General features: G+C 36.7%; 15 protein-coding genes across 25 annotated transcripts; 9 read left to right on the forward strand and 6 right to left on the reverse strand.

Annotated features, from left to right (window-relative positions):
• Positions 1-7698: 7698 nt before the first annotated feature.
• On the reverse strand, positions 7699-12799 carry LOC105437440. Its single transcript, XM_030972689.1, has 3 exons — positions 12623-12799; positions 12148-12414; positions 7699-7896 (listed from the first exon to the last, which is right to left on the reverse strand). The coding sequence occupies exons 2-3, from the start codon at positions 12387-12389 to the stop codon at positions 7749-7751; spliced, it is 390 nt and encodes a 129-aa protein (XP_030828549.1). The 5' UTR covers positions 12390-12414; positions 12623-12799; the 3' UTR covers positions 7699-7748.
• Positions 12800-25813: 13014 nt separating this feature from the next.
• On the forward strand, positions 25814-36771 carry LOC100891546 (sorting nexin-10). Of its 2 annotated transcripts, none has more exons than XM_031000271.1 (6): positions 25814-26043; positions 28779-28865; positions 29374-29480; positions 30862-30957; positions 31664-31750; positions 31909-36771. In XM_031000271.1, exons 1-6 carry the CDS (start codon positions 25828-25830, stop codon positions 32003-32005), a joined length of 690 nt encoding a protein of 229 aa, XP_030856131.1. In that variant the 5' UTR covers positions 25814-25827; the 3' UTR covers positions 32006-36771. The 2 variants fall into 2 exon arrangements, with proteins under 2 accessions (XP_030856131.1, XP_030856130.1); XM_031000270.1 differs by having other exon boundaries at positions 31664-31745; positions 31904-36771.
• A 1248-nt stretch (positions 36772-38019) lies between these two features.
• LOC115929995 (protein FMC1 homolog) lies at positions 38020-41439 on the reverse strand. Its single transcript, XM_031000272.1, has 3 exons — positions 41301-41439; positions 39508-39660; positions 38020-38486 (listed from the first exon to the last, which is right to left on the reverse strand). The coding sequence occupies exons 1-3, from the start codon at positions 41382-41384 to the stop codon at positions 38388-38390; spliced, it is 336 nt and encodes a 111-aa protein (XP_030856132.1). The 5' UTR covers positions 41385-41439; the 3' UTR covers positions 38020-38387.
• A 2656-nt stretch (positions 41440-44095) lies between these two features.
• On the forward strand, positions 44096-62603 carry LOC584099 (solute carrier family 41 member 1). 2 transcript variants are annotated; one of them, XM_030972434.1, is made up of 10 exons: positions 44096-44285; positions 52700-53297; positions 54701-54808; positions 56578-56649; positions 57352-57496; positions 58504-58650; positions 59568-59715; positions 60792-61000; positions 61482-61630; positions 62334-62603. In XM_030972434.1, the coding sequence occupies exons 2-10, from the start codon at positions 52761-52763 to the stop codon at positions 62517-62519; spliced, it is 1701 nt and encodes a 566-aa protein (XP_030828294.1). In that variant the 5' UTR covers positions 44096-44285; positions 52700-52760; the 3' UTR covers positions 62520-62603. The 2 variants fall into 2 exon arrangements, with proteins under 2 accessions (XP_030828294.1, XP_030828295.1); XM_030972435.1 differs by having other exon boundaries at positions 52703-53297.
• LOC115929867 lies at positions 46295-51994 on the reverse strand. Its single transcript, XM_030999952.1, has one exon. The coding sequence runs from the start codon at positions 51992-51994 to the stop codon at positions 46295-46297; it is 5700 nt and encodes a 1899-aa protein (XP_030855812.1).
• Positions 62604-73801: 11198 nt separating the features above from the next.
• Positions 73802-96102, reverse strand: LOC105437415 (MFS-type transporter SLC18B1-like). Of its 2 annotated transcripts, none has more exons than XM_011663976.2 (14): positions 95470-96102; positions 94546-94966; positions 93010-93105; positions 90441-90514; positions 89295-89442; positions 87291-87359; positions 85713-85800; positions 84432-84574; positions 81492-81590; positions 80832-80923; positions 78850-78945; positions 77865-77939; positions 76847-76990; positions 73802-75205 (listed from the first exon to the last, which is right to left on the reverse strand). In XM_011663976.2, exons 2-14 carry the CDS (start codon positions 94855-94857, stop codon positions 74938-74940), a joined length of 1704 nt encoding a protein of 567 aa, XP_011662278.2. In that variant the 5' UTR covers positions 94858-94966; positions 95470-96102; the 3' UTR covers positions 73802-74937. The 2 variants fall into 2 exon arrangements, with proteins under 2 accessions (XP_011662278.2, XP_011662284.2); XM_011663982.2 differs by having other exon boundaries at positions 95405-95479.
• Positions 96103-99384: 3282 nt separating this feature from the next.
• LOC584144 (DNA-directed RNA polymerase I subunit RPA34) lies at positions 99385-116103 on the forward strand. 2 transcript variants are annotated; one of them, XM_784022.5, is made up of 8 exons: positions 99385-99474; positions 100792-100904; positions 102741-102858; positions 104553-104678; positions 105377-105431; positions 109004-109147; positions 109818-110059; positions 115026-116103. In XM_784022.5, exons 2-8 carry the CDS (start codon positions 100888-100890, stop codon positions 115128-115130), a joined length of 807 nt encoding a protein of 268 aa, XP_789115.2. In that variant the 5' UTR covers positions 99385-99474; positions 100792-100887; the 3' UTR covers positions 115131-116103. The 2 variants fall into 2 exon arrangements, with proteins under 2 accessions (XP_789115.2, XP_011662295.2); XM_011663993.2 differs by having other exon boundaries at positions 99420-99437.
• Positions 116104-117147: 1044 nt separating this feature from the next.
• On the forward strand, positions 117148-134798 carry LOC752819 (zinc finger protein Xfin). Of its 6 annotated transcripts, none has more exons than XR_004061725.1 (6): positions 117148-117485; positions 118666-119841; positions 121167-121257; positions 122058-122234; positions 125132-129567; positions 134588-134798. XR_004061725.1 is itself a non-coding variant. In XM_011664013.2 (6 exons), exons 2-6 carry the CDS (start codon positions 118672-118674, stop codon positions 127627-127629), a joined length of 3894 nt encoding a protein of 1297 aa, XP_011662315.2. In that variant the 5' UTR covers positions 117148-117485; positions 118666-118671; the 3' UTR covers positions 127630-129778. The 6 variants fall into 6 exon arrangements, 5 of the variants coding, with proteins under 5 accessions (XP_011662315.2, XP_001180237.3, XP_011662308.2 ...); XM_011664013.2 differs by lacking the exon at positions 134588-134798 and having other exon boundaries at positions 118666-118795; positions 118838-119841; positions 125132-129778; XM_001180237.4 differs by lacking the exon at positions 134588-134798 and having other exon boundaries at positions 125132-129778.
• Positions 134799-139199: 4401 nt separating this feature from the next.
• LOC584205 (GATOR complex protein NPRL2) lies at positions 139200-150214 on the reverse strand. The gene is made up of 12 exons (XM_030972436.1): positions 150152-150214; positions 146315-146401; positions 145543-145634; positions 144871-145039; positions 144295-144403; positions 143557-143693; positions 143047-143144; positions 142518-142554; positions 142004-142097; positions 141098-141215; positions 140574-140696; positions 139200-140000 (listed from the first exon to the last, which is right to left on the reverse strand). Exons 2-12 carry the CDS (start codon positions 146396-146398, stop codon positions 139886-139888), a joined length of 1176 nt encoding a protein of 391 aa, XP_030828296.1. The 5' UTR covers positions 146399-146401; positions 150152-150214; the 3' UTR covers positions 139200-139885.
• A 388-nt stretch (positions 150215-150602) lies between these two features.
• Positions 150603-155294, forward strand: LOC591085 (flavin-containing monooxygenase FMO GS-OX-like 4). Its single transcript, XM_790666.5, has 5 exons — positions 150603-150691; positions 151329-151609; positions 151892-152030; positions 152922-153070; positions 154048-155294. The coding sequence occupies exons 2-5, from the start codon at positions 151407-151409 to the stop codon at positions 154859-154861; spliced, it is 1305 nt and encodes a 434-aa protein (XP_795759.4). The 5' UTR covers positions 150603-150691; positions 151329-151406; the 3' UTR covers positions 154862-155294.
• A 2946-nt stretch (positions 155295-158240) lies between these two features.
• LOC575238 (flavin-containing monooxygenase FMO GS-OX-like 2) lies at positions 158241-169237 on the forward strand. 2 transcript variants are annotated; one of them, XM_030973132.1, is made up of 5 exons: positions 158241-158589; positions 162966-163185; positions 164426-164564; positions 166721-166869; positions 168053-169237. In XM_030973132.1, the coding sequence occupies exons 2-5, from the start codon at positions 162983-162985 to the stop codon at positions 168849-168851; spliced, it is 1290 nt and encodes a 429-aa protein (XP_030828992.1). In that variant the 5' UTR covers positions 158241-158589; positions 162966-162982; the 3' UTR covers positions 168852-169237. The 2 variants fall into 2 exon arrangements, with proteins under 2 accessions (XP_030828992.1, XP_030828993.1); XM_030973133.1 differs by lacking the exon at positions 162966-163185.
• Positions 169238-173594: 4357 nt separating this feature from the next.
• On the forward strand, positions 173595-200125 carry LOC115918322. The gene is made up of 6 exons (XM_030973392.1): positions 173595-173686; positions 176400-176476; positions 181382-181533; positions 183736-185372; positions 187417-188496; positions 199408-200125. Exons 4-6 carry the CDS (start codon positions 183821-183823, stop codon positions 199755-199757), a joined length of 2982 nt encoding a protein of 993 aa, XP_030829252.1. The 5' UTR covers positions 173595-173686; positions 176400-176476; positions 181382-181533; positions 183736-183820; the 3' UTR covers positions 199758-200125.
• Positions 200126-200567: 442 nt separating this feature from the next.
• On the forward strand, positions 200568-247053 carry LOC592010 (iporin). Its single transcript, XM_030973394.1, has 8 exons — positions 200568-200688; positions 207554-207636; positions 228310-228484; positions 234972-235077; positions 236335-236381; positions 243289-244051; positions 244684-244860; positions 245761-247053. Exons 1-8 carry the CDS (start codon positions 200613-200615, stop codon positions 245930-245932), a joined length of 1599 nt encoding a protein of 532 aa, XP_030829254.1. The 5' UTR covers positions 200568-200612; the 3' UTR covers positions 245933-247053.
• A 4378-nt stretch (positions 247054-251431) lies between these two features.
• On the forward strand, positions 251432-257100 carry LOC100889172 (kelch-like protein 12). Its single transcript, XM_003725146.3, has 2 exons — positions 251432-251514; positions 253398-257100. The coding sequence occupies exon 2, from the start codon at positions 253424-253426 to the stop codon at positions 255356-255358; it is 1935 nt and encodes a 644-aa protein (XP_003725194.1). The 5' UTR covers positions 251432-251514; positions 253398-253423; the 3' UTR covers positions 255359-257100.
• Positions 257101-259283: 2183 nt separating this feature from the next.
• LOC588386 (NAD(P)H-hydrate epimerase) lies at positions 259284-269502 on the reverse strand. The gene is made up of 3 exons (XM_030972792.1): positions 269289-269502; positions 262030-262288; positions 259284-260831 (listed from the first exon to the last, which is right to left on the reverse strand). Exons 1-3 carry the CDS (start codon positions 269436-269438, stop codon positions 260629-260631), a joined length of 612 nt encoding a protein of 203 aa, XP_030828652.1. The 5' UTR covers positions 269439-269502; the 3' UTR covers positions 259284-260628.
• Between the last annotated feature and the right edge of the window lie 18856 nt (positions 269503-288358).

The raw sequence follows: 288358 nt of genomic DNA on the forward strand, positions 1-288358 counted from the left end.
TCAATGTAGCGAATTCGTGAAAATTTGCAACTTTCATATCAATATCAATTTTTTTAAAAATCAGCGCCGTCCTTAGCTGCAGCGGTGTGTCAAGGGGCTCTACTCCTTTCTATATTTTGTCCGATTTCCTAATCATTTCAAGGAATATATCGCGAGAGTGATGTCTGTCAAGATGGTGTCGATCCATCTCCTGGGCAAGTTTGATTGGAATATTCAACTTGTTTCTTAATAGACCTGGGCCCCGTCTTACAAAGAGTTGATATCAATCGTAACTTATTTGCGATTGATGCCAATCGTAACTATGTACAGAAGAGATAGGAGACTGCAAACTTGCGATTGATTGTAGGACTTACGATTGATTTGGATCGATCGTAACTCTTTGTAAGACGGGGCCCTGGACTCTCAATATTATATCAACAATTGGATTGCTTTAGTTTGGTTCCTAATAGCGTATTGAATCCTGAGCCTAATGCTATTCTGGGTAACAAAGCAGAGAATGTGACGCTCATCATCTCTTCTTTGATGAATGGAAACACAATGATTCAGTATACTAAATCATTGTGTTTTTGTGCGTAAGAAGTGTATCTCCCAAAGTTAAAATCCCCCAGATGTACGTGTTGTGATGGAAGTAAATGGCCTTCTCTGAAGAGGTCGACGTGCAGGTCATTGCACTTGACGAAGCAAAAGGTCATCCAGTAAATAAGGCTTGATTATGAAATCGGATGGTATGCTTTGTATAATAATGTAACTCGAATACTAGATCAGTCAGAAATAAATCTCTTATTCTGTGTGACTGAGTTATTGAGAATGACATTGATGTTTTTTGTCTAACTCCCGGTCTAACTGAAAAATGGCTACGAGAAGAGGATAATGTTGTAATAGGGGAAATAACTCTACCCGGCTTCTCGTTCCTCGGAGCCGAATTGTCGTCGAAGAGGAGGAATTGGGATTCTCTCTAAGTCAAACCTCAATCTGTACCTCTTCCCAGAATCGACAATGGATATAATACAGTCGTTTGAATATGCCATTGTATCTGACAGATCTTGTCAAATTAACTATAGTGCATCAACATGGCTGATCGTCAACGAAACGGAGTTAAGTCTTTTGATCAAATTATGGAAATGTAAGCATTACTTTGTTATTCCTTGCTCATTTTTCCTGATTAAGGTGTTATATGAAAGGGCAGAAAACGAACTTCCTAAAAATGTGATTTCTATTTTCTTTAAAATTCAAATACCACCCTGAAAACGAAGATTGTTGTATTGGTTCTGAAAGTACGAGAGCTTTGGAAACCTCTCTGAATGGATCGCTTCAAGTTGCCGACAGACAGTGAAGTTCAGAAGCTTGTTCGCTACTCTTCAACTAAGTCTTGTGCCCTCAATCCGATTCCGACCCGGTTGTTGAAGCAGCATCTCACACCTATGCATCTAAAGTTGACAGCTATTATAAATCAATCTTTGTCGTCGGGTGTTTTTGCATCTTCGCTTCGCAATGATATCTCCTGCCCTCAAGAAGTCCCAGGACTTTGGTTTGGAATTTCTTTTTGGCAATAATGGTATTAGCGTCGATGAACTTAATTTGAGGGGTGGGGCGTATATATTATTATTAATATACGCCCCTAGAACTTATATTCATTAAACATTCAGACTTTTTTTCCTGCCGCCAATAGTCATTAAGGTAATGTGATTGAAAGTCAAAATCTAATTGTCTGATAGTGCATAACGGTCTGGGTTTTTTTTCCAATTACTATTGTTCAATTAATTCCAGCTTTTTTCAATCGTATTGTGCATTAGATATATCGATATCTATTCTTTAAAGCTATCCCATAATTTCGATCCCCTCAACAACCCCTCCCCTCTGAAAATAATTGGCGCTGATAGGTATTCCAATGAAGCTGTCTAATAAAATGTCTATCCACTTTCAGTGTTATTAGCGTTACATATATTTTCTTTAATTTTGTTTGGTAGTGACGTAAAAGATGTCTTGTCTATGCGCGCCTGCAATACTAATTTATCGGGTCTTGTCATAGGTATAGATCTCTATTTGTTGTGGACGAAAAGGAAATGGAGTTTTGATAAATAAATCAATGAATACAACAAGTCGAATCGAAATAGCATACTTTTAAAGTGACAGCATCCACCACAATTATGAAGCTAGTGGTGATGCAAAACTGTGTTGCAAGTCTTTAATAATTCTGAAATATAAGGCTATGATAATAAATTATCAATGACGCGCATAACACCGGAAGCAATATGTTTGTCGATTGTAAACGTACTTTTTAAAAATCACATACCCTTTCCTTCAACCTGCGTTAACAAAAAGACCATTTTATACATGCACTGCACTGTTAATGACTTGACATATTATTTTTTAAATGCCATAAAACGTACAATTGGTGTCAGGAGGAGGTCAAATCAATCGTGTACACAAGATAAGCTGTGTACTCATATCACGAGCAGAAGGAACAAGTAAAAGTTGAAAGTTTCACATTTAAGTTCTGCATTTTAATAGTGTATCATAAAAATTCCTGGGAGGTACGTCTGACGTCTGACATCAAAAGACAATCTGACAATATCAATGTTTTGTTTCACTATTGAAGTAATTGAAATACAATTATGTAGATATTTCACTTACTATCGGAAGGCTTGAGGGTCAATAACGGATACAGTTGGTTACTCTGCTCTAAATTGGGGAGGGGGGGGGGGGGGTTCGTGGGCACCGTGATGAAGAAAAACAAATCTCTGACAAGTAGACTATACAAAAAGATTTAGTCAGCACTGATGATAGCTCATTGAAAATATATTCCTCTCACATGAATCAGACAAGAAGAACAAAATATAAAATTAGGAGGAAAATTAGGTTGACTGTCTGCTATTTATTACCTTCTGTTGCATACAACTAAAATCAATAAATAATAATTAATAAAAACATCACAGCTGTACACAAAATAATGAGGATTCATGTGGGCAGTCAGCACATATATGATAATCATTTCAGAATTCTGTTATATCTTGGCAAGATCCAGGAAGGATTCTCATTTATTGTCATTAATAATAATGGCAATAACAATGTAATGATTCAATTCAATTGAACACTTATATTCTTTTATTCAATTTGACAAACATATTTGACATCTGTTCAAACAATAAAATTTATACGAGGAACATAAATATAATAAAAGAACTTGTATTACAAGGAAGAAGGCGCAAAACCCGATAAGCAGAGCTTGTAATGGGTAAGTCCGAATACACAAATACATAATATACATTATAAATAGAAGAAAGGAAGAAAGGGGTAGGCAAAGAGGAGAGGAGGATAGAGAGCTTTGAGAAAGAGAAAAGAAGAGAGGAAAAGAAGAGGACTGCAACATAGTAGCAACGGAGTGCATGGCATGCATACACAACATAATGGCAAGATATAGGTGATGGGTATTATGTTGAAATATTTGACTGCATATATATATACATATATATACTTTGTTACAAGTACATGCATTTATACAACATAGGCCTATACATACATACATGTATGTTTGCATAATTAGACACATGCATACAACATACTTCTACATCCATACACATCCCCTTATACAATATACATACACACTCGTAAACCTAATCGGGTATAGGGCTATTACTAAAATTGTAATGATACATTTTTTAAGCTTCCAAGAGAACTCTTAGCAGAAATACAGATTTCCTCATAGAATCAAGTAAATCGTTCCAAAGCTTAGGACCGGTAAAACAGATATTATTTTGAAAAATACGTTTATGGTGTTTAGGAATATAGATTTTATCAGATGATCTGGTACCTTACTTATGTATCTGAAACACATTGAAATTGGCCGCAGAACTGAGAAGGTAGTTGTGAGTTTAGACATTTATATGATAATGTACATTGACATAGGCCAGAGGCGGCGGAACAAATTCCAAAGTGGGGGGGGGGGGGGCACCAACAAAAAAGGGCACTTTCTGGAAAAAAGGGCACCTTCAAATGGAAATCCTCAAAGCGAAAATATACAATTTTTTAGACATTGGTATATACCCTATATTGTGATTACGGTACATTATCAGGGATGATTTCAATATTTGTTTCTTTTTTACATCATATAAGATCATTGCTTAAGCATCATACTTTGCAGTTGGGTATGATGGTCTGACAATTCATTTGCGAGCGAGGACAAATTTAAAGATTTGTGAGGTCGCAGTGCGAAAAATTACATAAAGAGGAAAACCCAAATCCTGATGGGGTTATAAGCACATTCTCATAACGGAAGACTAAAAAGACCTTTGGTAAGTTACATAATTACAACATCTAGGCTATAACCAAGAGCGAGCAAGCTTTTGGGGGAAATTGCTCTTAGTCGCTTGAAATTAGGGGCACGTTTAATGACGAGAGGAAAAGAGGACACTTATCGAAAGGGTTAAGACACTTATTAGAAAAGAAAAGGAGCATGTGTCAAAGTACAAAGGCTAACTATCAGAGGTGAAAATGGGGTACTTCTTACACCTAAAAAAAAGAGGCACGCACCAGGGATGAAAAGGGATTTTATAAGAATGAGAAATGGGCATTTGTCGACGGAAAAGGGGCACCCATCAGATTTTGATAGAGGCATTTATAAGAAGTGAAAAGGGGCATTTATGAAAAAGGGATAGGTTCCTTATTAGAAAGGTAAAATGGGCACATATCATGTTAAAAAGGGTAATTATCAGAGGTGAAAAGGGGAAATTATGAGAATGAAAAAGGGGCACTAATGATAAAGAGAAATATGCATTTGTTGAAAGAAAAGGGGCACCGATCAGATTTTAATAGGGGCATTTATCGGAGGTGAAAGGGGGCTTTTATGAGAAGGGGTGTGTGGCTCTTATTAAAAAGAAAAAGAGGCTCATGTTAAAATAAACGGGGCACTAATCAAAGATGAAAGAGGGTAATTATGAGAAGGGGAAGGGGCACTTATAAGAAGGAAAAAGAGCATTTATTAGGAAGGACAAGGGGGACGTGTCAAAATAAAAGGGGCATTTATATAAGATGAAAAGAGCACTTATCAGGAGGGGAAAGGGCACTTGTCAAAGTAAAATGAGTATCTCTCAGAATTGAATAGGGTCATGTACAAGAGATGAAAAGGGGCACTAATGAGAATGAAAAGGGGCATTTATGAAAAGGGAAAGGGGCTCTTTTTTAAATGGGGGCACGTATCGTAAGAAAAAGGGGCACTTAAATGCACAAAATGTAAAGGGGGCACATGTGAAAATATGAGGTGCGCTTATCCGAGTTAAAAAGGGGTAGTTATTAAAAGGGAAGGGGCACTTTTTACAAAGGAAAAGGGGAGACTCTCAGATTTGAATAGGGCCATTATATCAGAGGTGAAGGGGGCGCTTACCAAAAGCGAAAAGGGGCGCTTCTTGTCATGAAAAGGGGAACTTACTAGAGATTAAAAAAGGCACTTATGAGAATGGAAAATGGACACTTATTGCAAAGGAATATGTCAACTTGTCAAAAGAAAAGGGGTACGTGTCAAAAATAAAATTGGCACTTAGAAGAGGTGGAAAGGGGAAGGGGCATTTAAAAAAATTAATAGGGGCACTTGTCAAAGTAAAAGGGGCACTTTTCCTTTGTAAAAAGGGGCACTTCTTACAAAGTTAAAGGGGCACTTTTCCAATGTAAAAAGGGGCACTTTTGGGTACTTGAAAAAGTGGGCGCAATTTTAAATTACGAAGTTGTTTACTCGTTATTCAAAATGGCGCCGCAGTTGGCGCATTCGAACTCTTGTGACTGTGAAAGGGTGTATAAAGGGAAAATTTCATTTGAAAGTGCAAAATTTCTGTTTTTCTTTTTTCTTTCTAATTCATTATTTATTGTGTTGTTTCCCTGTGTCTTTAAAGTGATCAGAGTAAGAAATAGAGAGAATACGACACAGATGTTTTTGTGTGTCTTATTCACTCTATTACTTTATTGTGCTTTTTTTTATTCTTTTTTCATTATTTCATATTTTCAAAGGTATCAATTTAAATTTATTAGGGAAGAATAAAGACCAAGATAAAAATCAAGTTTCAAGGCCATACCAAGGGACCTCTTAATTACATATCACATCATATATTATACATGTATTATCATACCATATCATAAAATGTCATATACATACCACACGTACTGGAACATAGTAATAAACACAGTAATAAAAGTACCCTGCCAAATCAATTAGTCCTGGAACAAAGTGATAAAAGTAACTCTGTCACACAGTAAAGGTAGTCCTGGCACAAATTGAAAGTACTCCTGGTACATGTACATAGTCAAACTAGTCTGCGTCTGACTCAGACGATGACATATGGAAAAGTGGTGTCTTTTGGCGAGTCTTGAACGCATGCTCACGCACATGTATTATGAACAATGGGCACAGGCTTCAAAAACCGTTCTTTTGTCAATGATATTGGTGTATATTTGCAATGCTGCAAAATACAAGGCTGGCGTGAACGGTATTCTATTGTCTACATTTTTTTCTTGTATTTTCCAGAATATGAGAAAATAATTTCAAAAGTATTCGCGTCGGAAAAGGCCATAGGTGTGTAGATTATATCAAGATACACCTATGTATGGCCTATAGAACGCACACAGACCATTCACAAATTTATGGCCTGTTACCCTATGGAAGACGGAACACTGGGGGCAGCATCACCAAAATTTATAGATGTGTAGATTATACCAAGATACACCTCCATGTAAAATTTGAAAGAAATCTGTCAAGGAATGTGGCAGTTAGAGCGCCTACGTAAATTTGACTCGGCGACGGTGAGGGCACGCTTAAGAGACCAAAATACCCGGTCGGCATCATTCCGGGGGATCCTATTATAGCTGTAGAAGTTGTGTACAGTCGAGATCCGCGATCCGTGGGCGGGGAGGGTCGGAGTAAAGTCCTGGTCACCGTTATCCTGGACCCTCATTGGTGTGTGGCCTGCTGACTCATCCCCGCTGGTGCTACTGATACTAATTAAGCTATCCGTCGCACTGAATGTAGAGGGGTTTAGTTGGTCCATCAATTCAGGGGTGCTGAGGCCCGGGATAAGGTCCAGGTAGGGGCTGACAGAAGTAGGAGCATAGGTGGGACAGGTGGGTTGGTACTGCTGATGCGGCAGTTGCTGTGGTTGCTGCTGCAGCTGCCGCTGTTGAGTTGACATGTTCTGTACACACAAGAAAAATGCACATTACCATGGGCGTAAATCCTTATGTAATACCTATTGTTCAGGGGGTGGGAAGATCTATTCATTCATCCCCCCCTGAACAATAGGTATTACGTAAGGATTTACGCCCATGCACATTACAATAAAGAATCTCTATAAATGTTATATTATACATAGAATGATAGTTTATTTCTTTATAATAACCTACCAGAAACTGTCTGACGACTGGCATATTCCCTGCCAGTTGCTTCTGATGAAAATGGGGCTGCGGCTGTTGCTGAAACTGCTGGGAAATGGGCCGGAACAGGCCCTGGGCCGGGAACTGGGAGGCCGCGGGCAATGGTGGGAACATGGCAGTAGGAGCTGGGGGTGAAGCTGGGGGTGGAGCTGGGGGTGGAGCATGGGGTGAAGCCGGAGGTGAAGCTGGAGGTGAAGCCGGGGGTGAAGCCGGGGTGAAGCCGGGGGTGAAGCCGGGGGTGAAGCCGGGGTGAAGGCGGGGGTGAAGCCGGGGGTGAAGCCGGAAGTGAAGCTGGGGGTGAAGCTGGACACTCCTGACCACTCGTACGGTGCCCCTCATCCATTTTCTGATAGCACCGGGACAAGGTCAGGGTTTCCGTCTGGAACTGACAGAACTTCTCCTTCGGGCAGTTGTACACCACCGTCTGCAACCAGCTGGCCACGCCTCTCTCTCGTCCAGTTGCCTGGTTGCAGACTCTTCCACCTGGGAAGGGGGGGGGGGGGGAAGAGAAAACAAAGGAAAATGAGGTAAATAAATGCAAATTTCAAAAGACGTGTGATATTGCAAAGTACAGTACACCTTATCGTAAAATAGAAAATTATTGAAACCTGAATAATTGCAAATGTCAAAAGACATAAGTAAGCGGAGGGCCAAATTCAAATATCATGCTTATAGTTTTTGAGTTGGTTGCCACTACTGAATACCACAAAAACTAGAAATCGCAATCTGTATTGCTGTGCAATGCGAATGTAGCAGTGATTTTGTGTCATCCTTATTTTCGAAGGGAGGACATAGATTCCCTCTCTCCTCCCTGAAACAAAAGGATGACTTAGAGATCCCCACTAGTGGCTCAGCCTATTGTCAAGACTAGAAGCAGCATAACCAAAACAATATGACGTGTGAGGATTTGAGTATAATGCATCTCTGTAGGAAATTTGAAAGAAATCTGTCAAGAAATGTGGCAGTTAGAGCACACAAAATTCAGCCACCAAAATATGACCTTTGACCCTATAACAGACAGAACACAGGTGGAAGCATCACCAAACACTAAAGATGTGTAGATTGTACTAAGACACACCTCCATACAACATTTGAAAGAAATCCATCAAGAAATGTAGCAGTTAGAGCGCGTTAAAGACATATGACATTTGACCATATAACAGACAGAATGATGAGGGCAGCATCACCCAAAAGTTTAGATGTGTAGATTGTAACAAGATACATCTCCATTCAAAATTTGAAAAAAATCTGTCATGAAATATGGCCTGCAGAAATGACCTTTTGCCCCTATAAAACACGGGACACTGGTGGCAGCATCGCCAAAAACTATAGGTGCATAGATTTTACCAACATACACTTCAATACTCAATTTGAAAGAAATCTGTAACAAAATGTTGCAGTTAGACTGCACACTAGAGCTAGTGCACACAAGACATCCATCAAAATATGACCTTTGACCCTATTCAAGACGGAACACTGGAGGCAGCATCACCAAAATATATAGGCTTGTAGATTATATCAAGATACACATTCAATCAAAATTTAAACAAAATCCCTTGAGAAATGTGGCCTAAGGATCGTACACAAACCATCCACAAAAATAAGGCCTTTTACCCTATAGAAGACGGAACACTGGGGGCAGCATCACCAAAAGTTGTAGGTGTGTAGATTATACCAAGATACACCTCCATACAAAATTTGAAAGAAATCCGTCAAGGAATGTTGCAGTTACACCGCACACTAGAGTGCACACAAGAAATCTATCAAGATATGACCTTTGACCCCATAAAAGACAGAACACTGGAGGCAGCATTACCAAAATCCATAGGTGTGTAGATTATACCAACATACACCTACATTCAAAATTTGAACAAAATCCCTTGAGAAATGTGGCCTATAGAGTGGTGAAGTGTGACGTCATCAAAAATCTATTTTCAGAATTTCTCAATTTTTTCTTCATTTTCCGAAAGAGCATCAAAAATTATGTCCAAATGTCGAACACCAATTGAATATGTTAAGTATTTGCTGAGATATGATCATCTGAATAAATATATTTCCTATAGGAACTCAGTGTTATAAAAAAAATTGAAAAAATTGAGAAAATCCAAAAATAGATTTTTATGACGTCACAGCTTCAGTACATTATAGAGCGCACACAAACCATTCACAAATTTATGGCCTGTTACCCTATAGAAGACGGAACACTGGGGGCAGCATCACCAATATGTATAGGTGTGTAGATTATACCAAGATACACCTCCATGTAAAATTTGAAAGAAATCCGTCAAGGAATGTGGCAGTTAGAGCGCACACAAGAATATGACGGGGCCGCGGCGTAACGCTGCTGAATCCAAAGTACCCCACCGGCATACTGCTGGGAAATACAACAAGCACACTTGTCCTTGTTTATTCCAAAGGTTTTTAATCCTATTACACATTATATACCTCATTTTAAGATTCTTTACTAATCCTGTCTTCTGATTGGTTGAAAATGCAGTCATGTTCTTAACCATGCCCGCTAATTGAAATTCATAGTCATTTTTCCCGGCTCTACCGGTTTATATCAATTTTTCATAGCACTTTTTCCATGGCTGTGAAACGTGACGTCATTTTGCTGCGATCCCCATTTTGGTTTACGTGTTACCGTATAAGTTTCTTTTGTGCGATGACCGATGTGCAATACCGTTAACGGTGTTTGAGTGCAATTCGATTTTGGTCGCTGCATTCAGGCGACGAATCTACCAATCCACGCAGCGCAGACGACCGATCGCCATTTTGTGTACTAGTCTCGATCGCAAAATACTGGGGTTTTTTGTTTCCAATTTTTTGTCAATAAAGAGGCAAAATGGAGGACACAGCTATGCCAAGATTTCAACTTATGGATGACATTCAGCTGCAAGACTTAATCGATTTTGCTGATAGCAAAAATACGAAGTATGCAGTAAAATACGGCATTAAAATATTTGAAGAGTTCTTGCGAAATGTCAACATGGACCTCGGAGATGTAAACAGACTTCCGAATGCAGACCTGGACAAGACCTGGACTAGACGCACAGTCTGTGTAAATATGTTGCGAATTTGTGAATTTATAAAGTTACTGTTCATGTTCTACTGTTCTACTGGAGCACAGCTTGTTGGTGATATCATCCTGTACAAAAGTTACTGTTCGTGTAAACGTGTTTGGTATTCCCTGTTCTACTGGAGCACAGCTTGTTGGATTTCATACTGTACACAAGTTATTGTTGGTGTTAATATTCATGACTTCAAAGAGATGGAAACCTAAATGGGTGAGTCAACATTTTCCTTTTTTTCGGTATATAAAATATATATTGACTGCTTTTAATATTCGAGGCATAGTTGTTTCTATAGGGTCTCAGAAAACTCACAACCTGCTATGACCCCGCGGCGCAAGCGCCTTGGGGTCATAGCAGGTTGTGAGTTTCCCTTGACCCTATAGAAACCACTATGCCTCTCAAAGCAGTCAATATATCCTTAATATTTCAGAGGTGTTTTTTAAAAATTTGTAGCAAACACCTCAAAATCGGAGGAGGCATCCAAAAAACCTGCACTTTTGACGAAAAATAGTATTTTGTCAATAATATTTTAAGAAAACCTTGAATCACCATGGTGTCATATAAAAGACAATTAAATCACCTTCATTTTGACATCGCAATTTTAAGTAAAAAAACATGATATTTTGGTGATTTTTTTCGAAATATTGAATTTTATCAAAAAACATTTTTTTCCATAGATCAAAATTGGAGAGATTTTTCTTTTGTTACTTTCCAGAAATGTGCCCATGTACACAGACAATATCCTGTGCAAAGAAGAGGCTTTTATCTCTTTTTAGTGAAAAGTTATAGCAACCCAAAGTTATTGATTGGATTTCCACAAAAACAACATTTTTGCCCATATGTGTATTATCTGTATGCATAGTGTATTAGTGTATTGAGGACTTGTTTGGTATTAAATCAAGTTTTAAATCAGTCAATGACCGAAATAAAATTTTGAAGAAAATAGAAAGAATGCCCTGCATACAGGCCTATCACAATACACATATGGGCAAGAATAATAATAATAATAATATCAACATTTATAATCCACCCAAGAGATGCTCAAGGCGCCTAACAATGTAATATTTTTGTAGAAATCCAACCATAACTTTGGGTTGCTATAAATTTTCACTGAAAAGAGATATTATAAGCCTCTTCTTTAATGGCACGGTATATTGTCCATGTGCATGGGCACATTACTGTGTAGTTACGAAAAGAAATACCTCTTCGATGTTGATATATAGAAAAAATATATATTTTTTTTAATAGAACTCAATATTCTGGCAAGGTACGCTTATTTTGCGCTAATTTTAGACCATGGGTTATGTAAATGAACTTATGAAGGTTTAAAACATGGGTTAAATTTAAACCTCCTTTGTGAATTCGGGCAATGGTGGTTCAAGGTTTTCTTAAAAGTTTATTGATTAAATACAAATTTTTGTCAAAAGGGCCACTTTTTTGACACCCCCTCCAATTTAGGGGGGTTTGCTACAAATTATTTAAAAAACACCTCTGAAATATGATGTATTGTGATAAAATCTTTCAAATAAACTAGGTGTGCTTAGTTTGTGTGGCAGTAGCAGGCAAACCCCTATTTTCTGACTTTGGCCCTTCGCTTGAATTATGACACAAGACATTTTAAAGTACAGTTTAGGTCATCTAGAAATAGGTTTTCAATTACCTTTTTCTTGGTTTCCCGGTCCCTTCTCTGGTTCTCCCCCACATCAGGCACACTATTTTCGCCCGTCTTCTTCCTGCTGATGCTGGTGCTGGTGCTAATGCCGGCCCTGTTCCTGTACCTCTTAGACGCACAGACTTGGCTGTCAGCACTGCTGCCCCTCTTCCGACTTTCAGTTCCTCTGTCCTCGTCCTCATTGTCGGGTGCCCCAAAGTCTTCCTGCGCCCGATCCACTTCGTCATCATCCTCGTCCTCGTCCTGGCTAGCAACCTGAATTTTTAAGTGACAAATAAAAGGACGCAGAGAAAGGTGAATATTATGTAAATGCAACACTCAAAATATTCTGTCAAGGACTGACAAAAAGAAGATGCACATTTAAATAGCGGTTCTATATAAATGTGCTGTCAGCTAGGGACCGACAATATAAAGACAAAGAAGAGGATCATTTGAACACACAAAAGTTCAATGCCAAGCTTACCCTTCCTAACTCCTGTCCCTGAGTCCGGGGCCGAATGACCTCATCCAGAAAGGCCAAGTTCTGCAGCTTCCACTCCTGTCTGCTGGTCAACCTGCAGGATGCTTGGCCAAGTTGGCCTGACTTCCTCGCAGATCTGGCCCGCTTCTTGAGCTTGCCATAGGCACTTCGGAGGTTCTTGAACCTTCTTTGAATATCCTTCACTGCAAACAAAAGAAAATCACATTAGAGGGAGTCAGAGGAAAGTGAATATTATCTACATGTATTTACACAATTTAGTAATTTTTCATGTGACTTGGACAATTGACATTGAAAATGCAATACAAATCAATAATTTAAGCATTTCAGGCATCATGCACATTTATACATTACGGTAAGTATTTTCACAATTCAGGAACTTTTCTTGTGACTTTTACGATTGACAATGAAAATACAATACAAATCAGTAATTTATGAGTTAAAGAAATGAGAAAATGGTCATACTTTAGCTTAGCAAAGTACCAACTATATATTGTGTAACTATGTGTACCAAAAATTTAATAACTCCATAACTTGACCGATTGGTGCAATACATGGGGAGCCAATATTTCTTCTAGAAAAACTAAAGTCAGTTTTCTCAAATCGTCCTTGCACCAAGCCAACCCTTTTTATTCAAGGTAAAGAAATTGAAGTGGTTAACGAGTTCAAGTTCCTAGGTTTGAATTTTGATTCTCATCATTCCTGGAATAGTCATAGAAAAACATATTTTCAAGAGAAGCGCTTGAATGTTCTTAAATGCCCGACAGGCACATGACGGGGTGCAGATACAAAAACGCTACTAGTACTATACAAATCTTTTATCAGATCTATATTAGACTACGGAAGTGAAATATATGACTCTGCAAAAACTACCAAAAAGACAAAACTAGATATAATTCAATTGGAAGCCCTAAAGATAAGCTCTGGTAGAACGTATTTCACCTCGTTAGCTGCATTACAAATAGAATGTGGAGATATGCCACTGGAAATCAGACGGATTCTAATGAGCTCAAAACAAAGAATCAAAATCAAATCATCTGACAAAAACCATCCCACTAGAGAATGTCTACTGGATTGCTGGCAATATCGCCTCCTAAGTTGGAAAAATGAAATTCCTTTTTATTTGAGGATCATCAGACCAGACGGACCAATGAAATCATATATTCTAGCCAAGCATCCACTGTGGCTTTCTTCTCACCCCACTGTTTCCACTGACCTGTCAGAAATGATGTCAAAGAAAGAAAGTTTTAACTACGATATGAGAATTAAGACAATTGAACTCATTAATGAACTAGATGGAACTTCGACTGCGCGCAGTCGAAAATGATGCCTCCGTCATAGAGCAATTTTACAAACCAAAACAGAAGAAATTTTTCAAATTCAAGTTCAATTGTAATTCATTAACAGGTTCTCAGAATATCGTGATTACAAGGAATTTCTCATATACATATATGACCCTTTGATCTTTGACCTCATGACCCTAAAATCTACTCAGTTAATTGGCTCTGCAAGATGTCCTGAGTTAAATAGTAATCCATCTGTCAGTTCTAATGAGAATGCGTTCACAAGCTATTTGTGCATACATAATGAGCCCATGACCTTTGACCTCTTGACCCAAGAATCTACTCAGTTCATATTGGCTCTGCAAGATACATACATGATTTAAGTTTGGCAGGAATCCATCAATCTGTTCTAATGATCATGCTATCACAAGCTATTTTTGCATACATCATGAGCCGCATGACCTTTGACCTTGACCTCATGACCCCAAAATCTAATGAGTTCATTGGCTCTGCAAGATACCTACATGATGAAAGTGTGGCAGGAACCCATCGATCGGTTTTTCCAGATAACGCGATCACGAGAACGAGACGTACGGACGTACAGACGTACAGACGTACGGACGTAGGAAGTACGGACGGACATACGGACGGACGTACGGACAACCTGAAAACATAATGCCTCCGGCTACTTCGTAACGGAGGCATAAAAATGGTCAGAACAGTACATATACAGATGGATTAAAGAGTGAGGAAGGAGGAACAAGTTCTGCTGTGTATATTCCCAAATATGAGGTAAAAATAGCAAAACATATTTCTTCAGTGTCAATAGTCAGCGCTGAACAGTTAGCAATTCCTTTAGCTCTCCAGTGGGTTCAAGAAAACAGACCTAGTAAAGCAGTGATATTTTCCGACTCCCTCAGTGTTTTAAAGGACTAAACTTGTGAAAAAAGGCCTTCAAGCATTGAATCTGAAATCGTATACGGTACACTTTAACACAGAAAGAAAACAATGGTACAAGTGTATGTTGTGAGTGGATACCATCCCACTGTGACATTGCAGGAAATGGAAAGGCCGACAGCTTAGCCAAAACAGCAATAACACATGATATTAAAATTGTTCTTCCTTCCAGTTGTGAAGAGATGCTCTCGAAAATCCAAGATAAATCGATGAGGCAATGGCAAAACCGATGGGATAATTCCCAAAGAGGCCTTTTTTTGTACCATATTCAACCAAAAATGCAACCTACATTTGAATCCAACCTGCATAGTAAAAGAGATGAAAGCATAATTCACCGACTGAGACTGAGAGTCGGTAGTTGCCTTTTGAAAGAAACTCTTCAAACTAGGCAAACATCCAAATGGTCTTTGTTTATATTGTAACAAAACAGAAAGTGTACAACATTATATTATTGACTGTAAACAGTTCGACAGAGAAAGAATAAAGCTGCGACAAAGAATTATACCACTAAGCCTGGAAAATGTTCTCTCTTCAAAGAATCAAAAAACTATATTAAGATATGTACGACAAACAAAGAAATACAATATCCTTTAACCCCCCCCCCCCCCCCCCCATCTATCCCTCTCCCCTTCCCTCTTTTTGTTGTTGGTACTATGAATGTATTATGTAACTGTTTATGTAATTGTAATGTAAGCAGGGCTCAAATAATTTTTTTGTCCACAGGGGCTCTTTCAACAAAAAAGAGCCCCCATGAACCTTCTCATGGGGGCTCTTTTTTAAATACAAATTTCCATTGAATTGGTACCCATGATACTCCTCAATTCTTGCTATTTCATCTTTATCAATTATTTAAGACAGCATTTTCCCGGCATACAAATTTACAAGTTACATAGCTGTTACTTTATTTCCTCCTCATTATTCGGAGCAACCTTCACATTCTTTCTTTACCCAGGGGCAGATTTAGCAATTTGCTAAGGGGAGGGGGAGGGGGGGGGGAGGATTTGACCCACTGCAGAGCATCGTCTATAAAGAGCCGCATAGCGGCGATGCAATTTTTTTTTGGTGCTATTTTGAAGTTTGAACCCCCGTCAGTGATGTTTTCCTGGTATCTACTTACATCTACTAATACTGTGTGGGTCTGAACACATAACAGCGTTTTTCAATGCACATCACATTTTCACTTGGCAGCCCAAAGGAGGGGGGGGGGAGGGGAAGTTAAACCCCTAACCCCCCCCCCCCCAACAGAAAAGATAATCTTTATTTTATAAATCCACAGGGGCGATTTTTAATTTAATTTTAACAGTTTCTTTGCTCGTTCCTGACAAAACGTCATCGGCCAAAACATGGAAACTCAAGTGACATCATGCTTAGAAGTACACTGTGTATCTGAGTGGCCTAGATCCGCAGGATTGATAAGCAGGATGATACATCCCCCCGGCCCCAGCAGTGGACCAGCAAAGGACAGACGCACAGAGTTTCCAAGCCAGGAGCATATGACGACTCAACTATCACGACACGACTCAAAACTAGACTAGGCATAATTCGCAAATAGTCAAATCTGACTGAGCACCACAAATATAACCAACAACAACAACAACAACCAAAAATATAAAGTTTTAAAGATTTCTTCTCTACCCACCAGTCCACTTTATCTCCTTAGCCAGCTCCGCCAGTTTCGCCTCCTTCAGCTTGGTGTTGCGGTACTTCTCATGTCTCAGATTGTAGAGGTATGGATGGGCCTCATAGAACTTTACAATACGCTGAAGAAGAGCTGGAGATACGTCCTTATATTCTGCATCTGCAGGATCATGGTCCTGTTCTGGCTGCTCTGGCAGTGTCTCTGCCCCGTCTCGTTCCCCCGTGGATGGCTGCTCCTCTCGCTCATCAGGAACTCGGTTGACGTTGGTCTTCTTCTTGGCCTTTCCACATTTCCTCTTCTTCTTTGCTGCTGCTCTCTGCTTGGGAGGCATGGTGCAAAACTTGGGAAACCTTGTGAAATTTTATAATGAAGTGTCTCCTGCGAAATTTCTTGTGAAATGTCGTTATGTATGGTCAAGGATCTCTTTGGTATTGTGTTGTTATTGGTGGTCGACTGAATTGATGGCACTCTTCAACCGCGCCACATGCACGCGCGCGCACACGTAATGTGTAATTGCGTAAAATGTGTATTTTACAGTTCTGTGGGGGAAACCCCCCATATAAATTGTAGACAGAAATCTACGGCCGCCGCAGGGACCTGACTGCTACCCGTGGAAATGCTGCGGCGGCCGTAGAATCTATAGACTCCAGGTTTTAGACCCTACGGCCGCCGTAGAAAATGTAAAGCACAGACGGTTATTTGAGTTATAAAATACTTACAGAAAATAATGAAATGAAATGTATTAATTTATTTATTTTTATTCGCCAAGCTCCCAACATACAACAATATACAAGAATCAGGGGCGGATCCAGGAATTTCTTCCGGGGGTGGGGGGGGGGGGGGGGGCGGCACACGGGAGGCACACGGAGGGGGGGGGGGGCACACGGGGGGTAAGAGGACATATATTTATTTAGTTTTGGTCCCCCAAAAATCGCAACGACTCAGCCAGCCACTGAATAAGCAGGGGGTTAAGGGCACTTTTGGGGGCGGGGGGGGGGGGGGCACGTGCCCCCTGTGCTCCCCCTTGATCCGTCCCTGAAGAATAACAGATCAAAATTAAGTCGGCTTGAACAGGATAACAAACGAAAGCTCGAGAGCTTATTTCGAGTGGGGTCTCCGACACTTGTAGGCCTACAAAATTATTAATAACTTATTACAGATAATAATGATGATAATTATAATAACAACATTAAACTGATGAAGAAATTATAATAAGTACAATGAGAAAAAAAAGGGGGGAGAAGAAGAAAAAGAGGAGGAGGAGGAAGAAGAGGAAAAATATGAATGCTGTATAGTACAAAAACACAAGTATATACAAAATAAAAAAGTATGAACCGTCAGAAGGAAATTTTCAATCATATAACATGTCATTCACTTATTTCCTCTGACTCTCAAGGGTCAGGTTAATTTAGGCCCTATTCATTTGATTTCCTCTTAAAATTAGCAACATCTCCTATGCTTCCTTCATATATCATTAGGAATGGAATTCCAATGTTTTATGGCAAAGTAATAAACGTACTACCAATATATTACAGTAGTGAATCGGCTATTTCGATTCGACCTAGCTAGTATGATATGTCTTATGCACGTGATGCAAAACAAAAAATCTAATGATTGCATTCATTATGATGAAATGGAAGCATGTATGTTTTTTTTCTTTTTCTTTTTTTCTTGTTTTTTTAATAATAATTTTTTAAACAATTTGTTATAGGATTTCCCGGCCAAATTCGCGAGTTTATCATTCAAATTAATTTGTCTTGCGTTCAAATTCGACGGTTTTAGTGCAGTCAGGTATATCTCGGGTTATATTCCCTTTTCTAGTTTTCAAATCTATGGAATTTTCGTTAGAATCTACGTATGTTTCATTCAAATTAATGAACAATGTGCTTCTTTCGCTATTTGGTCATTCGATTTGGCGCAACACGATTTTCTGACAACTCGACGATGTACTTTTAGCATTCTAATTCATTTGTAGCATTCAAATTAGCACTTTGTGCACTTAAATTGATGGTCAATATACATTTCTCGTTTATTACACACTTTTTATAGCTCATTCTTTTTCTTTCAAGATTGTTTTTTCATGTGTATGTCATCATATTTCATTTTCTTGCATTTATACACTTATACTTATTAGATTTATATGATATTCATCAGCATTTAAGTTTGATTGTTAAGAAGTTTTTGTATTTAATTTAGGATTTTGGTCGAAGGGTTTCATAGATCTGTCATTCAATTTAGAAACTGCTCAACTAGCATTCAAATTAATATTCACTTGTCGAAGCGTAATTTTTATCATTCAAATTAACACCTGTCATTCGTATTCGTAATATTTTTTTTCAAGTTAGGAATGTTAGGGGAAGAATTGCTACAAACTTTTACAGTTTTTAAATAATGCAGTTAAAATGCATGATTTGCCATTGGGGTATAAGCTATTATTCCATTTATTTATTTTCATGACAATGCAGATGGGTGTAGTCAGACATAAAGTAAAGAAGGGGCGAAATCAAGGGATATGGCATTTCTGCACGGACATGTTCATATACCCGGGAGAGGTGGGGGTACCCTCAATCGCCCTTTTTACTACAGACTTGGAATTTTACAAAAGTAATTCACATCGTCTCTTATACCCAGCACACCCCTCTGTTTTTCTTAATTGAAGAGTTTCATAGCTTACTTGCCCGCCAGCAGATCGATGGCTAAAGACTTGGCTAAATAATGAATCATGTTCAAAATGTTGACTCTACCCACTACTCGGGCTATATGCATGCACAGATTTGCGAACGAACGTTCCATACGTACCGAATTCAGACAAGGATTATAGAGAACGGTACAACGAATCGTCTTCTTTCTCTAATAATTTAATGAAACGTGATGGGCGAAAATGATTTGAGATAAGGATTAAGAGTAATAATTAAATGAAACGTCAAAGCTTCCGCGCTTCGATCGGGAGGGGCGAAACATGGACTAAGAGTCGAGAACGGTACAACGATCATCTTTTTCTAATAATTTAATGAAGTGTCAAAGCTTTCGCGCGAGAGGGGGAAAACTGAAAAATAACTTAGTTCCTGGCCCGGGTTTATAGGGTTAAATTTGTAGACATTGGGACATTGGCATTAGTATATTTGTCGGTAATTGGTGGCTAGTTTTGTCGGTGGCCTCTACACCCCCCCCCCCCCCCCCCCCCCCCCCCCCCCCCCCCACTGAAAAGGGCCTAGCGACGCCCTGATAACAACACAGTTTGTACACTCGAGATCATTTTTGCAAGTACTGCACTGTGAAAAGGTTGGGCAATATTTTCCAACACTTTGCCAATAGTCAACCCAACCATCTATTGGGCAATATTTTCGTATTTTGCCCAACAGTTGGTCAAGATTTTCCCAACAAGTGAGCTACCGTAGTCGGGCAGTTTAAGGGTCATATCTTTGCCCAAATTTGGGTCAAAATACGAAACAATTATGCACGTGTGAAGTAGGGTACTTATGTTTACCAATACCACTGGGCGAAATATTGCCCAATAGATGGTTGGGTTGATTATTAGCACAACGTTGGGCAAAGTGTTGAAAAAATATCGCCCAACCTTTTCACAGTGTGGTGAAGTGCAGACCACCGTCTTTGTGCATTGTGCAGCAACGAAGCACAACGTCTCACGACGTGACAAATCATTTTTCTCTAACTTCTAACCAATCAGAAGGCCTCGTTTTTTTCCAGGACGTGCCGGTGGACATTAATGCGCCAAATGTGGTTCTCGAATTGCAAAAGATCCCTACTCTTGGAGGGGGTAGAAGAAAGCAATTTTACGTCATATTACTCCAGGAAGTGTCAGAACCCCCTCCCAGACCCACCCCCGCTTGGTCGCTCCGCTCCCTCTCCGCTAAAGCCTCGCTCTGTCCCTTCATCGTTTTACATATATTTCACCCCATGCCATTTTGTGCCCCCCCCCCCCGATTTTGAAAAACGTTTAGCGGGGCTTGCATGTAAGAGTGGGGGGGATGCAGATTTTTTTTTTGTCTGCCCCCCCCCCCCCCCGTTTTTACTCATTACGCCACTGCTGAAAAGGTTAGTATAATAACACGTCTGAAAAAGGCCGCGCCTTCAAAGAGCGGCAGATTGGTAATCAGGAAATTTGGAGGTCATTAAAAAAAATATTAAAAAAACAAAAAACAACTGATGACCCCAAGAAGGTGACCTTACCCCCCCCCCCCCCCGACGATAACTTATAAACAGGTAATGTTGATAGTGGACAAGAGATGTGACGTGAGCCAGCCCCCTTTCCAGAGTTCAAATAACGGTCTGCGCGATTTTCAAATTTCCGTCCCCCCCCCCCCCCCATTGGAAATTCCTGGATCCGCGCCTGAATGCATGATATTGTATATATCAACAAAAATCTTTACGGAATTTCTTAAACAGAAATCAGTAACGCCAATATTTTTGAAAGAATGTATATAAGATAAACAAGTTTTTCTTTTAAAGACATTGAAACTTTTTTTAGGAGACCAAGACTAGGTTCATTAAAAACCGATTAAGGGAGTTCCATGCAATACTGCATGCATGGAATTATTTACACAAATCACTATTTGTATCAATTTGGAATCGCCAAACTAATTTGTGTTGCTTTTGCAAAAAAGAAAGAGGAGATTTGTCGTCACTTGTTTTTTTAATGTGAAAAAAATTGTTTGATATGGATATGGAACAACTGCAATATGTTTTACTTTATATACATACCTAATATAAGTTGGGAGGATATACTTTTTGCAATAACATTAATTGATCAAGGAAAGGAGCAGTTCGTAAATCACTTTTTAATTCTGGTAAAGTAATCGATTTTTATGGGAAGAGAACGGAGTCGATCTATAACCATGGATGAAATTAAACGCAGCTTCAAAGAAGATGAGTTGGAGGAAAAGAATTTGGCATTGATGAGAAATAGATTTGCCCTGCATCTGAGAAAATGGGAAAACTGGGAAGTTTAGGGAGAGCGAGGTAAAGGTGGAACAAAGGCAACAACTTAAGTCATTTCGATATAGTAAAGAAACCCTTCCCAGAATACATTCCCTATCCACACAAGCAGAAGGGAGGGGAGAGGAAGGGGAAGAGGGGTCGGGGGTAAGGGATGGGGAGGGGGTAAGTCCAAGGAGTATACAGAGGAGAAAAGGAAGGGAAAGGTTTTGGGGTATATTGTGTGTTTTAATAAAAGAAAAACTCATAATTTCAATTCTGTATAATAATAATTTTGTTGAGAAATATGAAAATCATTTGCATTTTTCAGATGCTGTAAAATAACAAATAACCATGGTCATTTTGTTTTAAACTCGTTCTTCATACGGTTGAAGAAGAAAAAGAAGTCGAATCGAAATGGCATACTTTTAAAGTGACAGCGTTCACCATAATTATGTAGCTTGTGGTGATGCGAAAATGTGTTGCAAGTCTTTAATTAATATTCATTCTGAAATATAATTCTAACCATGCTTGTTTATGTTAAGCCGTATAGTGCCTGAAAAATCACTGGCGTACTGGTGGGGGGGGGGCTTGGGCCGCTAGCCCCCCCCCCCCTCCAAAAAAAGAAGAAAAAAATTAAACCATGACTATATATGATAATAAATCATCAATGACGCGCATAACTCTCCGGAAGCAATATGATTGTCGATTGTAAACGTACACATAACCTTCCCTTCAACCTGCATGGTGACAATTTACATGCACTGCACTTTTAATGACTTGCTATTTTTAAAATACATGCAATAAAACGTTAAATTGATGTCAGAAGGACGTCAAATCTATCGTGTACACAAGATAAGCTGTGTAGCATGAGCAGAGGAACAAGTAAAAGTTGATAGTTTCACATTTAAGTTTTGCCTTTTTATAGTGTATCATAAAAATTCCTTGGAATGACGTACACACCAAAAGAAAATCTGACAATATCTATTTCTTTTCTTTCACTATTGAAATAATTCAAATACCATTTCTGGAGTTATTTCAGTTACTCTCGGAAGATTTGAGGGCCAGTAACGGGTACACTCAGTCGGTTACTCTGCACTGAATTGGGGGGGGGGGCACCCTGAAGAACTTAGTCGGTTACTCTGCCCTGACTTGGGGGGGGGGAGGGCGTGGGCACCCTGAAGAACTTAGTCGGTTACTCTGCCCTGAATTGGGGGGGGGGGGGGGGCGTGGGCACCCTGAAGAACGTAGTCGGTTACTCTGCCCTGACTTGGGGGGGGGGGAGGGCGTGGGCTCCCTGAAGAACTTAGTCGGTTACTCTGCCCTGAATTGGGGGAGGGGGGGGGGGGTCGTGGGCACCGTGATGAAGAAAAAAAATCTCTGACAAGTAGACTATACAAAAAGATTTAGTCAGCGCTGATGAAAGCTCATTGAAAATATATCCCACTCACATGAATCAGACAAGAAGAACAAAATATAAAACCTAAAACTAGGAGGAAAATTAGGTTGACAGTCTGCTATTGATTAAATCAATGGTTTGGCATTGTATTACCTTCTGCTGTATACAACTAAAAATTGATTAATAGGCCTACTCTGTAAATAAAGCATTCATGTCAGCAGTCAGCACATATGATTTCAGAATTCTGTTATATTGGCAAGATCCAGGAAGGAATCTCATTTCTTGCCATTAATAATAATAACGATAATAATTAATAATTACAAAATTACAAAAAATGATAATAATAGTAATGAAAATGATAATGATTTGTTTAATAATAATAAATAATAATCAAAATAGTTTTAAAACCAGCATAGACAAAGCTGAGATATTAATGAAACAATACTGATTACAAGTAATAATGGCGATGACCACTGTGCTATACACTAAGAAGTACCACCAATGTTTGTTTTTTTTAACATGGGAAAAAGACGCAAACAGACTAGCTCTGTGGAAAAAATGGCTCTTTTTTTTGGGGGGGGGGGGGGCAGGGAATACAGCTTTTCATACAGGAAGTGCCTGAAAATGCGCCTAATGTGGTTCTAAAATTGCAAATGCTGCCTACTCTAGGAGGGGGTTCTGACCCCTCCTAGACCCACCCCCGCTTGCAGTAACTTTCTGAAGTGAGCTTTGATAATTCAGACGTGAGTTAATGATCTTTCTTAGAGACACACAAGTGGCCACCGGTGAAAGCCACTCTGAAGTAACTGCAGTATGTTCTCACTTGGTTTTGTAGCCACACACAGCAGCCATCGGTGTGAAAGGGGCAATGGATGAAAAATATGGAATGGTATTATCCTTGGGATAATATTGTATTTTGTGCTTTTGATAACTCCCAAGTGATGTAGATCTACTCTCGGAAGCTTTGAGGGTCGATGACGGGTACAGTCGATCTCTGCTCTGAAATTAGGGGGGGGGGGGGGGCGTGGGCATCGTGATGTTTTTTTTTTTTTTTTTTTAATCAGACGAGTGGACTATATCAAAATGATAACAAATTTTGTATTCCAAATGTTATCCGGGGGTCGGGGGATTGGGTGTATTTTAGGTATGTCATATTTTTCGGGGGTCGGTTTTTCCTTCTTTCTCTTCTTCTCTTTCTTCTTCTACTTCTTCTTCTTCTTCTTCTTCTTCTTCTTCTTCTTCTTCTTCTTCTTCTTCTTCTTCTTCTTCTTCCGGGGCGCGGAGCTGCACGAGGAGGGAGGGGGGGGGGGGGCAAAAAACGTTACTGTACTCCAGTAGTGCATGAGGTATGAGAACAAAAAGAAAATGAAAGAAAAGTCACAATCTTTGAATGACAACTCGCTAGGGGACGCTTAGGAGAAAGACCTCCTTGTCTTGGTAATACTATTTTCTACTAGAACGGCGCCTGAAAGTGATGTAACGATAGCAAAGATTGACAACTTCGGCATTATTATTTTTAAACAGCTTGAATATAGTCTTCATTTATATTTTGAAGAAAAAAAAAAAATCACTTTCAATATTCGAAAGGGGTGTGCTTGTTGTTATTGGCGGTGGTGGCGTTGTTCATATTATTAGGTGACCATGCACATGCAGTCTGACCGTGCATGGACCATGTTCTAATTAACACCTGATTTAAAGCTATTAATCTTGAGTTCTGGCATGGGGATCGTATGTCGAGAGAATAATTTCATTTTGGATTGCTTATCCTGCAGTAGATTGATTGTTTGAACCAGTAAAATAAAAACAAACGCACAATTAAAACTAATCATCTTCGTTAAAAACCACAACTTCCATTTGCACATTATAATAGTGGCATAGATCCAGTGGCGTACGCAGGATTTTTTCAAGGTGGGGGGGGGGGGGGGGGGGGGGGTTTAAAATCGGGAAAAACGACTCAGGAAAATTTGAAAATCGCGCCGGCCAAAAAGTCGCTCAGTGGGGGGGGGGGGGGGGGGGGGGGGGGGGGGGGGGGGGGATAAGCGGACACTTTTTTTTTTTTTTTGGTCTAAAAAAAATCGCAACGACTCAACCGACCGCTGAATAAGCGGGGAGGGGGGGGGGGGGGGGGGGGGGGGGTAAGAGGACACTTTTTTTTTGGTCTCAAAATTTGAAAAATTGACATTTTGCTCCGTTGGGGGGGGGGGGTAAGGTCACCTTTCTTAGGTCAGCCATGGGGGTGATTTTTTTTTTTTTTAAATTTTTTTTTAAATAATTAAAAAAAAAAAAAAAAAACAAAACAAAGGGGGGGGGGGGGTTTACACACATAAAAATACCAAAGGGGGGGGGGGGGTTTAACCCCCCAAACACCCCCCTGCGTACGCGCCTGCATAGATCTATGTGTTAAGCACTCATGCCGGTGTCGGGCCTACTTACCCGGATTTCCTTCTGTGCTCATTATTCAACCACTGGCACTATACATTTTCTACCAAAATTGATTGACAAATGTCACCTATCGGAAAAGAACGCGCCAAAACCTAGCGTCCCTTCTTTGATTCGGTGGGTCCCTTTCTTGTCTGTTTGTTTACAAATGCTAATGAGTCTTCATTTTGCCTACGTCACGTAAAAGGTTCACCAATCACAATACTGGATTTTGACGATCGCTGAATGATTACATCATCGTCTTCTGCTATGACGAAATACCCAGTCCGTTGCATTAATTGCACGCGGCGCGGCATATCGCATCCGCATGCCTTCATCACATGATTTCCAGAAGATCACCGGCGTTTACATTTTACTAGTACGCGCGCTTGGAATTATTTGTTGTCAACTTGACCATAAAAGTCCGTCGAACTTCCTGGATTATTCCGTTTAAATATTTTTAATTTCGCTTTCAGTTTGATTTTACAAGTGGTGGAAGTTAGATTTGAAGACGTCAATTTAGTGATAACTGACTCAAGTGAGTAAGAAAAGTAAGACAATGATAACAACAGATACTGGTACCGGCACGTCGACATCTCCCATGGACGTATCAAAAAGCAGAATGGAGCGGAGTACGAGTGAAGGGAGCAGCCCAGTCGGCTCACCGCCCGAGCTTGACACTAGCATGAGCATTGCTAGTAGTTGCAGCTCAGACATTGCTTCTGATTTAAGTCTTCAATCTGATGACATAACTCCTGTTAACAGAATCTCGCAGGTAAATCTATTTTACGTTAATATTTTATTCTTAATGGCATTAATTACTGTAGGGTCTAGCTACTACTAGATTCTAAGTCTTTTGTTAAGCATCTTTTATTCTGACTTCTGAAGTTCTGTTTCATAAATTCATATTTTTTAAATGTTGTACTGCATGCAGTCTGTCAATTGTAAGTACAAGTGCTTGCACTTGTTTTGTTTGTGTTTGTTCTTATCTAATAAAAAAGAAATAAAAATACTGGCTGATAAATGCATGCACATATTAACATACATTACACAATATCTGGAATATCTGACAGTTCTGACATAATTTCTTCTTTAAAACAGCCTCGGATCCCTTCTTCGTTGCTATAATACTATACCTTTACCTTTACCCAAGATTCTGGAAGAATGCTGTGTTCTCAGCAGTCGGGCTTCCAGTTCAATTTCATTTTCTTCCATTTTCGTAGTTGGGTGTCTTCATCTGATAAGGTTGTCTGGCTCATTTCTGTGTCAGGTATTCTACTCATATGGGGAGCAGAAACGCTTGTCCTTCCATACTCGCTTTAAAGGCATTCACGGTGGTAGTAGTACTAGACCGAATTTTTCTGTCTCTTTCGTTCATTAGCCTCTGATTTGGGTAGGGTCAGGGCTAATGAACGAAAGAGACAGAAAAATTCAGTCTATAGTAGCACATGCTATCGCCATCAGATATATTCTCACACTGAGTATTCCTGGGGATTTTGGAAGTAGAAAGCTGTAACCTAAAAGATTTGCTCGTCAACTGGGCTTTTGGGCAGGTTAGACTAAAAATGGTTTATTTTGTTTGGGGATATGGTCTGCTGAGACAAAAAAAGTTAATTGAAGGGGGTGTAGCATGGCAAATACTGGTTAACACCATCTTCAAATTCTTTTGGAAAACTGCATGTAAATGACAGTACGTGCTAGCGTTAGCGAAACAGACCGAACTCTTCACGCTTTAACTCCATGAAGCTCCGATGCCGAAGGTGTCGGAGTTTCGGGTGGTGCATCAAAAAACATTCTAACAGCGGGTTAGGCGACATTACCTCAAAATATGCAAAGGGAGTAATTACAATTTTGACTTACTAGGTTGCTCGACTCCTCTGGGCATCTATCCGGCAACTTGAAATTATAATTTGAAGAAGTCTTCGATGGAAAGGTTCAACCAGCGAAGAGAAAGTATGCGCTACTGTGGCGCGCATGCGTACTTCCTCTTCGCCACGATTCCCGGAGTTACTCACGCTTCAGTTTCACGTATGTTGCACGCACGTGAATACTGCGGTCTAGTCGTCCGCAGTCTTATACCTGATTGGCCACAAGTCGGGCCACAGGAAAGACACATAGTCTCATCATGCTGCAGTACATCCCCTTTAAAACTCCTCCAAGCAGAGAATTTTTTTTTGTCCAGAGAAGGTGTACATGTTATATTTTTTGTAGCATTCTGGGGCCTGTTGGGATGAGATCCTGGGGGGGGGGGGGTACTGAGATTTGGTTTTGACGGGGGTGTGCCGCTGAAGCCTCAGAACCTGTATCCATTTTGAGGGGCCTTTTTGGCTGATTTTCTCGAAATAAAGCCCATTTTTCAAAAATTTTGAATAAGCGAACTCATGTTTCGGATTTTTTTGTGAACAATTTACCCATTAGAGCAGCCAATTTAAAGAGCACATTCCTATATTGCATTCAAACTTTCACCAGAATGCTTCTCTGATATTTGCTGCTTTCTATTAGACTAGAGTAGTAAATCATGGTTGGATTTTCCTTAAATTACAGTATACATGTAGGTATATGCCCAATTATGTACATACCATGTACACAGTTATGGTGTAATTAAAATGATAAAGTAGTATGGTAGTTATTGCATATTACGGTACTGAATTTCAGTGAAAGTCCTGAAATAGAACCTTGAAATGATAAAGGGGTTTCCTTCCTTACAGTACATCCTGTTCTGTGGGCTACAGTATATAAACTACCGGTATGTACATGTAAAGTGGCTTTTAGTACCGGAATACAACTGTAGCCTGAGAATCCTATGTAAGTACCTGCACAGCTCAATAAGCTCAGATGTTGAAGTGCTATAAATCTTGTTTTCCTCCATTGTCTTGTTTTCGTGAATTTCCCCATTATCATACATGTAGATCTTTATTGGGATTCACTTTCATGCCCTTCCTCTAATGTATGTTAAATTGTTAACAATCTACACCTGTACATGTATGGCTTGTATAAATTACCTGGATATTTGTACCAGCATATTACATGAACCGGCACACAAAATATTATATTCCACTCATGAGATGCAATGCAAGTGAAGATAGCCTGGGTGTTGATTATTGAAACACATCATGTGCAAAATGCGACACCATGCAGTTTCATATTTGATACCCTAGATACGTTTACATTTAGTGAACATTTGTAATAATAGACCCTAATTTTTAAAGGTGCAGGTGATGTGTCCCTTTTGCAGGCTGATAATATAAACTTGTGTCAATCCTATGGTAAACAAGAGCTAATACCAACTAAAAACTCCACTTAAAAGATTAGAACTGGTGATTGTCATTATGTGGAATAAATGAATCTACTGTTAGACATTTTCGAAACACGCTACCGGTACCTAAATTACACATAGAAAAAAGTCTGATTTTCAGATCCTTGTACTTTGTGGTAATATACATGTATAAACTATAAATGAACTTATACAAAATGCAATCTCATTGTTTACTTTTGTTCTTTTCATTCCAGGTTCTAACTGTTCTTGATGTGCCTGAGTCGATTTCCTCCACAGACAACTCGGGGTCCAAAGTCACCTTGTATAAGATCAGCATGCAGGTAGGCTATTATGCTTATCACTTTGGTGGATTTTACCATTGTCATTGTTTAGTGTATGCACACACACGTGAGTTAAGCAAATAGTTGTGCAAATAATCAAGAAGAATGTAGTTCCTGCTCCACCGATATATGTAGGCAGAATTGTGACCTTTTAAAAAAAATGTTTAATGCATGAATGTTTTTCCTCTTCAAAAGTATCCTTTAATGTGAAACAGAAGTTGATCAGTTAATACCATGATGAGTTCAGCAATTTCCAGTATTACCTACATAGAGACTTCAAATCTTTCTAGCTCTTCAAAACTGATTCTCTAGTGGAATTAGTGTCAGTTGAATTTGAAAATATTCCCTCAAGTACTTCAGGTTTTATGGTGCTATCAAAAAATCAAATCATGAATCTGTATTCTTGTTTACATTTTGTTTAGGCTCAATTGTTCATGTACATTATCTGTACATCGCAAAGATGGACAATGCTAATGCTTTTTCTGTTGTTGTTGTTTTTTCTCTACAGTCCAATGATATTTGTTTCCACCTTCCATCAACATGCGTATGGCGAACATTCTCTGAATTTGTGTGGCTGAGAAGAAGATTGGAATCTGGCTGTTCATTTATAAGAAAGTAAGCAGGAATACCATAGATTTAGTTTACCAGAGCAAGGCCTTCACTGGAATGATTATCACACATACATGTAACCTTTTCTTAAACTCTCTAGTACGTACTAGTATTATGTAAATTAGAAGCTCTAATTCATACACTAATGAGTTTATGAACATACAAAGTGCAGAAATTAAAGAGAAGGTTGAGTTCTGGGAAGGGGTGAAAATAATTTGTGAGCATTATCATTGTTATTATGCAAGTGTGGAAGAACATCAGAGAAAAAATATCCCCTGAAAAGCATTGCTCTTAAAAAGCCTTCATATTCTAAATATGACAAGTAACAGCTTAAAAATGAGGCCCTATTTTATGCCACATGTTTGTGTAGTCCCATATACATCTTTCTGTGTACAGTGCTTGTTATGTTACCAAGACTGGGACAAATTTCTTATCATTTTGATGACTCCGGAACCTTGCAGTACACACCAATACCAATATGCTACATGATCAGCTTTTTCTGATCGATTCCATACTGTTTCTTTCACAATGCAATCGCATGACCAGAGCTCAACTTTATCTTTAAAGCTTTTGCAAAAGTCACAAAGTCACATTTCCTGCATCGTTATCAGTCACAACAATGAAAAATGTACAGTCCCAGTGGCCTGGAAACATGCCAATCTATGGGCATGAGCAGTTACCATGACAATTTATTCTCTCTTTCCTCTGAGTTTGTGAATCAAGCTCTTCAAATTATGTTCCAATTATGGAGCTATTCTGAAATAGTTAACACAATTTTTTATAATGAATGTACATTATTTACTTGTGCATTATAAGAGCATATTTTGTTGTTGAATGGGTATGAAATAAATAATAAAGACAGCTTGGGACACATCTTCTGTATACAAACTATCAACTATTAGGGCATTCCAGTTAGAAGTTCATTTGAAATATATGATCACTACAGCTACTTGAATCTCAAATTGGCAATCTTTCGTCTGTAGATTGTGACTTAGTGGCGAATAACTCTCCAGTTGGTTGTGTACACAAATATCATCAATTTCAGTTTTTCTTCAAAGTGCCTTACGGTACACTTAGGCACTGCTCATAATATATTATGGAGAGTATATTGTTACAGGTCTTCTAAAAAAGGAAGACCACCCTGAGTCATACATACCGGGTATTGAAAAAGAAATATATTTTGGTCATTTTAGTGTTGGAACAACTTGGCAAGTTGGGCACTGTATCACAGTGACTAACCGATTCAGCCAATTAAAGTTTCCATACATACATACCGATAGTGATGACAACTTTCAAAAGTTGATAACTTTCTTATTTTCTGCTTTTATTTAGAGTTGTAATTAAGGTTGCCTTTTTTTTCTCTTTTATTGTATTTGTGAATTTATAGAGCTGTACCAGATCTGCCCACAAGGACTTTATTAAACCTGTTCGACAGAGATTTTGCAGAAAAGAGGATGATTGGCCTTAAGGAATTCCTCAACAAGTAAGTTTATTTGTGTTGCTTTAAAGGTAATCAAAAGAAAAAAAGGCAGGAAAAATGTGACCTGGATCATAAACCACCAAAAAGTTGCAAAGTGTGGTTTTCAATTAAAGCTCAATAAGGTTATATTTGGTCAGGATGGTCACAATTGAGTTTTTAGCATTTCCTGAAAGCGTTTACGCTTTCCTATGGTATTTCAAATTTGGAAGCACAAAACAATTTAAAAGTGGTATCGGTATATGTTGGTATTTTGTAGACCTATGTTTTTTTCTGATTATCAGTTTGCTGTAGTAGTTTTGTTTTATTAACTCTTGCTACTGTTCTAATTTTGATCTCAAATATCTTTAAAACAGAGTAAGCTATTACATTGATTCCTTGAAGAAATAAAGATCAGGATGTGCTTGATTAGTATGCAATGTGTTGTAAGGGGAATCAGATAATCACTTCACAGCAATTTCTATAGAGTTTTAATCCTCCTTCCGTGACCTTGCACAACCTTGAGAGTCAAGAGTGCTAAAATAGACAATAGATTTTAAACAGCCTTTTCTCTAAAGTAACATTCTGTAAGACTAATTGAAACATGTACTAAAGGCTGTACATGAAGACCACCTGCCTATAAAGGCCATTTTCTTGTCTTCCTTGGGTGGTCTTTGTAAACAGGTTTCACTGTATAAAGCAACTATTATCTCCTTTTTGTCTTTGAAAACAGAGTCATAGAGGAAAGGTCATTCTTATCGGATGCCGCGGTTCACCTCTTTCTTCAGTCCAACCTCTCGGCAGAGGAAATACAGGCGTGGTTAGACAGAAAGGTCGATGGTACCGTACTGGAATTGATACACAGGGGTAAAGACTTGGTGATGCAAGATGACAATTCTTGTGTACATGAGGTATGAGCAAAGCGATATGGTACTCTTTACTTCAGTCCGACCTCTCGGCAGAGGAAATACAGGCGTGGTTAGACAGAAAGGTCGATGGTACCGTACTGGAATTGATACACAGGGGTAAAGACTTGGTGATGCAAGATAACAATTCTTGTGTACATGAGGTATGAGCAAAGCGATATGGTACTCTTTACTTCAGTCCGACCTCTCGGCAGACAAAATACAGGCAGGTTAGACAGAAAGGCTGATGGTACCGTACTGGAATCGATACATAGAGGTAAAGATCTGGTGATGCGAGATAACAATTCTTGTGTACATGAGGTATGAGTGAAGCGATATGGTATTCTTTACTTCAGTCCGACCTCTCGGCAGACAAAATACAGGCAGGTTAGACAGAAAGTTTGATGGAACTGTACTTGAATCGACACATACCTGTAGGGGTAAAGATCTGGTGATGCAAGATAACAATTCTTGTGTACATGAGGTATGAGCAAAGTGATATGGTACTCTTTACTTTAGTCCGACCTCTCGGCGGAGGAAATACAGGCATGGTTAGACCGAAAGGTACATGGTACCGTACTTGAATCAATACATACCTGTAGGGATACAGATCCAGCGATGCAAGATAACAATTATGCGAGGTATGAGAGAAGTGATAAGGCACTCAAGCCTCTGATTGGACAAGTAATGTGTACTCGGCCGTCCATTTCATGCGCTACATGTAGATCCTCCATAGTGAATTTTCCATCTCCAGGAGCGAGTGAAGATCAGTTAGAACAGCTTGGCCTTCGTGAGCAAGTGTCTATGGTTTACATGATTGAGTGGATGTGCTGCACCATTTTTTAAGAGCGACTTATATTTATATTTATTGGGGATATCTTTATACCGTGTACTGACTGGTGTATTGTCAAGGTTGTGATGTTAAGCAGCATTAGAAATTATTAGTATTCATGATGTATGTCTGTACAAAGAAACCTGTATATAAAGACCCCTCAGGAGTGACAAGATACTGGTAAGTGGTCTCTGTAGACGGGCGGTCTTTATGTACAGATTTTTTTATTACAGGTTTCTATAAGAAAAGGTCAAAGAAAACAAAAAATGTGGTCTTTATAGACAGGTGGTCGCTAAAGCAGGTTTCGCTGTATTTGCAAACGATTATATACACGTAACTGATCTCACATGAAGTGCTGATTTAAATAAAAGAGAGGGAAGAGTGTCATAAGTTCCCCTGATATTGAATATTTTTAGCCATGATTTTAAAAAGCTATTTTTAACAATTTTCACGCTTTTTTTAATGGCACCTTACATCAAAATATATTTTTACAATGTAGTAAGACTTCAAAACCAATAATTTTTTTTATAATTATATGTATGCCATCCTGAAAGATATCTGGATATGTATCCTGTTCTATTATTCTACATTGAAGAAAAAAAAATTGCAATGTCATGCTGAGTAAGGGTGTCATATATGTTAAGAGGATCTTTTTACACCTGATTGATTAAGTCATTCAATCAAGTTGTCAGGATATGAATAATTATGACCTTATCCTGAAATGTCTTCCCAAACCCTGGATTACCCCCTACATGATGTCATTTAGAAAGTAATTAATTCTGTGTAGACTGTGTGGTTAAGGAAACAACCTGTACTGGTAAGGGTACTTAAACTAATTAATGAGGACATTAGGAATCTGTATCAGTTTCATATTATTCCTTCTGCAAATTCCAATTAAGTATTGCTAATTTGGGGTGATCTCTCGTTAGCGTACTTGAAGAATTTTTTTACAATGGATTATATTGATAAGTACTTACCTCAAATGAGGGAAGCAATGTTTGATAATTGAGAAGAATAATTGATAATAATATTCAAACCAACGTTGTTAATTTGTTTACTTTAGAAGCTAATATTTATACAAGATCGGATTCAGTTCCTCAACATACATGCATGTACATGTCTGGTCTGAACTCAAGCAAAACATTCCTGCTGGTCAATGGCACTGTGTTTAAACATGAATGGATCTGCAGTTGTAACATGAAACTGCAATGCAGATAAAAGTAGATTAAGGTATTTCAAGTAGAGTAGGTTGTGTTTTATTTATGTACCATAAAGTTCATCACGAGTCACATGTTTTACTTCTAACCACATGATGTTTATCAGCTTGAGAAGTAAATATGGACTCTGCTCATGGTAATGCTACACCTCTATTGTAGATAGTGGCCTGACTGGTATAAAAACGTCAGATCAAAGCAAAGACTGTAATTAGTAAGTGCCGCATGGCAATCGTGCAATATGTTGCAGCTGCAGGTTATTTAGGGGACAAAATAAATATCATATTGAATGATCACCAGTCCAGTATGTTGAAGTACTTCAGAATAATAAATGATTGTGCTTTTTTTTGTTTAAATATCTTGTTTTTTAGCATGTTAACAATTGAGAGTTATATAATGTTCACTTTCTAGAGCATTAAGTGTTCCGGTTTACTTAAATTATATTTAGTGGTGCTAAATATTGCTGCAATATTTTACTGCATTTATAGGTACAATGTACTAAATCTCTAACTCTAAATTAAAATGTTATAATGTACATGTACAGGATCTGGACATTTTATTGAGATATCAGGATGTTTTAATTGAGATATCAGGATGTTTTATTGAGATATCAGGATGTTTTATTGAGATATCAGGATGTTTTATTGAGATATCAGGATGTTTTATTGAGATATCAGGATGTTTTATTGAGATATCAGGATGTTTTATTGCGATATCAGGATGTTTTATTGAGATATCAGGATGTTTTCCTCCGGTTCAGTATTAATGAAAGTACGAAAGTTGTTACAGCATGCAAATATGAAATCCATGGGATTTTGATAGATACCATTGTCTCAGCAAAATAGTTTTTTAAGTCCTGTACATTATATACAGTATTTGCTTTTATTTGATGTTATCAAAGCACCTTTGTATCCGGACTGGAAATGAAAGCAATAACGGTACATGTATATTGATTTTTGTCTAGTAACTGAAACTTATGGACTATGCAACATGCACTACTTTGTAGGGTTTTTTCCAGTTCAGTCATGTGATCGATTGTTCTATTCTTACTTATGAAATGGAAAATGAAAACATTGGCTTAATGTAAACAATGGGATATTACAAATGTGTGTTGTTGAACTTTGAGATGTCCTACATTGACAGGAGGGTAGCACAATGTACTTATCATGCATGGGAAAGGAGGTTATCTGTGCTGTAACTTTGATATACTTGAATTACTCTTAATTAAGAGAAAACATTTATAATGTTATCATAACTTTATGGCTTTCTCATGACGAGCCAAATCAAAGTACCTGGTTTGTAAGTTACAGATGAAGCTTCACAGACATTTAAAAAAATGCAAATTAGTTGTTGGTTACAATGTACATCGACACATAGCTAAGGCAGAAGAACAAACATGTGAGAGCAGTGTGATTTAAATTATGGAAACAAAACTTACAAAGAACTCTCATATTTTTTGAACATAAAAAGTCTATGTGAAGGAACATCACAATTTCTGAAGAAGATCTATGAAAGGCTCATGCATCATGAACCCTGCATAGCTACATGTCAGTTCTTTGCAACAAGACTTGTAAAAGCTCATCTCAGTTGATAATTGTTCATCAAGAGTGTTTCTATCAAACATTCAGCAGTAGATTATTTTACCAAATGATGTGAATTTTAATGCATTTTACAATCAATGTGCCTTTTGACTTTGGTAGATACTGTAAATCATATATTTTGTTTATTTTATTTTTCTAGATTAGACAAGACAGTTGCTTAGAAAATAGAGTTTGATGGCCGAGTTGAACCAAATATCGTTTGGTGAACATCAATGTATTTTTGGTATGCTTATCTTCAAGAGTATGACACCAAGTGACACTGACAGCTGACATCGTTTTATTTCATGGCATGAATTGATGGTAAAGGTTTAATTTCTTTTCATTTAGAAAGCAGAATTAAAGTGAAACAAACTTACGAAAGTCCCTTTACTAAAGGGACTTTAATAAGGTTGTTTCACTTTAATTCTGCTTCCTAAATGAAAAGAAATTAAACATTATAAATGAACCTTAACCTTCAGTTTCCTGCTTTTAGTTTCCTCTAGCTTTTATTCAAAATGATGAAGGCTTTTTTTTTAATAGAAGGGGAAATTACACTAACTTATATATTTAGTGCTTCATTGTAGGAATGAAATAGTATTATTAAAAAAATGTTAGGTATATACACAAGATTATTTGAAGTGCCAAAACACTGTACCATTTTTATTGACGATTTATTCTCTTAACAACACTTGAAAACTCGAGCTAAATGTACCGGTACATGAAATGTGAAATCTGTTAGATACAAAAATCATCTAAGATGGCTTTTAACGATCAGTTGCGTCTCGAGTACTTTTGTAGACACAAGCTATCTAATATCTACAAAGTGCAGGGTTGACATTTTGTTTCGTTTTGGGTATGTGACGCGACTCTTTTCGTACTTAACCGTACATTTTACATTTTGTTATTGAAACTAGTCACGACATATATTTCATGTATGTAGTCTTTTTTAGTTTACATGCACTCTTTGTAGAGAGACCCGGCCACCGACTCTCAGATTAAGTCAACTTTTATGGAGGCGTCCGAGATCATAGCCGGAGAATCGTGCATGATTCTTTTGTGTTCGTCTCTTCTCATTAACCATTGACTGGTACATTCATTTTTGTTAACTTCTGCGTCACGTACCATGACTGTTCTTTTTTGGTCATGTAACCCAACACTTCCTGAATTAGAGCGTGTTCTACAAAAGTACTCAAAACGTGAGTGATTGTTTCTAGCCATTTAAGATTGTCAAGATTGTCTCCATGTACATCTTGTAGGTGTGTGTCATGTGAATTATGCAAATGTTTTATCTGTGTACTCTTTACAATGGATAATTTGATAAAAAATATTTTATTTGTATAAAGATCTGCAACATACACGTCTGCTTCATCTAGTTAAAAGCTGAAATTACTCCTTCCATGAAAAGTTGTTCAAATAATACATGTATTTCAAATGAGCTGTATTTGTCATTGTCCCTTCTATTTGAGGAAGGTGTAATAAAGATGTATACTGAATTTTATGCTTTAAGAAAAGAAAATCTTGTCAATGTTGTTTTCATTTATTCTTGTTGAGTCCTAGGAATGTTTTATAATGTGCAGGTTGTACGCATTGTGTATTGCATTTGCCCAAAATGATTATTTGAGTAAAAATTGCAAAAATTTAGATGAGATTAACTTTTAATTAATAAGGTGAGGTATTGTTAAAGGCTACATTGAGGCAAAATGAAATGAGCTCCAAATGATATTATGTAAACACATGTGTACAGATTATGAAACATGTTGCTTTATCAAATGATTGTCAATACTGCTAATGTGAAAACTGTAAAAACACTGGTCTTGAAAGGAGTTCACTACATTATTAAAGAGGCCAGGTAAATGCTTCTTGAGGAAGGATGTTTATATTATCTCATTAATTTACTGGATATATTAGTGATAATATTTTGTGCAAGCCACAAGTACATCATTTGCATTATTTTCTAACAAGTGCTCTTAACGGCATTTTACAAGGTTGTAAACTGATAAAAGGTGGATAATGTACATGTATATTAAATAATCAAAATACACAAAAAGACTCAGTTAAATTGTATCATGAAATTTATTTGCTTACACATACACACATCTTGCATTTATTGTCTTTTCAATGCTGAACAAAGAGCACTAGAAAAGTACACTCAAAAATTTGAATATTAGGTTCATTTTCATTCCTGTATGGAAAAGGGTTTTCATATGATTCATACATACATATACAGTAAGTCAATATGACAGCTTTTAAAGGGTATTTTTGTTGTTGACGGTTAATGGGCCCTTATCAGCGTAACTTAAAACAACAGCCTTCAACAAGATTCAATGAATTTGAATGAAGACTAAAGCACAGGACAAGAAAAAAATGGAAACATTGAACCCATCAATAAAATTCTAGCACGAGTGGTATCCAAGATTAATTCAAGAACCATTATACATCAGGGATGATAGTGAGCAATAAAAAAAAAGGGGGGGGGGGGTTCTTCCTCACCCTCCCCCCCCCCCCCCTTAAGTAAAAAAAAACAAAAGGAATCAGGGGTGGTGGCATTTAACAACATTCCCCCTTTGAGTAAGAAAATTGGGAAAATAGGGGGTAAATCGGGGAAGAAAACAAATCTGAGGAAAAATAAATCTGGAAACATTTAAATCTGGTATTTATCAGGCCTGATACATACAGCCCAATCAGAATATACCAGTAGGTGAACCTTGGCTTTGCACAGCATGAACTACAGGTGTCGTCTGGTCCAATAAACAGGAAATGGGAAATACTCTGGCTCAGAGGATAGATCTCCTACATGATGGCTTGGACATGCTGCCCTCATTCAGATTTCAGAATTAAGTCTTCCTTGTTATGTAAATTTCTTCATAAAAGTTCCAGGAAAATACATGTAAATTTCTTTTAGTCGATCATTGTTCCATAATTCTTTTCATTCACCGAGTGGTGGTGTCTTGGGGAGTTCTAATCCAACAAGCCTTGCACTCTCTTGGACAGTCCTTTCCTCATGTGTGTACTCTGCTCTCAATGCCTGTAGGAAAATACAATTGACACAAAGAGGGCGCTATTAAACTTTTCACAAGTCGCTAGGTTAAAGATAAACTGGAGTTCTGGTAAAAAAAGAAAATGAATTCTCACAGAATCAAACGAAACTTACGGTACACTGAATGTTCAAGATTACAAATAAATGTCATTTGCCAAACAATTTTGGTAGAAAATGTATACTGGCTGAGTAATGAGCATAGAAAGATAAGGAAATCAAGGTATACTAGCCCTGTCACCATTTGTGTAGTCCCATATATACATCTTTCTGTGCACAGTGCTTGTTACTTTACCAAGACTGGGCCACAGTTATGATTTTGATGACTCCAGAACCTTGCAGTAGACACCAATACTTACATGCTACATGATCATTTTTTTCTGATCCATTCCACACCTTTTCTTTCACAATGCAATCGCATGACCAGAACTCACATTTTACCTTTATCCTTAATACTTGCTTAGTCTGGATGATCAGTGAATTTTAGGGTAAAATAGCTACTAGTATCATTAGCTGGCAAAATGGAGTTGTGTTTTAAATTTGAATTCAGATATTTGATTCATTTTCACAAATGTAGAAAATAAATTCTTGCTCATCTCTATTTCAATATTATTTGACAAAAATTTGTTCATCAAACAAAATGTAATACCAAATCTAGCTAACAAAGCAAACAAATAATAATAATGAAAATACTTCATTATGTTGATTATTTTTATTTATTTCCTGTGTTCCCTAATAATTCGACTATTTCATGGAATATATACACAAAACATAGAATAAAGATTATTGCACATTTTTAAAACAACATCTGGCAAAAAGCAAAATTTCCAAGCTTTTATAATAAACACAGGTCATCAAGAAAATGTAACACATATATCTTATCTTTATACTGAATTCTTTTAATTTCTTTTCTAATGTCCTGGGTTGCATATATGTCTTCTGTGTTTAAGCAAGTATGATCAATGGGCATTTTTTTACAAGACCATTTAAACATAAAATGAACTTAATTTACCTCGCATTCCCTGGTACTGCGAAGTAGACACAAATAGGTCTGTGCATTGTGCAGCAAGCTGTTGTGTGACCTGCATACTTGCTCTTGGGTGAGTTGGTTTTCTCTATACTGCTTCATGAGGTACTGGAAACCTAGCAAGTTCCGAGGAGATGACTAATGAAACATGAGAGAAAGAGAGAACAAATAATACAGCAAAAATTACTTGCAAGGTAAGACTATATATATATATATATATATATATATATATATATATATATATATATATAGCACAATATCAGCGGTAAAAAAAAGATTGAAGATGGAAAAAGTAATCAACTTTAAATAATAGGTCTTAACAATGTTAAAGAACTATGGCTTTACCAAACCATTTCCTCCATAATCTACTAGATTGTGGATCTACCTGAACCTGGGGCTGAGAGTATTATTAGATCACAATAAACAAAGAAAATCTTAGACCTTGGACATGTTAGACTTTTTGTTAAACTTAATTTTGAAGAAAAGTTAAGGCTAAAGATAAACTTGAGTTCTGGTTAAAAAAAAAGAAAATGAATTCTCACAGAATCAATTTTGGTGCAAATGTATAATGGTAGAGTAATGAGCATAGAAAGATAAGGAAATTAAGGTGCCAGGCTCCGACACCACTTGTGTAGTCCCATATACATCTTTCAGTGTACAGTGCTTGTTACTTTACCAAGACAGGGCCAAATTTATTATGATTTTGATGACTCCAGAACCTTGCAGTACACACCAATACTTACATGTTTACATGATCAACTTTTTCTTATCCATTCCACACCTTTTCTTTCACAATGCAATTGCATGACCAGATTTCAACTTTATCTTTAATGTACAGCTACTTTATTTTAGTTCAAGAAACTCTTGACAAATTTAAAGAAACACCCTTAAGCTTCACTGGCACTGCCCTTTTTGAGTGACCGACATGGCAACAACCTCCAATTCTAAATCTATCACATCACTCATCAGCAACAACCTTAACCTTACTCTTTCTACATAAATTAGATCTTTGTGATACGCTGCATAAAAACAGCATAGCCCTTTGAATATTAACAGAATAAGTGCGTCAAATAGTCAAATAGATCGAGATCGACAGAATAGTAAGCAAATATTAATCGACTACGAGGGTAATGGTGCAAACTATCATCGCCGAGATCACCGAGGCGATGATAGTTTGTATCCATTGCCCGAGTAAAGGAGGTTAATATTTGTTTTATATCCCACATCGGCAATAAGGACTTTAGTTTAAGGTCTATTTAAAGTGAGTTTTACATAATTAAAACAACTGATTTTGCAGACAGTTTAGCTTCAGCTAGATTTTACAAAGCACAACATGCGTACATGTAATACAGTCGATGCGCGCTAATTGACATTGACATTGACTTTGACATTTCGTGTAACCTACTTTGCTATGCTTATTCAATGCGCAAGTCGCGCAAGTGGGGCAGCAGCAAAAAATTACTTTACAAAAAGACCTATCTCAGGTAGATAGTACTTATCTATACCTTTTTTGTGCTCTGTACAATCGCAACGCAAACAACTATACAGTCATGAGGGATATAATATTAACTATTAATGGAGCCACTGACATATCACATCCCTGGTGCAGAGCGCGGCGTGATCAGGGGAAGGGAGATGTACCCGCACCGGTAGGCGCGCGGTAGCTCCCTTTCTCTCTCTGCACTGTCTGACATGCGCCGCAGTTCGGCTTCGTCTATTCATCGCATCAAGCAATGTTTTACTCATTTTTTATTCATTCTTAAACACCTGAACCTTACCTTAGGATTCGCATATCTTAGTTCTCTTGCAATACATCTCAGCACATTTAAGGCGTCAGTTTTCAGCACCAATGAGGAAGACATCGCAGGAGGCAAGATCCACCGTCTCCAAAATTTGGACTGAAAATGGCATCTAAGTATGGCAAGCCATCTGTGTACTCTGTATATATTATAACCCGGACCCCAAACATTGTAAAACAAAATAAACAGAATAAAACAGAACAAAGAAAAAACACAGAAATAAAACAAAACGGGCGTATAAAAAATAATCACAGAACACTCCTTTTTTTTCCCTCAACATCCCCCACCCTTGAGCAAAAAGAAAAAGGGGACCAGGGGAGGCCATAGAACATAAAACACAGATAATAAGGGTCTTTACAATTCTAAAAGTAAACAACCCTCTTTTTCCAAGGTGGGGGGGGGGGGGGTGTTTGAACACCTAAAACACCCCCTGTTTGCCATGGGGGGCTGTTTAAACACCCAAAACACCCCCCCCCCCCCTCCATACGCAAATAGAAGAAGGCCAACCCGCAACAATTGTGATTGTGTTGAGTCAAAACACACATGAGCATCTTCCGCAGTCTTTTAGAGATCGAAGCAGCGTACAAGTCCTATTAGTCCCCATTTTACTTTTCCATCATTTGGGATTGTTGCAACATCTCGGATATCAAAGAAAGAACAAATCTAGCGCAGCCCGAAGGATTAATCGAACTCACTATGTCAATTGAGAGTGAGACTACAATAATATAGAACTTCAGCACTGCCACATGAGTGAAGCGCGCATATGCATTGGGCCTCTATTTCGGAGAAGTAGGTCTGAGTAGCTAGGGTATTGGATATTCGCAATGGCCCCCCCCCCCCCCACCCCCACTCAGAGGGACCGCTTGCGTGTTTCCAAAATCTCCGGGGTACTTTTTCGCGCGACAAAGTCCTGCATGCCCGCCATATTGACTTTCACACCGGAGATAATAGGGGGGGGGGGGGGGCTGAAAGAGGGTTCCGTAAATGAATTGAGTGGGAGTCCGGAGCACAGTTTTAAGAGGCCCAACATTTGGAATATTATAGCGCTTAACATAATGGTTGGAGTAAAATCATAACAGCATATCGAGAGAGAAGGAGATAAGAAAAAATACAGCTATACGGAAGGGGCTATATAGAGAGAGGGATAGAGAGAGACAGAGAGAGAGACAGAGAGAGAGATGTGACATGGGAGGATTTCTTTTCATGACCGGGGAGGGGGAGGGGAACGAAATGCGAGTGACCAGTACGTGGGATAATGAGCAAAAACGTTGGGGGGGGGGGGGGGGGACATAAGAAAAAAAATGCGCATCATCACCACTCTTATATAATTATATTACATGCATGCCCCACGGGAAGTTTTTCAAAGTGGGAGGGGGGCTAAAGTATTAATAATAAGGAAGAGTGAAGCAATTGGAGCATAAATTTGCATGGAGTTATATAAGGGCCGGGTGGAGCCCCCTAAAGCTCAGGGGTTTTAGGCATTTAATTACGGTCAAATGAGCATCCAGGGGCTAGCCTTAGGGCCACTTGCGGGGTCCAGTGGGCAAAGCCCCCTTAAGCTCAGGGGTTTTACGTATTTAATTACGGTCATATGATCATATTTTGATATCTCATGACACTGGCAGGGTCACTAACCTTTCTTTCTTTATATTTCTCTTCAATAAACTTTTCCAAAAAAGTGAGGGGCCGGGGGGGGGGGGGGGAGGGGTCAAGCCCCCTGAGCCACACCGATCCACGACCCCTTACACGTAGGCTTCTAAATAAGCATAAGCGTAAACGCATGAAATAGTATAACTTACAAAAACAAAAACAAAATTATTGGGGGTGGGGGTAAGTGCTCCCAAGCCCCAAACACGCCAGTACGAGGGAAGAGGGGCGAAGGTGACGGCAGTGACTATCCCCCTCAGGTTTTTTAAAAGTTATATTGTGTTAACAAATAATTACTTTCCTGAGCAAAACCATAGTATAAAATTAAATCAAGCAATATACCCTTTTCTCACACTTCACTTTTACTTTGCCAGCAATTAATGAGTTGTGTATGTTTTTTGGGAACCCCCCCCCCCCCTTTTTATTTTTTATTTATTTTTTTATTTTTTTAAATAAAAAATAATAAGACCTAAAAAAGGTGTCCTCTTAACCCCCCCCCCTCCCCCCCCCCCCTCCCCCCCCTCCCCCCCCCCCCCCCACTGAGCGACTTTTCGGCCTGCGCGATTTTCAAATTTTCGGGAGCAAAAAAAAAAAAAAAGTTGGGCCCCCTCCCCTAAGAAATCCTGGATCCGCGCCTGGTATATTGATATCGCTATGGGGGTTAAAATGGCAAATATAAGCCTGGCAAATATAGACTATCATGTTGCAGCATGGACCTACTAGACATACAGGTTTTCTATATTTATTTGTACATTCGAACTATGGTATAAATTAGCGACAGGTCGAGCGAGAAGTTTTTTGCATTTTATTAGTCTAAACTGTGCACTCTTGAGCCCTCCGGAGCCTAAAAGTGTGTCTTTATTCAGTATTTGCTATACATTTTTTTTTTTTTTTTTTGGGGGGGGGAGGGCACTTTTTCAAATCCCCCCCCCCCCCCCCGTCCCCCGGGATCGCAGCTAGTAACCCATCTAGTAAGTCATAATATCATGACTTTTAACTAAGATGCATCAAACATAAACAAGTATTTGCATCATGACCACCACTTTCCACCAATCGCACGGTTTATTGGTATATGGAAAGCCATCCTTGCATGCTATGACGGCGCGGCTATGACGCATAATTGAATGCCATATTTTGCGTGTAAAATGCAATCCACCACGTCAACAAACGGCAACAAACATATGCGTACATTTACATGTATGGCTAGATCAGATGCACGAGCAAAGACTATTTGATTGATCTGACGACTTGACGACGGTTGGTTTACTGCAGGCTTACTTTTGCCCGTACCCCAAAACGATCCAGAGAATATTGTCTGTAAGTCTTCGTCTTCTTTCTCTTGAAATTTGCAATTTGTAGACTTTGTCGTACCGCAGAGGTACCGGTACGGTACCCGGTATCTATAATCTAGTCGAACCAACTATCACTATCAGGGTAGTGCACTAAAGACTAAGTAATAGCAGCCAATACTCATTTGGCAATAGTATAGATGCAGAGTACAGCTGCATCACAGCATCATGTGTGAATGTGATATTGATAGTGGGTGAATGTGTTTATAGAGTTATACTTAAGAACCTAGATTAACTGTCTACAACAAAACAAGTTCAACAAAGGGAGGCGAGGAACGCGAGTTAATTGGCTCAGTCGGTAAAGCGTCTGCCTGTCAAACAAAAGATCTCCGGTTCGAATCCCACCCGCGAGGCGGATGGCAGTTAACGCATTGTGTGTTAACGTGCCCCTTCCCTTCGGGGAAAAAAATTATATTTTCATTTCATTTCCAATTTTCAGGTAATTTTTGGGATTAATTTTTCAACTTTTTCTTTGACCAACCAAAGCCAAGATCAGTTAATATGGTCTTCCGAACTTTGCAGGGTAGTCGCTGGTGCACGAAGACATGGTGTGGGGAGTTCAACTTATGAAGAGAAGCTGTGTCATATTGAATACGGCTTTTAGCTATAAAGTGTTGAGTATTAGAATGAAGAAACAGTCAATGAAAAGTCGTAGTAGGGTTGACTTGCTAATTTATTCTATGTCAACTAATTCCATCACACTTGCTCCGTGAAAACTTCTTGCCTCCTTATTGTTGCAAACGGGTTGGCTTCGTATCAATAACAGGTGTAATTTAGGACAAGATTTCGGTGCGAACATCCAATTCGTTGCTACTGCTATGTCGGAATTAGGAAAGCGTAGATGGCGCTATTTCAGCCCATGACGTAAGTCAGAATACTCCTTTTTGTCAGATAAACTAACTCTCATAAACGATCACATTAACATGGCTCCTTTAAATTAATAATTAATTTACCCCTTTTTAGCTTCATAGAAATGACTTGGATTATTTGTTCCTTATCAACATTAATAGTTCAAAATATATCAATATATGTATACATATAGATCTACATCTCAAAATTTCAATTTCTACTTATCTTGAAACGTACATGATCAATTGCGCATGCAGGAAAACAAATCTTTATTCAAGATTTACAGTTCAAATTGTATCGTGAGATTACTTCATCTCTAGTACAGAGCTTGTACCAAGTATCTTATTACAGCATCTGAGTTAAATTAAATTTAACCGCGAGTCTCAAAACACTCAGACCTTGCAACTCACCATTTATGACTAGCAATTAGCTGTATTTGCAAGTACTGGATTTAGAAATCGAGAAAATAACCTGGATCAACTCTCAGTTCAAATACTCTGCATGAATTTACGTTGCAAAAGGGGGGTTTCAATTCAGGTTCACATCTAATGCTCATTCATGTATACAATACATACAAGCATAATGATGAAATTGAACTGAAATACCCTTTAAATACATTCTTATAAGTGCAATCACATTGTAATTTTTTGCAAGGTAATTAATGCGATAAAATGAGGTATATCAACTTAATTTCCGTTTTCTACAAATATAGTTGTCATATGCTCGATCTTCCAATTTGATAAGATTACATTTTTTCAAACAGAGAACAAAAAACAAACAGCAATAAAGGTCATTAATATACAGCTCATTCGGAAATGTCGTCAATCCACAAAAAGAGTTCTTGTTGTTGTTCAATCAGATCAATTAGTTCAAGAGTTTACTCTGTTCAATTAGACTTCATTTCAGCTGATGTGCGTCTGTAGTTACAGTTCCAGCATAGTCTTTGTTACAGACCAATTACAGATATTCTTGGTTCTAAAACTTCAATTAGATTATTTGACTAGTCTTATTCTAGACTTTCAGATTTTGCGGGTAATTCGAATTTTGGATAGTCTTATGTTCAGACTTCTATATTTACTTAAATCTATCAAAACCTATTTGTGAGGGATATTAATTACCTTACAGTATTCAAGGCTCCTTGGTCGGGAATCCGTCCTGGTCTTCACGCGGAAGCAGCAAAACCAGTTTGTGTATCGGACGCTCTAGTTCTTTCACAGGTCCTTTACGCTTACCGCTGTCGTCAAGTTCGGAGTCACCCTTTACGAGCTTCACTTTACGAATGAGTCCATCGGTAGAAGGAAAGACCTTGCTTATCCTTGCTAGGGACCATTGATTTCGTGGCAAGTTCTCGTCTTTCATGATGACGATATCCCCAATCTTAGCATCCCGTCGGGGCCGAGTCCATTTCTGGCGTGTCTGTAAGTTCTGGAGAAACTCCTTTCTCCAACGATCCCAGAACTCGTTAATCAGATGTTGTACCCTCCTCCAACGCTTTCTGGAGTACAAATCAGCGTCCTGAAAATTGCCTGGTGGAGGAAGTAAGACTTTCGACTTCATGGTTATGAGATGATTTGGCGTAAGAGGAGCCAAATATGTTGGGTCGTTCAGGTCAGTCACAGTCAGCGGCCTGCTATTGACAATTGCAGCCGCTTCATACATCAGTGTTCTCAGTGATTCATCATTGAGTTGTCTACTCGATTGATACAGCAAAGTTTCAAGCACTCTCCTGGCAGATCTTATTTGGCGCTCCCATACTCCACCCATATGGCTTGCCGCGGGGACGTTGAAAGTGAACTGTACGTAGTCACATCCTTCTTTCATTAGAGTGCCTTTGACATGTTCGTGATTCATTTCTGACCACGCTTTCCTTAACTCTGCTTCTGCGCCAACGAAGTTCGTTCCCCTGTCGCATCTCAGTTGACGTATTGGACCCCTCAGAGCAGCAAAGCGACGATATCCCTGAATGAATGAGTCTGTAGTCAGACTATTGAGTGTCTCAATATGCACGGCTCTCGAAGGCATGCATGTGAAGAGGAGTCCATATCGCTTCATCTCCTTTCTACCTTTTTTTATCACCCATGGGCCAAAGCAGTCGATGCCACAGTAAGTGAAAGGTGCTGCAGGTAACACACGGTCAGACGGTAGATCAGACATCTTCTGTAATTGTGCGGGACTACGTAGCCTATTGCATATGACACATTTTCGTATGAAATTGGCCACTCGATTACTGCTTCCAAGAACCCAAAATCCATTCTCTCTTATCTGGTTCAATGTCATGCCTCTTCCTTGATGAGCAGTCAACTCATGACAGTGACGTATCACAAGGTCCGTTACGTGGCTTCTTTGTGGGAGAATCAGGGGATGCTTTCTGTCATATGAGTCGTCTCCCCTTCGAATTCTTCCTCCAACTCTTAGAATTCCCTTTTTATCCAGGAAAGTGTCAAGTCCATGGAGACGACTTTCTTTCTTTATTTGACGTCTTCTCTGCCTGTCATTCAGATCCTGTTTCCTCTGGATTGACTTCAGGATTTCTATTTCTTCCCCAAAGGCTTCACTCTGGACGTGTCTCAGTATCTCAGTTTCTGCCTGTTGTAGATTCTGCACCGAGACTTTGCCTTGGGAAGTTGAGTCATCATTTGCCTGTCTTGTACGTTTTCTTTGACAACGTTGTTTCAGTCTTGTGATGAACAGCAGACAATAAGCCATCGCCCTCTTTGCTCTATACCATGTCGGGAATCGGTCTAGGCGACTCAGATCAAACTTGGAGTCACCCATTACAGTCGCGTTCACCATAGACTTCTTCACCTCGGGGTCACCTGGTGAAACCTCGAATTCCTCCTGATCATCAGCGCGAGGAACCGTCTCTTCCCATAGAAAATCTGGGCCAGTGAACCAGTTCGAAGTGATGAGTTGGTCAACGGTAAACCCTCTGGAAGCTCCATCTGCTGGATTGTCCTGTGTTCGAATGTGCTTCCACTGCGATGATTCTGAGTGTTGTCTGATCTCACAGATCCTATTTGCTACGAACACATGGAACCGCTTCGATTCATTGTTTATGTATCCAAGTACCACATTGCTGTCTGTCCAGTAGATATGCTCAATGTCCTCCAAGGCTAACTCTCGCTGAAGAAATGTGCTCACCCTAATGGAAACAACGGCAGCTGATAGTTCCAAACGGGGTATTGTTACTGCCTTGAGCGGGGCAATCCTGGACTTTGCCATCACCAGGATACAGTGGACTCTTCCCTCTCCATTCTTAATTCTCATGTATGAGCATTGGCCGTATCCCTCGGAACTAGCATCGGAGAAGTGGTGCATCTGCATGGTCGTAACCTCACCGAAGTCTGCAGGTTTGTAGCATCTCTGTATTGATAGGGAGTCAAGATTATGCAGATCAGTTGTCCATTTCTCCCATCTTTCTCTGAGATGATCTGGCAGGGGGTCGTCCCAATCAGCAGACATCTTACACAGCTCTTGCAGAATCTGCTTACCAGGTAAGACAATCGGGGCTAGTAATCCCATAGGGTCATAGATCGACATCACGGTTGACAGTATTCCGCGCCTGGTTAGAGGTCTGTCATCGAGTGTGACTCTGAATTGGAACGTGTCAGATTCCACACACCATTGCACCCCAAGTGCCTTCTGCAAAGGAAGCTTATCCTGTAGGAGATTAGTCTTGGTAGTGCCCTTTGCTCTATCCTCTTCCGGAACTGTTTCCAGCACTTCTTGGGTGTTTGAGATGAATTTGTGCAAGTGGAGGCCTCCTTTCTTGCACATCTCTCTGGTTCTCGAGATCAGATTCTTGGCCTCTTTTTTGGTAGGAACAGATATTAGCCCATCGTCCACGTAGAAGTTATGATGTACAAAGTTCTTTACATCCTCTCCAAATTCAATAGCATGGTCGCTGGCAATCTGTTTCAAACAAAAGTTTGAGCATCCTGGAGACGACGTCGCCCCAAACAAATGGACAGTCATTCTTAGCTCATGGGGCTGTTGCAGAAAGTCTCCATCCTTCCACCACAAATACCGTAGGTATTTCCTATGATCTTCCTTCACCTTGAATTGGTAGAACATCTCACGTATATCGCAACAAAATGCGATTGGTTCCAGTCTGAACCTGCAAAGTACTCCCACTAGTGTGTTAGTCAGATCTGGTCCAGAAAGAAGCTGCTTGTTGAGAGATTCCTTTCCAAATTCTGCACTGCAATCAAACACAACTCGTAACTTGTTGGGTTGTACTACCCCATGATGGGGAATGTACCATGCTTGGCCGTTCTGCTTGTCATATTCTGGTACACTTTCAGCATATCCTTTCTCCAAGAGAGCATCCATCTTTTCCGAGTATTTCTGATGATACTCAGAGTCTCTTTGAAACTTTCTCTTTAGATGACTCAATCTCCTTTCCGCCATGAATCTGTTGTTGGGAAGGTTGACGACATCTTCTTTAAAGGGAAGAGGAGTCTCGTAATGACCATCATCTGTGATATGGACATTCTCCGACATGATTCTCATAAATCTTGTATCATGTTGCGAAAATGGTACCTCACTTCTGCTCTCTGAGAAATCTCTTTCCATCAGCTTCAGCACAGACGAAGGGCTGATCTCTTCTTTGATTGTAACGTTGTGAGTGAACGTTACTCTCTTCTTGATGGACATGTCTCTTTCCGCTAGTTCAGCGGGTATTTCACGTGCTGTCAAGCGATGACTGTGGCCAACGTGATCATCGGGGTTGTAGTGCTGTTCATCTTGACTTGTAACACCCACTATGCTCCATCCCAAGTCAGTTTTCATTCCAAATGGACCGTCATCGTCTTGGGAGGGAATCACATCTCGAGGAGTCAGAGCTCTTCCACAATCATAGCCGATCAACAACCCTATTTCACAGTGCTTCAGAGGCAGAAGTTGGTCAGCAATTGGAACCAAATGTGGGAAAGAGCGAGCTACTTCAGGAGTGGGGATGTGTTCTCTGTTGGCTGGCATTATGTCTCTAGTGTATGCAGCTGGAAGGTGTATCACCTTTTCACTGTTAAAGGCTCGAGCTGTGAGTCCTTTAATCTTCTCACTTGGAATCCTTTCGTTCTTGGTCGACATTGTAGACAGAAGAAGGTTGACCCTCAGTCCATGAAGTCCTAAGGCATCCTTTGTAGAATTCAATATGAAGGTGGTATCCGATTGAGTATCTAATAGTGCGTATACGAGCCTCTCTTCCTTCATATTCTCATGAGACAGCCAGACTGGCACGATTGCCGCGCTTTTCACATAACTTGTGGCGTTAGAATTAACAAGTGTATGTGAATTTGAAGATTGTATTTCTTCCTGGTTCGATGTCCTTTCCCTTTCTTCTGAAGGTCTTCTGTCAAAGTGTAGTGGCGTAGGATGACGCTTGTTGCACTCTCTGCATGTGCTTCTCACTCGACATTTTTTGGTCAGATGACCTCTCTTGAGACACCCGTAACACAAGCCCTTTTCTCTTATGAACTTCTTCCTCTCGGACATAGGCTGATTGACAAAGGCTTGACAATCCTCAAGGTGATGATGATTTCTACAGAATATACAGAATGATTTCCGTTCTGGCCTCTTTGTCTCATCTTGGATGGAGCTGGTTCTCATAGTTAACGCTCTCATGGATTTTCCTCTGTCCTGTTTCGGTTTGTCCTCCTTCAGGCTACCAATGGACGTGATTGGGTCACATGCAATGTTACTCTCTTCCTCAATGAATGATGAGAAGGTACCGAATGAAGGAAATGTACCATGTGACCTCCTATGCTCATAGACTCGTCGGCTCCATTTAGTAACAAGCCAATCGGGAAGTTTGGATAGGAGTTTCCTATTCTCACGTTCGTCATCTAACTGTCGGAGGTTGCTGATCTTTTCTATTGCTGTTTGGCATTGTCGTAGGTAATCAGAGAATCTACGCAGTCCTCTGGAATCCTTTGTAGGTATCTTTGGCCAGTTATCCAGTCGGTCACGAAATGCATTCGAAATGATGAATGGATCACCATATCTCTGTTCTAGTTCACTCGTAGCTCGATTGTATGCCATATCATTGTGTATCAGAGAAAATCCTTGCACGAGTTCGAGAGGTGGGCCACGTAGATACTTCTTTAAGTAGAAGAATCGATCCCTTGCAGGAATACCTTGATGTTCCATTAAGATGTCGTAGGCCTGTTTCCAACTAGGGTATTGCAGTGGATCCCCAGAAAAGATATCTGGTTCTGGCAGTGGCAAGCGACTAATCTGTAGCTGAGTCAGCAAATTTAACAAGGGTTCTTTAGTCGGCAATTCTGTAGTCGGAACATCTTCAGTTGGCACATCTTTGGTCGGCACATCTTTAGTCGGCACATCATCCTGGCTTTCAAACGAGCATTCATTCACCCATTTTTGACAGGATGATAGTCTTTTCGATGAAACTTTAGATTTTCTTGACGATTCTTGTTCGAGGAGGTGTTCTTGTACTCCTTTCATCAGCTCTGAGTGTTCTTGTTCGATGTTGTCAAGCCTTTCATGGCTGTCATCGTCGATTCCTGCCAACTCCAATAGAATCTGAAGGTCTTCTTGAGCGGATATGGCGTTGTCCATCACCTGCTGCAGAGCGTCCCTACCTTGTCGAATAACTTTGACATCACTGATGTCGCTCAAGGTAGCTCTTAACTTATTCGACGCTCTACGCCAAGCACTAATGGATCTCTTAAATTCCTTCCCTTTTGTTTCAGCTTGATACTGCAGACCTTTCTCAGTGAGTTTGACTTCTCGCTTTGACCTTGTGTCCACAGCTTCAGCAACAGGGTTTTCCTTCTCCTTGTCCCCCATCATGTCCACTTCCGACATCTTGTACCAAATCACGTAATCTGAATCACGACGTCATCGCAGGTTGCAAGTCGTAGTGAAGTGAAGTTTTCACTGAAGAAACAGTCAATGAAAAGTCGTAGTAGGGTTGACTTGCTAATTTATTCTATGTCAACTAATTCCATCACACTTGCTCCGTGAAAACTTCTTGCCTCCTTATTGTTGCAAACGGGTTGGCTTCGTATCAATAACAGGTGTAATTTAGGACAAGATTTCGGTGCGAACATCCAATTCGTTGCTACTGCTATGTCGGAATTAGGAAAGCGTAGATGGCGCTATTTCAGCCCATGACGTAAGTCAGAATACTCCTTTTTGTCAGATAAACTAACTCTCATAAACGATCACATTAACACACCAGGTTGATCATAATTTTTTGTTGAAAGAGACGGTCTCTGTCTCTCCCTCTATTCAACCAATGATCCATACAAAAAATTCTTCTGTAGGAACTGTAGAGGCATTGATCCATGTTTTTTTTTCTAATACAACTTTTATCAGTAAAATACAACTTTGGGGATTAAAGAATACAGTTTTTGAACTCCAGAGGTTGGCAGGACTGATGACATTGTAACATGTTCATGGCATTTTAGGGGTTAAGGGTAAACAATCAAAAGAGGATGAAACAAAGGCATCATGACTGGGTTTTTGACTAATACTGCAAATATTTTGTGTCTCTTTTATTTTTTTCAGAAGTCGTGGAAGAAAATTTGAAAGCTCCATCAAGAAATGATAACATTAGCCATCGACCCAAATGAGTTCACAAGAGAGCACTAATCCACCAGTTTCTACCCCTCCTCCTGTCCCCCATCTGAGGCACAGAACAGGGAAAGGCAAGACCGAAGACACCATGGTACCTAGAGTAGTGGCCAGCTCACCCTTAGATGGCCAATCGTTGCTTCCGCTTCGAGGGGTTCCAGCTGGGGACAGAGGAGAAACTCGTGTGGAGGATGATCCAGGAGGAGACGAAAGAGGAACTGGAAATGAACACACAAAATATATAACTCAGAATGGCCTGACGATGAATGACAGTCGTAACGGTGTGGACCATGAGCCAGAGGGTATTGAAATTGAGACTAGCCTTACAGAGCCTTTGCTTGGAACCACAAGATCAAGTGATGATGATGATGAAGGTGAAGGGGATGGTGGATTGTCCACATTCATGCAGGAGAGAGAGCACAGATCTTATCCCAAGGAATCCTCATGCGGTATCGGAGCTCAGGTGTTTCTGCCCTTCCTTATCGCTGGTTTTGGAACAGTCTATGCAGGCCTTGTCCTTGATCATGTTCAGGTTAGTACTGGGCGGTTGTTATTAGATGATTAACTTTTTTTCCTAGCTTTCTGCATTCATATTCTTTGGTATGTTGTTGGATGGAAGATGGATCATTACATGTACATGTAGGTTAAAGGGATTATTTGGGTAATTTTGTCTCAGATTCTGAAACAAAATCCTGGATTTAGCTCATGCTGCAATTATAATTATAAACCTTTAGGTCAATCAGGAACCCCATTTCTTTTACAAGCCAATCATCTGTCTGATTATCAAGATATTTATGATTGGAAATTTAAATTTAAAAACTTGTTTCCTAACAGTTTTTATAACACTACAGTCTATTGGGGGAAATGAAAAATGAAATGAAATGGACCGGAAAAACCGGTCACTCAAAGATTTTTACTTTTTTGAGGCACTTCATGATCATTTTGAAGCGCAATTAATTTTTTTAGGGCTTTAATATTATACCAAATCACAGACACTTATAACACGTAGGGCCATGCATCTCAGATGTAACATTGTTAAACGATGCCTTTAAGGTTTGACTATAAAAATAATAACTCTTAGTCTTGTTTAATGTAATAGATATGAAGTTGATGAAGGAAGTAATTAATGATCTGATATGTACAATTGTACAGTACATGCCACGGTGCAAAATATTACAATGCCTGTTTGATAATTCATACATTGTATGCTTTTGAAAATTGAATGAATTTGAATTAACTGTGTGGTTAAATGTAGTTTGGATATATGTATTTCTGTCACAATATATATGCTATTGAAACTGAATTGACAATCAGTCATGGTAGCAATATTGAAAGTATGATTGTTGAAAAGCATAATGACTGCTCATCTTGAGTTTCTGTGTGCTCGTTTGAGGCACTTGAGGCACTAGTACAACGTAAGCAAGAATAATAGATGAGCTTCGCCCAAGGAAAATGTTCACTTTCATCACTCTGTTCTATGCAGGTATACAGTAGGATTAAAAAACTTAAAGGGAAATCCAACCCTAATAGTAAACAACTCTATTAAAAGAAAGCAGAAAAATGAGAGAAGCAGATTGGTGGAAGTTTTAACAAAATCTGACAAAAATATAAGTAAGTTATGAGATGTAAAAAGCTGTAATAACTATACGTATGGCACTTCAGATTGGCTGAATTGGTAATGTCACCGTTATGTAGTGCCGGACAACTTTCCCATTTGTTCCAACACACAAAATGACTAAATTGTATTATTTTTATTCAATTATTATGACATTTTGCTATGTCAAACATTCATAACTTCCTTATTATTAGTTCAATTCATTTAAAACTTTCACCATTCTGTTTCTTAGATTTGTGTATTTTCATTCATATGAACTCTGTACAAGGATGGGATTGTTCTTTTAAACAATTCTTTGCCTTTTCTTTCATTCTATTCAGCATTGGACAGTGTTTGTTCAAGTAACAGAGTTGTTTATCCTGGTTCCATCATTACTTGGTTTGAAAGGGAATCTAGAAATGACATTAGCTTCAAGACTATCAACTGCAGTAAGTGTGATATATTCTTAATTTCCTATTAAGTTGAAAATCTACGAGTGTTATTTTGCTGCTGAATTGTTTCTATCCGTGAAGGCACTGATTCAGTTTAAGTTAAACCATATTACAATGATGTACTCTTCAAACCCTCTCCATACATTATCGATACTTGTAAAAACTTATCATCATTCCACCTCACTTGCTGTACATGTATATTATTTTCAATGCATGGCTACATTGTATATCTTTGTTTTGATTGTTAATTTTTGTTCTCCTTCTTTCTACTCAAAAATTATTATATTGACTTTTTGTATGAGAGTATTTGTTATATGTATGTGTGTATCATAATACCATGTAACACAACAAATTTCCATTGTTAAATGGGCAGTAAATATAAACCTTATGAACCGTATACCCAGTGTCATTACCAACCTTGGTACTTCTATCAAAGCTTACAGTGCATGAGTGCATACATATACACTGTAGGCTTATCAATCCATTCAACCTACAAAACAAATGTAATGCTTTCATAGGTTTCAGGTATGATAAAACCCATTATTCCTGAAGGGCCTGTTACACAAAGTTATCAGGGAGCCAGCAAACACTACTTTACAAATTAGAAAGACCCCCACATTAATTAGAAAACCCCACATTTTAATACGCCCCATAGTTAGTTCCCCTTGTGTTGATACCAATAAACCTACCAGTATTTAGTATAAATAGCGTGGTTATGATTGTTATGTGTATTATTGATTATCATGTGTACCTACTAGTGCTGTAACATCACGGATATCTCCAATTCCGTTTAACCGCCAGTCAAAACCGAACGGTTTTCGGTTAAACGATTTAAAAAAATAAAAAAAATAAATTAAAAAAAAAACAATTTTTTTTTTTTTTTTTTTTTTTTTAAATTTAATTTTTTTTTTTTTTTTTTAATTTTTTTTTTACCGACTCTGTCGGCAACTTTCATTTAACTGCAAGGTGCATTTAAAGGGGCCAATTTGTGCTTGTGAACTTGTCACAAATAATAGTAACAATGTTGTTTTTAGAAGAATGTGTAAGATCATTAATGTAAATTAAAAACAGTAGAGGACCTAGGATAGAACCTTGTGTAAAAGTTGGATGAATTATTATTATAAACTACATATTGAGATGATGAGATCTATTACAAAGATTACTTTCAAACCAAGATGACAGACAACACAAATTGGAGTGTTGTTCTAGTTTTGGAGTGGTGAGTCAACACACAGATTACTGAGCTGGGAGACATTGCCAGGCATAGTGCCAGGTGGAGGGGCATAAATCGAAACTTTAACAAAACAAAAAAAATTATTTAAAAAAAAAATTAAAAAAAAAAAAAAAAAAAATTAAAAAATAAATAAAAAAAAAAAAAATCGGGAAAACGAAACCGTCCAATTGAAAACGGAATCCGCCATGGGCGGTCGGATACCGGACGGTTAAACGTTTGACTACAGCACTAGTACCTACATGTTTGCTCGGGATTACGTTTTGTTTAGAACAACATGTTTTTGTGTCTTTGACAATACAGTCAAACCTGCTTTAGTGACCACCTGTCTACTCTACAAAGACCAAATTTGTTGTTTCTCTAAAAAATGTTTTCCCATTGAAACATGTCCTAAATGAACCTGTCTACAAACACCACTTGGGCGGTCATCATAGACAGGTTTGACAATACCAATAAGATCGCCCCTTAATATAAAAGTTAGTGTGGAACTTCCTTGATTATAATGTGTACCTGCATGTTTTTTTTTAATGTTTAGGCTAATCTGGGGATTATGGATGACAGAAAGAAGCTTAAAGAAATGATCTTGGGAAACATGGCATTAACACAGGTGAGTTGTGACAACCCAGAGTGTGTCAATACAATGGTCAATATGATAGATCCCAATTTAATAGTAAATGAGCCTCTCTAGGTTGGTAAAGGACTATGGTTAATGGTTAAGGGTCATATTAGGTCAATGACCTATAGAAACCAGATTGTACCGATGTTGTCCATTCTATTTATTACTTACATGTATATGGCAGTCAACTTGAATTAGCTGTACTGCACATTTGTATTCTAAAGTTGAATTTTAAACACTTGTATCTTAAACTACGTGGTTTGGGTTCGTAGATGGTACCGAGGCAATGTAGAGCTAATACTGCTGTCACCTCAAACTTGGTACAAGATCATAGATTAATTATTGAGTATGTAGTACATTAGAATTGTTTTGAAGGGATCGAATTGAAAAGAATCTGATTTAGTCTTGCTGAAAATCACATGGACTGCAAACAGGAATTGCTATAGTGGACATTTCTAATATATCTTTTTCCACACTTACATGTAAATGTACATACTGCACATCGAATGAGAAAGCTCAAAAATTATTTTTCATCTTTACCACAACTGAACCGTCTTTTCAAAGATTTTGTCGACTTTTTGCAATTAGTTTGAAGCTTGTATTCTATTAATGTATGCTATATGTCTGTACGGTAGTTAATAGCTCTTCAGGTGTAGACCGAACTCAAATGTATTTTTCCCCTCTCTATGACAGTGTCAGGCCCTCATAGTTGGATTCTTAGCTTCTGCAGCAGCAACCCTGTTTGGTTGGATTCCTGATGGAGAGTTTGATATCAATCATACCTTACTCCTGTGTGCCAGTAGTATGGTCACAGCTTCACTAGCTAGTGCAGGATTGGGTAAGTCAAAGAAATGTTATGGACCTCTTTATTACCGGTAGTTATCTCCTTATTTGATAAATTATTTTAAATGTCATTATCCTTATTTTAAATGTTGATTGTTATTGCCGTACATAGTTGTAACCACTGCTTGTGGTTCAGGTTCTCTTCAGAATCTAAGGTTAAGGGAGCAAACCCTGACAGAAAACCATGCCACCGTGACAGCATTGAGGTTGATTGACAATATGGAACTCCCGACATCCTTCAACCAGTCACTGCAGGGTCTAGTGGTTCACACCCGTCCTGGCTTGTCCTTGCGGGTGTGAAACTGCCACCAGTTCCCCGAGAGAGTGCTGTTAGTAACTTGCAAGAGCTACCGGTACTTACCCACCTTTGCAAGCAGCCTTCATGAAAGTGAAGGCGGTCATTGTCGCTTTGCGACAGAGAGCTACTGCTACTATTTGATATCTCCTTATTACAGCTAACCCTACAAATAATTGCTTGAAATAAAGTGCCACCTAAGTAAGTTTCTTGGGCATATTATTAGAAAAGAAGGCATAGAAAACAGAAAAATGACATAAAAGAATTGACAAAAGAGTTGACAAAAGACTTAACTCCGTTTTGTTGACATTCAGCCATGCATGATGTCTTTTGTCTTCTTTGTTTGTTTTTAGGGCAAGCAGCCAGTTGAACGGATCCATTTAATAAAATTATGGAAAAGCAAGCATTACTTTAAACAAACAGAACTTTGTTATTCCTGGCTCATTTTCCTTGATTGAGGTGTCATCGATAGTTCTCGGTTTCATTTTTTCTGGGACGCACTGCGGATGCTTAGATTAAGAAATCAAATTCAGAGATAACATAGTTTCAAATCAGTGTGAAGAATTTAAAGAAACTGGTAAATGAGTTTCTATTTTTTTTAAAAGATAAGCGTTGGAAACGCTCATTCTGTGCTTCTTTACTTCAACCACCTTTGATAAACCATATTAATCTAATATATGATATTTCAAATTCTTTATCTCTTGCAGGTGCCATCATGGTAGGAGTTATTTTATTATCACGCAAGTGCAAAATCAACCCAGACAATGTCGCTACACCTATAGCAGCAAGCCTTGGAGATCTTATAACACTGTCCCTTCTGGCTTGGATCAGCAACCTCTTATTCAAAAATATCGGTGAGTTTTAAATTCTGGACAAACTTGGAACTGGGTGAAATGAAGGAAAATTATCATCAACATGTACATCTACTTCTAATAATCATTTATAAATGCTTACTCATAGTTATTGCAAAGTGATAAAACTATTCTGCCATGGTTCGATGATATTATAAACTGCAAAATCAATGTATTTTGATGGATGTTAAGATGTTAACATTGAATATCGTAAGGCTTCTTGATTGATCATTGCAAAATATCTAACAAACCTTTTGAAAAATGTTTCTTACAAAAAATATTTGAATGTTTTTTGTGTTTTTTTGGTGTAATTAATGTTAGGCCTAAAATAAAAACTTGTTGTATTGCCCTTTGGGTGCCAAAACATGGGTCGGTCGGTCGGTCGAAAAAAAAAAAAAATTCTTAACTTTTTTTATTGGTCGCCCTCTTTGGGCCAATATTTTTCATTTTTTTTTTTTTTTTTTTAAAATTTTTTCCCACCCTCTTTTGGCTGATATTTCTCAGTTATTAATGCTTTACTACAAGTGTTTCAGCATCATCATTCCATTTATATCTTTTTCACCTCATAATAATCCATGGTTTGCAATGTTGTGCTGATCGAGATGTTTACGCCAGTAGGATTTTGAAACTAGGGCAGAAGACGAGTGAAAATTTGGGAACGATTTGATTTTATGCATTTATAACCCATTTACCCCAACAAACAAAATACATATTTTCTTATTCATTAATAATAAACAAATCTACAAAAACGGTTAAAAAAAAAAACTTTATAAAAATGCCGACCGTTGATTTTCAGATTTTTGGGTCGGTTGCGAAGGGCAATATAACAAGTTTTTATTTTAGGCCTTATTGTATTTGAATCTCTTTTTCTTCAAGTGAATTAATCTAAAGAGACCTGTGTTTCCTCTTTCTTTTTGCAGGGAAGCAACACTGGTTAGCGCCCACTATCATTGTAGTCTTCTTTCTGTTGGTACCGTTATGGGCATTCCTAGCTTGTCGTAATGACTACACAAGAGATGTGTTTTACAATGGATGGTCACCTGTCATTACTGCCATGCTGATTAGCAGGTCAGAGGTCACTTTAGTCTTGAAATCAAATGTTTGAAATGTAATATTGAATTATAACATGGATCAGAAAACCCACATGATTTGCACAATCCTATGCATATAAAGTATTGCAACAATTACTGAAAGAAAGTTAACCTATTTCCTATGGGAACTGGCTGGCTCCATAGCGATGAGATAATTCAGTACCATATTTGCCGGCGTAAAGGCCGCAGTATTTGTGGAAGAGAAAATATTAAAAAAAGTCGGGGTGCGGCCTTTACGGCGAAAGAGTAAAAAAAATTAAAAATCAAGTCAAAACCAGCACGAATTTGCACATATGGGACTACGAACGGTACAATAACTATTCCACTATGGTACAGGACATTTCAACACATCTTACCAACAATTTTATCTTGCATTGGTGACATGAAGACGAAAATAAATTGCTAAACCAACATTGGCCGATAGATCTTGATCAATGCATTGCAAAAGTAAAGAAAAGGACCATTTAACAGAGCTGCCGCGAAGCATCCATCCGAAGTCGCCATTTTGTTTTCCATTTCATGCAGTTTTGCATTACACCGTACATTGTGGTAGGGGTATATATCGGACACCAAATCTGCCCGCGATCACTTTTTGAGCTAAACTTCCGGTAAATTATAAGAATATTGATGAATTTGGTATCAGTTTGTAAAAAAAAAATAGTGTTTTACAAGAAAATTATGATTATTTTGTTTTGTCCGTTGGTTTTTTTTTCCTTTTTCCTTTTTTTTTTTTTTTTTTCCTCTTTGAAATGTCAAAGTTTGAGGTGTGGCCTATGCGGCGGTGCGGCCTTATCGTCAATGGGTTGATTCAATACTCACAATATGTCTTGTACTTATTTTGGGCATTTTTTTTTTTTTTATAATGGCTGAAAATTTGTAAAAGCTGTGAATAAATGAATTAAAAAACATGAATAGGAATATGTAGCATGTATTTGTCAATGTATTACCATGGAGTTATACTGTTTTTTTTCCTTCTCACTATTGCACTATTGGCCTTGTCCTATGCTGCTTTAAAATACATGTTCATGACTTTTTATCTTCTAAATGTTGCAGCATTGGAGGACTTGTATTGGACATTGCAATCCGTACCAACGAGGGTGTTGCTGTGTTCAGTCCTGTTATCAATGGAGTCGGAGGCAACATAGTCGCTGTGCAGTCCAGCAGAATATCTACACACCTTCATGGCATTGGTAGTCTAGGCACTCCAGACCCAGAGAGGATCAAGAAATGCAACTCGCCTTTTACAGTTTTCTTTGGAAAAGGTAAACCCAGGGTAGTCAATTCTTAAGATGTTTGATAGTTTATGACATTGTATCTGCATTAAGTCAGCTCAGACATATTTTTATTACAACTGTCATGAGATGATGTTTTGTTCTAGCTCCAAAAATGGATTGAAAATAGATTTCACTTTATTTATGACAATATTAGAAATACAATGTTATTTCTCTGTGGTTATGTGTTATATACATTCATTCAAGGAAGGCTGTCAGAAGATTCAAGCACATTCATTCATGCACCATTTAATTGCATATCATTTTTAGGTTTGTAGCCTATAATTAAAAGCCTCCTTTTTCAAGCAGTTTGCTGCCTTTCTCTTGGTTTGCAAGAAGTTATTAGATTGGAAACCAAGCAAACAACCAAGTCATCTGATGATCTGCTGATTATCACTTTATTAGTGTGTGATGTGCAAAGATGTTTCAAGAATTTTTTTTAAATTTCATTTTCCCCAATTTTTCTTGTCAGACATGCATTCCCGGTCAGCTCGTGTGTTGATCATGATGGTCATCCCTGGTCAGCTTATCTTCCTATACTACATCTCATACATGAATGCCGGTCACTCCTCCATTACTCTCAGAGTCACGATCATGTTTGTCACCGTATCTCTCATTCAGGTAAGCTAGTTTACAAATTGGATCATTTCCATCAAAACCAGTTTAAATCTGAGCTATTCAAACTACAATTTTGTTGATGTTTGAAACATATTTTGACAATAAAAGGAGATGTACATGTAGCCTAATTCACAACTTAGTAAAAGCACTCATCAATGTTGTATACATTATAGCAAGTTTAAGTAATTATGTTTTTGTCAATTCTTGAAATGATAGCAGGAAGAGCAAAAGAGAATGTTAAAGGACCAAAAAGGTAATACAAGACAGTATATAATTATGTTTGTATTATACTTTTTTTATCCTATAAAGTAAACCACAAAATGAGTAAATAAAGGGCTAGGGGTAACTGGCTGTACTAGCTTGACGGGTAGATTAACAAAGAGATGAATGGAAGATAAATAGACAAACTAGGCAGATATATAGAAAAATAAATAGAGATCAAAAGGATCAGTACTAGGTGATACAGATAGATATGTAGATATATAGACAGACAGACAGACAGACATATAGATAGATAGATATATAGACAGATAGAAGGATAGGTAGATAAATAGATAGGTAGAGAGACAGCAGAGAGAGAGAGAGAGAGAGAGAGAGAGAGAGAGAGAGAGAGATAGAAAGATAGATAGATACATGATTAAATAAATGGAAAGCTTTATAGATTGCAAATGATTGATACAAATGGTCTTGTATCATCACTCTCCAGGTGGTATTCCTGCTTCAGATAGCAGATTGGATGGTGTACTATCTGTGGGGAAAGAAACTTGATCCTGATAACTTCTCCATCCCGTACCTGACTGCTCTAGGCGACCTCCTGGGTACAGCTCTCCTCGCTCTGGGCTTCCTCATTGTATGGTCGCTAGGTGATAGAGACGTAGACATTGGAGATTAATCATAACTCCTCAGTGGGACCAGGGGGGTGTTTCACAAAGATCCTAAGTCGAACTTAACTCTTAGTTGGACTTAAACATTATGGAGAGCCATTTGTAGCCTTAAAATAAGATATATTCAAAAGCAAAAATCCAAGTATTTAAACTTTTCATAAATTCCACATCAAGAACATTAAATCTCCTTGATAACAGAAAATATGAATCTTTGAAGGAACATTTTAAAACTTTTCAAATGACTTTTACAAAATATTTTCGAAGATGTTAACAGCTTTCCATAATTTTTAAGTCCAACTTAGAGATAACTTCAACTTAGGATCTTTGTGAAACACCCCACCAGTGGGTGGATTCAAGTTATTGATAAATGCGATCATCAAATTTAGTCAACTTTATTTGTGCCATGTTTCCTCAGTAAAAGCATTCTAGGTATGCTGATATATTGTATTCCATTTTTGGTAAATTGTGTGTTTGGAAAGATAACGTCTGTATAATAATAGTTCCATCAGTTTGATAAGAACAACAAAAAGTTAGGCATATGCATTATCAGAGGTTCAAACTAATTCGAACTTATGTCATGAAAGAATAGATGAAATTGTTATATTTTAGTAATAATTATAAGTGATGAATTAGTTTGGGGGCTAGAGGGGAAAGTTTGTATAAAGTATCATAAAAAAGACATTAGCCTTTATAAGGTATCTTATTAAATGCAATCTCTGTCTTTATCGAATTTGATCAGACAGTTCAAATTATTTATGAAAATATCAAATAGCAACGAAAATTCTATAAATTTCTATGATCACTATTTCTCATTGTTAAAAGGAAAAGGTGAAAGATGTGCTACTTTTTTCTGCAGGGTTTGACACTAGTATTCCTATTTATCTTGAAGCACTTTATTATCCTTGCCCATCGCCATCCCTGTATAGAAACATCGAAATACGACTTATCAAAATACAACGAAACACTAACTTATTTTCTTGGAGTTGGGCGGTAAACAATAGGGATTTGTGTGCTTGAATTCAAATGATATTGAGCTCTGCTTTATCCAGTAATTAAAGGATTTTTTTTATTTGTATAGCTTGTAAATATTTTTTCAAAGAAGTAGTTTAATTTGCCACCCCCCCCCCCCAAAAAAAAAAAAGAGAGAGAGAGAGAGAGAAAATTATGTACGTATAAGGCGATTGAACATTTTGGTTAAAATGTTTTGCAAGATACTTCCCGCTTTCACATAACATTAGAGTCTTGTGAAAATGCAGTGGCCAGTATTATATTTGAAGATTATTTCATGATATATATTACAGACTGCTTTTATCATGGTATTGAAGTGCAATGTAGTAGTTCAAAGGTCATCCTGAGACAACTGTCTTCCATAATGGATTAGACCAAAGATGGTCATTATCATTATAAAGAAAGGGCAGTATTATATTTATATTTCAAGTTTTTCATTGAAAAAAAAGAGATAGACAGGGACTTGCTTTGTGGGTAGGTCTCAGAGAATTCTTCTTAATGACTAATTTGTTTTGATTCACATGATTAATAAGATACTTTATATTAGCAGTCTGCATGCCTTGATTTGAGATTGAGATTCTATCGGGGGTTAATCTCTAGATCAAAACAGTAAGATCAAAACAGTAATGCTTGGGACTGTAAATTCTTTTATCAGAAAGCCATGTGTCAAATTGACAGTCTTCACTGTTGTGTAAATTCTGCTCTTTGTGAACAATTTTGTTCATATATTAAATAGGTACTTAGTGCCCAGCATATAAGAGGTTATGAGAGATACAAAGGGATACAATTTTATCATGCATTTCTTTTGTAGAACCAATTTTATGACACCATTTAACTGGTCAATCACAGTCATGGTGGCCTAAAGGCTCTAATAAATAATCTTTTTAAAAGCATTCAATAAACTTTGCATACTCATCTTTCTTCTTTAGGCATTCTTGAATCTAGTTTGATAATTGTAGGTTTCAGTCTAAAAGTAGCTTTACCGTGAATATAGTATTTCCATTTATTTTCTTAATAGAATGTGTGTCAGTACACGGCGGGTAGTCACAATGGGTTATCAGTAAAAGAATATTGCTTTAATTTGATTTTTATATGTACTTATCAAGAAATAGCAAAGTTAATAGATATTGATTATTTTTGTATTTGCAAACTTCTTACAGATTTTATTTTGTTTCAGGAAGAAAAAAAATTAAGAAAAGTGCCTTAATATATATATAACATACAGATTGTTTAGATATTGGGTTTATAATGCACAACGAAAATGAATAATATGTCTCATATAACAGGATTCCTGTGTTGCATAAAAATGATTTGAATTATGAAGAATTATATAGAATAAAAGACACGGTAAGGTATAATCGACTAGTTGCCTATATAGATGAGGGAAAACAAAACTCTGAGCTCTTTATGAGGAATTTCATCCCTGCAAATTAATAAATAAATCCCTGAACGATGATGAAAATTATCAATATAAAGCTACATGATTGGATAGATTTTTACTGTGTATGTCTAGATGTTATTTGCATGTTTACATAAAAGCCTTGTTAAAAGGCAAGTCCACTCTAAAAATAACCTACTTTCAATAGAAGCAGAAAAATCAGACAAACCAATCAAAAAAAGTTTGAGCAAAATCGGATAACTAATTAGAAAATTATGATTTTTTAATGACTTTGAAAGTCTTTGAAAATCACAAGACAAATTGGCAACTCTCTCATGAGTCTGTAAGGTCATTGTCTACTATCCACTAATTGTTTTCCTTATATTGATATTATAAATTTCCAATTTTATATACAAATTAATGATTATGAATATACAATATTCAGAAAATGTATCAATTCTTTTTTAAAGTTCATAATTTTTTGTGTGTTTTTTTTTTTTTAGAGGGATAAAAAGGGAAATTAATGGGATAGAAATATATAAAGCAATTATTGGTTAGTGAGGCAATGACGTCACAAAATGATAACCAAATTGGCAATTAGTGAAATGATTTTCTAAGTTCCATAGTGTTTCATACTTTAACAAAAAATCATAACATCCTTATTAGTTATCTGATTTTAATCAATTTTTTATTGCTCTGTTTCTCCTGTTTTTCTGCATCTATTAAAAGCAAATTATTTTTGGAGTGGACTTAGCCTTTTTTAAACATTGAGTAAAACAAAATTATTTGGGAAGACTTCTTTATGAAATGCTGAAATTGTCTCAAAAATGTATAGGGATCTTTGTTATTGAAGAGTATACCCTGTTTTTAAATGATGTAAGTAGCATTTCTTGACTGGTATTATTTTTTCATGTTATTTCATTGTTTTGAGTGGTGGTGTGTGAAAGAAACCTGTTATTCCCCCAATTTAATATTCTCAATATATATATATTTATCTAAATATCAATTTTTTGATGATTATCTTTGAAAGCTATCTACTGCGACGTTTTTTCTCTGCAGATATCATTTGTGTTCATATTGGTTCCTAGACACATACTTGGTCCTTTCATTTATTAATCTAAAAGTTTGGTTCATTTTTTTTTTATTCACCTACACTTATACAGCATGGTGTCATGTAATGTTCCTCAAGTTCTAAGTTTACTGTAGATCAAATTTAATAAAACACCCCCTTCACATTGATGTTTTTTTTCTTCTCTTAAACAAGTTAAAATTTCACATTGAACTTTTTTCTGCAATTGTATTCATTTTCACCATTTTCTTTTCAAGAGTCCTAAGATTAGTAGTGTTGATATTAGCATTTAAGTCATTTAAAACTTCATCTTGCCATGTATGATAAATTCGGTCACCCTGTATGTTAATTTCCTTGGAGTGTTAAACCTTTTTTTTTTTGGTAATGCGGATTGAATATTTTGTCAGAATTTATTTATATTCATTTTTGTTGACTCATGTGGAGTGTATCTTTTGCTAAGTTAGAGTTGTATAGAATAAGTAAAATGTGTCTTTTAATAGTGTATCTTAGGCCAAGTTTCTTGTCTCTACCACCTTCCTGTCTATGTTCCCTCTTTCTATTACTCTTCATTTTCATGGTGTACTTGAGAAAGAAAAGTGGTAAAAATGCAATATATCTGCATTTTACTTTTAAACATAGATATTAGCTACGATGTGCGGATCGGCATTCTGGTCAATTTACAGGAGATATCTTATTTTGAATTGGGGGCCAAGATTTTGAAAGTTGAAACACAGTTTAGATGTAAGAAGTAACACCCTTAATTTCATTATTACATTATTTCCAATTCACTGACTAAAATATTAACTTGAGTTTGCCTTAATCAAGCTATAACAATGTTTAGTGAGAAATAAGACATTTTTAGAGATTCAAAATACCTCAACTTCTTCATCCAATTTCAAAAATGGTACAACTTCTAGCAATGCACTCATAGCACATAGTGCATCTTCAAGTCAAACAAAAGCCAAGCACATCACGATTTCCCAGTTAGACAAAATGTTCTCTAATTTTCTCAAGGCTATATTGCATTGAATAATGTATGTGAGTGTAGACAAATGAATAATAGTGCTCGTACAGATTTTATATTTTGTTATCTTGTTCATCAGATTCTGTGTTATTGTCTCAAATCTAGTCGTGGTTCTTACTATGTCGTCCTTGTTGGGCTCTAAAGAACAGTGCCATGATACATGTTTGTTTTTCCATTCGTACCATATACACGTTTGTGATCTGCATTCCACCATTTCCAATTCTTCTAATGTGAATAGTATTAAAAAAAAATTACCTTTTGCTATTGCATAGTTCTCTTAATCGTGCCTACATGTGTTATGTCTTAATGCCCCTCTAAGTGGGATTATATTGTTGAGTAAAAAATGTATTGATCCTGAATGAAATTAAGTTTACGACATAAAAATACCTCGTGCCAGAACCTCGTCATTTATCTTGTAATTAATATTTTAAAAACAGAAATTATGTAATTCAATTAAAGCTCCAGAACATTTTAATTAAAAAAAAATATCTTGTCATTCATGATATATTTGCCATTCCTGTTATATCCTTCTGTTATGTGGGAGACTTTTGGGGGAAATAAATTTTATGAATTACTTCATATAAAGCAGATTTAGACATACAAGAAAGACAACAAGGCATGTACATGTATACACTGTATTATTTATTTCTCAAATATATATTCAAAAATACAGGCTGTATTTACAAAACTATGCATAGTATAAAAATGCTCCAATTCACTTTCAGACAAGTGACTGTGTACACTATATCCAACTATTTTTCTCAAGTTTGGCAGTAATAAAAATTACAAAAGTAGCTATTACATGAAAAGAAAAAGCATCTCAAAAGCTTCTATTTTTTCTTCTTCAGATAAACCATTATAACAAATATTAAAAAGCTATCTTTATTTTCATAATTTATGAAAACTCTATTTGGTGTTGTCTATTACTGTTTACATCTTCCTATTAAAATATGAAGAACAATGAGGACACTTTTCTTTCAAAGATTCAATCTCAGTTGATTTTAGCACCAAACATATCTTCTCATCTTTAATCTTCTTTGTTCATTTGATTTGCAAAACAATACAACTTGAAATACAATCATTTCCTGCAGATTAGGAAAAAAAACTTCAACTACAGAGATACTGCATCAAATATAACAACAGAAAGGTTTTTGTCACATCTCACACCTACCAATTAACAGCTTTAATTACAAAACAAATAGATAAAAGCTCATAAATGTTCTGTAATAATAACATTAGTAACATCAATTATTGCACCAATGACTGGAATATTGATTATTGCAACAAACTAGAATAGATATGCTTTAAAAAAAAGTTTGATTGGAAAAAAAAGAAAAATGTCACTGACTTTGTGGAATGACCAACTTCAATAAAAAAATATCTTTGTATCAAAAATTAAAAACCGTAATAGTGAGATATTTTACAATTACAATGTCTAATGTTTTCATGCACTACAATAATACTTGCCACACTAATGAATATATAATGAACTGAGTGACAAGTCTTTACTGTTCATATTCAGCTTGTTATTACATAAACATATGTCAATAGTGGGTAAATATGAAAGTTAGTTTCATACCTGTTTGATCTTTAATAATGAATGACCTCTCCAAATCTCAGGCCTGTATTCTACTAATTCAATTGAATCTGAGACTGGGTCTTGGAAAGGTTTAACAAAGTAGAAAACTTAGATGTCAGTCTTAAACTACTCAGTTTAACTTCTGATCTGGGCCTCAGATATTTGTCTGTGGACCTGTCCAAAGCTTTTGAGATGACTGCACTTTGCAGTGGCTTTTTAGTATAGTCATATACATGTACTTTAACTTGTCATAATAATAATTTCTTACCTAAATCAATAAATAGATCATGAATAACACACACTGCATGGAAAGATAAGAATCCTCTTTATATGATTATACATACAATAAATGAAAGGATAAAGAGTCGGCATAAGACAGAAATAAAGAAGTTCACTGTTTAGGCATCACTGATTCAGATCTCTTCAAAATAAAGAATACAAAATGCTATATTATAAATTAAATCTTTTTATAAATTAAATCTTGAGCTGTTCATCAAAACCCAAATACATTGCACCATGATCTGTGAGTTTTTGTTTTCCTCCTTTACTATGCACGCAGGAACCTGAGCTAACCTAACAGCAATGTCTTCACATGGAATGTTTTCATTTTGTAACATCATTACCTTTGAGAACAGAATTTATTTTTAGGGCTTAATTGATCACATATTGTTCCTCAAATTGGCACCTATAATATTTTTCTATTATTGCAACACTGTTGCAATGAAATCAATGTCTCTGACAAGAATATACATGGGCAAGAAAAGAATGCTGTTGAAATGTTGGAGAGAAAGAGAACAAAATTGATCGAAAAACGATTATTTTGAATTTCTCAACATGGTGCCAATTTAAGGATGTTAAATCTTATTTTCCCTTTTTTTACATTCCCGGCGTCAAATGCAATATAGTCATTAAACAAAAATGAAGTGTGTGCCAAAAAAATTGCCCTTTCTACTTATATGCCTCTGGCATATTTTTTCTGGGCTCTGATTCAAAGGTACATATAGAGCCAAACAACAAAGTGTGGAATGATTGTCACAAAAGGTTTTTTTTTTTAAATCGTAAAGTATACACTGCTACAACACAATAATATAGCATTCTAATGCTATTTAATTAAAGCGTTATAATGCCCAAAACAAGAATGTACGACACATCTACCACCTCAGTTGTATTGTAGGGTTTCACAAGTGCATCTTGACATATAGATGACTTACATACGCATAAACACAGGCTTTTGATTAGTGAGCAAAAATAACTCTACATACTCAATAACACATGATCAATATGATTTTACATTGTATAAGTTTAATTCATATGCAAGATATCCATTAAAAATAATGTACTAATTGGCATACAATGTGGTACTAAAAATTATCAATGTTAATATTCAGGCCAAGATTGCTTTTATACTAAACATTTCACAGACTAAATATAATAATAATAACAATATAATAACATGTTGATTTATATAGCACAGCTACTATACAAATTATGAATATACTCTACTGTGCTTAATACAGAGTATCATATTATCATTCCGGCTGTAGCTGAGCCGCCATGATAATTAGGCGCTAAAGCATTCAAGAGATTTCTTCCTATCGGGTAACCATTTACTTCACCTGGGTGGAGAATGGCAATGTAGATTTATGCCTTGCCAAAGGACATTAGTGCTGCAGTGGGACTCGAACCCTGAACCATGTGATCCACAGTCCATTGACATATCCACTAGACCATGTCACAAACATGAATATAATATACATCTGTGTTTAATAGCAGAGATTGTATTCAAATGAACATACACTGTCAGAGGAAATGTATCGATTGTTATTCCCTTATTAACTCTTTATGCGCCACTTAAAAAACCCCCCTGTGCCACATTCTTTTAGGGTCACACATTTCGAGGGAATCTTTATTGACTCTGCTGAATCAAGAGGCTATAACTCTTCACTGGATGATCATGATGAAAAATATTGTGCAGCAAAGTTGTAGACCGGAAAACGTGCTTTTCGATGAACCGTCATTTGTTATATTTTGAATTATCATTTTTATAATAATCATAATTATATAATGTTTAATTTTTCTTATTTACGGCAGTTTTTTATCCCTCTAGAATTTCTTATTTAGCAATGATAAGACATCTTCAAATCGAATCTATTAGAAAGGTGGACTTCTTACCTTTCTTTACATACCTTGCTCAAGTATTCTAACAATTCAGAAGGTTAGTATTTAGGTTGTTGAAGAAAAGAAGTTCAATAGGGAGAGACTTGAAAGTACCCCGCTCAGCCACCCTTGACAATGGGCTAATCTGCCCATTGAAATCCCTATTACCCCAGGTTATTGTCAATGTCCGGTTTAGCGGGGCATGAAAAGGGACGTCGTGGGGATGTTTTTCTTTGTTGTGCCATGATAAGTCAATAAGAAATAAGAGAATGTTATTGATTTTGCCCACTGGTATGAGCATGTAAAAATGGTATAGGCATAATATATTATATGTGATATACATGACATAATCAGCATCTTATTGAAATGTCTCATTATGAATGTTCACCGCATCTGTTCTCTCACCTTCTTTACCCCTCAATAAAATTGATTTCAAGTACATTTATCACAGCCATAGATATACAAAGAAAGAATGAATCAATCTTAAAATATAAACTATATTGCATTGTTTTCCATTTACTTTATTGTGAGAGAGCTTATTATCAGAAATGATTGACGAGTGGAGTATGCAATGAATAAAATATGGAGAACGGACGTGAGAGACATTATGAGAGAGAAATAGTGATATGAAATGAAAGGACTTTACTGTGAATAAAGATTATAAGAGAAAGAGATAAAGATGACGGCAAGACAGGATACATATTGATACGAAAATAACAATAATAATGAGATAGAGATGACGGAAAGAAAGAGAGTAAACACTGATAGCATAAGAATGAATAAAGATAATAAGAGAAAGATATACAGATGACGGCAAGACATAGGGTACATATAGATAGGAAAATGATAATAATAATAAGATAGAGATGACGGAAAGAAAGAGAGTAAACACTGATAGCATAAGAATGAATAAAGATAATAAGAGAAAGATATAGAGATGACGGCAAGACATAGGGTACATATAGATAGGAAAATGATAATAATAAAAAGATAGAGATGACGGAAAGAAAGAGAGTAAACACTGATAGCACAAGAATGAATAAAGATAATAAGAGAAATATATAGAGATGACGGCAAGACATAGGATACATATTGATAGGAAAATAATAATAATAATAAGATAGAGATGACGGCAAGAAAGAGAGTAAACACTGATAGCATAAGAATGAATAAAGATAATAAGAGAAAGATATACAGATGACGGCAAGACATAGGGTACATATAGATAGGAAAATGATAATAATAATAAGATAGAGATGACGGCAAGAAAGAGAGTAAACACTGATAGCATAAGAATGAATAAAGATAATAAGAGAAAGATATAGAGATGACGGCAAGACATAGGGTACATAATTATAGATAGGAAAATGATAATAATAATAAGATAGAGATGACGGAAAGAAAGAGAGTAAACACTGATAGCATAAGAATGAATAAAGATAATAAGAGAAAGATATAGAGATGACGGCAAGACATAGGGTACATATAGATAGGAAAATGATAATAATAATGAGATAGAGATGACGGCAAGAAAGAGAGTATTACACTCATAGCATAATAATGAATAAAGATAATAAGAAAAAGATATACAGATGACGGCAAGACATAGGGTACATATAGATAGGAAAATGATAATAATAATAAGATAGAGATGACGGAAAGAAAGAGAGTAAACACTGATAGCATAAGAATGAATAAAGATAATAAAAGAAAGATATAAAGATGACGGCAAGACAGGATACATCTTTCTTTCATTAGTTTTATTCATTCTTATTCTATCACTGTCTACTCTCTTTCTTGCTGTCATCTCTAGCTCTTTCATTAATTTTTATTCATTCTTATTCTATCAGTCTACTCTCTTTCTTGCTGTCATCTCTATCTCTTTCTTTCATTATTTTTATTCATTCTTATTCTATCACTGTCTACTCTCTTTCTTGCTGTCATCTCTATCTCCTTCTTTCATTTTTTTTATTCATTCTTATTCTATCAGTCTACTCTCTTTCTTGCTGTCATCTCTAGCTCTTTCATTAATTTTTATTCATTCTTATTCTATCAGTCTACTCTCAGGGAACACTTTTATCACTAGAGTCTTCGTCACTGCTCGATTCGTCGGAATCAGAGTCCATGCTCCATGCTTCCATAGTAACAAGATCTCGAGCCTCCTCTACACTAAACACACGTTGACGTTTTCCAGCAGGTGCCATCGTAACATCAGTAAAAAAAATCCAAAGAAAACCGCTAAATACACGGTAATTTCGAATGTAACACTATGAAGAAAAACAGTTTACCGGAAAGTGTGCGATGTATACAATGTAAACAATAGTAAACGCAACGCGTGGCTACACACTGCGAGCGGTATTATGAATGTCTAATTGACTCGTATACATCTGTGCAAAAATGCGAAGTTGGCACGCCTACGTCCGTGCAAATCGGCGAACAAAGCAAACAAAGAGTTAAGAATATATCAAAGCTTTTAAACTGTAGAAAATGGCTTCACTAACTACTCCTCAGCAGACACAGTATATGTACTTTAAAGGGATCCGGTAACTTTGTCTCAGTTTCTGAAACAAAATCCTGGATTTAGCTCATGCTGCAATGATAATTATAAACCTTTAGGTCAGTCAGGAACCCCATTACTTTTACAGGCCGATCGCCTGTCTGATTATCAAGATATTTATGATTGGAAATCGAAACCAAATTTTCATAAGACTGCAGTCTATTGGGGGAAATGAGTATGGTAAAACCGGCCACTCAAAGATTTTTACTTTTTTGAGGTACTTCTTGATCATTTTGAAGCGCAATTTTTTTTAGGGCTTCAATATTCAACCAGATCACAGACACTGATAGCCGTCTCAGATTTAACATTGTTAAACGATACCTTTAAATACCGGTACCATATGCAGGGGAAAGGAATAGAGGAAAGACTGTATCTTGACTTAATAAACTCTAGACTTTGTACTTTTTTTAGAGATGCCACTGTACATTCAATCAAAACTCAGATCTTCTGAAACTATTGATCTAATTTCCCCCTGGATTCTCAGAAGTGTCATCTAAATTGAGCCCTTATCAAGAACATGAGGACCTCGTTGAGTAGCAGGTACCGGTATGTGTTATCTCTGACAGTGTGCCTTCCTCTTGTTCCCGTTACCACATCCTCCAGGAAGTCTATTATTCCACCAAGGTCTACAGGATGTCACTACAGTGCGTCTCAAAAAAACAGTCTTGCCTCTCCTGACAATGGACAGTCAACCTGTTCTAAACGTCGAGCCACTTCTACTACCCATCCTCTCCAACCGGCGCTATAGTTCTCCTTAGAACTATAAGCTAAGAAAGATAACCAACAGTCTTTTTCAAGACTACCAAAAGTCCTTTTCAGGAATACACACACTCAAGAAAGAAAGATTAGAGAGAGTCCTTTCCAGGTTTTCCCCAATCCTCTCTCACATGGTGCAACCGCAAGCCTACAAAAAAAAATATACCCAAACTTGGCAGATTACCATTCAAAGGTTATAACCTGTGTGACCTGGAAATACATTTCATTTTAAAGAGTAGCTAATATTCTGTCGTATGGTACCTTATTCATAACTCTGCCTGCCTTGCTTTAAATGAGCCGCAGCATTTAAATAGTAATTTAAAAATTATGACTATTTAATTATAAGCTTCTAAAGTTGTGTATAATTTTTTTTGATACGCACTGTATATCAAAAACTAACCAGGATTTCACTTTAACTCATATTCCTCCAAAAAAAAAAAAAAAAATCCATGTCCTGCTTTGTGGAGTTAAAATAAATCATTGAATATATTGTACAGTCATATCAAGCTATGCTGTAGGAGTAAATGGAAATATTTTAAAAAGAAATTATAAGTAATTCTTAAAAGAATTTTAGCGCAGAATAACTTATTTGGCAGTGAAGTAGCAAAGAAACATTCATTATGGTCCACATCACTGATTGATGGGGGCTACAAAAATTTGCAAGATGGTTGGAATTAATCTATTCTGGACATATTCAACTCTAATTCAGCTGCTAATTTGTTGATTATCCACACTCATTTCCAGTACATGCAGCAATACCTCTCCAACATACATCTGTGATTTGCTGGTTGGACAAGTTCTATTCAAATACATCCTTTCTTTTCCGAACAGCTGCTGGGGCTGTCTCCCCTTACAGATTCAGGTTAGTGTTGATCGCAGGACACCCTCAGCTATATACCTACGCGTTGATGATAAGAGGTTCTTTATCAGAGAATCTATCGATCCAAGGCCCGTTCTCTGTGCAGTTCCCTACACTAACAATGCAGTCGTCTATATAGCCGTTCATAGGGACAGGGTGGATGTCGGCATTGATGGCTAATACATTCTCTAGGCACACGTTGGGTATGTGGTTGGGTATGTGATTGCCCTGTAACGACTCCGTGTCCGACAGGTTCTGATTCTCGTCTCGCTCTGGCTCTCCAAAGTAGCGCCAGGGTTTCCTCCGTCTGGAAGAGTAGAGAAAAGAGCAGCAAATTAAATCAAAGTTTGTTTTCATGATTATCTTTATCTTTTTTTTTTTCAATACTAAACACCACTGCTCTAGTTGATATTCATCCCTTGCAGCAAGATCTCCTTTCTTTTTTCTTTCCTTTTTTTCCATTTCCTTTTTATTCCTGACTTCTTATCATCCACATACGTCCCCAGACCACAGTGACAATATTGATGCCTTGAGAAGCTTTGTAAGTTTATAATAACATTAATTCATAAAATGCCACAGAAATGTTTAATCCTTTGCACTGATCTAATTAGGGGATAACGTTCTGTTCCATGGCCAGGATGGGGGAATTAATCTAAAATGTTTCTCAGACTGGGAAGATCCAATCAATGAACAACTGGGGAGTGTTTCACAAAAACTAAGATTGACTTAAGTAGGACTTAACTATGGCATGCTGTTCAGGCCACTGGTTGTTCTCACTATTCCTGGCATTGTACTCCCAAGGGATGTACAAATTGTGGTCACAAATGCACAGACTTCACAATTTTGTAAAGTTTATTATTGAAGGAAAATATCATGTAAAGATCATAATTTGTAAGGTTTTTTCCTCTAATTTTACATCTAGTTCAAGACTTATTAAGGGCATAAATCGCCTATCATATAGTATAAGTCCAATATTGAATAAAATTAAGTTTACAATGTAAGTAACTTTTTTTCCCACAATGAATGATCAATCATTCAGTGGCATGAATGGCCTGCCATAGTTCAAGTCCAATTACTTAAGCCAATCTTAGTCTTTGTGAAACACCCCCCTGGTCGATCTACAAGTATGATGATCAGAATACAGATTATGCGTAGATTAGATGAGCACAACGGCTTATCTACACAGTCTGGTGTAAACAGAGTCACAAATAGGGCTCATCGAGCAAACTTACATTGACCTATACGCAAACATTGCCTGCACTCAAGGGCATAAAAAAAAGGACTGTCCTCTAAAAACTTTGGCAAGTCGCCAGCAAGGCTATCATGAAGGGCAAAATAAGGGCAAGACCTTGGCAAAATGAATATAAAAATAGTCTCTATATAATTAATATAATATATTAATATAATATAATTAAACTGTTTGATATACCTCTGTCAACACAAAAATATCTGTGCATATAAAACGAGGTCTGATTTAAAAAAAATAAAAGTCAAACTTGCATATCGTCTCTTTGGATCTAGAAGGGCATTAAACTCACTTTGACAAAGATTTATAATGCCCTTCTGGCTCTCAACAGATGATATTTTCACCTTAGATTTACTCAAATATCATATATTCAATAGAATGTTAACTCTGTGTAGAGGTATACAAGTTTTAGGACCTTTCTGACCCTTCTGACTCTCTCTCTCTCTCTCTCTCTCTCTCTCTCTCTATATATATATATATATAAAACCTGCTTTAGCGACCACCTGTATAGAAAGACCACCTGTCTATAAAGACCACATTTTTTTTGTTTCCCTCGAAAATGCTGCCTCATTGGAACATATATATACTGAAGGAACCTGTACATAAAGACCACCTGCCTTTCAAGACCACTTTTCTTGTCTCCTTGAGTGGTCTTTATATACAGGTTTCACTGTATATAAATACTGGAATTGTCTCACTCACCCTTTACCCCACTGGTACTCCCATATACAGAATGCACCGTAGATGAGGGCGACGGCGAAGCAAGAGGCAGCGATGTAGGTGGAGGCCCAGTTGAAACCTAGGTTATCATTCAGTACTCCTCCAACCACAGGGCCTAAGAAACTCCTAAAACAAAGAAAAAAGGACATCAAATTATCCAGATTTCAGGAAAAATGTTCATATCGTATTATCAAGGAAAAGGAAATCACATTGATAACAGGCTTGTAGCTGTGGATGTGGATTTTCAAATTAATACAGTCAGACCCAATTTAGCTACCACCTGGATAGAAAGACAACATGAATATAAAGACCACATTTTCCATTTCCCTTGGGTGGTACTTTACCATGAAACCTGTATAAAAGGAACCTGTACATAACGACCATCTTGCCTGTAAAGACCATTCTAATGGTCTCCTTAGGTGGTCTTTGTATACATTTTGTCTCACTGCATTACTTGAAGATAAGGATCTTATTACATAACAATATCGAGACAGAAAACCACAAGAATGGATTAAACTCAGTATGTAATGCTCTTCTTACAGATAGTTGTTTGGACTTTATTGTTTGTTGGAAAGATTCCAACATCTCAAGCAGGTACTGTTTCATATCCCATATTACTTGCCAAATGAGAGGAAAATAATTCCAGGGGGGGGGGGGTGTTTCACAAAGATTTTAAGTCAAACTTAACTCTAAGTTGGACTTAAATATTATGGAGAGCCATTTGTAGCCTTATAATGAAATATATTCAAAAGCAAACATTCAAGTATTTTAGATTTTCATAAATTCCACATCAAGAACATGAAATCCCCCATGTTAATAGAAAATATGAATGATTTGAATCAACATGTTATGCCTTTTCAAATAACTTTTACAAAATATTTACAAGGATGCTAACGGCTTTCCATAATTTTAAGTCCAACTTAGAGATAAGTTTAACTTAGGATCTTTGTGAAACACCCCCCTGGATACACTTTCTGATTAAATGGATTAAATGACTCACCCTAATGAGAAACAGCCACTGAACACACCAGAAACTAGACCATTGGTGGCCATGTCATCCGGAAACCCATACCATCTGAAAACAGAATAGAGAGCAACAAAAATACAATAACAATAATGATGTTTCTTTGATGTTTGATGATGATGATCTTTTTTACCTGACTTCTTTAAAGAAAGCAGGTTAATTCTTGTAAGTAAGCAGCCAGGGGACTGACAGCTTTATCAGAGGGACTTGGTCTTAGAAAATTCATTGTATACAAGTATATTATGAGCCAAGATGGATTTCAATATATTACAATGTATTACAACGTATACACCAAAGAAAGAAATGGCTAGAACAATATACACGTAGGAGCGTGTTTCACAAAAAAATGCATCTACCAATAAGTATTTTCTCTCATAGCGGTATTATACTTAAAGAGCAGCACAATAAATATCTTGAAATTGGAATTTTTAAAAACTACAATATGCTGGAAGGTACTACTGAACTGTTTAGGGTTTAAAAAGTGGATGAAGCTTGCATTGAGTATAACTTTGTCTAAAACTGCTTGAAAACAAATGTTGGTAGAATATTTAATACCGTAAGGTTTATCTATATTATCTGTGTGCATCTTGTACATGTTCTTAGTGGGAAATAATGTCAAGATTATCTCAAAATGACATTACTCAAGATAAATTGTAATCATGCGATTAAAACAAATCCAGCTTAGTTCAGGATTAAAAGATTTAATTGACTATTTAAGGACATCTATCAACAACAAAAATATATATATATTATCGACCACAGCAAAAAAATCTTACAATAGTATCCTGACAACGGATGAGCTTACAAGAGCTTTGTATTATCTCCAAATATGATTAGTACACATTGGATTGGGAATAATGAGAAATTACAGGAGAGCTTTGTATTATCTCTCAATGCGATTGTTATACAGAGGTTTGGGAGTAATGACAAATTCTTAGAACTGATGGAAAAGAAGATTTACCTTGCAGATACCATCATATCTAGAAAGATAGGCATACAAGCACAGCCTATGGAGATACCGCATATACTCAATGCTACTATCACAATCCACAGATGGCTGAAATTGAGGGGAAAAAACATTGAATAATACATAAAATTGCATTTTATTACGTGAAAAGGGAAAAAGAGCTGTATATGTAACTGATGTAGTTTATTCAAATCTGTTGCATATGCTTGTTAGCAAGCCTACAAGTATATCTCTCTGCACATTTATAACCTTGGCTTTCCATATGGTATTCAATATATTAATGCAAGATCTGAATAGCTCTGAAACAGGCAGAGGAGAATGAAACATATGAGTGAGTGAGTGAGAGAGAGAGAGAGAGAGAGAGAGAGAGAGAGAGAGAGAGAGAAAGAAAGAAAGGGAGAGAGAGAGAGAGAGAGAGAGAGGAAGAGAGAGAGAGAGAGAGAGAGAGAGAGAGAGAGAGAGAGATATGAAATGAGGTTTATCAAAATACAATCTAACCATACTTAAAATATCACAAAAGCTTATTGTAATATACAATACCTCTTTCTGATATAATTTTTTTTGAGTCAGGTTCCAACTACAAACCAATTGCTTGGGATATTGCAGAATTGGTAAATGTTTGCTCTTCCACAATAATATTGAAACAAATCTATTTGCTATACCAAAGGTTTGTTGCCAGAGATGATGTTGCTCCGTTTCTATTCACTTGTGGATTCAGTAACAGGTTAGCTCTGGGGGGTGGGGGGGGGGGGGGGTGTTTCACAAAGATCTTAAGTCAAACTTGAACTCTAAGTTGGGCTTAAAAGTTATGGAAAGCCATTTATAGTGTTAAAAAATATATATTCAAAGGCCCAAATTCAAGTATTTTAGACTTTTTATCAATTCCATATCAAGAACATGAAATCTCCTTGATAATAGAAAATATGAATGATTTGAATTAACATTTTATGCCTTTTAAAATAATGTGTACAAAATATTTTCATAGATGCTAGAACGGCTTTCCATAATTGTTAAGTCCAACTTAGAGATAAATTCAACTAAGGATCTTTGTGAAACATCCCCCAGGTAAGCTGGTACAAGACGACACAAACTACCAGCAATTAAAGAAATTCAATTCCTATCTTCAAGGGGGCCTGATCATTAAATAGATTGTTGTGTAATGTTCTGTGAACAGTGTATTTCTATTTCTGGTAGTCTGTTTAAATATAACTTTATCTTTCTCCTTCAACACTTCTTTTCTCTTGCCATCTGTCTTTGAGTATTTATGTTTACGTGATGCACATATTAAAATTCTTAATGGTTATCAACTATGTTCATTGTTTTTTGATATGCCAGTGTGAGCCAATTTCCTCTGTTTTTGAAATATGGATAAATAAATATTCTGATTCCAAAGTTTACTGATATTCTTTCTTTTATTCATTACAATGGCTTATATTTATAATATATTTTAATAAACCCCACATCAATCATATTATATAAAATCAAATTAAGTAATCAAGATGATTCACAATTCTTTTCTTGATCTCAAATGCTACGTACACATAATTAAAATAGAATAAACAAACATTGAACTTTTTACCTTCTTACCCTGAGTCTAAAGGACTTTAAACCAATAAAACAAGATATACAACTTGAAGGATCAACAATAGTTGAATTGATAGAATAAGACTATGGACCAAAATTACCCACTCATCAAAGTTTAATCGGCACTACCCACCACCCATGAATTATTACGATCAATAATTAACCTCCACTTCTCACAAACTTTCTTACAAAAAAACAATCGATATAAATGGCGATATGTTTCCCCCTAAAGCCAAATTATTTAAATTTCATTACTGTGTTTTCTTTGTATTTTCTCTTGCTTTTTGTATTCTATGATTCATTGCAGAAACCTGCCTTAAATCTGTATAGGTTCATGGACCTGGTCATGATTTTTAAATAGAGAATGAAAAAATTCAAAAAAGGAGACTTACTTGGGTAAATGCAGCAATGGAGATGGACCAACCAACAAGAAAGAAGCACCCATTATAATGAAGCCTATGATGGCCATTAAGCGTGTCCTTCCCTATATAATCAAGAAGTATTGAAAAAGTATTGTAAATTAAAACTTGCAGATACAGGTGTCTTTGTCCTATATGCAGGTATACACTTGAATAAAAGGGCAACTTGCAAGGGCAAAAACATTACACACAATGCAGGAAAATATTCACAAAATCAGAACTATTAAACTACCAAAATAGGATCAGAAGTATTTAATATGATATTTAAACAGGACTGAATATTACTATAAATATGAATGGACCATTTTTGTAATCATTAATCAAATTTAATGCATAAATCTTTGTTAAGTGCCATGTTACAAAATTATTTCATTCACCTGTGACGAATAACTGTATTTCGATAGTCAGAATACAAATGGCATACATTAATTGTTGCTAGGTAGGACGAGCCATAATGTTTGTCCTAGCTAACAACACGTAATGTATGAAATTCAGACTACTGCAATACAATTATTTGTAACAGGTAAATGAAATAATTTGTAATGAGGCACTTAACAAAGATTTGGGCATTAAATTAATTTGATTACAGTACAAAAATGGCCTATTAATTGTCTTGGCAAATGATGATCATACCTGTTTATCAGACAGGTAGCCCCACAGTGGCATGGTCAATGCATATAGACCTCCAAGTAGTAGGAATAATACACCAGCTACGGGTGTGCTCACTCCAAACTGTGAAAGAGAAAACACCAATGAAAAAAATCACAAATAGTCAAATGTAATAAAACTTAAATATAGGGTAATATATCATTGTACTTCAGTAGAAGTAGAAATAATAGACCAGCTAAGGGGGTACTCCCTCCAAACTGTGAAAGAGAAAACACAAATAAACTTTTTTTAAATCACAAATAGTCAAAAAACTTGAATAGTAATAAAACTTGAATATCTGGTTATATCATGGTACTTCAGTTTATTACTAGTACAGTCAAACCTGTCTATAGCGACCGCCCAAGGGAAACACAAAAAGTGGTCTTTGTAGACAGGTTCCTTTAGTACATGTTTCAATGAGAAACGATTTTCAAGGGAAACAAAAAATGTGGTCTTTGTAGACAGGGGGTCAATCACTAAAGCAGGTTTGACTGTAGTAATAAAGTAACACAAAAAATATAATGGACATCATTCACTCCTTTCAAGTAGGGAATGCCTTTTTTCAAAAACACCAGAAGCTTTCTTTCCAGGTCAATATGTCAAATTGATGAATCACAATTTTGGTTTCTTTGCAAAATATTGCAGACTTTAACAACAAAAATTATTGGTTGGGAGGTCCTTGATCTAAAGACATCAACCGGCATGGTCCACTGAGTCACTTGTCATCCTGCCTGCCACATCAAATCAACCTTACTTCTCTTCTTAGGGGTCACCTAGGGACTAAATCAAATTAACTGACAGTGCTTGACACTAACCAATTCCGGACAAGGTGCCTAGAGGACGATTCAAACTTCCTGGTAGACTTATTAATTTATGTCACCTTGCAATACTCAACTTTGGGGGTGGGGGTTGTTTATAATAAGGTATCAGTAATATGTAATGTTATTGATTTATACATATGTACTAATATCTCTTGAGCATATTGTTTACTGGAAGAAAGACCTTTTTTAATTCAAACTCTTGGCCTTAAAAGCTTACATTCTCATCTCATTAACAAACAAACATTTACAAACAAACATTTACAAACAAACATTTACAAACAAACATACAAACAAACAAACAAGCATGTTAAAGTCAAGAGGCAAATGATTCTTCAAACTATTTCCCATCAATCTCATTACAAATGTCTTAAATTAGATTTACAAAATTACAAAAATGATATGAAAATCAGCTCAGCAATGAAATGTATTCATTTCTAATTTAACTGATGGCAGTGTCTTTAATAATTGGGTTGTTGATCAACAAACATTATGTGGGGATTGTCCTTGGGGTAGTTATCTTTGGAGGGTATAGTATTTATCCAAATACATTTACAACTGGACCTTTCAATATCCAAGTCATTGTGATCTACTTGGAAACTAACAGGGGACATACCCAGCACAGGAAAGACCTTCAATATTTCATTACATCCTGTATTAGCTGGACAAAGTCAAGGATTAACACCAACAGCTAGTGCACTTTCTCTTTATATGAAAATATAATAGAATAACGTCATCAGCAGCCGGCATGTGGATCCAATGCATTACAAGGTGACAATACTTTCCAAAGATAGATTCATGGGAACTGGGTTACTTCAGTGTTCGGTCAAACAATGGTTTCACAATGTCATTCATAAACGTGATGACTGCGTTGCAATAATTACCTATTAATTCTTACATGTACGTACAGTAGTATTATTACAATATCCATCTCACAAACAGGGCTATTACCTATTATTATCTATAAAATGTATCTGAACCCATGTCACACAGCTTTATTACTTAAATGACCAACTTCAACCATCCACTTCTCTTTCTGCGCACAATAAGTGGTCTTGAAAGCTGTAAAGTCCTACAACAAGCTATATAATATGGTGTGTTTAAAAAACTACAAATAAATATCTGCCAAATCCTGATGCTAATAAAAAGTCAAAAAAATGACAAGTCAAAAAATGAAGGGAAGAGGACATGTAGAACAGGCAGAAGATGAAAAAAGGAATGTGATGATAATAAAATTAGACAGTGATTCACAATTTCAGAAGGGTTGCTTCTAGACATGTGTTGTGCATCTGTCTCTAAGGTGATCCCTCATCCCATCAAATATGACATGTGCCTGTTTTGTTTCGGCCGGTTGATTTCTCTTTAGTTTTCTCTACAGAGAAGAGCTTGCTTGCCAGCCATGAGTCAGTGATAGTTAGGAGCTTTCCCTTCAGCCATAAGCCATGATTAAACCTTGACAAACTCAAAATGACATCTCTTGTATAGAAAAGAGAAGTGACAAATACTTGAGTTCTACTTTCCCCATACATGCCTGTATTTCATTTTAATTTAATTGAAAGACACCCACAACTCCTGAATATCAACAGATGTTTGTTTAACTTAAATCTAACAGATGTAAAATGCTGAAGTAAACAAATATTTGAAAAATAATAATAACAACATTAAGCACAGATACAAACAAACAAATGAGAACTACATCAATAACAACTTTGTTTAAACATAGTAACAGAGATTGAAAGCAATAACTACATAAAACAATTATTACATTAACATATAATTATATAAACATACAAAAAAAATCAATAACAACAAACAAACAAATTAGAAAACTATATTTAAACATGACTTCTTATTTTTGTAATAGTTTCAAGTGATATTAATAGACTTGCTTATCATACCAATCATACCAAAGGCCTCAGGAGATGTTATCTTATCTTTGTACACTTCTGCAGAATCATGATCCTTTTTCCAATTACCAGAATATTCCACTTGAGGACCCCTCTACCATTGAACCCCCTTTCGGGAAACCACCCATCCCTCCGAACCCCATTTCTTTGGGAGTAGGGAATTAGAAGGAAGAAGAACAGGTATCAAAGGATTGACTTACCGTTTCCAGATGTAATGAAAGAGTTGGATCAAGGAAAGTCATTGCACACGCACAAACTATGATAGCTGCAGACATGGGCCAAATCACGGGAATCATCATGAAGTTGGACAGTGATCCAGGTTTGGGTTTCTCCTTGCTTGGAGCTATCAAGGCAAACATGTAATTAGTTGATTAATCAATAACCTCCCCACCATCATTATCACCATCAACATCATCATCATCATCATCACTGTCTTGACGCTTGAGGATTGTCATTGTCATTAGCATCCTATCATCAATCTCCCCATCATCATTATCATCATTATCATCATTATCATCATTATCATCATTATCATCATTATCATCATCATCATCATCATCACTGTCATCAGGATTGTCCTTGTCATTGTCATCTTATCATCACCACTGCGTATCAATGTTATGCTTGTTATCACAAGAAATATAATACCATAAAGTTCACAATACTAGCCTCTGTCATCTTCATCTACACCTTCTATGTCTTTACTATCATCAAAATGAACAATGAATCTTTAAATTTTAGCAAACAAATACACCATTGCCATCACCACCACCAGCATCATCATCAACCAACAGCATTATCAGTTTTTAGCTCTATTTTTTCCTTCATAGGTTTAAAGTAGAAACCTTCATATCTCCATATGATTGACAAATTATCACAATTCACAATCTCTATCAGTCTTTGTGAGCTACACTTACTCCATCATTGTTGAAATAAACATTGTAAAGTATTCATTTCTGTTTTACTAAAAATAAATGGCGATTTCACATCAACAATGAAACTTGTAACTCACTTGTAAATATTCACGATACTTGTTTGGTTTTAAATCTTTTAATTTATCATAAATTTACTTTATATCAGGTACTTTTTACTCTGTAAATTCAACAACTTCAGTTCAGTTCAGTTCAGTTTATTAAGATCATCATTTCGCAGCCTCCAGTGAATTGCATCATCGCATGACACTGTACAATTAAAATCATACCATATTTCTTTAACGATTGTTTGAAATAATACCAGTTAAAATAAAATAAAATAAACAATGAATCTTAATCAATACTTAGTTCATATCCTAGTGACAATGCACAATAAGTATTATGAGCAATAAGAATGATGGCAATACTTCAGCTCTTAGCTGCACTTTCAATGATTCTTATTTCAATAAACCAATACAATACAATGTAATAAACTTCACAAAACAAACAAAGTCAATATCTATATGTATTGTGATTAAAAAAAAATTAAAAAATAGAGAAGTTTCTTACTTTCTTTAGGAATGATAAAGGCAGTGATAAAGAGTACCAGAAGATCCAAGACACCAAGCACAATAAATGGAAGTTTATAACCTCCAATCTGAAACAAGATAATAAAAGATCTATTTTTTACACAGATATTAAGGTCAGGGTCCTGTTCCATAAAACGTGTTATCAATAACAAGGTACACAATAAATGGTTATAAGCTACTGAGACGGGTTCCATTTGATTGGCAGAGAGCGAATTTGTCATAGAATTCTAGTACTACTGAATTTGTTCTTGATAACAAGTTTTAAGCAACATGACCCAGATTGCATTGTACCATCTTCCTGGAAGAGTGATGGGGAAAACACATCTATCAGGGTTAAACTCATATCAGGGTTGCATCTCAACTACTTTGTAAACCAGAAGTTTGTTAGAAATCACCTTATAATGGCAATATGCAGAATATCTATAAGAAATAAACACCAATTTAAAAAAACATTCTACACTAATCCAATGAACAAGTTTTGCCAAACCAACACAATACATGTAGGTCGATTGCGATTAACTACCTTTCAGGAGTTTTGTGTAAAGTATTTCTTAAGTATTCAGCCTAGGCCGCATAATACTGATCCAAGCCAACACAATACATGTAGGTCGATTGAGATGAAATACCTTTAATAAGGAGTTTTGTGTAAAATATTTCTTTAGTACCGGTATTCAGACACATAATACTGATCCAAGTTGGCAAGAGCTTTTGAATACCTTGCACAGACACATGACTTCTGTTATTTTGCCATTAAAAAATGAGAAAGTACAAAGATAAAGTAACATGGGTCACAACACTTTTTCATTTAATTATTTCTTTGCTTATAATGTTTGTAAGTCAACAGAGTCACTAAATGCTGAGTAAGCTTTACTAAAACAAGCATGAGCAAGTTGTGAAGCTTATGGGTCAGTCATAAAATCAGTCTTCCAGGGCGATATATCTGATGGACTTTATCATTTTATTTTAGTGAAGCAAATTTAGCTCACAAAATATCTCACAATTTTAAGGAAATGTTTTGGAAAATAAAATATATACATTTTGTAATAGCTATCACAAGAAAACAAATTTTCTTTGAACATTTTAAATATCATGTATAAACAGAAAATGGTACATTATTTTTGCATTTTTTGATGAAATATCTGAGCTGGAGTCCACCATTCAAACAATTCCTTAAAGTCCCTTTAAAGTTTTGGGAGCCCAAACAATTTGATGGCAAATTTCACTTAAATTGTATCATAATGTGAAACAGGATGTCATTTAAGACACATTTCTGTAAGGATTTTCAAAACAAATGTGTTTGAATTTGAATATTGATGAAAGAATTCAAAATTTAGGTTTTCTGTGTACAACAGAAAACCCAAAATATGTTTTCTTTTATCAATATTTGTCTTCAGACAATTTTTATGGACGGAAATCTTTGCAGAAGTGAAATGCCATCCTCTTTCACATTATGATACAATTTAAGTGAAATTTTGCCATCAAATGTTAGGCCATTTTGAGGTCCCAACACTTTAGAGGGGCTTTAAGTTCTAAACAATGAAAAGTTTTGATGAATTACCTTATACAGAGCTCCTCCTAATGCTGGTCCAATCATCAGACCTAATCCGGAAAACGTCTCCAGATATCCCTTTAAAAGAAAAATAAGAAAAGAGAGAATGCTCATTACCATGTTTGTAGATTACAAAAGTAAGTGTTTTTTCTTTGTTTGTTTATTTGTTTGTGTGCGTTTGTGTTTGTTTTTATGTTTTTGCATAATGCATACCTTGCATTCTGTCGTTAAACTACTACAAATCTAGTTATGAAACTTTCACAATATTATACTGATATTGCCCGGTTGGGGCTAAATTAACTTCGGGTTGAAATATAACATTTTTGGGACCGCCGAATGGAGCTATATTTTCCCCAAGGGATTTTATATATGCTGGAAAATATTACTCCGCACTGTCAAAAGAATGTTTATTACACTTCTTCCAGCCAATATCTGTTATATCAGATAACCTTGATTACTATGATAAACATACATGTACACATAATATTAGGAGCAGTTGCGATCTCGTGCCTTGTTTTATTCTTGAGCCATCCAGCCTTCTTGGAATTGAGCACAATCAGAAACAATGGGTCTCATGACATGTATGTTTGAAAAAGTACATTTACATTGCCACCTTGAACCATATAATCTTCCTAGAAATAATCACAAAACAAACATATCTGACTGTGCAAAGTGAAAGAAACACATAGTTTGGCAAATTGTCCAGTAAATCACCTTTAAAAAAAAAAAAAAGTTTTTTAATGCATGCCATGTGTCCATTATCATACATTACATCAACTTCAATGCAAAGGGAATTTTATAGAATTTTATCAAAAAAGACAGCACGATATGTTAGGAAATGACGTGATTGTGCTTGGAATCGATTTGTTTGTTTTCTAAATATTTGGATAAGTTTGGAGAGTAAAAAAAGTATATTATATATCCCCTAAAAAAATATTTAGAATTATAGACAGTGTTATCATAAACTTGTGTCTACCGGTAAATATAAAGAACAATTGAGCAACACTCTGAGCCTAAATCAGTGACTCACATTCACAAAAGGGTGAGAGAGAAAAAAAGAATGCAATATTTGAAGACATATGTTAAACTGTCATAAATTTTCTTTCACTGGAATTAATCTTACATGTACATTACATGTACTTCCAAAAAAGGCTGGCCACTGATAGATGGTTTCTCTGAAAGCATGGTAAAATACAGGATAATGACACTCCTTTTATTATCTTTGTATGTTTACTGACGCCAAACCAGTCAGTATTGAAGGAAATATACAGGGTATTGACACTCCTTTATCAGTGTATTTTTGTGTTAAATTCAATCAAAACCAGTGAGTATTGAAGGTTGTACAAAATAAGGTGAATAACCATCTGTTACTTCCTAAACCCATCACAGGTTGACCAAAATATTTGTAGGAAAAAACAACAAAAAAAGGAAATCAGCCACAAAGTTCCACATTTTCTGACATTTATACATATGGCCTTCAAATGCCATCAAATTTACTTGAATAGAAAAAAGCGTACATCCACCAAACACTTACATGTAAATGGAGTTAAATGTGTGAAAAGTAACAAACAAATTAATTAACATGGGCGCAAGAGTCTTGACCATCTTTTGCTTTTCATCTAATGACAATACATCACTTCCTCCATCCTTTTTCTAAGTGGATGTGAGATAGTATTATATCATCGTGAATTTCTTTTTAGTTTGATATCTACAAGCACTTCTGGCATTATCTGGTTCGAGATGCATTTCAAAGGGATATTATTAAGGTGAAGCATAGTGAGAAGGTATTCTATAACAAAGAGAAGGATCAACATGGGAATGAAAAGCATGAAGGAGGAATGATGATAACAAAAGTAAGAGGGAGCAAGAGTAATCCTGCGTACAGGTGGAACTGAGAGGTGAACACTGACTTGGAGAAAAGTAAACAATTTAAAGATCATTAACCCTGATCGCTGGATGTAAACAGAATCTAATTGTGTACAAAAAAGTCCACCAAATTATCAAGTTACTTACAGTCATCTGAGCGACATTGTCGGGAAACACCGTAGCCGTCATCGCCATGCCAGCAGTGACAGAAGCCGACGCCCCTAGGGATTCCACACTCCTCAGTAGAAAACAGTAGATGATGAAAGTATTCTTATCCTCTACCCCATCTAATAAACTGAATATGAAAGACGAGGCACGGATGAGATTTACCGGTTGACAACTTGAAAATTGGATGTGGAAGTAGGAGAATGTACCCAAGATGTTTCAAGGATAGAAATTTGATTTCTTGGGGGGAATACAGATGTTGGTTTTTCGTTGTTGGTTTTTCATTGTTCATATTAACGGTGATGGACTCGGGAAAGAGATGGCAGAGGGGCTGTTCTAGTGGAACTTTTATTGAGATTACACCGGAATTAACACTCATATATTCATGAATTTATTCATTATACATTATTCAGTCAACAACACACATTCATAACAAAAGAAATCACAAGATGAGTACACTGGTTGATCATAATTGTCCATCATGTCTTCATTACAAGAATATTGGATCACAGGCAGTTTTTGAGTTACAAAATATGATAAATACCTACAATGAAAATATAAACACATTGTTCACATAAAAATGAAATAGAACATACCCTTTCTAATTTCAGCATAGTTTATTCCATTAGTTAATACCAAAGTTATCAGTACTTTCAGTCACGGTCATTATCTATGCATTAAATTACTCTCAATGTCTATTTTTCGATATACTTTAACAGAATACTTTGAAGAAAAAACAAAAACAAAATACCACTTTACAATGTCAACATTTCATTATGATTTCGTCATGATTTAAAATGACTACAGTACCTTACAGCGCTATGATCGTGAAAGATAATACATGTCACTATTAAGTGTCCTTTGGCAAGGCATTAATTTACATTTGCCACTCCATACCCAGGAGAGAAATGGGGACCTGGTAGGATGACAAAAGCATTTGTGTTTACCTGCCATATGCCCTAACGATGACCATATGGTAGGAATACTTCCCAGGGAGAGGAGATGGTGCACATTGTGCATGAATAAATCCGAAGACTAGGGTAACTATCTGCAAAGGGCTTAGAGACGGCATTTCGTATTAAGCGCTATATAAATCCACATTATTATTATTAAAACATAATGACTTACCCGAAGAGAAGATTACATCCTGCTCCCAAAAAAGTTCCACCAAAAAATAAAAATCTTGGACCTATGACAGTAATCTACATTGGTAGAAAGGGAAACAGAGGGAGAGGAAGATAGGTGAAGGTAAAGAAACTCAATATTTAATAAAAAATGAAATTTGAAACCGGTTAATGAAATGAATACAAAATTCAGGCATTTTCACATCATATGGAAGAAACATTGCAAAACAGCCCACGAGCTCCTTTCATTTCCACATGGAAAATTATCTACATGTATTGATGAATACGATTGAAAATATCTTTTTAGCCACTTTATTAGTACTTTGCTTGTGTGCTTCAATGCATTAATAAACATTACTACCGGTAATGTATGTAGCCTAAAGACTATATTGTTTATCAGGACTTGGAATAACAAGACGTAATATTTTGTTCAAAATTTAAAGAAGAAAAATCCCAAACCATTCAACTTTTAGGCAGCTTCTACAAAAATGTAATCATACTACAATATGAGCTTTGATCATCAACAACAATCTATAATGACCTTGATCTCTAATCTGCCTGTTATCTCCAGTGAAATTGAAGGATTCATTTTGTATCGATCATCAAAACACACATCTGACTTCTTTTTTATAGGTCACTTGTCCATCTATCTTTCTCCATGCGCATGCAGGTGATTTCAACCAACCATTATAATATAATAATAATAATAATAATAATGGGTTCTTGTATAGTGCACATGTCAGTCAGATTTGACCCTCCTGGCACTCCCGATTATTAGGCAAAGAAAAGATTGTCTCTCATTTGATATTCAAGGTGGTTCCTTGAGTTGATTTCAACTGGAAACTTGTTGAAGTAATCCGATACCTATTTGGTGGCAATACCAGGGTTAAACCTTCAGGACAGGATTTTTTTTAGAGAGAGTTGAATTAATCACGTATTGTTTTTTAAAGTGGCAACAATAATTTATTTCATTGTTACATTATATAAAGTAATGTCTCTGGAAACAATATGGGGAGTATATTGTCATATTCAATTTGATTTTTAACACTGATTTCGAAATTCTTAATGAATTGCCACTTTATGGATTTAAAGTTATTTTTTTAATCTTTTTAATTCTTAATATCAAATGCAATATATACATTTAGTCATGAAACAGAAATTAATGCAGTGTGTGCAGAATGTTATGCCATTTCTACTATTAAATGGATGTGGCATATTTTTTTAGGGCTCTGACACTATGAATAGGACAGACAAAGAAAGCGGACAAAATATACAGTTCCTCAGGTAGACAAAGGAATATCCCTTCACTGCTATTATGTAAAAAGGTTAATATACATGTGACACCTGTTCTACACATTTTTACATAATAGCAGTGAAGGGATGTTCTTTTGTCTACCTGAGGAACTGTATATTTTGTCCGCTTTCTTTGTCACTCATATTCATAGTGTGAATCAACAGTTATTGTTCGAGCCACACCATAAAATGTGGAACGATTGTCGCAAAAGGGTGAACGAGAATATGACAGCCTATAGGGCACAGAAATTAACCTACATGTGTTCAACTGTGAACTTTTCACCCTGTGTAAAAATATTCTCACATGCTGTTTTTTCTACAGGTACGTGATTGTAGGTTATTTATTCGGTACATCTGGAAAGCATGTAAATGATACAATCCAAGTCAATTGTATCTTTCCCTGCACCCCGCAATTTCCATACCAGCACATTTTGCATTCTAAAAAAGTCAATACAGCCATATACATTGCAAGAGTGAGTCACCCAATTCTGCATGGCAGAGCTCTACAATATCTATTGTCTTTGTTTGGGCAAGATCACTAATGTAAAGTTTTCAAAGAAGTCAAATTTAACCCCCCCCCCCCCCCCACACACACACACACACACACAAAAGGGAGAAGAAAGAAAAAATGTCCCCTTGCCACTCTAGTGCTATTTATTACAAAATTTACTCAGTCGCTTTTAATATTGTAGTGTAAAACAATATGGTTTGGTTTTGACTTAATTTTATTATAAAATGTCACTAAAATCTTCTAAAACATAAGTCAAGAATTCAAACAAAATCATGATGTATTCTGTAAGATTTTGCATCTCACCAGGAACCACAACCTTTGTATAGAAAGCCATGAATTTATCTCTTCATCCTTTTGTACATGTATATATTGAGTATACATTTGAACTTATGTCTTAAATCTAATATCTCATAGAAATACAGACAACCCATCTTTTCTATGGACAAGCAAAAACAAATTGTATTGATAGTTTTGATACATCAATGACTCTTCAACTTGAGACAGTATGAGAAGTAGGGATGTAGCATACAATAAAATTTAGGCCTATCTGTACATATTAATAACCTTGGTCTAAAATTGACTTGATGTATTATAAAAATCTATTCATTTTGGCCATATTTCTATGCTTTTACCATAATTCATATTCATATTGCATATAATTCATTGAGATTTTTTGTTCTTCTGATGTTAATGGGCACAATCTAATGAACATACATTTGTACATAGGCTTTATTCTAGTAAAAACCCTGAACATAATCAATCTACTCACGTATTTGCCAATGATTGGCGAAGCAATGAAGCTGATTAAAGCATAGACACCAAACACAAGGCCACTCACTGTAGTCGAGACGCCTTTATTCAGGGCCTGCAGACAACCATAAAATGAGAAGAGAAGACAGACAGAATGTGGATTGGGTCTTCTTGAATACATGTACATGTAGATGGTAATGTACACGATTAAAAATGAGATTAAATCATGGTGCCAATTGTATCATAATTTGAGCCATACATACAAGCTTGCAAGGATTTTTGGATGGAAAATAAGACATGGGTTGAAAATTTTGGAACAACTTTTAAGGCCCCTCTAAAGTGTTGGGAGACCCAAATTCGCCAAAAAATGTGTTTGAAGACAAAAATCAAAATTGATTTAAAAAAAAAAATCATAATTTGGGTTTCATTCTTTCATCAATAATTGACTTCATACCCATTTGTTTTGAAAATCCTTGCAGAAATGTGTCTTAAATGACATCCTGTTTCACATTATAATACAATTTACAGGTATGCGAAATTTTGCCATAAAATTTTGTGGGCTCCCAACATTTGAGAGGGGCTTTAAACAGAAATAAATGACATCTTATCAGTCTTTGGTAAATTCAGCTAAACATTTTTCTAAAGGCAGATTTTCTCTCTCTCTCTCTCTCTCTCTCTCTCTCTCTCCTAGCTGGTTCTTTCACCCCTCTTAGAAACAGTTATGATATCTTTAAGTCTTGAGTTAAAACATTAACTTGAGTTCTGGTAAATATAGAAAATATATTATCACAGAATCCAACAAAACTTACACTGAATGTTCAAGAATCAAGATTACAAATAAAATATGTCACACAATTTTGGTAGAAAATGTACAGTGGCAGAGTACCGGTAATGAGCATAGAAAGATGAGGAAATCCGGGTAGGTAGGCCCGACCGACACATAGGTCACTATGTACAAATGGGAGTTGTGGTTTTTATCAAAGATGTTGCCCAGCAGGGAGTTGGAATCACTCCCTGTGGCCAGTAAGTTTTTGTGCATGGTTTTTTCATTTCATTGGTTCAAACAACCAATCTACTGCAGGATAACAATCCAGAACAAATCATAACAATTTTCTCTCAAAATATGATTCCTATACCAGAGCTCAAGATTAATTTTTAACACAATATTTGTATCACAATGATAACAACTTGCCTGGATGTAATCGTTCTGTGAACGATTGGTTCAGCAGAAAAACTTTAAAATGTGATAGGATCATAGGGCAAAATTGATTTGGAATACAAATGAGTATAAAATGTGAAATCAAGTCAGAAATGATTCCAAGCTATATGATGTTAGCCTAATTAGCTGTGTATCAAGTTCGTCATATTAGTAATTATTTTTTTCTTCATAAAACCAATATTGAACTGAGAATGTAATGTAGCCAGAAACTGTTTGGAAAATCATAAATCTGTTCAAGGGATTTGTTCATGCATAAAACATGATTAAATATTAGTTCAAGAAATTGGGAAAAAATGGGAAAGTATATATATGGTACCATAAAACATATTGCATTACCTCGACTGGAAAAAATGGAGCAAGTACAGAGTATAGCATCATGTCTGCGGTGAGCACGAACGCAAAACCAGCGAAAGTGAGCTTCTGATGACGAGTGTAGCGCTTGGGCTTCTTTTTTTGGTCGTCACTGTTGTCATTTGAGTTTGATATTTTTTCCTCATCATTTTTAGCATCATCATCACTTTCATCATGTTCTTCATTTCCCAGTAACGTTCTCTCATCCTCTACCACACAATTGTGTGAAACCGATGGAACATGTTCTTCCGTTCCAGCACAAATATCCTTGGAATTGTTACTATTGTGATTCTCCATTTTATCGCTTGCTTCCACCGCTGGTACATCAATTCATCTAATTTAGACAAAAACGTATACTTCCCAAGGTTGAGGCTCACTTCTGACAATCCTGAAAATACAGCTCTGCCTATATATATATATGAAAGAAAAGTAGTTAATTTAAAAGCAGAATAATTCGAAGAAAATGTATGGTTAAATTTGAAAATGTTAATACAAAAAGTAATTTGACTTATTTAACATGATTAATAAAAAAAATTGAATTGAATTTATTAAACCATATAAAAGCAAAACATATAATATAAAATAGAATAAATTGAACATACTTGAAATACAAAGCAAATATATGGTCAGGCCGACTCAGGACCACACTTCACAAAGAAGCGAATCAATGATTATGATGCAATTAATCCTTTTCACAAAATAACTTGGTAAATTACTTTTTACTAACATCAAGTCATTTTTAACCCAATTTGGAATTGTCCATTTTTTGGTCATAATATTTTTGATTAACTTTAGTCTTTTACACAATATCTGATTTGTTGAAAGTCGAAGAGAGCAATTATACCAGTATCTGATCGCCACAAGCTCCTCTTCTAAAATGGATGATAGAAAATGAAACTGAATGTTTACCTTTACTGAATTACGGTTCAGTTGCACGGTATTGCGAAATCGCAGGAATCATTGGAGCCAATTACGCAATTCGGAAGTATCAGATGTGGTGTAACTTGACTCGAGACTTGGGTCGGGAAAAAAAATCCTCAATTCCCCCCAATTAATGAATTTGCATGTTGCAAAGACAATGCAAATCGAAAATCAAAAGGATACCCCGGCGCCGCATCTATCATACGTGGGGCATGGTTTACAATGCACGAAGTTGATTTGCGATCAGCTGCAGCTATAAGCCAGCTAGCTAAGATCACGGACCAAACTGCGGCGCGTCGGGGTGGTGGTACGTGGAATATGAGGGCGGTTTTGCACCTTATCGGACCACGGCGGCCTCCACGCGCGATGACGATGTTGTGCGAAACCAAAAACATTGCCAAAATGTATGGATCGCGAATTGTATGAGGATATGCGCTTCCTGTGCAGTGGTCTTTTGATGTTTTTCTTCGTTTATTAGTCAAGTTCAATGTAATACACAGAATAAAAAGATATTGTAAAATTATAACACAATAATTACAAATAATAATAACTCGACAGGATGACACATGGAAGCTGAAAACGTTATTTACAATGGGTACCTATTTACAAAGTCAGGCCGCCAATTATAATAATAATAATAAGATATTTGTATACCGCAAATTGCAAATTGCCTCTAAGCGGTTTTTAGAAGAAAATAGCTGATAAGTAAAGGAAACAGAATTTGCATTACAAATTATATCAATTTAAATTACCATTAAAACTTTGCAAATGAAAATAATACATGTACATAATTACAAATCACTATATGGCCTACAACCAAATACAAATAGTTCATAAGTTACTGATAGTATCCTACGGTAATCTACACAAAGTATATTAAAAGGCAAAAGGTCAAAAGAGCTATTCAGGAACAAGACTTGAAGAGATGTGTTTTTAGCATTGTTTTAAATGAATTTACAGAGCTAGCATTGCGAATTTGAAGGGGAAGATTGTTTCAAAGAAAAGCAGCTGCATAAACGAAAGAACGTTGACCATATTGTTTGTATGAAATCCCGCCCCCCCCCCCCCCCCCCCCCCCACTCAGGTTTCGAAATGACCGCATGCGTGTTGCCAAAATGTCCGGTAAAGGGGTACTTTTCGTGCGACAAAGTCCGGCCCGAGAATTGTAAAAAAAGGGGTGTATTTGACTTTTCACCCGGAGATTTCTTTAAAAAGGGGGTGTTTTTTCTTTTTTTTCTCTCATCTATTTGGACTCCTGAGAAAATATTCCGAATTTAGGGGGGTACATTGAGCATTTTTCCTGATTTAGGGGGGTCTCCAAGGCAGGAAAAGCCCGCGAAAAGCCCGCGAAAGGGGGGTTCGGAAATGTTGGTAGTCCTCAGATAGGGGGTGATTTCAAAAAGAGGGAACGAGCATATGCGTACCCTAAATAACACTGAGTGGGGGGGGGGCGGGTATGAAATAGTGTGAGACCGAGAGAGGAGAGATTGAGAAGCAGATCGCAAAGTCCGGACAGGAGTGTATCGAGGAAGGAGTTCAAGGAGGTTTTAGATTATACTCATTAAAGGGCCCATATGACATCGAAATACAAGTGTATTCATGTTGGTGTGCAGTCCTGAATACATCTTTTTTATTTTTTATTTATGCTTCTGAATTTGTTTCATAGATTTTAAAATATTTTTGAAATATTTGTTTTTCAAACTTGCTAAGCTCCACTTCAAAAACCTCCAGATCTCATTCCCCTTGTGACATCATCTGTCGGTCATCAATGAGCTAACTTGTGAAAGTGGCATGTAACTTTGCCAAAGTTGACCACCTGTTACAATACCACAAACAATAGCAACATATAAGTTGCTATGTCAGACATGTCAGACTAAACTAATATTCTAGAATAGACAATGGTATGTAATTTCCCCCAGCTTAGCACACGTTCATAATATAATTGCATGCTTTCATATTACATCATCATTGCCTTCATTTGTCTTCCTGGTGATGCTACAACATGTCTGACATATAGCTACTAAAGAAATAAAATAATCTTAGTAAAAAATCTAGAAATCAGTAAGCACCGTTGACTAAAAAGCCAACTTTTATATACTAAGTTGAGAAAAACAACATAGGTGAAACAACACTACAAACAGTCCTTGAGAAGTTAATCACTATATATATTATCAAGTTAAACATATGCACAACATATTGAAGTTGATTGAAGTTGATTCCATTCCTTGAGTCTCAATTGTGATAGGTACCTTTAGGTGCGGCGATTTCTTTTCATGACCGGGAGGGGGGGGGGGGCTTAAAATGTGTTGCAGTCTTTAGTCAGTATTTGCTATACATATTTTTTCGCTACGCTCCCTCGCATAAGATCCTTCAAAATGTGCCCCCCCCCGGTCATGAAAAGAAATCGCCGCCCCTAGAGGTACCTATCAAATTGAGAATCAAGGGGGACGGACGTGCCCCCCCCCCCGGATTCGCCGCCCCTCTTTCTAGTTTAACTTTTAACTTTGGAGATATTGTAGGATTTGTCTTCCCCAAATCCTTTGCTCTCGTCACCAGTTATCAACTTTTAGAACTCAACTAAAGATATACCTAAATTGCTTACACTATTAGTCACTGCTTTTTTGTTTTTCCGTGCAGTCAGAATCATGAACAGAAGTTGGTAGTTTTTCAGTCTCATCAGCCCCTTTGGTTAGGCAACTAGATATTGGCGCTTTTTAAATTCCTGGTTTTAATAGGATAGGATAGGATGAGGAATTCCATATTTGGCCCATTTACTAACAATTGCCAATTTTGCCTACTTAGTACATTATCGGGTAAAGCAAATTTGAATTGCCTACTTCTATAACGCAAGTGAAATTGTTGCCAATAATTAAATGATTTTCATCATGAGAATAAATATTAATGCATAATGATGTAATACGAGATGTTTGGAGTTGTTGCTATATAGTCCGTAAAATATACATTTAGCCTTGGGACTTGCATTTATTTTGCCTTTCAAAAAGAAACTACGATAAACATTTTGAAAATTAAATGAATGGTACATGTTATTCAGTTAATTAACAAACTTCATCTTCACCCAAACTCACAACAGGGGGAGGGGGGGGGGGGGGGGAGGGGGGTAATTTTACAAGGAGCACTAATTTGTTTTCTTTTTTTCCAAACTCGTGAGAAATATTTAGCGCCGGAATCAGCCAGCCGGCGAATAAGCGGGGGGGGGGGGGGGGGGGGGTGTAAGGAGCACTGATTTTGTTTTGCTTCTCCAAATTCGTGAACAAATTTTGAGCGCCGAATCAACATTCACCCCCCCCCCCTTTGCGCAAGGGGAGGAGGTCCGTCTTCTTTTTAATGTTAAAAAAGTTTTTTGGCCACGGGGAGGGGGGCCTGCCCCCCCCCTATGATCCGCCACTGCCCATGAGAACCGCGTTTGATTTAGATCTCTTCTCATTTCAAGACAATAGATATGAATATGTAACGGTTTCCCCCTTTTCTTAAAAGTTTGTTATCAAAACTGATTTATTTATTCATGATTCGTTCATTTAAAAAATTTATGTTTTCATTTATTCGTTCATTTATCTATTTATTCATTCATGATGACAGATCTATCATCTAGAGCCGATCAGTCATCCGACACCCACCCCATTGGCCTTTAAAATGTTCCCGAAGTTACCCCCCCCCCCCTCCCCCATGCATGGATAGATATTTTATTCCAAAAATAGTTTCAGAATTAGCCACGTATCCCGTGGATTATAGTACAAGTGAATCAACACGTCCAAATATCCTGATAATGTGCACCATTTTATGTGGCTGACGATCCTATTTCTCTTCCTATTTTACAGTAAATAGGCCTATTTTAATAGACATTGAGGTATTAATTCTAAAAATCAGAAAAAACATGGCACTTCATACATCTAGATATACAGCACGTGTACAGAAAAATCTCAGTGCAGAGTAAAAAGGTACGAGTCAGACTTCGAATTTTGGACATATTACTTGGTAGGTTCTACTACTCAAACTTTTAAAGGCATTTTTACAATTTATATTGTTGCTGTTCACATGTTGCTCTCAAATTTTAGTTATTATTAATTCAATCTGAATCAATAAGATGTAGATCTACCCGTCTTAGGGCGGCTGGCCAGCAAGCTCGAATCTGAACCCCGCTACCTGAGGCGTCAGGCTGAGCCAGGGATCGATGAAACCTGACCAGAATCGCCGGCTTCAGCCTGCATAATGCATGAGCGACTTGTTTAACACGAATTAAGACTCGTGTCTCATGAGTGACGATTATTCCAAAAACAAGTTGAAAATTTTAATTTTCACATTCTTACATAAAAAAAAGAAGACTTTTTTCTTTCATCACTCGGAGTTTAGACTCTAAATTAACAAATTAAAACTGGGTTTACTTAGTGAGTTAGTCTTTAGCCTTTCTGTTTATTAATTCTTTGTTATGCCACCATAAAATTGAATTGTGTATTTTAATGATTCAATTATTGTTAATGTATGTCAGAGCAGGCGCGTAGCCAGGGGGGGGGGGGCTGTGGGGGCGGCTGCCCTCAATAAATGCCGGCCAAAAAAAGAGAGAGAGAAAAGAGAAGAAATAAAAAAAAGTAAGAGGATGTTCTGGGAAGAAAAAGGAGCAGATAAAGAAATATTTTTGAAGATTTAGACATTATTAAGAGCTGAAAACGGTACAACGAATCGTCTTCTTCCTCTAATAATTTAATAGAAACATCGAAGCTTCGCACGGGAGGGGGAACTAAATTCAGAGAAGGATTAAGAGTTGATAACGGTACAAAAATCGTCTTCGCTCTTTAATAATAAAATAAAACATCAAATTTTCCACCTCCCTGCACCCACCCCCCTAGGGAGCACGCCCTGTAAGTGATTCGCACGCTTTGCATGGTCACTACCGTCCTCCCTAAAATAAAATCCTAGCTACAGGCTTGTCTCAGAGACTTTAAAAACATACCGATAAAACATACTTTAGAACATGGGAGTCATGGCAGTTTATCAAGTAAATTACCATCACTTTCTCATTATAGCTGGACAATTTTCCCCCAAAAGTGTAGTTTTGTCTTCTGAGTTCTGTTTAAGTACTACTTTTAGCACTAATATAGACCTACTTTTCTCAATACCAGTATTGAAGCCCTTCTCCCCAAAACCAACAACAATGATAATACTAAATAATCTCAAACAAAATGTATCTGTGATGTGCTTAGCTCAATGTATGTACCTGAAACTATAGCTGTATGACTGTAGTGTATTTTTCAAACTTCAAAGTACTGTAATTTTTTTTGTCTCTTTCATATCTAGCTCAACCATGGCCTTGAGATACCTGTGAATATTAGAGCATGAAGAATCTACCTCCATCTCATTACCAATCATTCTAGTAGCAGTAACATAATAAAGATGACAAGAATTGAAAGGTAAACATATATGAAAATTCTCTCTATATTGGTCAATTTATTAAATGCATGAAATCATTCAAATGTATTCCTAATGACAACAGTTTATATTCGGTGTGCTTCATCATTTTAAGTGACATAAAATGATTCCAAAATTTGGTATGTAATGAAAATGACAAAATAGTGTCTTCCAAGTTGTATTTGACAACAGTATTGATGTTGTTATTGTCAACAGTGAATTCTTCAATTTGTTTGGACATTGGAGGATGGATTGTGTTTAATAATATTGAGGCAGTCAATAGCAATGCATTTTGCAACATTTCACTTTTTACTTTGCCCCATATTCAGATGTACTGCACATTCCATGATTACTTAATCATTACAAATGTGGCATCATTGTGAAGGCAAATACGAATAAACAGGCTTTTCAATGATAACAACATCAATTGTGATAAAAATAATAATAATAATAATAATCTTTTAAAGTCCACTCCAAATTTTATTAAGTTAAATCAAAAATGGAATTTTTTTTTGCCCAATTGATCGTGAGCCTGGCAACCACTGAGCAGCGCCAGATTGACGTTGCTCTATTCCTTATTGTTGAACGGCAAACAAGGTAGCAGCAACTCCCGTCTTTTAACGTCTTTTGGTATGACGTGGCCGGGGTTCGAACCCACGACCTCCCGGTTGTGGGGCGGACGCTCTACTGACTGAGCCAACACACCTTGTAACAAGGGAGATGTCAACGCTCTAACTTGAATTGCAGAACTTTTTTATTATTAAGGGGTATTGTGTTATAATGTAGAGCATTTGTGGTTTATGAAGTGATTTACTGTGATTGCAACATTTAGATTAGGATATCAAAATTATTGCATGAAAATGATTCTACCACCAGGCACCATACCACATCCCTTCATGACCTTCCATATTCCTGATATGAAGATGAATTTAGGGATGCTAAAAAACCCAAGTACCGGTAACCAACATGGATTACATTCTAATGAGTCTAACCATATCCTGTATGGGGATAGAGCAACGTCGATCTGGCGCTGCTCAGTGGCTGCCGGGCTCACGATCAATTGGGCAAAAAGAATTTCCGTTTCGGTTTAATAAAATTTGGAGTGGACTATTAGGCTATTATTATTATTATTATTATTATTATTATTATTATTATTATTAATAAAGGTCTGGAAAATTATCACAGAATGATTAAAAACTGGCAATGAATGTTTAAGATTTTTACAAATTGTCTACCACATTTTTTTGGTTAAAAGTATTATAGCTGAGAATTAAATGAAGAGAAATATGAAAAACCAAGTTGGTATTCACTACTGCATTCTTAATGCATGATCCACTATGATGGGATTTGAATTGTTCCTTCTGTGAATATAATTTCTGGCAGGATTTGATTGATGAATACCTTTTGCTGGTCCAAACAGCCCATCCACATAATTAAAAACAATTCCGTTTTACCGAAGCCAGTGTCTCTTCGAGTTTAAGTTCATTTACAGAACTCAAAATGTTCCTACATGTACTTAGTTTTTTTGATTATTTGAAATAGAAAAATAGAAAAGGCATATCAGAAAGAAACAATTTTGAATACAGTTTCTATTGTAGCATTTTACCAGGATGTTGTCCTATTCTACATTGTCTATTTAGACATCAAATTATTGTTCAAACAAGCATGTATGATTTAAATGTAGCTTTTAGACTCATCCATTCTTTACAATGTGTTTACAAAACTCAGATATATCTTTATGTTATATTCATGTGAGATGTAAAAACTCTTTAATGGAGTCATCTTGCTGATAAAGATCCCTCTCCCTTTCCTTTTTTTTTCTCTTAATGTGATGACAGGTTTACAACTCCACCTTCATTTGAAGAAGTTGATTTGTCTGAAGGTGAATGCCCGTTAGATTTGAAAGATGTGAGCAAGTCAAGAAAGGAGCTCTGGCTTATCAGAGCACCCCTTGGTGTAAGTTTATTTCATTTTTATGCCTCCGCCACCGAAGGTGGTGCCGGAGGCATCATGTTTTCGGGTTGTCCGTCCGTACGTCCGTCCCGTTTGACCGTTATCACAATATCTCAAGAACCATTTAAGATTTAAACTTAAGACTCGGGAATAGTATTTATCACCATAGGAAGACGATCTGATTAGATTTTGGAGTACGTAGGTCAAAGGTCACAGGTCACAGAGGTCAACTTATGAAATTCCTTGTATTGAGTTTGTTAGCGCGATATCTCAAGAACCATTTGAGATTTAAACTTCAAACTTAAGGATAGTATGTATCACCATAGGAAGACGATCTGATTAGATTTTGGAGCACGTAGGTCAAAGGTCAAGGGTCACAGAGGTCAACTTATGAAATTCCATACATTGAGATTGTTATCATGATATCTCAAGAATCACTGGAGATGTAAAAACTTCGAACTTAAGGATAGTATGTATCACCATAGGAAGACGATCTGATTAGATTTTGGAGCACGTAGGTCAAAGGTCAAGGGTCACAGAGGTCAACTTATGAAATTCCATACATTGAGATTGTTATCATAATATCTCAAGAACCACTGGAGATTTAAACTTCAAACTTAATGATAGTGTGTATCACCATAGGAAGACAATCTTATTAGATTTTGGAGCACGTAGGTCAAAGGTCAAGGGTCACAGAGGTCAACTTATGAAATTCCATACATTGAGATCGTTATCGCGATATCTCAAGAACCACTGGAGAATTTTCACTTCAAACTTAATGATAGTATGTATCACCATATCATAATATCTCAAGAACCACTGGAGATTTAAACTTCAAACTTAATGATAGTGTGTATCACCATAGGAAGACAATCTGATTAGATTTTGGAGCACGTAGGTCAAAGGTCAAGGGTCACAGAGGTCAACTTATGAAATTCCATACATTGAGATTGTTATCATGATATCTCAAGAACCACTGGAGATTTAAACTCCAAACTTGTTTAAATTGCTCTATGGCGGAGGCATCATTTTCGACTGCGCGCAGTCAAAATTCCATCTAGTTTTTTTATTTCTCCAGATTTTTACATCTTTTTTATTCTGTAGACATTGATGTTGTGTAGAAGTTATATTTGGATTACAAAATAGTAAATACACAATGATTTTCAGCATTGAATGATTGATATTCCTTTGAATAATAAGACTATAAGTTTAGTGGTACTTGATTGAAATACACAGTACATGCTTGTATTTCATTGCATGGAGTATGTTAGGTATTTGACAGAATCGTTTTGAGCCAGAATCATTGAGTGTAAGTTTTGAAAAAATATAAAGGCCCAAATTCACAAAGGAGGTTTGAAGACAAACCTAGGTTAACGTGCATCATATTAAGCGTTTTTGACGCGTTTCAAACCAAGGTTTGTCTGAACCTTGGTCTGAAGCGCATTGAAACCTAGGTTTGTCGACAAATCTCCTTTGTGAATTTGGGCCCTTATGTTTGTAATGATTCTTGTGAGATGAGATGTCACAGCGAGAATGAACATTTCTATCCTACAACCTGTAGTCCTGTACATACATATACCTATTGTTTGGAGAGGGGGGGGGGGGGGGGTTGAGGGTGAGGAGAGGAAACACTCCCTGCTTGATATTCATTCATTCATTCCATGTATTAACAGTGATATTTTGTTGTTTTGGTTCAGTTTGATGGCTCCTCTCTCAATGGTGTAACATTGGATCTAGATGGAAACTCGGTTGAATTTTCTTGTGAGGAAGGAGCTGGCAAAAAGTATGAAGCTATGTCTGTAAGGCAGCTGAAAGAAAATGAGGTAAATGACAAGAATAATGACAGTATACACCAAGATATCAACGCTCTTCAATACTAGCATGATATTCTTTCTCTCTTTCCAGAGTAGATTTGAGAATTTGAAGAAATAAACATGAATATTTCATGTGCAATACCCTCTGGAAAAAAGTGCCCCTCCCTCTTTACTTTCGTAATATAGAGATATCGACTGCTACGAGAGGACTTGCTGTTTTTATACGCTCAAGGTAAATTTGCCTCCGCTGCTATCACCCCAAGGCGCGCCTGGGTTGGTGGCGCGTCAAGCTTTATGAATCCCAGATATCTAACTGTTCAGATGCACATTGAGCTATCACTTTTAAAATATATAATTTTTTTTAAATATAGATATTGCTCAGGAAGGCATGCCAATAGTTAAGAAATAAATGCACTGCTTCTTTTTGCAGTTTTGTTTATCCCATGATGTTTTACTCTCTGACTTGTGTAGGGGAGGTATTCAAGAACTAACAGTGTAGTAGAGGAAATAATTCAGAGTAGTGTACCCAGAATATTCCCCCATTATCTTATCTCCTCCAAAAAAAAAAATCAGGATTACTAAACGTAATTTGTTTATCTTCAAATAATGGAGCTACTATAAATGTTTTAAAAAAAAGATAAACATAGATTAATTAATGTTAAGATTTTTAACACTCTTTATTTCCTTACTCATTTTCTCACATAAAGGGTCAATCTCCATATCTGCTGTTACCATCTCAGGAAGAAAGGAACCTTGAACCAGGTAATAAAAATGATACATTTTTTGGTTGTCCATGGTTTAATGTTAGCAACCTGCAATATTTATCATTGTATCCAAGGATATGCTGCGTGGGGAGCAGCAACATTTACCACCAAATCATTACATAAATGTTATGCTTGTCACTGGTATGGAAGTTGTGGGTTCGACTCAAGGTCAAATAAATAATCTCAATGAGTTATCAGATTCTTGTGGAGAAAATATGATCACTACTGAATTTATCTGTAACAAAATAAAATAAAAACTAGACACATAGATCTTAAACCAAACATGTAACTTTAGATGGGACTACGCTTTCCAAACAGCTGAAGCGTTTCCTCAATTACTTTGCAGATATTTTTTAAGATCGGTAAATCCACCTACACAAATTTGTTGCTTCTTCATAATGACCAAAACATGAACTTGTATTACCTCTAGGAATGTATAAAAGGAAGGAAATGAAATTCACCATGTCACTCTGGCCCCAAATGGTATGATATTTTAAAGGGATAGTTGAGTTCTTGTTACAGACTACAAATGCCTTCAAAGTGCATGGTTATTGCTCTTATTCTTATATATATGACATTTCTAGTGCTCTTTTAGGACCTAAAATTGCTATGAAGGTAATATTAGACCCCAAAATGTGTGAAATTTAGCCAATACGATTATACCAATTCAGCTACACTTTCAAAAAAATATGGTGACCGTTAATTGATTAATTTAAGAATAATAACCAGACACGGGACAGCTGGTTATAACCAACCCAAAAAAGCCAACATTGGCATTGGCTGGAATAAAACGTATAAGGAGTTATCTCATTTTTTCAACAGCTGATTCAAATTATCAAATATTTGTGGGGCACCACAAATATTAGAAATCGTTCTGATTTGAATCAATTTTGATCAAACAAAGATGATTTTGTCGTTTAAATTGCATGTTCTTTCAATATTTGATACTCAGTTTTTCATTATCTCACAAAAAAATAAAAATGTGTGTAGCGTCCTCTGCAAAAAAATCAAATATCCCTTTAATTATTGAAGGGAACACATTAAAAGTAGTACCCAAATATTTGTTGATTAGATACTGATGTGAAGCTACAAAGAGCTATTGTTCATTACAGAAAATGTGTTAAGAATTTCAGATAATTTTTGGATGTTTATAAAATGATAAGTATGATAAGAATCTCTATCATTAAATATTGAAGATGATCTGCGTCAGATCAATTCTGGTGCTTTTTTCAGTTCAAATGAAATGTGTTATTACTTCTGTCCTAAATGTACAGTATTTAAGATCGTATAGCACGGTACTATTTAAGATTTTACAATGAAAGTGAAAGTGGGTGAATAGAGAATGACATAAAGGGAAATCCCTTTTTTATCTAGAATATCTTTCCATTTCTCTATAGAAATACCAATTTCCATTTGATTGATTACTGGTTCAAGTTTTGACATTTTTTTAACCTTGTCATATTAAATATGTCATTGGATTTTCCTCAAACTTTCACTGATCTGTTTCTCTCACTTTTGGGGTATATATTTATTTTCTTTTATCTAAACCAACTGAGAATCTCAGAGGACTTCCCCTTTAATCAAAAAGAAAAAAAATAAGAGGACTGAAAAATAGAAAAGGAAATGATTACCGGTATGTTTTATTGCATAGAAGATAATTTTATTTTACTCCATACTGTTAAGATTTTGTTTGTCATGCAAGTAACCACCCCCCCCCCCCATAGCTGTAATTATTTAAAACTATTCCATATATCGCTATGAATTTGTTTTTTCTGAAAGTGTTACGTCCCCCAAAAAATGTTATGTAATACTCTTACTCTTTAATAATGATATCAACCATATTCTTCCAGCACATGTTACTTTACATGGGAATGAAGGAGAAAGTGACCATTCAAAATTCCAGTCATGCAGTTTATTGATAAATATGATAAGATGTTATCGCATCGTGCATACAACATTGTACTTTCAATTTGAAGGATGTTTTTATAGGATGTTCTTAATTTCAATGTCAACTTGCTATTGTTTCATGTTATCCCCAAATATGGAAGTGTTGAGCATGTATTAGTGAGGACATTTTCCTAGAACAGGAGGATATGTTGCAATTGAAAGTTATATCCATGTGGTGGCATCGGGAATTCTTAACTTGGCATTAGTGGAGACTGCCTTTGGTTGTTTTGTCTACCGCAGATTTTGTTTTATTGGTTGTTCCTCAACCTTTTTTTAACTTTCATACAATCTGGAGGTGTTTCACAAAGATCCTGACTTAAACATTGTGGAAAGCCATTGATACTATTTTGTAGCCTTAAAATAAAATATATTCAAAAGCAAAAATTCGAAGTATTCTAGACTTTTCATAAATTCCACATCAAGAACATGAAATCTCCTTGATAAAAGAAAATATGAAAGATTTGAATCAACATTTTATACTTTTTGAAATAACTCTTACAAATATATTTTCAACGGTGATAACGGCTTTCCATAATTGTTAAGTCTAACTTAGAATCTTTGTGAAACACCCCCAGGGCCGTAAAACATCCTTTTATAATGAAGCAGTGCTATTATTCCTGAAATCATGTCATTTTCAGTTATCTTTTACACTTTATGAACTTATGATTTATGATTCTGGCTTTGTTTGATTAAAATACTAGTATCTGTAATATATTGTAACCATACATGTTATTGTTGCAATCAATAGTCTTTTATTGTTCTCATTATAAACAGTCTCAGGTAACGCCAAATCAACACCATTATTGATGTTGATATGGCTTGACCTAAGACTGTCCATTGCAACAATTTTTAAAATAGAGAACAAGCTGATAAGTTTATTTTCAAATTAATAACTTATCGGTTTGGTTATTGGACTTCTAGTTTAATGTGTACAACATGAAGGAGTTTAACATATTGCCTAGGAAGTTCAGTCCATCAATTGCTGTGTAATAAGTATTGAAAGAGATACATGTATCTTTACATCTCAAAGCATTCTTCTATGTTAATTTAATAGTCCCGTGCAGTGATAATGTTCAGTGCCTGGAACAGTTCTTTGCTTCTGATACTGTGGTGCATGATATAGATTGTGTTTTGGGGTTGTCAAACCTCAAACTATACTAGGCATTAAATGAACCAGATAAATTTGGGGCTTTAGAGGTCAAAGGTTACAGGTTCATGAATGTGTAGAGGTGTCATAGTTTAGTGGATGTTACATTTTCTCGTTCTATCTCTCTCTCTGTCTCCAACTTTCTTTCTCTCACTCGTATCTCTCTATTTCTCTTTGTATTACATACTCTCTCCTCTTTCCAATTCTTCTTTCTCCTGTATTTACATGTACTATCTCTGTTCACATTAATGTATATTTCATATGTATTTAAATTTATAGGTTTATTTGTAATTTTTTATTTTGTTTAATATGTAATTGTTAATCATTGTATTTTGTATGATATAGCGCTTAGAGACATGGGTGGTAAGCGCTTTGTAAGCACCGTTTTTATTATTATTATTATTATTATGTGTCTCACTCTTTTAAATCCTCTTCCCTTTCTCTTCTATAATGAATATTTCAATGATGTTTAATAGGTCCTGCTTTCAAAGGCCAGGTTGTGATAATGGAATCACTGAGCTTACCTCCTTCTTCAAGCCAAAGCCTTCCTGAAATGAAACAATCAGAAGCTCCTAAGATGCCAGAGGGGTTGAGGCAGAGGTTCAAGCCGTTTGGATGTGGTAAGCTAAAAAGGAAATCCTTTATCAATCATGGAATTGAGATGAACCTCTTTAAAAAGTGTTTGTAGACTAGTGGAAAAGTGAAACTGTATTTCACTCAGAGAATCATGTGTTCCCCATTGTCAAATAAACTTACAAACCAGTATATTAAACAATGTCTTTCCTTTAAATTTATTTTTGTTGTTGTTGTTGATTGCTTTGAAAAATGCTTTCTGTGTAACAAATTATTTCTGATCATGTCAAATAGTACCTACTACATGTACATATTTATTTTATGGAAATTTATTTCAGGTATGTTTTTAAATAAAACAAGGATGGCATTTGCATTGTGTTTGTCTTCTTTAAATCTATTATAGACTTCTTATCCGACAAGCGTTTCCAATCTGTATCTTCCAACCTGAGTTCAATATCGCTGGCTTTTTTTTTTACCCCACCCCCATATATATTAATCTGTTTTTTTCTCCATAAAGTAGGATACCCTGTACAAGGATATCCTCTCGTCTCTGCCCCCCCCCCCCCCTCAACCTCTCTCACACTCTCTCATCCTGCACTTTCTTGTTGAGAACTGAAATCCAAAGCAGAATATTTTTGTATTCTTTTAATCCACTGCACTTTCTTGTCAAGAACTGAAATCCAAAGCAGAATATTTTTGTATTCTTTTTAAATCCAGAGAAACCATGGCAAGGTGAGGATAAACCTTCCCCTTCTTCTCAACCAAAGAAATCATCCTCATCAAGGATGAAACGGAAGATCAAAGAAGAAAATACCCCGAATGATGAAGTCCTGGACCATGTAACCAGGGTTACTGGGCTGGAGACAGTGGATGGGAGGATAGTAGACGAAGAGGGAGAACCAGAACCAGAGAGTAAGAAAAAGATGAAGAAAGCAAAGAGGAAACATATAAAAGAAGAGGTATGTTTGTTTTTATTATATATCAACGATGGTAAATGATTTATTTCTTCAATTTGAGTAAATGGAATTTTAAAAATAATCATATTTGTTTTGTTTTTAATGCATTTTTTGTTAATGCCTCGTTAAGAGGCATTATATATTCGGCATTATATATTTGGGTTGTTTGTTCGTCCATCCGTCTGCCCCTATTTTCGTTCCTGCAATAACACAAGACCCATTGAACAGATTTTACCAGAACTTGGATGGAGTATGAGCATGCAAGGATGAACTGATTAGAGTTTGGGTAGAAGGGGTCAATGGTCAAAGGTCATAGGGTCTAGCAATATCTTTTTACCATGATTACTTCAAAAGCATTGAAGCAATTCAAGTTTAACTTGGACAAAGTTTATATAAGCATGCACTGATGAACTGATTTGATTTCAGGTGTAAGAGGTCAAAGGTAAAATATAAGGTTATGAAAGTGTAAAAATCCCAGAGAATTTTCTTTTAAGTCTGATTATTTAACAAAAATTGAGCAAAGCAATTGAGTTCTTGAAGTCTGTTGTAAAAGTTCACAGGATAATTGATCAATGAATAAACATTTAAATAGATGCATATTAGAGACAAAGTCGTATTCATCTTGTTTATTATTATTATGAGAGAAACAGCTTTGTTATATAATTTTTTTAATCAACAGTTCAAAATGTATAGACAGATGGCTTAGTGTTTGGGACATAATTTAATTGCATTTTGTTCAGTTTTGATTGCATATATCCTCATATTTATTTGAGTCATTCTCATACAAAACATGCAATGATTAGATATCCTGTTGATTATGGTGTAGATTACTCATACAGGATTACTAACACATTGATGTTAGTAGGGAAGGGAGGGATGATGGAGCCTGGAGGATAGACACAAATAGTTTATAGAATAGTAGTGCTAGCGGAGTTGACTGAAGTTCAATCAATATCTGCTTACTGTACTATTAAAGTAGTCACCCAAAGAAAATTCACGACAACTGATAATGATGGATGGAAAGATTTTCTCTTGAAAAACACAAATAATTTGCTCAAAAATCATATAGATATCATGGAAAGGCCTAAAATGCTTTGTGGCTAGCTGTGTCTCGCATGTGGCATCACAAATCTTGACGCTCTACAGAGGACTGCTGTATGCAGAAAATGTGGATCTCAAAATTAAAGTTTTTGAGAGATGATTACTGCGGGCCCCAAACATATTTTGAAGAGGGAAGATGTTACATTTGATCAGCAATGCTTCCCCTTCGCAATGATATGAATTTTGCATCAATTCAAAACACTTTTAATTTGGGTGACTACTTTAAGTGTGTAATACTGTGTGGATGATGTGTGGAATGCTGCCAAGAGTCTACCCCCCACGTATGGCTCGAGAGAGAGATCCCTGTGAAGCTTGTTTTCCATCTCAGAAGGACTGTCAGGAAACCGTACTCCTGTTTCATAACTTGATGTTTTGCCCGTCAGCTGTCATTTCATGAAAAATTCATTAGTCATGATAAAGTAGTAAAATGTGTGCCATTTTTTAAAGGACAAAACAGTTCACTTTAAGTTATTTTGTGTTCTGGGCCAGGTGGGCCAGATGCTTCCCCTGTCATTTGTAATGGTTAACGAGGCTGTTGCCATACTACTATTGTATGTTATGTAACTTTTTTTTCTTCATCTCCTTTTATGGCTCATTGAAAGGCCTCCAATCTGGTTGTGACAAATTATATGATTCACACAATTTTGCTGATTATTCAAGACTTTACCTAAACATTACCTGCTAAGAGGTTAAGCATAATACTCTTGATTTTTGTTTTGCTAAGTTTTTTCAAATTTGTTTAGTGCTGCTTCTTCAAAAACCTTTTTATTACTTTGATGAAATATGACTTCATTTCTAAAAATGCTAGAACTTACAATGGAATGTTAACAGCTCATGAGAAGAAGTTTGTTATCACGATCACACCAATCCCAAGTGTAATTATGATTCTCCATCAAAGGTTTTGGTATTGATCTGTATCAAGCAGATGATCGATAAGAGGAAGAAGAGCAAAGAGAGAGAGAGAGATAGACTAACTGAAAGAAAGACAGACAGACATATATACAGAGAGAGAAAGAGAGAGAGGGAGAGAGAGAGAGAGAGAGAGAGAGAGAGAGAGAGAGACAGAGACAGGCAGACAGACAGACAGGCAGACAGACAGACAGACATACAGACAGACAGACAGACAGACATATAGATATAGACAGACATACATATAGAGAGAAAAAGAAAGAGACAGACAGACGGACAGACAGAGGGGGACATACAGAGGGACAGACAGACCGATGGATAGATAGATAGACAGACAGACAGACAGACAGATAGACAATACATACACAGAGAGACAGACAGACAGACAGTCAGATAGACATACATACACAGAGAGAGAGAGAGAGACAGACAAGTGGACAGATAGATATACAAACAGAGAGAGAGAGAGAGAGAGAGAGAGAGAGAGAGAGAGGCCTGAGAGGGGGTGGGGTGTGGGATGGAGGATTCAAATATCATATAGAAAACAAAAGGGACAGCTTTGGACAGGGTCCAGCAGTTTCATGATAGCTCTTTCGGCACTGCACCTGTACATCCTGAAAAAGGATTACTGACAATCTAGGAAACATGTTCCACATTTCCCTGACCAAAATCACCCAATTACCCTGGGCAAGGAGACCTTTCATTCTTTGCAGGCTATTTCCCAGGTCAGTCTAATACTCAGTTACAGGCAAAGTGAAGATTGATTAGTTGCTGCTCTTTTTAAAGATAAAGTTGAGTTCTGGTCATGCAATTGCAATATGAAAGAAACGGTGTGGAATTGATCAGAAAAGGTTGATCACCTTCTCTTTAACTAGAGTTATTGATAATGTTAATATTGCATTTGAATCGAGTGTAATCCTGACTATAACAGTAGTCACTATCATTGAAACATACATGTAGTTTGATGTAATGAACAAGATATCATTTCCTGCACCTGGGTCAAAATAGGAACAGAACAAAATTCCCCTAAGTATTTTGATTGGAACACAAGACAGAAAGGTCCAAAAGACAAAATTTCTAGGACTTACAGTCTTTTAGTCTAGAGAATATTTCTGTCAACTTGGCTTTGCCTTACCCTTTTATTTGCTGAGCTGATTTGACCCATTGCCTACTGGAAATGGGTGGTTCCTGTATTAATCTCATAAGAATGTGAGATTTCAGGAGTTAGTGGGTTCAAGATGTATTATAGGGACAGTCCCCAATGACCCAAGGTCTGCCCGTTCATTAAATTGCCGTTTAGTCTACAACCAGTTCGTCTACTACCCAATTGGTCTATTCCCATATGGTCTACACCCTGCCTGCCTACTATCCACATGTTCTAATACTCATTTTATGTACTTATCATTTGGTCTAATGACTGTTTAGGTTATTTGGTTCAATTCCCATATGGTCTAATCTCCAATTAGTCTACTACCCATTTAGTCTAATCCCAGTTTGTCTAACGCCTATTTTCTTCTACCATCCATAAGGTCCAATTATCATTTGATGATTAAATGGTTATAAGACCATATGAATACCGGTAGTAGACAAACTAGGAATAAGACCGACTTGAATTTAAACTTAGTGAGCAATTGGCCAAATTTGCGGCCAAATGGGTAGCAGACTTATTGGAGATTATCGTTAGACCAAATGGAAAGTAGACCAAATGACTTTAATACCCTGAAATGCCTGAATAGGCGAAATGATTATTAGACCATGTAAGAGGTAGATGGGCTGGGTGTAGACCATTTGGGAATAGACCAATTGGATAGTAGACAAACTGGTTGTAGACCAAATTGGCAATACACCCCCAATCTTGCTTTCTTTATTTGTTGCCCTTGGAGATGGCGAGTCATTTCTCTTTTTCTGAATACCCTTTCCTGTTGCTTATAGACTTCTTGACTGGTTGTATCCACAAGAAGGTCATCACTTGAGCCGCCCAGGACAGGGCCATGCAAATCATTGACCATTGACTTTTCACTGGACTGGTAGGGAAGAAGAGAGAGGGAGGACTTTAAAAAGAATTAAATTTATACATATTTTTTAATTACTCGTTGTAATAATAAATGAAGGAGGGAGGTTCTTTTAGTTTGTTAAAAAAAAAGTAATTTATACTCTTTGATTTACTCCATTCCACATGGGAGGAAGGGAGAGGTGGGAAAGGGGAGGAAGTTATTGGTTGGTTGGTTTCTTCGCTCAGTCAGTAGAGCGTCCGCCTCACAACCGGGAGGTCGTGGGTTCGATCCCCGGCCGCGTCATACCAAAAGACGTTAAAAGACGGGAGTTGCTGCTACCTTGTTTGGCGTTCAACAATAAGGGATAGAGCAACGTTGATCTGGTGCTGCACAGTGGCTGCTGGGCTCATGATCAATTGGGCAAAAGAATTTCCATTTTCGGTTTAACTTAAAACAATTTTGAATGGACTTTAAAAGATTATTATTATTATTATTATTATTATAATTATTTGTTTATTACCTGACTGCTGAGAAATCCTGTGGATGATTGTAAGTAAGCAACCATGGGACCTACGGCTTTGAGTCCTCTCCGAGGGACTTGGTAATGAGGATTAATGCTTTAATACCAAAAGGGCCCTAGCGCATCGACTTGGTTTGGATGGAACCCAGGACCTCCCAGTTATGAGACCACTGCTCTACCACTGAGCCGTCACGCTTCACTATGGTTATAATATTGTATAATGACTTAAAGTAACAATTGATTGACAGGGCAGAGGCGGAGTCAGTGGAGAGGTATCTTGATCTGTCTCATTCAACCTATTATCAAGAATAGTGAAGACAACTGATGACCTCAATAAAACATCCTTATTTTTTCAGAAAATGATATAGGCCTATGCTAGTTTGAATGGGTCGGTGTGTGTGAAATGTTGCTCTAATCTCTCTCTCTCTCTCTTGTCATTCTTCAGGTTGCAGAAGAGGAATCCAGACCTGAACACACGGATGATGTCATTGATGAAGGCGGGTCAAGTCCAAGGAGAAAGAAGAAGAAAAAGAAGAGCAAAGACAAATAAATAGTACTCTTGTGCAGGGTCATATTAAGGATATGTGACGCTGTTTGTGTATTTCCTTTCTTTTTCTTGAATTACTTTATAGAGCAGATGTATGCCCACTCTTATACCTTGGCCTCATAATTGCGCCAGGAGTGTCAATTTTGGCAGACATGACACATTTAATACCTGTGTTCACTATTATTGTTATTATTATACCATAGTTAAGTTTCCTGTATAGACTTGTATGGAAAAGGACAGAAAAGCTTATGAATATTTATATAATATTGGATTGCCTTAAGTGTGATACAAGAATATATGGCTCGAGCTATGACAATATTGGACCAGTCGAAGATGAGTCTAATATTGTCATAGCGAGAGCAATATATTCTTGTATCACACGAAAACAAAGCCATACAATATTATCATTATTATCTATAGTAGTCTGACTAGCGAAATAACAAAATTTGACTTACCTCAGTAAATATGGCTTTGTTTTTGTGTGATATCGCTAACTGAGCAATACGAAAACGATATTGGTTAGTCATCCAGGTACTGCGCTAAAGATATTGAATACACTAATCTGTTGTACCACTTGGAAGCCTCATATAGATAATAAAGTATAATATTAAAGATAAATGAAAGTAGGCGTGTTATATGTTAATATACATTTCAAATAAGTTGAAATGTATCTTGGACCATAAGGCAAAAATTGTGATTTGGTATGACATACTTTGTACCATACATACCACAAGACTGAAAAATCTCTGACAAGCCAAGATTTGTTTTAATAAAAAGAATAATACCCGTCGTACCGTACCACAAGTTTGCAAAAGTATATGGCCAGCCCCCCCCCCCCCCACACACACAATTGAACGTCAATGAAAAGATAACACTCCTTGTGCAGTTTGATTATGTCCTGCATTTTCCGATTCCGATTGCACATGTCTTCCAATAATTATGTCTCATTAAAATCAACTATTTTAATTAAACAGTATTCTTGATTCTTTGATTTCATTTGAACATGTTTGTGGAAAATGCGCTATATAAATACATTACTATTATTATTTTGAAGATTGTGCGTATGTTTTGTGAAAGAATGAAAAGAGAGTTTCAGAGATAGAAAGAGAATTAAGAAGAAGAAAAAGAAAAGAAACTATTATCAAAAACTAGAGATCTATGAAGAGTACGAATTTACAAATAGAAAACGAAAAAAGAAAGAAAAAAGTTGAAAGGCGTAGATATTCTCAAAAAGAATGAAACACTGATAACACCAAAAAACATCAACAACAAAATTAAATCTTTTTGCTGAATATACTTGGAAGTGTGTAACTGTTGTGCAATGTAAAATCACATTTAATGAGAGTCTTGAGATGATAGACAATTATGCGTTGTCATTAATGTCATATACCAGCCTGTACTTTGTGTAGTTTAATTTTATCAATATCATTAAACTATTTGGGTATTGATTTTCATTATTCTAATTATTAATGGTTTATTCCATAAAATACATTGTATTGATGGAGACTGAAATCAAGTAGACAGGATAGGGTTTTACTACGATGGAGAGATGTGTGTGGGGAAAAAAAGGCAGGTGTATTAGATTGGGGAGATGTGTGAAATGATGAAGTTCTACATGGATTTGATAGTAGTAAGTTTGGGAAAACTAGTTATGATTTAGGATGGAATAATATTGAACAAAGTGCTTTTTCTGTTGGCCATAAATGAGGGGTGCTTATGATTTCCTGAAGTCTGTACAGTGCCTTTGGTGGGGAAAACTGAATGTCGGTAAAGCGAACCTAAATGGAGAAAGTGGGAGAGAATAGTGGGAGAGAATAGAGGAAGAGAGAGAGAGACAGACAGACAGACAGACAGACAGGTGGAGAGGAGAGAAGAGAAACCGGGGGGGGGGGGGGGGGGGTAAAACATTTTAGATGGGGGATTTCCCCAATTTATAAATATTGACTATCTAGTACCCGCCGTAGAGGGATAATCCATGTGCGAGCGACGCGACTTTGTAAAACGCTGTTTCAGGTTTTCGCTGTTTTTACCTTCATCATTAGCTAAATGATTAGAAAGCTTCAAACACCAGAAAAAACGGCAACTATCCAGATCGACTGTTTACCGACAGTTTATTCACATGGAGGAAAGGCGATTCTGAAAACTGTCTTGGATAAGATTGGACCCGTACCAGCCAGCTTTTTGAGAAGACCGCGAAGCATTGTTGCTCTAGCTAGCTACGCCGCGCCTGACTGCCTGGCCTGGATTGCTAGCAGTAGCACAGCAGCGGCCGATCACGTCTCATGATCATCAGTGAGTTGATTATGAGTTCAATGACTTACCAATCTACTCAGATGTGGCTACATTGGCTGTAAGCTGGTAAATTGAGCTGAAACATAGGAATAATTATAATCTCAGTGCTCACCTCTGTCTAAAATTAGAAGTAGAACTTTCCAGATTGTCATGGATTGATGAGTGGTGATTTAATTATTGATGGTGATGAAAACTGATGATAAGGTTGGTCACGTCTGTCATAGACCAAATTTTGTTGTTGTTAGCCTCTGATTTGGGAAGGGTCGGCTCCTCTCTTTAGATTAGGATTTTTCCAGATCCGTATCATATGAAGAAGAGAAGAGCTAGTTGATGCAAGTGTACTTTTGCACTGGGTGCCTAATATTTGATTTCGTTGAATAAAATGCAAAAGAAAGACCTATGCCTGCCTGGCCTGGCTGTGCATCTCTGCTATGCATGATAAGGTGCATTAGCCTAAGGTCTTTCTTTTGCATTTTATTAACAGAATCGCATGTTGATTAAGATGCACAGTGACAGTGTGCAAGTGCATTGTAATTTGTAAATAGTAATTTTGATATTAACAAGTGTAAGATGCAGGGACACCTTGATGCCCAAATAGACCTAGGTGACTAGTTCTATGTCAAAATTTAGGTACTTCGGTGTCGAATATAGAATGTTCGTCCACCTCCAAATATTGAGGTTTTCAGGTCTTTTGCTACATGGAATCGTCCCTGTTTGGATCTTGGATTGGATTCCTCCGGAACATTCCACTAGGTGTGGCTTTGAGTGGTCAGTTACTTTTGGCTTGTGGGTTTTAAGAAAGTGAACAGCTCTGCTTTGAATGCAGAGGTACATGTACATGTAGTTTTGGCAGAAATTAGTGAAGAAGGTAGGTTGTTCCATTCCTTTGTGGTTTTAGGAAAGAACGAGTTTGCATGGACATCAGTTCTTGTGTGATAAAGCTGGAATTGGTGGTCATGCCCCCATGTTCTTTATCTTTAAAATGTTATTTCCTCCTGAAAATACCTAGCGTAATTCCATAATATGTTTTTGATATTCTCTTTGTTTTGTTTGTGTGTTGTTTTCTTCATTCCAGTTCAGTGACAAGTTTTGTGGCTAATTGAATTACTTTACATTGCAATTGTTTCTGATATTGCAATCTGTTTTTGATATTCTGAATCGTGAATTGCTTGGAAGTGATTAGGAGGGCTGCATGAACTATATACGAGTGCCTTAGATGTGTTCATTTATATTCTTACTCTCTTAGCCTAACATGGAAATTGAACTGCTGGAAAATCTAAGATCTGAAGAGTCTGTCACCCAGGCAAGTGACCCTCCACTGCATGAGCATGATGATCATCCCTCACCATCAACAGACCCTCCTCTAGTCGAAAAGGATGATCATCCAGCAAAGACTGGTCCTCAAGTAGAGAAGTGGAATGATCATCCACCATCAAAAGACCCTCCTACAGACGAAAAGGATGACCATCCAGTGATGACTGGTCCTCAAGTAGAGAAGCGGATTGATCATCCACCATCAACAGACCCTCCTACAGACGAAAAGGATGACCATCCAGTGATGACTGGTCCTCAAGTAGTGAAGCGGATTGATCATCCACCATCAGCAGACCCTCCAACAGACAAAAAAGATGACCATCCAGAAATCAAAGATGAAACTACGATATTGCCAAAAGCAAAGCAAATAAAGCAAGAGCCAAACATCAAAATGAAAGAAGAGCCAATAGATTTGGAAGATGATTATGGTATTCACAGCCATAAAATTGATGATGATGATGATGATGACGACATCATAGTGCTAGATGTAACCCCAGGAAATAAGAAAGGAAAGAATAAATCTAAAACTGCTTCTGATGAAAAAGACATTTTGATTATCATTGATGATGATGATGACGAGGAAGATGTAGATCCTTCTACCACCTCTCAAACACCCAAAGAAAGAGTTGGAACAGAACCCATTGTGGACCCTTCGGTTTCAGATGACATTCAAGTGGATCAAGTGAAGACTGCCACTGAGATCGGTGCCTCGCATTCCATTGTTGAGCCATCAGATGAGGGTGTTGACCCTAACGCCAAATCCATTTGTGAAGTTGCTAAAGAATTGACAAATCCTTGCCCTCCTACTCCAAGCACTACTCCAAGCTCTGCTGTAGGAAGTACAGTCGAAGCTAATACTGACATTGAAGTTGCATCAGAAACAGTTTTACCCACCTCTCCAGAAAGTTTGGATGATTCTGAAAAGGGTAGTGAAGATGCAACCACCAACCAGCTTGCTCTCAAAGACACTTTGTCCGTCCCTGAACCTCTTGATAAAGATGAATCAACAGAACCGACCAATTTCATAGCTGAAGAAGATGATGCGAGGCCAGAACTTGAGGATGGAGATCAGCAATTTGGTGATGGCTATGACAGTGATGGTTGGGCGGTAAGTAAGCAGGAATTATGTCTCCGACCCTTTCTCCGCAGCTGTGCCATTAGTTATTTGAAAAATAATTGTCAATTAAAGATAAACTTGAGTTCTGGTAAAAAAAAAATGAATTCTCACATAATCAAACAAGATTTACACTGAATGTTCAAGATTACAAATAATGTCATTTGCCAAACAATTTTGGTAGAAATTGTATACTTGCTGAGTAATGAGCATAGAAAGATAAGGAAATCATGGTCTCAAAGTAACCCAACACCATTTGTGTAGTCCCACATCTTTCTGTGTACAGTGCTTGTTACTTTACCAAGACTGGGCCAAATTTATTATGATTTTGATGACTCCAGAACCTTGCAGTACACACTAATACTTACATGCTACATGATCAACTTTTTCTGATCCATTCCACACCATTTCTTTCACAATGCAATCGCATGGCTCGAAATCAACTTTATGTTTAACTTTCAAATGTCAAATTTCGATTTTCATTCTTTGTAAGATTTTTGGAGTGGGCATGAACAAACTCCCATGAAGACAATCTTCCAAAGACATGTACCTCTATTTCATTAAAAAAAGAAGGACCTAATTTATAGGTCACTTAATGACTGTAAGCCAATGCGGAATAAATGAGCTGCCCCCCTGTGTAAAATTCCAGTTAAAATTTGTCCGAAAGTAATTGCACTGCGTTTAATGAATGAGCATGTTTCATATAAAAGTGAAACATAATGAAGACTTCACTCATTGCGTTCTTGAAAACGAATATTCTTGTCATTTGCAGATATACCCTTGCAGGGCTGAATCCTTCATTGTAAATGTAATGTCATTTTCTCTTCAAGTATGTCTGCCTTCTTAACTTACTTCTTTATGTCCTTACTCGCCCTCTGGTAAAGTTTTTGTATTGGCTTTGGGAAGACGTATGTGTTCAGCTCAAGATGAACTCATTAGGCCTGTTTTCATCAGCTCGAGATTGCCAAATATCCCACTATTTGAACTATCCCATTTGCAAATTATCTAGTTAATTTGCGTCTTCATCAGCCCGAAGTTGCAATTAGCAGGATATTTGGTCAAGATAATCATCCGGAGATATCTTTGGCTAGTTTGCAAAATATCCCGCTATTTGTCCGGTGCGTCTTCACCAGCCCAAAGACTCGCACCATGCGCAAACGCTGAGCAAAATATATTGAGCTAATTTCTCGAGCTCGAGGTCAAGTCTCCAGCTGATGAAGACGCCATTTGTAACTTCGGGATTATTTCCCAAATCAGAAATAGCGGGCTACTTGGCAATCTTGAGCTTGATGAAGACAGGCCTATTTTCATTCCTCCAGGTCGCCAGTGATGTTGATCCGGATGAAGCCGCCGAGACAGGAGAGAACTCTGGCAAAGGAATGGAAACCGAACAGAGTATGGATGAGTATGGTAAGTAAACAAATTCAGGAAAAATGTTTGGAAAATTTTTGCAATCAACCTCCAAACTAGGAGAAGATACCTTAGTAGATGGATTCTGAAACATGAGTGATGGAATTGTTAAAGGTAAAGAGTAAAGACCAGTATTGGAAACGCCCCAATTTCAAAAAATGAAATGGAAGCTCTTATTACTAATCATGTGAAAGAATATGTTTTGACTAATACATGATGATAAAAATTTTGCCGGGAAACAGCCTACTAATTGATATATTTGGTAAATTAGTTTATCTATTGGTATGTCAGAGATAGAGGCACGTGTCGCGCACGTGTGCATGGTCCCATATACATGTACATCTTTCTGTGTACAGTGCTTGTAACTTTACGAAGACTGGGCCAAATTTCTTATCATTTTGATGATTCCAGAACCTTGCAGTACACACCAATACTTTTATGCTAGATGATCAACTTTTTCTGATCGATTCCACAACGTTTCTTTCACAATGCAATCGCATGACCATAACTGGTCTTTATCTTTAAACATTAAGTGATACATTGGGGAAGAAGAGAAGTGTTTATGAAGAGTTGTTCTCAGTAAATTTGAACTTGTAGGTGATATGGCAATTCTTATTTACTGGTAGCTTACATACGCCAGATAGACAGAAATAAAGAAATGCAATAGAGTCATAATTTTTTTGGTTATTGCATACCAATCCTGCTTGAAACCTAAATTTATACACAAAATACCTGCTGGTATTTCATTACCCATCGCAACTTTCCTATTCTCACCCTATTTGAATTTTACATGTATGTAGATACCAACCTGAAAACAAGACAAGAGGCTCTCAACACCATTCCCCGACCGATTCAGATAATTCCTGTGGATTCAGACCAAACAACCAGACAAGACGATAGTCCTGTACCCGTTGGAATCATTCCTATAGCTTCAGAGATGAGTACCGGATCTGGTGATGTCACGGCAGGTAAGGAAGGTATATAACAAAAGATAACATGTAGTTTAAAGGTAAAGTTGAGTTCTGGTCATGCGATTGCATTGTGAAAGAAATGGTGTGGAATTGATCAAAAAAGTTGATCATTTAGCATATAAGTATTGGTGTGTACTGCAAGGTTCTGGATACATCAAAATGATAAGAAATTTGGCCCAGTCTTGGTAAAGTAACCAGCACTGTACACAGGAAGATGTATACAGGACTACACTAACGTGTGGCTTAAAGATCGGGCATCATTTTTAAAGCTGTTAATTGTCATATTTAGAATATGAAGGCATTTGTAGAGCCATGCTTTTCAGGGAACATGTTTTCTCTGATGTACTTCCATACTTGCATAATAACAATGATAACGCTCAGAAATTATTGTTCACCTCTCCCCAGAACTCAACCTTCTCTTTAAGCTCCTACCAACCTCAAAATTTAGTAGGCAGGCTTTCATCCACTCCTGTAAATTTTCTCAAGGCAAGTGAAAATCCACAGGAGATGATGCCTCCTAAATTGTAAGGTTGGTAGAAGCTTAAAGGGAACCAAAACCTTCATACTAAGTTACTTTTATTGTAAAGTTTAAGATATTTGAATAAAATCAGTGAAAATTTGAACATAATCGGGCAAGGAATAAGGAAGTTAGAGCTTTTTGAAATGACTAGTCACTAGAGGGCGATATTCAATTAGATGACATCATCTGTGGACAACTCTCCATGCCTTTTGTACATCAAATTTTACAATTCTTTCGTTTTCTATTTATTTGAGTTCTTGATCCGACTTAATAACATGTGAAGTAGATTATCATTTTGCATTCTATACCTTGCTTTCAGGGGAGTGGATTATCTCAATCACAAGAAAGAAGGAAAAACATAAAATTTGATGTACAAAAGGCATGGAGAGTTGTCCACAGATGATGTCATCAAATTGAATATCGCCCTCTAGTGACTAGTCATTTCAAAAAGCTTTAACTTCCTTATTCCTTGCCCCATTTTGTTTAAATTTTCACTGACTTTATTCAAATATCTTAAACTTTACAATAAAAGTAACTTAGTATGAGGGATTTGGTTCCCTTTAAACTATATGCTACAACACAACAAACTAGATGGAATTCGACTGCGCGCAGTCGAAAATGATGCCTCCGTCATAGAGCAATTTTACAAACCAAAACAGAAGAAATTTTTCGAATTCAAGTTCAATTGTAATCCATTGAGAGGTTCTCAGAATATCGTGATTACAAGCAATTTCTCATATACATATATGACCCTTTGATCTTTGACCTCATGACCCTAAAATCTACTCAGTTCATTGGCTCTGCAAAATGTCCTGAGTTAAATAGTAATCCATCTGTCAGTTCTAATGAGAATACATTCACAAGCTATTTTTGCATACATAATGAGCCCATGATCTTTGACCTTTGACCTTATGAACCAAGAATCTACTCAGTTCATTGGCTCTGCAAGTAACATACATGACCTAATTTTGGCAGGAATCCATCAATCGGTTCTTGAGATAACGCGATCACAAGCTGTTTTTGCATACATAATGTGTGCTGTGGCCTTTGACCTTTGACCTCATGACCACTAAATCTAATCAGTTCATCGGCTCTGCAAGTAACATACATGACCTAAGTTTGGCAGCAATCTATCAATCGGTTCTTGAGATAACGCGATCACAAGCTGTTTATGCGTACATAATGAGCCCTGTGACCTTTGACCTTTAACCTCATGACCCCAAAATCTAATCAGTTCATCGGCTCTGCAAGTAACATACATGACCTAAGTTTGGCAGCAATCTATCAATCGGTTCTTGAGATAACGCGATCACAAGCTGTTTATGCGTACATAATGAGCCCTGTGACCTTTGACCTTTAACCTCATGACCCCAAAATCTAATCAGTTCATTGGCTCTGCAAGATACATACATGACCAAAGTTTGGCAGGAATCCATCAATCGGTTCTTCAGATAACGCGATCACGAGCTGTTTTTGCATACCTAATGAGCCCTGTGACCTTTGACCTTTGACTTCGTGACCCCAAAATCTAATCAGTTCATCGGCTCTGCAAGATACATACATGACCAAAGTTTGGCAGGAATCCATCGATCGGTTCTTCAGATAACGCGATCTCAAGAACGGGACGTACGTACGGACAGACGGACGGACAACCCGAAAACATAATGCCTCCGGCTACTTCGTAATGGAGGCATAAAAATGTTGTGTTGCCCTTTGTGACTGGCCCAAAAATTAGTCAGTTTTTTATTAAAGTTTTATTTTTTTTAACAGTTTTTTTACCCCCAAAATGTTGAATGAATAAAAAAATATGTATTTAAAGCATTCAAAACTGAAAAAAAAGCAACAACAAAAAAAAGGATGTCTGGAGTGCTTTAATGTATTTGAATATTTTTGTTTAAAGCACTGAATATATCTGAAATATAGGAAAAATTATAAAACTCTTTCATAAAAGTTAAATGTAATTTTTGAGAGAGAGATTATTTCAGAATTTTTTATATCTAGCACTATGTCACTGTGTTGCAAATTGAACGTAACTTAAGGACATGAATTTAGTTCTAATATGTTGATGTTGGAGGTCCTAGATAAAGGTCACTATGGTTACCAAGTTGTATGTTGTCAGTGCTGTAATTATGAAAACTTTGTAGGCTTCCAATACAATTTAAGAAAGTATTGATTGATGCATAATTTCTAGATTAAATGTATGTAAGTTGCTAGATTAAAATTATTGGATATTTATTGAAGGAATTGTAGAGATGGTTTTATTCATTATTCATTATTCAAAATTGGCTCATTTACTAGTACTGAAGAATATGCTTACCAACATAAAAGATTATATTAATGATTAACAAGTATGTGTGTTTGATATTTTTTCTTCTCTTGGCAGTGACTGGAACAGGAGAGTCTGGGCAGCAAGCCTTAGTATCACCAGTGACCAAAGAGAATGTTGCATCCATGGACCAGAATGGATTAGATTCTGACCAGGATGATGGTGATTCTCCTGCTGCAAAGCATGGCTTGCGTAGTCAATGTAAACCAACAGAAGAGAGCAGAAGAGGTGCCGTTACCAGGAGCAAGCTCAGGTCATGTAGCAAGTTGCTGAAAGGGGGGAATAAAAATGCAATCCCCAGTGGAAAGCCTGTAGAGAGAAAATTACGAGGTGTTGTCAAAGGAGAATTACCACCTGATAATCCAGTCTTTAATTGTCACCTTTGTTTTCATTCGTTCGGAGAGAAGAAGTTGCTAGAAAAGCACCTTGTTAATCATCCGAAGGTCACACGTATCATGTGTGAATACTGTAACACTTCATTTGATAAGCAGAGGAATCTCACAATGCACCTGAAGCGCTGCTTCAGACGGCGGAACCGAAAGAGTCCTAGGAAGACACTGAATGGTGAAACCTCAAGGGTTAAGAAGGAGGAGAATGCGGATTCTCCCAGGAGGTCTGCAGTACAGGCCCCGTCTTTGAAAAGAGGGCTCAGGAAGCTGGGTTTTCTTTCAGCTAGGAAAGATGGTCCCTGTACCAAAGCTGAAAGAACTAATAACGAAAGTCACGTAATACACGAGTGTAAAATCTGTGAAAGAGTATTTCCCTCATTTAGAGGCTTAAGTATGCACCGCAAGTTGATACATGTACGAGGCGACAAACGTGACAAAAGCTCAACCTCTTTGAAAAGAGGGCACGGGAAGCTGGGTTTTCCTTCGGTTAAGAAAGAATGGCCCTGTACCAAAGCTGAAAGAACTAATAACGAAAGTCATGTAATACACGAGTGTAAAATCTGTGAAAGAGTATTTCCCTCATTTAGAGGCTTAAGTATGCACCACAAAAAGAAACATGCACAAGGCAACAAACGTGAAAAAAATCCAAACCTTCAAGAGCTAGAGAATCTAAATCGTAGAAGAGAAAAAGATGTGAATCGAAAAAGGGGCAAGAAATTTGGAGTTTGGCTATGTCCAAAATGCCATGCCAGTTTTACTTCCAGGAAGAAAGTTAAGAGGCATATGTACCTAACACACAGTGAGACCTACACCAAGAATGCATTAAGAGAACTTGAAGCTGTACCTAAAGAAGAGGCCGTTAGAATCATCTATTATTGCTCAACATGTATAGAGTCATTTCGATCAGAACACTTCTTTGATTGTCATGAACCCACAAGGAATAGTAGGAAGAGATGCGAAAAACTCTTCCAATGCAATTTGTGTTTCAAACATTTTAAGAAGAAAGCGGAATGTGCTCGTCATGTACAGGAGCATCTAGGATCTGTAGAGTCTGGGAAGAGAAAGAGAAAGAGAAGATCATCAAGTCCAGATGAACAACAATCAAGTAGAAAGAGAGCAAAAGTCATTGACGGTTTCAAATGCAAGTATTGTAATGAGACTTTCCAATTCGAATACCGGTGTGCCAAGCACGAGTTTACCCATACTGACCGTGATCCTTGGCATTGCTATATTTGCTTTAAGATCTTCTATCTTAAAAGCTCCATTGTTGCGCACATGGAGAGAGCTCACAAAGAGGCATCTTATTGCAAAAAGTGCTATTGCATAATTGCAAGCAAGAATAAAAAGCGCTGTATAGACTGTGACAAGAGAAGAAGAGCTGGCAGTGGTCTGAAGTGCAGCATTTGCAAGACGGAGTTTGCATCAGCCTCAGATCTGACGTGTCACATTCTGACCCATGTCGAAAGTGGAGTTGAGACCCCGGTCATAAGAGCCCCAAAGGCTTCAAGGGTGTTGTTGGACTCCAAATTTAAGAATGTTCCTCTGACTTCAGTGGTAAAGCACCCTCCATCAAAGATTCTGAAGACATCCAAGAAAGTGGCATGTTCTGTTGGTCGGCCCGTCACCATTTCCTGCCCTGAAAGTTTGCTTCCAGAAGCACCACCAACAACTAAAACTGTTTCTTTAGCAGCAGAGCATACCACCAGTGACAAGTACGACGTTTGCATGAAGTGCGGGGAACAAGACATTCCAGCCAAAGAGTTGAGTAGACATGCGCGTACCCACTTGGATGTGAGATCTCGGTTCCAGTGCAACACATGTCAGCAGTGCTTTGCGACCATGTATGAGATCGAGGAGCACGGGTGTGTTCCCACTCACCAAGCCAGTTGCTCCTATACCGTGTCCAACGTGGTGTACCAGTGTCAGTTCTGCGGCAGGGACTTCCCCACTATGATGGAAGCCAGGAAACATGTGCTCTCCACGAACACCTCCTGTCTGTTGGAATGCACAGTGTGTAAAGCCGAGTACTCGAGGCAAGGAGACCTGATGGTTCATATGGTCATTGTCCATGGACAGTATCTAGAATGTGATAAATGCTCGGCTCAGTTTACCAAGCAGGTTGATCTGGATTTTCATATCAGGCAGCATGAAGACATGAGCCATTAGAACCATGCAGTATGTATGAGAGCCTAGCCAGATGTAGGCCAGAAAATGTCATACCTTGTTTCAAGGTATCATAGGAATTGCCTGAATGTGAATCTGAGCAGCGTTTCACGAAACAACATTGCATTGAAATGCATGTATTAAGATTAACAGGCAATTTCAATGGTATGTCGGGAAACGGTGCCTCAAGGTCTTTCAAATTCTTTTTGCATTCACGTTCTCATGGAGAGACTGACACTTTGACAGCAGTTTTTTTTTCTTGCAACTGGGTTTAAAATTATGGTTTAATGTTGTACTTGTTTCAGAGGTCTTAAAATATTGGAGGTCTGGGAGTCTTAATGTGCTACTTCTTTCAATTCCTGTCATGCAAAACAATGTTTTTGTGCACATTCATTTGAAAATATTTGTAAAATTTGTTCTTGCTGGTTTTCATTAAATCTGGACATTTACGGTACATGTATTTCAATTTTTCTAGCAACTGGGTTCAAAATGGTTTAATGTTGTACTTCTTTCAGAGGTCTTGCAATATTAGAGAAGGTCTTGAAATATTAGAGGTCTGGGAGTCTTAATGTGCTACTTCATTCAATTCCTGTCTTGCAAAACAGTAACATTCATGTGAACATTTTTATGAAAAAAAGTAGATTGCAAATGTGTGAACTGTGTAGTGAAGTCTTATTTGTTTAATATGTACATGTTATACATGTATCTCACTGTATAATGCAGTTCTTACAACGGAAATGCATTGTTCAGGGAAAATCCCAATTTCTCCATAAATGAGTTTCTTTCCTATTTCTGCTATTGTCTTCCAGAACTAACCATAACGTTTGATCATGCCATGATCATTATTCAGTTCTTTTCTTTCTTTTCTCCTTTTGCACGACCATGCAAATATAATGTTCAATTCAGTTGCCAGTATTTCTTTCTTTTTGTACCAAATTATTTCATGTATATACGGTATACATAATCGTGCTATGTCCATGTAGAACCCTGTTTGTTTGTGGAGTTATGTTGAGGCATGACCAGTACTTATATTGATATGAATACATGTATTTCTATTTTGTTTTGTCATTATTTATGGCATATTTTGCATAAATAATATATTAATTTTCATTGGACATATGTAAATGTAGGACATGGACCCAGAATCCCAGATCCTTTTAAGTGTAAAATTTACTACAAGAAACAAGTTCAATCTATTGAATGCTTCTACCTGAAGACCCTGAGAGATGAGATATTGCAATAATCTGGAAGGAGCTTTTGTATTTCAGTTGTCACAATGCAGGGTTTCATACATTGGTAGTTGCTATGTCTGACAAGCTTGGGCTTTTCATGAGAACCAAATACCAGTAACCATTATGCACTGGAGTAGAAGCATGTTTGAATCTTGAGTACCGGTATACATGTATCTGTTAACTTTTTGTTGATCCTATCTTCAGCTACCTGCTAATGAGAATTATGCATTTTGCATGCCTCTATACTACAAGAATGACTTTATCAAAACATGGTGGAAAAAACTTGGTTAGCTGTGATAATGATTACATTGGAGGAATCCTTTCAAAGTGTACTTGGAAGACACATTTTATATTATACAATTTCTTATTCTGAGGAAATCATCATTATGCATATGTAGAATTCAGTTGTTCGTACTATTCATCATTATACATGCATATGTAGGAGTTAGTTGTTCATACTGTTCTTGCAAGCACATGACATTGTTTTTGTGTGTTCATCTCTTGTGATATTTTCGTTGTTCTTGATACGGAAATCACTTTCTTGGAATAAGTTGTGATGTTGTAATCCAGTAATTAGTACTTAACTGCCTACAGCACTTAATGTGTACTGTCTTATACCACCCGAAGCAGCTCTATATGTATTGTTCATGTCAGTTGTTCTGTCATCATTAAGAATTGTTGTCATTAGATCATGTGAGTTTATGATAAGGTTATCGTTAGATCTGATCTTGATTTTCAATACTTACCTCTTGGTGATGTCTGGCCTTTCAATGGTTTAAGGCCAGACATCTCAAATATCTCAAAAATACTTGTGCAAGTGAAGTTTCCAGCTTGTTGAGATTATCATGGAATACTGTTTTAATCAGTAGAATTTTATATGTTTGTAAGAAACAATTACGGTATTAATCGACCAAAGAAGATTTTAAGTGTGAAGTGTTTTATTCATTTTAGTGATAAGGGAGGTAATGAATCTATATTTATATTGGGTGCCAAATTAATCAGGTTTTACATATCGATACATCTTGCTCAATAACAGGATGAGGGAGTTGAAGGCATGTTTCAAAATGGGAAAGGTGGAAAAAGAGAAGAGTAGAGAGGGAGAGAGAGAGAGAGATGAAACAGAGATGGAGAAAAGGGAATTGAAAAGAGAGAAAGAGACGAGTAGAGAGGGAGAGATTTGAGAGAAGGGAATTGAAGAGAGAGAGAGAGAGATGAGTAGAGACTAGAGAGAAGGGAATCGAAAAGGGAGATTAGAGAGTAGGGAATTGAAAAGAGAGGGAGAGATTGGATAAATTGAAAAGAACAGGAGATGTGGAAAGCTACATGTAAGAGAAGGAAATTCAATGCTGAAGAGAGAAAGAAAGAAAAGGTAGATACATGTTAAGAGATAAATGAGGGGAAGTACACTGCATATCCCTAGAAAAAAGATAAACTCCAGCTCTGGTAAAAAAAAGAAAATTCTCACAGAATCAAACGAAACTTACACTAAATGTTCAAGATTACAAATAAATGACATGTGCCAAACAATTTTGGAAGAAAATGTATCCTGGCTTAATAATGAGCATATAGAAAGACAAGGAAATCAAGGTAGTACTAGCCCGACACCATGTGTGTTGTCCCATAAATAGCTTTCTGTGTACAGTGCTTGTTACTTTACCAAGACTCGGCCAAATTTATTATGATTTTGATGACTCCAGAACCTTACAGTGCACACCAATACTTGCATGCTACATGATCAACTGTTTTTGATCCATTCCACACCTTTTCTTTCACAATGCAATCGCATTACCAGAACTCGCCTTTATCTTTAATATGCACATCACTGGGAGCCTAATTTTCTGAAGGACATGTCACACATGATTGATTTCAGATGATCGACAGGGATAGTGTCAAAAACTCAATCGTCCAAAAAAGGCAAAAGGTTGCTATATTCGATCCATTGTGCTTTTGAAAAGATGGGAAATATCTTTGAATAATAAACAAAAATATACATCATTCAAAAATTCATGTTATCATCTCGCATATGCCTACCAAAATTGTGGCTATGGTCTTGCTTGAAAGAAGGGAATATATATATGCATTTCTAACAATATATAATTTTTAATCATTCCCTATCTTTCCAAATACATAAGAACCAAAGCTAGCAGCCATCGAGCTATCTTGGACAATTTGGTTGTTGACAATGCTATTTCAATCTTTCTGAAAAAGATCATGCATGACTTATTGATGATGTTTTGATTCACATGACTGCACAATTACCCTTACCGAAAACGCAGGCTTATTTAGCCTGCTTTGAACCTGCGTCTGGCCTGCATTCTTAAATACATGCTAATTATTCTATTGCATGTTAAATTTTAGCCTGTATTTTGCAAAATCAGTCTACATGTTTTAGCAGGTTAAATTTTAGCCTGCATTTTGCAAAATCAGTCTTACATGTTTTAGCAGGTTAAATTTTAGCCTGTTATTAGCATGCATTTTGCAAAACACAGTCTAATAGTTTTTAGCAGGCTAAATCTCAGCCTGCAGTTTAAAATTAGCATGCATTTTGCAAAATACAGTTTTAGCAGGTTAAATCTTTAGCATGCCAGATGAGATGCAGTTTAATCTTTAGCATGTAAATTTCTATCATAATTTGTTAAACCTGCAATCTGAAGAAATATCCTCTGAGCAGGTTTAGAACACAAATTTAACCTGTTATTGCTTTTTACAGGTTATTTTTCACATGCACGTTTAATGTTATATATCAGGGGTGATTCGAGAGTTGAAACAAAAATAGGTTCATAGAAAGCCGAGCAAGCGAGGTTTCGAGCGCTTGGGGAGGCATCCCAAGACAAAAATCCAATTGAAACCAATTGAACACCGATTTAATTTTCATTTTTTCAGTTGGTTTTAATTGGTCTCAATAGGACTTCAGTTGGTTTCAATTGGTCCAGATTGGCCCTATTGGACCAATTGGCCTAGGCCCTATTAGACTTTAATGGGAACTCAATTGGTTTCAATTGGACCAATTGGCCCTATTTTGGACTTCAGTTGGTCCAATTCAGTTTCAATTTCATTTTATTTTCATATTTCACATGTTTATTTCATTACATTTGGCATGTTACATATTTTGTAATCATTTTTTTGGGGGGATGCATTTATACAAACGAACAGAATAATACATAAGACTAAGTTAAATAAAGGAAGAAATATGATGGAGCCTAAAGAGAGCTAGAGCAATGTTTTTAGGCCATAGTTATAACATTGATATAGTCTTGTGTTTATTAAATATCGTAATTGGATTAAATTGCAACTTATATAAAGAAAAGATATATTTGAACCCAATTGAAAACCTTACAGTCTATGGGGCTGATTGGTCCAATTCTCGCTACCCTAAATAGGTACGAAAATCTCGAAATTCGCGAGACGAGGTAATTTTCACTCTCTCGGGTCGTCACTACAACTTCCGGTATAGAGTCCCATCCCACTGGCGCTAGCGCCTGTGTTCGCTGTGCAGAGTTTTCACGCACGCTAAAATCGATGCCAATCAGTGTAATTTGTACAAATTATAATATGCAATGGAAAGCTTCGGGCAGAATTAGTGACTTTAGCACAAAAGGCCGTTAAACTCTACCGTGAAAGAGAGGGTTGTGATCACGAACGCCTGCACAGGAAGCTGTAATGTCGAAAAGCTATCCCATAATGCAATGCGCGTTTTCAGGATTTTCCCCGGATCTCGGCAGAATCGCTATTTGGGGTAGCGAGAATTGAAGTCCCATTTAAGTCTATGGGGCTGATTGGTCCAATTGAAACCATTTGAAATATCTAATGGGGCCAATTGGTCCAATTGAAACCAATTGAAATCCCGATTAGAGTCAAATGGGGCCAATTGGTCCAATTGAAACCAATAAGATCAATACATGTAGATCTACCAATAGGGACAATAGGACCAATATAAACCAATAAGACTAATTGAACCCAATATGGGACCAATAGAAACCAATAGAAACCTTCATTTATGTTAGCCTGCCTTTTCGATTAGCATGCTAAAATTAACCTGCAATACGTATCTCATGAATATTCATTATTACTTTACACGTCTCACAGAAAAATACATTTATCATGATTAATTGTTAAGCAAATTATGACAATTAATGCACATATCAATTTTGTGATTGTATTTTTCTTTGGAAATTATTGACCAATAGATTATTTGTCTGATCACACTTACATTCACGTTTTAGCAATAGATATATTGATGATACGATTACTAACCAATTCAAATAGCATGTATGTTTTCTATATATAGGTGTATGAGCCTGTACCTTTTCAATAGTCAATTTTGTATTAACTTCAAATGATCTTTGTGATGGAGTTAGTCTAATGCAATTGAGGTTAGAATATTCCTATTGGTGGACACTTGCAAGTATTGATTATGATGTATCAATTTATCCCTCGTTCCTCTACCTGAGTCGATATACCAATAGAAGTCTTGTACCGATAGTGATGGCAATTAATCGAATATCTTCATTTTTGTTAGCCTGCATTTTAGATTAGCATGCTAAAATTAACCTGCAATTAACTTACATATTTCAGCGTTTTTGCAGGCTAACAAAGCAGGTTAATTTGAATACTAAAAAAGCAGGGCAATTTTGCAGGCTAATTGAGCCAGGTTAATATGATTTTGCAGGCTAAAATAAGCCTGCTTTTAAAATGTACAGGCTAAATTAAGCCTGCCTAATTTGCATATTTCGGCGTTTTTGCAGGTCAGTGCTTGCTAAGGAATTAGCCTGCTTTTTAGCAGCTATGCAGGCTTGATGCAGGCTATAAGCAGGCCTGCCTTTTCGGTAAGGGATAATCTTTCCGATCATGTGTACATTAATCAAAGAAAACATTATAAGTACACATATCAAGTGATTTTCCTGTGAACTTGGGTTTCCTTTATTTTTCATGGACACCCTGTACAAGAAGGTCTTGGTAAATTGCAAACAATAACGCATCTGACACGCATTTTAGATATTTGAATAGAATTTATTTTGATAATTACAACGTAAGTCAATCAAATTCAATGTTAGATGTACTTCTTTCCCCAACATGATTTTCAAGGATATCATATAACTCTGCCTCCGATTTACAACACAAGTACTAACTATTGTAGTTCATGTTTTTATGTACACCACAAATATGAGAGAAACATAAGGATGTAATTCATTACATACATCAGATGTCATTCAAAGAAATAATAGCTAAGCTGTAGAATTAAATCTCAATTCTGTGCACTTACTGACATTTGTAAATGGAAAATTACATTTGATTTACAGCTTTTACACATTGAAATCACTTCCCAAGCTGTTTTATTGTATCTAGCCTCACTATTTATTTCAGATTCATAGAGCTTTTCGTGAGGCTTGAAAGATACTGAATGAAGAAGGGTGAGCCCCTTTTAATAAGCAATGCATGGAAGTCTCGTAAAATGAAATAATATTTATTTGGATTTATATAGCACTTAATGTGACATGCTACCGGTATATATACAAAAATATATTATCACCTCGGTCATCGGATTCATTGTTGACAATGTGCAGCATTTCCACTCCCTAGGGAGTATTCCTACCATATGGTCAACGTGAGGGCATACGGCAACTACTAACACAAATGCTTTCGTCATCCTACCAACTCCCCATTTCTCTATGTATTATTGTACAAAGTATTATTGCTACAATCAGTTTTCTTCGTGAGTTTATGATAAGGTTATCGTTAGATCTGATCTTGATTTTCAATAATTACCTCTTGGTGATGTCTGGCCTTTCAATGGTTTAAGGCCAGACACCACAAATATCTCAAAAATACTTGTGCAAGTGAAGTTTCCAGCTTGTTGAGATTATCATGGAATACTGTTTTAATCGGTAGAATTTTATATGTTTGTACGAAACAAATACTGTATTAAACGACCAAAGAAGATTTTAAGTGTGAAGTGTTTTATTCATTTTAGTGACGAGGGAGGTAATGAATCAGTTTATATTGGGTGCCAAATTAATCAGGTTTTACATATCGATACATCTTGCTCAATAACAGGATGAGGGAGTTGAAGGCATGTTTCAAAATGGGAAAGGTGGAAAAAGAGAAGAGTAGAGAGGGAGAGATGAAACAGAGATGGAGAGAATGGAATTGAAGAGAGAGAGAGAGAGGTTCGAAAAGAGATGAGTAGAGAGAAGGGAATTGAAAAGAGAGAAAGAGACGAGTAGAGAGGGAGAGATTTGAGAGAAGGGAATTGAAGAGAGAGAGAGAGAGATGAGTAGAGACTAGAGAGAAGGGAATTGAAAAGAGAGAAAGAGACGAGTAGAAAGGGAGAGATTTGAGAGAAGGGAATTGAAGAGAGAGAGAGTGAGAGAGAGATGAGTAGAGACTAGAGAAAAGGGAATTGAAAAGGGAGATTAGAGAGACGGGAATTGAAAAGAGAGGGAGAGATTGGATAAATTGAAAAGAACAGGAGATGTGGAAAGCTACATGTAAGAGAAGGAAATTCAATGCTGAAGAGAGAAAGAAAGAAAAGGTAGATACATGTTAAGAGATAAATGAGGGGAAATACACTGCATATCCCTAGAAAAAAGATAAACTCCAGCTCTGGTAAAAAAAAGAAAATTCTCACAGAATCAAACGAAACTTACACTAAATGTTCAAGATTACAAATAAATGACATGTGCCAAACAATTTTGGTAGAAATTGTATACTTGCTGAGTAATGAGCATAGAAAGATAAGGAAATCATGGTCTCAAAGTAACCCAACACCATTTGTGTAGTCCCACATCTTTCTGTGTACAGTGCTTGTTACTTTACCAAGACTGGGCCAAATTTATTATGATTTTGATGACTCCAGAACCTTGCAGTACACACTAATACTTACATGCTACATGATCAACTTTTTCTGATCCATTCCACACCATTTCTTTCACAATGCAATCGCATTACCAGAACTCGCCTTTATCTTTAATATGCACATCACTGGGAGCCTAATTTTCTGAAGGACATGTCACACATGATTGATTTCAGATGATCGACAGGGACAGTGTCAAAAACTCAATCTTCCAAAAAAGGCAAAAGGTTGCTATATTCGATCCATTGTGCTTTTGAAAAGATGGGAAATATCTTTGAATAATAAACAAAAATATACATCATTCAAAAATTCATGTTATCATCTCGCATATGCCTACCAAAATTGTGGCTATGGTCTTGCTTGAAAGAAGGGAATATATATATGCATTTCTAACAATATATAATTTTTAATCATTCCCTATCTTTCCAAATACATAAGAACCAAAGCTAGCAGCCATCGAGCTATCTTGGACAATTTGGTTGTTGACAATGCTATTTCAATCTTTCTGAAAAAGATCATGCATGACTTATTGATGATGTTTTGATTCACATGACTGCACAATTAATAATCTTTCCGATCATGTGTACATTAATCAAAGAAAACATTAAGTACACATATCAAGTGATTTTCCTGTGAACTTGGGTTTCCTTTATTTTTCATGGACACCCTGTACAAGAAGGTCTTGGTAAATTGCAAACAATAACGCATCTGACACACATTTTAGATATTTGAATAGAATTTATTTTGATAATTACAACATAAGTCAATCAAATTCAATGTTAGATGTACTTCTTTCCCGACATGATTTTCAAGGATATCATATAACTCTGCCTCCGATTTACAACACAAGTACTAACTATTGTAGTTCATGTGTATATGTACACCACAAATAAGAGAGAAACATGAGGATGTAATTCATTACATACATCAGATGTCATTCAAAGAAATAATAGCTAAGCTGTAGAATTAAATCCCTCTGAATTCTTTGCACCTACTGCCATTTGTAAACAGACAATTACATTCACAGCTTTTAAACATTGAATTCACTTCCCAAGCTGTTTTGTTGTATCTAGCCTCGCTATTTATTTCAGATTCGTAGCTTTTCTTGAGGCTTGAAAGATACCAAATGAAGAAGGGTAAGCCCCTTTCATGTATGGAAGTCTCGTAAAATGAAATAATAATAATAATATTTATTTGGATTTATATAGCCCTTAATGCGAAATGCTACCGGTCATCGGATTCATTGACGCACAATGTGCACCATCTCCACTCCCTAGGGAATATTCCTACCATATGGTCAACGTGAGGGCATACGGCAACTACTAACACGAATGCTTTCGTCATCCTACCAACTCTCCATTTCTCTATGATAGAACATATCCTTAACCACAATCCATTTCCTTGACAGTGGTTAACCTCTTCATACAGTGGCTGACATGTGTTGAACAATTTCTTTGGACAAAGTATTATTGCTACAATCAGTTTTCTTACAGAAAAAAAAAAAAAAAAGATTCATTCTCAAGTTTATCCCTTGAAATATAAATATGTCACACACTATGTAAATGACAACAGTAATTTAAGCTAAAACACTCCCAAGTGTTGAAGGGCTTGGTGATATGGAAAGGGTTCAGTTTTTCACAGATTTCAGGTACCTTAAAAAACTGAAAGAACAACAGCATTTAGCATTGTGAGACAATCGGTTCTTAGATTGTTTTTCTTGTAAGGCAGTATTTTCAAAGTTCTCTTGTACATGAATATCTCCGAAATTATAATTAATGAGATCTACTAAATGACTTACATTTATAATCGGTCTACTGGATAACAACTAAGACAGTCATTAATCCATTAAGAAATTATGAAATTCATGTAAAACATATTTCATTCAGTTCACTGTTTCCCAATACAATTAACGCCATTGTATCTATGAAATGATATTGAATTTCAAGGATTTCATAAATACAATGGTCTTAATCGTATCGACAAAAACAGTGAAGTGTTCAGACAGCTGCTGAATTAGTTTTGACTTCCTTGGTACCAGAAAGCCTGACAGGAAACCTATTATTGCCTATGAAAATAAAACGAACGGCTGTTCTCGGATTTTTCATTTCCCTGATACCTTTCGTGTGCAGTACACAAGGTGCTTTTTCTCAACCTTCTACACATGGGTGTCGATCCCGGGGGGGATGGGGGGATATATCCCCCCCAATATTTCAGGTGGGGGGGATGGCCTGTACAATCATCCCCCCCAATAATTCACCATCAAAAAACAAAAAAATGAAGAGAAAAATTAAGAGAGCCCGATGAGGGTTATTACTCGCAAGATGACCATCTATATAATATATATTTGCTATCTCATTTTCATAATACATACATAATATACAAAGTAAATGAGACAACCGTTTATGAGACAAGAATAAATTCAATTCTCGCTCATACGGCTTCATCAGGATTATTGATGAATTTATTCAATTTGTTCAATCAACAGCATCATAGAAATGCAGTGCGCCGAATGCAAAGACGCAGTGTTAAAAAGCAACGAGCTAAATGTTAAGCACGAGGCGCAAAAGTAGCAATCTGCAATGCACATCAGACAATCCTGGACAGTGTAAACACAGATGAACTCTGTGACAAATTCGTGATGAGATCGGAGACAAGGAGAAAGCTTCCGCGCTTTGCGCGGGAGCATGGAACTGAATTCATACGAGGATTTAGAGTCGAGAATGGTTCAACGAATCGTTTTCTTTCTTTAATAATCTAATAAAATGTCATAGCTTCCGCGCTTTGCGCGGGAGCGGGGAAACTGAATTCAGACAAGGATTTAGAGTCGAGAACGGTACAACAAATCATCTTCTTTCTCTAATAATCTAATAAAACGTCAAAGCTTCCGCGCTTTGCGCGGGAGCGGGGAAACTGAATTCAGACAAGGATTTAGAGTCAGGAACGGTATAACGATTCGTTTTCTTTCTCTAATAGTTTAATGAAACGTCATAGCTTTCCCGCTTCGCGCGGGAGGGGAGGGGAACTTGATTCAAACATTAAGGATTAAGGGTCGAGAATGGTTCATCGAATCGCCTACTTTCTTTAATAATCTAATGAAATGTCAGAGCTTCCGCGCTACGCGCATAAAGAGGAACTTTTCAAACAAGGATTAATAGTCGAGAACAGTACAACGAATCGTCTTCTTTCTGTAATAATCTTATGAGATGTCAGAGCTTCCGCGCTATGCGCGGAGGAAGGGAAGCTTAATCCAAACAAGGATCAAGAGTCGAGAACGGTCCAACGAATCGTCTTCTTTTTCTATTAATTTAATGAAACGTCAAAGCTTCCGCGCTTCGCGGGGGAGGGGGGAAACTCCGCCTCCCTGCACCCAACCCCTGGGAGCGTGCTCAATACCGCCCCCCTAAAATGAAATCATGGCTTCGCGCTTGGGGAGGGGGTGTAACCTGCCACACGCTTCTACCTCTTGGTTGCTTTGATCCATTGCCGAAAATATTTTGGCACCTATCATCCCCCCCAACCACGGATACAAATCGACACCCTTGCTTCTACATGTAAATACATTTCATTGTATGCATTCATAATGAGGAGAAAGAAGATCTTATTAATCATCATTTCCGGCAAACTGAAGTAGCCAAATCTTTCCACATCTATTTGTCACAGGTCCATGCAGCAAAGAGGTGTTTCACAAAGCCTTTTTTTCTCCACTTGCCTGTCTAGGTCTACACAGGTCGTTCCCTCAACAATTCTCAGGATTTATTTGACCTCATTCTCATTTCGGCAGACTAGAAGATCCGCAGCTTCCTTCCTTCGCTCATCTCGATCCTTGTGGCACTACATGGTCCCATCTCACAACAGATCTCGTAGGACAGAAAATCCTTTTCCTCCTTCGAGCTGGTGAAGGTCGTTAGTGACGCGCGGTGGTCAGTGGTCTCGTAACCGGGAGGTCCTGGGTTCGAAACCAATTTGATGCGCTACTGCCCTTTGGCAAGGCATTAATCCTCATACCAAATCTCTCAGAGAGGACTTCAAGCCATCGGTCCCCAGTTGCTTACCCCTCTACAAGCAGACACATGCTTTCTTTAATAGCAGCCGAGTAAAACAAACAAACAAACCAACCAAGCAAGGTCCTTGTAAAAAAGAAGGGTTTGTCCATCGATTGATCTCAAAGACCACTTCATTTCCAGCAGACTGAAACATCCACATCTTTCTCCACTTGCTCATCGAGGTCCTTGTGACTCATTCCCGTCCCACAACAAATCTCATCAAAATTCAGCTTGCCTTGCATCCACCTGGACGGAGGCAAACAAAATTTGATACAAAGTGATTCAAGTAAGAATCCTTATTGAAACTGGAATATTCAATGCAATTAAATGCAATTAAAAAATGGTTAATTAGTCATGGTTTGCAGCAATAAGATGAATTGCAAATGTATATATATATATATATATACAAGATTGAAATTCAAATTATATACCGTAGCAATATATGCGAATTTGTAAAAAAATTGTCTGACTAAAATTATCAACATAATGATACAGATAAAATACATTGTTATAAATCTGGAAAAGTTATATACAAATATTATCAATAAAAATTGAGTACCTTTAAAAATTAAACTTAATTAATAAGTCCAATTAGTGCATGAAATAGATATTGCAAAATCACTGTAGTTAGTCAATTTTGATGACATGGAATAGTGTCCTCATCAACTTTAATGTTGATGGAGGGGGGGGGGGGTTCACACTAAAAGGGCTGTCCATTAGAAATTGCAATATCAAACCATTTAAGTGCCTACAGGTTTGAATATCGCATCTGGAAGAAACTTTCAAATAATTTTCACATCTTAATATTAGATAACATACCTGTCTAGATTTCTACCAGCGTTGTGTTGCCCGTTATGTTGCCCGTCTGCAGTCTGTAGCTTTACAGGATACTTGTGTAATCTTCTAATCAGCCCTTTCACAACTCCAAACTGAATGAGATGTCTGTATTTAATAGAGAAACATAATCTTTATTACAATGATAGTATCTTTATATGCAGTAATCTACTGTCCAAGAAATGATTAAAAGTTAACTATTGCTATGAATGTCGCTTTTTTTAAATCTATTACCAATTTCAATTCAATTCAATTTCTACTGTCAGTCATCACTTTGAGAGACCGGTTTGACCATACTCGTTTTCCCCAATAGTATGTAGTGTTATGAAAACCGATTTCGAATTTCAATCATAAATATCTTGATAATCACACAGGCGATGGGCTTGTAAAAGTCATGGGGTTCCTGACTGACTTAAAGCCTTATAATTATCAGTGCAGCATGAGCTAAATCAAAGATTTATTTTAAAGGATCTACGACAAAGTTAACGGATCCCTTTAAATGAACCCACCTTTCACATATATTGAGTGCTCTAGGGTTGTGTCTCATACACAGATCTCTGACAGTCATTCCTGGGCAAAGGGAGCTGTACAGCAGCATCACAGACCTCAACGTTGGAGGATTGTGACCTGAAATAAATAAATAAATAACTAAATGAATAAATCACTAATAACTAAATAGCTAGCTAATCAAACAAATAAATGAACATATAATTAACTAATAAATAAATGAATAGTAATCATAATTAAAAAAAATAAGAAGTCTATATATGAAGGATTGAACTCTGTGATGATGTAAACAGTATACTACCGGTATGTAAACAATATCAGGCACTGACTTATATACACATGGAATACATTTAAATGAGCATTCATATGATCTGTGATAACATCAGAGAGTCAAAGGACAAAAAAAGATAAAAAGAGATAACATTCCAGATAACCAATATAAATGCATTGTCAGTTATCATCTGTTTAGGGTCAGAAGGGTATCTCTGTAATAAATGAAATGGTTCTGGAACCCACCAGATGACATCTATCTATCACAATCGTAGTTGACAAAATTCAGATTGCAAATATTTAGAAGTTTTGCATTCTATTTAAAAAAAAGATCATGCCTTTCTATTAACAATGAACATTAACAACAGTTCATTTATTGATGTATTAAAAGATGGATCAATTACTTATGCCAAGGGAGAGAGGGCAGGAGAGAGGAGGAGAGAGATAAAGAGAGAGAGAGCAGAAGGGAGTGGGAGAGAGAGCAGGAGGGAATGAGATAGAACAGGAGGGAGTGAGAGAAAGAGAGAGAGGGGGAGGGGGAGAGAGACAGAGAAAGAGAGATAGAGAAAGAGAAGGGAGGGCGAGAGGGGGGAGAGAGGAGGGAGAGAGACAGAGAGAGAGAGAGAGAGATATGATACCTGGGAGTGTGACGTATTCAATGCATTCTCTCTGTAGCTGGGTATTTTCCATTAGGGTGTTAATGGATGGCTGTACCATGTACACATTGGAATACTGAAAATAAAAAATATGGTGCAGAAAAATAACAAAATTACCCCCAAAACATCAAAGTTGGAGATATTCTGTTTCTGGTGGATCTGTAGACAATCACTGCCTCAAATCAACAACAAGGATAACATGATTTAATAATAATAATGAATGTTATTTGTATAGCGCATATCACTAACACAAAGTATGCGCTTAGAAAAGAAGGAAAATAACAATGTTTTCACAGACAATCAAATATTTGTGAGTGAACTTTACTGATTTAAAATGCCCTTAAATCCTGTTTTCTTTGCTGACATAATATAGCATGAAAATTTCTGGGTTACACAACCATTGAAACTGATATCTGGATAATATGCCTTATAAGGTAATAAGAATAAATTGTTGGAATTGAATTTATTCATTTTTCCTCCATGTTTTTATATTTACCTGAAAGATAGGAACAATAGTGATGACTCCATAGTACCTGAAAAGGCAAAAAGAAAAAAATGTAATAGGAGCCAATGAAAGTAGAATACAAACGTAAAGGAATAAATTTAAACAAATTATAGAATCTGACTTTTCATTGATTTGACCCATTACAAATAAGAATACAGCACTATCAGGTCAGTGGACAATATTTACTACCGTATTTGATTTTTAGATTTAACTCAATTCTTCACATATTGCAGTCTGATTTATGGTAATCTTACTATTCATCAAGTCAAAATTGAGTCTTCCCTAAGGAGAGATCAAACACAACACAATTTATGGAGGTATAATATCTTAGGTATGTATTTATTTACACACTTCAAATCTTGACAAGATTCAAATCTATATATGGAGGTAAAGTGTATAATATGTTAGGTACATTTATCTATTTACACACTTACAGCAAGTTCTGCAGGCAAATATTTTCATAAAGATATAATATCTTGGGTACATATATCTATTTATCTATATCTATTTACACACTTACAGCAAGTTTTGCAGGCAAATCTTGACAAGATTCAAATCAACATCTGCTTCTACAGCTATTCTTTGAACATGATTAACTCCATCAATGTATTGAAGAATCTTGGAAATAAAACAATTAAAAGTAATAATATTAAATGACATGCCATTTGCAGTATGCAATGATATTATACACGAAAGGAGAAATGCTGTGCAGCTATATTTTCATTAAAAACATGTAAAATTATAACAATTTTCATTATACATCTAAAGGACATTAATGAAATTTGAATAAACCTTCTTTTGCACAGGCCTCTATCCATAGTGTCCTTTTAATTGTTTTTCATTATGAACATTTAAGTTTGAGAGCTAGGATGGAACATTCCATTAATTTCAGCATATCTTGATTGCTAACATGGAATCCCTTTTCGAAAGCCCTTTACATAATACACAATTCAGTATCCCCTTCCCCCTTCCATAACTACAGGAGATTTATTACTACACTGAAGAGTTTACGTTACTGTGGGTAAGGTACCTGTTGCGTGGTGAGGTCCCATTGATTGTTTTCATAATGTTCTTTACTGCAGAGAAACATGGGTACATGGTGCTCTAAAACTGACTGAGGTTCTTTGGTAGGCGGTACAATCTTCAGATGAATGGTGTTAGAATCATCTGCCAAGACAAATATCAGTTAGATGAAATATTAATCAAGCAATTAAAATCCTTCTATATATGTACAGGTAACATTGCATTTATATATATATATATATATATGAATAAGGAATAAATCAGTTCTGGGCCCAGTCTTGTAAATAGTTGCCATTGATCTAAACGAATCGCAAGTCCTCTAATCAATTGCAAGTTTGCAATCTCCTATCTCTCCAACATAAGTTGTAATTGATATCGATAGCAAATAAGTTGCGATTAATCTAAATTGTTTATAAGACGGGGCCCTGAATTGAAATAAATTGCTTGCTTTTCACAATTTTAATTATTTCATGCAAGAGGTATTTCAAGAAAGGAATATATAATTATTAAAATGTCTAATATAAAATGCCTTGTAAAAAAAGAGTTGATCCACAGTTTTTGATGCATAAAAGAAAAACATTGTCTTCACTATTGCTTTATAAAGTTTTTGATCCCTTTTGTCAGTCCATTCAAAAGAATAAGCATTGGTTTCCAAATTTGATATTGGATTTCCTAAAAAAGGGTTTCAGTCATGAATCAACCAATCAAGGAACATGTTGGTTATCACCAGAAAATTCTTACTCACTTATTGGTACGGAACATTTTCCAAATTCATTCAGATGACTCAAAAGTTTCTCCAAAATGTCTGGCACTCTGCACTTGGTTTCTTCATTTGATAGAAAAGCACACTCAAGCTGTTATGTCAAGAGAGGAAAAATGTAAGTTTGAGATACCGGTAAGCATACAGAAACAACATCAAAATAATACAAAAAGAAAACAAATACAATATACACAATCCATTTTCCTAGTGATTGAAAGTCAATATGTCAAACTTAAAACATGGTTTACAATTACCATTTGGTTTAATAAAACATGCCCTTTTTCACAATAATATGATAGCTAAGATCACTTTCAGACACTATGAAAGTAATTACATTACAATATTACATTATCTTAATTGCTACATTAATACATTATAACTACGGTATTAGCACTTGAAAGTGACTTTACTCATTGTATAGAAAATATAGTATTTTTTATGATATGAAGTTCCAATAGTCAAAACAGCACTTCTTGATGGAGATAATTTCTTTGCATATTGATATGTGCAAAGTGGGAGAAGGGGTAAATAAAATCATTTGCATTAAACGTAAATAGTTACCTCGAGTGTTGTGAAGTAGGCAGATAGCTTCTTGACTAGCGTTTCATAGGATGATACGTCTGTGGTTGAGTCACACACAAAACAGACGTTGAAGAGATACTCATTCCTGGCATATTTATCATCTCGGATACAGCTGGGCCATCCAATTACCTTCCCCTGCTTAACATTACTGAAGAAGAAAGAAAAAAACAAATGTGTTACAACATCATCTTCTACCAGATCTCAGTGGCCCATATTCTGAAGTCTGGTTTAACTTTAAACCTGGGGTTTGACTAAACCAGACTTCAGAATACAGGCCAGTAACTGGCAATGTACGACATAACAATGAAATGAAAATTCAAAATTTGAAGGATTCATTTGTTTTGATAAATAAGGAAGAAACACAAATATCATACACGTCTCTAATCAAACAGATGCACTTTTTAACAAATAGCATACCATCACTCATCCAATAAAGAATCATGATATCTATCAATATAACATAAAAGTGATGGTTAATTCATCAAGTGAAACTTATCATGATCATGCCCTAAATTTTGGCAATATTATATAGCACAGAATAATCCTTATTTGTTTACTATCATGCCATTAGAAATTGAACCGAATTACCAATCTTATTATACAAAACAAACAACAAAATTGATGAAATACACTAGCTGATAATTAACTTACACAGTGATAAGCTTGTCTTGTAATTCAGGCTTTGGGATGATATAGACAGAGAATATATCAAACAGCTCCCTGGAAATATAATCATCTGGAACCTGCAACAAAAGAAATGTAAACCTCTGATCATTTAAAGATAAAGTTCAGTTGTGGTCATGCGATTGCATTGTGAAAGAAACAATGTGAATCGATCAGAAAAAGTTGATCATGTAGTATACGTATTGGTGTGCACTGCAAGGTTCTGGAATCATCAAAATGATATGAAATTTGGCCCAGTCTTGGTAGAGTAACAAGCACTGTGCACAGAAAGATGTACCATATATACATGTAAGACTACACAACCATGGGGCATAACAATCAGGCCTCATTTTAAGCCGTTACTTGTCATATTTAGAATATGGAGGCATTTGAAGAGTCATGCTTTTCAGGGAACATTTTTTCTCTCAAGTTCTTCCACACTTGTATAATAACAATGATAATGCTACAAAAAAACCTTCTCTTTAACTGTAAATTTGTTTGCATTCTGTGAAAACAATTTCATTAGATCAAAAATATTGTAACATCATCTAGTTTTATATCTTGACTTTTTCATATCAAATTGAGAAAGAATGGGAAATGCTATAAAGCAATATATTTCAAAGAAGAAGTCAAGAAAGTAGATGACAGAGTTTAAGATTTCCTGCAAAGTCTCCCAACCCCACAATAATGAAGCACCTTATTTACATTATCTTACTCTTAGGAGTAAGATTAGAAACTTAGGTAGGATATTGCAAAATACCTGGTAAGTGATTTTAGGTCCAGCTTGTGGATGAAATTCACTGAAGAAGATGCATTTCAGTTTACCTACAGGGAATGCTGCCATAATCTGCAAAAGAGAAACACAAGTACAGTTATAATAGTAGACCAAAATCCAAATGCTGTTCCACTGAGACTAGATCTAGATCTATGTCTGCATTGTCTGGCTTAGACCGAATTTTCCTGTCTCTTTCGTTTGTTAGCCTCTGATTTGGGTAAGGTCGGCTCTCTCTTTAGAGACAGAACAGCCCTATACGCTGTAGTGGACGCGCGTTTGTGTAAAGAAACGTTACACAAAACTTGGCCAAACTTGATCCCTAATTTTGATATTTTGCCGGATGCGTATCCGATGCATTTCAAGTCCTAAATTAGCTAAATGCTTAACTACTTCGGTTCCACTTACCAACTTGACTACTTACTTTACTTTTTTTTACTTTATCAGCCGTTGTCAATCCACTGCAGGATGAAGGCCTCAGCATGATGTTTCCAAATTCTTCTGTTCAGCGCCTGTTGGTGCCAATTTGTCTGTCCCCAGAACTGTTGCAGCTCGTCTCGCCATCTTTTTCTTCGACGTCCCCTGTTTCGTTTTCCCTCATATGGTGTCCAGTGAGTGATTGCTGAGCTCCAGCGATTGTCATTCCTACGGCTGATGTGGCCCGCCCAATTCCATTTCCTTTTTTTCACTGTTTCAAGGATGTCCTGGGGGGTGTTTCACAAAGATCCTAAGTAGAACTTAACTCTAAGTTGGACTTAAAAATTATGGACAGCCATTGGAGTCTTTAAATGAAATATATTCAAAAGCAGAAATTCCAAGTATTTTAGACTTTTTATTAATTCCACATCCAGAACATGAAATCTCCTTGATGATAGAAAATATGAATGATTTCAATAAACAATGAATGCCTTTCAAAATAACTTTTACAAATTATTTTCAAAGACGCTAATGGCTTTCCATATTTTTTAAGTCCAACTTAGAGATAAGTTCAACTTAGGATCTTTGTGAAACACCCCCCAGGACTTTTGTCTGTTCCCTGATCCATTTGTTCGTTTTTCTGTCTTTGTATGTGATGCTTAGAATACTTCTTTCCATGTTGTGTTGCGAGGCTGCTAGCTTTCTTTCCATTTTTGAAGTTAGTGTCCATGTTTCTGCAGCATATGAGATTGCTGGGATGATGCACTGGTTATATACTTTCTTTTTCAGGCATAATGGAAGTTTGCCTTTCATGATGGTGCTGTATCTGCCAAAGGCTCGCCATCCAGCTTTGATTCTTCTTCTTATTTCGTTGTCTTGATTTTTGTCTTGGAGGGAGAAACGTTGCCCTAAGTAGATATACTCCTCTACTTGCTCCATTTTGGTACCGTTCACTTGGATTTGTTTTGGATCTTTGGCTGATCCTGCCATGACTTTAGTCTTCTTCATGTTCATTTTGAGGCCTGTTAGTTGGCTTGCATCGTCCAGTTCTTGCAGCATTGTTTCGAGGTCGTTTAAGTTGTGAGATATGATGACAATATCGTCTGCAAATCTTAGGTGACTCATGTTTTCCCCGTTTATGTTGATTCCCTTTGATGACCAGTCTAATGTTTTGAAGATGCTCTCTAGGCAAGCAGTGAAGAATTTTGGTGAGCCGGTGTCTCCCTGTCTAACTCCCTTTCTTATCATGATTTTGTTGCTGGCCTTGTGCATTCTGACAGTGCTGTAGCAGTCTGAGTAAATGTCTTTAAGGATTTTGATGTATGCCTTGTTGATTCCTTGGTCTTGAAGTGCCTTCAGTACTGCATAGGTTTCTACGGAATCAAATGCCTTTTCGTAATCTACGAATGCTACGCATAGAGGGATGTTGAACTCTTGGCATTTTTCTTTCAGTTGATTAATGGTGTGGATGTGGTCCATAGTTGAGAAACCCCTTCTGAAGCCTGCCTGCTCACTTGGTTGGTTGTTATCAAGGATTTTCTCTAGCCTGTTGGTGATGATTTTTGTGTACAGCTTATACAGGTTTGAGAGGAGGCTGATGGGTCTGTAGTTCTTTAGATCTCGCTTGTCCCCCTTTTTGTGCAGAATTATCATTGTAGCTTCTTTCCATTGATGTGGTATCTTCCTCGTTTGCATACATGCATTGTAAAGTTTGGCTAGTTCCTGAGTTATTGTGTCTCCTCCTTCTTTGATTGTGTCTATAAGTATGTTGTCTGGGCCTGGTGACTTCCCTCTCTTCATTTGATTTATTGCATGTTGAACCTCCCAATCAGTTACAACTGGGATCTCTTCTTGTGGTTCTTCTGGATCTTCTGTCTCTTTATTGCTATTGTATAGTTGTTCATAAAACTCTTCAATTCTTTGAAGTATCTGGTCCTGATCTGTGATTTCTTGTCCATTGCTGTCGAGGAGGTTTGTGATTTTCTGTTTTCCATGTGCTAGTTTCTTGTAAGTTTTCTTCAGGCTTCTGTTTTCCTCAATTGTGGATTTGATGATCGTTGCGTTGTAACTACGGATGTCTTCACGTAGCTTTTTCCTTACTGATTTGCAGGTTTCTACGTATTCAACATTTTGGATGCCTATGCCTTCTGATTTCATGTTCCTTCTTTTTTCCATGAGTTTTCTGGTAGATTCTGATATCTTGTTTTCACAGGTTTTTGGTTTTTTCCCTGCGATCTTTATGGCCGTTTCTTGACTACTTAAATCCGTTTAATGGTCCCTTTTCAAGAAATTATGGGTCAAGATCGACATCCATGAGAAAATTTTGCAGCCGCGTCTCATTCCTTCTAGTCTACGCCGAAGGCAAAATGGTTTTAACGGAAATTCTGTGCACGAGCTACGAGTTCGTAATGACATGCACAGTATTTCCGTTATAACCATTTTGCCTTCGGTGTAGAGTAGAAAGAATGAGATGCGGCTGCAAGATTTTCTTCATGGATGTCGGTCTTGACCAATAATTTCTTGAAAAGGGACCATTAAACGGATTTAAGTAGTCATGTTGGTAAGTGGAACCGAAGTAGTTAAGCATTTAGCTAATTTAGGACTTGAAATGCATCGGATACGCATCCGGCAAAATATCAAAATTAGGGATCAAGTTTGGCCAAGTTTTGTGTAACGTTTCTTTACACAAACGCGCGTCCACTACAGCGTATAGGGCTGTTCTGTCTCTAAAGAGAGAGCCGACCTTACCCAAATCAGAGGCTAACGAACGAAAGAGACAGAAAAATTCGGTCTATGTCTGGCTCTACTGATCACCTCAAGTAAAGAGACCCTGGCATCCTGGGGGCGGTTTTCTGAGATGCATTTTGTCTCACTGAGATAAAATACCCTTAACTTTAAGTCTTTTTAAAAACCAGTATTCTCAGAATCATGTTATCTCAATTTTATCTTGGTAATCTTGGTAGATCTTGACTTGATGAAGGCGCTATAGCTCAGTCGGTAGAGCTAGTGCATGGTCTCTTAATCCGGTGACCCGGGTTCGAAACCTAGTGGATGTGCTAGTACTAGTACGGCCTACTGCCCCAGGCTTTGGTAAGGCATTAATCCTCATTACCAGGTTCCTTCGGAGAGGACCTAAGCCGTCGGCCGTCTAGTTGCTTACTAACAACTATTTTATGCTTTCTTAGCACGTTAGCAGTCAGGTAAAATAACCACCACCACCACCACCACCATCACCACCACCACCACCACCACCAAAATCATATTTAATTTATTGACCCTTGCCTTGGCTTTAAACTTTTTTGATATTCTCAATCATAACCATCATACCAGTACACCCTGATCACCATGCACCACCACGACACGAGCTCGTCAATAAACCAGTGATTTTATGAGGTTAATTAGTCATACCAATTATTTGATTTGCTCTAGCTGTGGTGTGACAGTAGACTACTAACTTAGTAAACTTCTTAGCTCGCCTTCGACCTTCTCGCTGATCGCGGCTGTGCTGTGTACTATACTGTGCAACTGTCGGCAAAATTAGGCTCACAGTGCTTGGCTATGAGCCGTCTGTAAGGCCAATTAAAATCATAGGAAAAGAAACTGCAAAGCCAGACATAAACGTGAAAACAGACTCATGGTCCAAAATGATAGGTTACATTTTTACAGTCATGTCCATTTATATTTTTATTTAAATTTTAAACAGATACAAATACATTATATGATTATTTACTGTGAATAAAAACTAATTTAATTAATTGATCATGTACATCCTAATCCTTTTCCTACAAAAGCGCATGAAAATAAATCTAAATCTTACCTTCACCATCCTATTTTAAAAAATGCACCGTACCTATTGCAGGGCCGATTGCGCAACATTTTCTTCGTGCAGTCGATATCACCGGTCAGCTGCAATGCAGGGGTCAGTGGAATCTGCTCGACTGTAGACAGGCAAGTTACGATTATCATTTTTATTTAATACTCGACTTTCTTAATTTCATTCAGTTCTGTTGTTCATGGGAGTCACAGTAAATTGGGTGATGTTAGTAGAATTTACCAATAGCAAACTTCAGATCAATCTAGGGTCTAGATGATAATTACAAAGAAAAGAGACAAAAGCTGCTCTTTCTTTACGACAGGCCGCACAGGCCTATGCATTGCTTATTAGCATTGACCACTATCACTAGCTATGTGTTCCTGGTACTTGCCCCACCTACCATCCCAGTGTAGCTGCGCTTCCTGAGCTAGCTGCTAAAAGGGATTACTCCATTAAAGGCATTACTGTGCCTGGCCTGGTTACACAGCTGGTAATTTTGTAATGCTGCAAAGCATTTTTAATTTCACTTCAGTTTTCAGCAAAACGAGAACTTGACTTACACTGTTTTTTTACCAGTTCAATATATCTACCTGCCTGTCAGCCTGTCACCTGCAAATGATCTTCACACTTGAGTTGACTCTTGCCTTTTTTTTTTTGGTGTGTGCATGTTTATTATTTTATTTTTGTTTTGTTTTGTTCTTTATTTCGTTTACCTTTTTGGCAGTATCCTAAAGAAATTAAATCCACTTTCTCTTGATTTTTTAATTGTAGAATTCAAGCAGTCACAATCTTGTGAACTATAAAAGAAAGAAAGAGGCATACGCAACTAATACAGAATATACCAGCATCATGAATAAGCTGAGGGTTGCTGTGATTGGTGGAGGAGCAGCTGGGCTTTGTGCCGCAAGATACATGGGAGCGAGACCAGACAGATTTGAACCGGTTGTCTTTGAGAAAGCCGATCGCGTTGGAGGCACTTGGGTTTATACAGAGGAGACTGGGAGGGACAGACATGGTCTGCCCATCCATTCAAGCATGTATTCATCACTCAAGTAAGAACTATAAATATGTCAAATTTAACTTATGAATTCAAGAATTCATACCTTTATGATTAATTTTCTCTATGTAGTCTAATCAATTTATAATGGATTGCCTAGGCTAGTTGCAGAAAAAGAAAAAAAAAAAATTGAATGATTTTTAAACCCTTATTTATGATTACGACATATATTCTGTAAACGATATAGTCCAGTAATTGAATGATGTAAATGGAATGCTAAGAAATATTTTTTTAATTATTTTGCTCTCTTTCCTTCTTTTCTTCACCTGACCTCCAGAACCAACCTTCCCAAAGAAGTGATGGCTTTTCCAGACTTCCCCTTTGACAGTTCTCTTCCATCTTTTATCAAGCATACAGAGATGCTTAGATATCTGGAACAGTATGCCGACCATTTCAATCTCCTCAAGCATATACAGGTAAACCTATTTGACTGTGCTAGTAGACGATACTGGACTATAATATTGAATGATTGAATTCTATCGCATCCGGACACCTACCCCCTGGACATCTAACCCCTGGATAACCACCCCTAGTCAACTACCCCCTAGGACAACTACCCCCTAGGGCGTCTACCCCCAAGGACGACTACCCCCCGGGACAACTACCCATGATCAACTACCCCCCAAACAACTACCCCTAGGACAACTACCCCTCGGACAACTACCCCCCCCCCCCAGAACTACCCACTAAGACAACTACCCACTAAGACAACTACCCCTGGACAACTACCCCCTAGGATAGTTGTCCTAGAGGATGGTTGTCGTAGGGGGTAGTTATCTGGGGAGTAGTTGTCCGGGGGGTAGTTGTCCGGGGGGTAGTTGTCCCAGGGGTTAGTCGTCCTAGGGGGTAGTAGTCCTAGAACTAATTTCTATAAATATAGTGTCATATATTTTTGATACAGAAGTATTTGTACAACTACAGTGAAACCTCATCAGAAAGAGTTCTGATATAACAAGGTATATGTTATGTCAAGGTGACTTTGCTGATCCCGCTCTTTATATTCTTTTTTTGTTAAACCCTGATGTAACAAGATTCCTGATAAAACAAAGTAATTTCCATGTTCCCAAGGACATTGTTATAATGAGATTCCACTTTACAAGTTATGTGTTATAAACTTGTAATTTTTGCATGGCTGAGCAACTGCCATATTGGAGAATGTATAAGAAATCATGAATAAGATATATGACATTAGAATTTTTTTAATTTTGCATATTGAAAGGAAACCAAATTCATGAAGCTTGCAGTAGTATTTATAAATAGGATCATGTTTACCAATTCATTGTGTGTTTTCCTCCTTTCATTTGAAGTTCAACACCATAGTTGAATCTGTGAGACCTGTGAAACCATCAGGTGATACTCAATCTGTCACGTGGGAAGTCAAAGTTCGCGATGTGGAGAATCAGGAATCTGGTGCGTCCGTCACCTCTCACTATGATGCTGTCATGGTTTGCAATGGGTATGTGATTTGGGGTTACAACAGAAAATAAACTACATTGATAAAATGTAGTAATATGTGTTGAAATGTTCTAAATACATGTACATTCAATAAACTGGTTTACAAATATATTCAAATTTTATGGACACTTTTTATACATAGGTGGTTCTTGATAACCTGAAAGCTTGCCAGACTTAGCAACATGTAGACTGGATTCCAAGTATTGTAGTTCATTCCGCATTGGTAACAGGTTAATTGAATAACACGTCAGTAGGTCCTAGGAAAGAAAAATCCATGAATTTGAAAGTGTTAGTAAGCTGGTCTATTCATTATCATTTTGTTTCACAATTCAGTATTTTTTTTGCCATTTAATATGCTTGGGAGGAGTTCATTGTTAGGGGGCCCTGTCTGGAATAACAGCCTTCAGTGGGTCATGATGTAAGCACTTCTCTTGCTCCCCACATCTTCACATCAGTGGGGTTTTACAACCGGTAGCTAGGTTAAACTCAGAGCCTGATTGGAAATTCTCCAGTAGCTCAGTTGCCATAAACCTTTCAGATTTTTCTCCAGGCAAGCTCATGGATTATGAATTCTCTGTATGACACCAATTGTAGTCTATGGTTTTAGAAGAAGAGGATGATGTTTGTTTTAAGGGGGGGGGGGGGTTGTGTGTGTGTGGTAATAAATCAGGGAACTTGCATGCTATTTAATGCCTGATTCTTTCTGTTTTACCTGGCTACAGCTGTAGTGATTTTAAGGTGTGCAATGCCAGAGAGTAGATTGGTTATGTCAATATCTAGGGCCATTTATATATAAGCAGGAGATTCCTTTTTAAAATTCCTCGCCATTTCCTCCAAGAATCTGCAAATAGCGCTAGAGCTCTGTAGAATCATCTTCAAGAATTTAGTTACGATGTTTCTTGATACGCATGCATGAATGATGCAATTAATCAGTTGTTTCATTCTTCTCTCTCTCTCTCTCTCTCTCTCCTACTCCAGGCATTATGCACTTCCGAAGATTCCAGATATGGATGGGCTGGATACCTTCTCCGGTCAAATCCTTCACAGTCACAACTACCGTCATCCAGAAACCTTCAAGGATCAGTCAATCTTGATTGTGGGTGCTGGTGCCTCGGGGATAGACATAGCACTAGACTTGTCACCCCATGCGAAGCAGGTAGTCATCAGTCACTGGAAACCAAGATTCAAGACGCCACTCCCAAGTAACGTTAAAGAGGTTCAAGCTATCAAATCGGTCGGCAAGACTGAAGTTGAGTTCCTGGATGGCTGCAAGGATACTTTTGACAGCATCATGTTCTGTTCTGGCTATGACTATGACTTTAGTTTCTTGCATCCAGACTGCTTAGTAGATATTACCGATGGAAGAATTACTCCGCTCTACAAACATGTCATCCACCAAATCTTCCCCAGCCTCTGTTTCATTGGTACCACCATCCGCATTTGTCCATACCCCCACTTCCATGCTCAAACATTGTTTTACCTAGCAGCATTAGACGGCTCTATGAAACTTCCAACACAGAAAGACATGCAAGAAGATGAAGCAAGGGACTACCAAAAGAAATTGGATGAAGGGCTCCCTCATCGCTATGCACACTATATGGGAGAAGGGCAGTGGGGATATACCTCTGACATTCTAAGCTTAGCAGGGGCCGAACAACACAAGCCGGTGGTCAAGAAGTTATACGAGCAGGTAGCTGTGTACAGAAGGACAGATGTACCGAACTACAAGAATATGAATTTCAATGTAGTGGATGATGAAAACTTTGTGCAATTGCAGTCTTTTGAGCAGTGAAAGACTGAAGATTATACTCTTGTCTATTAAAGGGGTCCTTAAAACCTTCAATTCTGTATAATCATTGAAGCAATGATAAACAAATCTCTCTGATCTAGCAGACCTAGGTACTGCAGGTTAATAAAAAGAAATTGATAGTCAAATTTCAAAGCAATGGTCAAATGACAATTTCAGTTTTTTTAATAATTTTTTTTTATTTTTAAAATATCCATTTGTTAATTTTTAACAAATTTTGAAATGATTTGCTTTAAATTTACTACACAGTGTAAGCTGATGAAACAATTTATATGATTATAGTATACGATTCATGCGATTTCTCAGTTTCTCAGCCATTAGGATGCTCCCTATTATCTCTAAAGCAGGCCTTCTCAACTGGCGGCATGCGCGCCACTCGTGGCGCTTGCGGTCAGTCAGAGTGGCGCGCGGCTGTTCCCAAAAATTAATAAAAAATAAATACAAATTGAAAATTAAAAATTAAAGAGAGAAAAAATTAAAAAAATTATATTAAAAAAAAAAAAACTTAGCAAAATCAAAAAGTCAGGAATTCTACTAATTATTTCACATCAATATGAAATTATGATTGATGTTTTATGGAACAAAAAGGTGTTAAAAATGCCACATCTGGGCCTTAACCCTAAAAAGGCCGGGCTATTTGAGGTCTTAGTACGGCCGGGGGGGGGGGGGGGGCATTATGCCCCCCATAAGATCTCGGCCGTGAAGCGGCCGATCTCCGCACAAATTTGCACGCATGTCAAGTGAAGTGTATAGAATACTATGATAATTTCAATTTTTTGAAAAATTCCAAATATCCATGAAAGGATTATATAGAGTGAATAATCATGGATTTTGTGGTTGCACAGAAATGCCCATCTACTCAGACAAGGCTTAATAAATGGAAATACTATTTTGTTAATACTGACACAATCAACTGCTATTTGGAAGTTGTACAGGAACTCAATGTGGTATCAAAATAATAGACATGTAATGGTGAAAGCATAAGTTACCATTAGAAATTAGGAAATCACCATTGTAAATTACTTTTTAAATCAAAACAAAAAGCACATCCTTTCATTTAACTTTATAGATTTAAGCACATCAGGAGCTCTTACAACACAGTAGAATATATGTGCATAATTTCTGCGCTTTATGAATGTATATTCATTATTATTATTATCATTTATGCAGTTAGAATAGAGTTGAATTGAGAACTGTAATACTTTTATAGATATATATATATATATATAATAATAATAATAGCTCGTTCTTATATAGCGCTTTTCAGGACCGCAATCCCTCTCAAAGCGCTTTACAGATAAGTATATTATTACCCCGGTTATTGGATTCAGGCTTACCCGCACACAATGTATGCACATTCTCCACTCCCTGGGAGCATTCCAGCCAGGCGTCATTTAAGAGCACACTTGCTAATCAAACCACATTAGCTTTCGCATCCTACCGGGTACCCATTTAACACCTGGGTGGACAGTGGCAAATGTAGATCAATGTCTTGCCAAAGGACATTAGTGCCGCAGCAGGACTTGAACCACGGACCTTGTGATCCACAGTCGGGTGACATATCCACTCGACCACGACACCTCTACATATATATATATATATATATATATATATATATATATATATATATGACGAAGCTGTTCATGATGACCATGGCCCAACTGGAGATGCCGGTATCTGGATGAACCTGCTCGGTCGTAAAGTGAAGTAGATGGTGGGTTGTCTTTGTATCACATATCATGATATTCAATCAAGAATTATGAATATTAAGATTTAAGAAAGCAGGAAAGTGTGCTGCTGCTCCTGCGCCAGTATTATCAATACTATATCATGACTATGTTATTACATTTATATGGACAGTATCTGCCCTGAAATATATTGGTTTTTCTGTGTAAAGAAAGAATTATTATCCAGACTTTTACAATTAATTAATCAAATTTATTCTCCTGATGAAAATTAAAAGCATACAGATATACCATGTATTTACATAAATGAAATGAAAGCCGGTTTAATACGGAATGGAGGAGCCAGCAAAAGCCAAAGAAAGCCCTATCAAAGACTAGCTCCTAGATTTAGTTGGACAAAATTATAACAGGATATTTTATTTATCCAGTTTGTTCTTATTTGATATGACATTGTACCTATAAATGATAACAAGACATGAATTCTATACCTCTCTATTATTTTTTAGTGGCAGAATCAATGATGATTCAACTTCATAATCCTCGGTGTTTAGGTTTAATGTCAGGATAAAATTTGTAGATACATATCTCTTTCCTTTTATCACAGAAATATATATTTGAAAATACACAATTATATTATTTTAGGCCTTCTTGTCTTGCTTTATTGACTAATATCTTTGAATGTATTCTGTGCTTGTATTTTAGGCTTTAACATAGAACTGGATGTATAAGTAGAGAGTTTGAAATTAATGAGCATGAAGTAGTGTTTAAACACAAAACAACGACGAAGTAGATAAAAGAGGGAAACAGAAGATAGAGAGGAAAAGAGTGAGAAAGAAAGGATGTGTGCGCAGTGGCGGATCCAGGGGGGGGGGGGGGGCAACAAAAACAAATATAGTGCTGACTACCCCCCCCCCCCCCCCCCCCCCAACTGAGCGCATTTTCGGCCGGCGCGATTTTCAAATTTTCGGGGGAAAAAAAGAAGAAAAAAATGGGCACCCACCCTTAAGAAATCCTGGATCCGCGCCTTGTGCGTGTCTATGGGAGGAGTTTATGTTTAAAGGGGAATCCAACCTTAATAGCAAACTATTCTTTAAGAAAGTAAACAGTATTGGAGAAGCCGACTGGTTAAAGTTTGAACGAATCGGATAAAACATATGAAAGTTATGCAAAAGAAGTGTTAAAAGTTGTAATCGCCAGACGTATGGACACTTTAAATTGGCTGTATTAGTTATGTCACTGTGATGTAAATGCCGGATAAGTTTCTTATTTGTTCCAGCACAAACAAGTGGCTAAAACTAAATATTTCAAATCTATGACTTTTCCTTTATAGAGGACATAATAAATCATAAATGTGCAATCCATAGTAGTGCCCCAAGGGAGAAGACAATTAGGATAACAACGAGAAAGTTGTCCATGGCTATACGCATAGATTTAGTGATCTCATATTTCAAACATGCATAACGTTCACTTTAAAAGGGTGCCGTGACTGAAGAAAAGGATGAGAAATGAGAGACTATTAGGGACTTTTAGATTCTGCAGGGCGAGAACGTGGACTGCCCTTTTAAGGCAATGTGACGTCCTATTATGGCACTGGCAGTGACATCACATTGCCTTAAAAGGGCAGTCCACGTTCTAGTCGTGCAGAATCCTGTTCATTCGCCTGTGTGTATGTGTGTGTGTGCGTGTGTGTTTTTTTTTTTTAGTACAGATGTGTATCAAACATATAGGCCCTTTGCTTTGTGAATTCGGGCCATTGTGATTATTTACGTCTAGGAATTTCAATGGTTTAATCTCGTTCGAAGGACTTATACAAAATATCTATTCTTCCGCTATCTACCCTGGCGATGTCAAACCCAAAGGCACGTACGGACTCAGTGACCCAAATCTGCTTGGTAGTTTATACCGTAGAGCAAAGCAGGCCCTTCCGAGCTGAGCTCTGTCTCATTTTATCACTAATGATCCCTCAATATAGTATAGCCTAGCTAAGGCCTCTATATCAGGAGCAGAGTTTTTTTAACTACAGTCTGGGTAAGTTAGATTTAAGATTTTTAACAGTTTGCTACCAACATAGTGTCAATATGAAACTTTTTCAAGAATTAAGATAACGTATATTTCGAAGGTATTTCGGGCAGAATATTATATCATATCACTTTGACAGACTATTCATAGCGTGGATCTGCACATGTTGTGTTTTGAAACAGTTACCCTTTTATCATAATATCATCCACCAGAATTGGAGAGAAGTAAACGACAGCAGAAACTGGATAAGCATTTTAATAAAACAAGTAATCAATCCAGTAGAATATACTCTAAATTATGTGATAAAGGTGTCAAATTTGTTCATTTGAACATCGTTAGCTTATTGAAGCATTTTGATGAAATTGGGTCTATATTATGCAATAATGATATTCACATTTTAGCTCTAAATGAAACCAGGCTTGATGATTCAGTTGCAGATAGTGAAATAAGTATATACCTCATTTCAATGTTATTAGGAATGATAGAGATAGAAGAGGTGGAGGAGTTGCCATATACGTACATGAGAATGTTACATTTGAAAAGTTAATAGTGCCTAGTTCAGTAGATCAACTGGAAGTTATTTGCATTCTGATTCGTTTGAAGCATACAAAGCCTTTTATTTTTATAAATTGGTATCGACCGCCAAATAAAACACGTCTACTGGAGTCCTATGAAGAATTGTTGTTATATTTAGGAGGATTTAATACTCCAATAATATTAACGGGCGATGTTAATTATAACATTGCCAAGCTTCCACTTACTTGCGATACTCGTAAATATTCACAAATTAATGATATATATGGTTTGTGTCAAATTAATAAATCTGTTTACACTCGAGTAACGCCTGAGTGCTCATCATTATTGATCACATGTTAACAACTTGCCCAGACAAAGTAAGCTCTTTTGGTGTCTTACACAATGGTTTGAGTGATCATTATATGAGTTACTTAGTCTGGAAAGCTCAGGTCAATCATGATGATTCTTTTTAAATTATGTAACATTTAGAAAATCTCATGAGGTAGACTTTGAAAAGTTGAATGCCGATCTTAGATCGCAGAAGTGGGATGAGGTAGAAGAAGGTATTGACCTCGATACAGCTGTAAACAAATGGGAAGTACTCTTTTTAGACACAATAGACAAATACATGCCATTGAAGAAGAAAAGGGTACGCAAAAAACACTCCCCTTGGTTGAATGAATGTATATTTAAGCTCATGAAAGATCGTGATAAAATGAAAGGTAAAGCAAAGACGAAAAAACAAGACGTTTACTGGAAACAATACAAACACTTGAGAAATAAGGTAACGTTTGAAATAAGGAGAGTAAAGAAACAATATTTCATTGAAAAACTAGGTGCTTGTACGGATAGAGCGAAATCTTGGAGAGTATTAAAAACACTAATTCCCAATACGAAATCAGCTACGAATTTTCCCCTCCCTATCGATGAATGTAAAAGAGTAGCAAATGATTTTAACGAACATTTTATCAATGTCGGAAAACAATTTGATAACAGTAATGGTAATAAATGTATCAGTTACGAAGAGTTTGAAAGTACCGAAGCCATTGAGAGCACAGAAAATACCTTTTCTGTTCCTGTAATTACACAGTCAGATGTTCTGAAAGAAATCTATCGATTAAAGAATAAGAAATCAGTTGGGGTTGATGGAATAGATTCTTACATGCTGAAAGCCTGTGCACTGGAAATTGTGAAACCTCTCACATATTGTCTGAAGGTACAGTCCCTTCCAGATGGAAGGTGGCTAAGGTCATCCCCCTACATAAAAAGGGTGATAAAGCTTTAGCCAATAATTACAGACCGAAATCTTTATTAACGTGTTTGTCCAAAATATTAGAAAAGATTGTACAAAAACACTTAATCCAATTTCTGCAAAAAACAACATTTTAACTAAAGATCAATCGGGATTCAGGCCGAAACATTCTACCTGTACCGCTCTTACAAAGGTTACGGACGACTGGCTTCAATCAGTTGATAAGGGTTTATATACAGGAGCACTTTTTGTCGATCTGCGAAAAGCCTTCGATTTGGTCGATCACAGAATTCTCTTGAGAAAATTGTCTAATGTTGGTATAAATGGTATAATGCATAAGTGGTTTTATGAATATTTGGTTAACCGTAAAATGTTTACTTCGATAAATAATGTTTCTTCAAATGAATTGATATTAACGTATGGTGTGCCTCAAGGTCCAATTTTATTTCTAATTTACATCAATGATTTAGCTAATGCTTTTCATTATTGTCATCTGCATTTATATGCAGATGACACAGTTATTTATTTCTCAAATGTAAACCCTATTGTTGTACAGTCTGTTCTTAATAATGAATTAATATCGCTATCGACATTATATGGCAATCCTCCCAAAAAAATTATCTTGACCAACTTCAAAAACTTCAAATTAGGGCTGGTAGGATAATCCTTGAGATAAACCCTCATAATTATACTTCAACATATCAAATTCACGACCTCTTAAAATGGGAATCCCTAAAAACCAGACGTAAAAAGCACATGTACATAATGCTGTATAAGATTTTCCATAATTTAACTCCAGACTATATGCAGAATAATCTCTTTTACAAAGAAACCAATTATGCCCTAAGAAATATCGATAACTTAGTCTTGCCCAAACCTAAAACTAATTATTGTAAACGAACATTTTTTTATCCGCGGATCTAAATTATATAATGAATTACCAATTAACTTACGTAGACCGAACACACTTAATTTATTTCGACAGGACCTAAATGAATGGATGCTAGATTTTGATGTATAAACTTTTGGTGTAAACGGGGAGGGGGGAGGGATGGTAACAGTCGTATTCATAATGTGTTATAGAGGGTTTGGGAGGGGGTTGTAGATAGTGCGTTTGTAATATTATATTTTTGTAATATTTTGTGTTTTATTTCTATGTTTGATTATTTCTGGACCTCAGCTAGGAAGAATAGAGCCATTTTAATAATGGCTCTGAATAGAGCTTTCCAGCCGTTTTTTAATTCTTGATTTGTAATATTTGTAAATTGTATTCTTGTATGTATTGAATTTTTATACGGAAAATAAAACCAAACCAAACCAAGACATTATTTGTGAAACAGGCATGTAATCAACATATTTTCATAACGTTGCGGTTTAGTTAGATTTCCTATAAATTCAAGAGTGGTTTGCAAAGAAATAAATAGAATTTTCAACTCGCACAAAATGTGGCTCCAAATCATCAAATGTTTTCTATTTTCCACAATGAAGTGTTTTAAAAAAAGTACAAGTTATTAATAGAAGCTTATAAAATGTGTTTATACTGTTTGCATGGCATATATACCCAACATTGGTTTTATATTAAACACAATTCTCAGCAATTCAGTGAATGTTTTTCTTTTTTTCCAACAGTTGTTGGTTTGATTAAAACAACAAATTCGATCAATAGTGTGGGTTCATGGAGGGGGCACAAATACCATATACGAATAAACAAAGCCGCCGATCGTGAGGTAGAAGTCAAGTGATAAAATATTGTCGCCCCATGCACCCCCTTTTTCATATTATTGACTTGGAAACACACTTCTGGGCAAGAAATAAATAAAGACTCTAGCTGGTTAGTCAATGTCACGTATATCCACTGGCGAATTGATGGGGGTGGCGTGGGGCAGTTGCCCCCCGCAAAAAAAATCAAATCAGACGTAGTTTATTTCTTATTCGATACCAGTGATTTACAAATTATGCTGAACTGAAATGATTTTTTTTTCTACCCCAAACTAAACCCCCCAAAAGATAACACCACTGCAGATTATATCTTCGCTCCGGTGATCTCGAGGCATAACAAACTTGTGTGATAAATCATTTGGATTGAGAAAGCTAGTCCACCGACGTGGACGAAAGCTTGCCTAATAAATTTCAAGGTTGATAAAAGTTTAAATCATATATATCTTATGATTACCACAACCAATGACTATAAACAGGGGCGGATCCAGCGGGCGGCGAGGGAGGGGGCCCAAATCGTGACAAAATATTTAGCGGCGCATGGGTGTGGGAGGGGGGGGGGGGGGGGGGGGGGGGGGGGGGTAGTTAACACTATAAATAAACATACTTTTGGGGCCCAACGGGGGAGGGGGGGGGGGGGCTTGTGAGCACTATTTATTTTTACTCAACCCCCCTCCCCCTTGAGCAAAAAACAAAAAATAAAGGCAAAATTGTGGTAACCATTTTTTTTTGTTTTTAACTTTTTTCTTCTTCCCAGGGGGGGGGGGGGCGTCTTTTTTATGGTAAAATTATTGTTCCCATCTTTAAAAAAAAGTTGGGGGGGGGGCAGGGGTGGAGGCCCGGGCTCACCATGCCCCCACCCTGGATCCGCCACTGACGATAAATACTCTTACATTTATAGAAGTTACTACCAGCATCATGAGCAAGCTGAAAGTTGCAGTAATTGGTGGTGGAATAGCTGGGATTTGTGCCGCCAAACACATGGCAGTGAGACCAGACAAATTTGAACCAGTTGTCTTTGAAAAAACCGAGCGAATTGGAGGCACTTGGGTTTATACAGAGGAGACTGGGAGGGACAGACATGGACTGCCCATCCATTCAAGCATGTATTCATCACTCAAGTAAGATATAGAGTATAGTATATCAACATTTTTATATTTGGATTAGGTTATGTACGACATCCAAATCAACGTTTGGTATTTGTAGTATATAACTGTTATGACGTTTTAATTTATTTAGATTTCCATGAGCTGTTTATTAAAGGAATATTTTTAAATGACTATTATACCTTCCGTTTGGCACAATAAAAGAGTAAAAGGTATATTAATTAACATTTCATTTAATTTATGACTAGTACAATTTACAGCATATTGTTTCTGATGTGACAAATTTGTCAGCGGTGTGCAAAGTTACAGAAAATTTAACCTTGAAATGTATTCATTATATTATTATTGTTACGATATGCGATATGCGATATGCGAATATCCGGTATCCATCCGTGGTAGCTTAATAAATAACATGGCTATCATAACAAACCAGTTTTCCGTCTCTCTATTATCCTGAGTTATCTACTACATTGTATTACCAAGACCCTCAAACTCAGTGGCGGATCCAGGGAGGCGGCCCGGGCCCCCTCCCCTGGGGAAAAAACAGGTAAAAAACGTTAATTTTACCTTTATTTGCTGACGGGCCCCCTCCCCTGGGCCTCAAGGGGGGGGGGGTGCACATTTTCGAGGGCAAAAAAATAGTGTTGCTCACTACCATCCCCCCCCCCCCCCCGCTTATTCACCGGCTGGCTGTTTCGCCGCTAAATATTCCTCACGACTTTGGCCCCCTCTTTGGCCCCCTCCCCTGCCGCCGTCTGGATCCGCCCGTGCTCAAACTCATCATGGCTATCATAACAAACCAGTCTTCCGACTCCCATTATCCTGAGTTATTTTGTACATTGTATTACCAAGACCCTCAAACTCATCACATATTGCTTGGAAGATCTTTAAGCAGAACTTGAGTAAAAGGAGCAGATTGGTAAAATTTTGAAAAACGAGAACAATAAGAAAGGGATTTCACACCAGCGAATATAGCGACGGAACTGTCATAACGCCAAATAACCAACGACACAACATAATCAATGTGCGTCTATATAATACTATGTTTGGTGGGGGTGGCTTTATTGGACATTTTACTTTTTTTTCTTTCTTTTGATTTGTCCTTTTTTGTGGTTTTACTGTTGTATTTCATTTATCAGGACCATGATCAAAAACAGTTTTACTGATCACATTGATTTTAAAAAAAAATCCTGAATAACTATGTTTCGATGAATACATGTTTATTTTCATTCTTTTCTCTATCTGTCACATCCAGAACCAACCTGCCAAAAGAAGTGATGGCTTTCGCGGATTTTCCATTTGACAGTTCCCTTCCATCATTCATCACACATACAGAGATGCTAGAATACATCGAACAGTTTGGTAGACACTTTGATCTCCTTAAATATATCCAGGTAAAGATCGAGCAAACTTTTCATGTTTCGCAGTTAATATTCTCCTATATATTTTACTGGCACTCGTGTCTTATTCATATTTCCAAAAAAGGGAGGACAGCAATAGAGAACTTTGATTGAAGCTACGAAAACAGATCCTCATATTTCCTTTTGCATTGTACATGTATATACAGTGCGTCCCAGAAAAAAACGAAACCGAGCATTATCGATGTTTTATCATAAGTTAATCACAATTAAAATCAATAAGCGATGCATATTTCACTCATGAGTGATTACAAACCATTTGAAGAGAGGGTACCAAAAAGTCATTTGGCGGGCGGTATCTGAATTTCAAAGGGAAATTCATATGACACCTCATGCAGGAAAAATGAGTCAGGAATAACAAAGTTTTGTTTGTTTAAAGTGCTTGCATTTCCATAATTTGATTAAACGAATTCGTTTTCACTGGCTGCCTGCCGTATCAACAAACAGAGTTGACAAAAGACTTAACTCCGTTTCGTTGACGATCAGCCATGCACAAAGAAGACGAAATACTTGATTTTTTTTGACAGAACGGGGGAGGTAGTGAACACTCCTTTATTTTCTTCAACATCCATCCCCTCCCCCCCCCCCCCCCCTTGAGCAAAAAAAAAATTACCCCCCCCCTCCATCTGTGAACATCTGAAACACAGATGAAGGATGTCTTTAAAATTCTAAAACACCCCTGTTTGCCAAGGGGGGGTGTTTGAACACCTAAAACACCCCTCGATACGCCAATGGTATGATGTGTTTATGAAGGATAGCACTAATTCCATCGTGACCCTGTGATTTACTTAATTTGACAATTTTCTTAATTTCAGTTATTTCAGGAAGAAATGTAATAAAATTTCGTTCGGTGTATTAAGTTTATTTGCTAAATTACGTCCTATGTTTACAAAGTAGGAATTAAAAGTATCGGCTACATCTGCAGACTTTATAACTGCATCTATTGTAAAATTATCATTGGGAAATTTTTTAGTTGTTTTTTCCTTCAAACAAATCATTAACAATCCCCCAAGTAGATTTCATATTTGATTTCACTCTATTAAGTTTGTCGGAATAGTAAATTTTACGAGAATTTTGAATGATGTTAGTTAATTTATTTCGGTATGTTTTATATTTCTTTTTGTTGTGAATATTTGAGTTCGTTGAGTTAGTTATCATGAAGTAAGAAGGATATTTGTTTAGATTAATTAAATCTTGAAGCAGCATTTAACTATTAGAAGGATGTAAGGCCTGACCCACATTCGATGCATCAGCCCTGACTTGGTAAAAGGAGATTTTGACAGCACTTTATGCAAACTCTGGTTTGCATTAGTCATCACTGGCAGAGATATTATGAATGGGATATCATATTATATGGAAAACAAGTTACGCTCCACCATGAAATATGTTTCAAGGTCACATTAACTATGACTTTTTGATTATAAGATAATAAAGTCTTATATGCTTTTTATTGATAATCACTGTATATCATTATTGCATGCATGTTTCAAAGGACGACAAATATATACAGTTTCAAATATATTTTGAAAGGATTCATTATTGATCAGGGGCGTACGCAGGTTTTTTTCAAGGGGGGGGGGGGGGTTTTGCTCCCGAAAATTTAAAAATCGCGCCGGCCGAAAAGTCGCTCAGTGGGGGGGGGGGGGGGGGGGGGGGGGGGGTAAGCGGACACTTTTTTTTTTTTTTTTTGGAGTCCAAAAAAAATCGCAACGACTCAGCCAGCCGAAAAGTCACTCAGTGGGGGGGGGGGGGGGGGGGGGGGGGGGGGGGTAAGCGGACACTTTTTTTTTTTTTTTTTTGAGTCCAAAAAAAATCGCAACGACTCAGCCAGCCGAAAAGTCGCTCAGTGGGGGGGAGCAAGCGGACACTTTTTTTTTTTTTTTGGTCTCGAAATTTCAAAATTTGACATTTTTCTTCGTTGGGGGGGGGTGGGTATAATTTTTTTTTTTTTTTTTTTTTTTTTTTTTTTTTTTAATAATTAAAAAAAAAAAAAAAAAAAAAAAAAAAAAAAAAAAAAAAAAAAACCCAAAGGGGGGGGGGGGGGGGGTTTTTTTTTTTTTAGGGGGGTTTACACACATAAAAATACGCCCCTGTTATTGATATATATTTGCCATGTACTTTTTCATTTGAAGTTCAACACCATGGTTGAATCTGTGAGACCTGTGAAGCCATCAGGTGATACTCAATCTGTCACGTGGGAGGTCAAAGTTCGCGATGTGGAGAATCGGGAATCTGGTGGGCCTGTCACTTCTCACTATGATGCTGTCATGGTTTGCAATGGGTATAATAATTTTATGTATTTTTCTTTAACTCTTGACACAGAATGATATTTCTGACCGGGCATGCTAAGTTCAGAAATCAGGAAATCAAGGACATTTATCAGAATTATATGGGCACTTTCCCTTGTACTTCTCTTTGAATAAAAACTTTAGTATAGGACTATTATTATTATTGATATGTAAAGGAACTAGTTGACGTAAACTCTCTCTATGCCTTCATTATTATGCTTTAAAAAAGAGAGTAAGGTTTCAGACGGATGGCTAACGACATTAAAAAATGTAATGCATCGTGAGTAGCTAATTTTAAACGGGATAGGACTATTATTATTTGATTTAGTCATTATCAACGATAACAAAAACGACGGACCATATGTTACGAACATTAATATTATAAGCAATAAAAACATAATATTTAATTAAAATAATGAAAAAGCTAGTTTCATTTTTTCAGAGGCCGCCCTCGAGGGGGGGGGGGGGGGGGGAGGTGTACCCCTTTTTTCAAGTACCTAAAAGAGATCCCTTTTACGTGTGAAAATCATAGAGCTATATACTACTAACACTATCTCTATGGTGAAAATGCATCTTTCCCTTTCTGATAGGGGTCCCCCTTTTACGTGGAAAGTACCCCTTTTCTTTTTGATAAGTGTCCCTTTCGCCTTTTAATAGATAAGGGCCCCCTTTTCAGCGTAAGAAAGGTGTCCGTTTCCTTCTGATAAGTGCCCCCCTTTCCTTTCTAATAAGCCCCTTCGTGGTCATATAAAGAGCCATACCTACTTTCAAGGTATCGGTAAAGCTTTGTGTAATAACAAGTACCCCTTTCCTACAACCATGATGAATGGCAGTAGCCAGGGGAGGGGGCACAATGCACTTTTTTTCATTTTTGCCCCTGGGAATTCGTAAATATGTTAATGATCATCAATGATAATGTATTAATTTCAATGTGGTTCATATACCTTTTCTCAAAAGTTGAATTGGAAAGATGCTCCGCCGCCCCTGAACCCCATTTCCTATTTTACTGCACAAAATGGAAAGGTAATTAATTGCCCTTTCGTATAGGATTATAAAGGCTTATATAGACAATGAAAGAGCTTTAAAACAGTCAATTTATGTTAAAAAGAGACATATTCAATAACAAATGTTTTTACCATCCCCCTTTTTTTTAATTCAATTTTTCTCCTGATCTAGGCATTATGCACTTCCGAAGATTCCAGATATGGATGAGCTGGATACCTTCTCCGGTCAAATCCTTCACAGTCACAACTACCGTCATCCAGAAACCTTCAAGGATCAGTCAATCTTGATTGTAGGTGCTGGTTCCTCAGGGATGGACATAGCAGTAGACTTGTCACCCCATGCGAAGCAGGTAGTCATCAGTCATTGGAAACCAAGATTCAAGACGCCACTACCAAGTAACGTTAAAGAGGTTCAAGCTATCAAATCGGTCGGCAAGACTGAAGTTGAGTTTCTGGATGGCTGCAAGGATACTTTTGACAGCATCGTGTTCTGTTCTGGCTATGACTATGACTTTAGTTTCTTGCATCCAGATTGCTTAGTAGATGTTTCTGATGGAAGAATTACTCCGCTCTACAAACATCTCATCCATCAGATTTTCCCCAGCCTCTGTTTTATGGGCATATCCAAACGCTTTTGTCCATACCCCCACTTCAATGCTCAAGCATTATTTTTCCTGGCAGCATTAGATGGCTCTGTGAAACTTCCAACAGAGAAAGAGATGCACGAAGATGAAGCAAAGGAGTTCCAAATTCGATTAGACGAAGGGCTCCCTCATCGATATGCACACGATATGGGAGACAGACAGTGGGAGTATAACTCTAACCTTCTTAGTTTTATAGGGGCTGTACAGCATAAGCCGGTTATAGAGAAACTATACCATCAGGTAATGAGATGCAGAACAAAAAATATACTCATTTATAGGAAGATGAAGTTTAAGGTTGTAGATAACGACAAATTTGTTCAACTGTAGTCTTTTCACTAGAGCTCCTTCGAGTGGTAATTTATTTCTAAACTATTATAGTTAAACTTTCTACATTGTGTTTTGAAATCCATTTGAACGGCCTCGTTTTATCATTTAATTTAATCAAGTGCAAATTGGGATAACAAATCCTTTTTGTAGTAGTAGAGCCTCATGTTGACAATCAAATCCTATTCTATCATAGTAAAAGTGTCGTGGTCGAGTGGACATGTCACAAGACAAGGTCCATGGTTCGAGTCCCACCGCGGCACTAATTTGGCAAGATATTAATCTACATTTGGCACACTCGACCCAGGTGAGGTAAATGGGTACTTGATAGGATTATTCCTTGAAATGCACTGTTCGCTGATAATGTATGTATTACGCTGATGTATATATGGATCAGGGAGGTGAAAGAAAAGGAGGCGAAACTCTTGTAATTTATTCAAACGCATTCTTGAGTTCTAAAGCGTAACAATGGGATGTGTAACATTCCACTTGGCTTTGAAGTTCCTTGCTCCGAACCGCGCTTCCACTGCGGGGAATTTCGAAAGCCAGGCACCAGTTTTACATTTATTACAAAATATTAAATTACCAGCAAAATTTCAGTGTAAATCAAAAACTTTATATGGGGATTTTATTAGGAATAGTGCATCAAACAAATTTTCAAATTTAGAACTCCGTCCTTCCTTTAATTTGTATGCCAGAGTTGGTAAAAGAAAAATTACATCCTGTCAAAAACTCAATATTTTAGGATGATGCGCTAATTTGTGCATGCTTTAATGTCCCGCTATTTGATCCATGATTTACAATCTTCAATAACATTAAGTTTGCTAATGCGTGTTTTCGCGTGTTTTTTGTATTTTTCAAGTTTAAAAAAGGATGAAAGTACACAAGTTTGTGTTCGCTTGTTCTACTCTTTACACATTCAACAATGGATGAGAAATCATTGGAAGGGACAGCGAACAGTTGCAGTGATACCATTTTCTGATGTAGGAATTCTAAATCCTGAAATTTCATGCGCTCTTTTATCTCACCACCTGGTCAACAGTTGCAGATTAGCGCATAACTTTTAGGCGGCTTGGAGCATGGGGTCAAAGGAGAGCGGCTTGATTCCTGTCCTTCTCTATCACGTCCCTGTATGGATCGAGACACCTCTCAATATTAGCAATGCATTCGAGCCTTGTACACGTTTGATGTATCGTGAAATCTCTTTTAGAAATTGTCTCTTTTCTTACTTCTTTGTTTTGTTCTGTTTTGTGTTGTTTTGTTTTATTTTGTCGTTGTTTTACTTGTATCTTTGTTTTGCTTTTATCTGTTGTTTGTTCTGTTAGTGTCTCGTCTCTCTCTATATAAGTTAAATAGCATGTGATTCTGTTTTATGCAAATGTTATTTTTAATGTACCATGAAAAAACCTGAGAGAAACAAGATTTTTTAATTATATACACTATTATGTTGACAATGTATGTATTACTATGTTCAGTATGTTCACAAAAAACATGTATCAGTTAATTAATTAAAAATTATTTTATATGATTTAAATAATTATGTTTCAACTTAATACGTCAATGAAAAAGAAAAAAAAAGAAGACTTTGTTACAAAATGTTATTTTATGACCAATAAAATTAATTAATACAAAATAAAAATGATGCAAATTGCTGCCATGTGAGTGGTGATTGGTAATAATTTACTGTTCATAATTAAATATTCGAATGAAATATTCAGGAGTTCAGTAATTGATAGTTTTGAAGTGTAAGCCAGTTTAGGTCACTAATTTATACAATACTGTATAACCCATCCGGACAAATGCATGCTGGATGTGTGTACGTGAAAGTAGTTATTATTCATTGTGTATCAGTTTTGGTATGAGGTCGTGAATTTGGTTCAAGTGAACATATTGGAAGCATATGCGATCCTACAATATTCCCTGATCGTTGTCGCGGTCGAAATCGACTCTAAAGTTATGAAATTGTAAATAATAAACATTTTATGTTGTATAGCTCCCTCTCAAGGTCAAGATATTAATTAAGCTATAAAACAATTTTTCTTGACTAAAATCGACCGATTAGCTATTCCCGTTCGGAAATTATATACCACAACTACATATTCTGATATTTTCATGGTCGCAGCTACCATTGTACGGCCGTAGGAGCTATTTGAAATTATATCAACATTTACCGGGAGCACCGGTAAATCTTTATATTAAATTTTTCTCGAAAGCAGAAGTGTTTTAGGGGCTAAAAATTCTAGTGTTTTTATTACATCCACAGGGGCATTCAAATATATCAAAATTGTAAAGAATCACTATCCACCCATTTTTCAAAATTTTCCAAAACTTTGTAATACCTTTAATGCACCGACGCACAGTGGGCCAGAGAGGAACCAAAGTGCGCCAAAACTCATTGGTGATTATTATTTTTTGCTTGCCCGGTTGAAAGATAATACATTGAAGAATACCTCAGTAAAATATTTAATTCTGGTATGCACAATAAGGATATAAATGTACTCCTTCAAACAGCAAAATCTTACATAATTATTCACAGTTTTAGTGCAAAAGTGACTTATTTTATAAATCTTTCAATTTAACATGAAGTTTTTAAGCTATTGATATTAAATTTCTCTCACATATTCCTGATAGTTCATTTCACTGCATGAATGGGTTTAAAATGGATAGAAACACAATCTTCATAATATATTATAGGGTAATTCACTGAAAAATGGACTACAATTATCCATGTTTTTTATAACTCCAGAGGAAATATTTAGATTTCCACTTCAATAATAACCAACTTTTTCTCTGATGTCTAAGCTTTAAGTTGATACCAGATCTGGCTGCCATCTTCTGCCTTTTTAAAAATGTTATAGCCGATTTTCCTTGCCACATTGCCCCGAAAAATGTGTTTATTTTGGTCCGCGGTGTCAGAACAGTGTCACGCACTCACGCGCCCCCACGCGCCGTAATAATATTTATGACCGCAAATCCTTCATGGTAAAAGATACGAAAGAATTAGAGAAATGCTACAAAACATTCCTACCGGAATCCCTACAACTGGAATTTTTAAAAGCTCTCATTGGCACTAACAGATCAGCAATGAATAATGTTTCCTGGCGGATACCGGACGATTCCCCCTCGCACTAACAACATTAAAAGATGTTGTTGGCTGCTAGCATCACAATAAACTCCTCCGAAAAAAGCTCTGTAAAGCAAGCTTACGTTTAGGACAAATTCATTGCCATCAAATATTGCAAAAACATGAAATCCTTTTTAAACTCATTAGGTTTCTCTCACATCTGGCAAAACCATAATACATTTTCTATCAATAGGTTAAAGAAAGCTATACTTAAAGCCCCACTGTCCTACTTGTAGATACTTGCTCCCTCTATATAGAAAACTTCCCCAATCGGTGCCTGTTGGTCCCCCATGATCCTCTTTTTCTTATGTTAGTTGAGAGCTGAGTTAATGAGATAGCCACCTGTCAGTGACCTCGCTGTGTGGTCTTATCCCTTCTGGCCCAGTCGTATTGACGGTCTTTAACAAATTAGAAGATAGGTATACAGCCTGGAAAGAAATTCTATCAAATGAAAATAATAATGAATACTCTACAAAATTAAAAACATATAGAATCTTAAAAAAAAAAAAAAAAATTGGAAAACTATTTATTACTCGATATTGACAAAATAATCACATAAATGTATAGCTAAATACACGAAAATCAGAATAAGCATTAATGAGTAACCTCATGATTGAGGAAGGTCGGTACAAGAAGAGAACATTAATAGATAGGATATGCCCCTTTGTAAAACTGACATAGAGAATGAAATACACTTCCTAACAAAATGTACATACTTAATAGATCTCAGACTCAAAATATACTCTAACTTGACTTAACAATATGGTATCTGACTCTCAATATCTAAACGACGATAAGAAATTTAAACTAATGATGTCAAATGACGAAACCGACATAAATGCAATAATAATATTTGGAATAAGCGAAATTTACGACAAACGAATAGAACTACTGAAAAATAATAAATCAACATTAAAAAAATAACATCCCCCTTCCTCCGCTTTAAGAGGTTTTTTTCGCCTTAAATTTTCACAGGATTAGGATTTCCCAAAGCTTTAGGTCACATCGCTCCCCTAGGGTTTCTTAACTCCCCCTCCCCACCGTATATGCAATTATGTATGTAGGAGAGGGGAGAGTGTGATGAGCAGGGCCGTAGCCAGAGTTTGATGCCTGGGGGGGGGGGGGGCACATACATGTAATTGATCGACGTCTTGGGGAGGGGTCTAAAAAAAGTGCAACCGATCTTGGAAATTTTGGGGGGCACTTTGGGGGGCACATACATGTAATTGATCGACGTCTTGGGGAGGGGTCTAAAAAAAAGTGCAACCGATCTTGGAAATTTTGGGGGCACTTCCCCCCTCCCCTGGCTACGGGCCTTGTGATGAGCTCTTGGCTTCATTAATCAAGAGACTGATGAAAATATTTTCCCCAGCCCATTTGAACAAATAGGATTTTTTTTCCCCTTTTAGCTCTTTAAGTTGTCGTTGGTTCAGAAATTGTAAATAAAGAGTACTATTCAAAGCCATAGGGGCGTTATCTATGTTGTACAGTATATATGAGTTAACGCCCTTCTGGCTCAAAACAATAGAGTAGAATCTAGGCAAATCACCGTTTCGTAGAAAAGATTCAATCGTACGTATAGGAGGACATAATGATCGCATCTCTTTGAGAGATTATACGACATGCGCCCTCTTTCGGGAGCTACACTTTTGTCAACAATGGGCTTCCGGCTTCCCCAGCTGATCTGCCGATTTTAGCGATACAAATGTTGAATGTAGGTCAAGCTTCATTTACAATATAGTTTCTTCTCAATTATTTAATTTATGATTTATATCTGATGCAATGACATGCTCTGAAGTTGGAATAATTTCCCTGTTGTGCTTACCGACTAATATTACAATGTATAAGAAATGTCCAGTCACGATGAGGCGGGATGTTGCGGATTCTACACGGGAGCTTGTCGGCCTGGAACGGTCGAGGACGAGGGACGGACCTTGGCTCCTAGCTCTAGAGTCGTGCTGGCATTAAACAAAAAATAAAATAAATTAATATTTAATTATATTCTACCACTGGTCGCCGACAGCAACCAGTCAGCTGAATTTTCTTAAGCCTGTAGAGTTAATGATATTATTAATATTTATATATTTATTTATATCCAACTCTAGACTGTTTCAGTATTTGGTCAAATATTTCCCTCCAAAACTGAAGTGGATTCTAAATTAAACTTACCAGTTTAAACTATAGTTTTTCTAAGTCTAACTTGTCTAACGTTATATCTACTCTAATTCGCTAGTCCGAAAAATCAGTTTATTCCATTTGTGGATATGTCCTGCTGAGACTTGACGTCTGGCTTCAATGATTTCATCTCCCTTGGACATTTATAGAGGAAAGTGGTAAAACTTAAAGTCTAAAGATCTCCAAAGACAAATATCCTAGCAGACAGACTTTTTCTATTCCCTAACCTAAGGCTAAGCCTAGACTAATTTATGTAGTTAATAGTTATGTTAATGTACCACCAGGGTTCTCATTTATATGATGGATACAAACGGCTATTCCTGGGAACGGACTAGATTGAATTAAATTCAGGACAGGTTTAAATATCGATCCACTTGTCGAGATCTTGATTGGGTGTGCAACTGATTTATGCTGATCCCCTTCTTTACTGCCTATTTCTGGCAAGGCTAACCCTGATGAAGAGAAAATCTATGATCTATTGGAACTATTGGTCAGCGAAATGGTTTATGGCCTTCATTGTCAAAAAGTGTGTTTTCCTTACCATCACAAGGAAAAGAACACTAATACAGCATGACTACCAGATTTCCAACGAGATAATACCCAGGATAGACAAGTACAAGTATCTCAGGGTAACTGTAACCAAGGACCATCGATGGAATACACATTGTCAACTCCTACTGAACAAGGCCAGCAAAACCCTTGGGTTGCTGCGGAGAACCCTGTCACCATGCACCAAGGATGTGAAGTCAAGAGCGTACACAGCTCTGGTTGGACCGCAGCTAGAGTATGGCGCTGAAGTCTGGAATCCTCACACTTCTGGTGCTGCCGAAGGTCTGGAAAGGGTACAGGAAACAGCTGCTCGTTTTGTCTTCTGCGACTACTGAAGATCAACGTCAGCTACAGGGCTTGTTTCCCAGCTGGGATGGGATAAACTGCACACACGTCGTCTTCTAGCAAAAAGCACCATGCTCTTTAAAATACATCACCAGCTACATGTAGTCAACATTTGTCTTCCTCACCTCATAACCAAAGCTCCATACTGTACATCAGCAGAAGAGACCACACACTCAAGCTCTCTGTTCCTGAGGCAACAATAGACTCCTACAAGTACTCATTTTACCCCCGCACCATTTGCATCTGGAATCAACTACCATTCACTGCAGTTACTGCCCCAACAGTTGCTGCTTTCCAGATGACTGCCCTCCCTGTCATCAGAGGGTTGGAACCTCCTGTAGGTTCCAGAATGCTGTAAACCATATAGCAGCATGAATTTTTACTTGCACATAACTGTTTTACTGTATAAAGAAATTGTACACTCTTTTGTTGTCTGCACCTTCACCTGCTGTCACAACACATCCCATCCCAGTATAGCTTGGAAAAGCTGCTTCAGGGATTACCTCATCAAGTATCAAGTATTGAAGTTAGATTTTAAGAATAGACTAGAAAAATACTGGTCTAAAAACCATGATCTTGTCTATGACTAGTATGAGCCTGTATAAGCTGATACTGCAAGTTTGCTCACACTTTATTTAATTTGAAATGACAATGATAATGTACAACCACTACCCCAGGTGGTAAAGAATCTGAATTGGCATGGAGTCGCTTTGGTAGTGCGCGTGTGACCAGGGAGTCGGTATGACTGATACCTAAGCAAAGGCACAGAAAAATGCTTGGAGGACCCCCCCCCCCCTCCCCAGCTGTATTTCCAACCAACAAGAGCCCTGATAAGGGCTGCTTTTGTGTGCGATTCGTTTTCAACAATGTATCATCAAAAGTGGAAAACTTGCATAATTCTAAACAAAGATTAGTAAGATTTAAAATAATCCACATTTGTGATTGTTTTGCAATATCAATTGCTTTTATACAAGTAATATATGATGATCTTGCTGTGGCTACATTTTTGAAAGCATTTCCTTTGTTGCAAACAATAAGTCAGGCATATATCGCATACACTGTCAGCAACTACATGTCAATTTCTTTCAAATAATGTTGGTAAAATTGTAACATGATGTAATCTCATGTTTACCGGTACTCCTTTTACATTTTTAAAATTTATAAATATGACTATATATGCTAGTCTTGATGTTTTATACTTTTCTCTACCAAAATGGATGAATTGATGCTTGAATAAATTGGTTATAATTTAAACAGCATCTAATTTACATTCTAAATCAATCTTCTTTTTTCAAATATTGATTTTATCAAATGGAGAAAATAATTTGGTCTCAAATCTTATTTTTTTTTCTCCACAGGTTTAGGCATCTTCTAGCGCATAATTTCATGTGGCTGAAGTGAAGGTGACCTTGTAAAACTCTCCACAGCAACCAAGGTAAGGACAGTGTACTGTCATTTAAATGGTAACAATGTTATGCAGAGGTGTGTCCCAGGGGCACTGCCCCTAAAATAATCAAGGACTGAAGATGTGGTATTAGATAAGAATTTGAGTGAGAGGTTGTTGTTATCATTATCATTATTGTTATTATTTTTTATTATCATTGTTAATATTATTATTATCATTATTATTGTTATTATCATTGTTATCATAATCATCATCATCATCATCATCATCATCAACATCAACATCAACATCATCATCATCATCAATACTTTTTTTCCTCATTACTACTCCTATTACTTGAGGACTGAAGATCAAAAATTGAAATAATTAAGCATCTATCCATCTATTTCCTATAACAGATATATCCATGTGGAAGATTAATGTGATATGTGAACAATCACTGTTTGTTTACCATGTTAAGAAATAGGAATCCAGTAATCCACTAATGGGAAATTATTATGATCATTAAAAAAAAGTAATCTTAATTTGTTTTTTTCTTAATGGAAATTTCTTCAAGGCACCCTGAGGATGTAAGATAGCACCTTAAACTATGGTATGGTTATCATGACCAATTACCATTTACATTGGACATGGCCTTTGTGCAATTTGATAGTCTCACTGCACAAGTAATGAATATTCATGATTCACTGGGTGACCTAAAGCATAGCAGGCCATCTACAGACCATAATTTGTCAGTCGAGTGGGACGTCATGGAAAGGGATACCCTCAAAATACCAGTCTTTGCTCCTGTCGTAATGGTCGCTGCATGGTCAATAGAGTGTGGTGTGGAATCTCAGAAGTATGGATGATTGCTATTGAGACAATTCTTCATTTGAAACCAGGCAGTAATGTAAAGATTACATGTTTGTTCAAGGGATTTTTAAAATATTATTTCTTACATGGTTGTAGGAAAGTTTTCATGTATTTCCTCAGAGATGTTTTTGTCTAGAACTACATTGCTCTTCCCCCCTCATTATGAAGGAGTGTGGGGGGGGGGGGGGTAGGGGGCATTTCCACCATGTGGATGTCAATTTATAGCTAAATTTTCAACAAATTTAATTCTGTATTTATTTTGAATATTTTTGCAGTTTGTTTGGTAAAACTGTTTTTGTGAGTGTACATGTGAACTTATTATAATGGTACATGTATTTGTTTGTTAAATTTCAGAAAATGAAACTTAGGAATAACATAGTATTGATAAGAGAAAAAAAGTTTTGATTTTTATTAAATTTTGATTTCATGAATTGATTATTCATTGTGATTAGTACGGTAAGCGGGATCTTGGGTTATATATAAAGATAATAAATGAAAGATGATTTAAAGAAATGTTCACTCTATATTCACACAATGATTTTTCCTTTGCTCTACTTCACTTTGGTAGCATATTCTAGCATTTATGTCATTAAGTATTACCCTGCAAAATGTGTTGCTGGCTGTCAAGTTGTCAACTAACATTTTTGTAAAGCATTGTGGAATGACAAATTGACAAAGGTGTGTCCAAAATTGCTGTTAAAAAATAAAAAAAATTTATTTATTTTAAAGATAATTTGTCTTTTCTTACCATCAACTGATCCCATTTCTTTTTGTGTCTCTGTGTCATCTTCACTCATAGAAAGTTCGACATGTAATTGCCAAATTTCCTCAAATTTTACATGAATACATTAAAACTTTATAACACAGATGGGGGAAACAAATGAACCCCTGCCCCCCCCCCCCCCCAAAAAAAAAAACACCAACATTTTTTAATTTTTTTTTACCCAACTTGTTTTTGTTGTTGTTTTTTTCTTCCCGGTTTTATCCCAATTTTCCCCTTATTTTCTCTATTCTTCCCTATTTTTCCATATTATTTCCAAATTTTTCTTACTCAAAAGGGGGGGGGGGAATGTTGTTAGATGCCATTCACCCCCCCCCCCGAATGCTCTTCTTTTTCTTTACTCAAGGAGGGCGTGGTTGAGGGGGAAAAAAAAACACCCTTTTTTAGTGTTCACTATCACCCCTGTATGAGACAGTCTAGTCGATTCATAGACTTTCCACCAGAAGTACATGTAACATATATGTCCAAAATATATTTCTTTCTTTTTTGTGTTCATTTTGAGAGTGTCACCATCCAGATTCCATATGTGGTGTTCTAAACTTTGAAAAACTTATAACATAAGTGGGTAATGTGTACATAGCGCTTTGCATATTAGCCCACTGTACATAAATATATAGCTGACAAAGACACCATTTCAACGCTTTTTCTGGACGCAGGTGCGTAGCCAGTCATGTTAGGAGTGACCCCCCCCCCCCCAAGTAGCCACCCATCAGCACATGCGATTCCTATTGAGTGAAAATGGATGACCTCTCTGACCGAATCCCACGGTCGTAAGTTGTCTTCACAAACACTTAAACCTACACGTAAATTTCTGGGACGTAGGCCATGAGAAGATAATTATCTGTAATAAGCCATTTTCGTAATGTCATCAAATTCGTTGTGCAAATCTGTGTTAAGTGCCTTGTTACAAACAAATTATTTTATTAAAATGTGACAAAAAATTGTATTTTTAATAGTCAGAATGCAAATTAGGTGTTGTTAGGTAGGGCAAGGCATACTGTTTGAATTTGTCCTACCTAGCAACAACTATAATGTATGCAATTTGAATTCCTGATTACAGAGATACATTTATTTGTAACAGGTGAATGAAATAATTTGCCACAAGGTGTTTCACTAAGGCATAAATGCATAAATTTTGTTACATTATGAAAATAACCTACTGTACTCTTTACTCTGAGGCTCTTAATCATGATTTGGGGTTATTTTATATATGTTTAAGGACACTAATACACATACTCTTTGATATCTGTTACATTTTTTTTTTTATTTGAACCCACCCTAAAAGAAGTATGGAGGTACCTTTCATGTAGACTACTACATGTACCTGTACTACATAAATGTCTTGTTTTACAGGTTAAAAAACCTCCCACTTTCTATTATAGGAGTGATAAGGTATTTTATACAAAAATGTGGTGATTTGTTTCTTTTTTCATTAGGCCAATTAAAGACTATAGGATAATACTTTGGTTCTCATCAGGATTTTTTTTTAAAGGATAAAGGTGTCCCATGTTATTTGATATTTGATATTCCTATATACTAGACACTGCACATTTAATTTGAATTAAATTTATTCACAACTTTCATTAAAAAAAACACATGCAAATTCAAAGAATACCATGCAATATTTCTTTCAAATATGGATAATTAAGACAATAAAATGTAAAATACACTGACAGAAATTACACATTGCTTAGATCATCAAAAACTTATAGGTAGATGTTTCTACACTAACTACAAAAACTAACACAAAAAAGAGACAAAAAATAATACAATGGTAATTTCAAAGAGAACATTAGAGAACACATGATTAGGGGTCAGTTCTGATACAAGTTTTGATAATGAAATTTCACCTTTCCATTCAAAGTGCCCCAAAATAATCATTGCAAGTACCCCCCCCCCAAAAAAAAAAAAAAAAAATAAAAAAAATTAAAAAAAATTGTGTATTATTAATGATATCTTTTTATTAAATTCTCTAGAGACATTCCTTCGAGGTCGGTCATTATTTTTATATGTCTTATGTATTTGTTACCTACTTTCGAGTGTAATCCACCCAAAATTAGCTATTACTTGTATAGTGATTACATATACCAGTATATATGGAAGTTAAATACCACAGTGGAATAGCACCTTTTTTGATTTGTTATTTTCTTTATGTCAGATAAAATATCTGTGTTGTGTACTGTTCAATGTAATATGTTTTCTTATGAGCCTTTAAAAAAGAATGAATATGATGAGGACTTAATATAAACATCTTGAGTGAGAGGGAGGGAAGTAGGGAGGGAGGGACGGAGAAAGAAAAGGAAACAGTGAGAGATAGAGAGAGAGAGAGGGAGAGGGAGAGGGAGAGGGAGAGGGAGAGGGAGAGAGAGAGAGAGAGAGAGAGAGAGATTAGCTGTTACTTGTATAGTGATGATATACATATGGATTTTTTATTTATTTTAATTGCACCAGTTAAATACCACAGTGGAATAGCACCTTGTTTTATTTGTAAATATGATTTTCTTGATGTCAGAGAGCATTTAAAAAAGAAATATGATGACGACTTATTATACCGGTAAATATCTTGAATGAGGGGGCAGGGAGGGAGGGAGGGAGAAATAAACAGAAATAGTGAGAGAGAGAGAGAGAGAGAGAGAGAGAGAGGAGACTTGATTGCAAATGTTATGACAAAGCTTTGGAATAGACTAGTAGTGGACGTTATGCATTAATTAATTTACACACTTGAGATGGAGCCCTAGCTCACACTGTTCTGTGTGAATCGACCAGAGTGTGAATGAGATGAGCTAGCTGCACTACGCATTTCCTCCGAGGCAGAGGGGAAATTTGTTCAGACGATCCCTACTTCCTGCTCAGGCTCCCTGCTACCGAGTGACAATTATGCTAATGAGCTGAGCTCTACTGCGCTGCGCACAAGCACAGGCCCCATGAGCAATCAATTACCGGGCTCGGGAAGAAGAGGTGCACTACTGCACTCTGGGTAACTGCATTACGGCAGGGGAAATAGCCTTGTCAACGCTGTGTGTACACAGCGCACTGCCCTTCATCCCTTTTTACTCTCTCACACACAGAACAGAGAAGAGCTTGCGATTCCGCTGTCTTGATCGCAAGCCAATTTCGTCTTCTAAATCCTCGTTCGCCGCCATATTGTGTGCGTGCTGAGCCTATGTAGGCACACACGAAGCGAACGATGGTTTGTATATACATGTATATTAAGTATACATAATAATCATCGTCGTTTGCTGTTTTTCGCTCGTTGGATCACTATTATCTTTTGATTTGTTTAATTTGGATTCTCTAAGCAGTGTTGGAGACAGGGCTTGGAAGATGTTTTGGATTAATAATCATCATTTTAGTGAGAGAATCACTTCGTAGAGTGGAATACCGATGTCGCCAGAGTGGGAAAGCCGTGTTTTGTTTGGTCGAGTTCTTTCGTCGTCATTGTGCTTATATCTGTGTAAGTATATCACTTCTAACATTATATATGCTTCTTTCTATTCATGGAGATTTAATATACTTGTTTACTTATTTTTGCTATCAAAAGTGAAAATATAGGATATATATGTAACAAGCAATATTGCTTCTTGATGTTCAAGTTTCTTAGATATATGAGAATATATACAATATATCATTCTTTCTTATAGAAATAATGTTCATGTACATTATATATATGATATTGCACTTACATGCTTTCATTCAATAGACTTGCCTATGCAATTCAAAATTCATATATCTCCTCTTGTAATTTTGAAAGGTATATATGTAGCATGGAAACTATATGTGCTGTATGCTTCCAAATATGACACTATTCATGATAATAGTTTTGAATAAGCCTATGTTTATTGTAAGAATTGTAACAATGTAATGGACCTTCAGCAGTTGCTTAATATCTACTATGGATTTAGGCTTTAATACTGGTATACATTAGGCTCCTGTATACAATGACATGCACAGCGACACACTGGGCAAATTGATGGGGCAGACATGTTAGGTATGCAAGGTATGTGCACATCATGACTGTATACTCACACAGAGCTAGACAGATTGTAAGCATCATGACAGGGGCTGCAGCCTGGAGAAGGGGGAATATTGACATTAAACATGGACATTATATCCTTCTACAGTAGTTGTAATAGACATACGTGATTGATTTGGCAGTCAGATTTATATTGGCTTATTCCAAGATATATTGTTTTTTAGTAATGAATTATGAAAATATCTGTTATGCAAGTATTGTTGATTATTTGATTGTTTCAAATAATTCATTTTTTATTGAATTAGGAAATGATGACAATTTGTATATAAATACATGTAGTAATGCCGAAATGCAGAAATACGGTACATGATAAACTATCGTTACTACAGTAATTTTAGTACAACAATTACAACGACTACTACAGTAACTACTACTGCTGCTACTACTTCATGTACTACCACCACCACTACTAGTACTACTATTACTACTACTACTACTACTATCACTACTACTACTACTACTACTACTACTACTACTACTACTACTACTACTATTGCTATTGCTACTTCTACTACTACTACTACTGCTACTACTACTTGTACTACTATTACTACTATACTGCTGCTACTACTACTACTACTACTACTACTACTAATAATAATAATACTCCTACTACTACTACTACTACGACAACGACGACGACGACTACTACTACTACTACTACTACTACTGCTACTGCTATTTCTACTGGTCCTATGATTATTACTTCTACTTACTACTATTACGACAACAACAACAACAACAACTACATTTACATCTTTTACTGTATAAAAGAAACAAAAGTTTTGTCTTAAAAACCCTTATAAAGTAGCAATGTACATTTATGTGTACAACCAAAATATTTTATTGCATAACCATGTAAATTATGATAATATTTATGATAATAACAATTTGTATGAGTTGATAATGAAAACCTTAATTAAAGCATAAATGTACGGTGCACTGAGCCTAAGCTCTATCTGATATTATTTTTTGTACTGGCGGGAACAAACCTTTCAAAATTAATTGATTCTTAAAGAATCAGAAATGATACAGAATTGGTCATACACTTCATGCAAGAATGTGAATGAAAGGTCATAATGACCTCATTCTATATTTTTTCATGCATAAATAGGGCATCATTGCCCTGCATTAGAGTATCCCTACCTAGCATTGCCACGTAATAGGAAGAGCACCCTACTTACAGCTAAACTTAATTTGTACATCCTGCCCTACTACCTCTCGGTGTGTCTTCATTGTAAGGCTTGGAGTCTTGACGTGGAGGAGTGTGATGCATCTGTTCCGTGTTAATAAGCTGGATGTACACACTCATGTAGAAGGAGGGGGGGGGGGGAAGTCTGATAAAGATTTAGCTTTAGTATCATGCATCATGACAAATAACATTTTACAATTGTCACAATGAACTTTAACATACAATATCTAATTTTTCCTAGAAATTATCATGATGTATGATGTGTCCTAAAGCTCAATCTCTAACCTTTTAGGGTGTGATTACAACTACACAGTGTTTTTTAAAGGGTTTTCTAATGGGATGTCATGTCAAATATGATTGATGAAAACATTGAATTTTGCTTGGTGATCAATTGACTTATATTTGTATTTGTTTCTTTTTTTGCATTCCAGCTTTTTTATTGTCATCCTCATCTGTGTCTTTCTGTTGTGGTCGGTAACTGAGACGCCTCCACAAGGGGCTCCCTCATCCAGCGACATGCCATCAGGATCCTGGAACAACAAGGGTGTCAGCATCCAAAGCTCTGACTTCACCGATGCAGGATACGCCTACCAGTCCCTCTACCAGCCTGTTGTCAAGGCAACCCATCAGGAAAACCTCCATCTGCAGCAGCAACAGCAGCAGCAGCAGCAGAAGCAACAACAGCAGCAGAGTAGGGATGGATTCTCTCTGGAATCTCACCACTTTATGGACCTGTCGCAGGTCTTGAAAGAGGTAGAGGATGAGGGGGGTCTTATTCCATCCCCTGCGAGGCTGGCAGAGAGGAAGAGGAGACTCAGCGAGGATGAAGAATCCCCGTCTGAAGAGTACTCTGACACCCATGCATCAATCGAGCAATTGAAGAATGCCTATTCAATCAGCCTGGATAGCCTCAATGAGAACAATGTGGACATGTCCTGCAGAATCACACAGGATAGCTGTAGGATCGACTATGACAGCGACAAAACGCCCACTGTGGATAAGAGCTTCTGGTCAGAGTCTGACGATGACAGTCCGGTGGTGGAAGGAGAAGATTCCTTCTACTATGCAGATGCTGAAGGGAACAACTATCATCAGGTATCCACTGTCACTGGATCAGTATTAGAGACACCTACAAATCTGAACACCTTCATCAAGACCTGTGACCGGGACATTGAGAAGGAAATAAGGAATATCGGCGTTGTAACAGATGATTATGAATTAAACAATGAACTTGCGGAAGAGTTTGATGATGGAGCCAAGAGTTGTTCATCTCATGATGCAACAAGCTCTGCCTCATCAGAGAGTCTAAGATCTGCCTATTCCTTGCAGACACCTGCCTTGTCGTCCAGTCCAGAGAGTTATGAAATGCTGTATCACAGCTTTGAAGTGGCTACAATGCTGGACAGAGAGCGGGAAAAGAACGGTGTGGATATAAGTGACCCAGCAGAAGAAACGTTGCTGGATATTCTTAACAAGGCCTCACCCAAACTGCAGAGGATGAACTATCATAGAGCAGAGCAAGCTGGCAGTGAACATAGCAGTTCTGGAGAGTCTAGTCCTTCCTCTTTAACATCAGAATCTCCCCGAGACCACAATATTTGTGCAGATCGAAATGAGAGCAGTGAAAATGACCTTCGTCCACGCACCTTAGACTTTACAAACAACAAAGCCCATTCTGCAGAAGACCTCAGTTCTTTAAGCGTGATTACCTTCGCTCAAATCGCTCATCAGAGAAGGAAGCCAGAACCCAAGGAAGTCAGGAAAGAAAAGAACAATGCTCAAGAGAGCTTACTCCATTGGACAGAATTACTTTCTGTCAAGGGAGCAGCTTCTTCTGCCCAGGATATTCCTGGAGCAGGAGCTTCGTGCGACAGCCATGAACAGGTCTCCGATGCGCCCAGAAGACCACAGTCACTGCCCATCCAGCTGAGGCACCTTCAGAAGCCCACCATACGCCCTCACGCCACCCCACCGCACATACCCAATGGAGTGATCAGGACAATGAGTGCCCCTGAGGGTATCAACACAACGCACAGGACCTGTAGGTCTTGGGGAGACCATGATGAGGGTATGTTTCTCTTGGAATCCTAGGGGGTGTTTCACAAAGATCCTAAGTTGAACCTATCTCGAAGTTGGACTTAACAATTATGGAAAGCCGTTGGCATCTTTGAATTTTTTTTGTAAAAGCTATTTTATAAGGCATAAAATGTTGATTCAATCATTCATATTTTCTAGCATCATGGGAGATTTCATGTTCTTGATGTGGAATTTATGAAAAGTTTTAAAAATACTTAAATTTTTGCTTTTGAATATATTTCATTGTAAGGCTACAAATGGCCCTCCATAATCTTAAAGTCCAACTTAGAGTTAAGTTTGACTTAGAATCTTTGTGAAACACCCCCTTGACTAGTAAATGATCTTATCCCAAATCTACACGTTATTTTCTTTTATATAAAAAATTACTTAGTGTTACCACTCATTCAGATAAACTCAGTATTTTGTATATACATGTACCCCTGTCTAGAGCCTTTAAAGTGCATGTAGGTTCAAGAATACCCACTTACTGATTAAATTAACTGACCTTAAACATGCAGGGCATTGTGTTTTTAAGAGCCACAGGACTTATTTTGTTAAACTTGCATTCATCAACTTTCCTCACTTTTTATTTTCCTAGCTCTTAAACACTGTGCTCAAGTTTAATGTACTCTGAAGACCCTTTAACTTTTTAAGGACAATTTTCCGCTAGCATGTTTGTTTTGGCTGTTCCCAACACAATGACATGGACAAAAACCAGGGAGGCCAGTATTTTGACTTGCCAGGTTAACAGGAAGTCGGTGACTGACATCTGCTGTTGTTCTTCCTATCACTATGTCCTTTGTTTACTTCCTTAATATATTGACCTTCCAAAATTAAATCATTAAACTCCTGTTTTAATGGAAACCATGGCTCGTTATGTCATGACAGGATTTTGTAGCTGATGGTGTTAATGTAGGAAAAGCATTGTGAAAATCATACAGGTTTTTTTTTTTTTCTTCTAATTTTATATACATGCATCTGAGAGTTATGAGTATTTTTTAGAAATGATAGGACAACAACTGCAGCACATATCTATGTACGTGTATATACTTTCTTTTTTTCTTGTCCTCTTACCGAGGTGTTTTATTTCACATATTTCACATTTCATATATATTTACATCAATTTACATTTTAACATAATAAAAAAATGAAAAAATGAAAAAAAATTAAATAATGCTTACTTGACAGTGATATAGTATAGTATTAATGACTGCTTTGAGAGAAATAGTTGTTTTATTACGCTCAAGGGAAGGTTAGAATTGTGCTATTCCCCGAGGCTTGCCGAGGGGAATAGCCCAATTGTAACCTTCCCGAGAGCGTATGAAAACAACTATTTCTCGAATATTAAAGCAGTCATTAATACTTTTATATGCCGAAAAAAAATAGACTAAAAAATAAAAAATAAAAAATAATTTTCATTTTTGTCGAAGACGGGATTCGAACCCTTGCGTACAACAAAAGGTGTATCGAAAACCAACGCTTAGACCACTCGGCTATCGCGCGCCATTAACATGCTTGGCAGTTTTCTCCAATATATACATTAAAATGGATTGAAAACGGCTCCGCGTGAGGGATGCTTCGCAAAAGCTCCATGAAACGGACCCTTCTTTTACTTTTGCAATGCATATTGGCACGAACTTAGATCAAGATCTATCGGCAGATGTTGTTTTTTTGTTTTTGAGAGTTAATTTTCGTCTTCATGTCAACAATGCAAGATAAAATTGTCGGTAAGATCGATCGAGATTCAATTGTATTGAAATTGCCGACCAATTTTTCGCACACGTATGGTATCCTCCATCGCTCAAACCATTTTTTAACATGTAAACCTATGGGGTAACCATGGAGACTGACCTATTTTTTTAATAACCATGGTTATTAAAAATATTGAAATGTTTTATGCATGGTTACCGGGAATTTTACAGGAACAGTTGAAGTTTATGAATGCAATTCGACCAATCAGATGGCTGGATTTCTTAAGTGAGGTATATAATTGATATTACTTAGAATTGATTGAACTTTATCCTTCCTTGTCTTAGGCATTGGTGAGCTCTCTGAATCTGAGGTTGAAGATCTGTCCCCTGATCCAGTGAACGAGACCACTCCAGCAGACCCACCATCTCAAAAGCTCCTGCATCCCGAGCGAATAGAGTTTGGAGGTCAACTCCCACAAAGAAGACACAGAACTGCCACGTGGTGTGGATCCTTTGGGGCCATCAGGCGACCCTTACTCAGCAGCAGGGAGCACTTATCTGATACGGATAGCCTGGACTCCTGGCAGCCTCCCCAGCCTACCGATATCAATGCTAATGTTGCTAACAATGGAAGATCCTCTAGTGAACAGAGTGATGATGATGGTGTTTCCGCGCTGTATGATGCGCGAAGCATGCCACTCAATACATCCTTGTGTAGGAAGAACTTTTTATCGAGTCGGGAAAATGTGCAACGCTCGCGGAAGAGACACTATTGTAAAGATACTTATGCCGAGCGTATGCTGCAGCATGGTGGTGTGTTCATCAGTGGAACTGAAAACAAACCATTCTTGCTTCAGGACATCGACTCTAGTAGCAAAACCGGAGCAGCAGGTTCGACTGCGTCTAAGACACGCAGTCTGCCCAGGAACCTCGGGGTCACCAGGAGGCGTTCCGGGTCCAACAATGCCGGTAAAAGCCGTCCCAAGAGCATGGAAGGACTTCCCTCCTTCTCCTTAGGTCTGGATGACGGGAAGCTGGCGTCCTGGACGCGGGAATTCGCGACACTCAACAAATCAAAGTCCCAGGAAGAAGAGCTGAGTAACAGTTGGATTAATCCTCAAGATGATTTGTTGGACAAACCTGCTGTTCCTGGTGGAGTATCCGCAGTGCAGCAGGAGTGGAATGAATCGGACGAGGCAGACTATGCTTCTCTGAAATCTTCCCTTCTGGACAAAGCTCCAGACGAGGAGACCCAGGTGACCTGCGAGGAACTCCAGACCAGCAAGGAGGAATGCGAGATCTTCTCGTCCTCCCGACGCATCATCAGGATTGATAACGTCGCCAAGGATGCGGAAGTGAAATACATCAAACACCGCCCTCTCAAGCCCATCCATGTGGTAGACGCGGAGCATCATCGAAAGAAAGGTTGGAGTTCTGTTCTGTTCTTGTGGCATGCTTCACTGTTGCTTGGCCAGCATGATTTAAGTTTCTTGTTTGTATTCATCTGTCATTTAGAAAATCTTGACAAAATGTATTTGTAGACAAATTTATCATCTGCATGTTTAATTGTCATGTGTAGCATGTTTGACCCCTGTATAATTTATCCCATATTGCTGTTGTCATTGTTATGCAGTTCTTTATTTTCACTACTTAAATTCCAGTCATGTGTTCGAAAATCATTTTCATTTGACTGAATTATATTACTTGAAACACTTACATGTATGTTTCAATTCATGCCATTGCAACCGCATTTTCATATGTACAGTGAATATTGTTTGTATGCTTTGTATGATTTCTGTTAATGTTCTCTTTAATAGTGCATGAAAATAAAATTCTGAACATATGTGTTTCGTGTCATGTCATTCAATTCATTTTGTATGCTTCATGGTCAGCATGTCAATAAAATGTTTCATTAGTTAAACATGGGCAAAGTTGTCTAGGAAATACTTTTACATGCTCCATCAGTACAGAATTAATTAGCTTCCTGTATTTTATCTGTGTTGCTGACATAAACAAGGCTACATGTATCTAGTTTTTTGCTACGTAGTACTATTTTGGGCAGATTTTGTGTGATACAGCAGTTTTAGTGTCGATTTGAGTCATTTTTCCTTGACATGGACATGGGCTTTAGTGCTGTTTCTTGTCACAGTGGACAATATTCCTTTGAGGGTAGATATCATAATGAAGTTAATATCTAAACTAACTTCTGATTGACTACTGTCTGTACCTAATTAAATGTACAGGCTATCGAAGACTTCTGAGATTTTGCCTAACCTTTAACTTCCTTTGATACAAAAGGTCAATTTCTTAAAGTCAAGTCAAACAAGCACAAATACTTAGAAATTAAAAATATATTAAGATCATACAAAGAGCTTGACTGACTTTTTTTTTTTTAGGGGGGGGGGGGGAGTTGCATTGGGCACCAATAAGTTAGAAATTAACTGTGTATCCTGTAGATTTATATTGTTCTGGTTGATGTGTTTGCCTTCAAAATCCTCAACCCTAAAGAATGAATGACACCCCCCCCCATATTCATTTTTTGAAAATAACAATAAAACTCCTCTGAAGATATACTTTTTTGGTAGAGCAGGTAGAGCAGACATGAAATGTTTTTATATTTTGAACAAAATAGCAGGAGCCAGATGGGAATTGATTTCTCATGTTCAATGGTGTTATTTTGATTTGAGGAGTATTGTAGAGAATCATAACAATTTCCTCGCTGGAAAATTTGATTTACAAATATCTTTATTTTTGTGGATAAGGAGGGAATGAGTCAGGGTATTTCAGATAATATCTATAAGAACATTAACTTTTGATAGATTATTCACTGAAAATGCATCCACAGTGTAATGGGAGAACCGAAGAAGTCATTCTCCAAATGACAGGCTGCCAAATGATATTCTGCACGTTGGACAAAGGAAGTAGAGATTTAAACACTCTCTATCAGATCAATCGGACCCGGCCTTTGTCCAAGTCGATTGCTATGTCAGATAACTCTTATTGTGAACTTTAGTGCTCGATGTTATAACATGATCATTTAACTTGGTGCATCTATAGACAACAAAGGATGGGCTTATATTTTTTTTTAGAATCCCACTTACGATTTCTTGTTAACCCAACAAAGCAAATGCTTGTCTCGAAGCCAGCTGATCTAAAAATGGAAAGTTACCTCAGCAAGAGAGCAAACCGTCCCGCTGCGTGATTGGTTCGCTCGTAATTCAGAACATTAGGGTATGTCTCTGTTGCGATCAGTCAAAAGGGAGAGGGGGGAAAGAAGAGGCTACGCTTTGCTCTCTGCTTTGCATGGCTTTATGGCAGGCAGGAAAGAGTGGGGCATTAAGTTGCTTACTCATACGATAGTGAGTGAGGCCTACTGAAGGGGGGAAACAAGAAAAGATAATTTCATTGTGTGATATATAATGCGGCATCAAATTACTTTTACATGTTTTACTTCTAGAATAACACAATTAAGATGATAAATAATGAATACATTTGTGGTAAATTTAGTGGAAAATGATATGTTAGTTTGTATAATTGTACATGTCATTGGTTGACAGAGGAAAACAGCATACAAATTAGATATTGGTCATAGATTAAAGCTATCTTGCTACCGATAGTGAGTAGTGACTTTCTATATTTATTATAATGCTTAAGATGATAAATAATGAAAACATTTGTGGTAAATTTAGTGGAAAATGATATGTTAGTTTGTATAATTGTACATGTCATTGGTTGACAGAGGAAAACAGCATACAAATTAGATATTGGTCATAGATTAAAGCTATCTTGCTACCGATAGTGAGTGGCGACATTCTATATTTATTATAATGCTTTGACCTTTATGTCTGTAATTATCAGCCAATCATTGAGAATGGCATACAAGGCCATTCGTCATTAGGGGATAACTCTATAAAGATAGTAATTGAAAAACAATGAAAGGAGGTCAAAGATATGATAGAAATAAACAAAAATTATACAACCTGCGTATGTCAGTTTACTCATAAAATAAAGCCGACTAATTGAAAACATGAAGCTTACTAATGAAGTTTGTCAGATATGCATAGGTTATTTGTTTCATTTATGGAGATTGTACTTGGCCAAAGGTTATGTGTGTGTGTCTCAAATTGAAGCGTTAATTTTCCTTGCCTTGACATGTTTGTAAATAGAATTTGCTACATAATGATAATTACTCTTCATCCAGTTTCTAAAAGGAACAAATATTTACTGACCAAACTACTATGAATTTCACCATTATTGAGTAATTGGATGTAAAAAGGAATATCAAAACACATGAAATCAATCCAAGAAGTTGAGATTTTTTTTTAATCCCTTGAATTTCCACTTTGTTTCTTGATTTTTACTCAAGTACAATAATAAACAAAACGTTTATAAACAAATATGTAATCAAACTGATTTAGTAGGAACTAGACATTGCTTTTTGATTTAAGTGATTATGAAGAAGAGGTTAACATTTTGTTTCTATAAAAGTCTTGAAATTCGTAGACCTTGTCTAAATTATATCAACTATATCAATATCAAGGAAACATTTTTGTCTGGTATCTTTGTTTTATATCCAAATGGAAAAAAACTCTCTTTATAGAATCACATGACATCATGTAGACTGTTGGTATATTCTGAAACATAATAAATATATTTCATGTGAATAAACAACTGAAGGCTCTTGCTTCATGAATGAACAATAGACAACATGTTGCCTCATTTATACGAGTAAATGAGAGATAAAATCTTTGAATGAAAAATTGTTTTTGTGCCAACTCTGTAGATTCATCAGAGACAATCTACTGCAATTTGTTATCACATTAGCTCTCCAATCATTTGAATATCCATTATTTGCTAGGATACAATCCTTAAATTTTCATTCAGGTATGAATATATTTTAGTGAAAGGGGATGAAACAAACAAATATATTAGCATTCTTATCGTTTGAATATCCATTATTTGCTAGGATACAATCCTTAATTTTTTATTCAGGTATGAATATTATTTGAAGAAAGAGGGTGAAACAAACAAACATATGGTTTGCTTCATCGATAATTGGGATGGACTGAAAGCACTCTCTGTGTGTAGAGATAACTATCTGCTAATACAATACGCACATTTGTATGATCCCTAATGTATGCTGCCCCACACATGTGTACCATTCCAATGCCGGTGTAGAGAGCTCGTGAGCTAGATTGTGCGTATCTTTGACGTCAGTCCCTCGTTGTCGGACATGGCGTAGGTGTTCTTCTCCGTCTTATATCACCTCTTTCCTCTTTTCTCTCCTGTCACTCAGAAATTCCTATTCACAGGAAGGGAGTGTTTTCCTGTCATGAATTTCAATTATTTCCTTTATCTCTCCTGCTGTATACAGTCTTGGATCTATTCAGAGAGTATTCTTTTGTCCAAGATTAGAAAATCTCTAGAATAGAAGTTCTTTTTAAAGCTCTATTTCCATATAGATGGTAGTATTTGAATCAACAAAAACATGGCATATATCTTATTTTGTTCTTCATTTAGTAGAATGCGGTTCAAGTATCTGTAAAGATTGATAATACTGCCTTTTAGGATTATTTGTATTGTTAATTATTTACGTAGAATGCAGTTCAAGTATATTTAAAGATTGATGATACTGCCTTATAGGATTATTTATTTTGTTCTTCATTTAAGTAATAATAATAATTATCCTTGCTTATATAGCGCCTAACACTTACTTTATCAGAAGTCTCTAAGCGCTCTACAATAATGCAGCATAATTACCCTGGCTTAGCATCCTTAAAGATCTGCCTTTTATATCTTTCAAATCAAGAATGTAAAGAAAACAAAATCTGAACATTCTACTAATCCTTGCGTTAAACTTCATTTTATCAAAGACAAAGGTATATTAAGCAGTGTATGTGCCATTTTAGTTTTTACATCTACCACATTCTTGTGAAATACAGATAGAAACATGTGGCAGATATAGTTGCACATATGTCAAATTTGGCGTCGATTCAATCTCTCACGAGGAAGAAAAATAAACTTGACACAAAATCAAACAGAGTGCTAAATTGTCAGTATCCCTTATTCTGAGAATGGATCAAACCTCTGCAGATCAAATGGTAACCATTGAATGGTAACCATTACAAAAAAATAGAGGAAAGAAACACTAAGTCTGATGAGGAAGGAAGGAAGGAAGGATTTGGTTGAATTATCATTGATGTAAGGAAGTGATGTCTCATATTTGTCCCCGGTTCAACATTCACCTTTTCCTATTGGTTATAATGATTTCCCTTTTTGTTGTTGTTGACAAGATTGAAATTACTCATGAGGTTCAGGAATAACATTGTCATCGTTTTTAGCTTTAAGCGCTGACGAGTGTTGACTTTCGATAGCAGATCATTCCTGGTGATTGCAAACAGTTAAGTCTTTGTTTCAAGGTTGCTTCATTTGACGAATGATTGGAAATGAGTAGGATTAAAGTTCAAGAATAATATTGTCATAGTTTTTAACTTTAAACATCGACGAGTGTTGTCTTTACATAGCATTTTTATAATGTTCATTGTAATCTCATGTTTTATGTCAAACAATTGTAAAAAACTTGCAATTCAGCCTTTGGGCTGCAATGTGATTTTTTGAATAAATGAATCATTATATATTTTACCATTAGCCATTGCAGATGATGAGTTATATATTAGACTAGTGATTGACATGTATGATCCATCACTAGCTGCGGAATACTCTGGAATACAAAGAAACGATCCTGTAAATCTTGCTTTACAAATCTGAGTGGCCAATTGTAGTTAACTCAACTTATAATGATCAACAAAATGTTGAAATCTAAATAGATTTATTGCTTTGTATGGTTAAAGCTTTTGTAAACATTGAAGAAATTAGGCAAGTTCATGAGGGGTTTAAAAAGGAGGTGAACTTTTTCAGGAGCAGGAAAATTGGCGAATGTATCGCCCCTTACTAGCAGCAGAATACTCTGGAATACATAGAAACAGTCTTGTAAACCTTGCTTTACAAATCTGAGTGACCGATTGTGTAGTGAACTCATCTTATGATGATCAACACAATGTCCAAATCATATATAGGCCTATTTATTGCATTGTCTTTTGTAAACATTGAAGAAACTAGGCAAGTTCATGGGTGGGTTTAAAAGGAGGTGAAATAGATTTCATTGCTTTGTATGTTGAAATCTTTTGTAAACATTGAAGAAACTAGGCAAGTTCATGGGTGGGTTTAAAAGGAGGTGAAATAGATTTCATTGCTTTGTATGTTGAAATCTTTTGTAAAAATTGAAGAAACTAGGCAAGTTCATGGGTGGGTTTAAAAGGAGGTGAACTTTCTCAGGGGCAGGAAAGGTGGGGGACAGTAGCGCCCCTCCTGCAGACACGTCTGGGGTCGGTTCCAAGTTCACTTGCAGGAGGCAAGCAAGGGCTATATTAGGATGCTGCTACTATACTGCTGCTGGTTCATTCTGTTGAACAGACTGCAGTCTTTCGACAGGAAAACTTAATTGGTGTTGCCAATTTGACCCCCTTTGTCAAAGGATATGACTCAAGCTGTGTGCCTTATTTTGGGATTTGGCAGCAAGCTATAGTCCTATATTCAGAGTGTATGCTTTCATTTACTATATAATAGATTGATAATATGTCAAATCAAAAGTAGATGGGGGTCAGGGGGGGGGGGGAGATAGACGGATAAATGTGTATGTGCGGGGGTCCTTATGCAGAGTCATTACAGACAAAAAGGGAAAGGGAACCATTGTGAGGGACCATTTATGTTAGGAAAGGGAAATGGAGGAGATAAAGAATAGGAATGAGGTTGCACCATCACAAAAGATTAAAATTAATTTGGTCTTGCTAAAGAAGATAGAAACAGAGCCATGAAGATGGGGAAATTAGTTTCAACTTTCATTATCTATAACAAATTCAAAAGATTGATGAATGAAACTTCATAAAGAAAAAAAATAAACTGTAGATTTATTTGAGGTTAAACCAAAAGCAAAAGGGAAATAACATTTTTTGTCAATGTAAACAATTGTAAAAATGTTTGAAAATACTTGCTGTCTTCATTAGATGACGACTTAGTGGAACGTGATATAGATTGCATAAAAGCCAAATTCATCAGCGCAGAGCTACATAAAGAAATAACTTTGCTTTCTTTAAAATGAAAAATGAAGCTTTGTTTTAAAATAGTCTATAGTCCATTGGAAATAGAGTAGCATTGTGCATTCCAATTTGTAGCCGGTACAATTCTGTTTGCAGATCTCACTGTTATACAGTGAGAATACATTTCCTATTTCCCCAGATAACGTCACATTTGGTTGTAGCCGAGCATAGAGTTCAGAAACACACCTACAAAGTGTGAACATGCTTGCTGAGTAATGAGAAATTGAGTAAGCAAGAATAATTGGCTTTACTACCACTACTCATTATCCATGTCTCTACCCATTACAAGCTCTGTTTAATATTACGCAAAATATTGATCCGTCAAGAAATATGATGCATCATGAATGAAACATCTTTTTCTCACAAGTTTTTTTTTCCTCCATCTCCAGCACCATGTTTGAATAATAGAGGAACAAATTATCTGATCATGTTACTAATATGGCTCGATCCCTCTCCCGCTTTCCCTGTCATTATTCTTAAAGATGTACTCTTATTTCAGACTTTTGTTACTCAGCTTGACGGGTAGTAAATAAAGGCTTTGTGTGTGCGGCGTGACTCATCATTGCATTGCGTAGTAAACTGGCGTCCAATTTCATGGAGTTTTCTTCAGTTGTTTGTTCAGCAGGGCCACATTGCTGGGGAAGTGAGGGAGCATTATTTCCCCATCAAACTGCATTTTTTCTTTCCTGTAGGAAATTGTGTGAGATCCGCTCTAGTATCGGTACACCCTCGCAAACTGAAATTTTCTGTAGTACATTCGCTGCCTCTATCTGTCTCTTTTTTCCCTTTTTTTTGTGGGTCGGATCATCCAAGAAGACATGCTTGACTCTCCAACTGTTGCAAATTTATCTCACAAATGTAGATTATTTTCTTTTAACTGAAAATTGTATTACATAGATATCAGTACCATCTTTCATATACAAAGCCAAGAAGAACTCTGTTCATTTCTAAGATGAAATTATGTTTTTGGATGTCTTGAAATAATATTACGCTCCATATATTTTCCTCTCTGTAGCCATCAGTACATACATGTTTTTAGTACTTCTCTCAGACATAGTGACGTAATTGGGGAGATGTACATTATCATGTTGCCTGCCTGTCTAGGTTGTTACTGTCCATAATGAGCTAATATTTGCCAAGTGGAACATTTGAGAAGCTTAAAGCACTGAACTGGACATATGTATCATCTGTAAGAGTTGAGAGGACCTGGGAGTGGAGGAGGAAGGGATAGTGAAAGCATTGGAAATAAAATGGGTATTTTAATATTCCCTGATTGATGGTAACTTTGGATCATAATTGTTGATTCAGCGGATTAACCGTCCAACTGTGCTTGCTAATGGAGAGGCAAATAGAATCATCATAACATTAATATCATTATGTACTGCTAACAATTAACTTACATTTTTATAAAAATTCACGATTCAGGAGTTTCAGGTAGCAGATGGAACATAAAACAACTAAAGATTAACTCACATTGGTGACTAAGAGGAAGATGAATAAAACATAAAACCTATAGGATTAAATTTAGTTCGTGGAGTAGGAGAAATATAAAGTCCCCTCATTCTTTATACTATTTCATGATAATTGAAATAAGTCGTTTAGGGAATACAAAAATGCCATTATGCATGTAGCCTTACTAATATCTAGCCCAAATTTTCTTGGCGTCTTTGAAAAGAATTCAACTGTAATGGGATCATTTTTACACATTACCATCCTGCTGCTGCATAGCTTCTATCCATGGGCTGATAGGAAATGACATCTATTTTTAGGGGCAAGATTTGACGCTGATAGAAAGGGTCAGTGGCTTGTGATTTCCACAAATAGCGCAGGAGCAAGAAAACAAGTTTCAAGACAAAGACCTCAGGAAGATGTGAATTCACTTTCTCCATCATATGAGTCACTAAAAAACTCACTATCATGCTCATGTTTAGATGCAAGGTTTTCTAAAGAGCTGAAAGAGAAGATAATGGACATACAGTTTTCCTCACTGATTACCGCTACTCCCCCCTCCCCCAATTTTTTTTTTAAATACATGTAATACATAGCTCATTAATATCATTTTTTTTAGTCATATGGAGAAAAAAATGAGTCTGGGTTTCCATGCCAATTTATTTAAGAGCAAGGGTCTCTTGAAAAATAATATTATGTTTGTTGTATTCTATTATTAAACATTCTGATGCTACAGGAGATATGATCCAAGGTAATTTAAGCAAGAAAGAGATGCCATATTGCCAGCTTCTTGGAATCATTTTCATGACTATCATGATATGAATCGGACAGTCATATAGTGAAGAAATAAAGACTCCCGCCATTTGTCTCTTTTAGGGCAGAAATGCAACCAAATAATGTCAGTTAATCGACCGCAAAAACCTTCCCCCCTCTTTACCCTCCTCATAACAATATAAAAGATTGCGGTTCCTGAATACGGTTATTTGCTGTCTAATAAAGCAAAAATGTTTGCGGAGCAGTGACTGATGATATGTCGTGACTCACTTTATTTCCGCTTTGTGTTGCGCCAGATGAAGTCTCCGAGCATCTGCCTTCAAAGGAATACTCTGGGGCCTGCCGCCCTGGGCACAAATCTCCTTTGGCCTGTTTTCATCAGCTCGAGATTGCCAAATATCCTGATATTTGAACAATCCCGATGGCAAATTATCCAGTTAATTTGCTCCCTTCATCAGCCCGAAGTTGCAGGATATTTAGTTGATATAATCATCCCAAGATACCTTGGGCTAGTTTGCAAAATATCCTGCTATTTGTCCGGTGCGTCTTCACCAGCTCGAAGACTCGCACTATGCGCCAACGCTGAGCAAATATATCTCGGGATAATTTCTCTAGCTTGATTTTCAATTTTCGAGGTCAAGTCTTGAGCTGATTAAGACTCGACTTGTAACTACAAGATTATTTCCCAAATCAGAAATAGCGGGCTATTAATCTCGAGCTGATGAAAACAGACCTCTTTGGGTGAATTTTTTCCCCCTGCAAAATGCACTTGTTGAGATCATGTTTGCAAAGGATATTTGAGATGTGAAATTGCAATATAACCAATATAGCCCGAGGGTCATTGTTCTGATTTTTTCAATGAGGTGACACAATTTACTCTCGAACTTATGTAATTTTGGAAAGCGAGCAGATTTTCAAGGAAAACTGCATGTAGACCAAGAAAATTTGTCTGTCATTGGCTATTGAATTTAGTGTGCACAGTGCATGATTCATCGGTGGTTTGATTCTCATCCCATGGTTCACCATTTGTACTTTATACAGATATGTAGGCGTACTGAATATGCATTAAGAATCATAAGTTAACAGGAAAAATTATCAGTGTGTGTTTGTGTACGTGAGAGAGAGAGAGAGAGAGAGAGAGAGAGAGAGAGAGAGAGAGAGATGGGGGGGGGGGGGGGTTTAAGAAGAGGTAGTAAACCAGTAATTAATGTATAAGTATGTTTTTAGTGTTGTATATTAATGGATATACATAAAGTAGGCGACATTAATTTCTTTGTAATTACTAGCCAACTATGAAAATAGTAAACCATTGTAGACACAGGCAGTGTTTCTTTTCTTTTTTAATAGTAATTATACCATTTAATGAGATAATTAGTTGACTTTCCCTCTGGTGTGCAGTATAGAAGACCGCTGTAAGGGTGAGCCATTTTGCGTAATTGATACAATAATTGGCTGGGTGTGGTCAATATGAACGATGATTAATAGTTATTTTGAGAGGAAGGCTGGCTGTGTGCATGGGGTACTCTACTGCACCCATTACATGCAAAATTTACAATTAACAAAAGAATCTTTCAGCAGGGTCTTCAAATTTCTTTTGTTCTTATTAGGGGTACTCTTCATGGAACACTGTAAACACAATTTGTGATTTATGTTTTTGTTTTTGTTTTTTGGGTCAGTTATTTGCATCCTGTTAGCATGTGCATTATATATTTTTTCCCTTAATTTTTAATGCCATGAAGATTGCATTTAGTATATTTTAATTTGTTCCCATGGAAGTGCCTTGGGAGAAGGAGTAAATCTAATTCATACATTTCATATTTATTATCTCTGTATAGGATGCTTTTCAGAAACATAATTATATATATTTAATCTTTCTGAAAGGTCAAGAAGTAAAGCTTCTTTCATACTTTTTTTCACAATGTATAATACAAATTGAATATTTAATTTTTCTCTGTAGTTCTTGAGAGACTGTCCATCCTGCAGCCTCCATCAAGTGCCCCAGCAACGGGTGTCCAGCCACAGGACTGGCAGTCCTTCACGCATCCCACCGCTGCCACCAATCATCCATCTACCAGAGGACATCGCAGACAGAGGTCTGATGCCACTGCCAACACCACCACCTCTACCACAACCTCTATCACTTCCAACAGAAGCCAGTCTTTGATTAGAAGGGAAGGCTTCTGGGCATGGGCAACTGGCAGGCAACCTACCAGGACAAAGACAATGAGCGGCACGGAAACATCGGGAACGGCATCTGGCCACCAGCAGGTTGGAGCCTCTGGAGGAATGAGGAATCAAATAAGGTGAATGTTCAATGATGTCTTTCAGTTGGGTGATCTCTCTTTGATAGCAGCCTATCCAAGACTCCTCTATTTTGCCTCAATTGTTTATTGATGTAGAAACCAAAGGATAAATGTAGCACAAGGCAAATATTCCTGAGTCATTCTGTTAGCAATTATTAATGCATTCAATCTCTCGTACCCTCCATAACCTGCGTAAAAAACAGTATTGGAGCTGCACTTACTGCCTAGAGAAATGCAGGTGCGTTCATTCAGAAATATCCCTTTTGTCAGTTGAAAACCATTTAGCTCTCTAAAACCTGACCATTAGGGCACGTGTTGGATTTCATCTCATTTGCATTCAAGGGGTATCAAATTATGTGAAATATGAGTTCCAAGAAAGAGATTGGCATCTCTGTAAATTCATCCCAATATAGGAGGTCCTCACAATGCCAGTTTTATTTGTGTACGGTGGTTCTTTGTATTTCCTTTTATGACCATTTCATTAATTCTGTATACCACAATTTTACTACTCAAGCAGAAAGAAAACAAATCACACCGTCGAAAACACAAAACTCAAACGAAAATTAGGAAATTTTACACTTCTACCTTTTTTTAAAGGAAATATTAATGCAGTATGGTGTCCTGCTTAATGAAAGATCTCATACTCTCTTGTTTCACTGTACTTAAAGGCCGTTTAAGTTGGTTCTCTTAAGCAGAATGAATAAAAGAGAACTTGTCTTTTTAAAATGATTTTGTTTGTCATATATCTTGCTCTGACTGTTGCCAATACGAGCTGCATGATAATTTGTTATGTGTGTATTTCTTCTTCAGACCTCTTTCTCTCTCCGTGGCCCATGATGATTGGGATACATTGGAGTCCATGCCCCCTCAGGTCATGAAGGTTTCGCCAAGGGAAGAACGGCTTAACTCCAGCATTGATGTCGTCCAGAAGAGAGGTGAGATGTTGGGGTTTTAAGTTGCAAAAGGCTGGGTGAAATAGAGTATTGTACCAATTCCCTTGCCCTTCTCTCTCTCTCTCTGTCTCTCTCTCTGTCTCTCTCTGTCTCATTCTCTCTCTCTGTCTATCTCTCATTTGTTCAGTTATCTTGATATATGCAGAGTTATTAGTCATCTTTTAAAGTTTGATCAGGTTCAGGAGAGATAAATTTTCTGGTCCATCATTGTTTCATGAGATAAGTTTTCTTGTTTGGAGATTTTCCATTTGGATATTGAATTGAATGATTCAGCGGCAAATTTCAGAAAGAGGAGAAGAAAAAAAATAACACGTGGCACATGTATCACATGTCCTTCTTGTACATGTACACATGTATTTTCTTCCCTAATCTTTTAACTTGGTTAACTAATCCTAATCCTAATCTCAATCAACATTGAGTGGTCATTTGGGTGGATATAAGGGCCTCCAAGCCTGTTCAGAATGCGATGCCATGACTGATAATCAATTGAAAGACAAGTCATTTGAGTTCATCAGATGATTCATGTTCTTAAGAAATACATAAAGAAAATTCCTTATCCGCATTTTGAGGATCTATCACTTAACACATAGTGCCTCTTTGGGTCTAATACTAAGCCAACGATGACGCAACTTAAGCTTGGGTGTAGCATTAATTTACTCAATTCGATAGATCTTTGAATTGAGTAATACAGGATTATAGAATCTTGTTAATTGAAGAAAATAATGGAGCAAGTGTAAATTTAACCCATCCCATTTCTCTGTAATCTCGTTATCATCACATGACCAAAGGGCAACAGCCTCGTGTACGCAAACTCTGTTTTAACCCCTTGCCTGCTGGAACTGGGAAGATACTGTATTAACGCCTATGGCAATGCATGAATTCAGTTGTTAATGGGTTAATAGCTATCCCCTGAAGCATGATGAAAGATTGGGTAATGATGCTGTGCCATGTGTGAATGAATGTTTAATTAGCGATCCAAATTAAGATGCTAATTAGGGAGAAGGGTGGATAGCGTTGACACTTGGAACCACCCTGCATTCGTAATGATGCAATCTTTATTTAGTTGCGGAGTGAAGCAGGTGTAGCATATCGAAAGGAGACGAGATTAAGACTCAGATTCCGTAACACACCACACCCATAGGCAACACACATGCTTCCAATTGCAACAATGGATGGAGGGGGTTAATTAGGATTGTATAATTTCATAATTGATGGATCTTCACGGCCTAGCAGAGACTCCCTTCTTTGCTATTGAACCTGTGCTAGTTTAGGCCAGTAGAGAATATAAACATTATAATTGCTCTTTATGCCAGTAGAAGCTTGTGAAACAGAGTAGGATGAATTAGATGACTGATGACTAATTTGTGACAGCTGCCATTTTTTTAAAATGAGGTATTACTACACGCATAATCTTTATATAGCCCTTATTATCTAAATAAGTGCTGTTATAGGTGTAAAATACTATTCGAAATGGTCCAAATTATTTTTAAGAAGATGGGGATAGAGAGCAATAGCTTAAAATTTCCTGTTTTGAAAGAATATCTTGTGGGAAAATGTGAATAAAGTGACTGTATTTTCTATTAAGCATAAGTGAATATCATGAATTTCCTCTTTAGCTCTCTATACCCAAATGCCGGGACTAGAAAACTTCACCTAGTTTTCCTAGAGAAATAGGGCGTCATGTTTCCTAGAGCTTCATCGCGCAGGAGTTCCTCCTCTCCTGTCCCCCATCATCATTATGGCAGCAATAAACTGAAAGGGTTCACACGTTGCGCAAGACTCCTCTTGCACAAACACAGTTTACACCCCTAATGCCTCAGCCACACCTTTGCGTATTTTGCTTGCGTTTTGCTGCGTATTTATGGCAAGTCGTTTTATCATTTATTCCTATTTCTTGACATCATGAATTGAATTCTCGATATCAAGAATTACCATTGCTTTACAACAGAAAATCATTTCTTAATATCAAGAATTAGGAATAAATGTTAAAACGGCTTGCCATAAATACGCAGCAATGCGTAAGCCAAATATGCAAAGGTGTGACTGAGGCATTAGACTAGATATATATCGGCATCTTGTGACGGGCGGGAGAGTATATACCCACGAGGGGTTTGCCTCATTTAGCTCGCTGGTAATTCTCCCTCTAAATGTCGACACCTGCCATCATGCCGATGAAAATGAGGTTGGGAGACTCTTCAGCTCTGGAGGGCACCCAAGCTGGCGCCAACACAAATTTGATTTCCAACCCACGAGGTTGCGTAAGGCCACAAGTGTTTTTTCTTTTTTAATTCCCATTTCAAGTTGCGCCATGATGTATCCTTTATGTTGCCTCTCTCGCTGTGTAACCCTTAAAGGGGAAGTCCTCCCTGATGTAAATTTAGTTTTAATAGAAGCAGAAAAATGAGAGAAATAGGTCAGTCAAAAGTTTGAGCAAAAACCGATTGAAAGTAAGCAAGTTATGCATTTTTGAAGGTGCGATCAATCAAACACAAATTGACACAACTCTGTGATGTATCTTGCGAGTTCCCCTTCCATTCGGCCTTACTTAAAAACTTTAAAAATTTATATTTTCCCGTAAGAAAATTTTCAATCATACATTCGCCCTAAATATGATTATTGCAGATGCATTTTTATACAATACCTGAATAAAATCTATTCCATCACCAATGATTGAGGAAGTAAAAGATGGTAACATTTTCTGTACGGAGCAAATAGGAGTGAGGCTAGCAAGATACGTCACAGTGTTGCAAATTTGTGTTTCACTGATGACATCTTCAAAAATTCTTAACTTTCCTATTATTAATTGGATTTTGGTTAAACTTTCACTAATTTGTTTCTCTCATTTGTGTGCTTTTATTCAAACCAAGTTAATATCAGGGTGGACTTCCTCTTTAATGATCAATTCAAGAAGACAGACGCATTTTGAAGAAGCATTGCGTTCTGTTCTAATTTCAATTGGTTTTAATTGGTTTGAGATCAAACTTCACTTGACATTTCAAGATCAAAACATCTCCTGTTTTCTTTGAAGCTTGGAAAATAGATCATCGGAACTACAGTTTTTCTTTTAATTCTTTGGCACATCACTGTGATTATAGATTAAAGGATTTGAGGATAAAGAGTTGGAAAAAAACAGTGTAATGTGGTTAGATTTCTAAGAGATGTTGTGCAGTTTGGATGATTCTAAATAAAGCTCTCTTCATTATTATGTATGTGAGGAAATGTGTTGCGCCCGATTAGTTGTTACCGCAGGAATCGAAAGGGTTAATTCAGTTTGCTCTTGTACAGTTCCAACAGTTCCTTCCGTGATTTGACCAAAATGTTTCTCTGAAAGATAAGATATAAAAGGGGAAAAACATTGATGAAATACCCCAACTGCTCTTATTAACTAAAAGGGAATTTCCTTATGTATTAGCACTATCCATGAATTTCTTTTTCCTGTAAATATATTTGTGTCTATTTCCATTTTGTTTTCCACTTTCCCACCTCCTCAGTTGTAGGGGCACTGAATGTAATTTTGTCAGAATTTATCAATTAACATACCCTTAACATGAAGACTAAAGTCTTCTGTGGGGGGGGGGGGGGGATTTTAGACACTCTAAGCAAGAAAGAACACACACACAAGAAGAAGAAAGTAGAAAGTAAATCAAACACTTTTGTGTATGTCCACGTCATCCTTTTTGATGATACATGAACAGTTTATTTTGTTTTAGTAACAAATCTTTTTTTTTTTTTTTTTTTTTTTTTTTTTTGGGGGGGGGGGGGGGGTTTCCATGTCATGAACTCATTTGAACTATAAAATGTAGGTGGTCATTAAATGGAATCAGTGTGTCAGATAATAGCTCGCTCCGTCGGCAAACGGAATGATGAGGAGTCATTCGTTGTTCCTTCATCGTCACATACATCACCTGCTCATCTCTGAGATGTTAGATTACCCAATTATAACACAGTATAGAGGAAATACATTCACTACTCACTTGGTTGCTATGGTGACAATGTCATCATTGTCTGCTAGGTTGATGTGATTAGGATGTGCCGCTAACGCAATCACTACTGGTTGACAAAATTATTTTGCGATTATTTCTCTTCGAAAGCTCTTAAAGTGACAATGAAATGTAGATTTACTTCTTGAGTGGGAGGTCTTTTCCACAATCAGATATCCTTGCTTCTAATCATTCCTCTTCGAAAGCTTCTAAAGAAAGAAAACGGACTTTAATATTTTTTTTAGATGTATAGAGTGATTAGGTAGTTAAAGCTGAAAGACATAGATAGCTGTTGATTTTATCATCTAAAATAATTTGTATAACTTTTCTGGATTTGTAAATATGAATATATTTCAGCTATTCATGCAATAAATGCTCAGGCAACACAAGATGTGAGAAAAGCAAACAAAATATACAAGCTTAATTATAACCAAGAGTAGCTTGATATTGATTTATTTGATTATACTGGCTATTTTGGTTCTTATTTTAATTATCAGGCATGGATACTTGTATATTGCTAGTTATAGGAGGAATCACTACTCAGTCAACCAAAATGTAATACAATTACGCGATCAGTGCTCTGCTCATGCAGTTACTTTTCATGTGAGGCTGATAATCAGTTGCTATGTAGTGAGCCTATAATTCAATTTTTTGTCAAGGTCAAGCAATTTTTATCTCAATCTTTCTTCCCAATATCTAATAGAATTGCGCATCCTGCTGGGATACTTTGCACATCTGATGTATCAGTTTTTAAATCTTTGAGGTTAGCCTTGAAATGTGTCAGGAAAAAAAATTGATATCGTTATCTGAAATGTAATTGAATAAGGTCTCAGCGTGCAAGTTTTTTGTGACATGTAAGAAATGTAAGCAAATTTATATTGATTCCTGTTTGGGTGTCAACAGTAGAAAGTTGTATAAAGCATGTAAAAACTTTTCAGATTGATTTTGATATGGGTTCAAGAAAAATACAGGACTACTTTACTATTTGATACATGGACAGTTAGGAAACATTACATCTGTCTGTTCAGGCTTAACAAGTTAATATTATATTCTAAGAAATGTAATTTTTTTGACATGTTTTTAAAATTATAAGATCAATCATGATTTCCAGACATAGAATTGGGTAATGTTTGTAATGGCAGCTGTAAAGCCTATCGTATAAACCCGAGCGGAGATATTATGGGTTTGGCACCCCATTTTTAAATCGTATCACACCCAAATGTCTCCCCTCCGGCTGGCTAAGCGTCCCTCTAAGTCAATGACGTCCTAAGTGTTCCCCCGTGAAGATGCGTTCTTGAAGATTGATGGATCAGAAGAGATCAAAATATCTTGATTTAAACCAAGATCTCTTTAAAGGAGGTGTGTCAATGTTAAGGAGGATGTTCAAAGTTCACTTAAAACTACCCCTCTTCATGCTATGTCTCTCTAACCGTATACAAACTGCCATCAAATACTGTAAACTTCACATTTATAGGGTTAATAGAAAGGATTTGGTCACTTGTTTTTGAGTGTGGAAGTGAAAATGTGTCGTTAATCCCGAAACTGAGATTTCTGTTTGATTTGGATGATTTATTTGAAGTTTTTTGCCGATGTTTTGGGTGTGGTGACATGTTTGGCGGGGTATGGCTCTTTAGAATGTCCATCACGAGAGGAACTCATTTGAAACATGAATGACAGCAGACTGATATATCATAATTTTCAGATTTTTAAAAAGAAATTTGGCAATAACACGTAAACTTGTTTATTGATGAAGCAAAATACATATACATGGCCAAACCCAGCTTTAGGAAACAGCTAGTGCTTTAAAGTTATCTGATATCATTATTTTATGAAAACAGATGCATAAAAATATTGAGTTGAAAATCCCAATATGACCAGTATTTAATACTACCGGTACATATTTTACTAGATATTTGTTCATGTCCTTATGCTGGGCAGTGGGCACACAACCAAGTATACAGTACAAGTAAAAAGTATCAAGGTCTGATTATCATTAGGATTCCTTGTCATTCAGGCAAAATTTGCCAATTCATTTGCCAAAGCCACATACAGCTGTATGCAGGTAATCTAAAGGGATTTGATAATGATTTCATATCTTATGCTGTAGTTTTTTGCCATTTGATAGAAATTCATGAAAATATCAGAGCTCTATGCCAAATTCATGTCTGTTTAACCTCTACTGATAAAAAGAATCCATACTGTCACTAGATCAAGGTATTTTATAAATTCAATAGTATTGATTTGCCAAGAGAGGTCTCCTTGTGACCCACATGTTTGTCATGTTAAAGTTGATGACATAGGCCAAGTGTTCTAGGTAGTTTAAAATGCTGGAGAGAGAACTGTTTGAAATCTGAAATCAAAAATAATGAAAGTTGTAAATTTGTATTAGAATCAATGATTATAGTCATGTATTATTTATATTTTAATACTTGACAATAATCAGTCTTTATTTGATACAATTCACAAAGTATTTGATGGATCCTTGTCATTGCAGAAACAAAATACCTCACAGTTTACTCCATTTGTATAAATGGATATGGGCCTGTGTCTGTATAATTTTTATATTTAATTTTAATTCATTCTGCCAAGTATACCTGCATTATATCTTTCATAAAACCATGAAAGATAATTTTTTAAATCGTTTTTTCATGGACACTAAGGTACTAATTTGTTTCAACAATACCTCTACTTGACTTCTTTCAACATAACTTAACAACACACTGCCTTAATGTACAATTGTGTAAATCTTGCAGCTGTTGATGGTAATCCTGAAAACAAATGAAATATAATATAAGCAGCTTCTGTATGTATGCGATCATGTGCACATGTTTGTAAGCTGTATATTTCTTTTATTTTCCTTTCCATAGCCCTTGTAGCGGAGGTGAATGCAGCCGTAGCCCAGCTCCTCGCTCACTTTGCTCAGGCCAAGACGGGACTCCCAGAGGAAAAGGTGGGTCTTCCTCTCTAGGCCCTCCCCCTACCCAGAGGGGGGCAAAGAGAGGGTAACATGTATAAGGGGGAAAACATCCATGTTAGAAGGAAAGCCGGGTGTTCCTTATCCAATTTCCATTCAGACTGGAAATGTTAGAGGAAGTGCTAGCTGTTCGTTGTTGCCTTGTTACACGGGGCAAATCACCATTTTATTTATAGATTGATTAATTTACTTTGGGGAGGGTGGTCGTGTGGCGGGGCTGCTTTTATTTGGGATTCCAGCTTTGAACGTTACTGCTTAAAAGAGGTACTAGAATTTTGGATAATGATATTCTACTCTAGAATTGAAGACTAGCTGGTATGAAACTGCTCTACAAGAGGTTAACTCAATAAAAAATCCCCTTTTCCCTTCTTATGCTTAAATTTGAACTAGATAGATGTCTAAATTTTTTTAGGGAGACAATAGACCCATTTTATAAAAAAGAAATATAAACTGTAACTGAAGGTTTTATTTATACCTCTAAAATCCTATATTAGAATAAGAAAGGAAAACATTATGTTAGAGAGATATATACAAAACTGGTGAAGAAGGAAACATTATTTTGATTAAGTTTAAAAAATGTTTATTATGGTAGGAAAATAATCAAGTAAAATTTGGAATGACTCCCATATCCTTGTAATTTGAAGAATGAACATGGCCTGTTTTTAGCGACTGTGCTTGAATCAAGCTAGGAATCTAAGTTTAGACCCTAAAGAAAGTCGTATTTACATTGTCGGCATAGCAACTCTAATCTGAATCATTCGGCGCAGCTCTCAGATTCTCCTTGCTTCCATGGTCTGTCAAATAAACTCTTTCCTGTAAGACAAGGAATTGAACTTAAAGCAATTTAGCGCTCCCAGATTGATTTCATAATATCCTGGCATACATGTACGTGATTAGTTTCATCATGGTAAATACTGTAAACCTTCTTGCAGTGCACAACAGTAGATCTGTTGTGCACATCAAAGCTCAAGTCTGTTAAAAGTTTTGTATTAACGCTATGGTGGTGGGCAAATCCTGGGTTGCATTTTGGGCAGTTACCCCTCCCCCCTCATTATTTTTAATAGAATGGTGGTATATTCTATGCAAAGTATGATTTTGAACCCCTCCCCCCCCCTCCACACACACACACCCACCCACATGCATTTGGAAGTAGAATTGATCCTCAAAGTGATGATATTGGATATGTCATTTTTCTTTTTTCTCTCTAATTAAAAGAAATAAAAAATTAACATTATTTTGTCTTGGAACATCAAGTTACTTCCATTCCAAGTGATTCCATTTTTTAACCAGAAAGGGCCTCATTTCAAAATGACCCTAAGACACAAGTTCATCCAAACTCCCTGTATCTCTTTGTTTGTGATAAATTTAAAATTTCTTTCATTTGCTTTTCCCGTCTTCCCCGGAGAGAGAATTAAAAGTGAAAAATAAGCGCGCAAGCTAGTCCACCTGTTCTCACTCTAGACCATGAAGAACTTGACGGAGAGGAAGCCCTAATCAGTTCTTCCTGCGTACTAGGCTGCTCAGCAAATTGGCAACGCGCCAAGTGATGATCGTTAGCAGCATTTAAAAATATGGCGGTGTTTGTGACGGTTGGTACAGACATAAACCTTGATAGAGTGAAAAATATATTTAAATCTTAATAAAATTGAGTTGAATTAATTTGAATTGAATATCGAGTTGAAGAAGATGAAAACGTAGATGGAAGAAAAGTTAATGATTATTCTATTCATGATTGAAGATCACTTTTATGCAGCAATACACACTATCTGATGAATGATTTGAAATTTCTTTTCACTTGTCTTGAACTGCTGAAAAGAAAGTTCGTCTTCAATTGAGTCAAAGAATTTATAACTATCAGAATTCAAACAATTTCCCAACTGTCTCGTGATTCACTTTTGGAAATGTATCATTTATTCTAACTTCAATAAATATATCTTTTAAAGCATTTTAGGCAAATATATCAGTTGTAAACTGTGCTGAAAAGTGATATCATATCAAGTAACTCATGCTTTTATTGATTCGGATATTGATATACTACGGGGAAAGTCCTTGAAGAGTTTTCTCTACTTAGAAAGTGGATCGGCAAAGATTACAATGGATCACTTTCAATTAGCGATGCTAACAGAAAGCAAAGTTACATGAAGTTAAATATAATCAACTTTTAATCCATGTGATAAGATATAATACCCATATTTATGTCCCCATGCTTCCTTCCTGAACTACACATGGGAATCAATATGTGGTTTTGTAACCTTAAATTATTTATTAGTCCAGTATCATAATCTGTGATATGATATATGGTAAATCATTTTCACTTATTAATTAATGGTTTCTTAGAAACTAATATATTTTGTTCCCAAATGTTTTTATTAGAAAATAAGGTTGGCGTGTCAGGATGGTATATTACCAAATTTATGACTTTTTTCGTTGAAAATATATATTTTTGCATTGTTCCCAAAACAGTGCCATGAAACAAATGAGGTGCACGTTGTTCTGATGTAAACAAAATCATCAGATAAAAGCTAATAGCATTGAATTTATTATAGAGCCATGTTTATTTCTTGTCGTCTAGATGAGTTTAACTTTTAATGTTAAGTTGACAAATCACTTTCAGTTTGACCAGACACCAATAATGCTTTGGATCAGCTTACATCTTTTTTGCATACCATTTGTACACACCTGCCCTCCAAAGTCAATTCCCATGTTGCTAACTCGCTCTTCCTTTAAATGTTGAAAAGCGAGACGAACATAGCCCGTGATAATTAATAAGCTTCCTCATGGCAATGAATTCATTGACCCTACCGCAAGCAGTCACCTGTAGGAGCTGTCTCAATTTGTGTGTGAAGATTATACCTGATGCCCCTGTCTGTAACTTCCCCCCTCAAATTGTTCTTAAGCCCAGAAATACCAACTTTTATATCTTACTGTGCTTTTATTCTAGGTTACCATCAACCCAACATGCAAAGGGTTAATGACGTTAACCGTCGATGGCTGCACTTGTTTTGCAGCTTTCTCAATCCCGTAGATTAACTTATAATTGGTCCACTTTCCCCTGTCTAACTGAAAGAATTATCTGGCCCTTCTTAAGTCTCTGCTTCCTAGCTCCTTTCATCTAATAGCTTTGACCATATGCTAAGGCTTATCTCGGAAGGGTGGTGTTAAGAAGTCTTAAGACTGTTCGCTACTTCCTCACTTGAAGATCTTAAGATTTAAGTCCAAGTAGACCTGGTCTTGATACTCAACGTCTCAAGAACTTCCTAACTGCATTAAGTTGTCTAAATTTAGGGACTATAAACCTGACCCTTGCATATCTTGACTTCTGGAGCTAATTTAGACCAAGTGATGTGGGGAGATTTGTGATTGGTTGATGAGAGGTTCCATGGTGTCGTGCCCTTTATTCTAAAAGGCTTTTTAACTTGCCAATTATAAGGGTCAACTGCTCAAATTTGGAAAGCTTAATTCATTAGTTATTCACTTTATCAAAGCTTGAAATGAAGGACATTGATTTTGTCATATAGAATTTTTGTATAGCATATTTAGTATCAAAATAATTACTGTGATATAATTAAATAATCTATTTTTGTAAAAAAGAAAATACAAGCCTGATGTCATTTCAAAATCCCATTTCCATAATACCCATTAATACACCTTGTGTTTAGTTAAGAACTTGGTGCACACAAATATCTTTAGTAGATGAGACATTTTTTTCTTGCTTTGGGGAATTCTGAACTTTTTTTGTTAAAAAATATTAAATGTCAAGTGTTTCACTCTGTCAAAACGAAGAAGATTTGCTTGGAACTTGGATTACAAGATGGCTGGAGGAAAAACATACGCAATATTTTCTCCCTATTCCTGAAAGCTTTCCCAGAAAGCAAACTTCAAAATGCAAATGGTTTTCAGAATGAACTCTCAAAGAGCTGAAGTTTATGCCCTCAGCTGAACTGCACTGTTTGATTTGAGATGAATACGGTACAAAGTTTTTCCATCATGTAGGGAATGGGGACTTAGCAGCAAAAAGTTAAACAGACATGATTTTTACAATTTTTCTTTAAGAATGTATTTAGAGTATATTTTAGATGTTTTTTCTGTTATCTTTAGTACCATAAAATGAAAGCAGTGTGATAATTCCTAGGTTTATTGATTGTTCTGTTTCTTCAGATATACCAGATTCAGGGTCTTTCATGCAGTCTAAAAGTAAATGAAACTCTGTAGCTGCCTGATTAGTTATTATAAGTAATTACCCTGGCACAGCGATCAGCATAGATGTAAATTAGTGTAGGTGGTAGCCTGTAATAATACCACTGCACTAAATATATCCCATAGCTGCTGTTTATACTCCTGTTGAAGTCTTGTCTATAATTAATCATACATTGCCTTCGAAATAATCCTGTGACCTCAGATGTTATAATGCTATGATTTCATTAATGAATCATAACTATATGAAATTGAGAAAGCTAGTGAGAAATTAGACTCTGTCGTATTTGTATTCTTGTTTGACAAGGCCTTATGAGTGAAAATCCAGTAGCAGCTACAGCTTTAACGGACTTAGGGGCCATTTTGACTACGGATAGCAAACAAGTGTAATGTGGGTTTCTTTTTCTGGAGTTCAAACAGACATTTTGAAAGGTTAATGTGAGGTGGCTTTCTTTCCTCTGTATGTTTTCTTAAATTTTGCTTTCGCTTTTGGGAGAAAAAAGATCAGTGATATTGTTTTTTTCACTGAACTGATTGTATACGAAACCTAATAGGATTCCTTTAGGACTTAAATCTAAACTGCATTGTTCTGATAGTGAAGAGTGCTATATTTATATTTTTAAAGTTCAATATCCCCTTTCAAAGTGTAATTTAAATTTGCAACAATAGACTGTTGAGCTCCAAAGGTGGCAGAACACCAAGGTTCATTAAACCTGTGAATGGTTATCGTAATGAGCAACCCAAAATAGATACATTATCTAATTATTCATAGGTTATAGCCAACCGGGCAATATGAGAAAAGCTTGAAGCTAGATATAAACCGGTCATAATTCCTTATTACCCGTGCCTCCGTTTGCAATTTGTGAACCCATAAATGCCACACCCCATGCATACACCAATGCATTATTCAGTGCCTGGGAATTTACTGGCTGTATTACGTAGAGATGATTTTTCTAGCGCTGCAAGTGTTAACCTTTCTCAAATGAGATCAATTATTCAATATCTACCGATGATTTCCATGATGACTGCGCAGGGAGGCCTGTGGTCCGTCCATACACTATATACCTCCATTTGTTCCCACAACAAGATAGCAATTATCAGCTAACAAATTGCATTCCCCCCGTGTATACCCTCCGGGGAAACAACGGGCATGTTCCCACTGCTTGCCCAGTGGACAATTAATGCATGGCGTGTTTGGTGCACATCCCCAAAGTCGCATACCTATAGTTCCTACTATATGCATGAAGAGTGCAACCAATCTTTGATGCATAATGCATGTTTTAAATAAATCATCAATGGGGACGTTGAAATATGCCATCTCATTCTCATCAGATGCATATTTGTTCTGAGCACATGTTTCTAAGCATTCCCCCTCGTTTAGGCCTCTGTTATTGCAAAGCTGGTGAACAAATGAATACAATCAAGGTCCGAGGCCATGTAGAAGGCATCAAATAATTACAAGAGTCAATCTCTATCTCTTTTTATTCTGTTTGCTGTTGGAACTATCGTCTTTTATTGAAAGCCAAGGTGATCATGAGATGGAAATGAATTCCATGCGGATGGTTCGTCATAATGACAGCTTCTAATAAAAAATTAAGATTATAAGCTCTTATGAATGCATGCAAAAGTATATGGCAAAGTTATCATACTTATGCTCAATGTATATGCTGTGTGCAGTTTCACTGTTGGAACTATCGTCTTTTATTGAAAGCCAAGGTGATCTAAGATAGATATGAACTCCATAGGGATGGTTAGTCAGAATGAATGCTTCTAATCAGAAATATATTATGAGAAATTAAGACGACAAGCTCTTATGAATGGATGCAAACGTATATGGTAAAGTTATCATACTTAATATGCTCTACCGGTATGTATATGCTGTGTGCAGTTTCACTGTTGGAACTATCATCTTTTATTGAAAGCCAAGGTGATCATGAGATAGGAATGAATACCATAGGGATGGTTAGTCATAATGAATGCTTCTAATCAGAAATAGTATGAGAAATAAAGACGATAAGCTCTTATGAGTGGATGCAAAAGTATATGGCAAAGTTATCATACTTATGATACAGTCCTTAAAATGTCATCACTTCAATTTTTCAGATCAAATTATGCATGAGATTCTTGCTCTGTTGATAGTATACAAAACATGTACCGGTACTCAAAAACCTGCGTTCATTGAATGGTAATTTAAAAGAAATTGCTAGGTATCCAGCCATTATATATTGTTAATTAACTTTACAAGCATGTCTCTGTTTTCCGCATTTATTCCTTAATATAGAATAAATGATCTTGCAATCATAGATGAATAACTAGCAATCATGCACTACGGTAAACAGACCTTGTTTTTTAATTTGGAGGGGCATTAATTGCTTTTAATTTTCAAAAGGGCAATCAGCACAGTAGGAGTTTGCACTTCTAAAAAATCTATTCCTACACATTAGAGCTCAAGTGTGGGGTGAAAATATTGATTCAATCAATAAGATCCTTCCGTCAACATCCAACCGACCACCAGTGCGAGAGATCGATCCATCAACGATCCTCTGGTCGCATCGTCTGACCGCTCGCCCATTTACGTAAAACGGATAATTGCTTTCGTTAAGTCTTGCTTCCTAATGCCACAAGGAAGGGAGGTGTTTGCCGCAAATACCACCTCAATTTAAGTCGTGCTGCATTTCAGATCGATGCGTTGGAAGACAAACTTAATGCTAATTGCGTTGATCATCTATTGGGTCAGAGGGTACTAATTGCAAGGTGTCCAGCAGGAAGATTTACGAGTGCGTGCGTGCGCTGGTTATTTTTAGGAGCACTATCAACCGAACAGGGTGGGTAATTAATTGATCTTGGGATGATATATCTGTGTCACGCAGAGGTTAATTAGAAATTGCACAAAACGGCTGCGTGCTCTAGTAGATGGATGGAGACAGTTCTAGGGCAATAATGAACCAGCTAGGCAAACTGACATGCTTTCCTCCATTCCTAAACACCATAAATCTTCCAGATCTGCTATTGCGATCTATCTGTGCCAACAAAATAAAGATTGGTAAGCTTTTGATGATAGAGGAGGAGCAAACACGATATAGTTAAGGAAGGTCAGGGGAAATATACCAACCATGGAAGAAGTGCTTTCATTGTAATTGTTGTTAATCCTGACCTCATTTCACTAACCCAGTTTACAAATACCATGCAATTAGCTTAATTAAAAACAACCCACTGTGCGGTAGCAAATCGTTGGCTTCTCGCAAGAAGGTCATAACTGCCATTGACAATACATAGCCCTTATGGCCTTCGTGCAGGTAACTGATGAAATAGAAATATTATCCATTGAACTGTCTTCGAGCTAAGCAACCTACATGTATCACCAAAATCAAAAGAGGTCAGTTTGGGGTGTATTGAACAGATATGGCCCTCACAAATCATTCAATTCTAGGAGCACAACATAAACTCTCCAAGAAAAATTGCATTAAAATGATGCAAAGGTACAGTACTGCAAGTGTTTTCAATCTCAGAAGTCTGAGGATGTATTTTATTAATAGATTTGATAGAGAATTCAATTAACCCCTGAGAGGAAAAGCTTTATTTCATGAACGATGTTATAATGAAGTAAAATGCATGTGTGTTAGGGTCCATGCCGTGCGAGATTGAAACATATGTATATCGAAGTGAGTGAGAGTATACTTTTGCATTGCCAGGCCAGGCCAGGCGCAAAGGGCTAAAAATTGACTGATTATCATCAGCGACGGAAACAGACTCTTATCACTGCTTTCAACCTGTCATATTTCCCCTAATCTAGCATCCATTTTTGTTATTTTCTTTACTAGCGTGAAGTCTAGAACTGGAAATATATTTTTACATTGCGGTTTTAGTTTTTACCACGGAACAGGTCACATTGATCAGTGTTAACTTCCTGAGACAAGCTTGACAAATAACAACCTGTTGTTTTGGATCGAGGGAGGGTTCAAGTTAGGTTCCCAAGAAGGTATATTTTTGCTGAACAGGCGTAGTTTGCTTTTAGAAGTAGGGATGAGTAAGCCACGTCACCATTGTCTTGTTTTGTTTTGGTGGTTTCTGTCAGGTCGAGTAGGATTTTAGGGTCAAGGTATATCTTGTGTCATGTAATGCTGACTCGGTTTAAAAGTAAGTCGAACGGGGTCATGGAAAGTTTGCTAGAGGACAGAGTAAACAACCCCTTAATTAATTTTGAAACATCATACATTACATGGAATGGAATTAAAATTTAGCCAAATGTTTCTGCGAAGGAATCCCCCGCAAACCCCAAAAGACATGCAACACTCCCATAATTAATATGAGTATGTTTAATACCACAGAACCCCCTTCCCTGTACACATACTAAGAGTATATTAGTGTTTTCACATTTTGGTTATTAATGTCAACGAAAATGTCCTTTAGATGTCTCTTTTTGTGCAATCATTACTGTAGTAAAATATGATGAGTAATCGTATAGTGATATGAGTATTTTCATATCTTAAACATGACGAAATGGAGAAAAAAATGTCCATTTGAAAGTGTCGATTGACAAACCTTTTATCCCTGGCAGCTGCCTGCTTCTCCATATTTCCCCCAGTTTCCTGATCTGAAACCAGAAGTTTAGAGCGAACCGTGTTGCCATTGATTAGGGTCAGCGAAACCCCAAGTTCATCATATGGACCTGTTTTCATCAGCTCGAAGTTGCAAAATAACCCGCTATTTTAACTAGCTCGGTCTCAAATTTTCCAGTTAATTTGCGTCTTCATCAGCCCGAAGTTACAATTAGCGGGATATTTGGTCAAGAAAATCATCCCAAGATATCTTGGGCTAGTTCGCAAAATATCCCGCTATTTGTCCGGTGCGTTTTCACTAGCCCGAAGACTCGCACTATGCGCGAACGCTGAGCAAAATATCTTTAGCTAATTTTTTGAGCTCGAGTTTCAAGTTTCGAGGTCAAGTCTTGAGCTAATGAAGACGCGATTTGTAACTTCAGGATTATTTCCCAAATCAGAAACAGCGGGCTATAATTGGCAATCTCGAGCTGATGAAAACAGGCCTCATTATGAGAGGAAGTTTGAGAACGGAAGGCTTCATGATACCCATGGGAAAGAGAATAAAATATGAAAAGTCTTTTGCCTTGGTCAGCTTTATACTTTCTCCCTGGTGCATTTTTTCGAGATTTTTCATGATTCAATTTTTTCCTTTAATTGAGCCTGTCTGCATCCTAACTCAATTCATCCTGATTGACCCCTGTCCGAAATAACCCTAACGATTGTCAACTAACTTTGAAAAATGAGATTTATTGAACATGTGAATGGGCAAACGAAAAGAAATCAATGTTATTCTTTACTTCCTTTAGGCTGTAGCTCACTCATTACAAATTTATGAGAATATATAGTCGACCATAATTTTTTCTTTTACATATTAGATTACAGAGAGTAAGATGAATCATTTATTTTGGATATTCGTTCTAACAAATTGGAACAATTGGAACAAACTTTTGGAACAAACTGTATGTAAACAAGAGAACCATCTCTTCTATTTCTTAATAAAAAAACTTTGGCCAATGAAAACAAAGCTAGAATGTATCAATTTTGAGCTTAACAAATAAGTATTCAGGTTAATATTCCATCTTGAATTTGATGTACAAAATTACATCTAACTATCCCAATTACATCACTTTATAAAAAAAGTATTAAGCACAGCAGGATATTTATTGTGGATTAAAACTTATCTTATCCCCAGGTCTTTTTTTACTGGTACTTTTACTTGAAACAAAACTAAACACAACTCTCTCAAAAGCAGATGCCCTAGGAAATTCTGACAACCAATCGGTAACAGATGACAAACAAACGGTAAAGCAGCTGTTTTTCCGGGGCCACAAACTATCTTATGTATTACACTCAGCAGGTAATTGTTATTAGATCATTTTTATTCAACATTGTGACAGCAGTGGTTGAGGGGTGCCCCTCCCTTTTAAATCCAATTTGGCTAGTGACTACCGGAGCCTTGCCAATGAGGAGGGCTGTTGTTCAATGTCACTTTTGCACAGTTAATTGTACCCTAGCCCGGCGCCTGTATTTAGTGGTAACTTTCTATGAGACGAATGCACCTTATGGTGTGCTATCTGTCAACATTGACAGTTTGTTGCCAGGCTATGAAAGTATTCACCTTCAAATCATTAACTAGTGCTTGATGCGATTGAAACATAGTCTCTGAAACTGTCTACTAGGGATACTCCCCAATGGAGATGGTGCACACATTGTAAACCCTTTGACTTTGACACGATAATAACTGTAGATTTATGTACATCTAGAATCAATTTCATTACTTATATCATCATCATCATCAACACTACCACTATCACCTCCATCACCATCATCACCATCATCATAATCATCATCATCATCATCATCATCACCATCACCATCATCACCATCACCATCATCATCATCTTCGGCTTCAGTACAATCATCGTTGTTGTTGTTTTTGTTATAGTTGTCATCACCATTGTCATTATCATCATCAACAAGAGACATATTATCATGGCCAATGAGAATATGAGCATTACATCATATCAGAATTGAAGGATGGATCTCAAAGGAGGAAGGGGGAGGAGGGGTTTGAGGTCGGGGGTCTTTATTCCCCAATTCCCTCAATCTCACCATTGGTTATAAAGGCGAGTGAGGCACTGACCCTGCTTTCAACTTATTGAAAGGAAGCTGCCTCAGCCCCGGTGACAAAGATGGCTATTTTGTGTGACAGAGGTGATGTTTTGATACCAAACTCTGTTGCCATATTTGAGCATTAAAACTGGGACAGGGCGACTGCTGTGTGTGTGAGTCAGAACATATGCTCGCTTGCGTCCTAGAAGAGATAGATGATGAGCTGAAGGAGGAAGGGGGAAATAGAGACAGAGACACAGAGAGAGGGAGAGAGAGGGAGAGGGAGGGAGGGAGGGATGGTGGTAAAGGTAGGAAGAGAGAGAAAGATAGAGATAGAGAGAGAGAGATAAATAGAGATAGGGTCGGGAGGGACAAATATACAGAGATACATTCATGAACAACAAGAGAGGTAAAGATAGGTGTAGAGAGAGAGAGAGAGAGAAAGATAGATATATATATATATATATATATATATATATATATATATATATATATATATATATATATATATATATACAGAGAGAGAAAGAGAGAGAGAGAGAGAGAGAGAGAATATTCAGGAAATTAGGAAGGTTAAATGTCAGGCAGGAAACACGGCGAAAGTTTGCACCAATTTGATGTAAATAGTGGGAGAACAGAAATCGAAAAAACAGAACTGAGAGCCAAATTTTGATTGATGCCTAATTAGATACAGAACAATAATATTTTGACAAATTTTTTGTATAATTTTTATGTGGGAACAATTCAGGATTTAGATAATCGGAAGCACTAAATTGCAAAATATCTTTGCCTTATTTCATTTCATTTCATTTCATTTTTTTTTTTTTTTTTTTTTTTTTTTTTGGGGGGGGGGGGGGGGTGGGGGGCTTTTAGTGTAGAAGTCAAGATTTTCATTGGGGTAGGTATTTTTAATTGTATATATATATATATATATATATATATATATATATATTTTCTTTCTGGAGCTCTGTTGGATATTTCCAGAGTTAAAAGGCTGCCAATGCCTGTGTATGTTTTAATGCTTTAGCTTATTTCTCAATATTTCAAAAGATGTACAATAGAAATAATAGAAGAGGAAAAGTTTGCATTTGGGGAAAGCAAAGTTGACATGTTTTGTCATTTCTAAACCAAAGGAAACTAAAGGAAATGATGGTATCCCAGGTAAATGTCACCCACATGGCCTCCAGACTGGGCATCCTTGTTGAGAGGAAATCAAGAGATGCTGCGGAAGCTAGGATGGGTGGATGTGAACCATAAGGAAAACACAAATAAGATCGTATATATGTTAAAACAATACAATAGATCCCTGGATGGTTACCTATACCCCTTATGAAAATAAGGACCAGGATTGTGTAACTGTCTATTTTAATATTTTTAGTAGAGAAAGTATGAGTTAGCTAGTTTCTTTGGTTTTTAGATATCGAGATGAAACTTCTAAAATCTTGTGAGAAGATTGATTGCAGATAGTTAATGAAGAAGAATTGCAACTAGATTGAAGATTGTAGTCAAGTTATGAAAGAGGGCCATGGATTATTTCTGTGAAAAAAAATTATACATAATATGTGACAATAAAGGGTTAAACGTTTGTGATGTCCCCCGTCCTTCAAGTGAAGGCAAGAAAAAGTTGCTGTGTGTTAGAACAGGAATCTTGACAATACATTAGATTGTAAACATTGTGTATTATCCTTGAGAAGATAACAAAAAGGCTTGTGTATGTCTGAAGTTTAGAAACCAATGTAGGTCCATTTCCTGACTACTAGCCTTCTCTTCTTGGCTTTTCTACACTCTTCTTTCTCTCTCACTTTTTCTAAATATGTGGATGAAGTGTGAGAACCAGTTTGTGCTAAGAACACAATCTTGCCTTTTAGAGACGTATGAAGGTTGATATAATGAGCTTTCAGTGGATTCAACGCCATTATACAGCCATTGCCTTGTTATATACGTCTCTTCTCTTTGTGTTCACCGGCCTGTAGTTAGATTGACTCTCGAGTCATAACAATAATGTCTTTGAACTTCAAACCCTTCTTCAACTAACTGAAGATTTATTGCAAATGACATCCCAGACATAAAGGAAAGATAACATGATTATCTCATACGGGAATTCAACGTCATCCCTTCTTCCTCTCTTGTTCTGTTTATCAAGAGAAGCTGAAGGATGGGTTGTGCTAAATTTAAAAAGACCTTTCCAGGGATGTGGAAAGCACAATCCTGCTATCAAATTGGGAAATGGATTAGTAATCAAGCCTTCAGAGGGATAAAAAGAGGAAGTTTTATCCGATGCCTGTCTGCCTCTGTTTTCATTTACATCACAAAACAAAAGAAATACAGAAATTTTGCTTCTCAGTTCTGTAGCATCGGAACACATTACTACCCTTCCCCCTCAGTTTATCAAACAAACAAGAGATCATAGAGAGTACAAATAATTCAGAAATTTGTTTAATTTGCCTGTTTATATGCATGTAAACCAATTTCAAGAGTGGAAATGCATCTAATGATTAAATATTCATGTAGGAAATGATAAGCATTACAAAAAAAAAAAAAACTAAGTCCTGCTTATACATTTCATTTTGTAAACAGTGTTTAGTATTAACTATAACCTTCAGACTATCAGCTCTAAAAGAGGTAAAGTGATTCCTGTTGAATAAAAGAGATAAAATTCCCATTAGTGTTTCATCTGATTTATTCCATACTGCATGGAATACCATAAGATTCCCAATTATTTACTTGAAATGTGACCACTTAAGCATATAGTCTATGGATATATATATTTGCACCTGTTTTTATTATATATTAATTTTGGTTGAAATTGCTTATTTGTGTGGGGTTTTAAAATTTTATATGAGCTGCAGTTGCTAAGACCCATTTAATTTGCTTTGCCATGTCACATTCTGGGATATGGAATAGTTCTTACATTGTAGGAAAGAATAACAGAAGAATAACTGAAAAGAATATTTTTTCTTATATCGATTGTTTTGATCACTCTTGTGTCTTGCTCCTATAGAGATCAAGTCGTAATCCATTTTTTTTTATAGCAAATATACCCTCTTACATTTGCCAGCACCCAGGAGCCAAAACTTCGATCCCCTCAACTTCAGCGCAAATCTGCAACCAATAAATTTTCCAAATGCTGAGTAATAAATTCCCCCCGCTTTGTGAGAATCATTCTAATCTGGCCTGGCATGCAGGGACTAACGTACCTATTAGAGTAAATTCATGACTCAGGTAGCGTCTCCACAATCCCTGAGTATCATCTAATGAATCAAATTTAGCCCTTCATTCCCGATATCTGATCAGCTCTAGCCGGCGTTTAAGCAGCGCAATCCGCATGTTTTGAATTTAAAAACGACGTCATTGCTGCGATTAAAAGGCTCTGAATATAACATCATCACCTCAATTTAATTCCCCTGATATTGACATTGCTCGGCGGACCATGTTGGATTCTGTTTACCGATTACGGATTTGAGCGGGAGAAACGCACTCAACAGGTGAAATCGTCAGGGCAGGTGTTAATTGGAGAAGTACGCTTGAGGATTTCATGTCGCCAGTATGTCTCGTGCGCGAGAAATCATGAATTAATGTTAAATGGAACGTGAACACGGGAAAGACTAATTAAGATGTTCTTGCTTTTTGCCAATTGCAATACTATGCATAATGATGATGATTAAACCTGCATCAGTTTTTATATATATCTTCCTTTTTAAATGACCTATATGTATTTGTTATTGGTATAATTTGGTAATGACGATATATGTTACCAATTGATTGATGATAAATGGGATAAATGCTTGTTATGTTCCTTAAATATACCTTTTATGTTGATTTCATATCAATGTTTTATATCGGTGTAACTTAGAAAGTTAAACTTCTCTACTTGTCATAACATAAGGATCATCAGTTTCCTTCTCTGTTATTAAACAAATTTCTCACTATTCATGGAATACTCATCCAGATCAAAGTGTCCCATTACAATGCACAATCAGAAGAATTCATGATGAATGTTCTTAATTCATGTTGACAGACGACCACAACATTCAGGAAAGCTTGTTAGACTTGGCCCAACATCCAGCATTGTTCAGGAATTTATTCTTCGAGCAATAATCCCCAGAGCGTAACCTCATGATGCGTCAGTTGGCCAGGCTTACCTTGGCCAAGGCTTTACGCCTAATTTCTTTTTAAGGGCCATTACCTATAAACGTGTTTATAGATGGAAAAGATTTGTGTGATTAAAGTGCTATTGTACCTTAATTGCAGCCAGACACTCTTTCATTGGATAGATGAGACAATTTGATTTCAAGTTTTCTATATTTAACTTTCATGTTGCTTGAAAGGGCCTCATATGATCCATATCATGAAGAGATATGAACAGATTTTTAACATGGGGTCCTGATGAGTGATTTAACCGAGGGATCCACCCTTTCATGCTTCAAGCCAAGCGAAACCTGAAATGTTTCTGATGTAGGATAACACAAAACATTGATTGTGTCAGTCTGCCATGGAACAAACAGGTATGATGTCTATACCCCAGGGGGCCTTAGATTCCCATCTGTCATTGAGTTGAAAAGATACCAGCGGAGCGGTTTGTTTGCTAACGGAAAATCTCATTAGACTTGACATCATCACATTTCAACATCAAGTCAACTTGAGTCTTCTAATGTTACATGCAGAGCACACGCCCATGTCTTGTGAAGTAGCATAGGAAAGGCTTGGCTGAATTACGAGGGGCTTGCAAAAGCAGGTAGTGGGGTATCATGTATAGGAACATCATTTGAATCCTCTTTAATTCTTCGCAATCATTTAATCGTTCCTTTTCAGAAAATAAAGAAGTAGTGTGCGACTAGCTCTTGCATTCAACATAGTACATTTCACTTCTCATTTAACTCCAACTATTCAAGGGGGAAAATATCTGTTTGAATAGAATATTTACTCTGCAAACAAGAAATCTCCCCTAGATATGAAATCATTTGAAAACTATAAGAATTGTACATCAAAGAAAAGAGAATGAAAAGGAAACGGGAGAATTTGATTGATTGACTGTATGAGATCACATTACAAAACACATCAGAAACCGATACCCTGCCTGATAGTCTAACCACAATCAGAAATGTATCTTTTTACCTCTTATTATGAATATATATGAGATCTTGCATTATTAATGACACTCTTGATATGTTTGCTCCTGAATTCTGGCCACTATTCATAAGTTAAATAAACATATACAAAAATGGTGTTATTTGAGCCTTTTTGTCATGTACGAGGAATGTTTATTGCAATTTCAGCTTAAATTGCCTGCATTTTAAGTAGGTGAAGCAGGTATGTTTTCTGCTGTTGTGAAGAGCCAACAGCAAGGGAAATACACCCCTTCCCCCTCTCCAGATTACTCCTTAAGCCCTTGCTCCCAGGGACCGTGATGACATTAATGTTTGAAAACGAGGAGAGGTTTGAGTCATGTGACATTCCCCTCTTCAACTCTGCATCACCTCTTGACTCTCTCTCTCTCTCTCTCCCTCTCTCTCTCTTTCTCTCTCTCCCTCTCTCTCTCTCTCTCTCTCCCTCCCTCTCTCTGTCTTGATATGATAAAGGACATGTTCGTAACATATGTTAGACCTGGGACCCCAGGGCTGCTCAGAAGCATGCTGTTGAACATGAATTCATTTTAAATGTTGACTAGGAGAGGTAGCTTTGTAAGGCACCATGGAGGCAGATTTAGTAAGCGCAGTGGATGGAACTGCAAGATATTTTCTCAACTTAATAAGTTAATTAACATTGACATTTTTTGAATGAAGTGCTTATCATACTTATTTTATTACTTCAGGGTAGAAATAGATAGAAAACTTCACTTTTACACATAACTTTATTTCAATTCAGTTGTAGGTTTCACTTTGCAAAGTCAAGAAATTCATAAACATGTACAGTGTAGAGCATTAGCAAAAACTGACAAATTGCCACAATCTACTTCTACCTTAATCATAAAAGCATAACAACCTCTGTCAAAATTTGCCTCATAAAACATCAACAGGAACAGTGAACAAGTTCAAAATTCAGCTAATTGCATAATAATGGTCACGCTCCTGTAATTAATTTCCTCTATTATGTGATTTTGCTCACAAACACAAAGTACTTTCCAATGGGGGTTGAATCGAATCATAACATATTTTGGAATAATATGTCTATTCCGCCAAACTCTCTTCCTGCTATTTTTGCCAATAAAATGAAGTCCTGTTTTACACCCACGGAGGCAGGAAAAAACCATTACGGGAAGGACATGGCCCTCAGATTGTTTTAGCGATGATATAATCTGGGGTGCAGTAGTCCAGGGCCATGGAAAAAAGAGAACAAAGTATGCTTGTAAGTTGTTATTTGAAGGAGCATGAATGTTAGGGGGCATTAACATAACCTCATTTAGAATTTGGCTCGGTGAAAGGAAAATCATTGAGCATATTCTATTCTTGTGTAGATAAATTTAGCAATTTTCTCATGTTTTTGAACACCTTGAAAATATGCAAATATATATGTTCATAGCTATTAGGTCATATTAACATAAATCAGTTAAAAATGTCCACCCCCCCAAAAAAAAAAGAGACACACATCTGCTTTAATTTGTGGTGACACAAAATCTATGCATGTTATTGAACAAAGGTTGAAAGAAAAGGAAAATTAAGGACTTGTTACATAATTTGTCTCCTAGACAATGTTCTACTTAATCTTCAAGCATAATTAATTGAGTGCAATTGAGTTATCAATTAAAATGATGTAACTCTAAATCAATGCTGCTAGACTATATAGTGCACCCATCATATTGACGCCAAAGGAATAATTCTCTACCCCTCCCCCCCCCCCCACGTCTTTACATGCCATTACCTATATATGTATGATATGAGAGGTCTGGAGGGGGATTGAATTTGGTGGGATCGATGCTCGTTACAACCCATACCTGGTACAATTTACAACCCATACCTGGTACAATTTACCACCCTGACTAGATGCATTGATTTTGTTTGAATCAATTTTTTTTAAAGATGTCTAATTAGTTCCACATTTATTGATTACATGTGTCCTTTCCCTGAGATATGATTGCATGGTTGTGAAGAAGTTCTCACTCTAGTTGTGCCTTTAAAAGCATTGGCTATCGCCATGTGAATAGATGTTATCGCTTATGAAGCGTAAGAACAATCAGACACAATTTCCTTTTTTAATTGCTCATGGAATCAAATAGATTTGCCATATTGGCGCTGACTCCTCGGTTTTGTTCTAGAATTAGAATCAGTCCAAAGGAGTGCTTCATCACAACTGACCCTTCTGAAAAACACAAATAAATAAATTCTGGAGCCAGGAAATACAATTCGTTGATATTTAACTAAATCTGTGGTGAGCTCATCCTCGCATAGAGCGAGGGCTTACGTGAATCCAGTGGTCTGGGTAGAGAGGGTTAATCCGCTCCGAGTTCAACAACCATTGCCTGGCAATTGTTTTCCATTCCCAGTAAATTCCTATGGTTATTCTTATTAGTTTATGATTTGGACAGATTACCGCGTGAGGAGCGGAGAGAGAATATTGACTTCTTACGTCAAAGAATCCTATCCCCTCTCCCTTGCAAAGTGCACATCCATTTGGATTGATTTATGAACAATTTCACATTTCCTATCTTTCCACTGAGAAATGGCCTTGCCCCAATCTATTTGCTTTTACAAGCCAGTATCCTGTCATATTCCTATTCATTTCGCTGAGCTGGAAATGCTGTAATAAGATGAGATAGAAAACCATTCCATATCAATTATTTTGGGTTGCTGTATTATTGCGAGGTAACTTTGAATCGCTATGCTATGTAGGTCAACGTAATGCATACTGACAGTGTGTGCTTTGATCCGTCAACGAACATATGTTGTAGAGATTCGATCCATGCCGTTTTGATAAATGGATTTAATGAAAATTTATGAATGTTTTAGTCATGTTAACAAAAATTGCAGAGTGAGAGGTTTTATGATATAAAGGATACAGCCTGTGAGAGTTTTATTACTCAGAATATTGATTCCTGGAGTTCTTGTAAGAAAACACAGCCAAACTTGCTCTAGCAACCAGCTGTATAGAAAGACTGTTTTCTGTTTTCTAAAGACCGCAATGTTCATTTCCCTAGGAATGTTTTCTCATTGAAACATAGTACTATAGGAACCTCTACATAAAAACCATCTGCCTATAAAGACCACTTTTCTTTTCTCCCTTGAGTGGCCTTTTAATACAGGTTTCACTGTACTTAAAATGAAGCGTTTGATATTTTAAAAGTTTTTCTATCGATATAGAGAAAACAGAATTGAGATGTTGGTGAGATAAAGAAAGGATATGCTTTTTCATTTTAGACTGATCCTGTTCTTCTACTCCAAACTAATTTTTACATGATGCACAGTCACTCTTTAATGCAATTAAAGTTAATGAAACCACGTACCATATCTAGGTTATTGAATCTTTATTAGATTTGGAATCGAATTCATGACACAAAAGCTGTTTATCCGTTTATTGGTTGTAACTAAAAATAGTTTAGCCTCTATTCTATGGCGTGTTCATATTCCTTCCAAGGTAGGCCTATATTATAGTAATATGAAGAAAGTATTTCATATACAGTAGCTCTGTCATTAAATATTTGATGTTTATTGAAAACCGAATATATATATATATATATATATATATATATATATATATATATATATATATATATATATATATATATATCGGTATATATGCAATAGACTTTAAATCCCAAACAATAGGATTTGAATTTTCAAACATTTTTTTTCTGTGGCAGATGTAGGGCTTAATTACTTTTTATTACCATGATGTTATACATTCACTAAAGGAGAGAGATAGGGCTTGTATAAACTTACTCTTTATTAATAGTAATATGAATTGTAATAGTAAAATATTTCATTCATTCATTCATTCATTATTTTAGATTAATTTGTTATGATGTTCCCTATGCTATAGCAGTGGCTTTCACCTCAGCTCTGTTACTACACCACAATAAAGCTGTCTTCATCGAAAACGAAAGCTCCCCCAATATTGCTGCGTAATGAGGTTATTATTACGGGTTGCTTTGTTCGTCTGTCCGAGGCCTGAACTTGGGTGTTCTAATGAGGTTTTGATGAAAGATTATGATCAATCAGGGATGTGGAAAATGCAATTTTTTCACAAACAAGATTAGTGTGCATGGTAATTGAAACCACATTGCTGATAGACATTGCGATGTGCTCTATCTCTATTCAATAACAATCAAGTACTTTGCCAACAAAATAATGCTTCTTTTATAGAAAAAAGATGGTATTCCCAGAATTCCTTGTTCATTCATGTTTTTTATTGTCAGAGAACAAGAACGTAAAAATTTGTGGTTGTGCTTGTAGGTCACATAGATTAAACATCCAGAAAGTTCTCTACAATCTTGAAGAAGACGATGCTCTTGATGCATGCCAGAGTATCTGCAACAAATTTGATTCAACTACACATTATGTATTCATTCATTTATTCGTTTTATTTTATTTCAACAGGGATTACTTGCTTCAGCCAACGACTGTTCTTCTCCTAGTTCGTGCATACATTGATAAAATTCATTCATGCACTTTTTCCAAATGAAATGATTGATTCGATTTAATGTTTTATGAAGGAGCTGCATCATTGAAATTATACAAGACCTTGATTTTTAATCAAAAATTTGTATTGATATTGTAATTAGATAAGAAAATTTTACCATCAAACTTTTACTCGATCCCACCGCTGCCACCAGAATATTTAATCAATCCAATCATTTCAATCTTTGCAGGCCCAACTTGGCAACACATGGAAGACCCCGGACATCGGTCACCTGGCCCTTCACTACCTATGCCCCGCCCTGATGAGGATCCTACAAGATGGACTCCGTCCCCATAGCACCAGCCTCTTGGTGGGCCGAATCAAGAACACCACGTGGACCATCGTTGAGGCTACTACACAACTTGGTATGAAAACATTATCTATCCGTATCCTCCCTCCCCTTCATGTACTGTTAACAACAAGTGTATTCATTAGTATTTTTATACAAAAAATGATTTGGCCCTGTTTATGTTTCCTGAGAATGCGACATATTAAAGCTTACATCTAAAAGTATTCAACAAAAGCCCTAGGCTAACTAGTCCACCCTTAATTCTCGAGTAATGGAAAGAAAAAAAGCATCAAATTTATGAGAGGTATGAATCATTTAGTTGTTAACTGTATATTTCACCCATATGGTTACCTCTCTGGAATAGCATGCATGTGTTAATGTACAAATAATCACTTGACAACAGAACAAAATAGAACAAAACTGATATATATTCATTTAATTTGTTTAAGACAGAAATATAAAAAATAAGCAGCTATGAAATGTTTAGTGGTATGAGAGCTGGATATCATTTAATTTTTAGAAAATATGTTTTCTTTCTTTCTTCTTTCACTAAAGAAGTAAATATCAGCCTCTAAGTTCAAAGATTTTGTATCATACATCTAGCACTTGTTTGTAGGTGTTGAATGATAAGCAGACTTGTGCATCAAAAGAAATCTTATCAAGATATCTTTTACTTGATAGTGTTTCCCTATTTAGAGCCTGATGGTGTTAGAAAATACCAAAGGTATTGAAAAAGAGCCTTTATGTCTTGACTTTCCACCAAGTCATCATGTTGCCAAATGATACAATTGGGAAATGAGTAAGGGCAACTTGGCTGATTTATCAGATAGCTAACGATGATGAAAGCATGCAAACACGGGCTGAACTATGAAAAATCGTCTCTCGTCATATGACAATTACAAAATCGCAAGTAAACATATTTTTAAAAGGTCGCTGTTGGCTAAGAATAGAAACGATGATATCATGTTATCGTTACGCAGGAATAAACTAATTATGGCTTGGAGCTCTGTGATTATTACGTTGCAGAACAAAAGTAACGAAAAGGCAAATCCACTGTGCATTTTTGTATTTCCTCATTTCTAATTTAAAGTTGCGGTAGTTGGCAGTATCAAGTGATATGTCATTTATAGGGACCTGTCTACGTGGTAGATTAATGCTTTCTCTCTTTCTTCTACTGTGGATCATGAGTGAAGCATGTTATTAAATAAATGCTTCATGAGTTCAAATTTCAGTAGCTGATTATTTTTTAAGGAATAAAGAAAAAGAATTTGGTCAAATATCAGTTGTCACGAATTGTGAGTCAACCCAACTGTAACTTTAACTGTAAGGTTTTCTAAAAAATCCAAGGCTTAGAAGAGTTTCTTAAAGGGCAAATGATATGCAAATGTTTGGTGATGTCACTGTTCATAAATACATGTACATGTCTGTTTGTATTGGTTTGCCCTTTTTTACAGGATTTAGAAAAATGTTTATGAGCAGTTGAAGTATAATATTTAATCCTCATATATTAATCAGCTGTAAGATTATGAAACAGATGAAATAAAGACAATAATTGTCAAGACATATATACCGTGGGTTTGCACAAGTTATGTGAAAACTAATAGAGCACAGTTTATTAAATCTTCATGCATTCCTCAATGGTAAACATGAGTGTATATATTTCCCAGTTTTCCTTTGTGTCCTCTCTCTCTCTCTCTCTCTCTCTCTCTCTCTCTCCATTCAACTTTCTCCCTTCTCACTTTTGCCCCCACCAAGGACAAGGAGATGACTAGATTCTTCTAAAAATACAAGAAAAGCAAATGAGAAGGATACCAATCATCAGTGGCTTGACTTTGAGCCCAAAGATATCTCAAGGCTTAACCTAGTCCTCCAATGAGTGATAATCAATGAGAAAGTCAATTCATGAAGCACTTTATACCAAAACCTTAAACAAATTTTGTAAACAATCATTGCCGGCACTGCCAGTTGATTTATTGGTGCTTTAATAATGATAATGAATATAAACACAGCCCTTCACTTATATGCAGTTTCAAATTTTAAAGAACCTCTTTTTAATTTCTTCATACAAAAAAGCATGCTTTTATGGAATATTTTTGATTGATTCTCTTTGATATCTTCTTTTCCTTGGAGCAGTATGAACAAAACAAAACAAAATTGTCAGCTCTACATAAAATGATAAAAAAAAATTCTAGACATTGTTTATAGTAATGGTTGCACACAGCAAGGATGAAAAGAGAGAACCTTTTGTGACAATTCTTTCAATATCACCTTTATTGTGCTAAAAAAAATTTTTTTAAAAATAAACACAAAATAAGGACAACATAAATGATACAGTGAAGGACACATTAGTACACAATGTATAACATTGAAACATAAAATACACAATAAAAGTGTTTTTGGACAAATTAGAACATTGTAACTGTTTACAAAAAAAAATAATATTTCAAACTGGTAAAACAAAAAAGCTTGATAATCACAAGGCACTACAAAACAGTGGTTTGTGGTAACAATTGGGAATACTGAGAGAAAAGGAAGTAAACACTACTATCTCAAGATCCTTGTAAATGTATTGACTGGAAAGCTGAGAGGAGTAGGCTGAGAGGAGTTAGCTAAGTTGTTTTGTCTGTTTCCAGAGATATGGAGTGCCTCTCAGCATCTAATCTTGTTTATAAGCTTCCCATGGAAATACCATTCAAGGGTTTTATTCTCCTTAAAGATTGAAATGCAGAGGCCAAGCAGTGAAACACAATGGAGGCAGGTCAGTGCCCGGAGTAGATTGGAAAATGAAAAGGGTAAAATGTTGAAGGAATACAATCGAGGATATGGATTTCTAAGAAGATGGTACTGACTGAGGATGGAGTCTCGTGTCTAGGACTGCTGTTAAGATTAATGAATATTTTACTGAATAGAAGAAGAAGGAGGACCATGAATCTAGTTTCCATTGGCATAAATATGTCATTCTAATCACCATTGTACATGACTTTCATTCTTCCCCTGCAATTATTCTCTTTCTCTCCTCATGCTCCCATGCAACCTTATATCCTAGAGTTCATGTTTTTTGCCATTTTTTCTTCTTCTTCTTCTGTAGTTGTGAATGCCTGACTTTAAAGCATGTAGCGCATGCCAGGTAATTCGCTTCATCCATTATGTATGTATCTATGGTCAACCAGTCTGTCTCCTAGCTGAGAGCTTACGTCTCAACCCAAACCATTCTCTGGAGAGCCGGAGAGCCGGAGAAAGAGGCTCGCTCTCATCAAGATGCCGTCTCCAACACACTCTCTCTCTCTCTCTCTACCTCTACCTCTTTTTGTTTTTGTTGCTTTCCCCGTTCCCACGTCCCTCTCAAGTGGTTGTATTTTGATCCATTGGCTCGGACATCACAGACAGGATGGCGACGTCCCTGTCCAAATAGCCTCTAGATTCGACCGCCGCCGCCCTGTCTCGTAACCTGTAACACTAGCTTGACATCAACTCTTTTCTCGGTGTGACAAGATGAAAGAGGGGAAAAAAAGCCCGATGCTTTCTACCCTTGCGTCTCCGCAATCCTGTCCCAGATTCAAACGTTTTTTTATTTTTTATGGGGGAGTTTGGAGGGAGGTATGGATTAATCGTTTTAGATTTCATCTTGACCGTGTTTGCAGCTGGACGCGCGCGTGTTTGTCTGGCGACATAGCTTGGGCCATCAGATCTCTCCGCCGTTTTTAATTGTCTTAAGGGCTGGTGTGAATTCAAGGAGACTCCAATGTAAATTGTCCCTTTTCAAACCATTGAGTATCTCTTTTGCTCTGTACTTTAGGGATGAAACGTAGATGAAATCGTTCAAGGTTTGCTGCTGTTCAAATTGCTTTCCTTAAAGCCCCCCTGCACTACTTATAGCTACTTGCGCCCTCTATATAGCAAACAATGCTTAAGCGGCAACTATTTGTCCCCCATGATCACCTTTTTCTTATGTTAATTAAGAGCTGATTCGATGAGACAACCACCTTGTCAGTGACCTTGCAGGAAGGTCTAATCCCTCCTGGACAAACCAGTGCAAAGGGGCTTTAAAAGAGATACTTCTAAATCACAGGTGAAATGAAATCAGATGAAACTGCAATAAAACTGCAATATAGTAAAAAGTGATTAAAACAAGACATCACAACCTTGTCATCAACTGTCCTTGCAAATTTTCAGTATCTAGTCCATGCAATGGATGCCATGGTTGATACAGCTTAAGTACACTAAACCCAAAGACACAGATATGCCGCTTATTTGGATGACAGTGATCTCGTGCGTGAAGTATGGGTACTTATTGAAATTAGATTTCGCTACAACTAATTTGCTTAGATTAATGAAAAGGTCCTTGAAAGTGAGTTTGATCTATGATGAAGAGCAAAGCATCTGATGTCACTGGCCGATCCATGACAAAAAGCGATCTTTTTAAAATGAGAAACTCGCATCCAGAACAAAATTACCACAGATATATTATTCATTAGAAATGAAATGAAACATAATTGTTTGTTTTTCATGTCTGTTTACTACACTTTTTGTTCTCTTCATACATTTCTAATGAATGAAATGCAAAAGTGATATGGAGTTTTTTGTCAATTCGTCCCTGTTTTCACGAAGTGACGGTAGTGAATAAAAATTGCATACAATGTGAATGCGGATTTTCCTCACTACCGTCACTTCGTGAAAACAGGAACGAATGGATTAATTTTTTGTTGGTCTAAATGGCCGCTTAAGTTCTACCTCTGTGTAAATCACCTGGACATTAATAATTGCAAAGCAATATTATCAATAATTGTTGATAAAAAGGCAGAATCAAGCTGGTTACAAGTATATCTTCAGCAAGGGAGATGAGGACACACTCGTCATGGCAAAGCGATCATTTAATTACGAGAAGAAAGCATGTCGTAATTGAAGGCAAATTGAAGATGCAGATGATATAAGTGAAGATTGTAATGAGCATACCTGTAATATCACACCTGCATATGCGATTCATCTCAACATCCATCCCTGCTCTCTCTAATCACGGTTATTTTTAGCACCGTATGACATTTAGACTGTTACACCATGCGCAGCAGTCAACTACAAGCATGTTGATAAACACATGTTTCTTCGGTAAGGGTGCATCATATATTACTTGAGCAATATAACCCAATGCTGTTATTGCTTTGTGCGCAGTGACCCCGATCACCTGAAAATCCTTCAAATGGCAATCGCGGCGGTCGGGGGAACCTGTTTAAGCGAACGAAGCAAGTATATATTTAGCACATGTCATTCGCTGATATTGCATGCAAACAAGAAGGTAAGATGAAAAATGATGGTTGAGTACGGTGGTGATGGATAGAGTTTGATCATAAAGGAGCTCACATTCCATATGTTCTAAGCAGGGCAGACCAGTTTGTAGGGTTTGCCTTTGGACGACGAGGCATTCGTTTAATATTAAATTAGTAATAGCATATTGACAGATGTTGCATCCCAATCATATTTTTTCTTACTCATTTTCTATTCCCCCATTCAGTCTATTTTTTTTATCACTCTCTCTTTCACTTCTCATCCTTACCATTCAATTTAAACAAATTTTATTCTTACCTTGCTCTCTCTCTCTCTCTTTCTCTCTCTCTCTCTCTCTATCTCTCTTTGTCTCTCTCTCTTCTCTCTTCTCTCTTCTCCCTTCTCTCTTCTCTCTTCTCTCTTCTCTCATATGTGTCTTCCTGTATTGTCCCTTTCCACTATCCCCATGTCATTCTGTATAACTTTTCTGAATTTGTACATGACTTATATCGCTCTTTTCCTTTTTTGCTCTTCTTCCCCCATTATTCCAGTTTTTCCCTGTTTTTCCTCTCTCATTCTCTCTCCCTCCTGTTTACTCTTTCCCTCCCCTTCTTTCTCTCTCCTCCTCCACGGTTCCTCTCTTACTGCTCTTTCTCTTCGTTTCTCTCCCATCCGCGCTCTGCTGACTCTCCCCTCTCTCTCTCCCCCTCTCTCTCTCTCTCTCTCTCTCTCTCTCATTTCTCATGCTGACGCAATGGAAGCGTAGTTTAATAAATTCATGAGGCTGCATAATGCATTACGCGCAGTCTATATCCAGTCTTCGGCAACCAACCTATGTACTTGGCTTGTGGCCCTACTAGCTTGGAGGATGGCGTTTCCTTTTACCATATGTTTGCTTTCACAGTCTCTTGTGTATGATACCTTTCTTGTTTTACAATAGAAACATCAGTTATAGCCATCCCTCAGGGGGAACTCTCTATTACATATCATACCTTCAGGTTTTATTTTTCTACCAATCCATGTGGGGTTATATTTTATTGTAGTGTGCCTTGTAAGTACTTCACTGTCAAGTGCAGTGTAACACTTCCATGTGTACTGCCTGTGAAACTCTATCTACCAAAATCATGTATATCTATCATAATTGGAATGAGAAAATCCTGTCAAGTTATTCATTTCATGCTTTTGTTCCTCTGTATTTATGACTATAATATATACTTATCAATGATTTTCGATGTAATTTGTTTATTGATTGTTGAATCTTTGTGCTGACTTCTGTTTTTTGTTATTGTTTTCTCTTTTTACAGGTCCAGGAACTCGGTTGCTTCATGAACTAGCATCCACCGTCTCTAAAGACATCCGGCTCAGAGACAGCAAGCTAAGGACCCATGCCTTCTTCCTGGGCCTCCTCAAGTAAGTTATTTAATCATCATCATCCCTCTCCTCTCTTCCCTTCCATCTCTCAATAACAACTTTATCTTTATTCTATAAATAAAATCGCAGATAACAAATTACTCTATTGACAGGGGCATGTTCAGGATTTTGTACAGGGGTAGGTAGGGGTAGGGGCATAATGTAACATTGTCTGAAAGGCTACCTCAAAGAGAAAATTAGATTTTTTGGGTGGGTGCATTTTTTTATCTTAAAAGAAAATGATAAGCAAGCTACAAAAAAGAAAGAAAAGGAGATAGAACAAGAAGAAATAAATGACATAAAGAAATAGTTTGAACATAACTTTTTTAAAGGTGAGCACTTTTTCACAAGGGTAAAAAAATATAACAAAAAATTAAAATGGGAGACACATTTTTAGGGTTGTGAACTTGAGCCTACCAATGCTTCTGAATGTAATAAATTTTGAACAGATGGCTCCTGTGTTAAAGCCTTTAGGAATAAAGGCATTCAGTAGTCTGTGGATTAAGGCAGGGGTATTTTAGATGTAAGTGTTGTTGATAGATTCCTTGACATAGTCACACTGAGCAGTGGAAGAGTAATGTGTTCATATCTTGCCTAGATGACAGGTATATGGGTACATGGTGTGCAGGCTTCAAGGCATCTCATTATTCATTCTACCCCCACTGTGTGTTGTAATGCATAGGCTTTGTTCAGGGTGGTTATTCAATTCTGTTGGGATATGTTATAGATGTGTGGAGTAGTATGGAGTAGAATGCAGAATAAAGGGTAGACATTTGCATACGTGGTTCTTTCCTCTGTTGTGAATGTGAATAGGGGTTTATGAACATGAAAACAATTGATGTACACGAAAATGTATAAATATTTATATGTGTTTAATACATCAGTAAAAATTTGTTTGATAATGAAGGAGGTATTACATATTTTCTTCTTGAAATAAACAAATGTTGCAACTGCTGAAGTCATATGCTTCATTGACAAATTTATCTAATAGGAATATTAATCTTTCAATTTTTGTACAAGCAAATTAATGCATGTACTTTGCCATTAATGCACCTTACATGTTTTCATGCATATAGTTTTCTCGTGAAATGTAAACTTAAATTTTGTATTAAAGGAATATTCTTCTTCTTTTTTTGTTTGGGAGGGGGGGGGGGAGGGGTGGTGGTGAGATTGAAAGGATCTTTATATGAACCAGAGAAAAGGCTGTTTCTTATAGACAGTTTAACATGGAGTCTATTTCCTTTTTGTTTCCTTCAGCATCCGTTGTATGGAGTCTTGGCTTGATCACATCAGGAATCATCCAGGTTGGTTTACATCATTTAATATCATATTTCTTTACAGAAAGTGTTTTTTTTTTTTATGTACTCTTCTCTTTACCACTCCCCCCTCTCTGTCTTTGTCTCTCTCTCTTACTCTCTCTCTCTTACTCTCTCTCTCTCTCTGTCTCACTTTGTCTGTCTGTCTGTCTCCATGTGTCTCTCTCTGTCTCTCTCTGTCTCTGTCTCTGTCTCTTACTCTCTCTCTCTCTCTGTCTCACTGTCTGTCTGTCTCTTTGTGTCTCTCATCGTCATTACTCCCTCTTTCCCTCTTATATCCTATCTTTGTTTATCATTTCCTTATCATTTCCTCTACATGTCCCTTTCTCCCTTTTTTTTGCTCTGAATCATTTTCTCTTGATATAGATTTAATTGAGTGAGTATTCCTTTGATGCCCCCCCCTCCTTTTTTGTTGTGTTTAACAGCACCATAAATTTTGTTTCAACAATTTTATGCAAAGTATTTTTAAAATAAGACTCAACATGTGTCTAATTCTTTCAGCAGAAAAAACACTGTGTGGTCCAAAATTGGCCTTGGTACAAAAGTAAATTTATTTACATTCATCATAATACGCATGTAGATTAAAATTTCCTGTCTTCTTGTCTGATGTATTTTTTTGTTTAAATACAAGTCGTTTTTTCCCCCCTGTACAACTGACTAACAATTGGTGAACAGTTGTTTAATAGGATTAGAGCATTTAGCATACAATAATTGTTAAATTCAATCACGTTCAATCAAATAGTCACACAAGCAAAGTTCTGTTCATAACAATAGGCTCGTATCATAAGAATATATTCATGGCCTCGACTGACATGATGAAATCAAGCCACTGTTTTTGCAGCTGTTGAATGTGATCTACGCTTAATTTTTTATGTTGAATTCTCTTATTTCATGTTTAGTCACGGATTACTCATCCTGTACAAAAATAGTCTAGTCACAAATCTCATTATATTTACAGTATACAGGCTTTGGTTGTATGTAGCATATTTGTCTAGGTCTGGTCTGGCTAAGGGTTGCTTTGATAGATTTTGAAACAGATATCCATAGTTTATAATATAATTTCATAATATATTCACACCTATAGATTTAATATCTTGGCATAACCACTCAAGTAATACTTACATTATTTAAAAGTCTTAACAGCTGTTAATAACCTACGCTCACAAATAATGAGAATGATAGCAAATTTCACACAAAATACTAGTCATATAATTTTTTTCTCCTCTAAGCCAAATCAGCTTTAGCTGTTTATTGATATGACTATGTCTCATTTGGCAACAACAATGTGCATTAACTATTAAACAATCATAGTTTGAATAGACTGGTGAAATACATTCATGAAAATGTACACTTAAAAAAAAAAACACTGAATCATTTCACATTAATGTAGTTGTGAGTAAGTGCTAATCCTGTAATTTTTAAACGTGTGATTGAATATAAAGTAGTCATGATTGCATTTACATACATACCAATTTTTGATTTGTCATGAATTTCTTGTGAAACTCATTTAGCCATGCCCCCCTGTGGTCAGATATGTCGTCAAGGTAGTCACATGTTTCGGCAGATAATCGGTAGAATCAGAGGAAGAATTCCTTGACATTTTGACTAGAATAGATCCCAGCGATAATTTCCAACTTCCACCTCCGATCATCACCTAAAGAAGTATATGAGGGTATAGAATGCAAAGAGAAGTGGGGGTTGGGGAATGTGCATCTAGGTTTGTTTATCCATTTTAATCCCATATGTTTGGATGATGAGGAAGAAAACGGACATGGCCAAGGATTGTTTGCCTGTCTCGCCTGTCAGCCCTTGTGAGATGTCTTGTCATTATTAGGTTATTTCATGCTGGATAATTATTGTAATAAAGAGAAGCAACTCTTGTAACCCATCAAGATTTGTGTCTTGTCAGCAGTGTACTTTGCTTTACATAGTTTTTAATAAAAAGTAATTCTTTTTTTTAATGAAATTTTGATTCAACAGAAAAAATTATGACTTATTTTTAGGCCTCTATAATTACATAGCATACTTGTATTTTTTTTTATTGAGTGGCCATAAGGAATTAAGGAAATAGGAAGGCAGATAGCAATAAGGAATTAAGGAAATGGGAAGTCAGATAACAATACGTGGAAAATTTTCTGTGACATTTTTTATTCAACTGCATGGAATATTAGGCTTTTAAATAAAAAAAACGTCTACAAGGGTAAAAAGTTTAGAAAATAAAGTTTAAAATAGCACCTCCTGTCCCACAAGTTTGGGATTAACTTCCATGATGAAAAATTGCAATTTTGGTTGTTTTGACACTGTATGGTGGAAAGTAGATTATCAGACCTTTCTTTTATTAAGCATGAGCCATAATGCTTGAAAACAGGTGGTATCTTTAAGCTCATCTTTCCAGGGAAAATGTTTTTCTTTCATCTTCAGAAACCTTTGACATGTTTTGCAGTCCCTTATCCTTGGGCCCACTATGGGTGGCAAGACTATTTATTCCATAGCTCCCGATCTAGAGAGCTAATTGAAACAGAAAGATAGGAATCGCAGAAACACTGGCTGACGTAGGTTCTCCATATTTGGTCGTAGCCCCCAACAGGCATGAGTTTAGCATATGTTGCTTCTGCATCCTGTTCTTGATTATTGCCAGCATTTTGCCAATCCTGTTCTATTAAGACTATATCAGAAATAATTAGGCATGCTTTGCCTGTGTTTATTTTACTAATAAAGAAAAAATATATATAGTTAAGACTGAAATATTATAGGATGTGTAGGCCTACTTTGCAATGTCCTCTGATTTAATTATCAAAATATATTTAAAATGCCTAACCTACAATTTAAGCTTGTAAGATTAGTGAGCTTTTCAGTAAAGTAATGAGACATAGAGAGTTTTCTATTTGTCTTACATATTGTGCAGTTAGTAACACTATAGATGAACATTTTTTGTTCAAACTACAAGGATTTCATTGAAAAATTGTGAAAATATTCATCTGGAGAGCCGTTTTTTCATACTTACTTCAGAATCTATGATTGAAATAAGAGTAACAATCAAACTAATTGTTAATAGCAAATATGGTTTCCCTGGATTTAGATCAGAAACCGTACATTATTTGTTAATTTTTAGACAAACTTGCTGCTTAGAAAGTCCTCTGCTTCTCTCTTCAGTTTTGTAATGTATCTGCAACTCCTTTCACCTGAGTTACACTTCAGGTTAATGAAACCTCTCAGATATTGTTGACTAATTGGAGCCGAGGTGATCGATGAGGATCAGATGTTTGAGACATTCTTACTTTATCAGGCCTTGAACTTTGGTGAAGAGCTGTACCAACTGTTTCCCCTGCCAAGCTTTAGAGGCAAATTTAACTTACTTGAGGCTTTGTTCTCCATCTTCAGCAAGAAGTTTATAAACACTTTAAGAAGACAACTTTCTTAGTAGCAGTATGGCTTTTGTATCAGGCAGTTTTTAAGTATGTCTTTACCTAATCTTCTTATGAAGGGTAAATTTAAAATTACCTTTGGTATACCAGAAAGGACCTTGAACACTGTAGATATATTCTGTGTTCTGTTTTGTTTTATTATTATTATTTTTTATTCATTTTCTTGAAATTCAATGAAGGGATTCAAGAGCACTACGAATATTACCTCATTATCGAGAAGAAAAATATCCCCTTCCCAAATCGGATGATACAGAAATTTAATGCCTTTTTTCTCAGCGCCAAATATTAAATATGCATAAAAGTTGAACTTGGAGAGTAATGCATTCCATTTTTGAAAGTCAATCTCCCTTGTCTTGTGTCATACCTTTAATACTCAATCATCCACCTATTAGAGGGGTGATGTAATACCCCCAGGGAAGTTTCTGGTCGGTTTGAAAGGTAAACCAGGCTGTCAAGCCATCTCACTTCTCACCTTACCCTGGACCCGCCCACTCCCAGAGTAACCTTCTTGCAAGGGGCTCAAGTTTGCCCTCCTCTCTTCCTTAGTAACTTTCTGTTTAAGCGGTAAAGGTCTGCCCCCTCTCCTCTTGAAAGGGGTTCAAGTCTGTCCCCTCTCCTCAAGTAACTACCTTGGAAGGGTGCATGTCTGCCCCTTCCAGAATAACCTTCTTGCAAGGGGCTCAAGTTTGCCCTCCTCTCTTCCTTAGTAACTTTCTGTTTAAGCGGTAAAGGTCTGCCCCCTCTCCTCTTGAAAGGGGTTCAAGTCTGTCCCCTCTCCTAAAGTAACTACCTTGGAAGGGGTGCATGTCTGCCCCTTCCAGAGTAACCTTCTTGCAAGAGGTTCAAGTTTGCCCTCCTCTCTTCCTTAGTAACTTTCTTGTAAGGGGTACAAGTCTGCCCCCTCTACTCTTGAAAGGGGTACAAGTCTGTCTCCTCTCCTAGAGGAACTTCCTTGGAAGGGGTACAGGTCTGCCCCTCCCATACTAGCTTCCTTGTTAGAGGTACCAGCTTCCCTCCTTCTTCCATAGTAACTTTCTTGTAAGGGGTACAAGTCTGCCCCCTCTCGGGATAACTAGAATAACTTCCTTGGTAGGGGTACATGTCTGCCCCCCTCCCATCTTCCATACTAATTTCCTAGTTAGGGGTACCAGTCTACCTTCCCCCTTCCAGAGTAACCTTTATGTGAGGGATTAATATTTGTGCCTTTCTCCTAGATATTCACCTTCCAAGGAGGAACAAGTGTGCCCCCCCCTCCCACTCTTGAAGTAACCCCCTTGTATTGGATATGAGTTTGCCCCCTCTACCAAAGTAATAAGCTCCTTCCAAGATGTTCAAGTTCACCCCCCCCCTTTCTTGAGTTACCTCCATAAAAGGGGAGACAAGTGTGCCCCCTGCGAGCTATCAGGATGTGATTTTCTTGAGGTTGTCTTTTGTTGGTAAAGGTCACCCTCAGCCGGGTGACACCATGTGTCATTATGAAAATAGTATATCACTGGTAACATCATTTTTTCAAGTTTCATGTTACCCTTTTGGGGGTATCCATGGTCTTTGTTTCAAATTTTAATTATTTTTAGAGGGCATCAAATGTATTAAAATATTTTTAATAGTGTCCTTTGTCTGGCCGAGAGAGCCGTCTAAATGCATCCCTGTTTGAAATAGTTACCTCTGTGCAGGATAGTATGATGATCTCAGATTTTCAACCAACATCAAATAAGGTACAAACCATCTTTAACATAATGAGCTCATTCCCAGTGTCTAATCATCATGATCATCCTTCATGATCACCCACCCATTGCATGCCATGAGGTCGCAGACAGTAGCACATTAGTAAAGTGCTTTCAGTCTTACCGACATTCACTAGAGCATGTCATTATGATGATCTAGCATTTTTCATTTGAGTGTACAACAAGAGTTAAAGCAACCATTATCGATCATATTTGGCTTGATAGCTAGAGCTCTGCATGTGGCTCAGTGGTTCAGTAGCTTGGTGGCTTTAATACCAACAAATTGCAGAATGTTTAAATGAACATCAACCTTTTCTGCTGTCTAACCTATTTTGAAAATATTTACATTCGACCGCTCTAAACATATTATCATTAATATGACAGAGCACTCTTATATACATGAACATGCATTGTGGAATGAGCTCTTGACATGGAAATAATAGGTCCGTAGAAAAATTAAGAAATAGATTATTGAATAGAATAGAATAGAATTATTCTTTTTCTAAAATTTTCATAGTCTTTACATGAGGAAGTGTCACGATTCAAATACTCATTTCGTATAATAAAGTTTATTTCCAATATATATGTAATCAGTTTCAAACCTTTAAAAAAGAGACGATGTAGATACAATAAAAGGAGACAGAACATTTATTAAAAGATACCTGGTTACCCAGAATCTATCTTTACCATGAAGTTATACATTTATCTCAACCTTGTAATGATGACCATGACCCAAATTTTGATAGCCTTTAAATAAAAACCATCAGGCTTTGTGAATAAACCATGAAGGTTATTATATGGCAAGTATTAGGCTAATGAGCCGATCAAGGAAAGAGGATATGTAGGACTCGATGAAGCAGAAACTTGTCATATTGCAAACTGATAAAAAAGGGATATCCACGTCATAAGGTTCTAGCAAATTCTCTGCAAGGAAGTATAAACAAAATCTTCTAATAGTCACAGATCTTGTGTATGTATGTTCATTTACATTTTACTTTGAATAGCTGTGAAGTTCATTTGTCATGATCAAAATGTCACATTTAAGTGTTGTTTTTGTGCCCTTCCTGGTAAATTATTAACAAACCTTAAGCATAAATGGAGCATGATCAATCGGGAAGATTTGCTGTCGCCAATACTTTTGCCTTCCTCTCTTGAAGTGGGGCCAGCTAGACCGAGTGATGTAATGTTGAAGAAGATGGTGACTCACATGATACGAGGAGACATTGGAGTGCTCTCTGGTTTTGTGGCTTGATGGAATTTAAGATAAATATTCATCAATGTTCGGTGTACTTTAGATGAGGGTTGCCAAGTGATCATTACTCTGTGGCCATTATAGGGTGGAGGTGGGAAACCAGTGAGGTTAAAAGTGCCATCTCAGAGAAATTGTTAAAAGAATGCGTCATGCCAAAGTGACGACTGTTCCTAATTCCAACTAAAGATGGCGCTGTTTGTATTTATTGGATTATGAACTTTGGCTGATTCAATTACTTCTTTGTGAGAAGCCTATGTTTGCATTAACAAGCTTTCATTGGAGATTGACTTCTTGACTTAAACTGTTTCTAGTAAATTTTATTGAAAAAGTAGAATTATGTCCCAAAGATGTGACAGGAAATAAATAAATGGACCTCATCAATCAATGACTGTATTTGGGTTTTTCCATGCATCTAAAGAAAATTCATAAATGACAATTTCCATGATGGCATTCTGAGTCATGCAATGACCGTTGTTTCATTTTATTCTTTTCAGAATCCATCAAGCGTCTTTATGAGCCCACCGCATTTCTTTCTTTGATCAACACTGCCCCCTTCCAGCAACTCTTCAGCGATCTTCTCGTGGCTGTTCAACCTCTCGCTCAGCTCCCCTTCAATCTGGACCATGGTTTTGAGTACGGTTACATCCAGGCCGAGAACATGAGGCAGAGGGAGAAAGAGCAGCTCATGGAACAGCACAAGGAAGGTGCGCAACTTGGTGGACTCAACACCAACAGCCTGGTGGACGCAAGACACCACCACACAGAGGGAGGTAATACTACAAGTGGATTTCCCACCGTACACCTCTTTGGGCGGGCGCCGCGAAGCGACGGAGCGCCCTCACCGAGGCAGAATAACACTGGCATGTATAGCTCAATGACTGTCATGCGCAACATGCGCAGAGTAACTCCAGCAGGGCGGCAGGAGTCTTCAGAACAGCCTACCACACAAGGAAGGCTGTTGAGGACAGTGAATAGCACCCCTGTGGAGAATGTATCGGGTCATGAACTGGAGGCGGGGAACGGTCCAACGAGACCGAACCCTGTGAATGGTCAGTCAAATAGATGGTCACTCGGATGGATCAAGGATTTTGCGACCTCCGTTGCAGCGCAGCAACCAGAGAGGGCGCCCTCACGGACCAGACAGACCAGTTCTAAGTATGACGTGGGCAGGAGGAGTAAGAGCGTGGATGTACAAGGATCCAGTATGGTATCACAGAGCTTCTCAGTCGCATCTGGATGGGGCAAGATTGGATCAAGGTGAATTTTTAAAGCCCCACTGTACCTACTTGCTCCCTCTATATAGGAAACGATGCCTAATCGGTGACCGTTGGTCCCCCATGATCCTCTTTTTCTTACGTTAATTGAGAGCTGAGTTGATGAGATAACCACCTGTCAGTGACCACGCTGGGTGGTCTAATCCCTCCTGGCCAAACTAGTACAGATAGGCTTTAAAGATAGTTCAAAAAGTTATTGTGAATAAAAGGTAATTTTCCCTCTAAGATAGAGTAACGTTCATGATGTCCTTTGTTCAGAAAATAAAGAACAAAAATAATTTCATTTTAAAATAAGTTCAGCACCTTTTCTTACCGTATATTTTTGCTTCTGGCTCTGTTAAAAATGGGTCAACCCAATGGATGCAATTTAATTTTTGATATAACTTTTGTTTTTTCAATTAAAAAATGCAGTTTAATTTATCTCAGACTTAGTATTTAACAGAGTAATGACTACTGAATAAAGATGTTTCTACCAAAATGTCATGCATTTTTTCGTCATCAACCATTTTTACCAACCGGCTAAAAATGTATGGATATTACTTTTCATATATAACTAAATACATGTATATGAATATGAGTCTTCATTAAACTATTTTAACATTGTTCTTTATGCAGCTTCTCCAAGATGTGGAATCAGATGATGCCCCCACAACCCCAGCAGGTAGAGCCCAAGACTGTACCGTCTACACCCCCACCAAGCCCATCAATGGAGAATGAAGTGAGACAGGTCGCTGATGGTCAGAGCCCATGCCAACACCATCCACCAACATCCCCCAACAAAACTAGCCCAGGGTAAGCTATCGGTTATATATCACACCTAGCATTTTAGGCTTGTGGGTCATAAGGCCTGCCTTCATCAGCTCAAGTTTGCCAAATAACCCGCTATTTCCAGACTCAGGATATTATCCCCAAGCTCGAAATTGCGTCTTCACCAGACTGATCATCACAGACGCTCATCACAAAGTAGCTCGGACGGGCGCAAATTAGCCCGCTATTTCCCAGATAGCAGGATATTTTGGAAACAAGACCAATATTTCTTGGGATATTTTCTCGACCAAACTGCGGGCTGATGAAGACGCAAATTATCTGGCTAATTTGCAATCGGGATAGATAAAATAGCAGGTTATTTGGCAAACTCGAGCTGATGAGGACAGACCTATAGTGGTTTTGTCTTGCTGTTCCCCTCCGAGGCTTAACAATGTACTGTGATAATGATTAAACAATTACATGAAAATCTAATCCAATGATGGATCTTTTTCTCTCTCTGAATTTTCTATATTACATATACTTCTTCTCAGTGGTCCACATTCACACAAAGATCTCGCTTGATGTCTTAGAATTCCCCTCGTTTGCCGGCTTCTTGAATTTAATCAGAAGTAGTGTTGCAACTTATAAAGCTTATCAGTAAATTACAAACAAAAGTACAAACTATCATATGATTGAACCAATTCAGCTGAAAAATAGCAGTTTATGTACACTCAGAGAGGAACCTAAAGCCGTTGGTCCTCTGGTTGCTTACTAACAAGCATTTATGCTTTCTTAGCAGTCGGGTAAAATATAAAAAATAACCACAAACCACCTTTGAAATCAATTTTCTGTACCTATGTCACCAGTCAGATTCTGTTGTTGCATTCACCTGTTGCATCATTCTAATCCTTCCTATGCCTTTGTTCACTTCTCCCCATGTTACAGGAGTCCAGTCAAGGCTCTCTGCCACCATGTCACCATGACCGAAGGTGAACTGTGCTTCTCCAAGGGCGATGTCCTCACCGTCGACAGACAGGTGGACCAAGAATGGTTACTCTGTTCCCATGGCAACGAGTCGGGCTTGGTCCACGTCGAGTACGTCCAGGGTCTGGAATGAAGATCCTGGTCCTGGTCCAGACAAATTATGTCCGTAACAACGTCGCCATGACGACGAAGATCCATGCATGAGGTCACGAAGGCCTCCGATAAGACACTGATGTACAAGTTGCCGTGTATATATATATATATATATATACACTCTGCTTGTTTTCAAACTTCACCTGCATGCAGTTCAGAAGGAGGTTACACAATGCTCTTCTGGACCTGTGAATATTGCTTGATTATCTCTTCTCTAATACGAGAATACAGCAAATCCGATTTGGCATGTGTACTTAAGATCACTTAATCTGCCATTTGACAAGCTGAAAATGCACACTTTGAAAGATGAAAATGTGATATGCAAAGAAAATATCACTATTATTTGGAATGTGATAAAATGCTTTAATATATTATACTCTCACTTTTTTAAAATCATGCAAAAATTAATTCAAGCCATAAAGCTATAATACAGAATGATATATTACTCTGTTTAAGCAAGTTTGGTGATTTTATATGCAAACAAATTTGTATGTGCACATCATGTCTTTAATCATTACATTTGCAATGCAGTGGTACCTATTTGAATACAAAAATACATTGAGTGCAGCTATTGTCAAACTGTTATTTGCAGCTTTCATTCTGCCTGACTTTAAACTGTACAACAATATGAGGAAGCTCAAATATTACATAAAGTGGCAAACTTTATGAAGACTACTTTTCATGCCGTTATTGAAAAAAAATTATACTTAAAAATTATACTTGACAAACAAACGATTATGGCATTAACAATAGAAACATTTTTTTTAATGGGACCAAAACAAAGTTTAAAACGATGTCAGTTTGGCTAAAATATACTATTTGTTCATAGACTAATTGATATTGAATGAAGGATACTAATTCATGTGAAAGCTAATATTTAGGTAATGTCTATGGGCAATTTTTATTATATTTTAAATGTTATAATTTCATTTTATAATCATAGATGGGATTCACTGGCAAGGGAATACTAAAACTATTGAATTTGGACTTTGAGTGTAAATCTTACAGTTATGATTCCGATTTTACTTGGGGTTCTTAAAAATGATTACTAATAGCTTTAACAAACATTCTACTTCCAATATAAATTGTGTGGCAAAAAAATAAAGGACTTCACTTGTTTCTAATGTTATAAATATATCAACAATATGAAACGATGATAAATTATCCGCTTTGTACTGCCAATGGGATACCTTTTTTCTTACAGTCTTGCCTACAATGATCATCTCAGCGATATTCGATTAGGAGTTTTTAGTCTATAAAGTCAAAAGATATTTATACAAAAATATATAAAATGTAAAATATGAAAATATTTACCTCTCTGTACAGGGAATGTTGCTTTGGTCATAGATTTAGCCCACCTGTAATTTATCCTTATTTGTTTTGTACACAAATGTACATATTAAATTATTCTTTGTTTCAAAGACGAAAAAAGAAATGAGTGGCAGCTCATGAATATTGGTTTACTTTATCTCGATTGGCAAATGATATCTGCTCAAAACTTTCTGTGAACTCAAGAGATAAAACTTTAAAAATGTATTCACTACTAGGGTTATGGAGAAGTATCTGCTGGTCATTGTCATCACCAATGGCTTGCTTTAGAAATTATCTGTTAAAATGATCCAGTTAGGATAGGAAATATTGAAAGGAAACCTGGTATTTGTTGGTGTGACAGAAGCTTGTTACTTTTTGAGCTGTACTGGTGGCTGTGTAGATATAGCTGGTAGGTATTCCCATACCAGGGAGGTCACTAAGTAGGGGTAAGTGATTACAATGAAAGAACTTGTTCATGTGAGATATAAGGGATCAAAGGTTATTTTCACACTTTCCAATATTTACAAATATTTACAAATAGCAACCTTTTTTGCATAATATTAGTTCCAACATAATGGTATGATGTCTCAGTACTTGATAGCTGAGTATCTTGGTTACTTTGTGGCTTGATATAGCTCTGTGGCTCAGTGGTTCAGTAGTTCGGTGGCTCTGTGGCTCAGTGGTTCAGTAGCTTGGTGGCTTAGAAGCTCAGTAACTCAGTGGCTCTGTGGCTTGAAAGCTCAGTAACTCAGTGGCTCTGTGGTTTGAAAGCTCAGTAACTAAGTAGCTTAGTTGCCAAGTATTGCATAAAACATTAAACAAAAGAAGAAGACATACTACTCAACGGAAGAAGTAAATATGTTTGTTGTATATTGGAGGGTCTTTCTTTCTTTCTCTCTCTCTCTCTCTCTCTCTCTCTCTCTCTTTCTGCCTCCCTATCTCTCTCTCTCTTGTTGGAAACCCTTCATCAAACCAATGGAAACGTAGGATTTTTATTAGAATAATGGGATAAAATATGAAATGGATATAAAAAGAATTGTAAAAACGCCATCTGACATGCTAATATATGAGCTGTATTGCTTGCAATATCAGTATGACTTGTATGTAGGGTCCCTCATGCCATGTTGGTCACACCATGGGGTATGAGGACTGGATGGGGTAAATTCCTTAAAACCTTATTATGAGCTGCCATTTCATATGTACATTATTAGTATTTAAAAATAAGAGATTTTCTGCATTGTTTTACAGTGGATATGTTTATGATTATACAAACAAGCTTTAATGCGTTTGTACAAACTTATCCTTTCCTCAACTCTTTATGCATGTTTTGGTAAACAACTTTAGCCCATGTTCATGACCATCTTCATAGTTTCATTAAGGTAATAATCATCCAAATAGAGCCTAGGATATGCACGCAATGTACAGTCCGGTGTGTTTCTTGATAGCCTATCCGAGCCCTTTGTAAATTATCCTAAATTTAAAAAACTCATAAAAAATACAAAATTACAAAAACCTAATGTCCGTTCTGTCTACAGAAATGTTCGTTGATTGTTTTTTAAGTGATGTAGAGTATTATCATCTTCAAACCATTAAAATACAGCCAATTTCCATACCATAGACTATTTGTCAAACATAGTATAATTTCTTGATCCATTTTAATGGCAGTTATTCACAGTAACATGTGTTTATTGGTTCTTGCTCTCAAGGAATTTTGAGCCCAAACTAAGCAACAAATCATAATTTGAATTAATGCATTACATATTTGGAGGGTACAAATCTTTCATTAAAAAAAAAAAATTAAACTTTAATAAGAATACTTGACTTATAGAACGTCACTGCTGCTCTTAGTATCAAGATTTATTGGTCAAGCTGAAATATATAGTGCAATATTGCGAGAAAAGAATATGTGGGAGAGATAAAATGCTGAATTTCCTTTATTGAAGGAACCCATGTTCAAGTTGTAGTTTGGTAAAGCTATATCTGTTGTTATGAAAGGAGTATTTCACATTTAAAAAGCTATATATTATTGGAGAATGACGATTTGCTATCAGTATAGACGAAAGCAGAGATAGAAATCTTGTTTTATTACTTTTTTCAATGCAGCTTATGATGGTAAAGAAGTGTGAAATCATGTTCAAAGTATAAACAAAGAAACAAACAAGTAATAATAAGTTTTTACTCATGAAGGAATTACTAGCAAATATGTATTGCGGCAGCATTAAAAGTATTATTTGTTGAACCAGCAAGATTGTTGAACATTTACCCTCAACCTGTTAGTAGGATAGATAGCAATGTCTAATTCACCTGAAAACCCCAAAAGGCATTCTTAAAAGAACAGAAGTGTCTTTTGAGAATTTTGATGGGTGATGCCAGTCAAAATTGAATGTTATGTGAATTCAGTATTTGATGTTGCAGAGTATGAAACAAGTGAGGTACTAAAAATATAATGGACGTATTAAAAAAAGGGCAATTCTGCAACCTTGTATTTGATCTGAAAAATGCTGTGAGGAGTATAAAGCGGCAGCAGTAGCAAATACCGAGGTTTCTCTCTCTGTGTGTACAAACTGTCGATGTAAATGTAATGTTCTGTAAATGACTCTATTGTGAGCGATGTTTGCATCTTTTTTAGACTGTATATGTGGCAATTGAGATTCCTGTGCAGAATATGCAAAAAGATTCGTTGAAAATAAAGCATGTATATACGTGAGATAGTTCAAGGAATATAAATGTTGTGCATGTTAAGAGGTGTTTTTTGTACTCAGGAAAGGAATATTCAAAGAGAATCGACGTTGAGAGAAAAAAGGATACTTAATTACGTATTATATCAGTTTGTGAAATTGTGTTTTTATCTTTCCCCAATTACTGATATGTTTTAGTCATTAATCTTTGATTGAAATCTCCCTTTCCTTTCATATATCATTGAATCCCTTTTGCTTATTTTTTGTTGGTCATTCCATCCCGCTTATTTAGCATCTATGAATAATCTATGCCAAATCCTTCTTACCCAAAGCTTTCCAAGCATACTCTATGTTCAACCTATGTTTCATATGTTTGTTTGTTTGTAATAAAATGTTGTCCTTGTGAAGTAGAATGATTACATTTCTACCGACTCTGTCATTTTTTGTAGTAGGTGTTTATTGTAGTGATGAGGGTTCAGTTTGAAGCAGGCATGAGAGTAGGTGTGAGAGAAAGAGAAGATTCAGATTCATATTTGCTGTCAGATGTCTATCTCATCTATTTAAAACCTGACAGACTGTCACTCTCTCTTTTCTTTTTTTTTCAATCCCCTTAATGGACACCGACATCTTTTCTTCAGGTTTTGTTATGAACTACTTTTATGCCTCATTATCTATTAACAAATTAGCAAAGCCAAAAGAAATGATTGATCATGATTAACCAAGGAATTACATCTCTTCACCTTCATGGGGACTAAAATAGTTTGTCGAAGGATATGGAATGATTATATGATTAGATTATTCGAATTGATTGACTGTCAGATGTGGTCGCATCATATTTTGATTGACAGGTGGAAAACATGAGTGAGAGTGATGAGACAGTTGAGTTGACGTGTCTGAAGGTAAAAGAGAAACATAGTTTGATTTGTTAGAAAGGATCTGAGAATACCTGAATGGATGCGAGAATGGAATTCAAGAGGATCCCCGACTTGCCACTCAATATATAATGTGTAATTGATTGCTTGAGGAACAGACTGATAAGTAGTAAAGTGAATATATTTTATCATTCAATAGAGAATTATAACAAAAAAATTAACATACGGTACTGATATAATGATCAGGGTCAGAGAGAGAGAGAGAAAGAGAGAGAGAGAGAGAGAGAGAAGTAGAGAGGAGTGAGATAAGAGTGAGGAGTGGGAGTGAGCATGAGGAGTGAAAGAGAGAGAGAGAGAGAAAGGGAGAGACAGTGCATGAACAAGGAGTGTGAGAGAGAGAGAGAGAGAGAGAGAGAGAGAGAGAGAGACAGAGAGAGGGAGTTGGAGGATGTATATATATTTCGTATTAATAGTATGTTTTACACATATATTTTAAAAACGAATCGAAAGCCTTTGCACAGGAGGAGTTGAGAGTTGGGGGCACTTTAATATACCCTGAAAGATATAGGCCTACAGCAATTTAGAGGAGCTAGCATTCATCTCTACGGAAAATGCTGCAGCGCTGCGTTGTTGCCAAGATACTGAAAACAGATGGCGCTCTTCAAGACGTTGTTATTGCTGGATAACTCTGCACTTCGAAGGTGATTTTTCATGATTATTTGATAATGTTTATTGCTATAATTTGTTCATATGTTTATAGATGCCTTATGTTTCTTTGATGATGTGTATTTTGCCTTGGTTTTTTGTGAATTATTAGTTAAAATCGCTTCAATTTACTGGTCGTTCTCTTTTTCTTCATACCAGTCCGATCCATTGAAATTGGCGTTGTAATATTTACATAATGAAATTTTGTTTTGGTGGTTGTGGTGGTTATTTTATCTGACTGCTAAGAAAGCATAAATGCTTGTTAGTAAGCAACCATAGGACCGACGGCTTTAGGTCCTCGGAAAGACCTGGTATGAGGATTAATGTCTTACCAAAGGGCACTATAGCGCATCGCCTTGGTTTCGAACCCAGGTCGCCGGATTACGAGACCATGGCACTGCTCTACAAACTTAGACAGCAATAACCATCTGATTTGGGTCATTTCTTTAATAAAACTGACATTTGTTGTCATTCCCCAATACAGATGGCAACCCAGAGATCTCGTACCGTGGGGGTAAATTAGAGCCACAGCGGAACAGCTTTTCGTTACCGACATTTCTCCCCCGATTTTCTTTATTTAGGGTCTAGAATCTAGATCTAATTTTCTGATTTCTAAATCAGATGTAAATTAGGTCGGTATGTCATTTGTCCTAATTACAGTTATCAAAATTTGATAACTTAATATTAAATTGATAATTTACGGACTTACTTATATGAATTATCCAATTTGTATCTCCAAACTGTGAAACTACGTTCATGCACTCGAAAATAGAGCTATATGACCCGGCGGCCGGTATATTTCCGGGTCAACCTACGCCAATGGCCAATCAGAGCACTCGTTTCATGGGAGTTCGTTGGTCAAGCCGGGCCGACTCCGTACGTAGCTACGGTAGCTACTGGACGTTCGAAAAGAAAAAATGAATATTCATCAACTAAAACCAAGACGGATAATGTTGTCGACGAGACTTTCTCGGATTAATCATTAATTTAGGATCTAAATGAGCAAGCTATCGTAAGACAAATAAGCTATATATATGTTATTTTTAATTTTTATTATAATTGCAGCAGTTATGAGGATGTAAAGAGTGAAAATTTCGTTGCATATCTCATTCATCGCGGTCCGGTCGAACCGAACCATTTGTTCTGTACAGTCCCTCACAGTACGAGGTCCCCATCCTTCAGTCTCTATAATCGGAGGTCTAGTGGAGCCAGACGTAGTCTCAGTGGAACAACCGACGATTAGAGAGACTGAAGTTTTCGGTCTATACAAACTGAGCTATCGCCCCTCCTCTCACTGGCTGGAATCAGTCACTCAAACTGTACACAGTTAGTAATCTATAGTAATTACATGGTTGAGAGCTTGGCCATATGAAAGAATTTCCCCTTTTTTAAGTGTTGCCAAGTAATGTTCACCAAAAAATAAAGCAATAAACTAAAGAGTAAAGGCTAAAGCAAACGTCGAAACAAAGCAAAGAGAAAAAAGAAAAAGTGAAATAGAAGAAGAGGGCAATAGTACTAAAATGTGAAATAGGAGCAACTTTAGAATACCCCACCACAAAAATTGAATCAACGTTCATAGAGTACCAAGTACTTCACAAATGAAGCTAAATCTCAAGACTTGAGCTCTTTAAGTACCTGTAACACTAAACCTAATCCTAACCCTAACTCTCACCCTAACCCTAGGTCTTCAACGTTTATGTGCATTATCTCATTGGTAGGGTATTATAATGTTAAGCCGTGAAATATCCTAACCAAATTAAGGGTCTTTAAAAAAAAAAAAAATTAATTTGTCTCTATTTGTAACAAGATTGTTGTTCTTGTTCACTTGTACATGTAATAATGAAATGTTTTAATATTGTTGTTTGTTACTCTTTCTCAGATTTTGGATACCACTTGAATGAAGCCATGGCAGAAGACGAAACACAATGCAAGAATCTAGAAGGTGATCCAGATGCTGATGAAACTGGAGAGGGTAATATGCTTAATAATGAGACGGGTAACGTTAATGACATCCAGGTCATTGACCTTGAAGAAGCTGATCAAAATACCAGTCCTTGTCACCAACACAATGGTAGTAATAGCCAAAAAGTTACAGATTCAGAAGGATTGATGAATAAAGTGTTAGAATACAAGGAGAGGGAGGCCGAGACAAAGAAATATCAGTATCCACATAAATCGAGTGAGCTCCTAAGAGAACTGAATGGCTTCAGGATTGCAGGAAAGCTTGTGGATGTGACTTTGGTGTCTTCAGATGAAAAAGAGTTCCCTTGCCACAGAGCTGTCCTTGCAGCCAGCACCCCATACTTTGATGCAATGTTCACCGATGATCTTCAGGAGAGTCGCAGCGATCGTATCGAACTGACCAACATCAAAGGCGCGGCGTTGGAATCCATCATCCGTGCAGTTTATATGTGTGATGTAGATATCAGTAGCGATTCAGTACAAGACCTTCTTGCCACAGCACATTTTCTGAACTATCCCCATATCCTAGAATCTTGCTGCCAGTTTTTGGAAGATTCACTGGCACCACAGAATTGTCTGGGGATCGTTGAGCTGGCAGAGACCTACGTCTGCGACAACCTCCGGACTCGGGCTTGGAACTATGCTCTAGAAAACTTCAGAGATGTTTCATCGTGTCAAGAGTTTCTTCAGTTAGAGGCGTCTGTCTTGGAACGCCTTGTTACTTGCGATGAATTAAATGTTTCTGGAGAGGACGAGGTGCTTTCAGCTGTGCTTCAGTGGGCTTTGAGTGATCAAGCTCATATTGAATTTTTACCACCTGTTCTAGCAAAAGTGAGACTCCCTCTTGTCAGTGATGAATATCTAACTGGAGCTCTGAATGCACACCACTTCCTACATGGCAGTGGCAAGTGTCTCTCACAGATTAGAGATGCCCAGAACCTGAAAGGGCTTGCGAGAAACGGAAGACGACGGGATCATGCCCTGCTAAAACCAAGACATTCCATGAGGACCGAGGTATTGGTAGTGGTTGGTGGTATGATAGATAATAGAGAATGGATAACTGATGTATCTAGCTTCAACCCAAAGACTAACCACTGGTCTCCTATGGCTAACCTTCCATTTGACCACTCCGACTATGCAGCTGCTAGCGTTGATGATGCTATTTATGTGTCTGGTGGCTTCCATCGCACCAAGGGAACTATCTCAGAAGTATGGCGTTACGATGAGACACACGATAGATGGGCTCTGGTTCAAGACCTGATACTGCCGCGTTTTAACCACACTTCCATTGGACATGATCACCATATTTATGTGTTAGGTGGTGAGGATGGTGATAGCTCCCTAACTGAGATTGAGAGATACTCTCCCGAGTTGGATAAATGGGATATCATTGGCTCCATCAATCCAACTGGAAGCGGGATGGCTGTCGTGGCCCTTCGCAACAGACTCTACATCATTGGATGGCTGACCAATGTGAGGTTGATGTGTGTTGTGCAGTACTTTGATCTGGAGACCTTGGAATGCTCCACCATCCCCAGCTCAGGACTCAACCGTCAGCTCTTCCCTGCCGTTGCCCTTAACGACTCCATCTTCATCCTGGGTGGGAACCGCATGAAGGAAGTGGCCGTCTATGACCCAGAAACATTCACTTCCACCAAGGCAGAGTCCATGAAATTCAAGAGGAATACACCGAGTGCAACGGTGGTAGGAGGAAAGATCTACGTGACTGGAGGTGAACTGAGGCAGCATGTAGCTAAGGTAGAGTCCTATGATCCCTATCTTGATCTGTGGGACATTCTGGAGCCCATGCCACATGCTGTATGCTTTCATGGATGTGTAATGATCAGGAAGTACCTAGGTCCACCATATCAGACGTGAAGTTCTGACATTTTCTGTATGAGGGCTTGTTCAGAATAAGCGGAATATTTGTTGCAGCCTGTATCTGTACCTCATTGGATGGTGGACTGATGTAAGGTATTAAAAACGTATAATTAATGTTGTTCTTGGCTTATCCTTCTGTGGCATGTGAGGTGGGAAAGAAAATGATTTACCAGGCCGATGTGTAATGTACAAAATGGATTTGTATTTGACGTTTTGAATGTAATCACTGAAGTTCACAGATTTGCTACAGCAGGCTACATTTTGGTGCAAGTAAGAACTACCGGTAACCTTAAGTTTATGATATGTAGATGTCTGATAGCCATAAGTCCAGCCATTCCCACCCAAACAAAAAGAAGAGGAAGAAAGAAACAGCCAATTTATCTGCCCAGATGCAAAATGTGTTTTTGAAGTGTTGATTTTTTTTTCTTCAGGAAAATAATTTTGATATATGCATTCATTCTAATTTTATCCTTAATTGTGTGGAATCGCAGAAGTTACTTAATACCTTCACAGTAGATTTCTAAACGATTCCCATGGTTTTCATTTTTTTTAAACATCAGTGACCTTTACGGTCACCGTGGATTGCTTTCTTACTTGATTATATCACATCGGAAAAAAATAATGTTATGTTTTCCCCAACAAAGAAAAACAAACCCACTGTTAATCATAGCATAGGTTAACATGCAAAATAAGACAATGTAATAAATCTGCTTTCATAGGGATTTGCGAATGATGATTCTTTACTTTGCAGAGAGGTGATTGTGTGTACTTCCAAGGGATTTCAGGACACTTTTAAGAATACTGACTGTACAATTAGGGAGTGGAAGTTTTGTGATCATTTAATTACCAGTATATGAAAATTAAAAAGTCATGTGTGGATGAAGTTAATAGTCTTTAGGCTATTATCGTATGAAATTCATTTCACACAATCACCCAGCTAGGTGAAGTTAGTGCTACAGTTATGAAAGTTTCCTTGCCCCCCCCCCCCTCGGAGTAAAACAAAATTACCGCTAGATGGGTTTCGACATATACTGCAATTCTTATTGTTAATGATCGAGTTCCAGGTGTTGCCCATAAATCATATATTTTGCTTCAGTGCTGTTCAACTTTCCAGGATATCAAGTTTAAAAAAATTAAAAAGGGGATATGATTTCTGCAGATTAGAATTATTACTTATCAATAACAATCAAAGAAATTCAGCATATTGATTTGACAGCTAGTTTTCACTGCTTTTTGAGATTTAAAAGTATGTAAATGATGGCTTCATTGTATCATTCTTAAAGGAACTTGGTAACATTGTTCAGATGAGAGAAAATGGTGCTAAGGTAGTGAATTCAATGCTAGATGTACAATTAAAGATAACCTGAAAGTTTGAGTGGAGAACTTACCATTATTAATGATAAAAATTGGGAAAAACTTATCTGATCAATTCCTTAATTCTCCCAACTATAAGTACAGTAGAAGGAATATAATGAGTAACATTTCATACAAAACTTACAGTTTTTTCATCAATGTTACCGAGTCACTTTAATACTGCAAGTTGGTGGTAACAAGGATGATATAGAAGGAGCTGTTGAATAGCTAGCATGAAAACTCAACTTTCTTGCCATATGATTGAATTTGTAACAAGTTCATTATTCAATAAAGCATGTGTATTAAGGACTTTCTTTGTATCTTTAATGTATTATTTTGGGCAAGTTTATCTTTGTTGCACATTATCAATACAACAATATAAAGTAGTACTTTTGCCAGGGTATATTTAAGGAGATATTGAAGCAAAGTTTGAATTCTTATAGATCAAATTTGATATTGAAAAAATTAGAGAGATAGGAAAAGAGTATAAAAAGGGAAAGTGAATTGGAGAAGGGGATAAGAGAAGGGGGAAAAAAGAGGGAGAGAGAGGTAGCAAAATAGATAGAGGAAAGAGAGGGGGAGAGAGGGAGCATAGACAGAGAGAGGAACAGACAGGGATGCAAGCAAGAGAGAGAGAGAGAGAGAGGTGACAGAGGGGAAGGAGAGAGAGAGAGAGAGACACACACACACACACACACACACACACAGGGATGGAAGAGAGAGAGAGAGAGAGAGAGAGAGAGAGAGAGAGAGAAATGGGAAGTAGGGGTCTGTAGGGCCTATGGGACAAAGGGAAAAGGTAGCAACTTCTTTCTGTATGTCCCATTGGTCCTTTACATTACTATAAATGTAGGACAGTGCCAATTAACCACAGGAATAAATAGACAAAGGACCAGATTTTCTTTATACACTCAGCAAAAGGAGAAAGTGGAAACTCTTCATTATTATAAACGTAAATATAAACCATAAATAAATATACAATATATTGAATATATATAAAAATCAAAAAATCAATTCTCTCCCCAAATGCTCAAGTTATAAACTTTCACGTTTGGATGGGCACATTCATCTAGCCGTTAGAAGGTCTGATTAAGAAAATTGCACAAAAAGAGTAAGTAGCCATTGAAATGTTAATGGCTTGTTCTTGTTTAAAAATGGAACAAACAATGTGAAACCATAAGGATTGAGTCCAAGATTGTGGACAAGCCATAGGATACCTTCAACACTCATCAACAATTGAATGGCCAGACGCCCTACTATGATGATTTTTGCAATTTTCTTTCAGAGACTCGTTTATTATTAAATGGCTATGCTCACTCATTCATGAATGGTTTGATTCCAATTGCATATCATCTTGAAATGAATTAGTCTGTGTTTAGTTTGATTATAAAAATGAGTTTATATTAAATATTCATTTGAAAATCTTAAGTGAAAACAGTGTCCACTTTCATTTTTTGCTGAGTGTATATAGACAATACTCATTCAACATTAACAAAGAATAGAAAAGGGACACCTCTTGAATGGTTGTAATTATTTACATTTCCATTTTTTAATTTTGTCCTTTGTACATGAGTTTACATGTAATTTACATGATTTTCACTACAATGCAAATTCTGAGTTCACAAACACATATAGGATTATTTTTTTATTAGAAACAAAATCGAGCTAAATATCATATTGAAAGACTTAAACTATAGATTTTCTACAACTATATTTTTTCTATTATGCGCAGAGTACAACCAAGAGCATTTTATAGCCAGAATTGTTCATTATAAGCTTAAAACCACTATGAAACAAAAAGTAATGGAATATAATTGAAACAAAAAGCATTGTGCACACATTAGTAGTAAACAAAATTGTCTTACTGAATTCACATAAAATTTGATCAAGTTGCATCTTGGAAAGAATTCTTTTAATTGAAAAAAAATGTGTCATTCATCACAACACAAAGCCAACCTTAAAACAAGATTTCTTTCTTCTTCTTTTTCATATGCAGAACAACTTAGTTTTATTCCTATAGTTCATTATAAAATTCCTTGAAATCTTTAACAGAACTGCAACTTCTTATTCATGCTACCATGTTTGCAAAAGAACTTGCATCTTGCAAGTGCATCTTGGTTTCAAGATCGAATTTGTGGAAATTTGTTTTAAAACAATCAATAAAACTTTGAAGGGAATTTAATACAATTTAACATCACTTAGGAGACACGGTCACACTAGAATTACAATATAAGAAGCATTTTATAGCTTGTCTCTTATCCAAGACATATCATCAGTCAAGAGGTAAAAAATACACATCTGATATCAGCACTCAAAGATCCTTACGTACTACAAGAGTGAGGGGCCAAGGTGAAGAACGTTGAGTGTACGTCTAGCTTGGCATTACTGTCGCAAACATGAATATGCATGAGCCACCTTCCTGGCGTGGGCGTGTCTCCCAGACTACAGTTGCCTGAATAAATAAATGCCTGTTAATACCCTGAGAAAGCAAGCAATTTCTATTTGCTTTCTGAAAACATAAATTTTACTAAGTAGGTTGTATAAAGGCAGTACAATACTGGTAATAATATATACTTCTATACGATTTATTCCAAATTACCTCACATACATTTAATACAGAAGGCAAGTTTCAAAATGCTTTCACCATCACAAAAACTTTACAAAAAGTTTATAACCATAAACATACTTATAGATCAATGTCTCCTCTCAAGATGATTATACTAAAAACCTAAAAAGTATTGAACAAAAAAAAAATGGATCTTCAAGTTTGAAAAACCCACATAGTTTGAAATAATTTCTAAGAGCCGGGGACCATAGCTTTACATACACCTTTGATAAAAGTTATATAGAATAAAATATATTCAATTCAAGAAATTAAAATTACTGTGTTTGATGCTTATTGGCTCCTAGGAAGTTGTCAAGAAAGTAGTATTCAGCTCCAAACAAAATTAAAATAATACCAAAATGTATTCGGCTCTTGCTGCAGAATGTTAGTGTGCCATCTGTAGTTCACTTAAAAACAGGTTGACTAAGTTGCTGATCTTAATTATAAAATTTCAGCCTGTCTTTGACTAATAAACCTTGAGTACAAGCAATGGTAGAAAATGAAATGTAAACTATAAAAAGTTAATTAAAAATTAATGATACAATATTAATGCATGCTTTATCAATTTGAGAAAAAAAACTATTACATTTTTCTGTTTCTATTGTTCTACATACTAATCATATTCCAATTCTGCCCTAGAATTTAAAAAAGACAAACAAATATCAATGATTTACTGTGCATTTTATGTAAGAAACTTAATGGAAAAAACGTTGTACAATATATCTATAAAAGTACTACATATAACACACATCATTGTTTTGGACAGTATACGGTACAATGAATACATCTGAGAAAATTCCTTCTCATAAACGTGCTAAATCGATCATTTCACTTTCTTCCCATGTTTTAGTTATAATCTAATAATGATATTTTGATGCAATTGTCTCAAGCCTCTTCTCTCATAGTCATTTTCAATTAGATATACAGTCTATTCTGACTTGAGGTGAAGGAAAATAAATCTGTTAAATCAAAACTGCAGGAGGTAATTAAACACTTGACACATTACTTTACCAAGTTTATCACATTGTACAGTTTTGTGGCTCACGAACAAGCCAAGATGTTTCTCTTGCACTGTAGATGCAGTAGAACTGAAAATTCGAGTTGAAAAATCTGATTGATATGTCACAGCTTAACTATACATCACACTGTTTGCAAATTTGTTCTTCATTAGGTATTTCCTATTTCATTGTCCTTTTATTTAACAGGAATTCACACAGTTCCATTCCCAACACTTCAACCTAACTATACATCTCAATTTTAGTACGCATATTTCATTTCCGGTCTCTTGTCACTCTGAAGGATCGATCCATCATTTTAACTGTACGATACAATCTGTACCCGGATAGTCGGGTAGTGAGAGTTCATAACGACTTGCCATCTCGGGTGGTATGAAGCGACCACCTAGAAAATGATATTTTCCTTGGAAGAGCTTAGCGCATTTCTTAGGTGCCGTCAGTGAGATGAGTAGCTCTGGTTTGAGACCATCAGGGTTTCCATTCTCTACATCCCAACCTTGCAAGATAAACATAAAAAATAGAGAGAAATGATGGCTATTGATAACGAGACACCCCAACAAAAATAAGAACAATTTCTTAAAAACAATTTCTAAAGGCTTGCTCACACATGCATACTCACAATCTGTAAGTTATAGGTGTAAAATATGAAGCTTATAATACTTATGTCATCATTATTCAAAAAACTGTGCTGTTCTACATCATTTGTAAACAAACCTGAGATGGTTTTAGCAGTTGTTTTGAAGAGGATTAAGAGATATACAGCCCATCAGAATATAGACGAGATATATAAATATAATAAAGTGCAAATAGAAAGGAACCAATAAGAGTATGAAAGAAAGAATGAATGGAGTCTAACCAACGCTGCTTATGATATGACCAGCTCATCAGTAAAATCAATTTGAAATATATAAAGTGATTGAACAAAATTGAATATTGACTAGAAGTATTAATTGACTAGAAAGGGAATAATGATTACAGGCAATTTTAATATTTGACCAGTTTGGTCCCTACCTATATTTTCTGTAAAGTAGAAAGAAGTAACAACAAAAAACAAAAAAAATAAAAATAAGTGAGAGAAATTTTCACTGAACATCAAAGATTGGAAAGACTATTAAAGTCAATATAACCCTGCACGGAAATTAAAACAGAGAAAGAATTAACAAGCAAAATTCCTTTAAAGGTAAAGATCAGTTATGGTCATGCGATTGCATTGTGAAAGAAACGTTGTGGAATCGATCAGAAAAGGTTGATCATCTAGCATCTAGCATCTGCAAGGTTCTGGAATCATCAAAATGATAAGAAATTTGGCCCATTCTTCGTAAAGTTACAAGCACTATACACAGAAAGATGTATATGGGACTACCCTATATCTCTCACAGACCATGAGAGAAACAAATTTACCAAATATATGAATTAGTAGGCGGTTTCCCGGCAAATTTTTGATAATCATGTATTAGTCAAAACATATTCTTTCACATGATTGGTAATGAGAGCTTCCATTTCATTTTTTGAAATTGGGGCATTTCCAATACTGGTCTTTACCTTTAAAGTTGATGACAGATTTAGGGTAAATTGCAAAAAGAGTAGCCACAAAAGAGATTTTGCATGTTAGGAGCCAGAAAGGCATTAACTTTGCATGGGCTTCTGGATCTCACCAGATGACCTACTGATTGGTTAAAGGACTTTGAACATACCTGAAGGGACATCGATGCTACACAGCGGTATGCTGATGTGTTTCAGGTTCTCCAGGACTTCGCCGAACGGCGCCCTCACCTCTCCCTTGAAGCTGAAGCCGAAGAGGGCATCGACGACAAAGTTATAGGAAGAATTGATGAGGGAGGATGACGGGAGGTAGGAGAGGAAAGGGATGTCCAGGGCGGCACACTGCGTCGTCAGGTTGTTGAAGAGCTTCTTATCAGGGCGTTTGGGGTAGAATATGGTTGGGAAATAACCCTGTAAAGAGACATAAAAGGGAGCATAAAGAGAAACTGTTGAGGAAGAAGCATCTTTATGGTACTGTAACTCACCATAAAATTCCCAATACAGGTTTTTTTTTCTTTCAAGCCACTTTGGATGGTATAACAAGTTCAATGATTAATCATTGTGTTTCACCACTTTCATCTTTTATACAATTAACAACCATATTATTCATACGCCTTGTACATTTGATGCTGTTTAGTGTTTTTGGTTACTCAATTAGGGCATTTGTTGAATACTTTTAGATGTAAGCTTTAATATCTCACATTCTCACATGCCTTCATCCATTCATGTTCGCATTTATGATTCTGACTTATGTACTTGTATAATAGAGAAGTTATTAATTTGTAAAACACTTATGATTTTTTTTTGTCATTTCCTTGTTGACTTGAAGAAGCAATAACAAAAATGTTTAAATATAAAAAAAATATATATAAACCGGGACACATAAATCTTTCACATACTTGAAAAAAATACAACACTTTGTAAGGGTTTGAATAATTTAGTTGTTATCCATATAATGAGCAGTGATAAAAGGGTTAAAACACTTCAAAAGGTTAACAATTACCATCTACAATATCAAAGTCCATAGTCATTGATCCACAATATAACCTAAAAGTCCCTTTATCATCGCTATACGTATCCGATACTGTGAACAAAATATGTTTTAGTTATTGCCCCACGTTGACATGTGTTATGAAAGACAACAGCCGTGCAACCTGTGTGATTGTAGATAAACGAGCCCCATAATTTTCTGCTTATATTCCCCGAGTCATCTTTGCCTCGATCACTAAAACCCAAACCAAACCAGCGCGGACCTGGGATGTCTGAAAGAACCTCCAACATCGACCCTTGCGGGCAAGCCAGATGTGAAGTCTGATGACTTGTGAGAGAGAGAGAGAGAGAGAGAGAGAGAGAGAGAGAGAGAGAGAGCGCGCGAGTTGGGCATTATATTCCACCCTTATAGTCTTGTGGCCTAGACCTTTCAAGGTTTCATTTGCTCAAAGGGTATTTAATTTGGGATCTTGGGATTAGACTATAGAGATCAGTAGAGGCATAATTATTCACAAATGAATGATACACAACAATAAAACTGAAACAACAACCGGATACATTCTCATGAATATCATCAATATAAAACCACAAATTTGAAAAGATCTCAAATCTACATTTCTTATTTTTGTTATCAAAGTCTCAAAAGTTTGAATTGAATGGAACTAGAAAGAGAGAGAGAGGGAGCATGAGAGAGAGAGAGAGAGAGAGAGAGAGAGCTGCTAAAATACCAGACAGTTCTTGATTTGCTTTTATTGCCTACATTGTAGATAGGTGGGACCAATATCCACTTATAACATCAATGTTAAAAAGAGATTGTAATAATACTGAAAAATGTTACTGAGAAATGCAATAACAGTATTTGCAGTATATATACATGCATATCAATATTCTTTAAAATGTCTTTTAAGAGGAACAGTTCACATCATTCTGTATGATATTCACCCAACTGGCTCTCATCAGAAGATAAGATGTACATTATCTGAAAATGTATATCGTAAAACGAGCAATTTGTTCCTATGACCAATGATCTGGTTTTTATAGGAAACTAAAATCTAGGTCAATTAAAAGGACAGGTCTGTATATTCAGACTACGCGTTGGCATGTCTACGCATCCTAATTACAGGCCTCAGACCGCTGCTGCACGGGAGATATTTTGATGAAAAATGGGCCTTAATCACTCTCCAAACAGCCTTAATTTGATAATACCGCTGATATAAAATGAGCTCTATACTGGCTATACTAACACAACCTGAATTCATGTTACTCAAAGGCTTTCATGATGGTGATCATGAGAGTGTATATAGAATACATTTAATCCGATTGTGCTTTGGTTTTTAGGTTCTAAGCAAAGCCAACGATGAGAGATGCATGGATCATCAATGAGGCATGATCACTCTACAAGCACACCCTAATACAGCTTCCCTGAAGTCAAAATAAACACACCCAATTCAACCTAAGCCATGTGAAAACGTGCATCCAGCAGTAAATCTAGGAAATTGGTTATCTTTCCATCACGATGATGGCTGACTGCAGGTATAGCTTTCTAGGTTCAACTGTTCTCATTCTGTTTTGTTTTATTTTGTGAGGTTTTTTCCGTCTAAAAAGCTTTGGAAGTCAGCTCCATGCAGTCACTCAGTCACAGAACATTATTTCTCTTCCTGAGCACATATTTCTAACAAACATAAAGTGCAAATTGTCAAGGCTAGGCAGTAGGCTAAGCAATGCAGATTGTTAATATCTTAAATATTTGTTTCTTCTTTATAATTTCAGTTTATTTCTACTTTATCAAATACATCAAAAATATCAGCAAGACTACCTTTCTTTCAAACATGAACCACCTTGACAGCAACAGGCCTTTAAAAACCTCATCTTTCTACAAAGAATGGAATTGGAAGTTACAGACAGCCCTGAGCGTGTGAGGCTATATCCAAGTCTGAAAAGCAATTTACGCCCGTCCCCTGAATTTGGCAAGCAGACCGACGGCGAGTAGACCAACGGCTAACACTGCTTATTAAAGCGAGCACGTGTGGCAGAATTTAGAATCAGAATCTATAAAAAGAGTGCTCTGTAGGCTTCAAATACAATGAATCAAGTTAGCTTCCAAAATATATACTTTACTTCTCCTCCATTTGTTCCTGTGATGTCTAAGATGGTTGTTTTTCCTTTAGCAAAGTGTATAATTGTAACTATGTTTATTGAAGTACACTGCAATCTGGTTCTACATTAGACTGGAACTAACAAAAATCATCCAGTTATTGTTAATTCTAAGTTATATTTTATCTAGTCACTAATAAATTGTATTTAAGTTTGTATGTTTATTTGCTCAATTTTGTTTAGTTGTTATCTTTTTTGTTCTTGTTATTTCTAGGTTATTGCAACTCATCACTATCAAATTGTATCACAAGCAATAGTTCTTCTGATTATATCCTATATACATGGGGGCTCAGGGCAAAATAGCCCCCGAAATGCCCCAAAGAGCCCCCGAAAATCAGAAAAGAGCCCCCTTAAATTTGCATAGAGTTCAATGCAAAACAAATTTTAGAATGTTATTTTCATGCAGACAAGGTTGAAATGTAGCCCCCGAAAAATAAATATTAATTTTTTCCCTGTATTATTGGAACATCCCAAAGATATTTAGTACCTGTTACATCCAGATTGAAACTCATGAGCACTGTAAAATGTACTAGAACTACATTATTTATTGCATGTCTTAATTAAATTGTAACTAATCATTATTGAAGTGTGTAATAGTTCTTTTAGTTTTCTTTTTGTATATCTAAGGTAGATAGCAACTTATTCTTACAAAGATGTATTATCATGATTCACTTCTTAAAGCCCTGCTGCACTAGTTTGGCCAGGAGGGATTAGACCTCCCTGCATGGTCACTGACAGGTGGTTATCTCATCAAATCAACTCTCAATTAACATAAGAAAAGAGGATCATGGGGGAGCAATGGTCACTGATTAGGCATTGTTTGCTATATAGAGGGTGCAAGTAGTGCAGTAAGGGCTTTAAATTGTAACTCAACAATTTGTAAATCAAACAATGCTGAAAGGTTATGTAGTGATTCAGTTCTTGGTACACCTGTGTTAGACTGTAACTCACCATTATTGAAATGTGTTTGGTTCTTGTTATATCTCATTTGCATTGTAACTCACCCTCCAAAAAGCAAATCACAATCATTCACTTCTTGTTACATTTGAGTTAAATTGTAACTTAGCAATACTGAATAGTGTTTTATAACTATTTGGGTCTTGTTATCTCTAGGTCATTTTGTAACTAAATTTTTTATTTATTACATTTACATAATATTCATATTTTGAGGTTGGCATCCATCTTGTTTTCTTCACATGCGTCTAAACCAACTTGCATACCAAATAATAAGGCAATATTGAATGCATGAAATACATAAATGAAAGGCAACATATTCCTGCGTCACAGAAATGTAAGACTGTATTTGCATAGTACTCTCGATCATTCTAAAAGCTTTCACGGATGTGGAAGCCGAGTAAATGAATCTTGATTGATTAAATTCCCAAAAGATAAAGCTCAAGAATACACCGCAATACCTGAAAGAGATTTCCCAAACTCTTACCTTTCCGATGACCTACTTGTGACCCCACTCTATCCAGGAGCTAGGGGGCATGTACCAAATTAATATTCCGTAAGATAAACTGAAGAGCCCCCATCAGGGATAGAGGTGCATGGCCATTCATATAGGAAACGCCACACTCAAACAAAACAACCTATAGCCTAGCCTAGCCTGTTTCACATCGGGCAAAGCTAGTTTTCCATGCCATCGAAACCGGGCTGACCAGATTAAACTTTAAAAAAAAGCAGAAACACGAAGTTGCAAACCATCCAGAGACTCCTAAAAAATTGCGTTACTTTTTAATTAGATCATTACAAATCTTTATCCTCAGTTTTCTTATTTATAACTGATTTTCCTTATAAAATTAAAAATAATTATGGCGTATATATTCAACATTGAATGAACGCCAATAAAAAATTACCCAACAACAACATATAGCCTAGCTCAAGAAAGGAGATGGTGGAAAGAAACGGAGAAGTGCCGCCTATCTCCACAGAAGAAATCATTGAATATATTCACCCGCAGCTAGCTCAGTGAAATATTTTTGAAACTTTGCCGTAGGTGTGCTAAGGGCTTGGCGAGTAACACTGTCATATTTGATTTCCATCTTAACTGATATCTTACACTCTCTGTATACTTTCTCAATCAAGTCATAATCAAAATTGTTTATTAGTATTGCCCAGAGCATAAGAGCCATCTTCCATGTCATATTGAACAAAGACACAAGATAATTATGGCAACCCATAATGTACCCTTATTTCTACACACAGCAATTGAGATATATTTTACAAAGTTGAGGAAAGTAAAGCTCCCCATAATGTACCAGTACTTTTTCAACACAGTGTTTTATATAATTTACAAGGTGAATTTATCAAAAAACTACACCAACTATTCTTTTTTGTTTGTTCATATTTCAGCTTATTTCTACACACAGCAACTTAAAAAAACAGGGAGATGCTATCCCCAAACAGGTTTTCCTTTAGCTAGGGCTCAACATTAAGTATTCGATCTGGAAGGGTGTCCAGATTTAAATTTTTACAGTCTATATTACGCATGAGCCCTATGTAAAAAATGTTGGGGGGATCCGGACTTTGATTTTGAGCGCCCATGTATCCCAGGCACCTCTTAGAGTCAAGCCCTGCTTTAGCCCAACATGGAGGAAAAAAAATCAAGTAATATTTTGAAAAAATGCCAACAAGAAACGGAAATATGTTGAGTGGGGCCGTATTTTCTGCTTGATCGGTTTGCTTAGGATGATAGAAGCAGGCTGCCGGCCAATATGAATTCTGAAGATCCAGACAAATTGCTTTTTGCATTTGGTAAGACAATAAGCCAAGAGAGTAATGACTGAGTCAATGTAGCATGGCATTCATAAAACCTACCCAAGACGAAGGCAAAGGCAAGCTCAATTTGTCTTTATCATGCATGAAGGGAGACGAGAAATCTATGGCAAAATTGAAGACATTTTTGTCTGTAATATATTAGCTATCTCGTGCTACATGAAAATCTTCTCCTGAAGGTTGGGAAGATGACAACAAAAAAATCAGTTGCCTCTAGTTTTTAATGGCATATGATAATATGGTAAACAATATGAATTTAATCAAACCTCATCCTGATATCTTACTTCAAAATAAATCATAATATTATTAATAAATCATAATATTATACTTGATATGATTGTAGCACCCGTGTTTCATTAATGACATGTAAATATATGAACCAAACCATTTTTTCATAATTTGACAGAAGCTAGCCTGTGATGTAATCCATTCTTATTCCACTCGCCAACGTAACCTATTTCACCTTCCCCTTACACGAACTTTGTTTGCTCACAAAAAAATATCACTTTTACGGGCCCTAAACTTTGGAATGACCTCCCCATTGAATTCACAGAATCAACCTCACTATATTCGTTCAAGCGCAAGCTGAAATGTCATCTCCTAAGCAATTACGCTTTAATGGTAGAAGAAGCTTGATGTTACTTTTAATAATTACTGTCGATGTTCAAACTGAATGTTTCTTTTAGTTTGCTGTTGTTACCCTGTGAATTGCCATTGCGTACGGGTAGTGAAAATGTTATACAAATATTGCTAAGTGTATGAATATTGTTTATTTTTCTTCATAATAAGTTTCAACTTAATTAAATTACGTTTTTTTTTTTTTAATATACACAAGACTATGTCATTGTTGTAACTTTCGGAGCCTATGACCTACAAGCATTGCTTTCTCTTTAGGCTCCATCATATTTCTTCCCTTATTCAACTTAGTCTTATGTATCATTCTTTTTTTTGTTTGTATAAACGCATCCTAAAATGAGTTCAAAATGTAACATGCTATATGTAATGATGTACTATACAACATGTGAGAAATATGAAAATAAACTGAAACTGAAAACTGAAACTGAAATGTATTACTGCATGAGTCTGTGCATTTATGATCTAATTTCAGGGAAATATAACTTGACAAATTCCATATTGATAACGTCAGACAAGTCTGAAATACTGATGTATCATGATGCATTGTTGAATTTGTTATGCAGAAAGAAAGGGTTAATATCATCTTTCTGTCTTACAATGCTTATTCCCAGTGGAATAATAGTCAAATGAAGTTTAACAAATCACATAATCACTAAATATATAGAAGCATCATCAAAAGTATATTTAACCTGTCAAAATTAACTGAGTTTGGATATCAAAATTTGATGCAAGAATAATATACAATACAAAGACTCTCAACTCACAAGAATACTTAATCTGACCCCCCTCCCCCAAACAAAAAATGTCATAGCATTAATTTTGCTTTTCTTTCTCCAACATGCAAAATACTTACAAAGAATTTAAGGTGCCTAGCGCAGACGAGTCCATCCCCACCATTGTTTCCTGGTCCACAGCAGATTAGTACCGTCGGATCTCCGCCCATACTGCTAGCAGGATAGGCCTGGGCTATAGCCGTAGCACAGGCTAGTCCAGCTAGTTCCATTAATTGGTCTACACTGAAGGCATAGTCGTCAAATAACTCCTTGTCTATCTCGATGGCTTCTTTCTGGCTGCATGGTCAAAGAGAAAGAAAAGAGAAAAATGGAAGGGGAAAAATTACAACATATTATTCAGCATTTATATCATGTAGGTGAGCTAGATATTTATTGTGGACCAGCAGCTATATATAATGATGACTGAAATTATAAAGATGCATGTAATACAGTCAAACTTGCCTTTAGCAACCACCTGTATAAAAAGTACACCAGGCTATAAAGACCACATTTTTGTTTCCCTTCAAAATGGTTTCTCATTGAAACCTGTACAAAAGGAACCTGTACACATAAACCACCTGTCTATAAAGACCACTTTTCCTGTTTTCCTTGAGCAGTCTTAATATTCATGCTTCACTGTAAATATAATAGTTCATAATCAATTAGTAATTGGGTTGTATTCACCCAGGTTAGCCACATCAGTATAAATAACGCTTTTCCTGCAGGCCCTTCAATTACTATTACCCTAGCATTGCCAGGTGTCCATTTACACCTGGGTAGAGAGCGACAAATGCAGACAAAATACCTTATCCAAGGATGTGATCACCAAGCAAAGATCGAACCATGAACTTCTTGAAAAAGAGTATCGAGCCTTCACTAGTATACCACAGCTCTGCCACTTAAAAGATGTCTTTTTTGAGCAATTAAATACTAGTAATTTTTGTTGTATTTAACATTGAACAGACTATACCTGATTATTTAATTGTGTTTCATCCATACAACAAATCTGAAGAGCTTTCACCATGTCATTTAAAAAAAAAAAAAACTGATTTATGATTAAATGAATATTCAGTGTAGCTTATAACATATGCATGCAAATAAAGTTATGTGCATTTACTGCGTCTTATACAATATTGACAAAACATAAAAGCTATATACTTTTATCACCATTAGAAGCATTTTATACGCATTGCCATGTCAAATGTATTAAAGTATCAACATTTCAACACTCCTCCAACACATCTAAAACCTAAAATCTAGAAAATTTGATTCTCTAATATTTTGCAAGATATGAAAACTTTGATTATAAGATATTTTGTCTCATTAAGTATTTCAAACTGTAAGTTAATGGTGTGTCTCATCTACAAGGAAAGAGATGATTTTTTTTGGTTAAATGCCCGCAAGTTATGAAGACAAGAAAAAAGAAAAGAATAGGATAGAGTGGGCAGGTGTCTGTAATGATTCACATTTCATGAAAATCAAATTAAATGTCACCATTAAGATGTGGAAGCATAGATTCTGATTTCTGAGAAAATGTTTCTCACTGCATCATGAAATATTCACAATAATAACTCTTTTTTTCTTCTCTCTCTCTCTCTCTCTCTCTCTCTCTTTAAAGGTAAGCCAAAATTTTAAGAAAATTTTTAAAATTGGATGGATAGTAATTCTTTAAAATGTTGATATATTTGGATGCCCTGTAGATGTATTATAAGCACTAGAACATTTAGGCCCTGAAACATTTCTGCTTTCTAGAAATTTGAATAATTTCAACCACGACAACGATCATTGAATATTGTAAAATCGCAAATGCTTCCAATATGTTCATTTGAACTAAATTCATGACCCCATATCAAAACTTTGTATCACCTTTAATTTTTAGCAAAATAATCTGTATTTTTGTAAAAGTTTCCTGATGTTTCATATGGAACTCATCAGATCTCAAGGTTTATTAACTTTTGAAAAAAAATTGGCATTTAATCTATTCCATTAATTAAAAAAAATGTCTTTACAAATGATACTAGTCAATGCTAAAAGGGCATTAAGTAATATCATTCAGCATGGAGTTAAACCTTCAGACTCCCAGCAGATGACACTGTGCCTTATGTATATATATATATACCCATAGCAAAATCTGCAGACAACATATGAAACCCCTTTTAAATATTCAACGCATATATATGATAAGCTGATGTATTCCGCGCTTGGAGAGCCTGAACGCTGGCATGCATATCGGCTGCCTTGGTAGCCATTGGATTGTCTTACAGAAAGCACTATAAGACCACAAACTCTCTCTCTTTGGCAACATTCGAGCTACGATGGACGGCATTATGATCCTCCCTCACTCCAGAGGTTAAGATAACATCTCACCATATACAATACCACAAATGCTTTTGATGTTTTAATGTAAACATTTATTTATTTTGATATATTTTTTCCCATTTTCTATTTTTTTCTTTATACATGATTTTGAAAGCTTTTTTTTATATAATTGTATGTATCATGTAAACTCACATTTTAACCCTTTGGACTTTTTGACGAGATTAAATAAAAACCTAATTTGTTTGATTGATTGGTTCTTCTGACTTTCATTTTTCTCTGGTAAAATTCAAAATTTGCACTTGAACTATATCATATTTTCAAGAAGAAAAAAACAGCTACAGGTAAGCAAATGGGCATTATTATAAATACTACATGATAATTCATTAACAACCCTACCATTGCCACTGCATTTACAGAATTGCATCACGACCAAGATTTACAAGTTTTTAATCACGTAGTTCTTTTTTTGCAATGTTTATCTAGATTTGTCTTAAAGTGCTTTACGTATCATGCCCCGTAATCCATGAACCGTAGTTGATTTCAGGATGCACACACGCTGCCCTTGTGCCTCAATGTAAGGATTAACAATGCCCGGCGGGCAGTATATACCCCCGTGTATTGTCGGTTTCGAAAGCCTAAGATATCTCCTGGCGTGACATCTCGTGACCCTGACTCGGGATTGAAGTAACCCTAGTAAGAGGCATTCAGAATCCATCCCTATAGGCCACAAGGTGCTTGGTTATCATGCTCTGGTAGATGCCAAACTTGAAGGACAAATCAGATGCCTTTGGGGAGACGAGTGAAGACGATCATTTCAATATTTCTAACCTCGTTCTAATTTTATTACTAATATCTTGAAATGAGGATGTACTGATTTATGTTTTATTAATTTTAGACAAAAGGAAATGCTAGTATTTGAGTTGACAATTCCATTTGAAACCAACATACAACAGGCCCACCAAAGAAAAGTTGACAGGTACGCCGGACCGATACATGATATATCAGAAGCCGGCTAGACTCCCAAATTACTGTGTATAGAGATAGGTTCCCGAGGTCTGATAAATACAGATAACAAGAAAAGACTTATAGATATGATGAAAATATGTAAATGCAAAGTAAGGTATCCACAACTGAGAAATGAAATCTTGAAAACCGTACTGTTTGGGTCGTATGTTATTTTTTACAGCCGGTCAGAACACACCTGGCAATCACAACATTACTTGGGAGTGTAATTGGTTTAACTAGTATGACTTGCAATAGCGAGACCTCTCTCTCTCTCTCTATCTTTTTCTTTCTCTCTCTCTTTCTTTCTCTCTCTCTCTCTTTCTCTCTCTCTCTCCCCCTCTCTCTCTATCTATCTCCCCCTCTCTCTATGGTGATAGGTTCTCGTAGAGTATTACGCACACTACTAAGAATAGATTGATAGATATGATGAGGGTACCTAAATGTAAGGTGAGGTATATGTAATTGGGAAGAGTAATATTTGAAACAATATTGTGTGGGTTTATGCTATTTTTACAGCCTATCTGAACTCACTTGGAATCACTACAACACTTGGAGTTGTAATTACTTTAGATTAGGAGACGTATTTAACTTGTTATAAAGGGACCTCCCTCTCTATCTCTCTCTTTCTCTCTCTCTCTCTCTCTCCCCCTCTCCCTCTCTCCAACTGTCTCTCTCTCTCTCTCTCTATGGAGATAGGTTCCCGTGGTTGATTACTCATTAAGAAGAGATTGATAGATATGACCACGGTATGTAAATGTATAGTGAGGTATTCCTAACTAAGAAAATAATAATTTTTTGTTAGGGATTATTAATGTTTTCATAAAAAAATAAATGATGTTATGATTTTCTCTTTTCCGTTTTGCTATTGTGTATTGTAATTGTGTAACCCTGCATGAGATGCATCCAATGATATTCCAATCTCGGTCCTGGGTTTTATGTAACATCTTTATTACTATGTTATATGTCCTTTCTTGAATAAAGATGAATAAACAAAAAATTTCAGGAAGCGCACACACATGATGCCCTTGTGCCTCAATGTAAGGATTAACAATGCCCGGCAGTCAGTCAGTCTATACCCCGTGTTTTGTCGGTTTCGAAAGCCTAAGATATCTCCTGGCGTGACATCTCGTGACCCTGACTCGGGAGGTAACCCTAGTAAGAGGCATACATGCATTGACAATACATCCCTACAGGCCACAAGGTGCTTGAATATCATGCTCTGGTAGATGGCAAGCATGAAGGACAAATCAGATGCCTTTGGGGAGGATGGGTGAAGACTGAAGACGATCATTCCGATGATATTTCTAACCTCGTTCTAATAATTTACCTAATACCTTGAGAAATATGGATGTACTGGAGCATTTCGTCTTGCACTCATTAGGGTGAGCTCTCGAGATTTAACAGGAGGCCAAGACCAAGTGATGTCTTCAAAAGGAAACAAAGCAAAATAAAAACGGGTGAAGACAATCATTCAGAGTTTCTAACCTCGTTCTAATTTACCAAATACCTTGAGAAATATAGATGTACTGGAGCATTTCTTCTTGCACTCATTAGAGTAAGATTTCAAGAATGATTAACAGGAGGTCAAGACCAAGTGAAAACAAAGCAAAATGAAAAGCATCACCTAGTCTGTATTTAAAGCATTTTCCTGATTTAAGAGTAGGCCTACACGTATATACATACACTAATCATCTCTTTACTTATATATCTTATTTATTTGTATATCTACAAAAATAAAAGCATTTTCAAACAATACAGATCTGAAGTAATCCTTTTCAGACTCCACAGTTTTTGGGCAGGTTGCTATTCCCTTTAACAGGATACAAATGTGTGAAATATTCCACACATGGTACAAAAAACAATGAGCGCATTACAAGGTTTAACGGGGCAATGCGTATCGATTGCAGAAGCCGGCTGCATACAATTTAATTCAAGCACTTCTTCTGAATAATTCTTCTTTTGATTGTCGCTGCTGCCAATGCAGACACTGCCACATGAATAATGCTACAGGTATCATGTTGTGCTGTCAAACAATCTTCAAGGCTTCACTGGGCTTGTACAAGGGAAGGGAGAGAAGGAAGAGAAAGAGAAAGGGAGAGAGAGGAGTGAGAGAGAGATAAACTAAGGTTGAAAAAGAGAGAGAGAGAGAGAGAGCGAGCGAGAGAGAGAGAGAGAGAGAGAGAGAGAGAGAGAGAGAGAGAGAGAGAGAGAGAACGGAGCGAGAGAGATAAACTGAGGCAGAAAGAGAGAGCAAGGAGAGAGAGAGAGAGAGAGAGAGAGAGAGAGAGAGAGAGAGAGAAGGGAGCGAGGGAGATAAATTGAGGCAGAAAGAGAGAGCAAAGAGAGAGAGAGACGGGAGCAAGAGAGATAAACTCAGGCAGAAAGAGAGAGCAAGGAGAGAGAGAGAGGGAGAGAGAGAGAGAGAGAGAGAGAGAAGGGAGCGAGGGAGATAAACTGAGGCAGAAAGAGAGAGCAAGGGGAGAGAGAGAGAGAGATGTAAGAGGGAGCAAGAGAAGTATAGTGAGGCAGAAAAGAGAGAGAGAGAGAGAGAGGAGGAGCAAAACAAGTATAATGAGGCAGAAAGAGAGAAAGTAGAGAGAGTGAGAGAGAGAGGGATGAGAAGAAAGAGAAAGATCATGTGAGTGCGACTAGAGAAGTGGGGGAGAGGGAAGTGTCCAAAATAAATTAATGAGAAAGCTATTACTTAGCATCTAGAGTAAAGCAAAAGTTTCCCTTTGAACTTTTTATTCACAATGATATTACAAGTGATTTCTTGTTTACTCTGGAAAGATAGTGTGCATATGAATAGTGGCAGGTGGGAGGGGGGGGGGTGGTGAGGGGGGCTTGATGGAGGGCAGGGTATCCTCCCTTGTCCAGTTTTTCTAACCATTGAGAATAGACGGATGTGGGTAGTATGGATGTCACATCCCCTCAAGCTAGTCTCAAGCATGCACAGTCAGATGGAATTACTGAGCAGAAGAGGCCCATCTCCTACCCTCTCTCTCTCATCCTTATCTCGCTCTCGCTCCTCTTTCACTCTTACTCCTCTCTCTCACATACACACACTCTCTCTCTCTCTCTCTCTCTCTTTCTCTCACTCCTTGTTCACTGTCTCTCTTTCACTACCTTTGCTCTTACACACTCTCTCTTTCTCCCTCATCCTCATTTCTCTGTCTTTTTCTCTATCTATCTCTCTCTTTTTCTCTAACTACTCTTGCTCACACTCTCACTCCTCCCTCTCCATCTCTCTCTCTTACACACACACTCTCTCTCTCTCTCTCTCTCTCTCTCTCTCTCTCTCTCTCTCTTAAGAATGTGTTCCAAAGTACACTCGGTGTTGAAAAAATGCATCATTATAATTATTTTAGATGCAAGTATCCCTATTTCAGGTAAATTTCATTTACCATCCACAGCAAGTGCCAAGTAAGATTAATTAAAATTCTTGAGTTTGCTTTGATATGCCAAGGCCAAAATCAAAACAGTAGAACCAAACACAAAGTGGGAGAAAAAACCTGTCGGTGGTTAGAAAAGCAGTTAATGCTAATCCTAAGGCATTGGCAGAGGGCAAAACATCTCGCCAGATGTACTGCAACACGCAGAGGGTGATGGAATTACCGTTAGAAAAGAGGCCCCGACTCCATATGTCGCCGAAAAACCCTTTCTGAATTACAATCGATCTCACCGTCTCTTATCAGATATAGACCATCCACTCAAGTCAAAGTCTAGGATGCCAGCATAGACATGCTATCCTACGATAACTGACAAAATATTTGCGAAGTTTAGACAATTTGATTCCATCCTATTTCGTGACATGAGTGATTATTCAGTATCATTAACAGTACATTACAAGACAACTATACAATATTACTTTTAGTTTTAAATATTTTCCCCATCAAGACAAGAATTTCAGAAATAAATTGATTTGTAGGTACATATTATCATGCTTAAAACATGTTTATTTTTGAAGGTGAATTCTACCTTGTATAAAGTTTGATTTAATGAAAGCATGATAATGAGAGAGATAGAAATTTTTAAAAATGTAAAAGGTAGATTTAAATTGTAAAGTTTGCTTCAACTAAAAATGAGACACAACTCTTGATTTCTCTTGTACTGTAAGCAACTTTTCATTATTGTACTGTTTTGTACTTCTTTTTTTAAAATCAAATATTTGCATTTTTTGTAAAGAAGATATTGACCCATACCTATGCTACAATTGTAATTTAATACACAACTCATCTATAAAATAGATGTTTACATTCATCATACACCAACAGGGATATTCAAATAAATTTGTACCGAAGAAAAAGAGAGCTGCTTGAAAGGAATATTAAAAGTTGCCAATTTTACAAACGTTCAAATAGCTTCATAATCTTTTCTCAAATTTCACTTTTCAGTTTCAGTTGAATTCTAAATTTATCAAAAACCAATTTTATGTCTGGGAGGACATTCCCCCTGTATGTTAAAATACACTTCAGACACCTTATCTGCTTATATCATTTCTTTTCCTAATTTCACATAGGAATTTGATATTCTCATGGGAGACAATTTTCTCAAAACCCAGGCTTCTAAAATGTCATCCCATCCAAAACAGTAGTCTCAAATACAGACACCCACGGTGAGTGTACAACATATTGGCTTAACATGAAGTGGTTTTTCATTGACTTCTACTCTTTGTTTTGTTTTCCTCCCAGAGTCATCTAATATTAAATATATGTTAATAAAAAACCAATTTATCATTATAATTTAATTCCATGAAAGAAATAGAAATAGTACTGGGACCAAGTATTTGTAAAAGTTATTTAGCTTTGATCAGATGATATGTATGTCTCCCTTTCATTTTCTCACTATGTTATTCCATTTAATCTTTTCATTGGGCTCAAATTACGCCACAAGCACCTTATTTCTTATACCTCTTTTATCCATCTGTATTCATTTCAGTGTATATCCTGCACCTATCTCCCCCCCCCCCTCTCCCTCCCTCTCCCTCCCTCTCTCTCTCCCTCCCCCTCTCTCTCTCTCTCTCTCTCTCTCTCTCTCTGTCTAGCTCTCTCCTCACATCAATATTCCCCATTGCAAATCTAATTTCATCCACCCCTTGTCACTCCTTTCCCCCTACATGATCTTTAATGCTCTTCCAAGTTTCCAATTTTAAACCCTCTTCCCAAAATATCTCCTGAAATCAATCTGAAATTGGTCAATTGGTAAGTTCATCCTTCAGGCTAAAATTGATTCTGTGAGCCACAGAGTGGCACACAAAACTTTCCTTTTGTTGGCAGAAAATATGTAGGGCTCTCGCATTGACCCCAGTTCCATTTCAATGTTGCCTCAGAAATTCTTCCAAGCGTAAAAGTAATGACATGTTGAAGAAGAAAAAGATGTCGCAAAGTGATGTTCATTCTTTTGGATTATCTTCTTTCACAATTCACCCGACACACATTTTTCTGCTTCCAAAAATAACATGCCATATCCAAAACTGACTTTATAATGTATTATAAATCTTCTAAATCAAGGTAGACAACTAAAAAGAAAGTCTCTTAAAAAGATTATTCTCATGGCGTTTACCCTCAGTATGCAGTTCAATATGACAACACTTATGTAGTATATCAGTATAATATAGAGAGAGATTCTGAAACAATTTAAGATACATGTATTACAAACCTTTCATACTGAAATCTGAGCATGTTTACACTTCAAACTGTCATGGCTGAGTATCATATTCCTAACAGAGATATTCCCAGATGGAAAAAGGTGACAGACCCCTTTTATTTACAAGTGAGGCATTAAATCATGAACATAGAAACAAAGAAAAGAAAAATGCTGTTTATAATTTGAAGGCCATGATTATGACGTAAATAGAAATTTACATGATAACATCATACCTAAAGACTGACAAATGTTTGGTTGAGATGAGCTACGTCAACAAACCAGGCAATGACCCTAAATCTCAAATTGACTAGTCAATAAAAAAGCGTCATAGAGATCGATCAAGGTAACCATTTGAGTGTTTAAAGTTCAGAATATACATAGTGAAGATGCACATTGTGGAGTGATGCAATGGAGCTGTGAGACTCGTAAACCACATGGGCTATCAACGATTTCCTTTCATCCCGCTTGGTAGGTTAGTAAATTAAATAATACTGTATTCATACTAGACAAAGAGGAAATGGCCCCCAGGAAACCTAAACTCCTCTCAATGTATTCCTTACATTTCTGTTCTCTAACTGCACACAGACTTACAATAAACTACATAGCAAAGCTTGAGGGATGTTAGCTATATGTGCAGCTCTCAGTAGATGATATGAACACAACATTAATATCATCAATGACAATGACAATGACATTTATTCTTGTGTCACCCATAATCAGGATAATCAAGGTATATATATATATATATATACATATATAAATAAATGTCCCTTCTTTGTTGGGTAATTTTGTTTGTGTGTGGGTGTGGGGGTGCATGCCCTATAAGCACTTCTCAAGGAGAGGGAGGGAGGGGGGGGGGGCAGTAATAAAATGCAAAGGAGTGGCATGGACCTGCACCCCTTTTTCAGAGTATGCATGATACAGGAATTATATCTCATAGATAAGTCCCATAGATATGCATTAAGCCCAACTTGAAGGGGGCCACAGAAACAGGTATAAAAGGCAAGGAGAGGCACGGTCCTGCATCCTAATTTCAGAGTATGCTATACAGATGTTATTTCCCATAGGTAAGTCCACTCACGACACACTAATGCTTTGGAATCAGAGTGCTGTACATAAGTATGTATCTAGTCCTACATGACAATGTCCCTGCATGGAATGGTATCTTATAAGGGAAGTCCACCTTGATATTAAGTTGGTTTTAATAGAAGTAGAAGAAAAAAAAGAGAAACAGGACTATGAAAGTTTGAGGGAAATCCGATCAAAAATAAGAAGGTTATACATTTTTGAAGGTGTGATCAATCAAATACAAATTGGCTACTCCTGTCTGAAACAAATCTAATCCGTCATCAATAACTAAGAAAATATAATTGTCTAAAATTTTCTACGCAGAGCAAATTGGAGAGGAGCTTGCAAGATAGCCTACATCAAAGTATGGCCAATTTATGTTTCACTGATGAAAACTTTCCTATATTGGATTGGATATTGCTCAAACTTTCACTGTTTTGTTTATCTCATTGTTCTGCTTTTCTTAACACCAACTTAATATCAGAGTGGACTTTCCTTTAAAAGCTCTTTGCTTGATATGCACAGCATATATGAAGAGTACAGAGACCATAGATTTGACATGTAATTTAATTTGCAGCCCATTTGTAGGCTGTATGTTACTTCACATCTAATGAAGATGTAAGTCATAAGTACTGTATTTAGGATAGGGTATAGGTACATATAGATACATCACATGGAAGGGTCTGTGTAGTTTATATAAAAGGCAACTCTAAGAAACAACGAAGTATTTGATTTGATTTCCGGTCCCCCTGATCAAAGGACAATACATTTAAGTACTGAACAATGACCACTGACACTTAAGAATTTGAAATGGATGAAGCATCCTGCTACCAAGGTTGGCAATCAAGTAAAAAATTGATGCTTAAATATTGACAATATCTGTTAGAGAGAGAGAGAGACAGAGAGAGAGAGTAAATGGAAGAATGAAAATATACAGAAATTTTCCTCCAGAACCAATATTGGTAATGGAGTCATTTATGAAATTGCAAAATTTCTTCTTACAAAAATATAAGCGACACACTTAAGCCTATGCCCATGTATCATGTTACTGGTGCAGGAAGAAAAACACAACTACAGCATTGTAATCACATGTCACTACTTCTCTCCATCAATAAATAACACACTCAACAACTACTAACCATTTATGAAATTGCTAAATTTCTTCTAACGAAAATGTAAGCGACACAATTACGCTTTTGCCCATGTATCACATTACTAGATTGTAATCAGATGTCAGAAGTCTTCACTTCTCTCCATCAATACATAAGATATTCAACGGCAACCAAGCCTCGCTGTTATGGTACAGTCACTGAACACGCGATGAAGTTTACCTAACAAACCTTGGCGCCCATTAGGGAAGGAGCACGGCGGGAACGAGGACGGCGACGCCCACTTGTTACATTACAGATGGCTCAGTCAATAGCCCTAATACACCCATTATTGCGTGGCCCACTTCAGAAGGGAAACCTGCAGCTTTGCAGGCAATGAATATTCAAGAGTAATTTCCGCTCGACTCTGAAATGAAAAACACAGCACCGATCTCTCTATAGTCGGTGTCATGATGGTCTTTGAGTGGGCGGTGAACCAAACGGCTAACACTTCAACAACATGGCTGTTTCTCCTTTTTATTGCTTTCATTTGTTCATGAATGAGGAGGAACATGTTAGATTAATGAGGCGGTTACATGTCTTTCAAAACATTGACCATTAGATGAACAGGCAGAAGATCCACCAGTTCACTCTACATCATAGTTTTGATACATGATCTTGATTCACTCTCATAAGAAATTTTTCTGAGTCACATAGGAATAGAACCATTAAATATGCAACTAAATAAAACATCTAATGCATTATAACACTGTCCATAGGTTATTGTATCAAAACACTATTCAAAATATATTAAGGAGTCGCCTAATCACCTTCTCAAACTCTATGGTCACTCTGTGATACATATTGATAACGGCAAATTGAAAGAGGACTGCTTAAAAAAGAATACGTTTACCAGTACTATAAATTATTTCCACTCCAATACATTTTCCATTTTTTCATATTTTTTCGAATGATCTGAAACTTCAATTAGACTTAGAGTTAAAATAGTGTAAAACTATGAAGAAAGGGAAACTAAACACCAACAAGTCAACGAAAGCGTAGCATCCCCTCGCCGGGTACAAACGGCCTATGTTTAGCACTTTTTGCATATTTAATGAGCTGTGACCTCTGACCCATATATCTCTCAACATACTGAATGATTAGATTAAGCCGAGACACACTCATGGGAACCATATTGATTCAGTTAAGAAGACTTATCCATCTTATTTGGTTTATTCTATTAAAGATTGATCTGTATTTATGCAGTGTAGCTTTAACCTTGGCATATGAATCTGTCTGGGCTTCGAAGGAGGATTAAGCCTACACTTCCAGTGCAGTTATCCGCAAATACCAAACATAAGCTGGTAGGGCCTGATGTAAATATAAGAAACTGTTGAAATGTCAACAACAAGAATCCATCTTCATGTATGGATTTTGCACTCTGTATCAACATGTAGAAAGAATAAAACACAGTTAAAATAAAGTGAATAAAGAAGAGGGATAAAAGAAAACATGAAGACAGGAAGCAAGATATATTGAAGAGGGTGACATCAATAGAGACAGAGATAGACTGAAAGAGACAGAAAATAGCATAGAGAGAGAGAGATAGAGATAGAGATAGAGAGAGAGAGAGAGAGAGAGAGAGAGAGAGAGAAAGAGAAAGAGAGAGAGACAGAGAGAGAGAATAGTACAAGGAGGAGAGAAAGAGAGCAAAAATACTTTAAAGAAATCATTAACTTTGTTCATGAATTATCTCAAAATGTAATCATCTTTAATAATCATCTATCTGTCTGATTTTTTCTATCACAACTTTTAAACTTCATAATTCTTTTTTCACCCTTTAACGGATATTTATAAAAAACTGTAATTATGCTGTTTCTTTAAGTTTTTTGTTGTTAACAATTATACAGTGACATATTTTCTTTTAAAATCTCAATTCCTCCAAAAAGATCCTGGTACAATCCAGAAACATTTAAATAACGAAACTCACATTATATGGATCCTTCATACCCGCCGAGTTCTTCAGGCCCAGCATCCAGGCACGCACAGCAATTACTTTAAGATTTGATTTTAATTTGACCAACATGTTCACAAGGAACAAGCATGTTGGTAACTATAGTGCTGTCTTGAGAGAGCCCTGATTCTTTCAAATGAAATGGGGTCAACTGTCAAAACCAAGTCATCAATTTCATCACCACACCAATTTTGAAATGAAAGAACATTTAGAAGAGTCTGAAGCTCCCTTTTATGAGATGACTTGACAAACTTTTAGGGCATGCTTTCTATTAAAGTGAATCGGTAACATTGCCTCAGATTCTGAAACAAAATCCTGGATTTCGCTCATGCAGCAATGATAGTTATAAACCATTGGTTCAGTCAGGAACCCCATGACTTTTACAAGCCGATCGCCTGTCTGATTATCAAGATATTTATGATTTGAAATCAAAATCAAATTTTGCGTTTTCCTAACGATTTTCATAACACTACAGTCTATTGGGGAAAATGAATATGGTAAAACCGGTCACTCAAACATTTATGCTTTTTGAGGCACTTCTTGATCATTTTGAAGCGCAATTTTTTGAGGGCTTCTAATATCACAGATACTGATAATACGTAGGGTCATGCATCTCAGATTTAACATTGTCAAACGATGCCTTTAAGAGAAAATCTGAACTAGCTCTGATGGTTTGAAAAAAAAAACAATATCAGGCAGCCTTGTTGAGTTCTCTTTTCCCTGTTTGATCAGGGTGGTGAACGAACACAGAGCAGAAAATGATGACTCTGAAGCAAAACATATTGATTTAGTAATATTTGAAGAGGTAAAATGCTTTAAGCATCTTTTACTATCGCGCTCAAGACAGCTCATAACAAGTGATCTTTATCGATCCGCAATTGAGGTAATTAAGATGTCACTCATATGTCTGTGTTCAAGCCCACGCATGATGTTTAGCAAATATTTAGCTCAATAATGGGTGCTCTTGTTCGTGTTGTAAGATTATTCTCATTATTGGCTTGTTATAAATCGCATGATATGCAACAAAGATACGACTGACATCGGCCCCATTTTCATCGATCTGTATCTGATATGACATGTTATCTGATCTTCATGAGGGGAGATGGTCTAAATGATACTGAAATTATAGAGATTTGGCGTTAGTCTGTAATCACTGATGTTTTGTCAAGATAACGTTTTTTTAATAGAGCGATCCATCACAAATTAAAAGTGCCAACTCGAATCATTCTACTGCCATCTCAATGATTCACTTCAAGCCTGAAAATAATGATAGATATAGATTCAATACCAATATCAAGCTTCAAAAAATAAAAAAGGAGATAACTATGTGTAAACACTTTTTAGTGCCCTAATTAATATTCTTATTTTTAATTAAGAAAATCATATTCATCTACATATTGCTAAAGTCAGGTTAATTAAGATTATATTCTTTATTTGTGTTTGTTTAACTTGGCAGCACAGGGAAATCACACAGTATTCTACTTTATTATCTGGATAAGAATACATACGATACAAACGATAAATAACACCAAGTAAAAATATTCCTTAAAAAATGGGGCAGGTATTAACATATACTTCTTCATCCTGAAGAAGTGAGCAGAACAAATTTTCCTTATATGGAAGGAAAAAAAGTTTGAGTGACATCATTTCGTCCAATTTTCTCAGAAAATTTAACAAAGTTTTTACTTTTGAAATGTCTTCAAAAACAAAAACCTGCAAGGACTGTGATAGCTTAGCATCCATCTTGTCAAACTATGAAAATACAGTGAGGAGAGAGAGAGAGAGACTGTCTGTCTCAAGAACATTTATGGATAATTCTATTTACTTGTCAAGCTGTCGGGAATCCGATTTCCTGCAAGAAACACTCAAACAATCTCATTTGCAATGCATGAAAAATGGAGGGAAAAACAATCAGGTTTGGGGTGGCTAACAAGATCGCGTATCATACAGCTGCGTGTAAAGGAGCTCTACATGCAACATTGGATAGATTGACATATCGGAAGAGGGAACTCCGTGAAGTTGATTTGTTGGATTTTGAATGCACCAGAAGGCAGGTGCTACCCTCTTCACTGTCATCGGACTTTGATCACATTACTAGGAGAAGATTTTGAGAAAAAGTCGAGATCTTTGCCACATCACGAATAGGAGAGGAATAGTCTGCGATTGCGATGTGTGAGAGAGATTTCACAATTTAAAGCAAATAATCTTAGTTCCACAATTTTTTTGCACCTCAAATTAGCAACAAATCTTATAATATGAAATGTTATCATTCCAATGTAATTCATTCCTCAAATTGGCAAAACACTTTACGATATAAAATGATATCATACTGATGCAATTCATTCTTAAAATTGGCAACACACCTTACGATGAAAATGTTATCATTCTTATGTAGTTCATTCCTCAAATTGACAACACATCTTACGATATGAAAAGTTATCATTCTGATGTAGTTCATTCTTAAAATTGGCAACACACCTTACAATATGAAAAGTTATTATTCCAATGTAGATCATTCCTCACATTGGCAACACATCTTACCATTTGAAATGTTATCATTCTGATGTGGATCATTCCTCAAATTGGCAACACGCCTTGCAATATGAAAAGTTGTTCCATTGTACTTGTAATTCATTCCTTTAATTGGCAACACTTTACGATATGAAAAGTTATCATTCTAATTTAGTTCATTCCTCAAGTTGGCAACACACTTCACGATATGAAATGTTATCATTCCATTGTAATTCATTCCTAAAATTGGCAACACACCTTGCGATATGAACGTGATCATGCTGATGTAGATTATTCCTCAAGTTGGCAAAACACCTTACGATATGAAATGCTGTCATTCCAATGTAGATCATTCCTCAAAATTGGCAACACACTTTGCAATATTAAATGTTATCATTCTAATGTAATTCATTCCTAAAATTGGCCAAAAACCTTATGATTTGAAATGTCATCATTCTTCAATTTGGCAACACACCTTACAATATGATATTATATTTTCTTCTGATGTAGCTAAGAGTGATCCTCTTGACCTGCCATACTTCCTATTATATAGAGCAATCACACCCTCGAAGACCGAGTATACCTTCCTGAATAATTCATTTTGTGAGTGGCAAATCTCAAGCAGGTCTATATGTCTCATGTTGAATACCAATATGAGCTTCAGGTACCGAGAACAATATACAATATAAATTTAAATATAGATATATAGATATATATATACACATTAAAAATAGATAGGTAGATAGACAAACAGGGAAACAGATAGATTGTTGGAAAGATACATTACCAGACGGACAGGCAGATAGAGAAATAGATATATAGACGGATGAATAGATGGATGGATATAGAGGAAAGGGGGGGGGGGGGACTGCGGCAGTGAAGCAGCCAATGAGAATACTAAACCATCCATCAACCCATCAAGAATTGTGAGCAGAAGCCTGTGGCTTGGTAATCATGGATCAACAACAAAATTCTATGGAAGAGGTCCGACTGCATGACAAAGAACCCAGGGAATATTGTGATTCCATATCTACTCCAGATAACCACTCACAAATATTGAATTATCCATGTACAATAGAACCTTATCAGGATATATGATGAACTTGTGAATCAATTTCCATCAGTTTTCTTAAGGCCCGTCTGTACTAAGTTTGGCCAAGAGGGATTAGACCACCCAGGGAGGTTACTGACAGGTGGCTATCTCATCAACTCAGGTCTCAATTAACATAAGAAAAAGAGGATCATGGGGGACCAACAGGCACCGATTGGGGAAGTTTTCTATATAGAGGGAGCAAGTTGCTACAAGTAGGCCAGTGGGGCTTGAAAACTAGGATTTCCTTTTTTCTCACCACTTTAAAAAACACCCTTGGACTTTGTAAGAAGTTGAAGGTTGTACATTTGTATGCCTCATTCTCAAGGCTTAACGAGCATACAGTTCATGTGAGCAAACTATGTTTGACTGAATCATGACCATGCTGCGTAAACCTTGTCACAAAAAAGGAGAGGCATGTCTTCTGGAAGTTTTCCCTGGTTCTGATTTTCACTGATTGTCGTTGGGTTTTGTAGATATTCAAAGTTCATTTGGGGTCCGTTTGACGGCTGTAAGGAGATCTGACCATCCTAGATGTCAAATCTTTCCTGTGATCCATCTCACGCAACCTAAGATGGGCATCCATTTTAAGTTACGGTGAGTGCACTTTCAAGAGATTAAGCCCTCCTCATTACACTGGGCCTCTAGTGCCAGTTTTTCATTTTTCCTCTCTTTTTTTCACTTCTGAATTACCTCTTTTGCAAGAGGAATTGGATGGCATCTTGAATATAATTAAATAACGGTATGCAGAAGAAAAAATGAGTTCAATAACAGTTGTGACACACTTTTCACAAAATAGTTACTTACAGATAGCTCATGTTAAGTAATTGGTATACATAATCAAATACAAACAAGTAGTTCAATGTTTTATATTAATGACATTTTAAAGAATTCAGAGTTATGCGTGTCTATGGTGATTTATGTGGCAAGAGCATGATAGTGCCCGAACAACATCCTTGAGGGACTCTCTCTATGGGCATTCATGTGACTTGTATATACAGCCATTGACTTGGTAATCATCTCCCAACCATACCAGATACCCTTCCTGGACCCCAAACTCTTAATTCCTGATGCACGATTCGGTCGAGGAGAGGAGTCACTAGAATAAGAGCAGTTCCATTACACGGGCAGCGTCAACAGTATTGGTAAGTGATCATCTCTCGACCCTAGATGCATCAAGTACATGAAACATGGGGGGCGTTTCACAAAACTTGTAATCAGTTATACATCACAGTTTTTGTTGTAAGCTACCAAAATCCTTGCTTCTGATTGGTTATCAGCAGATTTGTCACTGATTTTTGTCATTTGTCAGTGAAAAAAGGCTTTGTGAAACGGGTCCCTGGCTCCTCTTCCAGTGAGCATCCAATGCTGCTTACGTGTTCTCTAGGTTCCTGTGAGTCACGCTCTTTAAAGATGTTTTTTATTACCTTCCTCCCCCACCCCTCCCCCACCCCTCCCCAACGTACCCCTCTGCCTCCTCTGCTTTGCACCTATCATCCTTTTCATTTGTTTGTTTGAATCCGGGCTGACTGGGACCTGGGGAAAACTCAGCCGCGCTGACAAAACGGTATTTTTTTTGGTCATTTTACCCTAACCCTAACCCTAACCCTGCAAAAACTGACCGTTTTTGCAGCTGGGTCGAGTTATCTCCAGTCCGAGTTAGCCCGACTCCGTTTGTTTGTATAGTTGCTGTCCTTGTACCCTGAGAAGGCTGGCTACATTCTGGAGATGAAAACTATTCATTGTTTCAAATTTAATAAGTATTGTTGACGTTTAATTTCTCCTGCATTTCAAGTTATAACTGAAGTGACATATCTGTACCATGTCTGTTTTTCTGTCTGTCACTCTCCTTTTCTGTACCATGTCTGTTTTTCTGTCTGTCACTCTCCTTTTCTGTACCATGTCTGTTTTTCTGTCTGTCACTCTCCTTTTCTGTACAATGTCTGTTTTTCTGTCTGTCACTTTCCCTTTCTGTTACATAAGAGTCTTTTTCTAATCATTCTAGAATATCCATTAATCATTCATATTTAACATTATCAATCAGTTTGCTCTAAAGGCTTCAGTATGGGCATAATCATATTCTCAAATTACAAATGAATGATATATGACAAAGATATTGAATACATAATGCACTTTAAATTCGGATTGAATACATAATGCACTTTAAATTCGGATTGAATACATAATGCACTCTTAATTCGGATTGAATAAATAATGCAATCTGAATTAAATGAGAATGTATAATGCAATCTCAATCAAAATTTCAAAGATTTAGATTTATCATATAACCTTTATAATTTTGCATGTCTTATTCACAATTTCCATTAAAATAAATCACCAATATCTACCCCAAGGATGCTTCATGTTTTATGAACAATGTGTTGAATTTTTTGTAATATCAGCCACCCT

Source organism: Strongylocentrotus purpuratus, unplaced genomic scaffold, assembly GCF_000002235.5.
Source record: "Strongylocentrotus purpuratus isolate Spur 01 unplaced genomic scaffold, Spur_5.0 spur5_scaffold_6, whole genome shotgun sequence".
NCBI lineage: Eukaryota > Metazoa > Echinodermata > Echinoidea > Camarodonta > Strongylocentrotidae > Strongylocentrotus > Strongylocentrotus purpuratus.

What these genes read in the sequence shown, in the direction of transcription:
- LOC105437440 (XM_030972689.1), bottom strand. Translation starts at nt 12,389, where the DNA reads ATGATGACGAAGTGGATCGGGCGCAGGAAGACTTTGGGGCACCCGACA. An exon ending in ACCGGGAAACCAAGAAAAAG is followed by an intron (nt 7,897 to 12,147) that starts GTAATTGAAAAC and finishes CCCCCTTCCCAG; the next exon opens with GTGGAAGAGTCTGCAACCAG.
- LOC100891546 (XM_031000271.1), top strand. Translation starts at nt 25,828, where the DNA reads ATGATAACAACAGATACTGGTACCGGCACGTCGACATCTCCCATGGAC. An exon ending in TGTATAAGATCAGCATGCAG is followed by an intron (nt 28,866 to 29,373) that starts GTAGGCTATTAT and finishes TTTTCTCTACAG; the next exon opens with TCCAATGATATTTGTTTCCA. An exon ending in GCAGAGGAAATACAGGCGTG is followed by an intron (nt 31,751 to 31,908) that starts GTTAGACAGAAA and finishes AATACAGGCGTG; the next exon opens with GTTAGACAGAAAGGTCGATG.
- LOC115929995 (XM_031000272.1), bottom strand. Translation starts at nt 41,384, where the DNA reads ATGTCTTCCTCATTGGTGCTGAAAACTGACGCCTTAAATGTGCTGAGA. An exon ending in TAAGATATGCGAATCCTAAG is followed by an intron (nt 39,661 to 41,300) that starts GTAAGGTTCAGG and finishes ATGTTTCATTAG; the next exon opens with TCATCTCCTCGGAACTTGCT. An exon ending in GCAGTACCAGGGAATGCGAG is followed by an intron (nt 38,487 to 39,507) that starts GTAAATTAAGTT and finishes ATTTTCCTACAG; the next exon opens with GCATTGAGAGCAGAGTACAC.
- LOC115929867 (XM_030999952.1), bottom strand. Translation starts at nt 51,994, where the DNA reads ATGTCGGAAGTGGACATGATGGGGGACAAGGAGAAGGAAAACCCTGTT.
- LOC584099 (XM_030972434.1), top strand. Translation starts at nt 52,761, where the DNA reads ATGAGTTCACAAGAGAGCACTAATCCACCAGTTTCTACCCCTCCTCCT. An exon ending in TTGTCCTTGATCATGTTCAG is followed by an intron (nt 53,298 to 54,700) that starts GTTAGTACTGGG and finishes CATTCTATTCAG; the next exon opens with CATTGGACAGTGTTTGTTCA. An exon ending in CCTCTTATTCAAAAATATCG is followed by an intron (nt 58,651 to 59,567) that starts GTGAGTTTTAAA and finishes TTCTTTTTGCAG; the next exon opens with GGAAGCAACACTGGTTAGCG.
- LOC105437415 (XM_011663976.2), bottom strand. Translation starts at nt 94,857, where the DNA reads ATGGAGAATCACAATAGTAACAATTCCAAGGATATTTGTGCTGGAACG. An exon ending in TTTCATTACATCTGGAAACG is followed by an intron (nt 81,591 to 84,431) that starts GTAAGTCAATCC and finishes TCTCTTTCACAG; the next exon opens with TTTGGAGTGAGCACACCCGT. An exon ending in GATATGATGGTATCTGCAAG is followed by an intron (nt 77,940 to 78,849) that starts GTAAATCTTCTT and finishes TTCTGTTTTCAG; the next exon opens with ATGGTATGGGTTTCCGGATG.
- LOC584144 (XM_784022.5), top strand. An exon ending in GGCAGCTGAAAGAAAATGAG is followed by an intron (nt 104,679 to 105,376) that starts GTAAATGACAAG and finishes TCTCACATAAAG; the next exon opens with GGTCAATCTCCATATCTGCT. An exon ending in AGAAAGGAACCTTGAACCAG is followed by an intron (nt 105,432 to 109,003) that starts GTAATAAAAATG and finishes GATGTTTAATAG; the next exon opens with GTCCTGCTTTCAAAGGCCAG.
- LOC752819 (XM_001180237.4), top strand. Translation starts at nt 118,672, where the DNA reads ATGGAAATTGAACTGCTGGAAAATCTAAGATCTGAAGAGTCTGTCACC. An exon ending in ATGACAGTGATGGTTGGGCG is followed by an intron (nt 119,842 to 121,166) that starts GTAAGTAAGCAG and finishes TCATTCCTCCAG; the next exon opens with GTCGCCAGTGATGTTGATCC. An exon ending in ACAGAGTATGGATGAGTATG is followed by an intron (nt 121,258 to 122,057) that starts GTAAGTAAACAA and finishes ACATGTATGTAG; the next exon opens with ATACCAACCTGAAAACAAGA.
- LOC584205 (XM_030972436.1), bottom strand. Translation starts at nt 146,398, where the DNA reads ATGGCAGCATTCCCTGTAGGTAAACTGAAATGCATCTTCTTCAGTGAA. An exon ending in GACCTAAAATCACTTACCAG is followed by an intron (nt 145,635 to 146,314) that starts GTATTTTGCAAT and finishes CTTTTGTTGCAG; the next exon opens with GTTCCAGATGATTATATTTC. An exon ending in TGAATACGTCACACTCCCAG is followed by an intron (nt 141,216 to 142,003) that starts GTATCATATCTC and finishes TATTTATTTCAG; the next exon opens with GTCACAATCCTCCAACGTTG.
- LOC591085 (XM_790666.5), top strand. Translation starts at nt 151,407, where the DNA reads ATGAATAAGCTGAGGGTTGCTGTGATTGGTGGAGGAGCAGCTGGGCTT. An exon ending in AGCATGTATTCATCACTCAA is followed by an intron (nt 151,610 to 151,891) that starts GTAAGAACTATA and finishes CCTGACCTCCAG; the next exon opens with AACCAACCTTCCCAAAGAAG. An exon ending in ATCTCCTCAAGCATATACAG is followed by an intron (nt 152,031 to 152,921) that starts GTAAACCTATTT and finishes TTTCATTTGAAG; the next exon opens with TTCAACACCATAGTTGAATC.
- LOC575238 (XM_030973132.1), top strand. Translation starts at nt 162,983, where the DNA reads ATGAGCAAGCTGAAAGTTGCAGTAATTGGTGGTGGAATAGCTGGGATT. An exon ending in AGCATGTATTCATCACTCAA is followed by an intron (nt 163,186 to 164,425) that starts GTAAGATATAGA and finishes TGTCACATCCAG; the next exon opens with AACCAACCTGCCAAAAGAAG. An exon ending in ATCTCCTTAAATATATCCAG is followed by an intron (nt 164,565 to 166,720) that starts GTAAAGATCGAG and finishes TTTCATTTGAAG; the next exon opens with TTCAACACCATGGTTGAATC.
- LOC115918322 (XM_030973392.1), top strand. Translation starts at nt 183,821, where the DNA reads ATGCCATCAGGATCCTGGAACAACAAGGGTGTCAGCATCCAAAGCTCT. An exon ending in TTGGGGAGACCATGATGAGG is followed by an intron (nt 185,373 to 187,416) that starts GTATGTTTCTCT and finishes TCCTTGTCTTAG; the next exon opens with GCATTGGTGAGCTCTCTGAA. An exon ending in GGAGCATCATCGAAAGAAAG is followed by an intron (nt 188,497 to 199,407) that starts GTTGGAGTTCTG and finishes TTTTCTCTGTAG; the next exon opens with TTCTTGAGAGACTGTCCATC.
- LOC592010 (XM_030973394.1), top strand. Translation starts at nt 200,613, where the DNA reads ATGCCCCCTCAGGTCATGAAGGTTTCGCCAAGGGAAGAACGGCTTAAC. An exon ending in TGATGTCGTCCAGAAGAGAG is followed by an intron (nt 200,689 to 207,553) that starts GTGAGATGTTGG and finishes TCCTTTCCATAG; the next exon opens with CCCTTGTAGCGGAGGTGAAT. An exon ending in TCACATCAGGAATCATCCAG is followed by an intron (nt 236,382 to 243,288) that starts GTTGGTTTACAT and finishes TATTCTTTTCAG; the next exon opens with AATCCATCAAGCGTCTTTAT.
- LOC100889172 (XM_003725146.3), top strand. Translation starts at nt 253,424, where the DNA reads ATGGCAGAAGACGAAACACAATGCAAGAATCTAGAAGGTGATCCAGAT.
- LOC588386 (XM_030972792.1), bottom strand. Translation starts at nt 269,438, where the DNA reads ATGGAACTAGCTGGACTAGCCTGTGCTACGGCTATAGCCCAGGCCTAT. An exon ending in CTAGGCACCTTAAATTCTTT is followed by an intron (nt 262,289 to 269,288) that starts GTAAGTATTTTG and finishes GTCTCTTTACAG; the next exon opens with GGTTATTTCCCAACCATATT. An exon ending in TAGCATCGATGTCCCTTCAG is followed by an intron (nt 260,832 to 262,029) that starts GTATGTTCAAAG and finishes TTATCTTGCAAG; the next exon opens with GTTGGGATGTAGAGAATGGA.